The sequence below is a fragment of the Aquarana catesbeiana genome, linkage group LG03, assembly GCF_042186555.1.
Source record: "Aquarana catesbeiana isolate 2022-GZ linkage group LG03, ASM4218655v1, whole genome shotgun sequence".
Lineage (NCBI taxonomy): Eukaryota > Metazoa > Chordata > Amphibia > Anura > Ranidae > Aquarana > Aquarana catesbeiana.
The window spans coordinates 406,604,337-406,826,940 of record NC_133326.1 but is presented as its reverse complement, the minus strand read 5'-3'; the positions used below and the strand labels follow the sequence as shown (position 1 = coordinate 406,826,940).

The following is a 222,604-nucleotide window of genomic DNA, read 5'->3' as shown; positions in this document are numbered from 1 at the left end:
CCAGTTTATAGTTACACAGGAGGTCTGGTGTTAGAATTATTGCTCTCACACTGACATTTGCGGTGATACTTCACATAATGGTGCATTCACCGTTTACATACGCATGTGGGATCGACTTGTGTGTTTGCATTTGCATGTGAGCATTGGGGGGGATGGGCACACTTTAAAAAATGTTTTGTTTTACATTTTGTTTAAAAAAAAATTAACTGTACCTTTTATTTTTTTTGATGAACTTTATTGCTATCACAAGGGATGAAAAACATCCTTTGTGACAGCATGGCCAGTGACAGGTCCTATTATGGAGAGATCTGGGGTCTAATACGCCTTAATACCACCTCAATACAAGGCTTTCTATATATATATATATATATATATATATATATATATATATATATATATATATACACTGTACGTACGGCACTATTGAGGTGGTTAATTTATTACCAGTCTATAGAATACCACCACGAAAGGGACTTTTTCATTTTTTTTGGCAGTTTCCGAAAAAACATAAAAAACAAAGGAGCTTCACATAACTTAACCCCCCCCCAAAAAAAAAAAATCAACAAATAATAGTCAAATCTAACTGACAAAAAAAAAACAAACAAAAGGTCCATATATTTAAAATATGTGTCCCTACACCATAAGAAGTGTTCATAAACTTGAAGCTCTTATGCCCCGTACACACGGTCGGAATTTCCAACGGAAAATGTGTGATAGGACCTTGTTGTCGGAAATTCCGACCGTGTGTGGGCTCCATCACACATTTTCCATCGGATTTTCCGACACACAAAGTTTGAGAGCAGGCTATAAAATTTTCGACAACAAAATCCGTTGTCGGAATTTCCAATCGTGTGTACACAAATCCGACGCACAAAGTGCCACGCATACTCAGAATAAATAAAGAGATGAAAGCTATTGGCTACTGCCCCGTTTAGAGTCCCGACATACGTGTTTTACGTCACCACGTTCAGAATGATCGGATTTTCCGACAACTTTGTGTGACCATGTGTATGCAAGACAAGTTTGAGCCAACATCCGTCTGAAAAAATCCTAGGATTTTGTTGTCGGAATGTCCGACCGTGTGTACGGGGCATTATAGTGTTTTTTCAGTAGGTTTGATTTGACCATTATTTTTTTTTTTTCTGTTAAGTTGCATGAAGCGCCTTACTTTTTTATTTTTTACTGGTCATAAGTGTCTATTAGTGCACCTATACCATATATTTTGTATAAGCACTGTTGTATTGTGTTGAAGTGAATAAAGATAGGCATCTCCTTTTTCCAGAAAAAATATTGCAGATTGAAATGGAAAGGATACACTTTGTAAATTTAAAATACAGAACGGTTTGCACAACCACCTTTTTTTTCAAAATGAGTGTTTTATATGTGTCTGTATTAAGAAAAAAAATAAGAATAAATTGAATTAAAGAATTTTATTTTTCAGTTTTTGGAAAGTAGACATCTGATACAGTTGCATTTATTTAAGAAATATAGCTCAATATATTCTCACATCCTCTGGACTGGTTTAATGCCCAAGATTTCAAACCCTTTGGCCATTACGGCAGCTGTAGCGTCAGACAACAACATCCTGCCCATGTTTATCTTGACAACGTTACCTGAAAAATACAAACCAGGTTACAAAACAGAGCAGAACATTACGGATGTGTACATCGGTGCCATGCATATATTTGACAGTATTTCTTTCAGCAAAGCAGCACCAATTACAAAATTTTAAATAAGTGATAAGCTACAATTATCATAATTTAATGTTTGTTCCTCAGTCTATGTTTGCACTACCTGTATGCATTAAAATACTAAAAACAAAAAATGTAATATATTTTATCTTACCCAGTCCAAAGATGTGGTGGCTTGATTAGTTTTGTTTTTTCCAGGGGTGTCATCACTGGCACATGTGCTCTGAAGGTCCAGCCATACCCTGCCGGAACTTCAGAGCTTCGTGCCGGAACCTAGGGCTCCTGTGCATGTGCGGGAGTGAAGTCATTGCGGCTCCGGCCAATCACATAGCCGGAGCTGGCGAACCCGGAAGAAAGACGGGGAACATGACAGCCCTCTCAGCGGTGACTTTAGAGTGCTGGAGGGCTTTGTTCCAATGCGATGCATACTAGCACAATATGCCATTGCCTTGCCGTTTTTTTGTTTTGTTTTTTTTTTATTAAACATCCGCGTTTTACAACTGCTTTAACATGTTTTTCCTGTACTTGCTAAAAAAGTTTTTTTGTTTTTTCAAGCTAAGGACTGGTCAGACGCAATATATTCATAATTTTTTTATGGGTTTAGATATACTTTAAGGATGAGAGAGAGAACAAAAGACATCACACTGAATATCCTGGTCCAAGTCCATAGTCCTCTCCTGCCAGTTTTGTCTTAGAGGGAAGTGTGAAAACCTGATTACAAAGGCAAATTGGGTCAACTTGGGTAGATACTACACTTAGAGACTTCTCCTACCTATTAATTTTAAGAGCTGAACTTCAGTGCCCATCACCTTCAAAACACTGGCGAAAAAATGTCCTGGATGTTTCTGCCAGTGTCCATTCACCTATAGGTCTATATAGTTACCCAGATAGTCATGATTATAGTCTGCTCTGCATGGTGTATGATAAACAAATAACTTTTTCTGTACTAATGATCTGGACTGGAAGCACTTGACAACTATGCTGATGATGTCAAAGGGATGCCGAGTACAGTTTCTAGAGTTATTACCAGAATTAAAAGGGAAGTTTGAGGTTTAAAAAAAAACAAACAATTATACTCACCTAGGTGGATGCAGCATCGATCCGATGTGGCATCTGTACCCCGCCACCTCTGCAGTGAGAACTGAGCGAACACTGCTGATCGCACGGCCACTGGACTTTGAATTGGCATATATTTCCTATAGGCTACATGGATCTTCTGAAAAATACTGTTTTTTTTTTTTTTTAAATACAAAAGCTTGGATTTCTTTACAGTCATAGGTGCTGTAATTGCCAGTAGTGATCTTGACAGAATTTACTTTAGACTGGATTCACACTGTTGGTGTGAAAAGGGCCGTATAGTTTCCCTTTGGGACTGTATCAATGGGCTTTTGTTCGCTCCAAGCAGGTTTTGCATTCTCATACAAGTCTATGGGATTGCAAAACCTACCTGAAACATATCAAATGCTGGGGAGAAGAAGGTCAACTGAAGGTCAAATGCATCTATCATATTCTGAATGATGTCAAAAGCATCTCAAAAAGGATATCAAACTTATGCTATGGACAAAAGCCAAAAAAAAAACACCAACATAGGCCCTTTCTCTGTCACACATACTGTAGTTCACAGGGATGAATTGTAAGCCTAATAAAACTCAAGGGAGGTTTCATGGGAGACATGCACATTTGATCAAAGCTCAAATCAGAGAGGGACCTTTAAAGCGGGGGTTCACCCACACCGCCAAAAAAAAAAAAATATATTAAAAGCCAGCAGCTACAAATACTGCAGCTGCTGACTTTTAATACATGGCCACTTACCTGTCCCAGGGTCCAGCGATGTCGGCAGGGGACGCCGAGAACCCGCTCGGTTCTCGGCAGCTGCCGCCGCCATCCTAGGTGAGGGAATCAGGAAGTGAAGCATTGCGACTTCACTTCCCGGTTCCCTACTGCGCATGCGCGAGTCCCAAATGGTCCCCGCTCTCTCCTGGGAGCTGTGTGTTCCCAGCAGACAGCGCGGTGGGGACGGGAAGAGGCATAGACTCCCATGGGAGTCTATGCCGGAAGTGGGTGCAAATACCTGTCTTAGACAGGTATCTGCACCCCCCTCCCCCCTGAAAGATGCCAAATGTGACACCGGAGGGGGGGAGGGTTCCGAAAAGCGGAAGTTCCATTTTTGTGTGGAACTTCGCTTTAATCTATTCAAAAAGAGACCCATTGAAAAAGGCACTTAAGGATGGCTAGACTGAAGCCTTTAGTGAAGGAAGCGCAGAACTGTAGCAACATTAGAGGATCCAAGAGAATTGATACACTCAGCTAAAAAAAAAGGTCTTAAAATACCAAAAAAAAATTTAAAAAAAAAATTGTAATTTAATATGTAATTACTCACTATCCGAGGCAATTTTAAAATTTTTTCCTACAAAATTACTTAGAACCTCCATAAACCATATATTTTCTGAAAGCAGAGGCCCTGGAGAAAAAATGGTGGGCAGTTGGAAATTTTTATGTCACGCAATATTTGCACAGCCATTTATAAAATGCAAATTTTCAGAAAGAAAAAAAAAAAATCATTTTTAGGGATGCTCCATTGCAGCTGGGTCCTCCCTAGGACCATCCAACAATCTTTCTATTCTTTTCTTCTAATGTGCCAAACCCAAGTGCTCAGTAAAACAAAATCCTATCGGTCGTCCTAATTATGAAGTCCATTACCAATATCTGTGTATCTTTGCTTGTACCCTGCCCGTCCTTAAAGTGGAGTTCCACCCACTTTTACAACTCTTCAGCATCCCTCACTAAACTGTGCACTGTAAAGGAATTGGATATTTTTAAATTTTTTTTCTCAGCACTTGCTGTATATCTGTTGTATTCATTTTTCACTTCCTCCTCCCTGGCCGCAGCCCATCGCACCATTTCCTGTTTGCAATGCCTTCTGGGAAGGGGCGGCAACTTCCTCTGACACTGCCGTTGCTATGGAAACCTGACCTGAAACCTATTACACTGCTTGTGCTGCACTGAGCATGTGCGAGATCTGCAAGGATGAGATCCAGGAAGAAATACAGTCTGGCTTCAGATGCCCAGACTTAAGATGGCCACGGCCTGCAGTAAGTTTATAAAATAACAAACTACTGCTATAAACGAACAAAACAGACCTTAGTTTACAGACTAACTTTACTAGAATACATTAAGCTTGTGTATTATAGGGGTATTTTTATTTAAAAAGTATAATTTCGGCTGGAACACCACTTTAAGAAGTTGTTTCCCCTGGCAGCTGGGGGGGGGGGGGGAGTGTATATGCAGCTACAGCAATGCCACTGAAGAGTGTATATCCCTGTCATGCAACCTGGCAGATTTATTGAAATGAATCAACTCAGGACTAGCCTCTCTAACACTTTTGTTCTACCCTGTCTTCAAACTGTAACCCATCTACCCACCTCTGGCACCTATACCTCCATATCACCACCCACCTCTATACTGGTTCCAGCCAGTCCCGGATAGGCAAGATCCAAACTCCATTTCCAGGTAGTTGCTGTTACACAACGTTGCCAGCTGATTGTTTACATCCAAAATCTGGGATTCCAAAGAAACAACTTGCTCACATCTTGAACAGCAGTTTTCACCCGTAACAGGTTATTCAAGGTACATATACATAGAGCAGGATGTGCATCGGTTGCATCACCACTTCTGTAGGATGTTACCCACTAACTTAATGGGGATAATCAAATGTTTTTAGTTTAAAATGTTTTATATTATTTTATATGAGCACTGTTGTACCCTATAATCCAGGATTACTTCAGTTAATAATATCATACCTTTGAACCACACACAAAGAAAAGATGGTGCACTCCCATACTACCATATAATCTAGGACATATGGATAAACAAATCTTCCCCTTCAATCTCCGTGCAGACCTTACATTTCATCTATTAAGACATGCGTATATTTTACAACTCTCCCTCTATAGTTGTCTATGCCATTATGCTGCCCTTTACTCAATTAGATACCCTATAGCTGTACTCACTATTACCACACAATATAATTGCTGCATTTTAACTGTAATGCCCATTACTATGTAAAATTTGTAACAGTGGTTTAGTTTTAAAGCAGTAGTTAAAAAAGAATTGGGCCCTTGAAGGATATTGTCATAATGTGCTAGTAGGCATTGCTACTAGCACATTATGGCAGACTTACCTTAAAACAAAGCCCTCCAGCGATGCGCTGTCACCGCTGCCAGCTTCACCTGGTCTTCCACGATTTGTATGGCCAAGTCTTGATGATGTCACTCCTGCACATGAGTACCGGAGTTACGGCCGCGACACAGAGCTCTGAATGGATGGCACCATTCATTTAGAGTGCAGTGCGTATGCGCCGGTAATGTCACAGGCTGCTACTAAAATTAATATCTGCTAAATGATGCTTATTATAGGTTTACCTATAGGTAAAAATTAAAAAATGTCCTTTACGACCCCTTTAATGTACAAGAACTTCTATAGAGAAGTCTCTATTAGGTGGGGCTCACACTATTGCAAATTGAATGTGGGTTTCCCCACAACCAATTCCCATGTCAGGAGATGGTGACCGTCTCTCAATGGTGCCGGTTCACACATCTCCAGAGCGAATTGCACATGAGTCCTGTGCGTCTTCTGGTCCGTTTCAGGTCCGAATTCAGCCAAAAATTCAGACCGAAGTCGGACCTGAAACGGTGAACAGGGACACACCGGACCCCTGCTGTGAGCCGCTCTGTACTGCAGTGTGAACCCAGCCTTTAGGAAAGGAAAAGTGAAAATCACATCAACTAAAAGTCCCTTAAATTGGTTGTAAACCCTCACATATACCCAATGAAGTGAGTGGCCTCACGTAATACACAGAGATGAAACCAATCCTCCTACATAAGTTGTGCATGTTTATCTACAGTCGTTCAAAGGCCAGAATTTATAAAGCTTGTCTGAGCGGTAAAAAAAAAAGGGGGGGTGGAGAGCTGAAGGTACACTATGCAGAGCTCTGAGAGTGGATTGGAAGGAAGGGATACACCCTATTCACACAGCACATAAGAACAGAGACGATGTTATCAATCAGCTGGAGATCCCACCCCGTCACCTTTTTTCCTCATGGTGCTGGAAAATTTGTCAGACGTGACTCATGCTGATAGCAGAGGAATGCGGCAGCAGACAGAAATGACACTTCATACTCTTGAGCCAAATACACACTATAGGAGGATATGCTTTGTCCATGTTTCATGTCTGAGGTTTACAATCACCTTAAGTTTGAGGATTTGTAACGCAGTTTCCAGATACATAAATGCAGTGTTCCTTGACTTAAAAGACTTAATCCTGAGAGGACAAACCAAAAACGATTAGCCCATTATAGAGCTATAAGAATTACCGTACTTTTGCTGCTTTCTAGATCCCAAAAGGCATCATTTAGATTCAATTCTCAATTTTGGTTGGTACCATCTACCCCATCTAAGGTTTCCGTTTAGCCAAACAAGAAGAATTTATGTACTTTCTTGATTTAAGACCTTCGTGTATTGAGCTGTATTTTTGTAATTTACTTCCCGAGTGACAGTTTGTCTCTTTGTTTTTATTAGAACATCTTGTAAGAGATACAATCTGACTTAAAAAAAAAAACTCATTCATTTTTGCGCTCTCCTCATTTAATCACTTCAGTACCGGGCACTTTTACCCCCTTCCTGCCCAGGCAAATTTTCAGCTTTCAGCGCTGTCACACTTTGAATGACAGCTGCGTGGTCATGCAACACTGTACCCAAACAAAAAACAAGTTTTTCTTTGTTTCTGTTGTAAAATTTTGAAAATAAATATCCTTTCTTCATGAATTTAGGGCAAAATGTATTCTGCTACATTTCTTTAGTGAAAATAACCCAAATCAGTGTAAATTATTTAGTCTGTAGGAAAGTTATAGAGTCCACAAACTATGGTATATATCTGAAAGTTAAAAATCCTAATGTACTGACAGCCTATCTTATTTCTTGAGGCCCAAAAATGTCATGGCGGTACAGATATTCCCCAAATTACCTTTTTGGAAAGTATGAACAACAAAGGGGGAGGGAAATTGGGACTTTATATGAAACTGCGCCGGGTAAAGGCCGCAAGTTTCCATCCCTATGACACAATAATTAAAAACTCACAAGCAAAAGCCAGTGGGTGAAGGAAGAGGAGGTGGGACTTTAAATGAAGCCAATGGTTTGCAAGCCGACACATAACGGTGGGTCAATAAAATTCTTTTATTGCATGTTCATACAAACAATGGTATCAGACAATATCAATTTAACACTTGGTAAAATGTTAACAATGATAACCAGGGATCAACATAAGGACCATTAGTATAGTTATCAAAGATAAAAGGGGTAACATGAGTAATAACATGGGTATGAGCAATATTACTGAAGATGGACAAGGGATCACCCACCGTTATGTGTCGGCTTGCAAACCATTGGCTTCATTTAAAGTCCCACCTCCTCTTCCTTCACCCACTGGCTTTTGCTTGTGAGTTTTTAGACTTTTTGGAAAGTAGACAGTCCAAAGTATTTAGAAAGACGCATGGCAAGTTTTTTGAAGTTGTCATTTTTTGTCATAAGTTTTTGGAAAATTAAGAAATTACATTTTTTTTACGATTTTTTTTTAAAACAAACTTTGACCAGAGCAATATAGTAACATTGTACTACTCTAGGGAAGTGATCACTTTTTTTTTTTTTTTTTTTTTACACAATGTGTTTGCATATAGCAGTGCATTACATTGCTATATTGAAGCATTTTACTGAATTAAATTGTTTTAGTTTGTTTTGTTGTGATTAGCTGCAATTGGTCAGAGCTAATCACATGCTGACTGGCCCAGTCTGTACCATGTAATCACACTGACCAATCACAGCTAGCAACATAATTGTATACAATGGATGGCTTGAAAGGAAGCCATTGATTGTTTACAACCTGCTATTATTGATTACAGCTGTCACATGGTAACGGCAGCGGGCCAGTACATCGATCAGTCGTTGGCTGTGTCCGGTGGACGCAACCGGTGACAGATTGCGCCGCTCGGCGGCCCCATGCTGGGAGCGATCCGGGCAGACATCATAAGACGAGATCAACGAGAGGTTCCCACTGGGATTTTAACTTGTAAACAAGTCTAAAAAATAGGCCTGGTGGTTAAAGGTTAAATCAGTAGTCACCAGTCAATGTAAAAGACAGCACCGAGAGACATAAATTAACCAGGCTCTTTGATTGTAAAAGGGTGTGCTGTAGTAGTCTTTTCAAACAGAGCAGCAGTGGTTTTAGCTGCTTATCTCATTCTTCTTAATTGTAATCAGAAAAGAGACTATGTTTTTTTTCCAACTTCTTTCAAATGTCTGTGTGGGGGAATGTGTGCCTCCAGGCATATCTGGAAATTGCGGAGCATCACCAATATTTTGATATTTTTTGGTTTTATTGCGAAACTCCATGTAACAGAATAAATGTCAACGTTTCAGGGTCTTGCTGGGTTCTCTGTTGCGTTAAAAAAGGGATTCTGCTGTGGGGCCCCAGGCAAACAGGCATGTATTGCACAACAGAGTTTTCACAATAAAATGGGGGGAAAAAAAATTACGCTTCGGAATTGCTGGTGACTCTAAATTTACTTGATTTCCTGCAGCACCATCTGTAATTTCATTTTCACTACCCACCATTCAAACTAGAGTCACAGGCTAAGTTCAGGACTATTGTGCCCAGGCAAACATGGACATCTGAGAAAAAAAATGTTTTTTTACATTTCTTATGGGCTGCTGAAAAATAAAAAAGTAATACCTTCCCAACCCCTTTAAACACAACAATATACTAACCAGTCTGTCTGTCTTTCTCCACACAATAGCAGTTATCATAGAACTCTGTGAAGGTGGTGGCCAGCTCATACAGATAATCACATAATGTATGCAAAAGGAGGTCATCCAAGATCTTCTGCAGAATTTCTGGGAATCTCAGGATACATTTGCCCAGTTTCCACTCCTTCTCATGCTGCAAAGTGACTTCGGTCTCCTGAGCTGCTTTGTGCAGAGCCTCCTCACTGATGTTTGCCAACCTTGCTATAGATCTGAAGACATAAAAAGCATATATTATTATATAACTTGATGTATGGCTTATATAATGAATATGAAATAAAATGCATATAAAATAAGAGAGTCTGGAAGACTGGGCGGCATTTAAAGCCTAACTTCAGTCAAAATGTAATGTTTTAGAAAAAAATAGAAAAATTCGGGAAAACAAATATTGGAAATTAAGAATGCTTTCAGAAATAGAAGCATTAGTAGAGATTTCTTGCAAGTTTGGCGCTGCAAATAAAGTTGGAGATTTGGTCAGGATCAATGGTGTCTTCAATGCTAAGAAATACAGGCAGATACTAATCCATCATGCCATACCATCAGGGAGGCGCGTGCGATTGGCCCCAAATTTATTCTGCAGCAGGACAATGACCCCAAACATGTAGCCAAGTCATTTAAAACTATCTTAAGCGTAAAGAACCTAGAGTCCTGGAAGTGATGGTTTGGCCCCAACAGAGCCCTGATCTCAACATCGAGTCTGTTTTGGATTACATGAAGAGAAAGGATTATAAAAGAAAGAAAGAAATTATAAAATGTTATAAAAATACATTTTATTCTTGGATACTGCCATCTTGTGGTCAAAAATCAAATGGTAAGAGAATAATTATAAAAAGAGGAAAAAGGGTTACCAGTTGAGCCATCTAGTGACGTAAAAAGAGAATGGATTCAAATAGAATGGATTCACCTTTTACAATATAACATTCCACAAACACACGTTCCTAGTAATTGGATAAATAACAATTTAAATCTATATCTACATTTATTCCCGCATGAGTGTTTAATTTATAGATCCATTCAGTTTCATTTTTTGATATTTTCTGGATCATATTTCCTCCCCTCCAGTCTGTGTCTATTTTATCAATCCCCAAAAATTTGGCCACTCTAGGGTCCTTATTATGATGTGTCCTTAAGTGGTTAGGAAGGCTGTGTTTTGGGAACCCATTTTTAATATTATTTAGATGTTCATTGATGTAGGTACATAAATTCCTTTTAATACATCCCACGTATTGTAACCCGCATGGGCAAATGATGAGGTAAGTTACATGGGTCGATTTGCATGTGATGAATTTATCGATTTTATATTCACTACCTGTGCTAAATGTAAATTTGATACTTTTCGAGCATTATTCCTCGTCAGTTAACATGCTTTACACCTTCTACAGTAATAAAACCCTGCTTTACACCTTTACCAGGTGTAAAGGTGTAAAGTGGTTAACCACTTAAGAACCGAGCCTCTTGCTGAGATTTGTTTACAAGTTAAAAACAGGTTTTTTTGCTATAAAATTATTTAGAACCCCCAAACATTATACATTTTTTTTCCTAACACCCTAGAGAATAAAATGGCAGTCGTTGCAATACGTTCTGTTGCACTGTATTTGTGCAGCGGTCTTACAAGCGCACTTTTTTTGGAAAAAATACACTTTTTTGAATTAAAAAATAAGACAACAGTAAAGCTAGCCCGATTTTTTTTAAATTGTGAAAGATAATGTTACGCTGAGTAAATTAATACCCAACATGTCACGCTTCAAAATTGCGCCTGCTCATGGAATGGTGACAAACTTTTACCCTTAAAAATCTCCAGGTGATGTTTAAAAATTCTACAGGTTGCATGTTTTAAGTTACAGAGAAGGTCTAGGGCTAGAATTATTGCTCTCGCTCTACCGATCGCGGCGATACCTCACATGTGTGGTTTGAACACCGTTTTCATATGTGGGTGCTAGTCATGTATGCGTTTGCTTCTGCACACGAGCTTGTATTCATTTCATTTTACCTTTTTTTTTTTTTTTTTTTTTACATTTTTACAAAGCTTACAAAAAAAATAAATAAATAAAAAAATTGTGTCACTTTTATTCCTATTACAAGGAATGTAAACATCCCTTGTAATAGAAATCCAGCATGGCAGGACCCCTTAAATATGAGATCTGGAGTCAAAAGGACCTCAGGTCTCATATTTACATTAAAATGCAATAAAAAAAAAATGTGATTTTAAAAAATGAAAAAAAAAAAAATGGAATGGCCCTTTAAGAGCTATGGGCGGAAGTGATGCTTTGACGTCGCTTCCGCCCTGCAGTGAGTGATATGGAGATGGGTGGGGGCCATTTTCCTATCACTCATCTCCATACCCAGCAAGGGGACAGACAAGATCGCCTCCGCCACTGCCAATGGCTCTGGTAAGGGGCGGAGGGCACTGGATCCCGCCAATAAAAGTGATCTTGCGGCGAATCCGCCGCAGAGACTACTTTTATCTTAAACCGGACCGCCTGCTGAAAAGGAGGATACCGGGGTTATGGCAGCTAGATGCTGCCATAACAACGATATCCTCCTTCAAAGTGCCGACGTATAATGACGGTGGGCGCTCCGGAAGTGGTTAAGAAGATATTTCTCACACACAGCATTGGCATACTTAGAATTTCAACCCAAAAGACATTCTGCTTCTCCTTCTGAGTATGGTGATACCATGTGTGAGACTTTTTCAATGAATTGATTATGCACCGAACAATGTATCTTGTCTATCACAAATCAACCAATTGTATCAAAACCCATGTATTGTAATGGTCGCCCCTATACGAGTGGTCAGGGAATATAGCCAAGTCTAGCATCACCTATAGCAGTCCCTGTTCCTATAAGCCAAGCAAGCCTAGCCTACTGATACGTGGCTGCCCCAGGAATGCAATGAACACTGGCCAGGAAGTACAGGAGGCTAAAGAAAGGAAGAACAAAAGAGTTCCTGTGGTTTCAGGAGTGCAGTTATCCACAGGGGATGGCTGGGACTGGTGTCTTGCAGGAACATAGCCAGCGGGATATGCAGATAGGTCAGTTCAGGCACAGAGACATGGTCAGCAAACAGGCAAAGGATTGGTCCAGGCAACAGGCAGAAATGTGGTCAATAAACAAGCCAGGGTTAGTACAGGCAGCAGGCAGAGGCAACACTGCACTGGTGTGAGGATTATAAGGAACACTGTTGCTGGCATACACTGGTCTGGTGACACTGGGACTGGTGCGGTGGTGATCAGGAAAACAGTTGCTTGCGACACTGGTCTTGTGTGATGGCAAACAGGAACACTGATTCTAGCTACACTGGTCTGGCGACACTGGTTGGTGTGGTGGTGATTGCACAATTGTGACTGGCTGCACTAATAGGGCTCATTCACACGTGGGGTTGGGGTAGTAAAACTTTGCAGCTGAACCACCCTCAACTGCTATGCCATCTAGCTGCAGAGGCAGCGCTGCCATAGCTGCAATGCTTTGGTTCTCTATTATGGCAAGAATTATACATCTGTACTCCCACCGATTGTGACCCATTCAAGTGAATGGGGTTGTTTGTGTGAGATCCAAGCAGTTAAAGCAGGTGGTGAGGAGGCAATACAATTCCTCCTCACTGCCTGTCAAATGCTCTCTGAAGAGCGATTCGAATATGGATGGCTCTTCAGAGAGCTTTGCACATGTGAACAATCCTTATAGTGACACTGACTGCTGTACCGGTGATCAGGGACTTTGTACCTGGTGTGTCGGAGATCACGGACACTGTCACTGGTGTGGCAGTGATCAGGGATACTGTGACTGGTGCAGCGGTGATTAGGAACACTAACTGCTGACAGGATGTGAAAAAATAAATGATATATACACACACATGCCACTTTAATAGGCACACCTTGCTAGTACCGGGTATGACCCCCTTTTGCCTTCTGAACTGCCTTAAAATGTTACTAAACCCAGGACCCTGCATTCACTATATCTGGTCTCCCATAGTACACAGAACATGGAAATGCAATTATTTTAGTAAATATAAACTGCTAAATACCTTTTCTCATCAACAGTATATAGTGGTCTTGTGACTTCTATCAGTGTCCAGCCAAGCACTGGTTAAAGCTTGTAGGATGAGTTTTCTGACTGTCCTATGAGACTGCAAGACCCCTGACCCTCTGTCTAAACAGTGCTGATTGGCCCTGTGCTGATCACATGCATCCTCCTATAAAAAAAAAAAAAACACCTCTCTAGCATTTCACACCAAACCGAGCATGTGCAGCCTGACTCCATAGATTGTTATCAGGAAATAATTAGGGGATAGAGGAAGGAGGGGAGGATCAGAGCAGCTAGGATCAAACAAACTTTTTACACAATGCAGAGGATTAACCCCTTATGATCCACACTGAGTATAACAAGCATGCTTTACTGCATATACAGACAGATTTTACTGTTGTGGGTTTAGTAACGCTTTCATTCGTTGTGGCATAAATTCAACAAGGTGTTGGAAACATTCTTCAGAGATTTTGGTCCATGTTGAAATGATAGCATCACGCAGTTGCTACAGATTTGTTGGCTGCACATCCATAATACGAATCTCCCGTTCCACCACATCCCAAGGGGGCTCTATTGGATTGAGATCTGATGACTGTGGAGGCCATTGGAGTACAGTGAACTCATTGTCATGTTCAAGAAACCAGTTTGAGATGATCTGAGCTTTGTCACATGGTGCATTATACTGCTGGAAGTATCCATCAGAAGATGGGTACTCTGTAGCCATAAAGGGCCCATGGTCAGCAACAATACTCAGGTAGGCCGTGGCATTTAAATGATGCTCAATAGGTACTAAGGAGCCCAAAGTGTGCCAAGAAAATATCCCCCACAGCATTACACCACCACCAGCCTGAACCATTGATACAAGGCAGAATGGATCCAGGCTTTCATGTTGTTTACGCCAAATTCTGACCCTACCATCTGAATGTCTCATCTGAAATCCAGACTCATCAGACCAGGAAACCTTTTTCCAATCTTCTATTATCCAATTTTGGTGAGCCCGTGTGAATTGTAGCCTCAGTTTCCTGTTCTTAGCTGACAGGAGTGGCACCCAATGTGGTCTTCTGCTGCTGTAGCCTATCTGCTACAAGGTTCAATGTATTATGCGTTCTGAGATGGTATTCTGCATACCTTGGTTGTAACGAGTGATTATTTGAGTTACTGTTGCCTTTCTACCATCTCAAACCAGTCTGCCCATTCACCCCTGACCTCTCATATCAACAAGGCATTTTCATCCACACAACTTCCACTCACTGGATGTTTTCTTTTTCGGACCATTCTCTGTAAACTCCAGAGATGGTTGTGCATGAAAATCCCATTAGATCAGCAGTTTTTGAAATACTCAGACAAGCCTGTCTGGCACCAACAACCATGCCATGTTCAAAGTCACTTAAATCCCCTTTCTTTTTCATTCTGATGCTCATTTGAACTTGAGTTGCTGCCACGTGATTGGCTATTACCAAGCAATTGAACAGGTCTACCTAATAAAGTGAGGTGTGTGTGTGTATATATATATTTTTATATATATATATATATAGTACAAATTTTATTTTTACATACTGTCACAAGCAAAGGTAATTACAGCTAACCAGAATGGAGTCTGGAAAAACTCTAATGCAAAACTCAGTGACTGACACTTCCAGGCTAGCCCTGCAAAATCCAGTTCTGCAGGGTCAGGGTACTGCACAAAGTTAGGCTGAGGAAAGGCACCTCCAGATAGCTGACATGTAGAGCTCTATAAAATAAACTGATGAATCAAAGAAAAATTACAAAAAGTGATGCATGCTGGGAAGAGGAGGAGCTACCCTAAGTTGGCCTACAGATTTTTTGTTTGCCAATGTCCAATCCTCCTGTAGGTAGCTGTATAACCCAACAGTAAAGGACTTCCTTTGTCCCTTAAAGAAGAAGTACAGCCAAAGCTCGTCTGGCTGTACTACTCCTATGGATCACAGGAGTGTAAGGCTTAAGTCCGCTGTCTGCTGACCTCACAGAGCCGGTCCAGGCTCGGGCAAGCTCGTGACAATGAAGTTGGGATCCGCTTACATGCCTGGACTGGCACCCGGCCCTGAAGAGCCTGAGCCGGCCGCTCCTGCCCCCTCCACAGTTCAGCACTCCAATGAGTGAGGGGGGGCAGAGCAGAGCTGCTGACTGACAGGCACCAGCTCTCTGCTCAGGGAGCTCTGAGAACCGAGTGCTAGATCGTTCGGTTCTCAGGGTTCGAGCTGGTGGGGGACAGATGCAGCATCGGACCGATGCTGCATCCACCTAGGTAAATATGAATGTGAAAAAAAGAAAATCCCATACATCTCTTTTAATAGACAAAAAAACTTATATATATATATATATATATATATCTGTATATGGTACTCTGTGAATGACAATCTTACTTTCATATAAACTTACAGCTCATAAAACCTCTGCAACCCATGGAGTCATGACATCATTATTTGCATCTGGCTACATATACCTTATTCTAGTGTAAGCATAGAGAAGATAAGCTGCTGTATTTCCTCGATCATCCAGCATTTTGTCAAATGAGAAGATGTAGTCATTCATCCTATTGTGGGACAAGTCTGCGTATTTAATGCAACCAAAGGCAACAGATTTTTGAGCAGTTATTAATTCCTCAGGAGTCAGAACCTAGAAAAGACCAAAACAAGAAAATGAAAAGGTTTAATAATACTTTTTGGTCTAACAGCTTTTTTATGACAATACTATGAAGTGTTTGATAAGGCTCAGCTCCGGAGCTAGGGAACACGTCACTGCACATGCATGCTGTCCAGCGGCTATCTTTGAAGTTGGAAAAAATCAAGGTTTTACATTGGAACAGTGCTGTTTGATGCTTTTATTCTCTGTAAGGCCCCTTTCACACTGGGGCAGTTTGCAGGCGTTTTTGCGCTAAAAATACCGCCTGCAAACTGCCCCAAAACAGCCTCCGCTGTTTGTTCAGTGTGAAAGCCTGAGGGCTTTCACACTGAAGCGGTGCGCTGGCAGGAGAAGAAAAAATCTCCTGTCAGCCGCATCTTTGGAGCGGTGAAGGAGCGGTGTATTCACCGCTCCTGCCCATTGAAATCAATGGGACAGCGCGACAGCTACCTTTTTCGGCCGCCAGCGGGGGGTTAAAACCGCACCGCTAGCGGCCGAATACCGCGGTAAAACAGCGCTAAAAATAGCGCTGTTTTACCGCCGACGCCCCCTACCGCCCCAGTGTGAAAGGGGCCTAAGTGTCATTTTTTTCCCCCCTTCTAATATTTTTACTATTAAAGAAAGTCAGAATACAAAACTTATTTTGTACAGGGAGGTCACATAGGCCAGAGCCCTGACCAAAATACAGTGTAAATACAGTGTCAGCCTCATCTTAATTATAATGGAAGTATAACGAACACAGAGGCTCTCGTAAAATAGATAAACATATAAATACTGAAGTATTTCAAGTGACTAAAAGGGCCACTGGAGTCTGTGGACCCAATGCGCCCCCTAAAGCATAAAACGGGGACTAGCCCCAATCCTAAAAGCATACAATCCAAAAATATAGGAGGAAAGAAGTGGAAGGAGAAAGGGGGAGTAGGAGGGGGGCCAGTTTGGAACGCCGAAACCTAGGTCTCAGAAGAGGAACAAAAAACAGATACAGACAGAAGAGGGGGAAACCCAGACGAAGAGCCTTCAGTATAATTTCCTTGTCAAAAGAAGTTTATTGAGTATACAATGTTATAAAGATACACAAAGATACATAAAGTAAGTTTACAAGAATCTATAAAGTAAGCTTATTGTTTTACAGTAGGGTTTATATAGGTAAATATCATGAAATTTCAAATATTAAACATTGGGTTCACGTAAACCTAAATTAAAGATATATATCATTTCCTTAATTACTTTTGTAGGTATTTAAATGATTTATACCTACTATACATATTGTTTACAAGTAGAGTGTATATAGGTCAAATAAATTCTGATAATGAGCTTTAATCGTAAGGTGGAGAAAAGGAAAGAGAAAGAAGAAAAAGGGTTGAAAGGTAGAGGTATGGTCCACAAGGTTGTCCCGCTCGTCAGTTTATTATTCTTTTTAGTTTTCTTTGAAGCCTTAGAATGGGTGTCTCTGTAAGTCATTTAATCTGTTACCATGGCAACAGGACAGAGTCATTGAAATTTGACAGGAACTGTTGTTTTATCCAAGGATGCCAAAGTTTTTCAAATTTTGGAATTTGATCGATGGCTACCATCTTAGCATGGGACATTGTATTATTCATTCTGTGAATTGTTTCTGCTAGTACCAATGTAGGAGATTTCCATGCCTTGGCCACTGTTTGTTTTGCAGCCGTTATTAGTTGGATCATAAGTTTGAATTGAGAGAGTGTTAACCATTCCGGTTTTAGATTAAGTAAAGTTAAATATGGATCTGGTTGTATTATTTTTTTAAATATTTTAGATGCGATCACGAAGACTTCCTTCCAGAAGGTTTGGATTACTGGGCACGTCCACCATATGTGTAAATATGTGCCTATTTCTGGGCATCCTCGAAAACAAAGAGCTGAGGTATTAGGTGAATATTTTGCCACTCTAGCGGGTACAAGGTACCAGCGAGTTAGGACTTTATAATTTGTCTCCAGTGCCAAGATGTTGGGTGAAGATGACTTAGATGTGAGCCATATATTAGACCAGTCCGTGTCTTCTAAAGTTCGTCCCAGGTCCTCCTCCCACCTCTGAACGTAAGAGGGTCTATTAAGATTTGCTACTCCATATAATTGATTATAAAGTGATGAAATTGTACCTTTAGCAAATGGATCTTTTGTACATATTGATTCAAAAATGGATAATTGGGATAATGGTGTATCCCCCTTTAGGAATGGTGTATAGAAATTTTTGATTTGGAGATATCTAAATATCTCAGAGTTTGGTAGATCATATTTTTCTCTAAGCGATGGGAATGAAAGGAATGATTTAGATGCTATGAAGTCATTTAGTGTCTGAATGCCTGATGTTGTCCAAGCTTTAAAAGAATTTGGGTAGATCCATGCCGGATAAAAGGCCGGATTTCTGATAAAAGAAAGGAGAGGATTGTGTGGAGATTGTAACTGATATTTGGTTTTTAGTTTATCCCAGAGAGATAAGAAGTGTTTAGTTATGGGATTATGAATTTTAAAGCGGTCTTTAGGATCAAGCCATAATAAATTTGATATTAATAGAGGGTCATTTTCTGAAGCCTCTATAAATACCCATAATGGGATTTCCTGTTTTGCATGGTATTTGGACAGACTGGCCAAATGTGCTGCTCTGTAGTAGTTAGTAAAATTAGGGTATCCCAGGCCTCCTTTATTTTTGGGAAGATGTAGTGTGTGTATAGGTATACGTGGTTTAGAAGAGCCCCATATAAACGAAGTTGCTCTTTTTTGTACTATTCTCAAAAAATAGGAAGGAATTGGAATAGGGAGGACTCTGAATAGATAAAGCAATTTGGGTAGAATAGTCATTTTGAAATTGTGTTGACAAGGGGTATGGCGCTCCCTATGGGGTAATGTATGGGAGGGGTGGTTTGTTGTGTTCTCAGGTGGTTTCCCCCAATGTAATCCTAATAGAGGTACCTAGTACCCGCAGGGAAACTTAATTACCATAAACATATATATCTGTACCTGCACGCATATATATATATATATATATATATATATATATACGTACACCCATATATACCAGCAGAGATAAACGGTTGTTGTGGACAAGGAACTATCTTCAGTGGTGGTTCACTCAGAACCCTATATTAAGGGGTGTGAGCTAAGACCCCTACAGCTGTGATAGGTCTGCACCATATACCACCACAAAGTGAGATAACTATGCCGTATATGTGTAGGACATATGTATACTCTACTAGTGCAAAATAATCCAAACCATAAATATAAATAAACTCTACTTAAACAGTGCGAAATAAATATATATAAAGGTATGTTGCCAAAACATTACATATTATAATCAAAGTTGGTGCAAAGAAACATATTATAATCAAAATTAGTGCAAAGAAAACCCAGTTAACAATTTTTCGGTGATTATAGTCCTTAAAGTGAAATAACTTGTTCAGACCCAGTGTTCCAAGCAATTTCGTGACTTGAGTGCTCTTGAATAATTCCTGTAACTTTTGTGCTCCCCCTTACGGGTCCCCACTCACCAGATCCAACAGCCCCAGAAGGGGCAACCAGCATAGGATGTCTTAATCACGGTCTCCTCTCCACAACAGTCATGCGGGGCATTCGGGATGGTTTCCGTGCTGTTGGTTTTCCCAATGGGTTCCCGGATCCACCAACCTCAGACGGGACAGATTGCATGGGGTATTGCGGTCACAATTTTCTCTCCCCCACCGTCCTACCGAGCATCCAGGTAGTTTCCTTACTATTGGGTTCAGTGTTCACAATGGCTCCCTCATAGATAGAAAAAATAGGAGGCTCCCATGGTGTAGTAAGTATAAGAACTTTTATTCAAAAAACTCCATCAGCATACAACGGAGTAAAAATAAAAATAAAATTAAAAACAAGGATAGTAGTTAGTAGTTTGCTAACTCAGGGTACAGAGATGTGCCTGAGAACAGGCCCGTATCAATAAGATACGTGCCGCTGATTGGAGCTGTTTGCGCTCCACCTGCGTTTCAGACAGGGTCCGTACCCGGAAGTGACGTAGCGTGCGTGGCGCCGTCGTACGCGTTTCGTCATTAACGTCTTCAGCAACGGACGTTAATGACGAAACGCGTACGACGGCGCCACACACGCTACGTCACTTCCGGGTACGGACCCTGTCTGGAACGCAGGTGGAGCGCAAACAGCTCCAATCAGCGGCACGTATCTTATCGATACGGGCCTGTTCTCAGGCACATCTCTGTACCCTGAGTTAGCAAACTACTAACTTTTATTTATTCAACTTAGCCTATCCTTGTTTTTAATTTTATTTTTATTTTTACTCCGTTGTATGCTGATGGAGTTTTTGAATAAAAGTTATTATACTTACTACACCATGGGAGCCTCCTATTTTTTCTTTCTATGAGGGAGCCATTGTGAACACTGAACCCAATAGTAAGGAAACTACCTGGATGCTCGGTAGGACGGTGGGGGAGAGAAAATTGTGACCGCAATACCCCATGCAATCTGTCCCGTCTGAGGTTGGTGGATCCGGGAACCCATTGGGAAAACCAACAGCACGGAAACCCGCATGACTGTTGTGGAGAGGAGACCGTGATTAAGACATCCTATGCTGGTTGCCCCTTCTGGGGCTGTTGGATCTGGTGAGTGGGGACCCGTAAGGGGGAGCACAAAAGTCACAGGAATTATCCGAGAGCACTCAAGTCACGAAATTGCTTGGAACACTGGGTCTGAACAAGTTATTTCACTTTAAGGACTATAATCACCGAAAAATTGTTAACTGGGTTTTCTTTGCACTAATTTTGATTATAATATGTTTCTTTGCACCAACTTTGATTATAATATGTAATGTTTTGGCAACATACCTTTATATATATTTATTTCGCACTGTTTAAGTAGAGTTTATTTATATTTATGGTTTGGATTATTTTGCACTAGTAGAGTATACATATGTCCTACACATATACGGCATAGTTATCTCACTTTGTGGTGGTATATGGTGCAGACCTATCACAGCTGTAGGGGTCTTAGCTCACACCCCTTAATATAGGGTTCTGAGTGAACCACCACTGAAGATAGTTCCTTGTCCACAACAACCGTTTATCTCTGCTGGTATATATGGGTGTATATGTTTATGGTAATTAAGTTTCCCTGCGGGTACTAGGTACCTCTATTAGGATTACATTGGGGGAAACCACCTGAGAACACAACAAACCACCCCTCCCATACATTACCCCATAGGGAGCGCCATACCCCTTGTCAACACAATTTCAATCAGCAGAGAATCCCTAGGGAAGCTCTTTTAAGGGGGGCAGCATACCTAAATCATTGTTCTAAGTGCAGCTCTTTATATTCAATTCAGAACAGTCATTTTGATTGCATTAATCTTCCCTATCCAGGATAAAGGAAGTTGCGACCATTGTTTTATTAGATTTGTGATCTGTCTTAATACAGGAGGATAATTGGTTGAGAATAAGTCAGAATGAGATGCTGTTAAATTAATTCCAAGATATGGGATTGATTTTTCTGCCCATGTGAATGGGAGTGCAGCCCTAGCCGGGATCAATTCCATGTTTGTGAGTGAAATATTAAGCACTAGGCATTTCTTAGGATTAATCATAAGGCCGGATAGGGCTGCAAATCCATCAAGAGCTGGTATTAAGTTAGGACCAGAGACCTGTGGTGATGATAGAAAAAGTAATATATCGTCTGCAAATATACATAATTTGTGTGTAATACCTCCTACTTCAATGCCAGTTATAGTTTGGTTTGTTCTGATGTATTGGGCCATGGGTTCGAGTATAAGGGCAAATAATAAGGGAGATAATGAGCAACCCTGTCGGGTACCTCTTTCGATATTAAAGGCTTCAGATTTGTATCCAGCATATTTTATATAGGCTTTGGGTTTATTATATAATGTTTTGATCCATGTTAAAAAGTGGGGTCCAAAACCCCATTTTTGTAATGAATATTGCATATATTGCCAGGATACTGTGTCAAATGCCCTCTTAATATCGAGAGATAGAAAACATAAAGGGATTTTCCGTTTTTTAGCAATATGTGTCAATAACACTGCCCTGCGTATATTATCGCCTGCCTGTCTATTTGGCATGAAGCCTACTTGATCTCTATGTATTAATTTTCCTATAATGCTATTGAGGCGTTTTGCTATTATTTTTGCTAATAATTTAATATCGAGGTTTAACAGAGAGATAGGCTGATAATTCACACAGGAAGTATCATCAGAAAGGGGTTTTGGGATCATACAAACAATTGCCATTAGTGTTTCTTGCCGAAAAGAATGTCCATCTAGAAGTTTGTTAAAAGTTTCAGTGAGAATGGGAGAGAGTATTTCTGAGAATGTTTTATAGTATAAAGCCGAGTAGCCGTCTGGGCCTGGTCTTTTGTTAAGTTTTAGGTCTTTTATGGCGTTAGCAACTTCATCTATAGTTATAGGCTCATCCAAACTGCTTTTTTGATTCTGAGAAAACTCAGGTAAGGTTATTTTTGAGAAGAAGGATTCAGCCTCTGTAGGATTAAATTCATTGTTTGTCTTGTATAAAGTTGCGAGATGTGAGTGAAATTTATGGACTATTTTAACTGGATTACAAGTGTAAACATTTTTTGATAATTTCAAACGTATTGGTTTGAAAGATTTGTTAGTTGAATTTAATGCCCGAGCCAAATATGTACCTGGTTTGTTTGTATTCATGTAGAAATTGTGTTTGGAGCGTTTGAGGGATTTATCAACTGACTCAGTGAGAAATAGATCGTATTCCAATCTAGATTTTTCCAGATGAGATTTTGTACTCTGAGATGGATTATCTTGAAATGATATGTAGGCTGCATTAAAATTGAGTTCTAGTTTTTTTGCTAGATTTTTGCGTTCCCGTTTAAATAGTGCCATTTGTCTTTGTATTGTACCACGCAAGACAGGCTTATGAGCTTCCCACAGTGTTATTGGGGAGAAGTCTGTTGTATTATTAATTGATATGTATTCCTTTAAAGCTTGTTCAATGGCCATCTGATGTAGTGGGTGTTTGAGCATTATGTCCGGTAAGTACCACGTTGGGTCATGCGCTTTTGGTATGGCTGAGGCTATAGTAGTGTATACTGCATTATGGTCAGACCACGGAATCGGAATTATATCTGATGCAATAATTTCTGGTATCATTCCTATTGTTAGAAAAATATGATCTATTCTGGTGAAGGTTTGATGAGGGTGCGAGAAATAAGTGAATTTCTTTTTCATTGGGTTACTTTCTCTCCATGAATCTACCAGATTGTATTTGGAAAGAAGTTGAGAAAAAGGTAATCTAGAGGTTATTTTGGATGGTGTAAAAGGTGATTTATCTAGAAATGGGAGGAGGACCTGGTTCGAATCCCCACACATTATCACTGTTCCTATTTTGTGTGTATTAATCACTTGTAATATATGTGAGAGGAATGGTGTAGGTTGTTTGTTAGGAGCGTAGTAGGAAATCACCGTGATTGCTGTATCCATTATATAACCCATGAGTATCAGGTATCTACCTTCTGGGTCTTTAATTTCTGATGATAAGGTGAATGGTGTGGATCGGTGAAATGCAATTAGAGTTCCCCTTTGCTTGGTACAGGCAGAAGCCGTGTAAATTTGTTGATAAAAAGGAGAAATATATTTTGGAGTAGAATCTTTGGTGAAGTGTGTTTCTTGGAGGCATACCATGTGAGCCTTCTTGTTATGGAAAGTACGGAAGGCTTTGGTCCTTTTTTGAGGGACATTTATTCCCTGAACATTCAGGGAAAGTATATTCAGTGGTGCCATGGCAATAGATCAAATAGTTTTGACTTACTTTTTGTTATGCAGAGCTGACTGCGCAGATCAACCTGTGTGGACTGAAGAGATGAATAGATAGAAAAGAAACCAGTGAATTCTGGAGTAAAGAGTAAACAAAAAACATATGAGATTAGATGATACATTGTATAAATTATAATTAATCACAATTTACCCGTGAAAGAGAATAAATATCTCTCTCAGGGGAATAAGTGCCTTCGTCACACTCCCACATAATATGGTTGGGAGAATGAGGAGGGCTAATGGGGGTACACGGATCTTCCGCTTACAGGAGAGAAGTGCTATGTCAAAAGACATCAAAATGATGTTTCATTAATTGGAGTGCAGAATATAGTTTTTGTTGAAATTATTTATTCCAGGCTGGTTGTATATGGTTAGTCTTGCCCTAGGCTAAATATTTCAGTTAGAAAGGTACTGTTAATAACTTTGGTATTGATGAAGATAGTTTGAATTATTTTGGGATTTTAACCCTTTTAGAGTAAACAATTACATATTTTATTCATATGCAACTGTTTAGATATGTTAACTCATAAAACTGAGGTTGTATTGCTTCAGATTAGAATAAACAAAAACATAATTCTAGGAACTAGTTAGGTAATAATATATTTGTTTTAAGAAAAGAAAGAAAAAGCTTCCATTACTTCTGGATTATTGAACATATTTGTCCTAAAAAGTAATAAATCTATTGTTATTACCTGATAATATATAACTGAACAAGAATTTCCTTATTTCACTTATATATTCTAAGGCTATATGAATCAGAAGTAATAAGAAATATAACTGGAATGTAACATGATCCCACACAGTGTGTGACTATCAGAATGCAGTTACATTCAGTTATAAATATAGGTTTTTTTTATAGAGAACCATCTCTTAGTATAATAAATGAAGAGATATCAGGAATTAGGATGTCAGTCCATTGAATCTTCTTGGTCCATGGATGATGTGGCATAACGGCCTCTTTTGTGAGAATGATGATTCCCATTTTGTTCTGAAATTTTCTGGGTGCTGCCTGAAGGTGAAGATGACGCCATTCTTCTGCGTGTGGGAGTGTTGCTGCTTGTGGGTTCTGTCAGATTTAATTTTAAAAGGGTTTGTTGTAGTTCATCTGCTGATCTGCTTCTGTAAATTGTACCTTGGTAGTTAAATCTGACTGAAAAGGGAAAGCCCCATTGATACATAATGTTGTGGCGTTGCAGTTCCATTAGTTGGGGTTTCATGGATCGTCTTTTAGTAATAGTAAGTTGGGATAGGTCAGCAAAAATTTGATAATTGTGTCCTTGAAAATTAAGTTCCTTTTTTTCTCTTGCAGCAATTAGTATTTGTTCTTTCGTTCTGTAATAATGAAATTTTGTGATTATATCACGTGGGGGTCCATCTTTCTTTTTGATTGGTGTGGAAGAAGGGTATGGCGCTGTTCCTTTAACTAAATGATAATCCCTACCTGCGTATTTGAATGTCTCTAGTTCAAAACAAGGCATATAAGTATAAATTCCTAGGTATAAACAAGACGTGCAGGTATCTGATGGTAGTATCTTTAGAAAATATTGCACAATATTACACGAGCTATAAATATATATATAAAAAATTTTTTGATAAGCAAGCTATAAATATATAAAATAATAATGATAGTGTCAAATCCCATGCATGGTGTTGCTAATATATGTTCCAAATTGCATATATTGTGGAAAGGGGGGGGGGGGGGAGTGGGAACGAGGGGGAAAAGGAAGGTGGGGGAGATCAACCACTAGTGAAAAAACTGAAAAATATCCTAAAATCACTCCTAATAAAGTGCAAACGTGCTAGCAAAGTTCAAAGAAAAGTCCTTATTGTGTAATAAACTTGTTGTCAAATTCATTTAAACCCTTATTGGTGTAATCTCTTGATATATATCTTGTGTAGTATCTTGGTGAATGTGATGTTGTGATTATGATCCTTCAATAGTTTTGATATCCTTGCTCTGAAAGTGCAGCCACTCACCGGATCACTACACCCCTGCAGGGGTATCAGGCAGTTACAGTTTTGCGCCACTGTACGGCAATCACTGGCAGACTCCGGGTCGTGATGTATCATATAAAAAGAGAGGAGTGCCCATAGCATAAAATCGTTTTTAAAAAGATTTATTAAACAAGTAGAGAGGTACTCACAATCTCATAGTATGAATCAAGCGAAGTAGTAAAACGTCACGGTTAACCTTCAGCGCTGGTAAGCAAATAGTGTTGGGAAGCACAGATTAGGCCACGCCCTACGCGTTTCGCCGTTAGGACGTCTACGGGAGCGTGTAGACGTCCTAACGATGAAACGCGTAGGGCGTGGCCTAATCTGTGCTTCCCAACACTATTTGCTTACCAGCGCTGAAGGTTAACCGTGACGTTTTACTACTTCGCTTGATTCATACTATGAGATTGTGAGTACCTCTCTACTTGTTTAATAAATCTGTTTAAAAACGATTTTACGCTATGGGCACTCCTTCTCTCTTTTTATATGATACATCACGACCCGGAGTCTGCCAGTGATTGCCGTACAGTGGCGCAAAACTGTAACTGCCTGATACCCCTGCAGGGGTGTAGTGATCCGGTGAGTGGCTGCACTTTCAGAGCAAGGATATTCAAAACTATTGAAGGATCATAATCACAACATCACATTCACCAAGATACTACACAAGATATATATCAAGAGATTACACCAATAAGGGTTTAAATGAATTTGACAACAAGTTTATTACACAATAAGGACTTTTCTTTGAACTTTGCTAGCACGTTTGCACTTTATTAGGAGTGATTTTAGGATATTTTTCAGTTTTTTCACTAGTGGTTGATCTCCCCCACCTTCCTTTTCCCCCTCGTCCCCCCCCCCCCCTTTCCACAATATATGCAATTTGGAACATATATTAGCAACACCATGCATGGGATTTGACACTATCATTATTATTTTATATATTTATAGCTTGCTTATCAAAAAATTTTTTATATATATATTTATAGCTCGTGTAATATTGTGCAATATTTTCTAAGGATACTACCATCAGATACCTGCACGTCTTGTTTATACCTAGGAATTTATACTTATATGCCTTGTTTTGAACTAGAGACATTCAAATACGCAGGTAGGGATTATCATTTAGTTAAAGGAACAGCGCCATACCCTTCTTCCACACCAATCAATTCAGCTGTCCCCATTTATGGTGACTGCATGTTGGGCGGCAGCAGTTCCATAGATTTCATTAACACATTTCCATTTCCACTGCGCGGGTTCACTACTCTTTTTACCATCTTTCTTTTTGGCTGTGAGGGCTCTGTGTACTCTGTCAAGTTCTAAACGTTCAATAGGGATATCTGGCTTTAGTTCTTGTAATAGAGCAGTAATAGTAGATTGCAGGTCTGTCACAGTTTCAGGTATTCCCCTTATGCGCAAGTTTGAACGTCTGGCTCTATTTTCGTAATCTTCGAGCTTAGTTTGAAGTATTAAATTCTCTTTTTTTAATTGTTCCAATTCTGTTATATTTTATTGGGTTGTAATTTCAATTTCATCCATTTTTATTTCTAAGGCTGCCTTATGTCTAAGGCAGCCTATTACATAGGCTGTTTCACATTGCTAGACACAGAACGAGTTCGCTGCTCGTAGGAGAGAGGTTTGCTCTGCATTGTTTTTATGTGAGTACATCTACTTAAAGATTTTTAACAAAGCATTACCTGGTTAAGACATACTTCACTATCAAGTACCTTTGTCCTGCATATTCCTGTACACACATACCTGAGATGTGGAGGCTGAGCTAGGATCCGCGCTGGTCCAGGACCCCTGATAGGACCATAGCCACTTGTAATCAGCTGCCATTAGGATAACCCAACACCGGCAAGCGTGGATATAGGGACGCGATGGAGGCTCAGGACCTGGCGTTTTAGCTACAATTCATGCGGTTGACCTAGCACCGCTAGGTAAGGGGCCACTGCTTACATTAGTGTTTTATGCACGAAGAGGACACTGAGTGAATTGCATCCCAGACACCCCACTGTTGTTTTGTTGATTACACCAGAACTTGCTTTTGCACCTTCAATGACTTTTACACTGGCACTTAAAGTTTGCTGCACTTACTGGCATGTCATTGGTCATTTGTTTCGCAGGCCAGCACAATATATTTTATATCACTATTATTGGGACATTTATTTATATTATTTATTATCCATATTGCGTTGGATTGATGTGTTTTATTTGCGATATCTAGATCACCTTTAAGCACTGGCACTTTGTACGTTTTGCACCATTTATAAGGATATGTTTTTGATGGTTATTTCTGATTTATTCTATGTATTTTTATTTAGAATTATTCACATGAAGTAGTGTTTATGTCCCTTTGTGCACCTACACATGATTATCTAGATTTATATGTTTTTAGTGTCAACACTTATTTATGCGATTTTACATGCAATTTTTTTTTGTCATTTAGTATATACCAACTGAAAAGGATTTTTATGCACTTTTTTTCACATACACATGATGCTGATTATTAAGACTTGAATGTTTTTAGTGTCAACACCTATTTATGCGATTTATTATGCGATTTTATGTCATTTTATTAATTGACCACAGACAGAGATTTACAGCTTTCTTCTGGTTAGCGCAGCACCTCCCCCCTATACCTCAGTTTGATTTTGGGCTTATGTCTGACCCTTGCTTCGGTGCACGCAGCTGTCCAGTCGCATACGTGCGTTTTTACTATTTTTCTGAGTTCTTGTTTTCTTTTCTTTTTCCAATTGGGTAGCGCAGGAATATTCTTATTACATAATTAGCCCATGGCTCCCATACCTTTTTAAACCAGGGCACGGAATCATTAAAGCGTTTGGTAACCCAAAAAAAAAAAATGGATCCTGCTCCTTTAAAGCATTTTATACAGCTGTATAATTTGGACAACACCTAATAAACCTGGCTAAGCCTGCCAGTTTCTCCCCTCCCCTCTGTAAACTGACCATGGTAATCATGGCTGCTGAGCCCTGACAGCGTGGTCAGTTTACGTGCCTCCGTCATCCGCAGCTCTGCTCTTCTGTGTCCGTCTCCTCTCCCCTCTCTGCGTGTCATCTAGTGACATTGCCGCCCCACTCCCCTCCTGCTTCAGGAATAACAAATATTTCTGTATACTATCCATTCTGTATCTTAATGCAGTGCCCTGCTGTCTCTGTGTTTCATTAAAAAATAACTCCTTTACCTTATCTCCTCTCTCCTCCTGCTGACGTCAGTGGGGGAATCTCGACCCCCCCCTCTGTCAGATGGGCAGAGAGGAGACACGGCCGGTGACATGAGCACCAGGAGCCGCCGTGAAATATGGTAAAGGAGGTCTTTTTAATAAAACACAGAGACAGCGGGGCACTGCATTAAGATATAGAATGGATTATGCAATTTTGTGAAAGTGGGTTAACAACCACTTTAAGCTTACTTGCAAGGTGCTCATTGAGCATGATCCAGGAAACCTTACGCATGAACATAGCAATATAAACTGAGGAGCTCTTCCAAGAACGACCTATGGTAAGTTGGAGCGAGAGACTTCAGCAACCTTTTAGTTTAGCACTGGCCAAACCTGTCCCACCTGTTCTCCTGAAACTCTTCTCCTTGTGTATTGTGACTTCAGGCTGATAAGGAAACCGATCTCCTAACTATCCCGGATAAGACCCTGTAGTAAGGAAGCCCCTTGGGCCCAGCGGGTGCCCCCTTCCAGGTAGACGCATTGGAATCGTCCCTTATTGGAACGCTGTACACATCGGCTGATCCGGATGCCACCATCCAGCTGTCCCTGCAGAGGGCTGTATCTGCACGCTTACATGACCTTGCTATCAGGGAGGTCCACCATTCCTGGTAAGGGTCCATCTGTAGTATCCCCCGGAGTCACTGTCTGTTTGGATATCCCTCCACACCATTTTCCTTTTCTTCACTCACATTGGGGGTCTCCAAAGAACTGTGGATATGTGATCTTTCCTCAATGGGATTGATGCACTTTCACTGAACTGTTTATGAATGAACTTTACTTTTCTATTAATTTTTATCACTCAAGATATTTTGACTCTTATATGTTTATACACGTTTTATTATTTATTGTGCACTCAACCTATATTTTACCTAATTTCAAACACCTTTGATTGTGTTACGTAATTTACCAATTATGCACTCATATATTTATGCAAGTAGTATATGAATTTAGTCCTGGGATCATTTGATTGTAAGCGCACTTAATTTATTTACTTTGGTTTAATACACAGATATTGGTGTATTTTTGTTGCAGCTGCAGTTTAGGTTTTTGCTTATCGCTTTTTAGCGCAGGTTCTCCTTTTATATTTTTAAACCTTTTAGTTTAGTAGAGAAATATGGGGTAATAGTGGAACAGGCGTTTTCGTGCCACATTATCACAAAGATTCTGTTTCAAAAGACCCAAATTCTAGAGGATTCCTAAATATGAAGCCTAGTTCCTAAAGATTGGCAGGTGCAATTTTTTTCAAATAAAAAGTTGTTTTTAATCACTTTCACACTATGGGGGTGCCTTTTGTGCTTTTGTACCTTCACACATGACAAGGATTACTGTGCTGAGATAGTGTAGATATCTTTTCCGAGTGGATTCCATCCATCCTGGAAGATTCGAAAAGGGAGGATTGGGCTGATCCCTGTCCCTTGAGCAAGCTGTAATTTTACACAAGCGCTTTTTGACCTATGTAAGATGGTCATAGCTCTCCGGTAAGCCTATTTGCACACAGTTTGTGGATTGGTGCATCATCTTGGTTTGCTGTGGATCACTGTTAATATCTAGGAGGTGCACAGATTTCTGGTGATACTTGTTACCAGTTGTTTTTGTATGGACACTTATGTACACTGTGTCGTGTTTAAAGCAGAACTCCAGCTTTTCCTCCCCAAAAAGAACAGATGCATTGTGCATGTAAATGAATCACAACCCCAGTGTCAGATTGTGTGTAACTTGCCTACTTTAGCTTTATAAAGCAGATTTTTGTGTCACTCCTTTTCCTGGCTGAATTTCAAAGCTCTCTGACTACCAGTTTCCTTTCTTTACCAGTCCTGATACTACATCTCCCATCATCCTTTGAGCTTCTGTAATTTCAGGGCAGGCTATGGGAGTCACTTGTAGCAGTTCTTGGAGTTGATGTGGGTGAGTCCTACTAGGGGTTACTGTGGGTATTTCTGGGCCTTTATGTCGATGGTGAAAGGAGATTATTGGAATTCTGCTCTCACCAATCACACTCCATTACTCTCTGCAGTGAACAGAGTGTTGTACAGCAGGAAGTGTAACCTTACAAACCATCTCTTGGACAAGAAATGGGCTATTCTAGCTATAAAGAGCACACAAATATAAGACTGATCACATGATAGTGTTTTTTTCTGTTCTTATTCTTTTTAACAGTGAAACGGCAAACTGTCTTTGTTGAAGGCATGATTTGTAATGTGTACTGTATATAGTGTTTGCACACACAAAACTATTTAGTCACACACAAATCTCTGTTATTTGTAAAGTGTATTTGTAGTCAACAAACACACTAAAATTATTGTGAGCAGAAATGTGCACTCCTTCTACACAAAGTGTGAATGCAGCCTTAGATTCAAGGAGTTATTACCATAATAGAATCATTGCAGTCTTAGAGCTTGTTTAAATGAATGGTGTAAAAATGCAGCACAACCACAAGGTTTTACCGCCGGCAACTGCTCCCCTTTTAGGAGAAGGGGCAGTGGCTGGGGGTGAACACATGCCACAAATGCAATATTCTGCTTCATGGCTGTGGTGGGAACTATACCTCCTGTTGTGCTTTGTGGGCACTACTGCCTGCCAGACACAACCAATTCTAGTGAATGGAGCCACACTGCAATTGGGCACAATGTGCATGTATGCAGTGCAGTACTGCAGCATTTAGGGGGTTAAAAATCGGTGATGAAGAGGTGATGCAACTCCTTCTCACCGCATGTCAAATGCTCTCTGAAGAGAGATCCGAATGCAGATCACTCTTCAGTCTGCAAAGCAGATGTAAATGCGTCATTTCTGACTTGCAGCATGCCAAAGAATAATTGACTTACTACAAGACTACAGCGGAAGGGCTATGGGAGGATATTGTGAAGGTGTTTCCTTCATATGTAAAAGAATCACTTCACAGAGAGCAGGGCTATGGGAGGGTGGGGTCTGAGGGGTGGGACTCTCCCTGTTCACACTGATCAGCATATTTAACTGGGCAGGACTGAATTCTAATTGTGATCAATTCAATCCCGCCCAGTAGCAGCACAGCTAGCTTTCAGAACAGGCTGTGTATGAAGGGGTTTCCTATGCGATTTTGAATAATACTGGGACCTGTGAGGTGGTACTTGGGAGGCTTGGACACTTCCTGTAGGTGTGACTGGGCAGGACTGAATGCTAATTAGGATGTACAGTGCCTTGAAAAAGTATCCACGCCCCTTGAAATTTTCCATATTTTGTCATGTTACAACAAAAAATATAAATGTATTTTATTGGGATTTTATGTGATAGATCAAAACAAAGTGGCACATAATTGTGAAGTGGAAAGAAAATTATAAATGGTTTTCAAAACTCTTCACAAATAAATATCTGAAAAGTGTGATGTGCATTTGTATTCAGCCCCCTTTACTCTGATACCCCTAACTACAATCTAACGGAACCAATTGCCTTCAGAAGTCACCTAATTAGTAAATAGAGTTGACCTGTGTGTAATTTATCCTCAGTATAAATACAGCTGTTCTGTGAAGCCCTCAGAGCTTTGTTAGAGAACCTTAGTGAACAAACAGCATCATGAAGGCCAAGGAACACACCAGACAGGTCAGGGATAAAGTTGTGGAGAAGTTTAAAAGTGGGGTTAGGCTATAAAAAAACATCCCAAGCTTTCAACATCTCATGGTACACTGTTAAATCCATCATCTGAAAATGGAAAGAGCATGGTACAACTGCAAACCTACCAAGACATGGCCATCCACCTAAACTGACAGACCGGGCAAGGAGAGCATTAATCAGAGAAGCACCCAAGAGGCCCATGATAACTCTGGAGAAGCCGCAGAGATCCATAGCTCAGGTGGGAGAATCTGTCCACAGTACTATTAGTTGTGCACTCCACAAATCTGGCCTTTATGCAAGAGTGGCAAGAAGAAAGCCATTGTTGAAAGAAAGCCATAAGAAGTCCCATTTGCAGATTGCGAGAAGCCATGTGGGGGACACAGAAAACATGTGGAAGAAGGAGCTTTGGTCAGATGAGACCAAAATGGAACTTTTTGGCCTAAAAGCAAAACGCTATGTGTGGCAAAACTAACACTGCACATCACGCTGAACACACCATCCCCACTGTGAAACATTGCGGTGACAGCATAATGCTGTGGGGGTGCTTTTCTTCAGCAGGGGCAGGGAACCTGGTCAGAGTTGATGGGAAGATGGATGGAGCCAAATACAGGGCAATCTTATAAGAAAACCTGTTAGAGTCTGCAAAAAACTTGAGACTGGGGCGGAGGTTCACCTTCCAGCAGGACAACAACACTAAACATACAGCCAGAGCTACAATGGAATGGTTTAAATCAAAGCATATTCATGTGTTAGAAAGACTGAGTCAAAGTCCATACCTAAATTCAATTGAGAATCTGTGGCAAGACTTAAAAATTGCTGTTCACAGACGCTCTCCGTCCAATCTGACAGAGCTTGCAAAGATTTGCAAAGAAGAATGAGCAAAAATTTCACTCTAGATGCGCAAAGCTGGTAGAGACATACCCAGAAAGACTTGCATCTGTAATTGCAGCGAAAGGTGGTTCTACAAAGTATTGACTGAATATATTAAATTGGGCTGAATACAAATGCACGCCACTTTTCAGATATTTGTAAAACATTTTGAAAACCATTTATCATTTTCCTTCCACGTCACAATTATCTGCCACTTTGTGTTGATATTGGTACACCTTGAATATTGGTACACTTTGTGTTGGTCCATCACACAAAATCCCAATAAAATACATTTACATTTTTGGTTGTAACATGACAAAATATGTTAAATTTCAAGGAGTGTGAATACTTTTTCAAGGCACTGTATTCCATCCCACCCACCATCAGAGCTGTGAAGGATGTTATATTATTTGCAGAGTCTGAAAGAGTACAGAGGGGTGTGTTTTAGGCTAGAGATGCAGCAGGAAGTGGCTATGGAAGAGACTCAGTCTACATTAGACTATACAGAATGTTACATGTAGGGCTGCAACTAATGATTATTTTCATATTCGATTAGTTGGCCGATCATTGTTTTGATTAATCGGATAATAACTTTAACAAAAGTGTGGTGTATAATTTAGTTAATATTTAAAGTTTAAAATGAAAGCCAATTTATTCTTAACTACATCTATGAAGTGGTAAATATAAATAACCAACTATATAGTTAGAGAGCAAAATGTCTAATCCACTCTGAGAATAACAGACAGAAGAGAAATACTATTAGAGATTAAATCTAGTAAATATCATCAGACTCAGAGATCACATTTTTTTATTTCAAGAAAAAAAAAATTAAAGACTGTTTTGCAGATTTTCAGACAGAAGCGTAATATATTATGTATGCCAGAATACCTTGTCATAGGCAGGTGGCTTCATAAAAGCCACCTGCGCCTGCTGTCACTTACCGTATATACTCGAGTATAAGTCAAATTTTTCAGCCCCTTTTTTGGGGCTGAAAGTGCCCCCCTCGACTTATACTTGAGTCACTGCTGTCTGCCTACATGATCAGGGTGTCATGCAGGCAGACGGCGGCCAGCGTGTGCTGCATAGCACTCGGCAGCCTCTCACTGTTCAAAAGCCGCGCCTCCTTGTCTGTGATAGGCAGTCAGTGTACAGCCTATCACGGACATTCTCTCATCCTCGTCCGTGGTATGAGGATGAGAACATGTCCGTGATAGGCTGACCGCTGGGAAATGGAGTTTTCTGCCTAAACATGGACGAGGAGGAGGTGCGGCTTTTGAACAGTAAATGGCCGCCGCACACGCTGATAGGTGAAGAGCGGCACACGGAGGATGCACAGGACACAGGTAGGATGCACACAGACACAGGACACAGGTACATATACACAGGTACATGACACATGCACATATACACAGGACACAGGCACATGACACAGGTACATATACACAGGAGACAGGTACATGACACATGCACATATACACAGGACACATGACACATGCACAAGACACATGCACAGGACACATGCACAGGACACATGCACAGGACACATGACACATGCATAGGACACATGACACATGCACAGGACATTGTTGACCCTCTTTTTCCACTTACAGTAGCTGCTGCTTTTCTCACCCTCGTCTTATACTCGGGTCAATACGTTTTTCCCATTTTTTTGTGGTAAATTAGGGCCTCGACTTATACTCAGATCGGCTTATACTCGAGTATATACGGTATGCTGGCCATAAAAAAACCATGACTACCTTCAAAATAAATTTCTCTGAGCACTAAAGAAGAGGGGACACCCCTCGAAATGCATCAGATTTCTTTGGACCCCACATCCCAAAACTGTTACTGGCCAGTGGATCTTGCTGGATGGAACTAATGGTGGATTTATACAATTTGCTTGATAGTATCACTCGTTTGTGAGTATGTTTTTAACTTCTTGAAATATTAAAGTGTAGCAAAGGTAATGCGCTACGCTGGTGTGCCCACTGTTCTTTTAGAGTTTCTTTTTGTGTTTCCCCTGACCTTTGGGGAGTGGCAGCATAGCTGATGTGGTGGCTCGAAGACTCATGATTTTAATCAGCTGCACAGTTATTTCTTAAGCGTGGGACCATTCATTTTCCTTTATAGAGTGCCCCTATAGCAAAGTAAAAAAAAACTTCTGCCTTTAGAACCACTCCGTTCCTGCCCAACACTACATGTCCCATGAGGCATTGTTCCTCACACATTCACAAGTTCTCAGGCACTTACTGACATGTATGGACGGTGTACTGAGCTGTATGTGTGCTGCACTGTATTTCCTGATACGTAAACAAATAATGCATTGTGCATGCAGGCCAAATAACTGGCTGACCAGATTAATCAATCATGACAATAGTTGACATCTATTTTCATAATCGATTAGTTGTTTCGAACCTAGTTACATGATACAAAGCCACAACTAAACCCAGAATATCAGAGGATCTGCAGGCAACAGAGCAACATGGTACACAGGTATGATCTATGCTGGGATTGATCATTCTATTCAGTTCTAGTGAAAAGAAAGCTGAAGTTCAGCTTTAAGTACATCATATATTTGCAATTATTTACAAATATTTGGAACACTTATCACATACGTGTTTTTATCACATGCAATATTGTATTAATTTAGCAGATCACTTATAAATTTATGCTTTAGCTTCATATAACATAGCTTCATAGAAAGTTTTTTTCTTAAGAGTGTATTTCTTTCACTGTCAGCTTTAAGTATGGGTGTATTTCCTTGCCAAGAAGTCACAGGCGCATACAGCCTTTCATGTCTATTGGGCGACTGTATGCAGCACCTGTGGCTCCTGGGCAGGGAATAATGGTCAAAGTGAATAACTGTTGTACTTGGCAAACTATAAGGTTATAAAGACTGTAGGTTTTTTTTTTTCAAAATGCAGCACAGTAGCACCACCTGCTTTAATGATGTACAAAACACATGGTAAAACTGAGGTTTCATGAATTACATCCATTTATCTGAAAGATAGATAAGAGACAAAAAAAAATCACCACAAAACCAGCTATTGGAAATGTCCTACCACTCCAATTCACATTCGGTATTTTACTGCCTCTGACCCATTTTTTCTTGCTTGCTGTAGTCATATAGTCCAACATGGTCCCCTAACCTACAACAAAAGTCATTTAACATCAATGGTGTCTGTTCTGATCAGAATGTTCGGTTTTTTCCCTCTCTCTTGTGATAGAGAAAAAACAGTTTAAAGGACCCATGTTAGGCCCATTGACAGGCAGCAGTAAAGAGATGCGAGTCAGTTTACATTATTTTTACCCTTGATCTGTTAGGTCTGCAAAACTGTAAACAAACGCAAACCTTTTACATTTTCTTTTTTTCCACACATAGATGAACTTGGAGGTAATTGGCCTGTTAACATCCATCTTCCTTCCCATAGACTAACACTGATCTTATGTTCAGATCCACCCATCAGTTTTTTACGATCAGAGCAGCCATGTGAAATGGGCCTAACTTGACCCTGACCTCTTCAAATGTATACTTACCTGTATCTGATGGCTATAGCATGTCGCAATGTTGATAGCACTCAACTAAAATCATTGAGCTGGCTGTATAAGTATTCAATATTCATATACATTTCTATGAGACCATATCCTGCCCCAGGAGATGAACCCAAAGAAGTCTATGGAGTTTGACAGGCTAGATGATTTCCTGTAAGGTCTGAAAAGGAGTGCTATGTGCTCTGCCCACTTCCTGTCCAGGGATGCACTTAGAAAAGTTTCCTCAGTGAAACAGCTAGTGAAGAAAAGGTTCTACTTATGTGAACAAACACCCCCCACGCTCAGAAGACTGCTATAAGATTGAAGTACTATATGGATAGTAAACAACGGGCCCAACAAGATATAAATAAAACTGGAAACCCCAAAACCTCCTAAGAGACACAGCAACCCTCATCTGCCTCCACAAGCAGCCTAATTGCAGATGTGGAAAAGATGCAGCAGTGATTCAACAAGGTATGTGTACCATCCATGGTGTGACACTCAGCTGCCAGATTTCTCACTGGTACAATTGAAAAAAAAAGAGACTTCGGTTATTGTCCAGGGATTTGTGACCCTGTGATATACTCAGCATGCAGAAGTTCCCCAGTGATCTTGGAACAGAGGCTGCAGTGATTCTCCAAGGCATGGTCAGCAATATCTGACTGAGCATGCAAGTGGCTGTGGCACTAAATTCACAAGGTCTGGAGTGAACCTCTGGATATCTCTCAGTGAAAGAGAGAAACAGGGAATTTGATTTTCTTTTGTTCCATTATGTTCTTATAAAGGTAATTTTAAATTTTGTCAGTAAGCGACTAAAATAATGCAAACATAGCAAGAAACTCAGGAAATGTTTTAATTGGAGGGCACTCCGAAATCACAGTCTATACGGGCCTTGCTTGATGCCAATACCTCGAGTAAAAGACAGCCTAGGGAAGTGTAAGGCCTAACACACACTGACGTTTTAACAGCGGCTTTCAACTCACTCTGCGATCGTGTGAGGAGGGACCTCACTGAACAGGAAAAATCAGCCTAATCCGGAGCCCCAGCAACCAAAAGGAATCCACATGTCTACCACCAAAACCTGGCCTTCGTAAGGCAAGCCATGATCAGCAGGACCAGAGAGTAAGTTATTGTGTTTTTTTTTATATAATTAACCCTGTGCATTGCTTTGCAGGCAATATGCATTTTCTTTGTAGAATGTCAACTATTTAATTCTATTCTTTGTAGCACAATATTCAATATTAGCGAGAGAAGAGAGGAGGCAGGGGAAGTTCGGGCAGTGGACAGACCCACCACCAGTGCTACAGACAGCACAGCCCACACTTCTCCCCGTGACAGCAGTGTTGAAAGCCTCGCTGAGGAGACAACACATGAGGTAACTGTCCATCCATTATGTCAGCCTGTCTATGTCTGTCTGTCTATCTACCTACATGCCTGCCAATTTTTATATTTCTTTCTTTTGCAGGAATCCAGCGTCAGCCAACACGGCGAGGTGCATGGTTGTGAAGGTGTCCGTGGCCCTGGGTGTGGGCATAACCAGCGGCAGAGGGTGGGCGAGTTTGTTTCTGAGACTGAGACCAGGGTGCTTGCACTGCTGCAGAGAGGCACAGCTTTGATGCCTTCCTTGACCCAAGCAACAAGCGCGCCTGCTTCTGCCGACACATGTACAACTTAATGGAGGAAATGGGTAGAGACCACCTCCACCTTCTGTTGATCCATACACTGTATCTCAGGATCCCCCAATGGCCCCCGGGACCTCAGTAGTGCAAGCACACCCCTCTCTGTATCAGCCAGCCTCCACCCACCATGCCCCAGACGGCATTGTATGCCCCACCCTCCTACAAAGAATTTATACCGCCATCTTATATGCACAAGCGCCATCCCCATTCCTTCCCCAATCCCCACATTCCCAAGGTGACCAGGCATCCCAGCAAACCTATCACCAGTTGTAATTATTTTCCTGGTCAATAAAACTTTTTTTGCTTGACAAATTCTGTCTTTTTTAATTCATTATAAGATGCACAACAGCAGTCATTTGTACTCTGCTTGAGACAAACGCATGCTGAGCCCTAATAGGCCTAGCATGCGTTTGTCCCAAGCAGATTGAAAAGAGCACATTGCACTCTGCTTGAGACAAAGGCATGCTGAGCCCTAACAGGCCTAGCATGCGTTTATCCCAAGCAGATTGAAAAGAGCACATTGCACTCTGCTTGAGACAAACGCATGCTGAGCCCTAATAGGCCTAGCATGCGTTTACCTTATGCAGAATGTAATGGACTCGAGAAACAAAAGAAGAAACATGGACACAAAGAGCAGTAACATGAATATGACGTGTTTTATTAAAAATAACAAAATTCATGCTGATTTATTCAATGTCAACATTGTTTTTTAAATATGATCATCTTGCCATGACACCTCTCCATCAGGAGATACAAAATATTGGGCAAATTGGTTGCTGATTGCCGTTGACCACAAGTCCATGAATTGAACACAATGTGTTGGGTTGCTGGGCTCCGGGTTCCACATTGCTCCTATCATTGTTCCTCTGAAGATTATGTAGCACGCAGCATGCCAGGACCACCTTGATTGCATTCTCCACATCCAGTTGCATGGAGGACAGCAAAACCCTCCATTTGGCAGTCAAGACACCAAACGCGCACTCAACCACACGACGTGCGCGGCTGAGCCTATGATTGAAAATTCTTTGTTCATGGCTGAGTCCATATCCACTATATGGCCTTATAAGGTTTTCGGACAATCCAAAAGCCTCATCCGCAACCATCACCAACGGCAAACTTGGTTCATCAGTGCAGGGTAGAGGCCTACTGACTGGTATGTTGAGGCGTCCCTCATGCAGACGACATTCGAATGAAGACTCTCTGAATATGCGGGAGTCACCTTGGCTGCCATAAGCTCCGACATCCAGGGCAAGGAATTTTAGATGGGCATCAGTCAATGCCAGGAGTACCACAGAAAAATATTTCTTATAATTAAAATAAGATGATCCGGAGTGGGGAGGCTTTTTCACCCTGATGTGTTTACCATCCAGGGCACTGATGCAATTAGGAAATTGTGTTTTTTCCCAAAATCTATCCACAACAGACTCCCAGATTTCTTCGGTCGGCTCCGGCATGACTGAGTTGTGTAGCTCCTCCCAAATTGCAACACATGTTGACCTTGTTACTGCAGAGACAGTGGCGACACCAAGGAGGAAATAATGGTGAAAGGACACAAAACTTTGTCCAGTGGCAAGGAACCCAACATAAAGATTTTAAAATTAATGAAAACAGCATACAAATAAAAAGTACTACCCCTAACCCCAACCCACTATTCCCCAAACTTCTATTGCCTAAATCCTACCCCTAAACCCAACCCACTATTCCCTAAACCCTACCTCATAACCCATAAACCCTACCACTGTTCCGATTCTCCAAAACCTAACCCCCTAACCCTATCCCATATGAGTACTTATTTCACTTACTTCAGAGTCACTAACAGCCATTCCTCCGGTGACACAGAGCGACGCATGACAGTGTCCATCCTGGTCAATCGTGGCCGGAGTCTCTCCAAGAGCTCATCAAAACTTTTCCGGGTGTATGCACAGTTCTGCATACATCTGGGTGAAGTATCCCACTGACAGCCGCTGGGATATCAGTGGATGGGTCCAGAAGTGATATTGTCTACTGCTTCTATCCTCCTCCAACTGTCTCCTACGAATCCTCAGCAAGATAATAAGCAGGATTGCTTCATCAATCTTTTGCACAAAAGGATCCATAACCAAAAATCAGAGGAAAACGCATGCAAAATTGCAAAAAATCCACAAACACTCTAACAAACTCACACAGACTATCTCCTCTCTCTCCAACCACAATGGCCCCATCAAATGATACGTTGTTTAGTAATTTTCCTTGGCATTGTGGGTAATTTGGGAGTGGAAAATAGCAGAGGGATGTTATTTTGAAAAAAACGCGCCTTATCGTTAACGTTTACAAACAACGTTAAACGCGCATTGACGCCAAATCAAAACACTAATAAAATTGCGTTTTTAACGCTGCTTTTTTCCTGGCATCGTTTACTAGCTTTACAGCCCGTTTTTGAAAATGTCCGTGTGTATGAGGCCTAAGGCTCTACAGCGGAAAAGTGGGTTTCCTAAAATAGATATAGGTGTGAAGTAGCAGGTGATACATTGCACTTGGGGAATACATTGTGGTAAATACTCCAAGCTGGTCCCAAGGTTGGATATATTCTTTTTAAAAATATGTTTTTTCAAAACTCAAAAAGTTACATACAGGAAGGTATAAATGTAAAATTCAGCTCCATGAACAGAGCATACACAGTATGTGAATAGCAGATCTAATTATGCAATAGAGTATCGAATTACGTAAAGAGATATACAATTCTGTACAGACTCCAATCTGTTTGTGTGTTTTAAGGATGTTGACTTAAAGCAGGGGTGTCAAACTCAATTTCATTAAAGGGCCACATAAGCAGTATGATGGCCCTCAAAGGGTCAGTTGTATCAGGAGTGTGCGAAGCGCAGCCTTCGGGAGTGCGCGACGCGCAGCCTTCGGGAGTGCGCGACGCGCAGCCTTCGGAAGTGCGCAACGCGCAGCCTTCGGGAGTGCGCGACGCGCAGCCTCGCAGCCTTCGGGAGTGGGCGACGCGCAGCCTTCGGGAGTGGGCGACGCACAGAGTTCAGGAGTGCGATACGCGCAGACTGGGCTCAGGTAAGTATTAGTGGGACTGCTGCACACAGAAGGATTTTTATCTTAACCACTTCGCGCCCGGCCCATAGCAGATGACGGCCGGGAAGTGGTTCAGTTATCCTGACTGGGCGTCATATGACGTCCAGCAGGATAACATGGGGGCGCGCATCCCGGCGATCGGTGGAACGGTGTGTCAGTCTGACACCTCCAATGTCCAATCACGGCTGATCACGATGTCAATAGGAAGAGCCGTTGATCGACTTTTCCTCACTCGTGTATGACAGACGCGAGTAGAGGATAGCCGATTGGCAGTTCTCCTGACAGGGGGGGGTCTGCGCTGATTGTTTATCAGCGCAGCCTCCCCTCAGATCACCACACTGGACCACCAAGGATCACCACTAGGACCATCAGGGAGAGGGGCAACATGTGGATGGCCAGGTATGTACCCCATGGCCATCCACATGTGCCCAGTCAATGCCCAATCTGTGCCCACAAATGGGCACTGATTGGCACCATTATATAGCACTGATGCCCAGTAATGCCACCCTTAGGGGCATCAGTGCCATCAGTGCCACCTGTCAGTGCCCATCCGTGCCCACCTATCAGTGCCCATCCGTGCCACTTATCAGTGCCACCCATAGGTACCCATCAATGCCACCTACAAATGCCCATCAGTACCGCCTATGAGTGCCCATCGGTGCCGCCTATGAGTGCCCATCGGTGCCGCATACCAGTGCCACCTATCAGTGTTCATCATCAGTGCCGCCGCATCAGTGCCCGTCAGTGCAGCCATATCAGTGCCCGTCAGTGCAGGAATATCAGTGCCCGTCATTGAAGAAGAAAACATACTTATTTCCAAAAAATTTTTAACAGAAACAAAGAAAAACTTGTTTTTTTTCAACATTTTCGGTCTTTTTTTATTTGTTGCGCAAAAAATAAAAAAACGCAGAGGTGATCAAATACCACCAAAAGAAAGCTCTATTTGTGGGAATAAAATGATAAACAAATTGTTTGGGTACAGTGTTGTATGACCGCGCAATTGTCATTCAAATTGCGACAGCGCTGAAAGCTGAAAATTGGCCTGGGCGGGAAGGTGTCTAAGTGCCTGGTATTGAAGTGGTTAAAGCATAGCATGCATTAAGATAAAAAAACCTTCTGCTTTTAGAACCACTTTAAAGAGTATACACATTTGTGGATGGAGTCAAAGAATGGATAAGTTTTAATAATAGCTGACCATGTCTGTTGTCCACAAGAGATGAAACATATAAACCAATAAAGGAGAGCTGTTCCAAAGGATGGTTGGAAGTTGCAACTTCTTCTGATCATCTCTTCCCCTCGTCCCTGGATCACATGACTCATTGGAGTCTGCGGGAGCCCGTCTGTGCACAGTGCTATTGACGTGGCCACTAAGGCGTTCACAGCCTTAGAGATCCGGAAGTTACATAGGTACATAATTAGTCAGGTTGAAAAAAGACACAAGTCCATCCAGTTCAATCTTAAAAACAATAAATAAAATAAAAAATATCGTACAATCCAATATACCCAATTTGATCCAGAGGAAGGCAAAAAACACCAAAAACACCAGCAGAGCATGCTCCAATTTGCTACAGCAGGGGAAAAAAAAATCCTTCCTGATCCCCTGAGAGGCAATCGGATTTTTCTTGGATCGGAAGGCTGGTGTGATGACGTTACCGTCCAAAGGCTCCACCCTGCGCATTTCGTCACGAACGGACGTCTTCTGGGGATTGGCCGAATGAATGTGTCATCACTACGAAGGTATATACATACCTAAGGCGCCATTTTGACTACTGGCGACCGGGACAGTGTCATAAACGAAGAGATAGTAATTCCATCTTAAGTGTTGCCTACTCATAGGAATAGGGAAATAGAGACAATGGATAAGATCGCCATCTAATGGCGAAAAGCAAAATCAAAATAGTGAAGGTGGATAATGAACACAAAGGAAGGGGAAGCGTTGGGATTTAAATAGTGACACCGTCAGCTCAATATAACGAGACTACAATAGTATAACTAAATTAGTATTAGTAATATGCCAAATATTGATAATCGTACATATAAAATGTATATAAAAGTAAGAAATGTAAAAAATGATTTAATTAAAAAACAAAGATAAAAATAGTAAAAATAATTGAGGACAAACTTAGGAATTATTTATAAAACAATGTATATCCCAATTCATGTTGAGGCCAAAAGGTACAAAACTTTTCATATTAAAAATCCATCTGGTCTCAAGTCTTGAGATAGATCTAACCATGTTAGTACCCCTCCAATGTGGACGGATAGTGTCAATGGCCAAAAACAGTGTTCCTTTTAGCTGTCGATCATGGTATTTATCGTAATGCCTGGATAAATTGTGTTTTTTAAAACCTTGCTGAATATTGTCTACATGTTAGCTAAACGTACATGTAACTCTCTTTTAGTACGGCCTATATATTGTTTTGAACATGGGCATTGGATTAAATACACCACAAATTTTGTAGTACAAGTTATAAATGACTCAATATCATAAATTTTGTTTGTTACAGTAGATTGGAAGGACTCACTCCCTCTGAACCCATTAATCTCACAAATACTACATCTCTGGCGTGGAAAAAAACCCTTCATTGACTGAAAAAAGGTTAATGTCTTAGGAGGATCTATGACCTTAGGGGCGATGTTATGTCTCAAAGAAGGGGCACCCCTAAATATTATGACTGGTTGCTCCGGGATAACAGGGCAGAGAACTCTATCGTTTTGTAGCACGTTCCAATATTTCTTAAAAATTTTCTTTATATAAAAATGTTGGTTGGAGTACAGGGTGATCATTGACCATCCACATATATCCGGTGATGTACTATTTTCTCTCTCTCCTTGAGCATCTTCCCCCTGCCTATGGCCGCCACATTGGCGATGGTCTTATCAATGTCTCCTTCCTGATAGCCCTTACTCAGAAACCTCTGTTTTAAAATGGTTGCCTGTTGAAAAAAATCGGAGACTTCAGTACAGTTCCGCCTGATGCGCTGGAACTGTCCTTTAGGGACAGCCGCTAACCATGATTTGCGGTGGCAACTGGTAAGGGGAATAAGAGCATTGCAGTCTGTCTCCTTAAAATAAGTACTGGTAATGAGGCAACCATCTTTGACCATAATGTTTAAGTCTAAAAAATGGATATATGTCTTACTTGCCTCATGTTGCAGAGAAATGCCCCTATCATTCTGATTCAATTTCACAAAAAAAGTTTCAAGGGAAAAGAAGTCCCCTTCCCATTTAATAAACACGTCATCAATGTATCTTTTCCATAGCCTCAACACTCTCAGTGGGTTGTTATCTATACAATCCTGTTCCCAACGGGCCATAAACAAGTTTGCTAAGCTAGGAGCAAACTTAGCCCCCATTGCTACGCCACATGTTTGTAGAAAAAATTCACCACCAAACCAAAAATAGTTATGGCTTATTGCGAACCGCAGGAGCTCCATAACAGATTATTGTTATTTTATATTTTCACTTATTACTGCAAGTATTTTTGTTTGATTATTTCATAATTTTATTTATCTTAATTGATATCTTCATTCACATTTTTTAGCGCTGCACGTATTGTGTTGTTCTTAAAGCAATCTACTGAGCTGGCCAGTCTATTCCACATTTTCACAGCTCTTACTGTGAAGAAACCTTTGCGTATTTGGAGATGAAATCTCTTTTCCTTTAGACATAAAGAGTGCCCGTGTCCTCTGGGTTGACCGTAAACAGAATAATTCAACACCAAGTACACTGTATGGACCCCTTATATATTTGAACATGTTGATCATATCCCCCCTTATTCTCCTCTTCTCAAGAGTGAATAAATTCAGTTTCTCTAATCTTTCTTCATAGCTGAGCTCCTCCATGCCTCTTATCAGTTTGGTTGCCCTTCTCTGCACTTTCTCCAGTTCCCCGATATCCTTTTTGAGAACTGGTGCCCAAAACTGAACTGCATATTCCAGATGAGGTCTTACTAATTATTTGAACAGGGGCAAAATTATATCTCTCTCTGGAGTCCATACCTCTCTTAATACAAGAAAGGACTTAGCTCGCTTTGGAAACTGCAGCTTGCTATTACTGAGCTTATGATCTACCAAAACCCCCAGATCCTTCTCCACCACGGATTCCCCCAGTTGTACTCCCTCTAGCACGTATGATGCATGCATATTCTTAGCCCCCAAGTGCATAACTTTACATTTCTCAACAGTAAACCTCATCTGCCACATAGTCGCCCAAATAGACAGTGCATTGAGGTCGGCTTGTAAATTGGAGACATCCTGTAAGGATGTTATTCCACTGCATAGCTCGGTGTCATCTGCAAAGACAGAAATGTTACTTTCGATCCCAGACCCAATATCATTTATAAAGATATTAAAAGGTAAGGGTTCCAGCACTGAACCTTGGGGTACACCACTGATAACCTTAGACCATTCAGAGTAAGAATCATTAACCACTACTCTCTGATTTCTGTCTTTTAGCCAGTTTTCTATCCATTTACAAACTGATATTTTCAAGCCTGTAGACTTTACCTTACACATGAGCCACGTGTGGGGAACTGTGTCAAACGCTTTTGCAAAATCCAAGTATACCACGTCCACAGCCACCCCTCTGTCCAAGGTTTTACTTACCTCTTCAGAAAAAGAAATCAGGTTTGTCTGACAACTTCTGTCTTTCATGAATCCATGCTGTCTGTTGCATAAAATGTCTATGTGGTCTTTTATTAAACACTCCAGTATCTTCCCGACTATAGAAGTTAAAGTAACATGTCTATAGTTACTTGGTGAAGACTTTGATCCCTTTTTAAATATAGGCACCACGTTTGCCCTGCGCCAAATCCAGTGGTACTATTCCCGTCATTAATGAGTCCCTAAAAATGAGATACAATGGCTTTGAAATTACAGAGCTCAATTCTTTTAGGATCTGTGGGTGGATGCCATCAGGTCCAGGTGCTTTATTCTGCCACCTTTATTCTGTCTAAATATCTCTGGACCATATCACTTTTGAGCCATTGTGGATCATTCGGAGCTGTGTCACTTCCACCCCCATTATGGACATGAGCTCCCCCATACTCTTTTGTATACACAGAGCCGAAGAAAGTATTTAATAAATTTGCCTTCTCTTTATCCCCAGTCACCCACTCTAGATTATTTTGTAAAGGGCCTACATGCTCAGACCTGGCCTTTTTACTATTAATATATTTGAAGAATTTCTTGGGGTTTGTCCTACTACCTTTTACAATCTGTCGTTCGTTTTGAAATTTTGCATCCTTGATTTCATTTTTACATATTCTGTTAAATTCTTTGTAACATTTAAACAACACTAGGGTTCCTTCATTTTTACATTTTTTAAAAGCTCTTTTCTTATTGTTTATAGCTTCTTTAACTTTGGCCGTGAGCTACATAGGTTTTGTTTTTAGCCTTTTAAACTTATTGCCCATGGGAATATACTTTGCAGTGAGGTCCCAAACAGTCTTTTTGAAGAATTCCCATTTCTGTTCTGTGTTTATCGATGCAAATATTGCCTCCCAGTCTAAATCCTGGAGAGCATTCCTCATCCTTGGAAAATTTGCTCTCTTGAAGTTAAGTGTTTTTATCTTTCCCGTATGTATTGCTTGTTTACAGCTAACATCAAATGAAATCATGTTATGATCACTGCTACCCAGGTGTTCCTTTATCTGGACATTAGTAATAAGCTCTGCATGGTTTGAGATTACCAGGTCCATCAGAGCTTCATTCCTAGTTGGGGCCTCAATAAACTGGACCATAAAATTGTCCTGTAATAGGTTTATAAATCTTTGCCCTTTAACTGTCCCAGCAGTGCCATTACTCCAGTCAATTACTGGGTAGTTTAAATCACCCATTATTATCACTTTCCCAGCCCTTGCAGCCCTTTCCATCTGTGCAAGGAGTTGAGTCTCCACCTCCTCGTTAACATTGGGTGGTCAATAACAATCTCCAATGATTAACTTTGAACTACGCCCATCTATATGCAGTTCCACCCATAATGCTTCAGACTCATCACACTCTCCATCAACCAGGTCCTCTTTCACACTTGCTTTGAGATCACTTCTCACATACAGACAGACCCCGCCACCTTTACTTTTTACCCTGTCTCTCCGAAAGAGTGCATAGCCAGGAATATTAATAGCCCAGTCGTGAGGATTGAAGGCAAGTTTCAGCAAGTTGAGCCGTGGAAGGCATCCACCGCTTCCCCTGGTCGTCTCCATCGCTACCAGTGCTGCAGCAGCTCTCTCCCCCCGGATCCCTGGAGAACGCAGCCGGCCCCATCTGTTTTCTCCCTGGGCGTACTGTGAGGTTTTGGGTTGGTGGACAGTCCTTTGCTTCTGGCAATTGGGTCCACTCTTCACGTCCCAGAGCACCTACAGGTATTCCTGATATCTGGAGCACTCATCCTAGCATTGGAGGTATGACAGCCTTCTTTTCCATCTCTCCTGGCTCCTGAGGGTTTTTTGCAGCAACTGTGAGGTTTATTACACAGGGCATACTTCAACATTATTAACTTTACATTTGCTTTGGATATGTATGCATCCCTCGGCAGCTTTATATACTTTTTGTTTATCTGCTAATACATTTTCTATTATCTACATGGATTTTCCTTTATTGACTCTCAACCATCCTTTGGAACAGCTCTCCTTTATTGGTTTATATGTTTCCTCTCTTGTCTTTTGAATTTGGGAGCAGTGACCTCAGGTTGGGATTAAGCTATCATAAAGGTTTCCTTGGTCATCTATGTTTGCGCCTGGCTTCTGTTTTGACCATGTCTGTTGGACCGGTGAGAAAGACTATTCTACAGGTATTAATTATTTAATTTCATTATATCATCTACTACACTAACCATATGGAATACTGATAAATGGAGATATCCAGTAAATCAGGAAGGTGGTAACTAAGGAAGTAACAGCCTATAAAAAAAAGTCAGTTGTCCTTTTCCACCAGGGAATCAGTCATGATCTGCAAGCAGGTAACGTAGTCAATAATGATGACCTGAACATCATCTATCTGTGATCATCATCATGTCTGTGGAAGCTTTGTTATGTTGTGTATCAGGCTGCCTAATTATGCCCTATGCTTAAACTGTCATAAGTATCTTGAAATTTGAAGAAAGATTTAACAAAGAAAAAGAAAAACCCTTGAGCCATGCTTTGTGTGTGTCTGAGACTAGCACAGTGTTCAAGCCATATTTTATGGTTAGAAAAAAAGCATATATATGCAATGAATGCAGTGAATATATAAACTTGGCTCTCTTAACTGGAAATGAGGTCCTTAATAAAGCCGCCTGGGAGGGCAAAACGCGTTGCTGCAATTCCCGGTCTACGAGTCCAAACAGCGTCACTTCCGGTTCCAGTGGAACGCACGCTGGATGCAGCGTTTCCCGATGTTGAACCTTGTAATTTCGATGATCGTTTTAATGCTTTTAGCCTGTAAGTACCTATTCACGTTTGCGCAATAAAGCATAGCCAAACTGTACTTCATTATCAGTCCCTCTTTTCATTTTTCGGTGACCTTTGTCCACATGTGACCATCACGTTTGGGGGAGATCTTCATTTGGATCCTTTTGCCATTCATGGCCAGTGTTACAACCTTAACGACCCCTGGACTGAAAAGCTAGGGGTCCATTCTTTTCGGTGAGTGGGGACACTGGAGGGGTGTGTGGCGCACCGGAAGTTTGGAGCACAACAGCACTTTATGATTGGAGCACTTTTGCACAATGTATATGGATTTTTTTGTTATTAATTTTTTCAAATATCAATTTTGATTGTTTCCATTTTAGGACACTGCTAAAAGATGGACATTCCACCGACTGACCTAGTGGAGTATGCTTTAGGCAAACAGGGGGCTCCCCTAAGGTTTGTAAAGGTTATTGCTTTGCCCTGCAAACTATAACCTTTGTATACCTTAGATTCGTGGACCTTGGAAATGAAATATTTAACTGTCTAATTAAATAGGTATGCACCATCTAAAATCTATAATCAGTACATTTTTTATGAAACACATTAGTAGGATTCAGGCAAATGGGTAAAAATAGTGCAGAAATATATTTAGAACCAAAACACAATCGTAGACAGAAATAAAGGCGGTATTCTATTACATGGCCTACAAGGAATCTCATAAATGAGGCTCTAATGGATGGGGCTTGCAACTCTCACATCCTCTCAGCGAATGTTACAGCTATTAAAAAGTTTTTTTTGTCAAATTTGAATAAAGGCTGTTAAACCAGGTATAAAAACTAACTGAACTACATTTAGTTTGCTAGAGGTGTTTTTTTTTTACCCTTTTTCATCCATCTTTGAAGCTCAATGCTGCCACTCAGGATGGATTTCCTGATGGTGACAACAGTAGACCAGGCCTGAGTGTTGAAAGGACCACTTACAGTCTCCACTGAATGTCCATGTGAAAGGGGGAAAACGCAGGAGTACAAAAGGAAGTGCCCGAACAAGGGCCTTCGTGGTAGGTTTACCAAGTATCCTTTTAAGAAAAGCTGCAGATGATGACACTGTACCTATTCTGGATTCTGCAGCTCAAAAGCCAAAGCATAGGAAATCTGAGGCAAGAGGTTTATGAAAATGGCTATGCTACTACTTGCATATGAACAATATTCTAACAAAGGCATTTGCCTAATTTACCCTATAATAAAAGTATGCATCCATGAGGGTAACCCTGGAGTTCACTCAAGAAAAGTTGAAGCCCTCCACAATGAAGGGAGTACCAACCACATAAGATTTAGAAATATTATAGAATTTGAACTTCTGCGACTCAATGTCTCTATGTCCTGACTTCAACAGGACAGGAAAAATGGGTTGTGCATGAAGCTGTTAATATTCACGGTCTGCTTCCTGTCCCCTCATTGGCAGGAGCAGTCTGTTTATTAGTTGACATAGAGGAGGAGACAAAAATGCTCGTCATGATAATCTTCCACCAAACATAATAAATAAGATGTTTGGTAATGCACACATTAGGTTGTTTACCTTATCCCTCTCTTTCTCCTTTAGCTTGTCCATTGAGCGTTTCAGCCCCTCTTCCAATAAGTCAATTAATCTCACTGTGTCACCTGACCTAGTTTTAAATTTTTTCCTGAAAAATAAACAAATTCAAAGTAAGAGGACTCATCTGGGTAAAATGGAAGAACAGTCAAAATTGCTACAAATTCCAGATTATTTTTTTTCCTTACACGACTGATCATATCAGATATGAAAATAACAAGATAACCTGGAAATGTGCGATTATTAACTACAGTCAACCACAAAGTAGAAAAAATAATCTATTTACAATGGTTATATGCAGGTCTTTCTGGGAGAATGTTCTTTTGCACAGCCTTACTATTTGACCTACTGTATGTATCCACCTTAACCCATTTCTTTATTTTAGCAGAGGCATCAGTGATTAAGGTTTCCCTGCTGTTGTTTTCTACCCCTTCCAAAGGTCATAAAAAAAACCACCCAACATGCAGATCTTATGGTATGTCCAAACAGGATGTTGCTAAGAATACCATACATACAAAGTACATTTTAGGGAGTAAGACACAATTGGCCATAGGAAAAGGATGGACAGAGCAGTTATTTGTCCCTTGATGGTGCTTAATGACAGACTCTGGTCGAAGCTTGCTTGCAGTAAAAGGTCCTAGGATTTGACACACTGGCACCACTGAAAAAATGATTTCCAATCATGCTGATAATTAGGGCAAGATGGGGGCTTGCAAGCTCAATCATAGTGGATATGTCAGCTACAGTCAAGCCCCATTCTTTTAGAACCAGGGCTTCAATAGCTATGCCATTTAAGATAATTGACTGATGAGGATTGATCAGAGAGAGAAAGTCTGGCCAGTGTGGTAAAAACAAGGGGGTATATGCTGGTGGGGATATTTGCTCTGAGTACTGGGACCTTCTTGGACTGTACCAGTTAAAAATCCTTGGAGTTGTGGCTAAACCAAAAAACAAAGCCACAAACTAGAAGTCCCCTGACTGCTAAATGCAGACAGTTGAGCTAAGGTGGGGACATGAAGATGGACATCTTTGCCACCCCCAGAGAAAATTCTACCTTTAATGTAGAAAAATGTAAAAAATAGGATTTTTAAAACAGCTTACCTGTAAAATCCTTTTCTTTGAAGTACATCACGGGACAAAGAGCCATAGTAGTTACTATGTGGGTTATAGGCCACCTTCAGGTGATGGACACTGGCACACCCTAAGACAAGAAGTCCACTCCCTATAAAACCCCCTCCCATACTGGGAGTACCTCAGTTTTGTAGCAAAGCAATACACGTGTATACCAAAAAGAAGAGAGGGACATTTGTGTCCCGTGATGTACTTCAAAGAAAAGGATTTTACAGGTAAGCTGTTTTAAAAATCCTATTTTCTTATTGTAGATCACTGGACACAGAGCCATAGTAGTTACTATGTGGGATATCCCATAGCAATGCCAAATGAAGGGAGGGAGACAACAAAAATAGGGCACTAAGAGACTAGATGACTTATACTGCTGCCTGCAGTACACTGCGCTCAAAGGCGATATCCTCATGACCTTTTACATCTACTTGATAGAATCTGGTAAATGTATGGACTGAAGACCAAGTTGCGGCCTTGCAGATTTGAGCCACGGAAATCTGGTGATGCATTGCCCAAGAAGTACTAACAGCTCTGGTGGAGTGCGCTTTAATATGAAAAGGTGGAATTTTCCTCTATAAACCATAAGCTTGAACAATCACTTGACGAATCAATTTAGAAATAGTAGATTTCGACGCTGCCTGTCCTCTTAGGACCTTCTGGCAACACAAACAAAACATCTGTTTTACGAATCTGAGCAGTCGCCTTTAAGTAGACCTTGACTGCTCTCACCACATCAAGAGAATGTAGTGACCTCTCTTCCGCAGAATGAGGTTCTGGAAAAAATGAAGGCAGAACAATATCCCGGTTTCAATGAAAACCGGACACGACCTTCGGTAGGAAATTAGGATGAGCCAACTTTGATACTCTTCTTGCAGAAGATATGGCAATCAGAAATACTAATTTCCTTGTCAAAAGGACCAAGGGAATATCTCGAATCGGCTCAAAAGGCTGTCTCTGTAACGCCGACAGGACTAAATTCAAGTCCCAAGGGTTCAGGGGTGACCTAACTGGAGGATTAATCCGTGTTACCCCCTGAATAAAGCTATGAACGAACCAGAGAGTGTGAAGCAAGTGGTCGTTAAAAAAAATACAGATAAGGCCGACACCTGGCCTTTGATAGTACTCAAGGCCAGCTTCATTTCTAATTCCATCTGTAGAAATTCAAGGATCCTACCCATGACATATTTCCTGGGGTGCCAATCCCTGTATTCACACCAGGAGTCATATGCCTTCCAGACTCTAGAATGTATGACTCTGAAGGCCGGCTTCCTAGCACTAACCAAAGTAGAAACTACTGAACATGATAGCCCACGGTCTTTCAAAATGTGGGTCTCAATAGCCAAACCATTAAATTTAGCGCTTGTAAGGTAGGATGAAATACCGGACCTTGCGAGAGAAGGTCTGGCCAAGGTAGTAGGTTCCCCTACCGCCATCTTTATGATCTCTGCATACCAAGATCTCCTGGGCCACAAGAATCACCTCCTTCCCTTCCTGCTTGATCCTGCGAAGAAAGCGCAGAAGCAGCAGAACAGGAGGGAACGCACAGATTACTGAAAACTGATCCCACGGAAAAACCAAGGCATCTGTTCCGCATGCCAGCAGATCCTTTGTCCTTGACACAAAGTTGTCGATCTTTTTGTTGAACCTGGAAGCGAACAGGCACGTCAGGAATTCGCCATCTTTGACATAAAGATGTTGGGGTGAAGAAACCATTCTCTCGGGAAGAACTGTTGGCGACTCAAGTAGTCTGCTTGCCAATCTCTATTCCTGGAATGAAGACTGCCGATAGGCAAGGAATGTTGTCTTCTGCCCAAGATAGGATATGATTTACCTCTCTCTGGGCCGCACGACTTCTCGCGCCACCCTTGGTGATTGATATAGGCCACTAGTGTGGCATTGTCGGATTGGATCCGGACAGGACAATTCCGTAATCTGCGCTTCCAGGCTTTCAGGGCCAGATGAGCTGCCCGAATCTCTAGAATATTGATGGACAAGGTAATTTCTGATTTGGACCATCTTCCCTGGACAGACGCTTCTTCTAGGAATGCTCCCCAGCCCAGAAGGCTGGCATCTGTTGTTACCACTTTCCAGATAACTGGTAGAAATTATTTTCCTTTTTGGAGATACTGGCTTATCAACCAACTGAGGCAACTTTTGGGGATAAACGCATTGGGAAGTCTAGAGCTTGGACCTTCTTGTTCCAAGTTGACAGGATACTATTTTGCAGCAGTCTCGAATGAAACTGAGCATAAGGAACGGCCTCGAATGAAGCCACCACCTTTCCCAACAATCTCATGCAAAGTTGAATAGAAGGATTCTTCTTTGCTTTGACCACCTGAATCAGTTCCCTTATGGAACTGATCTTTGCCTGGGGCAAAAACACACTCTTCCGAGTTGTATCTATGATCAGATCCAAGTACTCCAATCTCCTTGATGGTTTTAAGGAGGATTTTTCTAGGTTGAGAATCTAACCTAGGTATTCCAGGTAGCTGCAAAAAGAACAGAACAGAAGAGGCGCCACCAGGTTAGAGCCAGTTGCATTTAATATATTTACAGGTGCATAAATCCACTTACATGAAATAAGAGAGATTTCCAGCACATTGTCCTCTTAGTGTGGTGCCAGTCCAGCGTTTTTTCGCCTGTTTGTAGCAAATTCATGTGTGAGGAGTCCTGTCCAGCAGGATTTCTGGATGATCAATGGGAGCTGGGACCGAGGCTTGGCTCTGGTCAGCGGTGGAACGCAGGTGTCGGGCGCGGTGACGTCACGGGCAGTAGCGATGAGGTTTCGGAGCATGTGCTCCGTATAGAAAAACAGGCGTGCTCCTTCTTCAAGCATAGGGGACATAGGCTGTTACAGCCTTATATGTGCATCGGTTTGCTGCCATCTAGTGGATGCAGTGAAAAACATCCACTAACATACTGTAGAATAGATGCACTGAAGTAATATAACAAATTCGGAGGAAAGATGGGGATACAAGAACTAGGGCAAATGGGCAGGGAGGGGGGTGGGAGCAGAAAAAATAAATACATTATATATATATATATATATATATATATATATATATATATATATATATATATATATATACACACACACACACACATATTGATATATGTACACACACATACATAAATAATATATAGATGATAAATACATATGCATAATTTTTATAAAAAATAAGCAATAATGACATAATAGATAAAATCATATATGGACAATACACTTTAAAATTATATTAATAATAGTTAATTGATTAATTCTGGTGTCACCGTTGCATGGGATAAATGAATACATAATAAAATTTTATATACATCTAATGATAAATTAATTGACCAAGAGACTTCTTAAAATTCAGGTTGAATTGATATAAGGATTAAAATAATGGCGAAAAGGTTGTGAAGTGTAAGCATTTAAAAATAGTCATGTAAGAAATTATTATATACATTTGTATATTTAAAAAACCTCATGCATATGAATATATAAAACATTGTGTTTGGTGAGAATGCCATTAAGAATATTCTAGTTGGGAAATATATAAACTGGGGGGGAACCATTTTTTTTTATACATATATTATTATTTTATGTATGGTGGGTACCAAAAACATGTTTGGGAGGGAAAAAAAATATATAATAATGAATATAATCAAGCCCCGCTTGGGTGTTCAACACCCCAAGACAAGGGCAAAGAAAAAAGGGGAGGGAAGGGGGGAGGGGGATAATGAGGAGGGAGGGAAGGGGGGAGGGGGATAATGAGGAGGGAGGGAAGGGGGGAGGGGGATAATGAGGGGGGGGGGGTTGGCAAGAAAAAGTTAGAGACTAAGTGAAAAGGAAAAAATTGATTAATTGAACATAATAGAATTACGCCTAATTACAGTACAACATATATGGATCTACTTACTAAGGATTGATACGCCCACCACCCCAAGGATTTAATTATTATGATAATCATCAAGACAAGAGTAATACCTAGGATAAAAGAACAAAAAAAAAAAAAAAATCGGAATATTGTTATAGAATCGTGGACATCTCGTTCATACCCCCAGGTGACAAGGCATCAAGGGAGTAGATCCAGAATGTTTTGCGCTCACAAAGCCTGTAAAACCTCTCTGCCTCAGACAGATTTTTTTGGCATTTGTTCCAATACCCATACCTTAAGGCCATCAGTGGAGCCTTTGTAACATTTGCAGAAATGACGAGGAACGCTATGTTTGTCTTTGCCTTTCTCGATCTTTCTGCAGTGCTTGCCAAGTCCCTGTCGAAGTGGACGAATAATGCGGCCTACAAAGAGTAGGTGGCAGGGGCAACAAAGGCAATAAACCACAAAATCAGATGAACAATTGTAAAATTCACTGATATCATAAGTTTTACCTTTGGTAGTGAATTGTTTCTGACCATGTTGTACGTAACTGCATGTTTTGCATAAAGATTTTTTGCTTTGAAACATACCAAACAGTGGGAGTAAGCATATGTGTGGTATAGACTGAGTAGGATGAGGTTTTAGCTTATTGGGGGCAATTTTATTTTTTATATTCGGTGCTCTTCTATATGTAACTTTGGGGATATTGGGCAGTAAGATTTTTAAATGTAAATCTTCTAATAGTATGGGCCAATGTTTCTTTAAGACTGATTCCATTTTTTTGTGGTCATAATGGAATCTGGTAGTAAACTGAACTGATTGATCAAAAACCCCTTTGTCTCTCTGTAATTCTGGATAGCCTTTATCTCTTAAGTTTTTTACTGAGTGCATTACTTTGTTCTGTGAAATCAGTGATATTTGTACAATTACGCCTTAGTCGGCAAAATTGTCCTTTAGGGATATTGTTTTTCCACTTATGATAATGGGAACTCCTGTAGTGTAATAGGGAGTTGCCGGCTGTTGGTTTGGAATAATTCCTAGCGTGGATTACATCCTCAACGTGATACAGCTCTAAGTCAAGAAATGCCAATTTTTCTGCATCTGAAACATGGGTAAAACTCAAGCCATGTGGATTGTCATTACAGTGGTTAACAAAATCTTGGATGTCTTGGGTAGAACCATTCCAGATAATGACAATATTGTCTATATATCTACAGTGGTAAATAAGATGTTTAGAATATGGATTGTTGTGCCATATGTACTTATGCTCCCATAAGCCCATTGACAAATTGGCAAACGAGGGAGCAAAGTTATATTTCCCATGGCAGTGCCTTGGACTTGCAAATAATATTGTTCCTCAAAGACAAAATTGTGCTGAAGATAAAACTCCGTACATTCGAAAATGAATTAGGCTTGTCTGTTGTTCAAGTATTGGTCCTGAAACAGGAAATGATCCAAAGCTGCTAGTCCAAAAGCAAGGGGAACTGATGTATAAATTGAACTTACATCCTGCGACATCCAAATATAGTCACTGTTCCAGGAGTAGGGTTTAAGTAGTTCAAGCAAGTGAGTGCCATGGCCTCCACCACATCTTTTCGCACCACCACCACGAACAATCTTTTGTGTTTTGGTTCCCAATTACCATTAGACATTAGCCTCAGTACTTTGGTCCATGACTCTTTTTTTAGTAATGAATCCCTCTCCAGTAGCTCCGCAAAAAAGAAAATACGACGGAAATGCGGCAGAGGGGGAAGAAAAAAACAGATGCGAGCCACTTCAAGTCTCGCAAACTGTAAAAATCTTCAACCTTCCAGTCATATTCTTTCTCCTGAAGAAACATTGCTAAAATTTTAGAAAAATCTGAGGTTTCCTTTTTGATTAAAGATTTTTATCGTACCCCCTATTTTTACCATATCCCCTAAAGTTCATAAAATTCTCACCAATCCCCGGGTAGACCCATTATAGCTGCTATGGACAGCATTACCTCAGGTCTGTCAAAATATATAGACTATTATCTCCAGCCTTTGGCCCAAGGTTTGCAATCATATATCAGAGATGGCACACACTTGCTTGAACTACTTAAACCCTACTCCTGGAACAGCGACTATATTTGGATGTCACCAAATGTAAGTTCATTATATACATCAATTCCACTTGCTTTTGGACTAGCAGCTTTGGATCATTTCCTGTTTCAGGACCAATACGTGACCAACAGACAAGCCTTATTCATCTTGCAATGTACAGAGTTTTGTCTTCAGCACAATTATTTTGTCTGAGGAACAATATTATGTGCAAGTCCAAGGCACTGCCACGGGAGCTAACTTTGCTCCCTCGTATGCCAATTTGTCAATGGGCTTATGGGAGCATAAGTACATATGGAACAACAATCCATATTCCAAACATCTTATTTACCACGGTAGATATATAGACGATATTGTTATTATCTGGAATGGTTCTACCCAAGACATCCAAGATTTTGTTAACCACTGTAATGACAATCCACATGCTTGAGTTTTACCCATGTTTCAGATGCAGAAAAATTGGCATATTTGACTTAGAGCTGTATCACGTTGAGGATGTAATCCACGCTAGGAATTATTCCAAACCAACAGCCGGGAACTCTCTATTACACTACAGGAGTTCCCATTATCATAAGTGGAAAAACAATATCTCTAGAGGACAATTTTGCCGACTAAGGCGTAATTGAACAAATATCACGGATTTCATAGAACAAAGTAATGTACTCAGTAAAAAACTTAGAGATAAAGGATATTCAGAATCACTGATCCAAGAGGCCTACACATACTACACACAAGACACACAATTACAGAGAGACAAAGGGGTTTTTGATCAGTTTGCTTTACTACCAGATTCCATTATGACCACAAAAAAATGGAATCAATCTTAAAGAAACATTGGTCCATACTAGTAGAAGATTTACATTTAAAGACCTTACTGCCCAACATCCCCAAAGTCACACATAGAAAAGCACCGAATATAAAAAAATACAATTGCCCCCAGTATGCTAAAACCTCGTCCTACTCAGTCTATACCACAGATACGCTTACTCCTATTGTTTGGTATGTTTCAATGCAAAAAATCTTTATGCAAAACATGCAGTTACGTACAACATGGTCAGAAACAATTCACTACCAAAGGTAAAACTTACGATATCAGTGAATTTTACAATTGTTCATCCGATTTTGTGGTTTATTGCCTTTGTTGCCCTGCCACCTACTCTATGTAGGCCGCACTATTCGTTCACTTCGACAGAGATTTGGCAAGCACCGCAGAAAGATCGAGGAAGGCAAAGACAAACATAGCGTTCCTCGTCATTTCTCCAAATGACAAGGGCGGCACAGTGGTGTAGTGGGTAGCACTCTTGCCTAGCAGTAAAAGGGGTCGCTGGTTCGTATCCAAACCACGACACTACCTCCCTGGAGTTTGCATATTCTCCCTGTGCCTGCATGGGTTTCCTCCGGGTACTCCGGTTTCCTCCCACACTCCAAAGACATGCTGGTAGGTTAATTGGCTTCTGTCCAAAATTGGCCCTGGTATATGAATGTGAGTTGGGGACCTTGGATTGTAAGCTCCTTGGGGGTAGGGACTGATGTATGTGTGGAGTGCTGCGTGGATTGACGGCACTATATGGGTACCTTAAATAAATAGGGATAATTCTAGACACGCACCCACACTCAGGTTGAACTGGATGGACTGGTGTCTTTATTCAACCTTACTATGTAAATGTCACAAAGGTTCCACTGATGGCCTTAAGTTATGGATACTGGAACAAATGCCAAGAAATCTGTCTGAGGCAGAGAGGTTTTACAGGCTTTGTGAACGCGAAACATTCTGGATCTACTCCCTTGATGCCTTGTCACCTGGGGGTATGAACGAGGCTTTAGAGATGTCCACGATTCTATAAAAATATTCAGATTTTTTGCTCTTTTTGCTTTTATCCTAGGTATTACTCTTGTCTAGATGATTATCATAATAATTAAATCCTTGAGGTGGTGGGCGTATCCATCCTTAGTAAGTAAATCCATATACAAATGGCAAAAAAGTTGGTTCCGATTAGGAATGAAACACCCAAGTAAATAGGCACCACATCCCTGAGAAGATATAAATAGCAAGCAAGGGGGAGGAAAGGGATTTTGCCGGTGCAAACAGACAAATGTGGAACTTGTCTCATGCAGTGCGAGTGACGGTAACTGGAATATTTTCCTGCATTATCAAAAAATTCTTTTGAAGACCTGTATCCACCATCAGGCTTTGTTTAAATAGTTTAAATTATACCTTCCTGTCCCCTGTGATTGCACCAAAAGTGGCCAAATCAGTTTGTTCGGTGCTAGTGGATGGTTGGCGGCGATTGACCAGGGCTGGGGCTACATAGGGAACTATATGAGTGTTGGATGATATTACCTTCTCTGGCTTGCATATCCCTTGATAAAGCGACAAAGCGAAACATGTCGGGCTAGTATGCTTGCAACTGTATCATCTCCCAAAAATTAAATACACTCAAAATTTTGTTTGACCACTGTAACTGTATCAAAACTGTATTTTATGTGAATCCATGTATTGTCTATATATGTTTTTTAACTTGAAATGTTAAATTAAAATTATCTTTTTTCGAAAATTTCTATTTATCTGTTTGCACCATCAAAATCCCTTTCCTCCCCCTTGCTCGCTATTTAAATCCATATACGTTGCACTGAAATTAGGCCGTAATTCTATTATGTTCAATTAATCAATTTTTTCCTTTTCACTTAGTCTCTAACTTTTTCTTGCCAACCCCCCCACCCCCACTATCCCCCCCCCCCCCCTTCGCTCCCCTTTTTTCTTTGCCCTTGTCTTGGGGTGTTGAACACCCAAGCGGGGCTTGATTATATTCATTATTATATATATATATATTTTTCCTCTCAAACATGGTTTTGGTACCCACCATGCATAAAATAATAATATATATAAAAAAAGACATGGTCCCCCCCCCCCCCCCCCATTCAAGTTTATATATTTCCCAACTAGAATATTCTTTTTTTTTTAATTCTTTATTTTATTTTTGAAAGGTAATCATATGAAAATACAGATACATTCCGGGAGAATAGTCTCTCCAATGGCACTCAAAAGTACAGTCATTTTATACATAGGAATAGCTTACATTATCCATGGGGTACATCAGTTTGCAGAAGGATAGGGAGGTTCTGTATTACACATGACCACTCTTAACGGCAAATACCGTATTTTATATAAAAAGGAAGGTAGCGTGGATCCTTTTGATCCCGAATGAGGAGAAAAGAAAAAAAAAAAAGGGGGGGGGGAAGAACACGCAAGGTCGATATATCGTGGGAGGTTAGATCATAAGCTTACTGTATTCCTCAGAGTATACAAATTCGTGCCACCAAAACCATTTTTTTGAAAATTGCTCACTGAGGCCCTTCTCTATGGCCACCAAGTCTTCCATTGCCCTTATCTCTGACACCTTTCTCAACCACAAGGCCACCGAGGGGGGCTGCGCCCGCTTCCAAAACAGGGGGATGCAACTCTTTGCCGCCGTACTCAGGAGAGAGATAATTGATTTCTTATAAACTTTGGTGGGGATCTCGTGGTGGTGAAGAAGGAAGAATTCAGGGGTCTCTGGTATCTCTCGGTCTGTGAATTTTTGCACTATGCGACGTACTTCCGTCCAGAAAGGACGGAGGGTTCGACAGAACCAGAAGACATGGAGCAGTGAGCCAGTCTCCTCCCCACATCTCCAACAAAGGCTTGTACTCTGGGGGAACATCTGATGTATTCTTTCCGGGGTGTAGTACCACCGGACTAGTAGCTTGTATCCCGCCGTGTCTGGCGCAGCAAGATGTCATATGAGCGAAAAGAAAGAGCCGATCTATTTGTTTCTCTGTAAATTGCACCCCTAGGTCCCGTTCCCACTTGGATATGTAAGGAGATCTGGAGTCTTGGGGTTGAGCAAGTAATAATTGGTAAGTCAGGGAGATAGCATGTCAGCGGAGTGTGTTCCAAGCACATCAGTTCAAAGGGGGTTAATTGCCTCCCAAACAACTCAGATGGGGGTAGGGAGCCAATAAAATGGGTTAACTGAATCTTGCCAAAACGATAAACCCGCCAGGGCTGGATCCTCTGTGATTTGTTGCCTGTTCTTCCACCCGCCATTGGTAAGAAAGTGTCTTGCTTGAGCTCGCTCAACCTCCAGCAGCTTCAAGAATAGGGGGTCTTCGAGACCTGGAGCAAAAGCTGGGTTTCTAACAATTGGAGTGAGTGGGGACGGAAGCGGTGCGACCAAAAAAATTGTGGAAAACTTTGCGGACCGTTTGCCACGTTTCCCCCACCGTCGGGTGGTTAATTATTCGGTCAAGTATGGGCTTATTACACCAAAGCAACGATTCCAGTCTGGTCTCTGCTAAGGCATATTCTATTTGCACCCAATGCTTCAAGGCACTATGCCGACACCAGTCTAATACCCTGGTCAGATGGCATGCCATTAGGTAGAGATTAGCGTCCGGTAAGGCAATACCCCCCTCGTAGCTTGGGTAGACGAAGGAGGGTCTGGGCCAAGCGTGGTGGTTTTTGAGCCCAGACAAACCTGACAAAGGTTTTATTGACCGCTTTAAGGAAGGACGCGGGAATACGTATAGGAAGAGCCTGGAAGTGGTACAGTATCCGAGGCATGATGTTCATTTTTATTATGGCACAACGTCCAAACCAGGAGAACATTCCTTTCTGCCAGGTCTGGATATCTTTTTTCTATAGCTGTTAAGAGGGGAGGGAAGTTGAGAGGGAAGATTTTTTCTATTCTGCTTGGCAGATAAATGCCCAAGTATTTAATGCGGGATGAGGCCCATTTAAAAGGGAAATCTACTCTAATCAACTCAGCTAAGGATGATGGTAAAGCAATCTCTAGTGCCTCGGATTTCTGGTAATTAATGCAGAAAAAAAGACAGTTTTTCATACATCTTCAATTCTGCAAGCAGATTTGGGATGGACGTCAATGGACTGGTCGGGAAAAAAAGCAGATCGTCTGCAAATGCTGCTATTTTTGGGGAAAGGGTGGCATTCAGTCTAAGCCCCGTGATATTCGGGTTGTCTCTGATAAATCTTAGAAAAGGTTCAAGGGTCAGGATAAATATCAGAGGCGACAGGGGACACCCCTGTCTTGTCCCATTTGTTATCAGAAATGGTGAAGAAAGGTGACCGTTCACTTTGACCTGCGCCGAAGGACAAGAATAGATTGTTTGCACCCATTTCATCAAGCGCTCTCTAAGACCTATACTCCAAAGAGAAAAGGCTAACTTACCCTGTCGAACGCTTTCTCAGCGACCGTCGACAGGAGCACCATCGGGGTTTTTAGTTTCCGTGCTCCATATATTAGGTTGATTGCTTTGGTTGTGTTATCACGTGCCTCCCTCGAGGGAACAAAGCCCACTTGGTCAGACTGAATCAATTGAGAGATCAGATCTATCAGCCGGAGAGAATTTTTGTGAACATTTTCAGGTCTATGTTTAGTAATGAGATCGGCCTGTAGCTTTGGCATAGTAGGGGGTCCTTGCCCTCCTTCGGAATCATAGTAATGTGTGCGCGTAGTGTGTCAACTAGAATATTCTTAATGGCATTCTCACCAAACACAATGTTTTATCAATTCATATACATGAGGATTTTTAACCACTTGCTTACTGGGCACTTAAACCCCCCTCCTGCCCAGACCAATTTTCAGCCTTCAGCGCTGTCACACTCTGAATGACAATTGCGTGGTTATACAGCACTGTATCCAAATGAAATTTTTATCATTTTTTTCCCACATATAGAGCTTTCTTTTGGTGGTATTTAATCACACCTGGGATTTTAATTTTTTGCTACACAAACAAAAAATATGGAAAATTTTGAAAAAAAAAAAAAAAAATCATGTTTAATAGTTTGTTATAAAATTTTCCAAACAAGTCATTTTTCTCCTTCATTGATATGCGCTGATGAGGCGGCACTGGTGGACACTGATAGGCGGCACTGATAAAATGGCACTGATGGGCCCGGATGGCTGGCACTGATAGGTACCACTGATAGATGACACTGATGTGCAGCACTGTTGTTCTGGCACTGATTGTGGGCACTGATAGGTGGCACTGTGGGCACTGATGGGTAGCGCTGGTGGGCACTGGTAGGCAGCACTGTTGCTTATTGCTGGGTGGCACTGGCAGGGGGCACAGGTGGGCACTGGTGATCTGGCGGCAGCTCTCCATGATCGGGACTTATGTCCCTCTCACGGCCGCTGGTGATCGCCTTTTTTTTTTCTCCTCACGCTGTCAGCGTGAGCAGAAAAAATAGCCGATTACCGGCTCTGTTGACATCACATGATCAGCTGTCATTGGCTGACAGCTGATCAAGTGGTAAGGGGTCGGGATCGACTGCTTACTCTGATCTGTGATCCAGCGAGTCCCATAGCCTGCAGGGCGCGCACGGCCGCTAGGGCATGGGACGACGTCAATAGAAGTAGTTCCGGCAAAGCAGGCCTGTGCTGTAGCCGTAATTTGGCTATAGCGCGGATCTCAAGTGGTTAAATATACAAATGTATATAATAATTTCATACATGACTATTTTTAAATGTTTACACTTCACAACCTTTTTGCCATTATTTTAATCCTTATATCAATTCAACCTGAATTTTAAGAAGTCTCTTGGTCAATTAGATGTATATAAAATTTTATTAGGTCTTATTCATTTATCCCATGCAACGGTGACACCAGAATTAATCAATTATTAATATAATTTTAATGTGTATTGTCCATATATGATTTTTATCTATTATTTGTTATTATTGTTTATTTTTTCTAAAAATTATGTATTTATCTATTTTTTCTGGTCCCCCCTCCCTTCCCATTTGCCCTAGTTCTTGTATCCCCAGCTTTCCTCCGAATTTGTTATATTACTTCAGTGTTTGCAGCTATTCTACAGTATGTTAGTGGATGTTTTTCACTGCACCCACTAGATGACAGCAAACCGATGCACATATAAGGCTGTACACAGCCTATGTCCCCTAAGCTTGAAGAAGGAGCACGCCTGTTTGTTTATACAGAGCGCATGCTCCGAAACGTTGTCGCTACTGCCCGTGATGTCACCACGCCTGACGCCTGCGTTCCACCGCTGACCAGAGCCAAGCCTCGGTCCCAGCTCCCATTGATCGTCCAATAATCCTGCTGGACAGGACTCCTCACACATGGATTTGCTACAAACAGGCTAAAAAGTGCTGGACGAACACCACACTAAGAGGACAATGTGCTGGAAATCTCTTATTTCATGTAAGTGGATTTATGCACCTGTAAATATATTAACTACAACTGGCTCTAACTTGGAGGCACCTCTTCTGTTCTTTTTGCATGTTCTGGTGTCTGCTCTCAACTTCCCCCTTAAGGCTTGCCCTGGTGCACGGACTTGTTGTAATAATAAACAGGTTAATTTTCCCTTCTCTCCCCCATTTCCCTTTAGGGCTCTTTCACACGGGGGATCCGTATGTCCGTTTTTCATCCTTCCGTTTTCGGATGAAAAACGGACATACATGTATCCCTATGGAGCGTCGGATGTCAGCGGTGACATGTCCGCTGACATCCGACGCCGCTCCGATCCGAAAAGTGTAACGGAGGAAAAACCTACTTTTCCATCCGTTTTCGGATCGGATCGGGTGACGACGGACACTACGGTCCGTCATCATCCGATCCCCCATAGGGGAGAGCGGCGCTCTGACAGGTCCGTAGCTGCACAGCGTGCAGCGATGGACCTGTCATCTTTCTGCTCAGCGGGGATCGGCGGAGCGATCCCCGCTGAGCCAGCGGGTGTTCACGGGGCGGATCATCACTGATCCGCCCCGTGTGAAAGAGCCCTTAGTTTTTACCCTCTTCATTTGCACTGAAATTTTCATGACAAGGACTTGTTTGAAAGGACATTTTTTATCATTTCATACCAAGTGCCAACGTCACTATCCCTTGTGATTTCAGGTAGCTGACTGTGGTGACCAAAGTTTGGTTTAAGCGGGCTACCGACTGATCAAGAGCAGATAGTCTAAGTAAGCTAGAATCGTTATACCCTGAGCCCTTAATCTGGCTAAAGGGGGAGCCAAGACCTTTGTAAACACTCGGGGTGCAGTAGCTAGACCGAAAGGCAGAGCCACAAACTGAAAATGAAGGTTTTCTATCTCGAAGCGTAGATATTTCTGGTTAGCGGGAAAAAAAGGTACATGGAGATAAGCATCCTTGATGTCGATTGACGCTAGCAGTTCTCCACCTAGTAGAATGGAGACCACTGATCGGATTGACTCCATGCGAAAAGAGCGGATATTCAAAAACCGGTTTAGATCTTTGAAATCTAAACTGGGTCTGACATCCCTGTTTGGTTTTGGTACCGTGAAAAGGTTTGAATAAAACCCTAATCCTCGCTCTTCCATGGGGACCACCAATATCACCTTTTGAGACAAGAGATGATCCAAAGCCAGAAAGAGAGACAACTTTTTTTTTTTTTTTTGGATCTCTGGGAACGTTTGATCTAAGAAAATGAGATGTTGAGGAAGCCACCCATTTGTCTCGACGCTGTTCCTGCCAGACCCTTGAGAACTGCAGAAGCCTTCCCCCCACTCAAGCGAGCAGGGTCACCCCTTCATAAGGAGGTTTTAGTATTTTGTTTAGTGGGTTTCCTCCCCCAGGGACTCTTTTGACCCTGGGGTTGACCCTAAGGTTTACCTCTTGAACTTGACGGTGGAGGCCGTCGTGACTGCCTGGAGGCTGATGCTCCTGGCACTGGAGAAGAAGCTTGTTTAAAAGAAAAACGCTTAAACTTTTTCTTAACTGGTAAAAGGGAACTTTTTCCATTAGAAATGCTTTGGATGTATTTATCCAGATTGTCCCCAAAAAACCATTCACCGTGAAATGGAAAATTAGCCAACAGCTTTTTGCATGGCGCTTTAGCTGACCAATTTTTCAACCACAGAATTCTACGCACATGCACCAGGCCGAGCATAAGCCGTGAGGCCTGGAGAATAGAATCTCTCATAGCGTCTATTGTAAAACATAACGCCTCTGATATCCCGGCCAAATCTTGGGCCTGCTGATCAGAAATAATCTTGAGTAGCGGTTTAAACTGGTCTTTTAAGGACTGACACCACTGAACCTGCCAGAGAAATATTGTTTTCAAATAGGAATTCCAACTTCTGATCCTTCAGCATTTGAGCACTGTCTACCGGACAAGTCAAGTTTTTATTCACAGAGGATAAAGCAGCGTCAATTGCTGGAATCCCCCATTTCTTATTAAACTCTTCCTCCATAGGATAAAGTGTTGAAAACTTTTTGAAGGAAAAAACTTTATCTGGGTGCTCCCACTCAGAATACATAAGCTTTTTTAGTAATGAATGGATAGGAAAAGCATGAATAGCTTGGGGAAGCTTTAGCGAACCCAAACAAGAAGTGGGCTCATTGACTGACTCCGCTACTGGCAGCAAAAATGTGGAGCGGACCAATTCAGTGAGAGATTGTACCAATAACCTTTCTTGTGAACCCGATCCTTCCGTATTAGACTCTTCAGAAGTGGAGTCATTAGCCTCTTACTGGTCGCCTGAAAGAAATTTGCCATCTCTCGCCCCCTGTTCCTCAGTTTGAGGGTCCTGGGTAGTGGAAGGAGACCTGTTACGCTTAGTCCCACTCTGGGATGCGATTAAGGCATCAATCTTTTGTTCCAAGCCTAAAATGGTTGAGGAAAAAACATCTTCAGTAATATATACAGGGGCTGCAGTGTTAAGAGCAGCTGCAACACCCGACGTCCCTGATGGCTCACTCTGACCAGCCATATCACTCTCAGGAGAGAATGCCATCTTTTTTTAGATGATACTAGGCTTCCTTGTGGCTGTAGAAGTCTTTCTATAGCCCTTTTTTGAGGTGTTTTTACCCCCCCTTCTGACCATAGCCCGAAGCACAAAGCAGAGGTACTACCAGAAGGAACGCATCTCCACTGCTTGAGCAGTAGTCCAGCCCTGCCACTGCTATTAATGCTCAGCCTGATGCAATAGTAAATGTGTCAAAAGGAATGCCTGTGTCACCAATCCTCTTTCATGCCCCTCTTTGCTCTTGTGTCCCTCTGTCAGCTTGCAGCAGCAATAATGGTGCTTTTAAAAAACACATTCCCGCGCTGGACGTTGGAGGACGCCAATGCTGCGCTAAGCCCCACCCCCTTCGTCGCCTTCGGCCCCCTCCTCTTTTATTTAAAAAAGAGCTTTTCCGCGCAAGCGCGGGCCTCTGATCCCACGGAATCACTCTGAGGGGAAAAAATGGCGAGGAGAGAGCCTGGAAGCCGCCGAGTAGGGCGGCGTGCTGATTGTTTTTTTTTTTTCTCCTGACGCTCTTCCTCGTGAAGAGGGGGAGAGTACAGCACAGGTGGGGGGTGTCTGGTGAAGAGGAAACCCCCCCCAGACTTACAGGAGGTCTGCTACTAGCTGGAGAAAAAAAAAAGGCTGTTCCGGGGACAGCGTGATCTCTTCGAGGAAGCATGAGAAGGTATGTGCTCCAAACAGCCCCCAGTGGAGACATTTCATTAAAAAATTCAAAAATGTCTTAGAAAACTCCACTTACCTTTCCTGCCGCAGGGTTTTCTGTGGTAAAAACCAACAGTCCCAATCTTCACTCTTCACGGTGGGTTCCGTTAACAAACATTTAGGAGCCGGGGACCCTCGGGGAACCCACAATCCTGGACCTGTAATAGCATCCCGCCAGTAAAACTTTATGGCCTTAATACCAAAAGTACTGGATCCTGGGATCCAGCTCTCTAAAAAGAGAAGCGTTTACAGGCAAAACCTCGTTTCTTCGGACACGAGGCCCAGGTAACATTCAAATCGGTCTAAAAGACCCTTTGAATGGATCCGGCGGCATAGCTAGCCCCAGCAAGGATTGCTCCAGTGGAGCTCAGCACAGCACATCTTCACTCGTGACCAACACCTTAGACACTGGCAAAAAAAACTGAGGTACTCCCAGTAGTGGTTATATAGGGAGTGGACTTCTTGTCTTAGGGTTTGCCAGTGTCCATCACCTGAAGGTGGCCTATAACCCACATAGTAACTACTATGGCTCTGTGTCCCGTGATGTACGATAAGAAATAATGCATTTTGGGTGGCAAACTTATGAAGGCAATCTATACACTAGGGGCGGAACCTCTGGGGAAATCTAGTATGGAAAAGAACCTGGGGGTCCTAGTAGATGATAGGCTCAGCAATGGCATGCAATGCCAAGCTGCTGCTAGCAAAGCAAACAGAATATTGGCGTGCATTAAAAAAGGGATTCATTACAGGGATAAAGTGACAATTCTCCCACTCTACAAGAGTCAATCCAGCCGCACCTAGAGTATGCTGTCCAATTCTGGGCACCAGTCCTCAGGAAGGATGTACTGGAAATGGAGCGAGTACAAAGAAGGGCAACAAAGCAAATAAAGGGTCTGGAGGATATTATGAAGAAAGGTTGCGAGCACTGAACTTGTTCTCTCTGGAGAAGAGACCCTTGAGAGGGGATAGGATTTCAATTTACAAATACACTACTGGTGACCCCACAATAGGGATAAAACTTTTTTGCAGAAGGGAATTTAACAGGACACGTGGCCACTCATTAAAATTAGAGGAAAAGAGGTTCAGCTATAAACTACGTAGAGGGTTCTTTACTGTAACAACGGGGAACATCGATAGTTTCAAAAACGTATTAGATAAGCACCTGAACTACCACAACATACAGGGATATACAATGTAATACTGACTTATAATCACACACATAGGTTGGACTCGATGGACTTGTGTCTTTTTTCAGCCTCACCTACCATGTAACTATATGTAACTATGTAACACAGGATATCTAGTCAACTTCATGCAGAATTTCCAGAGGCGAACATAGGCATTGAGCACCTTGAGCTTCAGATTGGAGAGGAACTTGCTGGTTTGCTTCAACTAGCATGCTAGGTCAATTAGTTGTGGAAGAGATTCCCCAGAGCTCCTGATATGCGACTTCTTCCGATTAGGGCAAGTGTGGAAACAGCAGCAGTAAAGTATCCTGGTAGGTGTACTGCGGGTAATTTTGATCAGTTCTATACTAGGTTCTCCAGAAAAAAGTAAGTAGCTTCAAAGCAGCTTGAAACAAAAAAGGCCCGATGATTTGGAAACATCCTAGCGGTTAGCTCACATTTCCTAACACTGGTAATCACAGACATGGTACTCTCCGTTATGACTGACTGCTCAAACTTGATTGTCTCAAGCACTGTTTGAATAAGGCTGTCAATCCTCTCCTTAAGGTTAGAGGCTATGCCCTCAAAAAGCTCACCTTTGCTAAGGGTGACCATGCATGTTACTCAGCATGTAGCAGGTCGCTCCATCATAGTGATGTTGGAACACAAGCTGCATACAGTACAGGACAAAGGCTGTTCAAAATCATTACAAGTGGGATTTCCAAATACAATGTGACTGAAGGCTGGCCAGCATAGCAAACACCAACAGGCCCACTAACAAAAACATGTCAAGAAAGGCTCAACAGATTCAGAGAGCAGCTTGTAGCATCTCATGCCCAAAACTGGCATCTTAGGAGGCCTGAACATCCATCTGATGGAACCTAAAAAACATTTGAATGGAAGCCAAGGTGGCAGTGTTACAATTCTGGGAAACAGAAGCCTGATGCTGTAAAGCAATGGTCCTCAACCTCAGTACTCAAACACCCCCAACAGGCCATGTTTGCAGGTTTCCCTTTATCTTGCACAGGTGCTTTAAATCAGAGTCAATGGCTTGGTATTTTGGACAGCTATTTTATCTAAGAGAAATTCCCAAAACATGGCCTGTTGGGGGTACTTGAGGACTGAGGTTGAGAACCACTGCTGTAAAGCCAATAAAGCACTAAGGCTAAGTTCACACTGGCTTTGAAAGCAGGCTTTGAGGGGAGTTTTTAGCGCTTCTCAAACGCCTATGTAAATGATACTATGGATAGCACACAGTGCTGTTCACATTATCAAAACATGAAGTGGTAGTGGCATGTTGCTTCAAAATTGAAGCCTCGAGTTGAGTCTGGAGGAGTTTGAAGCCTTTCAACGCCTCCCTTTCAAGTCTATGGTAACGTTCCGCAAACGCACTGGCAGGCATTTGTGGTGCAGTTGTGGCGCATTAAAATGAGTTTTAAAAAAAATCATACAGGAGGAATATAATGTCCCCCAATGACCTGTAATGATAGAGAAGAGCATAGAGTGCCCTGCAGTCATTTCCTTCCTGTTTGTGCTGCTTGAAGATGGCTGACATTAACTTCTGAGGGTGGGTGCATAAGTCATGATACAGGGCATGAAAGTCCCCTTTAGAATATCTCTGAGACACAACTGGATGTACTTAATAGTGCCTGGATGTCCTTCTGCTCTTGCTCTGCTCAGCCAATTGCTCATATATCAGAATCAACTGCAGGAGACCAAACATGAGATAAAGCATAGTAAAGGAACCCATGCTGTTGCCTTCCCTGCTAATGGAGTATGCACAGGGAACATTCACCATGACAAGCCACACCTCAAATTATTTCCTGTAATAATGTCACTTCCCATTAAAAAAATTTAAATAAAACATAGGCGTTTGTGGAGCAGTTTTAACACGCCTTAATGTGCACCAAGCACTTTAAAACAGTGCACAGGGCATTTGGGGAGCATTTTTAAAGCATCATTAGCGCTTGTAAAACACCAGTCCAACTCCCATACTAAAGCGCATTAACGCCAGTCTATCGCTTATACTAAAGTGCATTAACGCTATAGGAGTGTTTGTTGGGAGTGAGAAATGTAGTCAAGCGTGAACAAGTCCTAACAAATCTGGCAAAGTGCACCTTAACAGGAAAGGGAGGAACCTTATCCATCAGAAGAGACGCCTTCATGATAACTCGCCTGATCCAACTAGCAATAGTTAAGCGAGAGGCAGAAACTTTAGAAGTGTTAATTGTACAATGATGATAGTGAAAAATGAGCCGAATGTTTTGGCAAAAAAAAAAAAAAAAAGATCATAGAAGCAAAATGTCCATAAATTAGTATAAACTTGTGCAATATGAGCTTCTATGAGCGTTTTTTATGCTGCTTTTTTTGCCAGAGGTTCTGGCTTTTTTTCAGCCGCCTAGTGTGCATGGACCCCGAGTATGTCCGGATACCACATCCTCTGGGCCAAATGAGTGTGATGAGAATCACCACAATGCCCTCCCTTCTAGATCCTGCAGAGTAGGTCAGGGAGAAACTGAAGGAGCGCTAAAACAGACCAGGCTGAACTGATTCCATCTGGGCACCAAGAGGTGCTCATCAGGCATAATCCACACAAAAAGCTTAAAGGCCTTCTGATGGAAAGCCCATTTCCCTGAATCCAGATGCTGGCAAGTGAGAAAGTCCACCAGCCAATTTTTAGTGCCTGGGATGTGTACAGTGGACAGGGCCAGAATGTAAAGTTCTGCCCAAAAAGGATCACGTTTGCTTCCCTCAGAGCAGTATGCCTCCTAGATGAATGATGTAAGCCATGTTATTGTCCAAATGTATTCTTGGCAGGTGTGCTTGAAACACAGGATTCTGGCATTGAAGGGACAAACTGAATTGCCCCAATTTACAGAATACTCATTGCAAGGCGAGACTCCAGTAACAACCAAATCCCCTATACAGAGAAGGAGCTCACGGCTGCTCCCCAACCCAGCAGGCTAGCATCCATGGCGAGTCCACGATTGTCAAGGAAAAGGCTTCTTCAACTCCTGTGCCTGACTGAAAACCACCAGAACAAGGAAGAGTTTGGCCTCCCCCTGATGCGCTGGACACAGAAGTTGTAGGGACCCATACAGCCTTTGTTTTTTAGAGGAGAGGAAGACAGTTCTCTTCCCCCTTTGACTTTCTTGATCTACTTATACAAGGAGGACCCAAACAGATGACTGCCTTCAAAGGGCAACTTCTCAAGGCAGTTTGCTGCAAGGAAGTTCTGCTGACTAGCATTTATACCAGAGAATCCTGTGCATGTGTTCAGACAGAAGTCTCAGCTGGTGTAGGGATTTTTAGTGACTACAAACCTTCCCTGCCTGCAGAGTACAATTTCACAGCAGGAGAGATTTGCCCATATGCTGGCTGGGGAAATCGGTTAATTTTTTTTTTTTTTTTCACCGAACCTGCTGGATGAACGAGAAAAAAAAAAAATATATAATCACATTTGGCCTTTGATTCGGTAGTCAAGGTCCACAAATTTTAGAAGAACAGGTAGTAAAGTACATGAGTCGCATCGTAACATGTCAAGGTAGTAGGACCACAAAGAGAGATAAAAGAAAGGACAAAAACAATATACCATAATGGGTACTCATTAAGCAAGTGAAGGGCGCGACTATAAGACTATAGTGTAACTGAAAGAAAAAGACAGGCCCAGGAGAACCAGAGAAGTTTTCAGTGTTTATAGGCTCCTGAAATGTAAACTCTCTATAACATGTCAAATATGCTAGAGTAGGGACCATTGGACTTAGCGATATATTTTTGCGTGTGCTTATAAAAGTAAACCTATGGGTAATTCAAGCCTATAAATAAGGTTTTCCAGGCACAAACAGTAGATCAAAATGGGAACTAAAGTACCAAAAACATACATACATCTTATGCCATCAGCTGCAGGTCTTGTGGCTTTTGAGTTACCCCATAAACGGGTAGTGTAACTGTAAGGATTGGTTTATACATCTGTACGTTACTGCAACTAATGTTGCATGGGAAGTCTTGTACAATCAAATGCAGTGGTTCAACTTCCAAATTGGGGCCTATTTTTTAAAAAATACCACTTGCTGCAGCATCCAAATAGAACACCTCTCATAGGAATGCTACAGCATTAAAACACACAATACATACATGTTATTGCATGGAGCTATATATAACATTTCCAACTCTATGAAAAGCACATATAAAAATATCTATAAATGCATGCAAAACAAAAAAAATACCATAGTGCCTCCTAATGTAATATTTGAATACTCATTTAAATTGCATACATTTTTAGCATGAGTGTAAACAGGTCTGTGCGGTGTATTTTTCTTACTTACTTGTCTTCCCCTAAAACAACACCGAATCCAGCATGTTCCACTCTTGTTACCTTTGGATCATACCAGCCTATCATTTGTCCAGCTGCATACACATTCTGTAAATGTCCACCCTAGAAAAAAGCAAATACATTTTAAGTGATTCACCCCTAAAGTAGTTCTATTATGCAAAACCTAATCATAAAGATTATACATTCTGGTTAACCAACAAGTATGTAGTGTGAAGCTCTATCTAATTAATCCATTTAATTTATATTTAGGTATGACCTCACACTAGACAGTTGTCAATAAATTTAAAGAGTGTAATATTAGCTGGCCACACGTTATAATCTGCTTGTACAACCATCGTTATATTTACTATATAGTGCAGAAGCCTACCCAATTGAATTGAAATTGTGAACTTAGGTACAGGGGGAACAAAGTGATCAGAGGCTTACAGCTCTGTCATGCTTGTAAGTCCTTGCCTTATCATTTGTAGAATCATAACTGGAGGACTGCCTTTGTAGCTAAAAACGTACAACAATTAATTCTCAAAATTCACAGAAGCAGCACTGAATTCTGCCCTCTCTTTATATTTTGGAAGGCCTAAAGACTGCCAAGACACTGCTTGGAGAAGGAAGCAGAGGTATCTGAGCTGCTAAGAGAAACAAATTGTTGCATCTGCTGTAAACTGAGGATAGATTACTCCACAGTGTCTGCAGATACAGAGATCTGCAATGGCTTGTTGTAAAGCCCAATTACTGCTTGTTAAGAACATGTCAATACTTAAACATCAATAGCCTGGCCACAGCTTTGCTTTAAGATTGCTAGGAAACATTAGGTGCTATGCTGTGCATGTGCCCATCTAAAATATTGTCCATCCGTAAACGTAAAAGAGTCGCCACATACGGAACCTAATTGTTTCTGCAAAGTTACATGTGTATGAGTGTTGGAGCCATGGGGATTCAAAGAACAGTAACATGTTATTCACATAAAGGTCGTGAATGGGTTGTGTCAAATGGTTAGTCTAGATGCAAACAGAACTTTTGTAACAAAGTTCAATGCAGTTTATATTATCCAAACTATGGAGATGGCTTTCCCTTTTTTGTACAGCAATAATGTACCATGTCTCACCTGTCCACTGTCTACCACATAAATAATAATATCTGCTTTTTCTTCAACAAGTCTCTGTTTTAAAGCAGCCAGGTCAGATGTATCGTAGGTAAAACCACCATCAGATTTCACAATTGTTAAAGGCACGGTGCATCCAGGAGGAAAAACAACTTTTCTTCCTTCATCAAGCTCTACGAGACCTATAAGAAAAAAAAATGCTATACACTTAATTGTATAAAAATACAAACGTAAATTTAAATACCAGTTAGACTCAAGAGCAGTGCAGCTATGGGCTTATTTGCTAATAACTTATGATACAGAGGGACATTTTTTGGGAGGACAAACAAGGCTCTTTTGGTCGTATTGTAGAAGAACAAAATAGAAAAAAGAAGAATTTTGACTTACTTGTAAAATTCTATATAGGGCCAACAGGCCCAACTTCATAGTGCTGCTGAAACTTTTCAGCTAAAAGCAGGATCTACAGAGTATAGGACATCCACCTGGTAGAGCTTTGAAAAGGTATGGACCAGGTGGTGGCCTTGCAAGTCTTGGCTACAGATGCCTGGTGCCGGAAAGCCCAGGAAACTCCCACGGATTTAGTAGCGTGAAAGCACAGGAGGATATTTGTCCTAGAGAGTGTAAGTGCTAGCGATCAGATGTCTAATCCATCGAGCATTGGTGGACTTGGAAGAAGGTTGTCCCTTGCGAGGTCCTGAGGACAGCACAAATAAGGAGTCTGTTTTTCTGATCAAAACTGTTGCTTTAAAGATAGACTTATGACTCTGACTACATCTAGGCAATGGAAAACAATTTCCTTTGCAACAGGTCAGTTCAACTGAAGTTGATCGGCAGATCAACGTCTGTTGAACTATAGTGGCAATACACGGATCAAAATTGTGCCAGTCCCTGCTGAAATGGCCGAATTTCCACTTATGCATGACCAGCTTAACACTGCTTCCAAGTCCTCTTAATTCCCTTCTATGTCCACTACTTCTAGGCCAGCCATATCAGGATCCAACTCAGGCAGAGATGGGGGAGCTGAAAAAGGGACTTGATGTTTTGGTGCCCTAGACAGAGATGGCTGTATTAAAGCGGTTATTTGTCTGGGGAATTGTGATATGGATGTTGAAAAATCTGCCTCTCAGGTAAGCCACTTGTTCTCTTCCTGAAATGGAACTAGAGTCAGACTCAGAGACGGGTGTTAAAGTTGGTTCCAGCCCTAGTGTAAGGGAAGGATCATTACTCTGACTGTTGTGAACGCCTTTGGCAGAGCGAATGTTCACCTGAGATTTTGCCATGGCTCTCTTTCGCCTGGTTTCTGCCATATCTACGGGTGAGGGTATTTTCCTATGGGGTACTCGCGGAGTATGATGCAGAATATAGGCTAAGCGTGTCCAGGAGGAGCGTGCAGCAACCCCAGTGTAGACCAACCTGTAGAGAATTCCTCATGGCAAAAAGATGGGAGGAAGCCCCTGAGTACCTTATAATGGCTCTTTGTAGAAGTGGCAGTTAATTGTGCGACCAGTGGTGTGATGTACAGGTGATACTCGAAAAATGAGAATATCGTGCAAAAGTTAATTTATTTCACTAAGCAACTTAAAAGCTGAAACCAATATATTAGATTTAGACTCATTACATGCAAAGCAAGATAGTTTAAGCCGTGATTTGTCATAATTGTGATGATTATGGCTTACAGCTCATGAAAACCCCAAATCCACAATCTCATAAAATTAGAATATTGTGAAAAGGTGCAATATTCTAGGCTCAAAGTGTCCCACTCTAATCAGCTAATTGAGCCATAACACCTGCAAAGGGTTCCTGAGCCTTTAAATGGTCTCTCAGTCTGGTTCAGTAGGAATCACAATCATGGGAGAGACTGCTGACCTGACAGTTGTGCAGAAAACCATCATTGACACCCTCCATAAGGAGGCAAAGCCTCCAAAGGCAATTGCAAAAGAAGTTGGATGTTCCCAAAGTACTGTATCAAAGCACATTAATAGAAAGTTATGTGGAAGGGAAAAGTGTGAAAGAAAAAGGTGCACAAGCAGCAGGGATGACCGCAGCCTGGAGAGGATTGTCAGGAAAAGACCATTCAAAAGTGTTGGGGACTTTCACAAGGAGTGGGCTGAGGCTGGAGTGCATCAAGAGCCACCACACACAAATGGATCCTGGACATGGGCTTCAAATGTCGTATTCCTCTTGTCCAGCCCCTACTGAACAACAAACAACGTCAGAAGTGTCTTACCTGGGCTAAAGAAAAACAGAATTGGTCTGTTGCTCTGTGGTCCAAAGTTCTCTTTTTTGATAAGAGCAAATTTTGCATCTCATTTGGAAACCAAGGACCCAGAGTATGGAGGAAGAATGGAGAGGCACACACTGCAAGATGCTTGAAATCCAGTGTGAAGTTTCCACAGTCTGCGTTGATTTGGGGAGCCATGTCATCTGCTGGTGTTGGTCCACTGTGCTTCATTAAGTCCAATCGATTAATTTCATAATCGATTAGTTGTTGATTAATTGATTAGTTGTTTCAGTCCTACACCTGTACAACAAACACTGTTCCCACTGCACATGTTCTTGGAGTAGGCTAAGAGGTAGGTGGTTTCTGCAGCAACTGCCAGCTAGAAACTGGTAACATTACAAATTAACACACATATTGCCAGTACACCAGGTATTTTCAAGCTAATGTCCAAACATTAATTTAAGGCGATCACATCACAGTGGAAAGCTGCAACATTTCAGGGCCAAGAAGATATCCTTCAGGCACGTGATGTGATATGTGCATACTCTGGAGCAAGAACATTTAACGTGCCATCTACCAATCAAATAAGCAGTGTAGGGAGCCACTCCCTGACCTCTGACATCCATATAATGTCATAAATCCCACCAAAAGCACTGGAGAATAAATTGTAAAAAGTACAGGAGTATTTATTGTTTACTATTTTCCTTCTGGATGCCTGTTCGCAATCACATGCATGTAAACCATTAATACTAGATGCGGGCACTGGGTAGAGATGCCAGATACTGCAGGTGCTTGCAACAATGTCAAAGTCAAATATAATAAAACACATCACCTGACTGGACACATCTGTCAGATGAGCCCAAAAAGATCATGCTGAGCAGTCCATGCATGTGTACAATGGACACCTGTGCCATGGCAATCGAGGATGCTAGACGGCCGGGCTGACGATGCCTTAGAAAAACACGACACCTTGGGGTGCCCAGCCATCACCAGCTGTCATAAGCAAAGAGGGCATGGCGGGGGGGGGGGGGGATTGATTAAAACCCAGAAGTGTGCAAAATGACAGATGACAGGGAGAATAAGAACAAAAAAAAAAGATAAGAATAGAAAAGGACAAAGGAAAATGGGATTAAAAGAATTGGGGAAAAGGAACAGAAAACAAACCACAAAAATAAAAGTGAAACCACAAGGAAAAAAGGGGACAAAGGGACAAAAGGGGCTGGGGAAAATCAAGAGGTGTCAAGAAAGGGGAATAAAGGAAGGGGGAAGGAGGGGTGGAGAATAGTTGATAAGGGGGTAGCTGGAGGATAGAAAGGGAAGAAAAGAGAGAGAGACAGGGATGGAGAAAGAAGGGGGAGGGGTAAAAAAGGAATGGGGAAAACACTAAACACAGTTCTGGTAGTCATGTGATTGAAATATATGGATGAAATTATGTGATACATCTAATGCTCTCGAGATAACTCTTCTTATAAGGCTGGGAAAAATGCAGCCGCAAACAAGGTCAATGAAGCACAGTTCCCAAAGTGTTGGCCTATACCCAGGTGGAAAAGCAACAGAAAAACAAATTATAAAACTAGAAGAACATTGGGGTGAAAAAAAAGAAAACCACAAACACAAATCCACAACAAATATATCAGTTGCCTTTAAGGAAGCATGTGAATGATAAATTAGTATTCAATCCACCCAGTTGTATTGTTACCAGGGAAACCAAAAGTGTAAATCAAGGCCTCACAGCATAAAAAGGAGACTATTGCAGTCGCTGCCTCTCATAGGTCTATTGACATGTTCGATCACCATGCCTGTAACTTCATGGATCCGATTTCTGTGTGCGCCAAAATGCACTGCTAGCAGTTTATTTAAGTCGAACAGTTCATCCTCCATTTTTGCTAGGACCACCGTAATGTCGCTTTTGTGTCACAGAATGCATTTTAAACAGACCAGTCGTTTTATCCAGATATGTCAGTGTGAATGTACATTTTAGGATATGAACAGAGTACCCCATGTTGCAAATCAGGCCTCTACATGCTTTTGTCTGGGATCAGCCTGTACCAAAAAGTCACATAGGGATCTATTGCTCTTGTGTACCAGTAGGGGCAGATTTTTAGATTGGGTGTCAAAGAGCCATCTTTGCTGAGTATAACTAAATTTTAAATAAAAAAATAAATAAATGCAGCGCTGGCAAATATGTGAATAGGTGCAAAAAAACAATAATAAAAAAAATTGTTGCAGCTGCTGAATATAAGTGCTACGACTTAATAGATGTTTAGACAAATGGATACAGCGCTAGCAACTATGCACACTAAAATAAATCTGTGAAAAAGGAATATGCAGATATCACTACAATGACATAGATGTGATCAAAATTATACTAAGTGCTACACTGAAGCAAATGACATATAAAACATATATGTGTCTGTATTAAAGAAAAAAACGCTAACAGCTGAAAGAAATAGCATCAGCATAAACAACATGTGATTAGAATGTTTTATCAAACACACATAAAGTGATATAATCCGGGATGGATGTGCACATTCCCTGAGATAAATCCCACTGTCCAGTGATAGCAGGCTTTCAACTCCAAAACACATCACTTTATGTGTGTTTGATACAACATTCTAATCACTTGTTGTTTATGCTGATGCTATTTCTTTCAACTGTTAGCGTTTTTTTTTTCTTTCATACAGACACATATATGTTTTATGTCATTTGCTTCAGTGTAGCACTTAGTATATTTTTGATCACATCTATGTCATTGTAGTGATATCTGCATAATCCTTTTTCACAGATTTATTTTAGTGTGCATAATTGCTAGCGCTGTATCCATTTGTCTAAACAATATAACTCAATTTTGTACTGCTCCCTGACTGATCAGTTAGATTCATGATTGAATGAGTGCACAAACAATGGTCTGTCAGTTTTCATGGGTGATTAGTACGACCAGCTAAGGATTTGGCCAAAACTTGCTCCCAGCGTGGGTAGGAAACTATTCAGTCTCAGGGAGTGTAAGACGACACGGGGGCCACGGTTTAAACTTAAGTTGTGTAGGGAGTTTTTCACTGCCAGGGCGATTAGGATGTGGAACTCTTCCACAATCCATGGTGACAGCAGGAAGTATGGATAGTTTTAAAAGACTCTTGGACATGCATCTTAGCGAACACAATATACAGGGATATGGGAAATGATTATCGACAAATACACACCCACCAACGCATGCACCCAACCACCCACCCAGGTTGAACTTGATAGACTAGTGTCTTTATTCAACCTTACCAATTATGAAACTATAAAGCACTGTGGCAGGACATCCATGTTCCAAAAATTTGTTACGCATCATCTCTAACTGCTATTGTCAGCCAGCCTCCGATATTCACAATGCATCAGTCCAGCTACTCAGCACAAGATCCAGAAGCGAGTGGAGATCTGGAAGGTATGGTGTGTGTGTGTGGGAGAAATATATACACACACATACATATACACACAAAAGTGATTACACCCCAATATTTTGGTAAATATTTTATTATATCTTTTCGTGTGACAACACTGAAGAAATGACACTTTGCTACAATGTAAAGTAGTGAGTGTACAGTTTGTATAAACAGTGTAAAATTGCAGTTCCCTCAAAATAACCCAACACACAGCAATTAATGACTAAACCGCTGGCAACAAAAGTGAGTACAACCCTAAGTGAAAATGTCCAAATTGGGCCCAAAGTGTCAATATTTTGTGTAGCCACCATTATTTTACAGCTCTGTCTTAACCCTCTTTGGCATGGAGTTCACCAGAGCTTTACATGTTGCCACTGGAGACCTCTTCCACGACGACATCACAGAGCTGGTGGATGTTAGAGACCTGACCCACCACCCCTTCATCCACTGCAGCAATGCTGGCAGCACTCATACGTCTCTTTCCCAAAGACAACCTCTGGATATGACGCTGAGCGCGTGCACTCAACTTCTACGGTCGACCATGGCAAGGCCTGTTCTTAGTGGAACCTGTCCTGTTAAACTGCTGTATGGTCTTGGCCACCGAGCTGCAGCTCAGTTTCAGAGTCTTGGCAATCTTCTTATAGCCTAGGCCATCTTTATGTAGAGCAATTCTTTTTTTTTTAGATCCTCAGAGAGTTCTTTGCCATGAGGTGCCATGTTGAACTTTCAGTGACCAGTATGAGAGAGTGATAACACCAAATTTAACACACCTGCTCCCCATTCACACCTGAAACCTTGTAACACTAACGAGTCACATGACACCAGGGAGGGAAAATGGCTAGTTGGGCTCAATTTGGACATTTTCACTTAGGTGTGTACTCACTTTTGTTGCCAGCGGTTTAGACATTAATGGCTGTGTTCTCGGTTATTTTGAGGGGACAGCAAATTTACACTGTTATACAAGATGTACACTCACCACTTTACATTGTAGCAAAGTGTAATTTCAGTGTTGTCACATGAAAAGATATAATAAAATATTTACAAAAATGTGAGGGGTGTACTCACTTTTGTGAAATACTGCATATACAGTGGGGACGGAAAGTATTTAGACCCCCTTAAGTTTTTCATTCTTTGTTATTTTGCAGCCATTTGCTAAAATCATTTAAAGTTAATTTTTTTTCCTTATTAATGTACACACAGCACCCCATATTGACAGAAAAACACAGAATTGCTGACATTTTTGCAGATTTATTAAAAAGGAAAAAAACTGAAATATCACATGGTCCTAAGTATTCAGACCCTTTGCTGTGACACTCATATATTTAACTCAGGTGCTGTCCATTTCTTCTGATCATCCTTGAGATGGTTCTACACCTTCATTTGAGTCCAGCGGTGTTTGATCATACTGATTGGACTTGATTAGGAAAGCCACACACCAGTCTTTATAAGACCTTACAGCTCACAGTGCATGTCAGAGCAAATGAGAATCATGAGGTCAAAAGGAACTGCCTGAGGAGCTCAGAGACAGAATTGTGGCAAGGCACAGATCTGGCCAAGGTTACAAAAAAATTTCTGCTGCACTTAAGGTTCCTAAGAGCACAGTGGCCTCCATAATCCTTAAATGGAAGACGTTTGGGACGACCAGAACCCTTCCTAGAGCTGGCCGTCCGGCCAAACTGAGCTATCGTGGGAGAAGAGCCTTGGTGAGAGAGGTAAAGAAGAACCCAAAGATCACTGTGGCTGAGCTCCAGAGATGCAGTCAGGAGATGGGAGAAAGTCAACCATCACTGCAGCCCTCCATCAGTCGGGGCTTTATGGCAGAGTGGCTCGACGGAAGCCTTTCCTCAGTGCAAGACACATGAAAGTGGAGTGGAGTTTGCTAAAAAACACCTGAAGGACTCCAAGATGGTGAGAAATAAGATTCTCTGGTCTGATGAGACCAAGATAGAACTTTTTGGCCTTAATTCTAAGCGGTATGTGTGGAGAAAACCAGGCACTGCTCATCACCTGTCCAATACAGTCCCAACAGTGAAGCATGGTGGTGGCAGCGTCATGCTATGGGGGTGTTTTTCAGCTGCAGGGACAGGACGACTGGTTGCAATCGAGGGAAAGATGAATGCGGCCAAGTACAGGGATATCCTGGACGAAATCCTTCTCCATAGTGCTCAGGACCTCAGACTTGGCCGAAGGTTTACCTTCCAACAAGACAATGACCCTATGCACACAGCTAAAATAACGAAGGAGTGGCTTCACAACAACTCCATGACTGTTTTTGAATGGCCCAGCCAGAGCCCTGACTTAAACCCAACTGAGCATCTCTGGAGAGACCTAAAAATGGCTGTCCACCAACGTTTACCATCCAACCTGACAGAACTGGAGAGGATCTGCAAGGAGGAATGGCAGAGGATCCCCAAAATCCAGGTGTGAAAAACTTTTCCAAAAAAACTCATGGCTGTATTAGATCAAAAGGGTGCTTCTACTAAATACTGAGCAAAGGGTCTGAATACTTAGGACCATGTGATATTTCAGTTTTTCTTTTTTAATAAATCTGCAAATATGTCAACAATTCTGTGTTTTTCTGTCAATATGGGGTGCTGTGTGTATGAGGAAAAAAATGAACTTAAATTATTTTAGCAAATGGCTGCAATATAACAAAGAGTGAAAAATTTAAGGGGGTCTGAATACTTTCCATCCCCACTGTGTGTATGTATAAATACACATACATACAGCGGGTAAAATGAGTATTGAACCTGCCACATTTTTTCTAGGTAAATGTACAGGTGCATCTCATAAAATTAGAATATCAAAAAATTTATTCATTTCAGTAATTCAATTCAAAAAGTGAAACTTATATTTTATAAAAGATGCGTTACACACAGAGTAATATATTTCAAGCATTTCTTTCTTTTCATTTTGACGATTATGGCTTACAGCTAGTGAAAACCCAAAATTCAGTATCTCAGAAAATTAGATTACTACATAAAACCAATAAAAAAAAAAAAAAAAGGATTTTTTAAAAGGAAATGTTGGCTTACTGAAAAGTATGTCCATGTACAATATAGTATGCACTCAATACTTGGTTGGGGCTCCTTTTGCATCAATTGCTGCATCAATGTGGCGTGGCATGGAGGCTTTTAGCCTGTAGCACTGCTGAGGTGTTATGGAAGCCCAGGTTGCTTTGATAGCGGGCTTCAGCTCTTCTGCATTGTTGGGCCTGGTATCTCTCATCTTCCTCTTGACAATACCCCACAGATGCTCTATGGGGTTTAGGTCAGGCGACTTTGCTGGTCAATTAAGCACAGTGATACCAGGTATTGGTACTTTTGGCAGTGTGGGCAGGTGCCAAGTCCTGCAGGAAAATAAAATCAGCATCTCCATAAAGCTGGTCAGCAGAGGGAAGCATGAAGTGCTCTAGAATTTCCTGGTAGAGGTCTGCGCTGACTTTGGAATAAAACACAGTGGACCAAACACCAGCAGATGACATGGCTCCCCAAATGATCACGAACTGTAGAACATTTTGCATTTCTAGAGTCTGGAGGAGGAGTGGAGAGGCACAGAATCCAAACTGCATGAGGTCCAATGTGAAGTTTTCACACTCAGTGATGATTTGTGGAGCCATGTCATCTGCTGGTGTTGGTCCACTGTGTTTTATCAAGTCCAAAGTCAGCGCAGCCCTCTAGCAGGAAATTCTAGAGCACTTCAGGCTTCCCTCTGCTGACCAGCTTTATGGAGATGCTGATTTCCCCTCAGCAGTGCCACAGGCTAATCGCCTCCATGCCACGCCACATTAATGCAGTAATTCATGCAAAAGGAGCCACGACTAAGTATTGAGTGCATACTATACTGTACGTAGACATACTTTTCAGTAAGCCAAATTTCTGTGTTAAAAATCTTTTTTTTTAATCTTATGTAATATTTTAATTTTCATGATATACTGAATGTTGGGTTTTCACTAGCTGTAAGCCATAATCATCAAAATTAAAATAAAAAAATGCTTGAAATATATCACCCTGTGATATATGAATTTCACTTTTTGAATTGAATTACTGAAATAAATTAACTTTTTGATGCTATTCTAATTTTATGAGATGCACCTGTATTTCTAAAGGTGCCACTGACATGACATTTTCACCACATGTTGGTAACAACCCATGCAATCCATACATACAAAGAAACCAAAACAAATAATTCAGTAATTAGGTTATGCGTAATAAAATGGCATGATTTTGGGAAAAAGTATTGAACATGCTACTTAAAACGTATTTAATACTTCTTACAAAAGCCTTTGTTGGTAATGACAGCTTCAATATGCCTCTTGTTTGGAGAAACTAGTCGTATGCATTGCTCAGGTGTGATTTTGTCCTATTTTTCCATAGTCTTCTAATCTTGAAGGTTCCTTGGGTCTCTTCTATGAACTGTGATCTTTAGTTCTTTCCCTAGATTTTCTATGCGTTTCAAGTCAGGTGATTGGCTGAGTCATTCTAGCAGCTTTATGTTCTATGAAACCAATTGAGAGTTTCCTTGGCTTTGTGTTTGGGATCATTGTCTTGCTGAAATGTCCACCCTCGTTTCATCCTCATCATCCTGGTAGATTGCAGCAGATTTTTATCAAGAATGTCTTAGTACATTTTTTCATTTATCCTTCCTTCAATAACATTAAGTTTGCCGTTACCTCCAAACTTGGTGCGTATTATGGCATCCAAAGAGTTACATTTTGGTCACATCTCACCATACTATATTCTCCCAGTATTTCACAGGCTTGTTTAAATGTTGTGCAGCAAAATTTAACCACCTGCCTACTGAGCACTTTCACCCCCTTCCTGCTCGATTTTCAGCACTGTCACAGTTTAAATGACAATTGCGCGGCCACGCAACAATGTACCCATATGAAATTGTTATCATTTTTTTCATACAAATTGTTTTTTTATTTTTGCTAAACAAACGAAAAAAGCAAAAATTTTGAAAAAACATTTTTTTTCATAGTTTGTTATAAAATTTTCCAAATGGGTAATTTTTTTCCCTCACTGATGTGCGCTCATGAGGCTTCACTGATGGGCACTTAGAGGCAGCACCGAAAGGCGGCACTGTTTGGCAGCACTGGTGGGCGCCAACTGGCAGCACTGGTGGGCGCCAACTGGCTGCACTGATAATCAGGGCACTGATTATCGATGACCCTTTAACATAAGCCCGTTATCGGCTTTCTTCTCTCCTCACGCTGTCAGTGTGAAGAAAGAAAAGCCGTTAACCGGCTTGTGTTTACATCCTCTGATCAGCTGTGATTGGTTGGCAGAGGATCATGTGGTAAAGAGCCGCTGTGATTGGCCCTTTACCTCGATCTGTGATCAGCTCCAGACAAGCTAAGCCTGCACTGTAGTCGTCTTTCGGCTATAGCATGGGCAGGAAGTAGATAAATGAGCTTCAACATGCTTTTTCTTCAGCAATGGAGTCTTGGGTGGTGAGCGTGCATACAGGCCATGGCGGTTGAGTGCATTACTTATTATTTTTTTATAAACAATTGTACCTGCTAATTTCAGGTCTTTCTAAAGCTCTCCACAAGTGGTCCTTGGCTTTTGGACAACTCTTCTGATAATTCTTTTCAATCCTCTGTCAGAAATCTTGCAAGGAGCACGTGGTCGTGGCCAGTTTATGATGAAATTATGTTCTTTACACTACTGAATTATGGCCCCAACAGTGCTCACTGGAACATTTAAAAGTTTAGAAACCCTTCTGTAACCAATGCCATCAGTATGTTTTGCAACAATAAGGTTGCAAAAGGTCATGAGAGGTTTCTTGTGTGACCCCTTGATAATGACCCATATAACAATCAATTGAGCTGCAAGTTTAAAAATTACTTTCTAAGATATTGCTAGACCTGGAGAGCACACTGTGGCTTTTACCTTTTACTTGTTTTGGAAAAAATACACTTTAATGAATTAAAAGAAAAAAAAAAACAATACACAGTATTTACTCCCATTTTTTTTTGGTATAATGTGAATGATATTACACCAAGTAAATATATAACCAACATGTCACGCTTTAACTACTTAAAGACCGCCCACTGCACATATACTGAGGCAGGGCAGCTCTACTGAGCAAAACGACGTACCTGTACATCGTTTCAGGAACGGGGATTTGCCTATGTAAACAAGGCGGATCCCGGTTCTTATAGGGGACAACATGGAAATCTGCTGTTGCTAGTGATCAAGAATCTCTGTGTTGTCCCCGTGAGCCCAGCCCCCACACATTTAGAACAAACCCAGGGAACACGGTTAACCCCTTGATTGCCCCCTAGTGTTAACCCCTTCCCTGCCAGTGTCATTTATACATTGATCAGTGCATTTTTTTTAGCACTGATCACTGTAATAATATCACTGGTCCCAAAAAACGTCACTTGGGGTCAGATTTGTCTGCCGCAATGTCGCAGTCCCACTAAAAATCACAGATTGCCACCATTACCAGTAAAAATAGAAAAAAAGTCCATAAATCTATCTCCTATTTTGTAGACACCAACTTTTGCGCAAACCAATCGATATACGCTTACTGTGATTTTTTTTACCAAAAATACGTAGTAGAATACATATTGTAAAAAAGCAGGAGTAGTATGGCGCTGCCCTTATGGAGACAACATTTTTTTTTTTTTTTTTCTTTGTAGTGAATGTATTGCCTAGTATCCTTATAGAATTGCTTCTAAAACCTGTATATGTTCAAAAATTGAATAAAACTGACTGGTGGTGAATATTTCTATTCAGAATGAAAATACAACAACTGGTGCTCCAATTGTTCAACAAAGGTGCATTGTGCCCTTTAAGTTAAGTAATAAAGTAGTTGTGGATATAGATGTAATATCATCTAGGTGGAAAGTGTTAAAAAAAAAAAAAAAAAAAGGAAAACAGGAATAGTATGGCGCTGCCCTTATGGAGACAAAAAAAAAAAAAAAAAAAAAACCTCTCTTTAAAATGACTTTATAATTCCAAAAGTGTGTGTGCCAAAAATGAATAAATATGTGACTGGTGCCAAGTCCTTACTGTTAAAGGTACAATTGCAACATAAGGTGCTTCAATTATTCAACAAAAGTGCATAGTGCAGCATCACTAAAGTGACCAGTGTTAAATCATACAAATCCATACAACATTGTGCAAAATATCCATCATAAATAGTGACTCTTGTGCTGTGACCAATATTGGTTGGATAGGAAAAGTTCCGTTTATGAAAAAAAACAAGTTCTTTTTAGCGTATTTTGTAGTGTTCAATCTTTGAGGGTCAAATATCTGTAGGAAAGCTTCTTATCCAGGTGCTGGTTTCTTTAATTAGTGCCTTGTCTGCATGCTCTGACAATGCTTGCACTCACCGGATTCTCCTTTCCCCTGCAGGGGTATGCGCGGTCACAGTGTCTGCCACTGTGCAGCAATCAAGGATATCCCCCAAAAGTTCAAATGAACAAATCAAGCATGCCAAAAGTTAGCGAATTCCCTTTGTTAGAGGTGCTGCAAGACCTTCGTAACCCGCCCTACGCACGTTTCGTCGTCAGACTTCTACTGGGGCGTGGCAGACACTGTGACCATCCATACCCCTGCAGGGGAAAGGAGAATCCGGTGAGTGCAAGCATTGTCAGAGCATGCAGACAAGGCACTAATTAAAGAAACCAGCACCTGGATAAGAAGCTTTCCTACAGATATTTGACCCTCAAAGATCGAACACTACAAAATACTCTAAAAAGAACTTGTTTTTTTCATAAACGGAACTTTTCCTATCCAACCAATACTGGTCACAGCACAAGAGTCACTATTTATGATGGATATTTTGCACAATGTTGTATGGATTTGTATGATTTAACACTGGTCACTTTAGTGATGCTGCACTATGCACTTTTGTTGAATAATTGAAGCACCTTATGTTGCAATTGTACCTTTAACAGTAAGGACTTGGCACCAGTCACATATTTATTCATTTTTGGCACACACACTTTAGGAATTATAGTCATTTTAAAGAGAGGTTTTTTTTTTTTTTTTTTTTTTTGTCTCCATAAGGGCAGCGCCATACTATTCCTGTTTTCCTTTTTTTTTTTTTTTTTTTTTTTTTTTAACACTTTCCACCTAGATGATATTACATCTATATCCACAACTACTTTATTACTTAACTTAAAGGGCACAATGCACCTTTGTTGAACAATTGGAGCACCAGTTGTTGTATTTTCATTTTGAATAGAAATATTCACCACCAGTCAGTTTTATTCAATTTTTGAACATATACAGGTTTTAGAAGCAATTCTATAAGGATACTAGGCAATACATTCACTACAAAGAAAGAAAAATAAAAAAAAATTAAAAAAAAAAAAAAAAATGTTGTCTCCATAAGGGCAGCGCCATACTACTCCTGCTTTTTTACCATTTGTAATACTTTCCACTTAGGTGGTATTGTATATGTAGAGGCAGCAGCCATATCCATAACTAAAACATTCAATTCATTGCGCGGATTTACCCCATACACCTACTAGAATACATATTGCCCTAAACTGATTAAATTTGGGATAAATTTAGGAATAAATTTGTTTTGTTTATATATTTTTTTGGGATATGCATTATAGCAGAAAGCAAAAAATAGGTATTATTTTCAAAATTGTCGGCCTCTTTTTGTTTATAACGAAAAACAAAAAATAAAAACCACAGAGGTGATCAAATACCACCAAAGGAAAGCTATTTGTGGGAAACAATAAGCTATTTGTGGGAAGGACAAAGGACATTTGTGGGAAATACCGTACTGGTGATACCACAATAGGAATAAAACGTTTTCGCGGAAGGGAGTTTAACACACGTGGCCACTCATTAAAATTAGAAGAAAAGAGGTTTAACCTTAAACTATGTAGAGGGTTCTTTACTGTAAGAACGGCAAGGATGTGGAATTCCCTTCCACAGGCGGTGGCCTCAGCAGGGGGCATCGATAGTTTCAAAAAACTATTAGATAAGCACCTGAACGACCGCAACATACAGGGATATACAATGTAATACTGACATATAAATCACATAGGTTGGACTTGATGGACTTGTGTCTTTTTTCAACTTCACCTACTATGTAACATCAATTTTATTTGGGTACCACGTCACACAACCACGCAATTGTCAGTTAAAACAATGCGCAGTGCTATATCGCAAAAAATGGCCTGGTCGTTAAGGGGGTAAATCCTTCCGGGGCTGAAGTGGTTAAAATCTGCCCGTGGAATGGTGGAAAAGTAAAGTTAAAAACTGTTTTTTTTTTTTTTGCTAGAAAATTACTTAGAATCCCTAAACATTATACATTTTAAAAATCTCCATAGGCGACGTTTAAAAAATTCTACAGGTTGCATGTTTTGAGTTACAGAAAAGTCTAGGGCTAGAATTATTGCTCTCGTTCTACCAATCGTGGCGATACCTCACATGTGTGGTTTGAACACCGTTTTCATGTGGGGGTGCTACTCACGTATGCGTTCGCTTCTGTACGTGAGCTCGGCGAGACAGGGCGCGTTTAAAAACATTTTTTTAAAATGTATTTTACCTTTTATTTTTACGCTGTTCTTTAACAAAAAAAAAAAAAAAAAAAAGTGTTACTTTTATTCCTATTATGAGGAATGTAAACATCCCCTTGCAATAGAAAAATAGCATGACAAGACCTCTTAAATATGAGATCTGGGGTCAAAAAGATCTCAGATTTACACTAAAATGCAATAAAAAGAAAAAAAAATTTGTCATTTAAAATTTTTTTAAAAAATTTGTCATTTAAAAAAAAAAAAAAAAAATGGCCCTTTAAGAGCTATGGACAGAAGTGACATTTTGACGTCGCTTCTGCCCTGCAATGGTATGGAGATGAGTGGGGGCCATCTTCCCCTCACTCGTCTCCATGCCACTGACGTGAGAGGATCCGATTGCCTCCGCTGCTGCCGATGGCACCGGAGCGTGGCTGGAGGGGGGGCCCTCTCCCGCTGCCGATAAAAGTGATCTTGCGGCGAATCCGCCGCAGAGACCACTGTTATCGGAAACCAAACCACCAGACGAAAAAGAGGATACCGGGGGTTATGGCAGCTAGCAGCTGCCATAACAACGATATTTCTCTTCAAACTTAGGACGTATATCATCATGCGGCGGTCCGGAAGTGGTTAAAATTCTCCATAGGCATCGCTTTAAACGCCTTTACAGCTTAACAATTTAGAGTTACACAGGATGTCTGGTGCTAGAATGTTTGCTCTTGCTCTGACATTTTCAACAATACCTCACGTGTGCATTTGCGCGTAAGCACGGGGTGGACGGGGGTGCTTTACATTTTTTTGTATTATCATTTATTTTATACAAAACTTTTTTTTTTTACACTTTTTTTTTTGATTAACTTTATTGCTATCACAAGGGATGAAAAACATCCCTTGTGTCAGCATGCGCCGTGACAAATCTCACCTCTATCCTCCAATGCAGCCATTCAGACACAGATCGTGCTGATCAGCTGCTTTCCTGGCCACTAAGGGCCAGGTAAACAAAGAGGTGAAACTGGAAGTGACAACATACTCGTCACTCATGATTTCCGAGGTCACAGAGAGAGAGGAACAACGTCAGTGCAGCCGATGCCGCCGGTCGCATCACTCCATGCTCTATAATGGACGCTAGAGCCCAGAAAAGGCGACGGCAGGATGGGAGTGGCACCCCCATCCGCAGAAGTGATAGAGTGGCAATTTAGCCAATCACTTCTGCTACAAAGGGAATCGCTGGTCTTCTGTCAAAATCTCCAACCCGCCGAGAGCTCCAACCAAGTAATTTCCGGTCGGAGATCCAGACGAGTTATAACTACTGCACGTGCACAAACCGTAAACAGCTACAAAAGCCCGTGTATGAGAGTTGGAATTCTCGGCAGGGCATTTGGCGCTACTGCGCATGCACGATGTTGACAGAAAGCCCGTACATGACACTTGTAATTCTCGACAGAACATTGGTACCTGAGAGATGTAGATTTTGGCAAAGCCAGTGTACAGAGCTTTCCACACACACAGTACCTGTATAATTCTGAACGTCCCTATTGAGCCTCACTATTTGTCTGCCTATTTGCTGCTTCAATTAGCTACAGCACAGTGCCTGACAGTTGGAGTTTTTGGCAAACACCGTACAAAGAGCTATCCAGCACACCTGTATAATTGTGAATGTCCCTATTTGCTGCTTTAATGCACATAGACACAGACAGGAGGTAGCGGAGCTGAGCCTAAAAGAACATGCTGGGATTTATAGTTCCTCTCAAAAAAAATGCCATGTTTGGTAGCAAAGCGGAGACTGAAAGGGCATGCTGGGAATTATAGTTCCTCTCAAAAAAAAAAAAAAAAAAAAAAAAAAAGCTATAGAGTTTACAGGTCTTACTGTACCACGTCACCACCCAGCTACAGTTACAGCTACAGTGCCTTGAAAAAGTATTCATACCCCTTGAAATTTTCCACATTTAGTATGTCCGCTCGTAGTGTGCACATTGTATAGTCTGCCCTTTCCCCTTGCAAAACTCCTTTCTTTATGTTTGAGGTCAATTGTCGCTGCAATTTATTGTTACCTGAGATTTAAAGTTTAAAAGTTCACCTAGAAATCACTTCTGATAAAAGTGGATTATTGGGGATAATGTGACCCCAACACTTCCCCCTCCTTTTTAGGCATCCTAACATAGCCGATTACTGCCGTGTACAGAGCGAGGCAGAATCTGACTGTCAGATTCTGCCTCCACACTTTGCAGATCGTTGAAAAATGCCTCTCGTCGGATAATATATCCGATGTTCTGCACATATGCAGTACGTAACGTCACTGGTCTCCAGATCAGCTGGAGTGATGTCATCACTGCGCGTGTGCTGTTCGTTGGATGTATTATAAGATGACAGCCAACATGCCCTTTCAGGCTTAGCTACTAAATGTGGAATTATTCTTTTGGAGAGGAACTATAAATCCCAGCATTCCCTTTTAGGCTCAGCTACCAAAATGTGTTTTTTTTTGTTTGGAGAGGAACTATAAATCCCAGTATGCCGTTTCAGGCTCAGCTCCACTACCTCCTGTTTGAGTCTATGTGCATTTTTTTTGTTTTGTTTTTTAATACACGGTATTTCATATTATTTAATTTCAGTGCTTTCATAAAATAAATAAACCATGGTGAAGAGAGAGGAACACAGGCATGGGGACAGTATGGTAACAAATCATTCAGCACTGTAGACTTATAAAGCTTTTGATTATATACATAGACATCAACAACAAGCATATACAAAACTGTAGCAAGAAGAAAAAAGCGTGGAAGGGCATTATGGGCATTTAAACAGACTTCTGAAACTGGTCAATGAGGATTTAACCTCCTCTACCTCTGGACAACAGAATATTTAAAAAAAAAATTATCTTGCATCAGACTAAAAAGGCCTACAGTGCAGAATTACAAGTCACAGCATAAACTAGCATTCTAAGATCAGACAACAGAAGGCGTACCAGAGAGCTTTCAAGGTTGCCTCAAACGTCTCAAAACTGGTCGTGGCATACTGTCACTTGTAGTTCCACTACAGCTAGCACATTACAAGTCACCTAAACCTGCTTTAAAGTACTTAAGAACAACTTCAGTACCAACCTATAAATTCAAGTAATACTTCAAAACGTAAAACTTGTGCAAAAAAAAAAAAAATAATACTCTCAAAAATATTATTTAAACTATTTTATGTGCCATGTTTAATTTAAAGCGGAATTCCGGCCACTATAATTTTTTTTTTAAAAGTCAGCAGCTACAAACACTGTAGCTGCTGACTTTAAATAAGTAGACTTACCTGTCCTGGGTGCCCGCGATGTCGGCTGCCTGAGGCCGACCCGTCCCTCGGCTTTTGGGGTCCTGGTACCGCCATCCTAAGTAAGGGAAACAGGCAGTGGAGCCCTGCGGCTTCACTGCCAGTTTCCTGCGGCGCGGCAATCTGTGAATGGCCCCGTGGTTTTCTGGGAACACATACAGTTCCCAGAAGGCAACGGGGCTGCTCAGCTAGGAGCAGAACACGCCGTGGAATAGGAAGAGGCAGATTAGGAAGACTGCCTAGCAACAAGGGTTCAGGTAAGTTTAAAAAAAAAATTTTTCATGCTATTTTCTATTTTAAGGTGGCCCTCCACTTTAAACTGTAACATAAATTCATTATGTTTAGTGAAGTCGTACAGGAAGAGGAACAGAAAAAGTCCAAAGTGCATTCCATCTCAAAATAAAAATAGCTTTTAGTGTTTTCAGGGTTTATTTTTAAAGCTGAAAGCTGTAACAAATGGCCCCTGAATGCAAGCAGGTCAAACAATCCTTCAGATCATGAAAAATAAAAAAAACTTGGTTTTCTTGAATGCAAAGATTTTATTTATTTTTTTTGAAGAAAGCAAAGAAAAATATTTCCTTCAAACAATAAATAACCCACCTCAGAAAAAAAAATCTATAATATAAACTTTCAACATAAGCACACAAGCTTCTCTGAAGTATACTTTTTGCAGAGTACACAGCAACAAATATTAAGATTATTTAAATTTGAACACATCATAAAACCATTAAAAAGGACTGTGTTGATCTTTAAGTGCACCATGATATCGGATATAGACAGCAGTACCTCCAGTAGCGTGGAATATACCTACTTTCTATACCATACGCTTTGAGAGATGACTATATCAGACCAAATATTCCTTGAGGGGAAAAAAAAAAAATCTACCGAACCACTAGATAAAAGAAGGAAAAAAAAAAAAAAACTTTGAAGAAAATGTTGTATTTAGTTCAAATCATGAATGTTCAAGCATAAAATCTGTCAAAGTTATTCATTGTATGTGTTGACAGACAGCTGTGTATAATTTCAACAGGTCAGTCACTCTTATCGATCCAAAATCAGCAGCGAACAGGGCAGCAGATGATACTCTTACTTGCAGACACTTTGATTCTGAGTTCTTGAATTTTCAAACATAGGCTAGCATAATCAGAAAGGCAGCCATGTTGTTGAGCTGTCAGTAGCTATTGAGAACCGTTGCTGTATAAGTGAAATGGAACATACAGTATCTCACAAAAGTGTGTACACCCCCCTCACATTTTTGTAAATACTTTATTATATAGTTTCATGTGACAACACTGAAGAAATTACACTTTGCTACAATGTGAGTGTACAGCTTGTATAATAATAGTGTAAATTTTCTGTCCCCTCAAAATAACTCAACACACAGCCAATAATTTCTAAACCACTGGCAACAAAAGTGAGTACACCCCTAAGAAAATGTCCGGATTGGGCTCAATTAGCCATTTTTCCCCAATGTGACTCATTAATGTTACACTGTCTCAGGTGTGAATGGGGAGCAGGTGTGTTAAATGTGGTGTTATCACTCTCACTCTCTTACACTGGTCACTGGAAGTTCAACATGGCCCCACATGGCAAAGAACTCTCTGAGGATCTGAAAAAAAGAAAATTGTTGCTCTACATAAAGATGGCCTAGACCACTGGTGGCAAACCTTGGCACACCAGATGTTTTGGAACTACATTTCCCATGATGCTAATGCACTCTGCAGTGTAGTTGAGCATCATGGGAAATGTAGTTCCAAAACATCTGGGGTGCCAAGGTTCGCCATCACTGGCCTAGGCTATAAGAAGATTGGCAAGACCCTAAACTGAGCTGCAGCACGGTGGCAAAGACCATACGGCGGTTTAACAGGACAGGTTCCACTCAAAACAGGCCTCGCCATGGTAGACCAAAGAAGTTGAGTGCACGCGCTCAGCGTCATATCCAGAGGTTGTTTTTGGGAAATAGACGTATGACTGCTGCCAGCATTGCTGCAGAGGTTGAAGGGGTGGGGGGTCAGCCTGTCAGTCTTCAGACCATTTGCCGCACACTGCATCACATTGGTCTGCATGGCTGTCGTCCCAGAAGGAAGCCTCTTCCAAAGATGATGCACAAGAGAGTCGGAAACAGTTTCCTGAAGACAAATAGACTAAGGACATGGAATACTGGAACCATGTCCTGTGGTCTGATGAGACCAAGATAAACTTATTTGGGTCAGATGGTGTCAAGCGTGTGTAGTGGCAACCAGGTGAGGAGTATAAAGACAAGTGTGTCGTGCCTACACAGTCAAGCATGGTGATGGGAGTGTCATGATCTGGGGCTGCATGAGTGCTGCCGGCACTGGGGAGCTACAGTTCATTGAGGGAACCATGAATGCCAACATGTACAGAGCATGATCCCCTCCCTTTGGAGACTGGGCCGCAGGACAGTATTCCAACATAACGACCACAAACACCCTTCCAAGATAACAACTGCCTTGCTAAAGAAGCTGATGGCAAAGGTGATGGACTGGCCAAGCATGTCTCCAGACCTAAACCCTATTGAGCATCTATGGGGCATCCTCAAACGGAAGGTGGAGGAGCGCAAGGTCTCTAACATCCATCAGCTCAGTGATGTCATCATGGAGGAGTGGAAGAGGACTCCAGTAGCAACCTGTGAAGATCTGGTGAACTCCATGCGTGTGCTCACTTTTGTTGCCAGCGGTTTAGACATTAATGGCTGTGTGTTGAGTTATTTTGAGGGGACAGCAAATTTACACTGTTATACAAGCTGTACTATCACTATTTTACATTGTAGCAAAGTGTCATTTCTTCAGTGTTGTCACAAGAAAAGATATATATTTACAAAAATGTGAGATACTGTATAAAGCAGGATGCTCAGGGACCTGACACAGTGGAGGTTTCTCTGCCTGGTAATGTGTGTAAAGCTGCAGTGGTGTGTTGTGTCTCAGAACTAGCACCAATTCTGGGGGGTCAGTCGATGACAGCTTCCAGAGCTGTCTGGGAGCCTCAACTGTGGCGGTACAGACCATCCTCACAGATACCCTTTTAAAATGAGGAAAAAAGCACTTATCCAGGATTTGAAATATGCTCCTTTAACCACTTGCCGGCCGCCGATGTACGTCCTAACTTTGCCGGCAGATATCGTTGTTATGGCAGCAGCTAGCTGCCATAACCCCGGTATCCCCGTTTTTGTGCGGCGGTCGGCTACAAGATAAAAGTGGTCTCTGCGGCGGATTCCTGCTTACTGGAGCCGTCGGTAGCAGCGGAGGCGATCGCGTCTGTCCCCTTGCTGTGCCTGGAGATGAGTGAGGGGAAGATGGCGCCCACTCGTCTCCATGACACTGCAGGGCGGAAGCAACGTCAAGACGTCACTTCCGCCCATACGTCTTAAAGGCATATTTTTTTCAATGTAATTTTTTTAATTACTTTTTTTTTTTTTTTTAATTGCATTTTAGTGTAAATATGAGATGTGAGGTCTTTTTGACCCCAGATCTCATATTTAAGAGGACCTGTCATGCTTTTTTCTATTACAAAGGATGTTTACATTCCTTGTAATAGGAATAAAAGTGACAATTTTTTTTAAAACAGTGTAAAAATAAATAAAATCATAAAATAAATAAGAAAAATAATTAAAAAAAAAATTTTTAAACGCCCCGGCCCGACGAGCTTGCACGCAGAAGCGAACGCATACGTTAGTAGCGCCCGCATACGAAAACGGTTGTCAAACCACACATGTGAGGTATCGCTGCGATCAGTAGAGCGAGAGCAATAATTCTAGCCCTAGACCTCCTCTGTAACTCAAAACATGCGACCTGTAGAATTTTTTAAATGTCGCCTATGGAGATTTTTCAGGGTAAAAGTTTGACGTCATTCCACGAGCAGGCGCAATTTTGAAGCGTGACATGTTGGGTATCAATTTACTCTGCGTAACTTTATCTTTCACAATTAGGTTAACTTTACTGTTGTCTTATTTTTTTATTCATAAAAGTTAATTTTTTTTCCAAAAAAAGCGCGCTTGTAAGACCGCTGCGCAAATACGGTGTGAAAAAAAGTATTGCAATGACCGCCATTTTATTCTGTAGGGTGTTAGAAAAAAAACAATATATAATGTTTGGGGGTTCTAAGTAATTTTCTAGCAAAAAAAACTGTTTTAAACATGTAAACACCTAAATTCCAAAACGAGGCTGGTCCTTAAGTGGTTAAATTCCATGAAGAAGAAGAAGAAGAAGAAGAAAAAAAAAACATTACAATATTACAGCAGAACATAACTGGCAAAGGGGTATGAAAAGCGCATCTCTTTTAGGTCAATTTGCTTCAGGGAAGGTGAAATTTGAACCAGGATGTACACAAATGTACAATAGGAATGATACTTGTCTTTTTTTTTTAATGTGTAAAACCTTCATGTTAAAATTCCATTTGGTGGAAGAAAAAAAAAAAAAACAAACATTCAAAGTGCTGCAGAATTTGTATCCGCTGAAGGCATAAACACAGACTCTAAAGCCAAAGTTATCATTTACCTCATCAGCGAAGCTTCACTTGTACAGGGGATTCTTCTTAGGCCCCTTTCACACGAGGCGGGCTCCGTTTCTACGGAGCCCGCCTCGGTCCGCCGGCTCAGCGGGAGATCTGTCCGTTGATCTCCGCTGAGCCGGCGGATGACAGGTCCCTCTCTGCTCACTGAGCGGGGAGGGGCTTGTCAGGTGCCACTGCCGCCTATGGAGGGATCGGACGAAAACTGATAGCGTGTCCGTTTTCGTCAGATCTCCCCCGATCCGATAGCGACGGACCTGGACGTAGGGCCATCCGTCTGCTCTTCAGCGGATCGGACCGGGTCGGATGTCAGCGGACATGTCTCCGCTGACATCCGACGCTCCATAGACTAACATGGAGCGCCCGTTCAGGTCCGCCGTCAAAACTGACAGGCGGACCTGAACGGTCCGATCATGTGAAAGGGGCCTTAGGCAGCGCAGGTTGCTTGGCTTGCCACAAGTGGTTATCGTTTCCTGTCTGAGCTGTACTTGTACAGTTTGTCGATCATTTTATTGCTGATGCTCTTTGGGCCTGTTCCAGTCAGCTTGCAGATTTCCCCGCAGTTGGGATAATAAAAATAAAGTGAATGAAACTGGCATCCAGCATCTCGGAACAAAATGATGAAGTGGTCGGTCATCCAAAGTTTGATTCTTCTGTGCATCATTTACCTTCCCGGCCAGACAGCAGTGAGCTATAGCATTGTGAATTATTGGTTTATTTGACTTGCTGCTCGGCTCATTATAAAGTTTTGGACCTGAATATTCCGCCACTGATGCTATGCTCTGCCATTCTGCTCTGGTGTCTGCTTCTCAATGACAGGACTTCAACCGAATCCACTGTGTGATGGTGTTCCGCCAGAGTGGACACTTTCTGCCTCTGTAGTTGCTCCAGATGCCAATGACAGACTAGATCCGGACTAGGATGAGACTTTTTAGGTTTGGGTTTGGGCCGTCCCAGCCCTTGCTCCTCCATTATTTGTTGTTGCTTCCGTTGTAGATACTCCTGTTTGATGAGTTCCCTTCTGGCCTTCTCCTCATCCTTTCGTATCCGGTCTTCCTCAGCTTTTCGCCGGGCTTCATCTCTCTTTAGTTCGACTTTGGCCTCCAGTTGCTGTTTCCTGAGACAAGCCTCTTCTGCCTTCCTCTGCTTCAACAGAAAGGCAGCTCGCTTCTTGGCCAGCTCATCTTCTGCTTTCTGGTCATCTTTGAAGAAAAATCCAATTCCAGATTTCTGATCTTCGCCAATAGCATCTGTGGACTTCTCTGGATTATCTGTCCCTTCCTCTTCATCAGGCTCTATAAGCTCAAAAAGATTAACCTCTATCAGGCTAGACTTGTTCTTGAGCCACTCATCCACAGGAACGTTCTCTTTGCCAGAACTCTCTGAGGAGCCCACACAAGTCGCTCGCAAACTGTTGACAACATCCTTTGTGCCCTTCGCTTTGTTCTTTACTTTTATCCGATACATCTCCTGTAGGAATGACTGGAGATTTCAGAGCTGGAACTGATTTTAAATGAGGCAACGTCTCAATACTTTGTGTTGGGGTTATAACATGGAAAGAGTTGTGCATTTTTTTCTTTAAAAATTTTATGTTTAGAGGCCCGAGAAGAGTGGGGGGTTCGACCCTGACCAGATTTTTACGAGATCATAATCAGATCCTGGTGGAGACAGAGGCTCTACAAAGTGAGCAGGTGGGTTTCATTTGAGGTTCTGGCTATTAGTCTTGAGGGCTGGGAGCACAGAGGCTGGGGCTTTCATGAGCAATTCTAGCTGTTGAGATATTTTTAGTATTGCCTGTTGTAGGGTGCTTATGGTCTCGTTCAACCTTTCAATGGAGAGGTTACACTCAGTCACATTGACCTCGGAATAAGCATCATCGGGACTGGCATCAGCTACCACATTACACACTTCAACTTCATCCAAATTAAGCTCTTTCGGCTTCTGTTCTAAAACTTCTTGAACCTTTGGCTGCTTAGAAACTTCACTTGGGAGGTCCGCTTTTTCAAGGACTTGTTCAGCTTTAGAGGTGATGGTCACCATAGCTGCCTCAGCTTGCTTGGTGAAGTCCTTCAGTGGATGTTCTAGCCTCAACGGATGAGAGGACCCTTCATACTTGCTCTTTTTCACGACATGAAGGAATGCTGCCTTCCCCAATTTTAACCGCTGACGTGCTGACAAAGACTCCATCTTTTTCTTCTGAGTTTCGATGGCTCTCCTCTTCTCCTCCAGTTGCATGTGAAGTTGTACAAGTTCAGAAGCTAAGACATTAGTTATTTGTTTTGTCCACCAGGACTCTGCTCCCAGCGCTGCTTCCAGGTGGTCAGTGGAGGAAGGCAGCATTCAGAACCATCAGGGGTGGTTTTCTGTGAACTGCTCATACTAGATTTTGTTTCATAGCTATTAAGTCTTTGAAACTTTCTCTCTGCAAAACTAGTCATTCGTACGCTCTCACTAGCCAAGGGGACACTGCTGATCTGGGAAATGGTGCTTAAACAAACAGGGACTTGAGCGCCCATTGGCATCATCTTTGTCATCATTTTCCTTTACTTTCATGTCTTCCTGCAACTTAGCCGACTCTTCTTCACCAATGTATTTGCATACCGGATGAGGAGGAACAAGTTCTTGATCACACTCCTCTTCTAGAGCCAGATTGTCGGAGTCAGAGTCTTGCCTTGATAACGTCCATGTGCTTTCTGGATCTTTGACTTTATCTAGCGAGAGTTGTGTCGGCTTTTCTTCACCACCCATGTCTGACCTAGAATCATGAAGAAAAAATCCACTACTAGGCTCAACCGATGGATCGATGCTACTGATGGCAAGAGGTTGAAAGGAGCCAGTACCACTTTCTATTGATGCCTGTAAAGGTTCAATCCTAGGACTTTCTGTGGCTAGGAATTCTGAACTACAGACAGGGGTATGAGTTCTATTCAAATTATGTGCAGTGTGATTAGTAGTGATTTTCTTTCGGGGGAAAGACTGAGTAGTACCTTCATTTTCACGTATATGAACAAATCCCTTTGGGCTTGCTTTCACCATATTTTTCCCTTTTATGGACAATTTGTTTTTCTTTTGCTTTTTTGAGGACTGAAGAAAAAGCCATATATTTCTTCTTCATCTGGTTGTGGACTCCTTGGAGACCTTGCTGTTGTCTGCTGGCTTGAGGCAGGGGAAGAGATCCTCTGCAATTCAAGGTCTCCATGATTGGATGCGTCACCTGATCTAATATATGCAACAAGTTCTTCCTCCTCATGCTCTATGTCCACATGTCCTAAAAGACTCCTTGAATTGAAAGATGCAGATGAATTAGGCAGCTGGTGTTTAGGAGTGGCATTTATGATGTTTGAAGCCAGGCTGTCCTTGCTGATAGATCGAGCATAGCTAATGCTGTCTCCGGAGATCGCATCAACATCATAAGCACAGTGAAGGGCAAACGGTGGCTGTGAGAGGGGCCTTGGCCATTTCTCTGCCCATGCCACCACTGATGAATGAGGTGGCACTTCATTCTGTGTCAAAGAATTTGCACAATCTCTGAATGCAGTCTTATGCTGCTTCTGTCTTAAGGGCAAAAGCGGGTGGGATGGACTGAATGCCATGCTTCCTTTCCCATTCTCTGAGTCCTCTGGCTGCAGGTAGATACGTGTTTCACCGTGAGAATCTACAGCAGTTGATGGACTTGCCAAAAAGCTCAGCAACAGACACTATAAAATTAGGCTTCAGAAATGGCGGGGAATACAACTTCTTCTAAGGTCAGGTAAAAGTACTTGTTTAGGTATTTGCTGGAGAATTCCTGTAGGAGCTGGATGTTATATAGGTTGTCAGCCATTGATGGCACCTCCTTCAAACAGATGTCATCTAGTTTCATCTGCTTAGGGCAGTAGAAGGGCAGTAGAAGTGTGTGACAGTCAGGAGGGCTGCTCCATCACTAATGTCTTTCAATAAATCTTCAAGTATTAGAAAATATGGAAGATGTCTGTTTGATGGGTGATCACGGCGGTAGCGTACCTTTTGATGACTGGGGCTCACAATTATCTGCTGTTTTAATCTTTGCTCCTTCTACAGAATCTCTCTCATTTTCAGGTTTACCTTATTAATTCAGAAAAATTTCTCTACGTTTAGCGCCTCCTAGAGCTTCCGTATGATTTGGATTTCTTCCCCTTACCCCTCAAGGACATATAAGCGCTCTTTCTCTTTTGTTGTGTGCGAAAAATTTCTGATCTGAAGACTAATGTTACTGTTTGTTTTGACCAACTGTACTTCATGGTAAATAAGGTAAAGGTATAAGTTGGTTGTTTTTATTATATATATATATATATATATATATATGGCGAGTTTAGACTTTGCCGCTTTATGTAGATTTTGGCAGGGTTCGAGTGTAGAATTACTAGTCTTGTATTGTAAACTCAAGAAAAAACAAAAAAACAAAAACAGAGACATGGGGAGTAGTTTCTGTAAAAGAATGTCTTGTGCCTTATGCTGCTGTTGTGTTCCTAATGCTCCATTAGAAGGAGATAAGAAATTTATGCATAGCAAAGAACCAAAGTCTGTTAAGTATTGTGCTAAGTGGGAAAGGAAGTTTGGATTCAATGGTAAACTAACTGTGAAGGGGTGTCAGGAGTTGGTGGATAAGCTTGAGTTGTTAGGACCCAAAAAAAAAAAAAAAGTATGGATTAGAAATGGCGGATTACTGGTTTGACCACGCTAGAATTAGAGTAAAAGGAAGGAGAACAAAAGAAAAATGCCAAGCCCAACTGCCCCTAGTGGAAAAAGAGGATGATCTCATTTGTTACCCCCAGAAACCACCTCCTTATAATGGTCCTCCCCCTCAGGTGCAGGCTACCGCCTTCCCTGTGACATCCACTCCTGTCAGAGGAACCGCCTCTGAACAAAACCCCAACCCTATTTCCCCAATCTCTGCAGATGACAGTCAGCTCCGTGCGATGAGCGGATCTATATTAGAGATGTTGACTGATGCATGGTCCCGGGGATGGGGAGTTCCCAAGGGAACTAAGAGACCCAGAAATACAGTAGATTATGGCGAGGAGGACACAAAGGATGCTGAAGGGTATCCCCCAATAGAAGTTCCAAAGCCTAGAGGTGGACAAAAAGGTCAGCCCCTAACTATGACTGTTTTTAGACCATGGACTAAGAAGTGACATGCAGAAGGCTACTGAGCATATTAAACCTCCTAAGTTTGGGGCCCCAGTATTGATTGAAAATTTGGAAGGTCTCAGGAACAGTTATAGGCTAAACGGGGTCAAAGTGCAAAGGGCCTTAAGGAGGGTTCTAGGATCAGATTGTGCGTCGGTAAAGAGAAATTGGGACCCCTGTGTAGCCCCGGAGCCCCCTCAACAAAGAGGGGAACCACTGGCCCATGGTAGCCAAGATTTGACAGACAGATTGACTGCATTCTATCAGAGATGCAATCTCCGAAGGTTACAGCGAACTGACCGGAAAAAGATTACTATGACTGTACAGGAAGACAAGGAAAGTGTCAGTGATTATCTGAATAAACTATTAGAAGTTTTTAAAGTGTTCTCCGGGCTCCCCGAAGCTGAGAATGTAAAAAGTGCATATCAACAACAGTTAAAAAATAACTTTTGTTAATGGCTTGAAACAAGATCATAAGGACTATATTGTTAAAAATACCATTATATACCACACTGCCATTGTCCTAGACACCCTGCAGTATGCTAAACATTCTGAGAAATATTTGAAAACGATGGCAAAAAAGAATGTGAAAGACCCAAGAGATTGGGCTCCTGTAAGCATACCTGACCTATACAAAAGTAAGTCGACAGGTTATTTCTGTCACAAACCCTTAGGACACGAAACCATTACAACACCCTCGGCACACATGTGGGCTGCAAGAACTGAATGATACTTGACACAAGGGGGTCACCTGTTAGATGGGCTCCCAGGGACACTGTGGACTAAAGGTCCAGCAGATGTAGGACTCATGAAAGGAGTCCAACCAGTAACCATTACTCCAAAATCACACCACAGACCCCACCAAAGAAGGAAACAGAGGAGGGTATAGCCTCTGTATTAGACAAAATTCTACAAACAGGGGTGATTATTCAGTGTCCTGACAGCCCCTGCAATACCCCTCTTTTTCCTTTTAAGATGGCTCCGCCTTCCACAGGCTGGAGAATTGTACAGGATTTACAAGCTGTTAACCAGGCAGTTATACCAAGAGCTCTTGTGATACCAGATCCACCCTACTACCACTTCCTACTGATGGTCATAAACATGACTGTACTGCTGCCATTGATGAAAAGGTACTGTCACAAAGTGATCTGAAAGATGTACCATTATCTAACCCTGACATGACACTTTTTGTTGATCGCTGCAGTAAGAAAAACCCAGATGGCACAAATGCAACTGGATATGCAGTAATGACACAGGATAAAATCTTAGAAGCTAGGCTATTGCCAAAACATTATTCAGCACAAGTAGCAGAACTTGTAGCACTGACAAGAGCATGCATACTATCAAAAGTAAAATCCATAACCATATACACTGACAGTCAATATGCATTTTCAACAGTACATGTTTTTGCACAACAATGGAAAAACAGGGGGATGGTCACCTCCAGTGGTAAGCCAATTTCATACACGGACTTCATTCTAGAACTCCTAAATGCAATACAGTTACCAAAAGAGCTTGCAATCTGCAAATGTCAAGCACGCACAAAACATACAGACCCCATCTCGGAAGGAAATAAATGGCAGAACAAGAAACACATCAAATAATGACAGAACAGGAAATCATATAGTAGATCATACAGTCCTTACTGATATGCAGCAGAATGCATCCCCTGGGAATATTGGAAAACAAAAGGTTGCACAATAATAGATAACATCTACACATCACCTGAAGGAAAGCCGGTATTGCCAAAATCCTTATTTAGGTATGCAGCAGTATTGACACATGGAGTAACTCATGTGTCAAACAGGGGGATGACTGAGATGCTAAATAAGCCTATGACTTCACAAACTACTCAAAAACTTTTTGTTCTCAATGCATTATATGTGCAAGACACAATGCTTAGGGAGGCATAAGACCACGGAAGGGAAGTTCCCCACACCGCAATATCCATTCCAACACATTTACATGGATTTTATTGAATTAGACAAATGTGAAAGGAAGAAATATTGTTTGGTAATCATAGATGCCATGACCAAATGGGTGGAGGTATTCCCGACAGGAAGTGCAGATGCACAGACTGTGGACAAAGCATTACTAAAAGATATAATTCTTAGATTTGAAATTCCTGAAAAGATCTGCAGTGATAATGGTCCCCATTTTGTAAATAAAACTATGCAACATTTGACAGAATCATTGCGCCTACCACCCCGAATCAGCCGGATTGGTGGATTGACACAATGGAATCCTAAAAAAATTAGCCGAAAAAAGTTATGGAAGAAATAGGTAAAAATTGGATAAATTGCTTACCATTGGCTGTGACTAGTATGCATATTACACCCACAAAAGAAGGTTTGAGCCCATTTGAAATGATACATGGAAGGCCATATAGAACACCCTTACTACCAAATGAAACACCAGCTGAAGAATCTGAACGTACTCTAGCAGAATATATGTCTAACCTGTTGAAACAGAAACAAATTAATGAAGTCTGTTCTATTCCAGAAGGTCCAATCCAAGGAGAAGAGAAAATCCATATCGGGGACTGGGTCCTGGTAAAAAGTAATAAAAAGAAAACATTGGCATTCACCGAGGTGGGAGGGGACGGATCAGGTTCTTCTCACCACTTCCTCGGCTATAAGGATTGCAGAGAGGTCTACCTGGATTCACCAGTCCCATTGCAAAAGGTTTTACAGGCAGAGTAGGGCCAGTTGGCTGCAAGAGAACCAGAAAATCCGGTTACAAAGGGAGGTCTCACACAAGGTGGGACTTGTCTCAAACCGGTAAAGTCTCCCTCCCCTTCCAACTGCCCTACCCTATCTGCTGGGGCTATGTAGCTGGTTAGGATGAAAGGGATAGTAATTATCCTTGGGTTACTGGTGACTCTAGGGGAGACGTCCATACAGGGAGGCAGAAACTGGAAAGTGGAGGAACCTCTAAAGTGGGCAAGTACAGGAAAGGCTTTGAACTGAATCGTCATCGAAGGAATAACTAGAATCATTTTAGTTGACTTATGTCAGATTGCAGATTGTGGGGATACAACTGGGGCTAGGGGACTTCTATGGGAAGATAAATACATTTGCTGGCTCTGAAATAGGGCAGGATGTCAAGCATGGGATCAGGCCCTGTGGACCACAGCGCATCTAGATTGGGGGTATAATCTACCAGGGCCTAAACAGAGTGGAATAAAAGAAAGACTCACAATTACAAAAGCGGCCAACTCTCCCCGCACACACAGTGAGAACTGTAACCAATTATTGATAACATTAAAGGAGCTGTGGAAGGAAGAATAGCGGTTGTACTCTATGGGAGTATGGGTATCAGGAACTGACCCCCCAGGCAAATTTTTCCTCAAAGTATTACCATCTAATAAAACTACAACAGGAGAAGGTAGACATGAGGGAAAAAGAGGAGGGCTACATTAAAATAGAAATTCACTAACTTAACTGTAGAGGATGTCATAGCCCTAGAGACAGGATATCAGGAAAAAAATGAGTGTCTAGAATTGTTGAGATATACAGTTAAAACCTTAAAAAGAGAAAATTGTTTAGTTTGTGCCAGAGCCAGACCACATTTAGCAACGGTCCCTTTTCCTCTAGATCACAATGCAGATCCAGAAGGTTTAAAATGTATTTTGTGGTTGTATAATAAGAGCTATAAACCTGAAACAAATACTACCTGTCACACGTTGAGTTTGTTGTTTTCCCCAGTACAGAGACCTCAGATACCTCCAGCGGTTACTGCTTATCTGGGCAACTTTACTTGTTTTGCACTCCCAGGGAACCGTAGCGGGGTGGATCTTGGGTCAGTACCCAATGGCTACTGCAGGGAGAGGATTAACAAGGGCAATGGCTATGCCCCAGAGGATCCTGTCAGAACACCTGTGGACTAAGAGTCACCACCGATATCGAAGGGACACCTCTCCCAAGGGGTCATTTGACTTTCAGATCTACATAGACGAGATTAGGGTTCCGCGTGGAGTGCCAGATGAGTTTAAGGCTAGGAACCAAGTGGCAGCTGGATTTGAGTCTCTGGTGGGTGACTATAAATAAGAATGTTGGTTGGATTAACTATATTTTATAACCAACAGCCCATCAGAGTGCCCCTTAACATAAAATGTGCACATCAGCATGCAAGCTTATTTTATGTTAAGGGTCATGCTGATGGGCATATTTTATGTTATGGTGCACTCTGATGGGTGCAACAAAATATGCCCATCTGCGTGCCCCTCAACATATAATGTGCCCATCAGTGTTGCTCTTAAAATAAAATATGGCCATGAGAGTGCCCCTTAACATAAAATATGCCCATCAACGAGACCCTTAACATAAAATAAGTAGCATGTTGATGGGCACATTTTATGTTAAGATGCACTCTGTTGGCCATATTTTATTTTGTTGTGCCCATTAGAGTGCCCCTTAACAGTAAATGTGCCCATCAGCATGCCCCTTATTTTATGTTAAAGGGCACTCTGATAGGCACATTTTATGTTATGGGGAGATCTGATGGCACATTTTGTTAAGGGGCAAGCTGATGGGAACAATTTATGTTAAGGGGGAAACATATGGAGACATCTGATGTAAGGGGACACTGAGGGGAATGCTTAATGCAAGGTGGCACTATAATAGGGACACCAGATGTAAAGGGGCACTCTGATGGGCACACCTGATGTGGGGATACCTGATGTAAGTAGGCACTCTTATGGTGACAACTATTCTAAAGGGGCACCCTGACGAGGACACCCTATGTAAGGGGGCACTGTGATGGGGGAACCTTATATAATGGGGCACTCTGATGGGGACAAATGGTGATTTGAGATTCGGACCTCAGCCCAAAGAAAAGACCCCTGCATTACGCCATGAAGGACTGAAATCCTGCAGCGCCCCCAAGATCCCCACCCCCGGTCAAGAAAGCAGATGTACAGGCCCGTCTGAAGTTTGCTAATGAACATCTGAATAATTCCGAGGAGAAATGGGTGAATGTGTTGTGGTCAGATGAGACCAAAATCAAGCCCTTTGGCATCAACTCAACTCACCGTGTTTGGAGAAGGAAGAATGCTGCCTATTACCCCAAGAACATGATCCCCACTGTCAAACATGGAGGTGGAAACATTATGCTGTGGGGGTGTTTTTCTGCTAAGGGGACAGGACAACTTCAACGCATTAAAAGGGAGGATGGACGGGGCCATGTACTATTAAATCTTGGATGAGAACCTTCTTCCCTCAGCCAGGGCATTGAAAATGGGTCGTGGATGGGTATTCCAGCATTAAATGACCCAAAACACACGGCCAAGACAACAGAGCAGTGGCTCAAGAAGCACATTAAGGTACTGGAGTGGCCTAGCCAGTCTCCAGACCTTAATCCCATAGAAAATATGTGGAGGGAGCTGAAGGTTCGAGTTACCAAATGTCAGCCTCGAAACCTTAATGACTTGGAGAGGATATGCAAAGAGGACAAAATCCCTCCTGAGATGTGTACAAACCTGGTGGCCAACTAAAAGAAACATCTGACCTTTGTGATTGCCAGCAAGGGTTTTGCCACCAAGTACTAAGTCATGTTTTGCGAAGGGGTCAAATACTTATTTCACTCATTAAAATGTAAATCAATTTAATAACAAAAAAATATAAAATAAACATTTTAAATAAGTTTACAATTTTGTGTTGGGATACATTTATAGCCGTCTTGGGCCTCATGCGGCTTGTGGCAGCAGGTCGGACACCCCTGGTCTAGGCTATTCTGAAGTGCTTTAGTAGAAGATTTTCTTCCCTATTTTTTGCGTTTGAGCAGAATTATTAATGGTAATGTATGCAGTGTTTGTAAAAAAAAAATATACCTTTCTCTTCAAACTCTTTCACGACCTGGATCATTTTATCTTGATAGTACGATTCCCCTCTGTCAATGATGCGAATATCCAGACAGTCATATATTTTCTGGAATTCTAAAAGCCAAAAACGAAAAGTTAAAACTTTGTGCTATAATAACAGAGCTCCCAAAATTTTCAAAAAAACATTCTAGGAATATTATAGAGGAACAAATAATAGGATTTGTATAACAGCTTACCTGTAAAATCCTTTTCTTGGAGTACATCACGGGACATAGAGCACCATAATAATCACTATGTGAGTACATAGGCACCTTCAAGTGATGGACACTGGTATACCAAATACAGGAAGTTCACTCCCTATATAACCCCTCCTCCTACCAGGAGTACCTCAGTTTTTGTAGGAAAGCAATATACTTAAACCCCAGAAAGAGGGGCGGGACCTCTGTGTCCTGTGATGTACTCCAAGAAAAGGATTTTACAGGTAAGCTGTTATAAAAATCCTATTTTCTTTATCGTACATCATGGGACACAGAGCACCATAGTAATCACTATGTGGGACGTCCCATAGCTATGCTATTTGAGAGGAGGGAGACACAACCCGCAGGGCACCCTCAGACTTGAGGTCCTATACTGCTGTCTGCAGCACACTGCGCCCAAAGGCGATATCCTCATGTCTTCTTACAACCGCCTTATAAAACTTGGTGAATGTATGTACAGAAGACCCAGTTATGGCCTTACAGATCTGAGCCATGGAGGAGTGGTGACACACTGCCCAAGAAGGACTAACCGCCCTGGTAGAGTGCGCTTTGACTTGAATAGGTGGAATCTTACCCCTTAAATCAAATTGTAGAAAGGCAAGAATTCTGCCTATGATATACTTCCGAGGGTGCCAACCCTTGGATTCACACAGGGAAACATAAGCCCTCCAGACTCTAGAATATATAGTTCTGGAAGCTGGCTTCCTTGCATTAATCAAGGTAGAGATAACTGACCCAGAAAGCTCACATTTTTTCAGAATGTGGGTTTTAATAGCCAAGCCGTTAAATTTAGCGCTCGTAAGGTAGGATGGAATATCGGCCCCTGTGAGAGTAGGTCTGGCCGGTAGTGGAAGGGACCATGGATCCTCCACCGCCAGCTTAACGATTTCTGCATACCAGGAGCTTCTGGGCCACGCTGGGGCTACCAGAATTACCGGCTTTTTTTCCAGCTTGATCCTGCAAAGAAGTCGTGGCAGCAACTGAATAGGGGGGAATGCATAAATCAGTGAGATCTGATTCCATGGGGTCACCAACGCATCTGTTCCGCATGCGAGTGGATCCCTTGTCCTGGACACAAAGTTGACTACCTTCATGTTGAATCTGGACGCCAGAAGATCTACGTCTGGAGTCCCCCATCTTTGGCAAACAGCCTGAAAAATGTCAGGGTGAAGGGACCATTCCCCCAGGATTAACTGCTGGCGACTCAGGTAGTCCGCCTGTCAATTCTCTACTCCCGGAATGAAGACTGCCGACAGGCACAGAACATTCCTTCCTGCCCAAGATAGAATATGGTTCACCTCTCTCTGCGTTGCGAAACTCTTGGTGCCCCCTTGGTGACAGGATACTGTTTTGCAACAGTCTCGAATGGAACTGGGCATAGGAAACCGCTTCGAATGAAGCCACCATCTTTCCTAACAACCTCATGCAGAGGCGAATGGAGGGATCTCCTTTTGACCTGACCATCCGCACCAGCTCTCTTATGGAGTTGATATTTGCCTGAGGCAAGAACACCTTTTTCTGGGCTGTGTCTATGATCAGACCCAAGTACTCCAGCCTTTTTAGCGGTTTTAAGGAAGACTTCTCTAGGTTGAGAATCCAACCCAGACTTTCCAGGTAACTGGTTGTAATGCGCACGCTTTGTTCCAAACTAGCAACTGACTGGTCTATTAGCAATAGATCGTCTAGGTATGCCAAGACTGTTATGCCCTGTGCCCTTAACCTGGCTAGAGGTGGGGTCAGGACTTTTGTAAACACCCGAGGGGCTGTAGCTAGCCTGAGGGGCAAGGCTACAAACTGGAAATGCTGCTGTTCTACCTCGAACTGCAGAAACCTTTGGTGAGCGGAAAATATAGGAACATGCAGATATGCATCCCTGATGTCAATTGACGCCAGAAGTTCTCCTGTTTGTAGGATAGACACTACTGACCTAATCAACTCTGTCGCCACTGCCTAGAGGCAGGTGCCCCTGGCGCAGGAGAAAGAGTCCGCTTAAATGAAGGGCGTTTATACTTTTTTTGACTGGCAAAAGAGTACTTTTCCCACTAGAAATCATTTGGATGTATTTGTCCAAATCATCCCCAAATAGTCGATCCCCATGAAAAGGAAAACCAGTCAGGAGCCTTTTGCATGGTGCTTCAGCTGACCAATTTTTTAACCACAGAATCCTACGCATGTATACTAGCACAAGCGCAAGGCGGGATGCCTGGTGAATAGAATCTTTCATGGCATCTATGGCAAAACATAATGCTTTTGGTAGCTCGGTCAAATCTCGGGCTTGTTGTGCAGGAACCTCCTTAAGGGCCTGTCTAAACTTGTCCTTTAGGGACTGACAGATGCCTATTGCAGCGACTGCAGGCTGAGTAACAGCACCTGCCAAGGAGAAAGAAGATTTTAACAGGAATTCCAACCTTTTATCTGTTGGATCCTTAAGCATTTGTGCATTGTCTACTGGACAAGTTATACTTTTATTCACACTGGAAATCGCAGCGTCAACTGCTGGTACATTCCATTTTTTGGTGAATTTCTCCTCCATGGGATAGAGTGCTGTGAACCTCTTTGGAGGGAGAAAATGCTTATCTGGGTGAACCCATTCAGCATAACTAAGCTGTTCTAGTAATGCATGGTCAGGAAACGCATGCAAAGGCTGTGAAGGTTTTAAGGAACCTAAAAAAGAAACAGAACTTTCAGCTGACTCTGTTAGGGGTAGCTTGAAAGTGGAACGAACCATCTCTGTAAGAGATTGTACCAGCAATTTCTCAGATTGCGAGGCTGAAAAAGGTTCATCCACCGTTCTCTCCTCCATAGAGGAGTAATCGGTTTGCCTTTCCTCCTGATCGCCTGAGGGTAACACCTCGTCCTCTACACACTGTCCCCTTGGTAAAGGGTCTGAGGTGGGGGAGGGGGATCTAACATGCTTCCTATCCTTTTGGATGGAGGATGTGATTAAAGCCGCTAATCTTCCTTCTAGGTCCTGAAGGTTGGAGGAAATGCATCTTCAGTCACGTATACAGGGGCTGAGATGTGAGAAGCAGCTGCACCACCAATTGGTTCCAATGATTCACCCTGGCTTGCCATATCTGGTATTTCAGGAGAGGATGACAGTGTGGAGACACGACTGGAGTTCCCAGCGCCTGGGGGTGGGATTTTTGGTACCTTCATGGTGTCTTTTTTGGAAGCCATAGTGCTGAGCACAGAAGCAGAGGCACTAAGTAAATGCACAACTCACTGAGCAATAGTCTATAAATAGTCTTCAGCTTTTGGTGCTGAGTATAAATGTTATTACCTGCACTGGAAAAGTTTAACAAAAAAAAAAAAAAAAAAAAACTTATGAGCTTCTGTGGGGTATAATAAACCAACCTAGGAAATCCGCCGCACCCCCCAAGGGTACAAACTACTGTTGTACCTCCCTTCCCCCAGGGGGAGAAAACAAACATGCTGTTGAAAAAAAAAAAAAAAAAAAAAAAAACTTTGTTCTGGATGAGGAATCCCCCCTGGCTTGCTGAGATCCACACACATGCTGTAACATGAAGTAGTAGTAGTAAGTAAGGTATGTGCATTTACTCCCTCTAGTGGAGACTTTAAGGCATGACAACATTTTACTCATGGAAGAAAAAAAACATAGGTGGACTTTTTACAGTTCCTAGGCTTCTTCCCTTACATTTTCCTCACTGCAGGATACTGCTGTAACAGACAGATCCAAACTTCCCCCATCACGGCGGGCTGCGTTAGCAAACCTTTAAGAACCGGGTTCCTTTTTATCAGGGTTCCACTCCCTTGGACCTGTATTAGCACCCCGCCAGGAAAAGCTTTTAGTAATGTAAGCATAACCAAAAAGCCCTGGGTCCCAGGGTCCAGCCCTGCAAAGAGAGGCATTACAGGCAAAACCTAGTGTTTCGTATACGAGGCCTGGATACCATGCACCTTGGCCTCAGTCGCACTTTGAACGGATCCGGTCTATGGAGGCTGTTTAAATCCAGCAAGGATCCCTTCAGTGGAGCTCTTCAGAGCACATCTTCACTCGTGACCAACACCTTAGACACTGGCGAAAAAACTGAGGTACTCCTGGTAGGGGGAGGGGTTATATAGGGAGCGAACTTCTTGTATTGGTTATACCAGTGTCCATCACCTGAAGGTGCCTATATACCCACATAGTGATTACTATGGTACTCTGTGTCCCGTGATGTACGATAAAGAAAGTACTGTGATCTACTGCCAGATAGATTAATCTAAACACGAAGATTTCTACATACAATTCTTGATTATCAATTTGCAATATACAGACTCATGTACATATATGCAAGTCCAGGATTTACTTCTGAGAAAAATAATGGAGGACACTGGCGTTCAATCATCAGCATGTTATACTGTTGCATATAGGATTGGATACTGGAATTGTTTTACTCACCGTAAAAACACATTCTCTTAATATATATCATGTTTGGGGGTTCCAAGTAATTTTCTAGCAAAAAAAAAAAAAGGGATTCTTTTTCTGCTCACCGTAAAATCCCTTTCTATGAGTTCGTTGACAGACACAGCACTTCCATTCTTGACCTTAGGGTTATATCACCAGCTTCGGGAGTAGGACTAGACAGCAAAAAAAAAAAAACAAGCACAGCACCGCCTAGGGGCTATCCTTACTAATAGTAGCCCCCCACTCTGCTACAGGCAGCTGTTTGTTACAAAGCAGTACAAATACAAACAGGAGGGGTGGGTGCTGTGTCCGTCAATGAACTCAGAGAAAGGGATTTTACGGCGAGTAGAAAAAAAAAATCCTGTTTTCTCTTTCGCTCATTGACGGACACAGCACTTCCATTCTTGACCTTAGGGACGTCTCAAAGCCACAATGAGTGGTGGGAACACAGAAAAAAAAAGAAAAACAACCTCCACCCAAACAGAATGCCCCGTAAGGGTAGCCAAAAACCTCAGATGGCCGCCTGCAAAACTTTTTGGCCGAAACATGCATCTGAAGATGCCAAAACATCCACCCTGTAAAACTTGGTGAAAGTGTGCACGGAGGACAAGGTAGCCCCCTTACACACTTGAGAAACAAACGCTTGATGTCGGAAGGCCCAGGAAACAATCGCCCTGGCAGAGTACGCCGGGATGGGAAAGGGGGGCACCCGCCCCCTAATGGCATAAGCCTGCACAACAGTCTGTCTGATCCAACGAGAAACAGTGGTCGAAGCGGCCGCCAGGTCCTTCCTCGGGCCATCCACGATTACAAACAGCGAATCCGACTTCCGAAAGGGAGCTGTAACCGACAGGTACACACGGAGAGCCCGAACCACATCCAAAGAAAGCAAGGCAACCTCCTTGGGGAGAGACGGTTGAGGACACAAGGTAGACAGGACAACGCCCTCATTTAGATGAAAGGCAGATACCACCTTCGGGAGAAACAAGGAATGCGGACGCAGCACCGCCTTATCCTTGTGGAGAACCAGATAGAGAGACTTACACAACCAGGCTGCCAGCTCAGAAACTCGCAGAGCAGACGTAATAGCCACTAGAAAGACAATCTTATGAGAGAGCATAGGGGGATCTCCCTAATGTTCTCGAACGGTGGCTTCTGAAGTACCAAGAGCACCAGGTTTAGATCCCAAGGACACAGTGGCGAGCGTACCGGGGGAGCCACGTGCCAAACCCCTTGAGCAAAGGTACGCACAGAGTGGAGTAGCCAACGGCTGCTCAAAAAAATAGCAAGAGCCGATTTTTGACTCTCGATAGTGCTCAAAGTCAGCTTCTGATCAACCCCACGCTGCAGGAACACAGGGATCTTAGATACCAAATAGGAGCGCAGATGCCATCCCACAGCCTCGCACAAATTGATGAAAGCCTTCTAGGTGCGATGATAAATCCTCCGTGAAGTAGATTTACGCGCCTTCAACATAGTGGGAATCACAGAAACCGGCAACCCCCGGTCTCTCAGTAGCCAGGTTGTCAAAGCCAGAGATGGTAAAGCAAGGTGGAATATCGGTCCCTGAGACAGAAGGTCCTCCCGTACCGACAGTCGCCAGGGGGCGTCCGCCACCATCCATACCACGTCAGCGTACCAGGGACGCTGAGGCGATCTGGAGCGATTAGAATAACTGGTATCCCCTCGGCCTCTACTCTGCGTAGCCGATTAGGGGAGGCATAAATGAACTGATAATGCCCCACGGCGCCACCAGCGTGTTCGACGCATCCGCCAAGGGATCCCTTGTTCTGGCCACGAATCTCTACACCTTCCGATTGAGACGAGAGGCCAGAAGATCCACGTCCGGCGTGCCCCACCGCAGGCAAACGAGACAAAACACCTGTGGATGTAGCGACCACTCCCCCTGATCCAGCAACTGACGGCTGAGGTAGTCCGCTTGCCAGTTTTCTATGCCTGGAATGTAGACGGCGGAGAGAGGCGGCACGTGAAGTTCTGCCTACCGCAGAATGTGAGAGACCTCCAGTGCCACTGCTGAGCTCCTCACCCCCCCCCCCCACCCCCCCCCCCCCGTGGTGGTTGACATAGGCCACCGTTGTGGCATTGTCCGACTGGAGTAAGACCGGACGACCGCGCAGCAGCTGCGTTTAAATGGAGACACATAACCTGATCGTACGCAACTCCAGAACGTCGATCGACAGACGAGACTCTTCTGACGCCTAATGGCCCTAGGCCGACCGAAGGCCCATAACCCCCTCAGCCGGTCAGGATGGCATCCGTCATGATCACCAGCCAATGGAGAGGGAGAAACCACTTTCCTGTCCGTAGGGCCGGACCGGAGACCGTAGCCACTAAAGAAGTGAGGCCTTGTTCAGACGGCCCACGTGGATTTGACAATCCAGAGATGCCAGGGATTTGGATAAGATCTCCCAACCCCAAGTATTCCAGGTGTTGGGTCGGGAGCAATACGGACTTCTGGAGGTTCCACACCCAGCCGAACTCTTGTAAGGCCTGCATGGCGATTGCCTCACAGGAGGAGATCATCCAGGTAGCCATGACCGCGAGATCCCCTGCTGTCTCAGCAACGCCAGAACCAGGGCCAGCACGTTGGTGAAGACACAGGGAGCCGAGGCAAGGCCAAAGGGGAGTGCCACAAACTGATAGTGCGCATCCCGACCCCAAAGCGCAGGAAACGCTGGTGCCTGATACAGATGGAGACATGCAAGTATGCGTCCTTGATGTCCAGGGATGCCAGGAAATCCCCCTGATGAAGCGCGGCCACCACAGAACGAACGGACTCCATCCTGAACCTCCGTACCGTCACAAAACAATTGATGACCTTGAGATCCAGGATCGGACAGACCCCTTCCTTCCTTGGAACTATGAAAAGATTGGAGTGGAAACCCCGAAACCTTTTCGAACTATCACAACCCCCCACGAAGAAGCAGGTCCTGCACTGCCCCAAAGTCTGCCGACGAGACGGGTTAGATGAAGATGGAGGGAAAAAAACCTGTCTGGTGGACAGGAAAGAAACTATTTTGTAGCCTGACAAAATTAGTTTGCGGACCCAATGGTCAGAAAGAAGGGAAGTCCACCGGTCCAAACCAACAAAGGCGACCCACCACCCGGAAGTCGGGGGGTAAACCTTCATGCGGAAGAGGGCTTGTCCGCGGGCTTGCGATGCCAAGGATGCTTTGGTCCACCCGCAGGAGCCTTGGCGGGCTGGGAACCCTTGTCCGCAGAACTGGGCATCTGAAAAAAAAAAAACTTGTGAGCGGAAAAGGAGGGGCCCTGCCTGTGGCGGGGCTTCTTGCCTTTTTTGGACTGCGGGAGAAAAGTACTCTTCCCCCCAGTAATATCCTTTATAATGTCGTCCAGAGTGGCTTCAAATTACCGCTTGCCCTGGAAAGGCAAATCCGCCAGAGCCTTCTTAGACGTGTAGTCTGTCAACCAGCACTTAAGCCATGGCAACCGGTGAAGAACCACGACCGACACAGATTTTAGAAAGTAACGGGGCCGTGTCCAAGGCCGCATCACAAACGTACTTGAGCCCTTGCACTAGTTGGTGCCAGTTCCACACAGACCGGAGAAACTTGCTCATTACCCAACTTGCGGTGTAATAGCTTAGCCCACTCAGTAAACATCTGAGACACCAGAGCAGTGGCCAACACCAGACGAAGGGCCGAACCTGCCATCGTAAACATAGACCGAGTGACCACCTCGGCCTTTCTGTCGGCAGGGCCCTTGAAAGAAGGAGACCCCTCCACCAGAATCATGGTTGCCTTGTTCAACCTAGATACGGGAGGGTCAACAACAGGAGGGGAAGACCATTTCTTCAGCAGACTCTCCTCAAATGGGTAATGCACGAACAGCGTCTTGGGACTGAAAAGATCCGCTGCGGGTGTTCGCAATCCTTGTAGATAAAACCATTGAAATATGACAGGTAAGGAAACACTTTAGCGGTGTAGACCAGCTTATGAGACCCAAAGAGGACTGACACCTTTTCAGAAGCCCCCGCCGGATCCTCAATCTTCAAGGTATCGCACACCACAGTATTGAGTGAGCCCACCAGTGCTTTTTCATGCACAGCGATGGACGCTGAGGATTCCTCCTCACTGTCTGAAGGATCAGAGGCTGCATTATCTGAGCACTCCGGGCGGGGGCCACCCACTACGGCGGTGCCTGACTCCGGATCAGAGTCCTCCCCAGAAGACGGAGGGTGAATATTTTTTACCCGCCTTCCGCCCGCACGCCACTTCAACCCAGGAGATTAAAAATGCCAGGACCGCCGACAAAGCGTTCAGGGGAACAGCAGACCCAGAGGGACCAGCTGCCGTTACGGGGGTCTGGGGGAGGGACACCTGCTTCAGATGCCATGGAAAGTCCAACGCTCGACACCACCAGGAACAGAACGCCCACGAAGGAGAGAGAGAAGGGAAACCCCCCAAGTGCCGCAGACTGGGGGAACCCCAGAAGGACTCGCCACCCAGGACCCAGACCTCAGAAGAGCGGAGCTGTATGCTGTCCGTCCGCCAGCAGATGGGTTAAGCCACGAGGAGATCCGCGCTTGTTCCAGGCTCCAGGGGTAACGTCCCGCGCTAGAGGGCCAGCAGAGGTCTCCCCACGAGGCAACAAGAAAATGGCCGCGGGCCGCACTTCCACAGACAGAGCCCTAAGCCAGGAATGATCTTAGACCAAGGAAAAATGGCTGCCACGGCTACAGGGAGGCCGTGGCACCCGACCTCAAACAAGTGACGGCTGCTACACACGGAGGACGACGCAAACCACACACCTCGCACCTGGAGGACACAGAGACTGTCCGGAGGGGACCACGCAAAAGGTCAGCCAGGAGCCAAACATCTACCTAGTGGCAACAGGCAACCGACTGGGAGATGACTGCAAGGCAGCGCAACCAGGGGGGCAGGGGGGGAGGGAGAGGTGGTGATTCCCTAGCTACCCGACTGCTCCGAACCATGCCCGGAACGAGCAGGGGAGCATGTACTTACCCATCTAGCAAGGATTGCGGGTCACACTCCCAAGACAGATCCACCTTTTGCCTAAACGGAGTGACTGTCGGCCAAGGTGACACTGTGACACAGATGTCAGGTGCCTGGTCATATGTATATCTGTGAGGCGTCTAGCCCGCTGGCAGCCCCGGTCCAGGATGGGGCTTGTCGCGGCCGTCCCAGCCCGGAGCTCAGGTTTGCGTGCGCTCGTTAGCCAGGCTGGGGAGACTACCAGGATCTATAATATCCAGCCTGTCACCCAGCCCAGCAGTTGATTGCAGATGCAAACTAAAAAATATTAAAACCAAATAAAAATCAAAAAATCAAAAGGAACCACAGGTCCCAGTACGGAGCCAGGTCCTTACTCCTAGACTAGGCAGAAAAAAACTGAGCTGCTTGTAGCAGAGTGGGGGTTTACTACTAGTAAGGACCGCCCCTAAGAGGTCCCAGATCGAGAGGAGTGTTGCTTTTTCCAGGGCAACAAATATTGCATTGGAGAGGCCTGGAGTAGAATGGGGCAAAGGGGATTACCTTGAATGGGGCTACCATGAGGCCTAAAACTCTCAGAGAATCTCAGGGATGTTTCTTTGACCTTAAGATTAGGAGATCAGATTGTAGTGATGACCAAGTGCTTTGCACTGACAGATTGCCAAGGACTCCTCTGCAGCCAAACAAGCTGGCAACTGCCATGAGGATATTCCAAAAGACTAAGAAAATACTTCCCTGATTCCAGAACCAGATTCTTGAATCACCAGCGAGGAGACTAATAGCACAGAAATGGCAGGCACACTCCCCCCAACTGTGAAGAACTGGTCCGAGACTATCAATTCAATGGTTTGGAGTGAGAGAGTGGCGTATATTAGACAAAATAATCTCAGGAAATTTGTGAGCTTGCGGAGACCTTGGTTGGAGGAGATGGAATGTCCCATATGAGAGGATACGGGGGAGCTAGGGAGAATAACTCCCCCGCTTTCCACCATATTCCCGTCTTCGTCATTTCTGTATTTCCTGCGATCTCTCTCCTATATTGTTTCTTTGCCCACAGAACTGGTCTCTTCTTTATCTTTATCTGTTATCAAAAATGGGCAATCGAAATGCATAATTAATGATTGGTTGGTGTGTGGTAGTGGGTTGGGAGTAGGTGGGTTGGGAGTAGGTGGGATGGGAGTAGGTGGGATGGGAGTAGGTGGGATGGGAATAGGTGGGATGGGAATAGGTGGGATGGGAATAGGTGGGAGAAGAAATATAAAATAATAATAGTTTTTTTTTTTTTGTATTTTACGTTATTGCATGTTAACTTACGATGTTGTGTATTTTTAAATTTTGCAATATGAAAATCAATAAAAAGGAGATAATTAAAGAAAAGGGAAAAAAAAGATTCTTGAGCCACCAGCCCAGGGACAACTCAATCCCCGATTTCAACCACAATGGCCCACTCACAAAGTTAGTCTTTAGAGACATGGCAAGTGCTCAGGTAATTCCAATGGCACTGGACCTGGAAAGCACACAGTGGAAAGGACTCTAAGGTCACTTCCACATTAAACCAGCCATAGATGGATCAAAATTTGGTCGGTTCAGCAAGAACAAAGGACGAATTTTGATCCACCTATGGGCAGGATGGTTGTACTGAAGTCAATCCATCGATCAACTTCAGTACAATCATCCTGTTAGGGTTTTTTCACCCAATCACTGTCACAGCTATAGCCACCAGCGGTGACCATTTTATATTTTGCCAGTGGGGAAGGCACTCCACGCTCCCCACTGGCATAAAACAATAGCGCTGTGGGAGGGATTCCCCCATCAATACTGTCCGTATTGATAGGGTAACTGAGCAATTTTCTTAACTTCAACCCGTGGTTGAAGGAAAAAAATTGGAAATAATGTATAGCCTGCCTTAGTCCCACAATAAGTCCAGTGAGGTCCAGACATGGCACTCCAAAAGCCAGGCTGCCAGCCACCCAGGATAGCTGTAATTAAAGAGATTGGCTCTAGCAGCAGTGTAGAAAAAAGTCTTATTAAAAGAAAAGAAAAAAAGTGCTAGCAAAAAAAAAAAAAAAAAAAAGGCTATTTTATTTTTTTTTACACAGCAGAGCTGAAGAAAAGATGTCCAACAACCTCCTAGGGCACTAGCAATAAACTGTGGTATGCTGGTAATGGGAAGGGGTTATACTGGGGTTGCCTACAGTGTTTTTTTTTTCTGTTTTTCAATTGTCAATTCTCCTGTATACAGCAGTAAAACTCTAGCGTTAAATGACTTCCTGTGCCCCTTAATAAACAAGAAAAATAGGATTTTTACGTCATACTTACCTGTAAAATCCTTTTGAGTACATCATGGGACACAGAGTCAGGCTAATATTCATTACCTGCTGGGACGTCCCAGAGCAATAGCCTTGAGGGGAGGGAGACACCCTGCCAAACAATAGCCATCAGAACCTATACGGTAGCCCGCAGTACACTGCAGCTGAAAGCCGAATCCTCGGCTGCTCGAACATCTACTTAATAAAATTTTGTGAACGTATGCACTGAAGACCAGGTGGCAGCCTTACAAATCTGAGCCGCAAGATACCTGATGGTCAGAAGCCCAGGAGGTTCCTACACCCCTGGTAGAATGAACTCTCACCCTAAAGGGAGGAGCTTTATGTTTCAGACCGTAGGCCTGAATGACCAATTGACAGACCCGATTGGCAATGGAAGCTTTGGAAGATGCCTGTCCCTTTCTTGGGTCCTTTTGGTAAAACAAACAAACAAACAAACAAAAAAAAAAAAAAAAAAAGAGTCTGATCCTCGGATTTTTCCGCAGATCTAGACAGAAAAACCTCGACTGCCCGGACAGCGTCCAAAGAATGCAGTCGTCTCTCTTCCGCCGAACGAGGCTGAGAGAAAAAAGAAGGCACAATAATATCCTGATTTAAATGAAAGGCCAGCACCACCTTTGGCAAAAAGGATGGAACAGGTCGCAACACGACTCTGAAATGGTGAAGGATCAAGTACGGTTCCCTGTATGAAAGGGCCGCCAACTACGACACAAGTCTAGCTGAGGTGATAGCCATCAGGAAGGTTAGCTTGCGTGACAGCAAGTTTAATGTAATTTCCTTAATAGGTTCAAATGGTTGTTTCTGCAACACAGACAGCACCAAGTTCAAGTCCCAAGGACACATAGGTGAGTTGCCCCTTGCATAAAGGTTCGGATCAGTGAATGGGAGGCTAAAGGCCTTTGGAAGAATACTGATAGGGCCGAAACCTGACCTCCGATTGTACTCAAAGCCAATTTGATTTCCACAGCTGACTGTAGAAAAGAGAGAATTCTCCCAATCACATATTTCCGAGGATGTCATTTTCTGGCTTCACACCAAGCAATATAAGTCTTCCAGACCTTATGATAAATCTTCCCAGTGACAGCTTTTCTACCATTCACTAGAGTAGACACCACTGGTCCTGAGATGCCATGGTCCTTTAACACCCTGGCTTCAATAGCCATGCCATCAAATTTAGAGACTGTAAATTGGGGTGGAATATAGGACCTTTAGACAGTAGATAGGGGCGACGGGAAAGCGTACATGGCCCGTCTATCATCAGTCCCACAATCTCTGGGAACAAGGGCCTTCTGGGCCAGGCTGGTGCCATCAGAGTGACTGGAACCCCCTCTCTCTGAATCCTGCGCAACAAATGTGGAAGGAGAGAAATCGGAGGGAAAGCATAAACCAGCACCTGCTCCAATTGCCAGAGGATCTCTTGTTCGAGACACAAACTGCTGTAACTTGTTGAACCTGGATGCCAGCAGGTTGACCTCTGGCCATCCCCAACGTTAGCAAATTTCCTAGAACACCTTTGGGTGTAGGGACTATTCCCCCGGGCAGATCTGCTGACGGCTGAGATAATCTGCCTTCTAGTTCTCTACTCCCGGGATATGGACTGCCGATATAATTGGCACATGTCCCTCTGCCCAGGCTAGTATGTAGTTCACCTCCTTCAGAGCTGAACGACTCCTGGTACCGCCTTGGTGGTTTATATAGGCCACTGCCGTGGCATTGTCGGACTGAACCCTGATGGGGCAGTCCTGAAACTCCACCGTCCAGGACCGCAGGGCCAGACGTACTGCCCGTAATTCTAGGACGTTGATGGGCAGGGTCTGCTCTGTCCCTGACCATTTCCCCTGAACTGTGAGCCCGTCTAGGGTTGCTCCCCAGCCTGAGAGACTGGCATCTGTAGTCAGTACTCTCCAAGTTACAGGGAGAAAGGATTTTCCCTTTCGCAGGTTCTTATCCCAGGTTCTTATCCTGCAACCACCAGTTTAGGCTTAAGCATGCCTGAGGCGATAAGCACATTGGATAATCCAGGGCTTTTCTTCCACTGTTCCAAGCCGACAAGATGTCTTGTTGTAAAGGCCTGGAATGGAACTGGGCAAAGGGCACTGTCTCGAAGGAGGATACCATCCTCCCTAGAAGACTCATACAGAGCCAAATGGAGGGTTGTCTGGTGCCCCTTATCTGACGCACCTGATCCTTCAGGGCACAGATCCTTACGGGTAGCAAGAATACTCTTGCTTGGACCGTGTTTAGAATCAGACCTAAATATCTTAGACTTTGAGCTGGTCTCAAGGCTGATTTTTCAGTATTTATAATCCAGCCTAAGCTTTTCAAATACCTCACTGTGTATATTATGCTCTGTTCTAGAGCCTGTACTGAGTGATCTCTGAGCAGGAGGTCATCCAGATACCCGAGCACCAGGATCCCGTGGGCCCTTAAAAGACCCAGTACTGGTGCTAGGACCTTTGTGAACACCCGAGAAGCCTGAAGGGTAGAGCCACAAACTGAAAGTGACATTCCTCTACTGCAAAACGTAGGAACCTCTGATGAGGCTGAAAGATAGGTACGTGTAAGTAGGCGTCGATGGAGGCTAAAATGTCTCCCCTCTGGAGTGAGGTTACTACTGAGCGGACAGACTATATCCGAAAGGACTGTATCAATAGATACTTGTTCAGGGACCTTAGGTCCAAAATGGGCCTTGTGCCCCGTTTTGTTTCTGAACCGTAAACAAGTTTGAGTAAAACCCTGTGCCCCTTTCAAATACAGGAACCTCTACAACCACTCCTTGACGCACTAGATGATGTAGTGCCTGAAACAATAAGTTTCTTTTTGGAGGGTCCGAGGGAACACTGGATCTTAGAAACCTCTGAGGGGGAACCCCAAATAATTTTGGCTTGTAAGCGTGAGATATAATTGAGGTAACACACTCATCCTGAATTGTTGTTTTCCAAATGTCTGCAAAGTGCAGCAGCCTTCCCCCCACCCGATGGAGTGGGGGCGTCCCCTCATAAGAAGGGCTTGGTGCTGGGTTTAGCAGAATTTTGGACCCAGGGCCTTTTCTGGCCCTGCGGCTTGCCCCTGGCCCTAGCACCCTGTTGGTGGCGGAATCGCCCTGACGCGGAGACATTTGAGGAAGCAGTCCCTGGGTTTTTAATTGAGGGACATTTGGTGCTTTTCTTCATAGGAAGTAGAGCACTCTTCCCTCCGGAAATCTTTTGGATATATTTGTTCAAGTGATCACCGAATAAATGTTCCCAATGAAAGGGGAAACCAGCCAATAACTTTTTACAAGGAAGCTCGGCTGACCAGTTCTTAAGCCATAAAAGTCTGTATATATATATATATATATATATATATATATATATATATATAGATAGATAGATAGAGAGAGAGAGAGAGAGAGAGAGAGAGAGAAAAACACAGCGCTCGAGGAATATATGTTTTGCTTTCAGGCAGATCATCCTCCTGGTTAGGCCTATCTGGCCATTTGATCTGATCCTTTATGGACTGGCAAATACCAATTGCTGCAACAGCTGGCCGAATAGCTGAACTGGCCAAAGAAAAGGAAGCCTTTAATAATAACTCCAATTTCTTGTCAACAGGGTCTTTTAAGCCCTGTGCGTTATCTCCCAGACAAGTTAAGTTCTTGATTAAGGAAGAGACTGCTGCATCTACGGCTGGCATGCTTAATTTAACAAACTTTTCATCCATGGGTTATAAAAGGGAAAACCTTTTTAGGAGGCAAAAAAGTCCTGTCAGGATGTTCAGCATGTTCACCCGCCTGTTCCAACAGGGGGTGTAGCGGGAAAGTCTAAAAGGTCTCAGAAATCCAAAAGAGGACCAGGGGGGCTCAGTCACCTCTGCAAGAGGCAACTTAAAGGCAGAACAAACCATTTTGGTCAGAGTCAGGATAAAAAGCCTCTGCGACTGAGAGGCAAACATCGACTGGATATCTTCTTGTCCAGATTGCTCGGAAGCAGACTCATCTGCCGGGCACTCCACCCAATCCCGAGCTTTCAGCTCTTCCCCATCCTCAACCCATTCCTGCTCCAGACTAGGAGACTCTGGGGAAGAGGAACTGTCAGGCTTCCTGCCACTCTGCGGGATGGAGGCAATTATGCCGGCAATCCTGTGCTCTAACCCGGCTAGGGCTGAGGACAGTTCATCCTTAGTGATAAAGGGTGAAGCAGCAGTGTTGACTGTAGGCACAATACCAGATAGGCACAGCGGCTCAGATTACCAGGGAGCCTTTGGTCTTTCAGAGGATACAACACTAGGGATACGACTCTCTGACCCGGTTGTTTATACCACAGACCGGAAGTATCGTACTTGGTGACGGCGGTGTTCCGCCGCCTTATACTGTGTCACTGTATACACTGAAATGTACAGTGCTTTTTATTTCAATAAACACCTATTTTTATACTACACTATTGGAGGCCCCCCTATGTTCCCTTCTCTCTCTTTGGCATGATTCCTGGGACCTTGAGGCAAGCCTGATGTGGATCCACTACGGACATCCATCCACCTGATGTCACCTACTACCATTCAGCAGCATCCATTACAGCCATTCCCACTGCTATCCAGCATTTTCTACAACTAAGGCTTTTATCAAAGTCCTTTAAGGTAAGGGCACTGAAAGCACATTTGCACAAAGATTACCCACGTTTACCTTTCTCACTGCAATCATGGAAGAATATCTATGAACACCAACACGTTTTCCTGTCTCACTGCAATCATAGAAGAATATCTATGAACACTAACACTATTGATGTGTACCCACTGATGATTTATCTCCGTCAACGAACTTTTGTTGTTTTTTTACCATCCGCACATTAATTTTTATTGTATTTTAGTTTGCACATGTTAATATTTTATCATCTCACCATTGGGGATTTCCTTCCCTTTATACACCATCACCCGGATGGGATTATTTGATGATTATTTCACACGGTGACTTAGTGCACTATTTGGCATATGTTATCTATGTGAAAAAAATAATTATTTTCATTGTTGTGTTCTGCGCGAATTTATTCATTTATTTATTCTGTGGTGGTTATATGTACACTATAGATTTTGCAGCATTAAACTTTGGACTATTTATACTGCATTTTTTGTGTCACTTTATAGTAGCGCAGAGGTTCCCTCACGGTTGTTTATTAGCTTCATCAGGAACTACTGAGGACATAGGTGTACCCTTCCCTATGGTGTTAGTCCCACTCCTCTTTTTGGAAGACCTTCAATGCCGCAAACAAAGAGTACTTGGGTGTAGTTAAAACACCTCAGAAGGGGGACCCTTTAATAGGGCTCACCAAGCCCCTATGCAACAATCCTGCTAAGCACCTTTAGCCTGCCACGCAATACTTGGGGATTCACGTGACCCGGGTAAGGAAAAATGAACCACTGCAAGTGTCTATTCAGAGCCTGCTCTGTATCCCACAGCTGCCTTCTGGAAGCACCACATGCATGGCCTGCGCGGCTTAAATAAGCTGGGTGTGCGCCGGAACGTTCTATGCGTGTGTGCACACGCATGTGCGTGGTACCGTTGAATGGGCGTGACTGTATTCACGTACAACTTGAATCTTCGTGTGCCCAGATAAAGGCTACGGTGCATGTGCGGCGAAGCCGCGTGCGCCATGGCCGCCAAACATACAAACTGCTGAGCCCAGCGGCGCTCTTGTGAATGCACATGCGCCATGACGAACCAAGGCGAACTGGTGCACCATCATGCGCCATCATATCATGCAGGTAAAAAACAGCCAGACACAAGCAGAAAAGGTGCACTTTGCAAACACCCACAGCTAGCCCGAACTCAACCGTATGGTCACCGCACACAGGTGTCCAGCCTTTATCTAGCTTGACTGATTGTTACAAATCACTGGGACACCACACAATAATAAAATAAAGGGTTTTCACTTACCCGTCCAGGCGCAGGGCCACTTAGAAGCTAAGGGCCCAATCTTCACCCTTAACTTGGACCTTCAAGGACTGGGTACCCTTTCATGTTTAGGGTCCACTCCCTTGGACCTGTACAGCAACCTGCAGGAAATGCATTTGCGCTGTAGTGTCCAGGATTTCCACTCCGCAGGGTCCAGTGCCCAGAGGCCAAACTACAGGCAAAATCTCGCAGGATCTTAAGTCTTCTTTGCGAGGCTCGGGTACCATTTATCTTAGCATAAAAGCCTGTGTCAAATGGATCCGATCGACCAATCCCTTGATTAATTTTTGGAACCATTTGTGGAACTAGAGACCTGGAGCTCAGAGAGCTCAAACAAACCATGCCATCCACCTTGCAGACAGTGGTAAAAAGCTAAAGTACTTCCTGTATGGGAGGGGTTATATAGGAGATCACTTCCTGTTTGAAGACCTTTGGTCTAACAGTGTCCATTCACCTAATGATGGAGTAGAACCCAGGAGGTAATGAATATTAGCCTGACTCTGTGTCCCATGATGTATGAAAAAGAAAAGTGTTGTTGCACGCTTTCCCTAGTACAGCCTTATTCAACCTTGGTGCCTTGAGGTTTCTTCAGGGATGCCTTGGCAAAATGCCTAAAAATTGTCCAAAATGTATACAAGCCAGCAGGTGGATCAAGACTGCCTTTTAGTTACACAAAGTCACGGGTTTTTATTGTGCTCCATTTCAACCTTCCAGCCACTGGCACCACATTAGCTGAGTGATGGAGAGAAACTGAGGGAGAGGAGAAGCACTGGAATACTAGTCAAGACTAGTGTGCAAAAGTGTTTTTGCTTTGTAAGAATAAATCACCTCTAATGTGTCGATGCTGCGGAATTATGTAAAACTATTATATCAAATCTTTTTTTTTTTTTTTTTTTTTTTATAATGCATGTTCAATACGGATGAAAAAAAAAATGGTAGTTTTTAAACAAAATAAACAACTTATAAAAAATTATCATCAATTCATTTCATAATACATATTCACAAAAAGAGGCATAGACAAATACAAAGTAACATCAAAAACTCATATAGAACTAACTACACATACCAACACTAAACATACACCTCACTTTGATTTCCGATTGGTTTTACTTTATTCAGCTCTCATCATCTTAATATATTATAGATCGATCTCCTCGTCCCCATTCTCCTCTTCCCCCTCCTCCCCCTCACCACTCCCTCCACATGAACCATCATACAGTGGAATACCCGAATCAATCCAGTAATGCCAGATTTTACTAAATTTCTGGGGGACTCCTCTATGTTTATATGTTAATCTTTCTCTTTTTAATATATAATTTATTTTATTACTCCACTGTTTATGGGTTGGTGGAACCTTATCTGTCCATTTTTGTAGGATAAGTTTACGGGCTAGACAGAGAGATCTAGTCCACATTATATGCATATCTACAGGTAAGATTCCATCTGGAATTATTCCCAGTAGTGCTAATTTAGAAGTATTAATTATTTCTGTACGCGAAATTGTATTTAGGGTCATAAAAACTTTTTCCCAATATCTACGGAGTTTGGGACATCGCCAAAGCATATGGACAAGGGAGCCATTCAAAAATAAATATCGCGGACATAAAGGCATTGCATTTTTTTGCCACGCAAATAATTTTTGTGGGGCATAGTGGGTTCTGTGTAGAATAAAAAGCTGAGTCAATTGCTGAGATGGTGAAATAGATACCTCAGGAAGGATCTCCATAGCACAAGTCCATTCATCTTCATCAAGATCTATCAAATCTTTTTGCCAACGAATAAGACTCTTAGCCTGTCCATCTGCCTTCACTGTATTTAAGATGTGATAAAGGTCCCCTATTAGGCCTCTTTTGGTAAGCCTAACTGAAGTTGCTTTCAGTAGGATTTCTGATGGATTATATTGAAGTTGAAATGTTAAAGCCTGACTTTGTAAAGCGTGGCGAATCTGAAGAAATTAGAAATTAACCTTTGAAAGCTGGAAGCGATCTTTCAATATACTAAAAGGCAGTAAAGTATCCCCTTCAAATATCTGATAAAGAAAATTTATCCCAGCCCTTTTCCATTTTAGAAATTCTGGTATTTTATTCAACTCAGGTAAACAAAAATTCTCCCATATTGGCATATGTCTTGTAAATCCCTTATGCTGCGTGATAATGCGTATTGTCTCCCACAGTTTATGGATTAGATAGAAAGTTGAAAGTTTTCTTTTCTCATAGAATCTGTGGGAGACTATTCGCTGAACTAATGGTAAAGGTTTAAACTGAGTCATTATTATATTCTGTATAGGATCATGGTCATCTATCTCCCCCCAACCACACCAATGTTGAAGTTGTGCTGCAAAGAAGTATGGTCTAGAGTTAGGAACCGCTATTCCACCTTTGTCTTGTGCCTGTTGGAGGGTTTCAAGTTTAATTTTTGGTTTACCATGTTTCCAAATAAGATCTCTAAATGTAGTGTCTAGTGTCCTAAATAGTTTTAATGTCAACTGGAGAATTATGTAGTAGGAATAGCAATTGGGGTAGCCACGCCATCTTCACCAGATTTACTCTCCCTATCATAGTTAGTGGGAATTTACGCCAGGTTTCACTTTGTTGCCTAAATTTACCTAAAAGAGGTAGTACATTTTTATCTATATAATCCTTAAAATTTGGAGTAATTATCACACCCAAGTACTTAAATGACGTAACACACTTCATCTGATGATTCTGGTGTGGAGGCCCCAATTGCTTCGGGTCTACTGGGTCAATCAATCGGCATTATTACTGATTTATCCCAGTTAATATTGAATCCTGAGAAAGTACCAAAATGGTCAATAAGTGAGATAACTTTTGACAAAGTTATCTCACTTATTGACCATTAGGCATTAAATGCCTTGGAAGTATCCCCTAAAAAAACTAGAGCATTGTCAGCGAAGAGTGCTATTTTTTCTTCGCCCGCACTTCTCTGGAATCCCACAATGTCTGGATTTTCCCGAATAGCCTCCGCCAGGGGTTCCACGGCCAGTGCAAAAAGGAGGGGAGACAGAGGACAACCCAGTCTTGTTCCTCTCTTTAGAAAAAAAGGTAGCGAGATTGATCCATTAATCTGTACTCTTGCACTCGGGGAATTATATAGCAGTTGTATCCACTTAGTGAATTTTGGTCCTATTCCAAAATATTTCAGGGAAGCCCACAGAAAATTCCACTCGATACTATTAAATGCCTTGGAAGCATCCAAAGACATGATAGCTCTATTTCCAGCATTATCTATGGGTACCTGTAAGTTTAGGAATAAACGTCTGATATTATTAGCTACTGATCTGTTTGGGATAAAACCTGATTGGTCACGGTGTATTAATTTATCGATATACTTTGAGAGTCTAGTTGCCATGATCTTTACTAAAAGTTTAACATCCGATGTCAACAGGGAGATAGGGCGGTATGCATCAGACTTAGTTTGATCTTTACCTGGTTTCAGAATAGAGATAATCATTGCCTCTTTCATCGAGGGGGGCATAGACCCCACCTCGTAAAGCATGATTAAGAACCATTAGGAGATCAGGTAATAATACATCTCCATATATTTTATATATTTCTCCTGCTAGACCATCTGACCCAGGAGATTTATTATTAGCTAAATTGGTCGCTGCATCCCTCAATTCATCTAGTGTTAATGGTTCCTCTAGTATCTCCCTATCATCATCTGGTAACTTTGGCAATTTAATGGTCTCAAAGAACTTTTTCATGTCCTCCTCATGATCTCTTGTCCTACTTTTGTACAGCTTCTGATAAAAAGCCCGAAACACTTCTAGAATCTCTGGAAGGTAGCTGTGCCTTTACTACAGAGGCCAATATACGTCCTGTTCCTCCTCCCTCCTCAAAATAAGGTTGCTGCAGAAAGAAATTTTTATTCTCTGCTTTCTTTACGGCTACTTGTGCATATTTTTCTTGACTATTTATCCATTGTGTGTAGGTGATTTTGCTAGGATTAGTTATATATAGTGCTTCAGCTTGCAGCACACTGTCAGCAAGAGTTTTTTCCCAAGCTCTAAATTGTTTCTTTTTTTTTTTAATTTGTGAGATAAGAAGGTCTCTAAGGTAAGCTTTCTGTGCGTCCCAGTATATTAAGGGCGATACAGTAGATTTATTCATCTGCTGGAATGTAGTATGTTCTAATCTAATTTCATCTGGAGAGATGAGTGAGATCCAATAAAGATTCACCTTCCACAATCTATCCCCCACATTAGTTCTAAATAAGAAGGATAAAATCAAAGGCGAATGGTCGGATATACCTCATATTTAATTTCATTAAGATATGGCAAGATATTAAGATATGGCAATAGGGAGTAAGACCCCAGTGCCAAATCTATTCTAGATAAGGTATTATATGTACTTGAATAACATGAAAATTGTCTACTAGTTGGATTTCGCAATCTCCACAAGTCAAGTAATCCCATTTCCACTATGTATTTGGCAAAGGCCGTGGTCCCCTGTGAGTATCGCTTATCCATTAAGGAAAGTGTATCCATTGATGGATCCATATAGTTATGAAAAATCACCAGTTAAGATGCATAGACTATCTGGTTTATCAGATACAAACATGATAAATTCCCTCAGGACTTCAGGAGAATATGGTGGTGGAATATACGGTAGTCCATAAAAGTATATCAGCCCCTACCATCCTTCCTGACCAGTCTACATTGAAAATCAATTGTGTTGGCTAGAAGGATGGATACTCCTCTAGAGTATGATGTATATGTTGAATGAAATTGGGTTTTAAACTGTTTTTTCTTTAAGTAAAGTAAAGTATGAGGAAGTAAGTGGGTTTCTTGAAGGCAAATTATAGAAGGTGAAACTATTAGAATGTTTTTTTTACATTTTAGAATGGGGTGCCCTGAGACTGCCCATAATTTTAAAGGGTGTCTTGACTGAAAAAAGGTTGAGAAACACTGCGCTAGTATTACAATCTTGAAACAATTATTTCAAAATAGGTTTGTAACAATCAGAAAGTAATTTTAACCAATTCGACAATGAACATTTTAAGTTGTTTACAGTGAGTATACAAACACAAGTCATCAGAGGCAGCCTGTAATCTTTTCTGTTGAACTAAAGTATTCAAGGTTTAACAGAATGGCAAGCTTTAAATATGATTCTATAGTAGCTAATTGATGCTGCTTTTATTATTTCCCTGCAGGCAGTAACATCTTCTTCCAGCCTCACCCTAAATCCACTAAAATAGAACATTAGCAATAATGCTAGCATGCCAGTCTAGGGTCTGAAAAGTGTGGAGACTCTGACAGTGTAAAAACAGGCTAAACATACATCACTGCACATATTGGTGACACAAAGCATTATCTTGATTTTTTTTTTCTTCATACGTTGCATGTGCAGGCCCTGTATTTATGGCATAGTACTGACTGGGTAGGACTGTTTCCTGTAGTGATGTAGGGATTGACAGGAGGAACCACAGAATACAGTTGGGGACACTTGAAAATGGTACTTTCTGCAAAGACTTCAGCCGACATTTTTTCTAGATGGAAGCAGTGTTCAACGGTACAAAAAGCAAGAGAAATGTTTATATTAAGTATATAAAATATAATATATATATATATATATTTGCTCAGGGTTTTAGTTTAAAAGTAAATAACATATAGAAATATGTTTACTTTTAAACATAGAACCCTAAACAAATAAATGGGATGATCTCCAGATCAGGCTGTACTGTGTAACTGTAATGTTTATTACAAGACTAGCCAGTATAAATTACAATTACAATTAGTAATTAAATTAGTATAATTACAGCTTCATAAGGGCAAATAAAGGCTAAGCTCCCTTATATGTTAAATCCACATTTAGGGTATAACATCTAACATGCTCAAGCATCTCCCCGTGCAATCAAAAGTCACACCAAACTGATAGCGGGCAGGGATTACTGTCCCACGCACCTGTTATCACATTCAAAATCAGTACGGCTGTGCAGGGTAATCTGTGAATGAAGTAACTACAAGTTCCGTCTTCCACTACGACTAATGAGCTCCCTTGTAGTCCATCAAACACTTCCTTTAGTTTTCAAACAGAAAGCCTGTACAGAGGCATGAGCAGAAAGCTGGAGGACATGTCTGCAGGAGCCCGACATTGCACTCATGATCCACTGGTCACGGGTGCAATGCTTTTCATGCTCCTGGGGGAAAAAATAATAAATGCACTTTTTCTCTGAAAAAGCATATGTATTTATTATTTTTTACCTAAAGGTGAAATTATACTTTAACATATTTAAATGTTTAATTCTAGGAAAGGAATAGGACAGAAGGTCACCTTTGCGGGAGACGTCACATATCAAGTTCCATGCCCTCATGATATCAGGTTGCTTGCTCTGCAGCTGTACCACACAGAAATATGCCCGCTTTTTAAATTCCTCATCCTCATCAAACCGCTTTTTGGATTCCTGCATTCGAAACATAAAAACAAATACTGGATGCGCAAAATTATACAATAGCATACATGCTAGTTGTTTTTACTGCAGGAAATGTTTCTTTAAAACAACTAAACAAACATAACAATTACTACAAAATCCCTACTTTGGATGACTCTCCATTAAGGCATGGCCTGTATTATTTTTGCTTTAATGGATTTTTTATTTTTTATAAATTAATAATATAGTACATTTAATAATGCATTATTGTACTATATACCATATTATTACTACAACCGCAACTCCAAAAAAAGTTGGGACGCTGTGTAAAATCTACATAAAAACAGAATGCAATGTTTTGCAAATTTCATAAACCCATATTTTATTCACAATAGAAAATAGAAACATATCACATGTTTAAACTCAGACATGTATAATTTTAAGAAATAAATAAGGTCATTTTGAAACTGATAGGAGCAACACATCTCAAAAAACTTATTACCTGTTAACTTGATTTCCAGGAATCTTCCAGGATGTCTTAGGTGTCCGTTTATGAAGCAGTGAAAAAATTTCCTGCTCCATTCTCCGAGGAGATCGTTCTCCTCTATGTGCAAGTTTATTAAGCGGTGTAGATCCTTCTCCTTTAGAGGAGTGAAGCGATCTACAAATGCTTCAAACAGTGGAGAACGGCCCCCCGCTACTGAAATCTCCTGAGACTTTATGAGATTACAGTACCAGAAATTCACTGAAACACAGATGTCCGTTAATTAGGCAGTGATGAATTATCACTGCTCAGTACACAGACGGCGTGGTTAATGCTAATAAAATAAAGAGTCCCCTACATATTGTGGTGGCGTGGTACCCCACCAGTGTTTAGACGCAGGATTCTCAACCAGGCAGGTTGAGGGGCTCCAGTTTATTTTTTTATTTGGGAGGAAACTGGCTTTTCAGTTTCCTCATTGTTTACTAAAATCCGTTTTGGGATCTGGAGGCCGGGGATTTCGTAGCGATCCGGGTGGGATGAAATCCCCAGTCCTGGGTCCAGGTTTTGAGATCCACCAGCATACTGACTGGCCAGGCGTGTGTTGGGCTATTTGTAGTAAACAGAGAAAAAAAAAAACTGAAAAAAAAAGTGTCAGCACTGTTATCTGTCCTGCCATCTGCCCCTGCCATCTGCCCCTGCTGTCATGTCCCTGCCATCTGTCCCCAGTGCCACTTATAAGTGCCATCTGTCATCAATGCCACATAGTGCCATCTGTCATCAGTGTCACGTGTCATCAGTGTCATGTATCAGTGCCATCTGTCATCAGTGCCACGTATTAGTGCCATCTGTCATCAGTGCCACGTATTAGTGCCATCTGTCATCAGTGCCACGTATTAGTGCCATCTTTCATCAGTGCCACATATTAGTGCCATCTGTCATCAGTGCCATTTGTCATCAGCACCACGTATCATCAGTGCCACATATTAGTGCCATCTGTCATCAGTGTCACGTGTCATCAGTGCCACGTATTAGTGCCATCTGTCAGTGCCATGTATTAGTGCCATCTGTCATCAGTGCCACATATTAGTGCCATCTGTCATCAGTGCCATGTATTAGTGCCATCTGTCATCAGTGCGACATTAGTGTCAGTGCCACGTATCAGTGCCATCTGTCATCAGTGCCACATCAGTGCCACGTATCAGTGCCATTTGTCATCAGTGTCATTGTCCTGGTTCTCCAGGGCCTTCAAAAGTGTAATAGGTAGTCAACAAATTAGATGTGTAATTTATGCTCCTAGAACACGTTATGGTGCTCCCTGCATGTTGGGACTCTGTATGTGGCCAGGCTGTGAAAAAGTCCCACACATGTGGTATCGTAATACTCAGGAGGAGTAGCAGAATGTATTTTGGGGTGTCATTTGTGGTATACACATGCCATGTGAGAGAAATAACCTATTACAATGACAATTTTGTGGGGGGGGGGGTGGGGCGGGGGGGAATCTTCATTTTGCAAAGAATTGTGGGAAAAAATGACAACATCAAAAACCTCACCATGCATCTTACTAAATACCTTGGAATGTCTACTTTCAAAAAAGGGGTCATTTGGGGGGTATTTGTACTGTCCTGACATGTTAGGGTCGCAAGAAATGAGATAGGCCACCAGTACGTCAGGTGTGATCAATTTTTTATGATTTGCACCACAGCTTTTAGACTTAGACAACTTTCACAAAGACCAAATAATATCCACTAATTTGGGTTATTTTTACCAAAGATATGTAGCAGTATAAATTGTGGCCAAAATTTATGAAGAAAAATTACTAATTTGCAAAATTTTATCACAGAAACAAAGAAAAATGCGTTTTTTTTTCTAAATTTTCGGTCTTTTTTCATTTATAGCGCAAAAAATAAAAAACCCAGAGGTGATCAAATACCACCAAAATAAAGCTCTATTTGTATGAAAAAAAAAGGACAAAAAATTCATTTGGGTACAGTATTGTATGACTGAGTAATTGTCATTCAAAGCGTGAGAGCGCTGAAAGCTGAAAATTGGTCTGGTCACGAGGGGGGTTTAAGTGCCCAGTTGTCAAGTGGTTAAGCTAAAACAACCCCCGATGTTACAATATATAAATGTGTATATATATATATATATATATACACACAAATAAATATGACAGGGGGCATGGTTACTGTCTTTGGGAGTCTGATCGAGGTAGAAGTTAATAATCTTCTTTCTTCCCCCTCCGTTTCCCCCAGATTGTCCCTTCACGCCCCGATTCTCCACCTCTGAGCTGGTGAATTGGGGAGTGTGAATTCTGACCCAGATCGCAGCTTCATAAACTTGTCGTTTCTGTGTCAGTCAATGAGGATTCTCAGTGTGCGGAGATCATCGGCGGGAGAACAGGTTCAAACATTTTCTCCCCCGATTATCTCCGTTTCATAAACAGTTTTTGGACTGTTAAAGATAATGATAACTTCAAGCGCATATACAGTATACAATATTCAGTATTAATCGGATTGGCCAGGCATATAGTCCATGGCTAAAGAGTTAGCAGCCCAGGGGTTAATGAGGGTCTGGCAGTTAGAAGCATATGGATATGGGATTACATGATTAAAAAGGGTTTGGCAGTCCAAGGGTTAAAAAGGTGTAGCAGTTCACAATGTGTGAAGTAGGTTGATGAAGCAATGGATCTAGAAGGCGGCTGCTATCCCCAGAGATGCTGGCTCTGTGATATGTAAGAGAGGGTAAAGAAGGGAAGCGCCACCTGAGTGCAGTATTAGTGAATACTTTTAATGACACAAAGTTTAAAAACACTTACAAAAGACATAATTAAAAAGGGCTCATCTGTAGATGGATGATCCTGGTGGGTTCCTGGTCCTGGTTTTTGGACTGTGATCAGTAGCGATCCTCGGGATCACCACTGTTCAGTTTCATAAACAGACACCTTAATGAGAGATATGCTCCTCCACCTAACACAGGAAACACAATCCACATTAGTTTAAATACAGGTGTGAGACAGAGTCCTTCAGTAATAACAAATAACCTAAGGCTAAGCTAAACTAATTTTCCCACCAATACTACACATACACATAATAGGGCGGGAAGCAGGGCCATCCTGGAAGATTCCTGGAAATCAAGTTAACAGGAAATAACTTTGTTTTTCCCCAGTCATTTTCCCAGGACGGCTTAATGAGAGTCACATTATAGAAACAGTACCTGCAAGGGAGGGACTACAGCCTAAAGGACTTTTCTCCCGAAGGCTTGGTCGTTAGAGGATAAGAGATTTAGACGGCAATGCTTGACAAATGTCTGGAAGCTCAACCAGTTGGCTGCTTTGCAGATTGGATCGGGTTAGCTCTTGCCCTTTCAGCTCAGGACGTAGCCAGAGCCCTGGTGTAATGGGCTCTAAGATTTTGGGGAGCCTGCAGCCCGGTTGTTGCGAAGGCCTCTACAATTGCAGCTTTCATCCATCTAGCAATGGTAGTTTTTTTAAGCAGTTGATCCTTTTCTGGGTCCCAAATATAGTAGGAATAAATTAGGGACTTTCCACCATGCTTTAGTACATTCAATGTAACATAGTAAACACCGTCTTACATCAATCTTATGGAAATCTTCCTCCCTGGGGTCCCTAGCTTGCCCACATAACGAAGGGATAATAATTTCCTGCGACCGATGGAAGTCTGTTGAAATTTTGGGAAGGAAGCCTGGGTCCAGAGAGAGAATTATCCTGTCGGAAAGAATAGAGCAGTATGGCTCTGCTATGGACATACAGTGAGGGGAAAAAATGTTTGATCCCCTGCTTATTTTGTACGTTTGCTCACTGACAAAGAAATGCTCAGTCTATAATTTTAATGGTAGGTTTAATAGTGAGAGACAGAACAACAAAAATATCCAGGAAAATCAATCAGCAAGATTTCTGGCTCCCAGGTGTATTCTATACAGGTAACAAGCTTAGTTTAAGAGCACTCTCTCTAAGGGAGTGCTCCTAAGCTCAGCTTGTTACCTGTATAAAGGACAGCTATCCACAGAAGCAATCAGATTCCAATCCCATGGCCAAGACAAAAGAGCTCTCCAAGGATGTCAGGAATAAGATTTTAGACGTACACAAGACTGGAATGGGCTACAAGACCATCGCCAAGCAGTTTGGTGAGATGGTGACAACAGTTGGTAACAGTTGGTATTCGCAAATGGAAGAAACACAAAATAACTGTCAATCTCCCTCGGTCTGGGGTTCCATCATGCAAGATCTCACCTAGTGGAATATCAATGATCATGAGAATGGTATGGAATCAGCCCAGAACTACATGGTAGAATCTTGTCAATGATCTCAAGGCAGCTGGGACCATAGTCACCAAGAAAACAATTGGTAACACACTACGCCGTTAATGACTGAAATCCTGCAGCCACACAAGGTCCCCCTGCTCAAGAAACCACATGTACAGGCCTATCTAGAGTTTGAGAAAGTCGGTTCACCTGCGGGTAGCAAAAGACCCCCTGGACTAGCAGATCGTTCGTCTCTGGAAACTTCCAAGGTGTTGCTATAGACAGTTTCTGTAGAACGGCAAACCATGATAGCTCAGGCCAAGCTGGAGCTATTAGAATTATCTTCATATTTGATTTCATTTTTTGGATGAGCCTGAATGGAGGGAAGGCCTAAAGGAGATGCTCCGACCATGGGAAGGCAAATGCATCCAGTCCTAGACTTCAAGGATCCCTGTGAATCAAAAAAAGTTTTTTCACTTTCACATTTTTGGAAGAGGCAAAAAGATCCATCAGTGGGTGGCCCCACATTTCCTTGATCGCAGTAAACATTTTCTGATTCAAGCTCCATTTCATGTGACAAATTTTCTCCCTGCACAAGAAATCCGTCAGCGAATTCAGCTCTCCTTTGATGTGAATGGCTGACAGAGAGGATGCCGCTACACTGTCCAATAGTACCAACACGTTTTCCTTTTATGTTGGGGCCAAAGGAGAGAAGAGCTTTCCACACTGCTTTTAGCTCTCTTGCATTGGAAGAGCAGCAGGCTTGAGACCAGGTTATTGCTGGGATTCCTGCCATCATGAGACCTAAAAGCCTCATCATCTCCCTAATGGAGACTGTCCGTCTCAGTAGGAGATTGGAAGTTTCTATCATTAACGGATTTTTTTTTTTGGGAAAGAACATTTTTCGCTTCCAAAGCATCAACTATGTAGCCCAGGAAAATAACTTTCTGAGATGGCAGAATATTTGACTTTTCTGTGTTCACTATTCAACCTAGGGACTGAAGACAATTGATAGTAAAGTTCAGATTCTTGTGTTACTCTGCTGGGGACCCCCGTGAATAAGAGTAGATCATCCAGATAGGGTATTATCTGGATGCCTGTGGTCCTTAGCACTTGTAAGGCTTCTGCCAGGACTTTCGTAAAGATTCTGGGCGCTGACGCCAGCCCGAACAGAAGGGCATTGAATTGAAATTAGACAGGCTGGCCTGGTCCTTTCACTGCAAACCTGAGGAAAGACTTTGAACAGTCTCTTATGGGAATATTGATATACGCATCTTTCAGGTCTATTGTCGCTATGAAAGCCCCCTTTGATTAACAGCTCTCTGGTCGTGAATATTGTGTCCATTTTAATTTTTTGGTAAATTACAGTATTGTTGACTTTAAATTGAGGATCAACCGATATTTTCCCGAAGGTTTTCTTCTTATGAACACATGAGAATAGAACCCCCCAAACCCTTGCACTCGAGGAATGGAGAAAATGACTCCCTGATCCAGAAATTCTTGGGGTAGATTTGTCAGAATGCTGCCATGTTCGTGTCCTTTGTTAGTGGAGTCACCAAAAAGTGACTTGGGGGGGATAAAGCCATTGTTTGTAACCCTTTGCCAAGGAGGGTAGGAAGGCCCCAGCCTCCCTCCTACCCGGCAAGGGGAGTCATTGATTTTTGATCTTTTGCTTGGGAGGGATTAAACAGAAATCCGTCTCTGCCTTTACACTTCCTTTGTTGCCAGGGTCTATTCTGATCCTTTTTTCCCCGCTTTGTTCTCTCCCGTTTTCCTGAACAGGTGAAAAGGCTTTTTGAAATGTTTCTCCTGTACTGGAAAGCCTTTTTTATCTGCAGATCTTTCCAACTCCAAGTCTAGATCTTCACCAAATACCAAATTACCCTTGAATGGCAAAGAGCACAATTAAGATTTGGAAGCAGCATCCCCTGCCCAGGCTTTGAGCCAGAGTGCCCGTCTGGCCTCATTTATGAGGGCTGTACATCTGGACGAAAACCTGATCATCTCTATGGAAGCATCTGCAGTATAAGCAACGACTTCATTGAAAATGGGGAGCGAATCTAAAATGTCCTCTTTAGGGGTATCCTGTTCTAGGAGTACTTTAAACTACCTCAACCAACTAACCTGAGGGAGGAGGGGGAGACAGATCTCCTATCACAAGTTGGATTAGCAGCAAGGATAGGAAGTGTCATCATAATGGGGGATTTTATTTATCCAGACAGACTGAGCGGAGGGAACCGCGCATTTGTCTAAGGCTCACCAATTCCTAAATGTCTGCAAGGACAATTTCATGGTTCAGATGCTAGACGCACCAACTAGAAATAAAGCGTTACTGGATCTACTGATTACCAACAATACAGACCTGATCACAGATGTGGAAATACGTGGGCAATTTAGGAAACAGCGAATACAGGTCAAATGGCTTCAGTTTGAATCACACAAATAGGAAACATAAGGGGAATACAAAGACACTGAATTTCAAAAGAGCCAACTTCCCTAAACTATGAACCTTGTTAGAAGGCATGAATTGGGATAAAATCTTAAGAACAAAGAACACGGAGGAGAGATGGGTTTGCTTTAAGTGCATATTAAATAAGGGCATTAGCCAAAGCATCCCATTGGGTAATAAATTTAAAAGAGCAAACAAAAGTCCTGGATGGGTTAACTCCAATGTAAAAATGCATATAAAAGCAAAGGAGGTGGTCTTCAAAAAATACAAGGTTGAGGGATCATCATCAGACTTTATAAAGAATGCAACAAGAAATGTAAGGGTGCAATTAAAGCCGCTAAAGATAAAACACGAAAGACACATAGCGGAGGAGAGCAAAAAAAATCCCAAGAAATTCTTTAAGTAGGTAAACAGAAAAAAGGGAGGACCAACCACATTGGCCCCATAAAGAATGAGGAAGGACATCTGGTTACAAAGGATGAGGAGATGGCAAAGGTATTGAATTTATTCTTCTCCTCTTCTTCAAGGGAATCGGGGGGCTTCAGTAACCAAAACTGCAGTGTTTATCTTTATGACACATCACAGGAAGCACCTCCATGGTTAACAGAGGACAGAATTAAAATTACACTTGGGAATAGGGATAAGCCCGATGTTCGAGTCGAACGTAAGTTCGACTCGAACACCGAGTGTTCGCCGAGTAGCGAACAATTTGGGGTGTTCGCGGCAAATTCGAAAGCCGCAGAACACCCTTTAAGAGTCTATGGGAGAAATCAAAAGTGCTGATTTTAAAGGCTTATATGCATGGTATTGTCATAAAAAGTGTTTGGGGACCTGGGTCCTGCCCCAAGGGACATATATCAATGCAAAAAAAAGTTTTAAAAATGTCCGTTTTTTCGGGAGCAGTGATTTTAATAATTCTTAAAGTGAAACAATAAAAGTGTAATATTCCGTTTAAATTTCATACCTGGGGGTGTCTATAGTATGCCTGTAAAGTAGTGCATGTTTCCCGTGTTTAGAACAGTCCGAGAGCAAAATGACATTTCTAAAAGGAAAAAAAGTCCTTTAAAAGTACTCACAGCTATAATGAATTGTCGGTCCCAGCAATACACATAAAAGTTCATTGATAAAAACGACATGGGATTCCCCCATAGAGGAACCCCGAAGCAAAATTAAAAAAAAAAAAAAAAAATGGCGTGGGGGTCCCCCTCAAAATCCATACCAGACCCTTCAGGTCTGGTATGGATTTTAAGGGGAACCCTGCAGCAAAATTAAAGAAAAAAATGGCGTGGCGCTTGTGTTTTTTTTTACTATTTTCACACAATTTTTGTGAAATGGTAGGGGTACATATGTACCCCATTACCAATTTACACGGAGGGGGGGGGTGGGATCTGGGGGTCCCCTTGTTAACCCCCCAGACCCCCACAACCACAGGGCAGGGGTTGTGGGGATGAGACCCTTCTCCCCATCAACATGGGGACAAGGTGCTTTGGAGGGCTACCCCAAAGCATCCTCCCCATGTTGAGGGCATGTGGCCTGGTATGGTTCAGGAGGGAAGGGCGCTCTCTCGTCCCCCCTCTTTTCCTGCGGCCTGCCAGGTTGCGTGCTTGGATAAGGGTCTGGTATGGATTTTTGGGGGGACCTCACGCCTTTTTTTTTTTCTTTTTAATTTTGGCGCGGGGTTCCCCTTAAAATCCATACCAGACCTGAAGGGCCTGGTATGGAATTTGGGGGGACCCCCATGCAAAAAATTTTAATTTTGGTTTGGGGTTCGCCTGTGGAGGAATCCAATGCCATTTTTATCAATGAACTTTTATGTGTATTGCCGGGACCGACAATTCATTATAGCCGCGAGTTCTTTTAAATGACTTTTTTTCCTTTAGAAATGTCATTTTGCGCTCGAACTGTTCTAAACACGGGAAACATGCGCCACTTTACAGGCATACTATAGACACCACCCAGGTATGAAATTTAAAGGAATATTTCACTGTTATTGTTTCACTTTAAGGATTATTAAAATTACTGCTCCCGAAAAAACGGCAGTTTTTAAAACTTTTTTTTTTGCATTGATACATGTCCTCTGGGGCAGGACCCAGGTCCCCAAACACTTTTTAAGACAATAACTTGCATATAAGCCTTTAAAATGAGCACTTTTGGTTTTTCATGTTCGTGTCCCATAGACTTTAACGGTGTTCGAACAAATTTTTTGTCTGTTTGCGTGTTCTGCTGCAAACCGGGGGGTGTTCGGCTCATCCCTACAAGTTGGGAAACTTAACATTAATAAATCCTCGGGACCAGATGGCTTGCATTTGAGGGTACTTGGGGAACTCAGTCAAGTAATTGCCAGACCATTCATCCTAATTTTTACTGACAGTCTACGGACTGGAATGGTACCGGGTGATTAAAGAAAAGCCAATGTAGCACCAATATTTAAAAAGGGCCCAAAATACATCCCTGGGAATTACAGACCAGTTAGCCCAACATCAATAGTATGCAAGCTCTTGGAGAGGATGATAAGGGACTATATACAAGATTTTAGTAACAAGAACAGTATCATTAGCAGTAATCAGCATGGAGTCATGAAGAATTGTTCTTGCCAAACCAATCTATTAACCTTCTATGTGAGGAGGTGAGTTGCCATCTAGCTAAAGGAAGGCCTGTAGACGTGGTGTATCTGGATTTTGCAAAAGCATTTGACACAGTTCCCCATAAACGTTTACTGTACACATAGAATAGAAACAAAACAAAAAAAAGGAAACACATACTTCTCTTTTAATGATTTAGAGGTTGGAATTAAGTACTAATTTCAGCATTTACTGATACCAAATTATGCACAGAAATAACTTTGGCATGGGATAAAACATCAATACAAAAGGACCTTGACAAAAATGGGAGTTGGGTATCTACATGTCATATGAGGTTCATTATTGAGAAATGTAATGTGCACTTAATTACACATGCTAACTACACATTAGGAGGAGCTTCCCTGGGGGAGGCAGTGATGAAAAGGGATCTGGGGTGCTTGTAGATTACAGACTTAGCAATAGTATGCATAGTCAAGCGAGAGCTAACAAACCACTGTCATGCATTCAAGGGATAAATCAAAAATTCTACTCCTTTACGATACACTGGTTTGGCCTCATCTTGAACATGCAGGTCATTTTTGGTCACCAATCCTCAAAGATGTTAGAGTTCAGAGAAGGGCAACAAATCTGATAAAGAGGATGGAGGACTTCAGCTATGAAGATCAATTACAGAGATTATATCCTGGAGAAGAGGTGATTAACCACTTGCCGCCTGCTCACCGTCAAATGACATCATCCCAGAACGGCTGCTCTGGTGCCCAGCGTGGCGAAGGCATTGTGTCCTAGCAACACCGTGACTGGCCGCGGCTCTTTAACCATGTGATCGGCTGTGTCCAAACACAGTCGGTCACATGTAAACGGGGAGATGCCGGTAACCGGCGCTCCTCGCCTCACACTGACAGAGTTTGTGGCGAGGAGAGCCAATCAGCGGCATCTCCTCTCAGAGGAACATCTACACATGCAATCAGGGCACTGATCATGAGTGCCCTGATTACAATATAGTGCCAGAAGTGCCAGCAATCAGTACCCACCAGTGCCAGCAATCAGTGGCCATTAGTGATGCCAGTCAGTGCTGGCTATCACCGCTGGCTACCAGTGCTGCCCATCAATGCTGCCTATCCGTGCCACCTATCAGCGCCCCATATTAGTGCCTCCTCATCAGCGCACATAAGTGAAGGAGAAAAGTGACTTATTTACAAAATTTACTGACAGAAACCAAGAAAAAACTTTTATTTCTCAAAATCTTCGGTCTTTTTAAAAAATTTTTAGTAAAAAATGAAAAACCCAGCAGTGGTTAAATACCACCAAAAGAAAGCTCTATTTGTTTGAAGAAAATGATACAAAATTTAACATAGTTACAGTGTAGCATGATTGCGTAATTGTCATTCAAAGTGTGACAGCGCAAGAAGCTGACACATGGCCTGGGCAGGAAGGGGGTGTAAGTGCCCTGTAAAACTACAAAGTACAAATATATTAAAGGTGAGTTCGGTAACTGTAAAACAGCTTACTCGAAAGTTCTTGAAGAGGACACACAGCCATGAATTGAAGTTAGAAGAAAGGAGGTTTACCAATATGTTGCAGAAAGGGTTCTTTACTGTTAGAGCAGTAATAATATAGAACTCTCTCCCCCAGGAAGTGGTAATAGCTGAGAGTGAACTTTTAGATATTTTCCTCAGGAAGCAGAATACACTGGACTGGTTAGAAAACAAAAATCACACACTCATAGGTTGCACTGAATGGGCCTGTGTCTTTTTTAAACTTATAACTATGTAACTTTCAGGACTGCTCCAGAGTCTCTCCAATCCTCTGGAATTCCCTGCCCCGGTATATCCGATAAGCCCCTAACCTGTCCACCTTTAGGAGATCCCTGAAAACTCACTTATTCAGGGAAGCCTATCCCACACCCACCTAACAACCCCATCAAATCATTCCCCGCATCTATTACCTTTTGTACCACCACTCCCTCCCTTTAGAATGTAAGCTCTACAAGCAGGGCCCTCCTGTCCCTTCTGTATTGTACTGTAATTGTGCTGTACCCCCTCTACATTGTAAAGCGCTGCTTAAACTGTTGGCGCTATATAAATCGTGAATAATAATAACAATAATGTAACAAAATACATGTAAATACGCTACTCTGCCCATATAAAACATTTGCCAAGAAGGATAATGGTATTTATGTGTGACAAAAAGCAGAGGGCAGGACTGTGTGATACAAGCTGACAATAAGGGATATAGACAAGGATTCAGAAACCACTGGGTGAAAGAGGGAAGGATTAAACAAATTTGAGCTACACCCAAAAATACATCAATTTTATGTTACCTTATAAAAAGACTGGAGGTCTCCAATAGGTGGTGAGACAGACAGATAATTGGGGAATTTATCCTGAAGATGAGCTATGAGCATGCCAAACTGAGTACCCCAATCACCTAAATGATTTATCCTAAAGAGAGAGGGAGAAAAAGAGTTAAAGAGACAACTGAAAATAATCATCCAAGAGTTATGCAGCACAAATTTTCAGCAATTTGCAGCACAAATGTAAAACCCATTCATAATAGCTATATTAACAGGAAAATAGGGACCATATGGAAAATACTGCCAACACATGGACTTTCTCACTGATGAATGCATGACAGTGAACGAAAATAAGTTTAATCATTTATTTATTGTGAATCTAAGCATAAAGGAATTCTCATAGAAGATATAACATTGTTTTTTTTAAGGTGTTTTGGTTTCAGTTTTAAAGAGGAGCTCCACCTTAAAAAAAATTATTAAAAGCCAGCAGCTACAAATACTGCAGCTGCTGACTTTTAATAAATGGACACTTACTTGTCCCAGGGTCCAGCGATGTCGGCAGCCGAAGCTGATCAATCGCTCGGCTGCCCCCACCGCCATCCTCGGTCAGGGAATCGGGAAGTGAAGCGCTGCGGCTTCACTGCCCGGTTCCCTACTGCACATGCGCGAGTCGCGCTGCGCCTCTGCACTGGTCCCCATTGTGTTCTGGGAACTGTGTGTTTCCCAGAACACAACGGGGGGGGGGGGGGGGGGGGGGGGTGTACAGGCATTTGCTGATATTCTGCGGCTGTCTGAGCCCGGAAGTGGTTGCAGATACCCCCCTCCCCCCTGAAAGGTGCCAACTGTGGCACCGGAGGGGGGAAGGAATCCGATGAGCGGAAGTTCCACTTTAGGGTGGAACTCCGCTTTAAACAATAAAAGAACAATGCAGATCTGCAATGTATACAAGGATTGAGTCAGAAAATAATGAGTTAGACTGCAAGACTATATACATTCCAAGAAAAAGATTCTCAACATACATTCATAAATGATTAACCATTAAATGATTAGCTGGTGGATCCTATGAGAAATAGTTGACCTGGATGCCGCCAGCCTTTTTAGAGCTCTGACCAGTGCCAACAATTCAAATAAATCCTAACCACCCAAACTATATCCAGAGTATGCAGTAATATTTTCCCTGCCAATTGTGGACTAGGAAAAAGAAAGGCAAGCCACTGTCCTAATTCCAATGAAATGAAATGAAAACTAGAAAACCACTCTAGGCAAGATGGATGAGGACGCAGCATCTTAACATGATGCAAGACCAAGAATGGCTACTTACAAGAAAAGAGCCACCAGCTCAGACATTCTTCCTGCCGAAGCGATAGTAACAAAAAAAGCCACCCTCCAAGTCAAAGGACTAATGGAGTTTCTCAAACCAAATTGCAAAACCAGGGTGGCCCCACAGGCAGGACTGTCCGCTTTACACCCTGCATGACGCTTAAATCAAGGGGTGCAAAACGTCTCTGGGAAAAAAATGGTGGGGATGAAATCTGACCCTTAATGGTACTTAAAGTGGATGTAAACCCAATGTCCTCCTTTCTAAACTACTGCCATATGGGTTATCTATAAGGATATTAAGGCTGAAACAACTAATCGATTAATCGGCAACAAATCGATTATGAAAATAATCGATTACTATTTTCATAATCGATTAATCGGCCAGTAACATAATGGGGTTAAAAAAAACTAAAATGAGCCCTTTATAGTACAAAAAGAGCAAATAATCGCTACTGTAAATATTACTTTCACAGTTCTACAGTAAAAAAATGAACCCTACAGTAGTGATTATCTGCTCTTTTTGTACTATAAAGGGCTAATTTTATTTTTTTTAACCCCATTATTTTACTAAACGTCTTAGACCGGGTTCACATCTATGTGTTTTTTGGTGCTTTTTGCAGAAACGCACTACAGTTCCATTTACATGGTTTCCTATGGGACACGTTCACATCTATGCTTTTTTCAGCCACTGCGTGTTTGGAAAGGGTCAGTGAATTTTTTTTAACGCAAAACTGTGTTTTTGTGGTTCAATATACTTCAATAGAGAAGCTACAGAAAAGCATGTAATGCGTTTTTGCAGCAATTTGTGTTTTTTAATCTGCCCAACAACAAATTGGCCAACAAAATGCAAAAACGGAAATTGCAGCAAAATCACGTGTGCAAAAATCAAAAAGCACAGCAGAAACAGATCACAAGCAAACTGCATAGGTGTGTACCGAGCCTTATGCTGGCCACACAGATCAATTTTCAGACGAGAATATTCATACAAAAAATCTTTATACATTTGCTGAATGAAAGAATGTTTGAAATTTTCACATGCTTTTAACATTCCTGTTTAAAATGAATGTAATTTCTGAAGGAAAACCACATACACTGTCTGAAAATTCCTTTGACCAAGAAGTTTTCTATTATTTCCAAATTTTCCCGTCACTGTGGTTGAAAATGAACGTCAATTTGACCTCACTAACAATTAGAAAATCGAAAACGAAGTTCTTAAAGTTACATTTTTTTTTTGAAGGAAGACATTGTTTTTTTTAATACAAAAATTTGATCTCTGAGTCTGATATTTACCAGATTTACTCTTTAATAGTATATACAGTAGATCTCTTCTGTCTGTTATTCTCAGAGTGGATTAGAGATTTTGCTCCCTAACCATATAGTTGGTTATTTATATTTACCACTGCATAGAGATATTTAAGAATAAATTGCCTTTTTAAAAAAAAAAACTTTACATATTAACTAAATTATACACCACACTTTTCTTTGATGTTATTAACCGATTAATCGATTAATCGAAACAATAATCGGCCAACTAATCGATTATGAAAATAATCGTTAGTTGCAGCCCTAAAGGATATACATGCCTCCTGCATGTATCTTTACCTGTCAAATGTCTCCCCTCTGTCTGTTATTAGACCCGAAAAACTGCAGATTCTGTGGGTGGGTCTGTTGTCTGGAGCTCGGTGGGTGGAATCGTGATGTCAGTAGACTCCCCGCCCACCTCTACACTCCCCTTGTCAACATGCATGTTCTCCTGTGTATTTCTAACACTGAACTTCTGCTATGATCTCTAATATCCAGTGAAAAGACAGGAAAGTAACCACATAACTTCAGCATGCCAAATCATGCTGAGGTGTGGAACAGCCAATCCTTGCAGAGCTGCTGAAGAAAGGAGTGGGAGGGAATTAAAAAATAATGCCTGTATCTTAGGCTAGTGCACAAGATATGTAAATCACCTGTCACTCACAGCAAGGGGGAGGATTTGACAAAGTTTTTCTCAGTTTGTCAAGATTTTTCTCACTGAACAATAAAAGAGGATTGTTTAGAAATGGATTAACTCTGTGTGGCAAGACTGGGCTCAAATGATAGGAAATCTTATACTCTACAGTACGATATAAAAAAAAAAAAAAAAAAAATTTCGGGTTTACATCCACTTTAACCACTTAAGGACCAGGCCTATTTTTTTCAAACTTATTGTTTACAAGTTAATATCAGGTTTTTTTGCTAGAAGTTACTTAGAACCCCCAAACATCATATATATATTTTTTCAGACACCCTAGGGAATAAAATGGCGGTTGTTGCAATACTTTATGTCACACCATATTTGCGCAGCAGTCTTACAAATGCAATTTTTTGGGAAAAAATACACTTTTTTAAACTAAAAAATAAGAAATCAGTAAAGTTAGCCCAATTTTTTAATATTGTGAAAGATGTTACGCAGAGTAAATTGATACCCAACATGTCATGCTTCAAAATTGCACCCATTCGTGGAATGGCGACAAGCTCTGACCCTTAAAAAATCTCCATAGGCGAAGTTTAAAAATTTATACAGGTTACCAGCTTTGAGTTAGTTACAGAGGAGGTCTTTTGCTAAAATTAATGCTCTCGTTCTAACGATCTTGACGATACCAGTGTTAATTTTGGCAGCAAATTTCTATTTAGTTTTAGTCATAGGACTAAAATGGCATTTTAGTTTTAGTCCCATTTTAGTATTCTGCAATTGTTTTAGTTTTAGTCGTATTTAGTCGACTAAATCTCCAGTACATTTTAGTCGACTAAAATGTCCTGCGTTTTAGTCGATTAAAATCTCCAGCACATTTTAGTCGACTAAAATTAAATTTTAATCATCTAAAACCTAATTGGTGTAATTAAATTGTAATGCATTAGTTAACATTTCTCTACAATTTCCAAACTCATTATATACTGCTGGAGTGAAAAATCTAATATGTTATTTATTATGGTATTGAGGTATGAACGTGCACTACAGACAAATGAAGTCAAATTTCAATTTAGTTTTAGTCTTAGTCTTTTGACTAAAATGCCATTTAAGTTTTAGTCCCATTTTAGTCTTTTGACTAAAATGCTATTTAAGTTTTAGTCCCATTTTAGTCTTTTGACTAAAATGCTATTTTAGTTTTAGTCGTATTTTAATCATCTCAGTTGTTTTAGTCGTATTTTAGGCGACTAAAATAATATTCATTTAGTCGACGAAATTAACACTGGATGATACTTCACATGTGTGGTTTGAACACTGTTTACATATGTACGTTTATGACTGACGTATGCATTCCCTTCTTTTTTTCTTCTTAATTATTTAAATTTTTATTTTTACAAAGTTCCTTTTAAAACATTTTTTTGGATCACTTTTATTCCTATTACAAGGAATGTAAACATCCCTTGTATTAGAAAAAAAGCATGACAGGACCTCTTTAATGTAAGATTTTGGGTCAAAAAGACTTAAGAGCTCACATTTACACTTAAATGCAATAAATAAAATTAAAAAGTCCCTTTAAGGCCGTTGTGAGGGAAGGGACGTTTGACGTTGCTTCCGTCACCCAACGCCATTGAGTTGAGTGAGGGCCATCATTCCCTCACTCGACACAGTGCCTCAGAGGGGAAAGGACTGGATCGTCTCTGCCGCTACTGAAGGCTCCGTTAAGTGGCGGAGATGACCAGAACGCGGCAGAAGGGGGGTGGGCATGTCTCCCGCCGGCCATAAAAGTAGGATTTTTTAAAACAGCTTACCTGTAAAATCCTTTTCTTTCTATGGAAATCACGGGACACAGAGCCTCAGTAATTACTGATGGGTTATATAGGTATCACTAGGTGATTGGACACTGGCACACCCTAACCATGAAGTTCAACCCCCTATATAATCCCTCCCCTTGCAGGTATACCTTAGTTTTGTAGCCAAGCAATATAGTGTATTAGAAGAGGGGCGGGACCTCTGTGTCCCGTGATGTCCATCGAAAGAAAAGGATTTTACATGTAAGCTGTTTTAAAAAATCCTACTTTCTTTCTCGAACATCACGGGACACAGAGCCTCAGTAATTACTGAGGGGATGTCCCAGAGCAATGCTATCTGAGGGGGGGGAAACCACAACCAAGTAGGGTGCAATCAGACCTGAGGACCCTGTACCGCTGCCTGCAAAACACTATGCCCAAAGGCGATGTCTTCATGCCTTCTCACATCCACCTGATAGAATCTGGTGAATGTATGGACTGAAGACCAGGTTGCGGCCTTGCAGATTTGAGCCATAGAGGCCCGGTGATGCACTGCCCAAGAAGCACCAATAGCCCTTGTGGAATGTGCCCTGATCTGAAACGGAGGAATCTTCTGTTGTCAAATCCATTTAGAGATGGTAGCTTTTGACGCTGCCTGTCCTCTACTGGGACCCTCTGGCAGCACAAACGAAACAGCCGTTTTGCGAATCTGAGCAGTTGCTTCCAGATAGGCCTTGACTGCTCTTACTACATCCAAAGAATATAGCGATCTTTCTTCCGGAGAACAGGGATCTGGAAAAAAGGAAGGTAGAACAACGTCTTGGTTTAGATGAAAATCTGAAACCACCTTTGGTAAAAAAAACTAGGATGAGGGCGCAGTACTACTCTATCCTTGTGTACAATCAAATAAGGCTCTTTACAGGAAAGAGCTAATTCTGATACTCTTCTAGCAGAAGAAATGGCTACCAGAAAAATTAACTTCCTTGTCAAGAAGACCAAAGGAATCTCATGTATTGGTTCAAAAGGCTGTTTCTGTAACACAGACAGAACCAAGTTCAAGTCCCAGGGTTTTAGGGGTGCCTTAACCGGAGGATTAAGACGCATCACCCCCTGCATAAAGTTTCGGACCAAAGAATGCGAAGCAAGTGGCCGTTGAAATAATACTGATAAGGCTGAGACCTGGCCCCTGATGGTACTCAAGGCCAGCTTCATCTCTAATCCCAATTGTAGAAAATCAAGAATTCTACTTATCACATATTTTCTGGGATGCCAACCCCTGGATTCACACCAGGATACATAAGCTTTCCAGAGTCTATGATAAATCATTCTGGAAGCTGGCTTCCTTGCATTGATCAAGGTAGATATCACAGGACCTGAATGCCCATGACTCTTCAGAACGTGGGTCTCAATAGCCAAACCGTCAAATTTAGTGTTTATAAGGCAGGATGGAACACTGCACCCTGAGATAACAGGTCTGGGCGTACCGGTAGTGTCCACAGGGAACCCACCGTCATCCTTACTATTTCCGCATACCACGTCCTTCTGGGCCAAGCGGGGGCCACCAGAAGTACTGACTTCCTTTCCTGCCTGATCCTGCGAAGGAGTCGTGGCAGTAGCAGAATAGGCGGGAATGCATAGATCAGTGAGAACCGATGCCACGGAATCACCAACGCATCCGTCCCGCATGCAAGAGGATCTTTTGTCCTTGCCACAAATCTGTCTATCTTTTTGTTGAATCGGGATGCAAAGAGATCTACATCTGGAACCCCCCATCTTTGGCATATGGCCCAAAAGATGTCGGGATGCAGAGACCATTCCCCTGGAAGTAACTGCTGGCGACTTAAATAGTCCGCCTGCCAGTTCTCTATCCCTGGAATGAAAATTGACGATATGCATGGCACATGCTTCTCTGCCCAGACTAAGATCTGGTTCACCTCTTTTTGAGCAGCTCGGCTCCTGGTGCCTCCCTGATGATTGACATAAGCCACTGCTGTGGCATTGTCGGACTGGATCCTGACCGGGCAACCCTGTAGCCTGATAGTCCAGGCCTTTAGGGCTAGATATACCGCACGGATCTCCAGAATGTTGATGGGTAAGGTCCTCTCGGTTTTGGACCGCAGACTGTTCCAGAACTGCTCCCCAACCCGACAGACTGGCATCTGTTGTTACCACCGTCCAGGTAACCGGTAGAAAGGATTTCCCCTTCTGCAGGTTTCCGGGTATTAGCCACCAATTGAGGCTCTGACGCACCGCATGAGACAGGTGCATCGGAAAATCTAATGCCTGAACCTTCTTGTTCCAGGCCGACTGTCAGGAAATGTTCCATCCGCTGGTAATACCTGTTATTTGGCATGCAGTACTGAGGTCCACCAGCAGGTGTCTCCTGGCAGTTTGGAAATGTCAGGAGAGCTTTTCCCTGTTAATAGTATATCATCTTTGGGCCGCAGTACTGGCGTCCACCAGCGGATGGATCCTGGCAGTGTGGAGCAGACAGTACCTCCTACAATCAGGTGTCACTTGAGACCAATCACAGGCCTATAAATACCCGGCAAACATTCACATGTTTGCCTTGATTTCTTCATTGCCTCCTGACCTGCTAGCGATCTGACCCTGTGCCCTGAACCTGAACCTGATCCTGTCTCCCTGTCTCGGACCCTATCCTGTCCCACCTGTTACCTTGCATCCCTGCCTGCAGTCTGACCCATCCATCCTCTCCCTGTCCTGTGTTCCATACCCCATCTGCTGACCTCCCTGTGTATGACCTTGGCCTGGCTTACGTTTATGTCTCTGGAACATCCCCTGTCCATCTGCTGATCTGCTGTGTATGACCCTGGCCTGGCTATTGTTTATGATCCTGGTATTTCCCATTTATTGCACTTATCTGTCTGTTGTTATTTGTGGGTCTCTGTCTGTGGTTGGTTATTGCACTGTGTCATATTGGAGTTGGTTGTATTATATTACTCACTTTCTTTAATAAATTATTATATTTTCACGTATACACGTTTGGGTGTCCTCTGTCGCAGATCACACGGTTCTGGTCACACCGGTTCATGACACAGACAGAATACTGTGTTGCAGCAGTCTTGAATGAAACTGAGCATAGGGAACAGCTTCAAATGAAGACACCATCTTCCCTAGCAGCCTCATACAAAGGCGGACAGAAGGACCCTTCCTGGTCCTGACTGCCAGAATCAGCTCCCTTAAAGCAGTGATCTTTGCCTGAGGTAGAAATATTTTCTCCTGGCTTGTATCTATGATCAGACCCAAATACTCCAGTCTTCTTACTGGTTTTAGGGAAGATTTTTCTAGGTTGAGGATCCAACTTAGGTGTTCCAGATACTTGACTGTGGTCAAGGAGGCTACCGACCGGTCTATCAAGAGCAGGTTGTCTAGGTATGCTATGACAGCTATACCCTGAGCCCTTAATCTGGCCAGAGGAGGAGCCAAGACCTTTGTGAACACTCGAGGTGCAGTGGTTATCCCAAAAGGCAGAGCCACAAACTGGAAATGGCGCCCTCCTACCTCGAAGCACAGAAACTTCTGATGAGCAGGAAAAATGGGCACATGCAGATATGCATCTCTGATGTCTGTTGATGCCAAAAATTCTCCTCCCTGCAGGGTGGAGACTACTGTCTGAATTGATTCCATGCGAAAGGACTGAATCCTTAGGAATAGGTTCAGATCCCTTAAATCCAGAATGGGTCTGACATCCCCATTTGGTTTTTGGACCGTAAAAAGGTTGGAATAGAAGGCCAATCCCTGATCCTTCGCGGGAACCACCATAATGATCTCCTGCGACAAAAGTCGCTCTAACGATAGAAGGAGCGACTGCTTTTTCTCTGGATCTCTGGGGACACTTGATCTGAGGAAACGAGGAAAGGGAAATTCTTGAAACTCCAGCTTGTACACTAAGGTTACCGTGGAGATTACCCAACTGTCCTGTAAGTCCTCCTGCCAGAGCCTTGAGAACTGTCGCAGTCTTCCCCCCACTCAAGCGAGCGGGGGTGCCCCTTCATAAAGAGGTCTTAGTGTTTTGCCTAGTAGGCTTCTTCCCCCAGGACTTTTGTCCCTGGGGTTGACTCTTGTTTCTTGACCCAGACGGAGGAGGTCGTCGAGACTGCCTGGAGGCTGAAGCGCCTGGCTCTGGGGAAAGAGTCCATTTGAAAGAGGGACGCTTACGCTTCTTCTTAACAGGTAAGAGAGTGCTTTTCCCACAAGAGATTCTCTTGATATAGTTAGCCAAGTCTTCTCCAAACAACCTTGCACCACGAAATGGAAACCCAGCCAGCAGTTTCTTACATGGTGCTTCAGCTGACCAATTTTTCAACCATAGGATTCTACGTATATGCACCAACCCCAGTGAAAGACGAGAGGTTTGCATGATAGAATCTATGATGGCGTCAACAACATAACATAAGGCCGCTGGTAGGTTAGCCAACCCCTGGGCCTGCTGTTCAGGTAAAACTCTGATGACCTGCTTAACATGGTCTCTTAAGTATTGACAGACTCCAATCGCTGCTACTGCAGGTTGAGCCACTGAACCTGCCAAGGAGAAAAACATCCTTCAATAGGGATTCCATCTTTTTATCCACCGGATCCCTGAGCATCTGAGCATTGTCTACAGGACAAGTCAGATTATTATTTACGGAGGAAATGGCGGCACCAATGGCCGGTATTCCCCACATTTTAATAAACTTTTCTTCCATCGGATAAAGTGTTGAAAACTTTTTCGGCGGAAAAAAACGTTTATCTGGGTGATCCCACTCAGAATAAAGGAGCTTTTCAAGTAAATTATGAACAGGAAAAGCACGTGCTGTTTGAGGAGGTTTCAGTGACCCTAATGAAGAAGAGGGTTCTTTAACTGATTCAGATATGGGCAACTTAAATGTGGAGCGGACCAATCCAGTAAGCATCTGCACTAAGACCTTCTCATCCTGAGAAGCCGAAGAGGGCCCCTCTCCACCCGATTCCTCCGAAGAGGAATCATCCGTCCCATCCCGATCCTCTGAAAGGGATTCCTCTCCTTTATCCCAGAGCTCCTCCGCCTGAGGGTCTTGGGGAACAGAGGAAGGCCTAGTGCGTTTTCTTCCACTGAGTGAATATGCAATCACGGCCATTAATCTTTCCTCTAAACCATTAATGGTTGAGGAAAAAACCTCCTGTGTAATGTATACAGGGGCTGAAGTGCCAAAAGCAGGTGTAGCCCCTGACCCCAACGGTTCTCCCTGGCTAGCCGTCCCTGGCCCTTTAGGGGGCGGAGGATGCTGCAGAAAGGGGGTCCTCAGAACCTGAACGAGATCCCCTAGAGTCTCTGGTTCTTGGGGTATTTGAACCTCTTCTACCCATAGTGCAAAGCAACAAGGTGGAGGTATCACAAAATGAACACTGACTGCTGAGCGATGTAGTCTGGCAAAAAGCCTTGCTACCAAATGCCCAGTCTGGTGTTACCTTAGTAAATGCTGCCTAGGAGAATGCCTGTGTCCCACCTTACATGCGACCGTCAGCTCTGTGTCCCTCCAAAAGGCTTAGTGCACCAGTAATGTGTGCCTTTAATAGCCTGCAGCCGGCACCTGTGGGCGTTTGAGCACGCTGGACGCTGTGCTGACACCCCGCCCCCCCCTCTACCGCCCCCTTCATTTTTCAAAAAACGCGTGCTTCCAGCGCAAGCCGACCCTCCAGGATCAGCATGGAGGAAGGCTGGGGGAGGGGGAGGAAGGAGAGAGGCCGGTAGTTATGGGGCCTGCATGTGGCAAATGGTGGCGGCGAAAGTGCGGTGTCTAACCGCCTCACAGACCACCTGCGGCCTTCCCCCTAGTCTGGGGGGAGATATCCCTCAGGAGAGCTCCCCATCCCATCCTACCTGAGCCGGCCGGAGGAGCTTGTGCAGCGTGGAAACACTGAGACAGACGTCAGCATGAGAAGGTATATGCTCTTGGCAGCCCCCGGTGGCGACAATAGGCATAGCATGCATTTACCTTAAAGGAGAAAACCTACTAGAATTAGAAAATTCTGTGGAATCTCCCTCAGCTTATCCAGCCGCAGGGTTCTGTTATACAGACCCAATCTACGCCTCTCACGGTGGGCTCCGTTTGAAAAAACCTTCAGAGACTTGGGCCCCCTACGAATAGGGGGATCCACAGTTCTGGGCCTGTAAAGCACCCGGCCAGAAATAAGTATAGAAAACTATTTTCTGATAAGCGGGGTCCAGCTCTCTAAAAAGAGGAAGTGTTACAGGTAAAACCTCGTTTCTTCGGACACGAAGCCCGGGTACCATCCAATTCGGCCTAGAAAAGACACTTTGAAATGGATCTGGTTCGCCTGGCTTGCCCCAGTATAGGATATAGGATAATCCCTTTGGAGCTCAGCACAGGACATCTTTACACGTCCAACACCTAAGACACTGGTGTAAAAACTGAGGTATCCCTGCAATGGGAGGGATTATATAGGGGGTTGAACTTCCTGGTTAGGGTGTGCCAGTGTCCAATCACCTAGTGATACCTATATAACCCATCAGTAATTACTGAGGCTCTGTGTCCCGTGATGTTCGAGAAAGAAAGTGATCTTGCAGTGAATATGCCGCAGAGACAACTTTTAAGTGAAAGCAGACCGCCCGCTTAATATACCGGGGTTATGGCAGCAGATAGCTGCCATAACAATGGTATTCAACGTCAAAGTACCAACGTATAATGACGGCGGGTGGTCCGGAAGTGGTTAAAGGCCAATCTCATTTCTCCTATTGATTGGAGAAAGGAAAAACTCTCCCACTCATATTTTCGAGAGTGCAATTTCCTGGCTACACCCCGGGATAAAAGATTTCAAACTCCTGTAATGGAAACTTCCGGAAGCCAGCTTCCTGGTGCTCAACAATGCTGAGATAACAGAGCCCAAGATCATTAGGTCTGGCTGAGCCAGAAGTGACCAAGGAGTGTCCTCCGCAAGATTCACTATGTCAGTGTATGAAGCCCTCCGAGGCTAATTCAGCTAACACTATTATCTGTGTTACCACCTCCCGGATTCTTCGCAAAAGATGCGACAGTCATTGAAACAGAGGGAAGGCATCAATTAGGCAGAACTGGTCCCTAAGATGTTACCAGTGTATCTACCCCAATTGTCAGTGGGACTCTCGTCCCAGACAAAACCTGTCCAACTTGTAGAACTTGAAATTCAGTAGATCCACCTGCAGAGTTCCCCCAACGTTAGCAGATTGCCAACAAAAAGTCTCAGGATGCAGGGACCACTTGGTCCAGGTATTAGTCGCTGATGACTGGAAACCCCTCCCCCCGCCATTTTTCTATACCTGGAATGTGTGCTGGCGACAGACGGCACCTGTCCTTTTGCCCCAGACAGAATGTGGTTCACTTTCCTGAGCTGCACGACTCCTGGTGCTGCCCTGGTGGTTGATATATGCCACTGTAGAGGCACTGTCGGATTGAACCTACAACCGGTTCGTCCAATAATCCAGAGCAAGGTGTATTGGCCAAAAGCTTTAAGATATTGATGGGCAGTGGAGACCAAGTCCACTGCCCTGTAGTCACCTTCAAACCAACTGAAGGGACTGGCATCAGTGGTTAATATCTTCCAAACCATCAACCACCAATTTTAGCTCTGCAATACCCCGGGAACAGATCCCTCCGGCAATCCAATGCCTGGATCTCACGTTCCAGACAGAGAAAAGGATTCTCTACGAAAGACATGGAGTAGGACTGTACGTAGGGATCGTGCTTCGATCCAGATACAAACTTCCTCCTGCAGAAATGTATCAAAGGAAAATCTGGACCCGACTGCTTCCTGAGCAAAGATTATTGAGGTACACGGAGATTGACACCCCCTGTGTCTTGAGCAAGTCCAGCACTGGGGCAAGGAGCTTTGTGAACCCTCGAGAGCTGTGGCCAGCCCGAAGGACAGTCACAAAATGAAAAAAAGACAATCTTCTACTGCAAATTGCAGAAACCTTTGGTGAGCCTGGAAAAAAGGCGGCACATGAAGATATGCATCATTGAGGAATATGGACCTCGAAATCCACCTCTTGCAGAGAGGTCATCACTGAATGGACAGAGCCTGAAACAGAAGGATGTCCAGCGGCGGCTTGAGATCTTAAGATAGACCTCATGCCCCCATTTGGTTTTGTAATCACTACCGGTTGAGTATTTACAATAACAAGCCCATAACTTCTGCTCCAAGAGCCAATTCCTGGCCTAAGACTGACGACTCTGTGGCAGTGCCAGAAGGTCCCAAGAGACGTACTTAACCTACCGGGCTTCTGCTGGTTAAAGATGGAACAAACCACCTCAGAGACCGCCCTAAAATCCTCTGGCCTAAGATACTCTCAAAACACACCAGCCTTAGATGCCTCCCTCAATTAGGAGAGGAAAAATTTACAGCACCTGGTATTCCCGGGCAGTCTCTCATCCAAATACTAACCAGGCTTGATCCTGCTTAGGCTCTGATTAACAGCGATCAGGCATGTTCAGGGTGATGTGGCCACAGTCCATTGCAGCTCCGCTAAACTCTCCTAATGACATTTGAATGCGTCCAGAATCACTATAATGCAAAACACCACAGTGGCTCAGATACACCTGATGCAACTGGTCCATGAGGAGATGCGAACACTGCCAGATCACTGGACATGAGGACGGAGTACATGCTTCACCTGACCACCTCTCTTTTCTGGAGCCATTTAACTCATAACACAGGTAAATAAAGTAGCAACTAGATTTGCCAAAACCTTATACGGATTCCACCAAGAATGCAAGCCCAAAACCATGTTGGTCTACCACTATGCAACCACCTACGTTGGCAAACACGCATGCAAATATGTACAACTTATGGAGACACACATGTAAATATGCAGCTCTATGCAGACACGCCTGTAAATATGCAGTTCTATGTAGGAACACCTGTAAATATGCAGTTCTATGCAGACAAGCCTGTAAATATGCAAGTCTATGCAGACACGCATTAGAGCTGCACAATTAATCGTTAAAAAAATCATGATCTCGATTCAACCCCTCTGACGATCTCTGTTGCAGAGTTTGCCGATTCTTTCATATAACAAGTGGAGAGACTTATCTGCTCTCTCTGCTGTCAAAAGAAAACATTCGGGCAGTCTGCCAAGTTTTTCAAATGAAACTTAACTCTCTTCCTTCTTAGATCAAAGGGAAACTTCTCTGTGTAAAGAAAAAAATTCAGGCAGTCTGCCAAGTTTTTAGACAATGTGTAAATGCAGGAAGTTTAACGACTTAAAGTCTAAATCTTTTTCTGACACTTGTTTCTTAAGTTAAAATCAATATTTTTTGCTAGAAAATTACTTGGAACCCCAAACATTATATATATATTAGCAGAAACCCCAGGGAATAAAATGCCAATTGCTGGAATATTCTATATCACACTGTATTTGCCCAGAGGTCTTTCAAACGCAATTTTATGGGAAAAAATACACTTCAATGAATAAAAAAAAAAAAGAAACAGTAAAGTTAGCCCAATTTTTTTGTTTTAATGTGAAAGATGATGTTATGCCGCAAGAATCGTGATCTAAGCAAAAAAATTGTGATTCTCATTTTAGCCAGAATCGTGCAGCTCTAACACGCATGTAAATATGCAAGTCTATGCAGACACGCATGTAAATATGCAAGTCTATGCAGACACGCATTTAAATATGCAGATCTATGCAGACACACATTTAAATATGCAGATCTATGCAATCATGTAAACATGCAGTCTTATGCAAACACGCATGTAACTATGCAGTTCCTATGCAAACGGCATGTAATATGCAGTTCTTACGCCAACCCGCATGTAAATATGCAGTCTTTATGCAAACACGCATGTAAATATGCAGTGTTCATGCCAACACGCATGTAAATATGCAGTTGATATGCAAACACACAACAAAAATGTAGTTCTTATGCGAACACGCATGCAAATATGCAGCTCTTGTGCAAACATGCATGCAAATATGCCATTCTTATGCAAACACACATGCAAATATGCAGTTCTTATGCAACCACACATGCAAATATGCAGTTCTTATGCAACCATGCATGCAAATATGCAGTTCTTATGCCAACATGCATGTAAATATGCAGTTCCATGCCAACAGGCATGCAAATACACATGCAGTTCACATGTACTTATACAGGTATGCATGCAAAAAATGTCATATGCTGCTCTTATGTCAACACGCATGTAAATATGCAGTTCTATGACAAAACGCATGTAAATATGCAGTTGTTCTGCAAACACGCATGTAAATATACAGTTGATATGCAAACATACAAGCAAAAATGTAGTTCTTATGCAAACACGCATGCAAATATGCAGTTCTTATGCAAACATGCATGCAAATATGCTGTTCTTATGCAAACACGCATGCAAATATGCCGCTCTTATGTAAACATGCAGTTCTTATGTAATCATGCATGCAAATATGCAGTTCTTATGCCAACATGCATGTAAATATGCATTTCCATGCCAACAGGCATGTAAATATGCAAATACACATGCAGTTCATATGTACTTATACAGGTATGCATGCAAAAAATGTCATATGCTGCACCTGCCCAACTGTATTTGGTCCAATAATAGTTTTTGCAGGACTAATCAAACACATCCAATGCATCCTGAATGCAGGTTCTATGCCGCTTCAGTGCAACCTAAATGTAAGTCCGTACATATAAAATGCACACTACTCTGGAAACACAACTCCTTTAGGTGTATTGATATCTGTGCAGGGGTGTATAGAAAAACAGTTGTATAAGCACCCAGGATTAAGCAGTAAGTATATAAGTATACCTTTTTGTAGTATATAATGATGGTTTGTCTGGTCACGCAGCTCTCCCATAGAAAGTACTCACACTTCATTAGTATCCATGAGCTAAAGAGGCCTTGCCCACATGGTATCTCAAAAAATGACTGCCGTTTTACTTCCTGCTTATAAAGGAATAGGTCATACTGAGCGAAACTGTGCTCTCTAGTGGCTGGAGGAGAAACTGCAGCCTAACATTTCCTGAGAAGTAAATGACCAAACAGCACACTGCCCCTAGTGGCCACTGAGAGAAAGACCAGACAGTCAGATCGCTCTCTTTAGTTAGAGAACATAACCGGCTCTGTGATGTACGATGAAGAAATACGTGGTTTCTGGCCTCTTAATATTTCAACTTTATGGTAAAGCCCTTGTATTAAGACTGGGAATACCTTGTCCCAAGTTCACGCCTACCTGGCAACCCGTGATCCAATGCCAAGGTTGAAACAAGAAGGGGGATTATGTGACAGTAGGCCAATAAAAACTTCTGGTTGACTTCAGGAGAGGAAATGCTGTATACAGTTAGGTCCATATATATTTGGACACAGGCACAATTTTAGATTTTTTCAGGCATTTACGAAAACATATTCAAGCTATAGTTATATAATGGATATGGGCTAAAAGCGTACACTCACAGGTTTAACAGGCAACAGCCAACCTGCACATGCTCAGTTGAGTCTTTTATGCTGGAGAGAACAGTTACTTGTTCTCAGAGATAGCCAGGTCACATGATATTGACATCACACATGTGGATGTGTATACAGGCTGCAATGGAAATCTCCACCCACCTTAACTCTCAGCACTGGAGAAACTCTGCAGTTTATCATGTAATCGTGGTATACAGATCAGCAAAAAAGGTATATAGTGGCAGTATTTTAATGTAAAAAGATTTATAAGCTGTGGACACTGTGGAGGGGGGGGGGGGGGGGGTAGATGAACCATTTTCATATTACTGTGTTTAGTAACACTTTAAAGAATAACTAAAGGTAAACATGTTTAGTTTTGGGTAGAGTGGAGGGATTAGTACACCAGTCAGGTTTCTTTTTACAACTGTGTCCCTGTTTCTGAGGTTCGCATGTTTTATCCTGTTTACCATATTACCGAGAGTGAAAGTGAAAGAAATGCCCAAATTTTGGGTTGTCACCAGAACAGGAATATAGGGGAAATCTTTCAATCAATGTAGAACCTGATGACAACCAGGGATTCCCTCACTCCTCCTGTTTTGGCTATGACAAACAGATTATTATTATTATTCTACCCAAACAAAAAAAGTTTTGGGGAATCAGCAACCAGTATGAACGTCATCTTGCTAAGGTAGTAAAGCAGCGAGTCAATCGCTAGTGACAACAACCACTTTTTTCCAGAAGCGTTGAAGTGACCTAGGACAAAAAAAGGGCCTTGTAAGGGTGTTTCCTTTCCTTAGTCAGACTGTGTTCAAACACCTGATGATTTGGACTCATCTTGGGCTTTCAAAAAACTGATGTTAGTAGACATGCTACTGTAAACAGTGGCCGACTTCCAAACAAAGTGCCTCAAGCACATTCTGCTTAAATTAAGCTGTCAAAGATCATTATCAGAATTTTAACTCACCCCCTTTTTTTAATCACAGCCCAAACAGCTAAAAAAAGCACACGCTACAGTGCCTTGAAAAAGTATTCATACCCCTTGAAATTTTCTACATTTTGTCATGTTACAACCAAAAACTTGAATGTATTTTATGTAATAGACCAACACAAAGTGGCACATAATTGTGAAGTGGAAGAAAAATGATAAATGGTTTCAAATTTTTTTACAAATAAATGTGAAAAGTGTGGCGTGCATTTGTATTCAGCCCCCTGAGTCAATACTTTGTAGAACCACTTTTTGCTGCAATTACAGCTGCAAGTCTTTTTGGGGATGTCTCTACCAGCTTTGCACATCTAGAGAGAGTGACATTTTTGTCCATTCTTCTTTGCAAAATAGCTCAAGCTCTGTCAGATTGGATGGAGAGCGTCTGTGAACAGTAATTTTCAAGTCTTGCCACAGATTCTCAATTGGATTTAGTTCTGGACTTTGACTGGGCCATTCTAACACATGAATATGCTTTGATCTAAACCATTCCATTGTAGCTCTGGCTGTATGTTTAGGGTCGTTGTTCTGCTGGAAGGTGAACCTCCGCCCCAGTCTCAAGTTCTTTGCAAACTCTAACAGGTTTTCTTCTAAGATTGCCTTGTATTTGCCTCCATCCACTTCCCCATCAACTCTGACCAGCTTCCCTGATGAAGAAAAGCACGCCCACAACATGATGCTGCCACCACGTTTCATGGTGGGGATGGTGTGTTCTGGGTGATGCACAGTGTTCGTTTTCCAGCGCACATAGCATTTTGCTTTTAGACCAAAAAGTAAAATTTTGGTCTCATCTGACCAGAGCACCTTCTTCCACATGTTTGCAGTGTCCCCCACACATGCTTCTCGCAAATGGGACTTTTTATGGCTTTCTTTCAACAATGGCTTTCTTCTTTCCACTCCTTCATAAAGGCCAGATTTGTGGAGTGCACGGCTGATAGTTGTCCTGTGGATAGATTCTCCAACCTGAGCTGTGGATCTCTGCAGCTCCTCAGTTACCATGGGCCTCTTGGCTGTTTCTCTGATTAATACTCTCCTTGTCTGGCCTGTCAGTTTAGGTGGACGGACATGTTTTGGTAGATTTACAGTTGCACCATACTCTTTCCATTTTTGGATGATGGACTGAACAGTGCTCCGTGAGATGAAAACCATTTATCATTTTCCTTACACTACACAATTATGTGCCACTTTTTGTTAGTCTATCACATAAAATCCCAATAAAATTAATTTAGGTTTTTGGTTGTGACATGACCAAAATGTGGAAAATTTCAAGGGATAGGAATAGTTTTTCAAGGCACTGTACCTGCAAGGTTACACCTCCCCTATCTCGTGTCTTTTTGAACATATGTACAGCTTCCAAAAACAGAATTTCAATGTTATAATTTTAGTAAACAAATGCCATAAAGTGACAAATTGCAAATGCAAAACATACAGAAAAAATGTAGGAAACATTTTAGAGGAACTCATAGGTTTATGCAGCTCAGCAGATGTTCACAATTCTTAGGTATTTCAAAAAGATATCCCAAGTATCACAGTCATCAGATAAATATAAATATGTCCTACCTGAGAACCTCGTGTCCGACAAACTCAAATAACCGGCATATACTGTCACCAATTATGGTAGAGCGTAGGTGGCCCACATGCATTTCTTTGGCAATGTTTGGAGAAGAAAAATCAACAACAACCTGGAACAAAAAGAAATTATATTAGTGCTTGTTCACACTCAACAGCATGCCATCACGGTTGCGGCTCATTACCATAGACTTGAATGGAAGAAGTTGAAGTGCTTCAACACCTCTCAAACTCAACATGAGCCCTCAATTTTGAAGCGAAGCAACGCTACCACTTCATGTTTTGATAATGTGAACAGCACTGTGTGCGGTCCATAGTATCATTTGTATAGGCGTTTGCAAGACGTTAAAAATGCAGCTCAAACACCTGCTTTCAATGCCAGTGTGAACTTAGTTTGTTGGGAAAATTTCAACGAAAAAATCCAAGCATCAAAATTTTTCATAATTACTGTAAAAATCTTTCTTAAAGCATATCATCACCCCTAAAAACAAATTATTTGCATCTGGCCCTAGTCCCCTCTTTCTCCCACACTAGGATGACTATTTATTTCAGGGTTTTCAAACTTTTTTCGTGCTGTAGGGCAGCACTTCCTTGTTTCAGGTCTTGGCGAGAATGACATGTGCTCGACCCCACATGTGGGCAGATGGGCTGAAGGCCTTTGGCTGGCCTTCAGTTTTAGATCCACCAAGAAAATCAAATTCGGATCTCAAAGAGTTGCAGAGAAGTGAACAGGGGGGCCAGATGCCCCCTGCCCCTCCTGGGCTCTTTTTGCAGCACAACCATGATTCCTGACTTGTGATGACAACTCAAGTAGACCCTGAGCATCTGAACTACCTCTAGAGAAGGTAGCGATCTTTCTCCTGCCGACTGTGGATTAGGAGAAAAATAAAAAAGCAAGACACTGTCCTGATTTAAGTGAAAAACTAGAAACCACTTTAAGCAACAACAAAAAAAAATGGATGAGGATGCAACATCACCTTGTGATGCAAGACCAAGAATGTCTCTGTGCATGAAAGAGCCGTCAATACTGACACTCCGCTTTGTGAAGTGATAGAAACCAAAGAAAACACATTCTGAGATAAAAGGACCAACAGAATCCCCTGATTGGTTCAAAAAGTGGTCTCTGCAAGGACAGTCAAGACCAATTCAAGTCCCAAGGACACAAGAATGTCTTGACAGGTGGGACTGTCCAAGTTACATACTGTATGAGGTATGACAAAAAAGAAGTGAGAAACAAGGACCCCTGGAAAAAAAAGGATAGGGACGAAGCCTGACCCTTAACGGTACTTAAGGCAAAACTCCTTCCCTCTACTGATTGGAGAAAGAAAGAGAAACCCCCCACCCACATATTTCTGTGGGTACCACTTCCTGGCTTCACGCCAGTCAAAAAAAAAAAATTTCAAGTCCTGTAATCAAAGTTCCCGAAGCTGGCTTCCAGGAGCTCAACAGTGCTGAGATACAGGACTCAAGGCCATCAGGTCCCACTGGACTGGGAGTGTCCAAAGGAGTAACCCACGCAAGACCTGCTATGTCTATACCAAGCCCCCCTGGGCTAATTCGGACAACACTAATATCAGTGTTACAACCTTATGGATTCTTCGCAACAGATGTAGCAGAATCCTAAACAGGGAAAAAAGCGTCAAATAAGGGAGAACCAGACCTTAAGGTATTACCATTGCATGTACCACCATTGATCTCGTGGAGTGTGCCCTGATACCCTCTGGGATCTGCATGCCTCCTAACTTATAAGCCTGTTCAATGGCTTCTCTTAGCCATCTCGCTATGGTGCGTTTTGAGGCCTTGTGCCCTTCCTTAGCTCCAGAAAATAAAATAAATAAGGTATCCATCTTCCTAGGTGTTTTTGTTACCTCTATATAATGTAAGACGCATCTCCTGACATCTAAATTATGGAACTTTATTTCTTGTTCCTTAGAAGGGTTTGGACAAAATGATGGAAACGCAATTTCTTGGCCTCTGTGAAAATTTGAGGCCACTTTAGGCAGAAATCCCGGATCCATTTTAAAGATTATGCGGTCTGGGAAAATCTGACAAAAGGGGGGGTCTGATTGATAAGCCTCTATCTCACAGACCCTTTTGGCTGCAGTAATTGCTACCAAAAAGACTGCTTTAAGTGTCAGTATCTTCAGGCTGCAATTTCCTAGTGGTTCAAAGGGGTCTGCTGTCATAGTTTACAGCACTAATGACAGGTCCCACTTTGGAAAGACTGTACTTTGTATCAGTCTCTGTCTGCTCAAGGATTTAAAGAGTCTGATTATCCATGGATTGGATGCTAATCTTCTTTCCTGGTAAACCGAAAGTGCTGACACTTGACTCTTTAATGTACTAAGGCTAAGTCCTTTATCTACACCACTCTGTAGAAACTCTAGGACTGCCACTGAGCTTTGTGCTTTGAAGGTGTTCTCTGTGCACCATCTGTTAAAACACTTCCATACTCTCTGGTAGATGTTACGTGTCTCAACTTTCCTGCTTTTCAGCAGTGTATCTATTAAACGGCTTGAGGACCCTTTTGCTTTCAGTGGCTGCTCCTCAGATACCAGACAGCCAAGTTCCACTTTTTCACTTGGGGACAGTACACTGGGTCCTGGGAGAGTAGATCTTCCTGGATTGGTAGTAACCAGGGGGGCTCTACAGCGAGTTCTTTGAACATAGAGAACCATGGTCTCCTGGGCCAGTGAGGTGCTATGAGAATCAGTGCTGTGTTCTCTGTATGGAATTTTCTTATCACTGCTGGTAGTAGTACTGGTGGGGGAAAGGCATAACATTTGTTGAATGTCCACCTCTGTGCTAATGCATCTATCCTGAGCGCTCCATACTCTCTTTTCAGAGAGAAGAACGCTCAAACTTTTCTGCTTTCTTTCGAGGCAAATAAGTCTACCTGAGGTGTTCCCCATTTTTGAGTAATGTGTTCGAATACTTCCTGTTTTAGTACCCAATCGCCTTCTCTCGCTTTCTTCCTGCTGAGGAAATCTGCCACTTTGTTTAAATCCCCTTTTAAGTGGACTGCTGACAAAGAGTATGTTTTTCTCTCCCCAGTTCAAGATTTCCTCTGCTAAAGTCCACAGGGCTCTGCTTCTTGTTCTCCCGTTTGTTTATGTAGCCGATTACCGATGAATTGTCAGACCTGATCTGCAAATGATGGCCTCTCAACTCTCCCTGGAAGGATTGAAGTGCAAACCATGCTGCCTACAATTCCTTCCAAATGGATGATCTCATCCTCTCTTCCTTCTCCCAAGTCCCTTGTGTTATCTGGGAGCCTAAATGTGCTCCACACCCTACACCGCTTGCGTCTGTGGTTAGAATTCGGGAAATGGGTAGGATCCACAGCCATCCTTTGTTCACATTTTCTGCTCTCCTCCACCATCATAGGGTTCTTTTTACCCTGGCTGGTATTAGAACCCGTGTGTCCAAAGACTCCTGCTGATCCCATATTTTTAATAGGAACATCTGCAGTGGCCAAAAATGTAGGCCTGCCCATTGTACCGCTGGGATTGCAGAAGTTAGTAACCCCAGCATTGACATTATCTTTCTTATAGCACATGGTAGATTGGCCTGCATTGCTCTTACTTCCTTTTGAATTTTTTCTATCTTCTCCTTGGGTAGGAACACTCGTTTTTGAGCTGAGTCTATTATATATCTCAAGTACGTTATCTGATTTTTCTATATTTATCAACCAACCTAAATCTTCTAAGAATGTCTGTGTGTATTTGAGATTTTCTAGTAATCTCCCAGGAGATTCTGCAAAAAGGAGAAGGTCATCTAAATAGGCAATGATGGATATGCCTTTGACTTGCAATGGTGCCAGAGCTTCCGCCAAAATTTTTGTCAAAAAAAGGCCGAAGTGTAGAGCTCGAAAATGAAGGTGCATGGTTTCCTTTTTTGCTTCTATTGCTAACCTTAGAAATTTCTGACAACTGTGATGTATCAGGATGTGTAGGTATGCGTCTTTTAAGACTAGGGAAACCATATAACAGTTTGGAGGTAATACAGCCTTCACTGAGTATATGGAATCCATTCTGAATCTGTTGTAAGTTATGAATAAATGTAAGGGTTTGAGGTTGATTTGTTTGACCTTCCCCAAGGGTTTTTGTACTCTGAATATGTGGGAGTAGAAGCCCTGCCCTCTTTCATCCTTTGGTACCTTGGTGATTACTTCTTGTTTTCTGAGATCCTTTATGGCTCTCATTAACCCTCTGGCCTTTTCTTTGTTTTTTTGGAAGCTTGGTGGTGTAAAACTTGCTTGGGGGTGATCTTGAGAACTCTATATCAGTGTTTCTCAACTCCAGTCCTCAAGGCGCCCCAACAGGTCATGTTTTCAGGCTTCCCATTATTTTGCACAGGTAATTTGATCAGTTTCACTGCCTTAGTAATTACCCCAGCTGTTTCATCTGAGGGAAATCCTGAAAACGTGACCTGTTGAGGCGCCTTGAGGACTGGAGTTGAGAAACACTGCTCTATATGATACCCATCTCTTATTGTTCTCAAAATAAACCAATTGGAGGATATCTTTCCCCATTGTGGAAGGAAGGCCCCAGTCTTCCTTCCACTGTGACTAATTTGTCATTTTTTATTGCGGGTTTGCTCAGGAGGATGAAAAATCGCCCCTCCCTTGTCTTTCCCTCTCTGAACCCAAGGTCTTTTCTGGTTATCCGCCTTGGGTGCTGTAAAATGGGATCTTGTGTCCCCTCTTTGCCTCCTTTTATACTGCTGTGGCTGACTCCAGGTTACTTTGCGTTTCAGCGGAAACGCCTTCTTTTTATCCGCTGTACGGTCCAGCAAATTCTCCAACCCTGGCCCGAACAGCAAGTCCCCTGTAAATGGGATCCCAGAAAGTTTGGCTTTAGACATGCAGTCCCCCTGCCACATTTTTAGCCACAGGGCCCTTCTTGTAGAGTTGGCTAGTGCGGAGGATCTGGCTGCCATCCGTATCAGCTCTGCTATATACGCGATGCCTCACAGAAGTGTGGGAAAGGAAGATAGAATCTGCTCTTTTGCAGGTCCTTCCTCAATGTGTGCCTGAATTTGGGTCAACCAACTCTACATTTCTGGCCACCATAGCTGGCTTTAAGCTTCCCACTGTGGAGTCCCATTACTTTTTTAATAGAAAGTCCATCCTTTTATCCATTGCCTCAGATAAGACCCCCATATCCTCAAATGCCAAATTCGTGTGCCTCGAAATTTATGAGAAGGCTGCATCTAACTTTGGGGTTTTGTTCCATACTGATGATGGGTCATCTGTGAATGGAAACAGTCTCTTTAAGGCTTTAGAAAAAAATTGTTGTTTTTTCTGGTTCCTGCCATTTTTTAACTGCCTCTATTAAAACCTCATGAACAAGAAAATTCTTATTTTCATGTTCTCGTAAGCCCTCATACATCTGATCATGTAGGGATAGAGGTTTCTTTTCTGTTTGTATATCTAGCGTGGTATAAATGGCCCCCAAGAGATGGTTGACCTCTTCCAATGAGAGCTTGTATCGGGATGGCTTTCTGGAATCCCCTTCCAGAGCTTCACCCTCTGATTCTTGGGAGCCGGATGCTGCGCTGTCAGGCTCCTCTTCTGCCTCCCCTCTAGGGGCTACTGAAGGGCCTGCACTAGTGGAGGGTATTGCTTGTGTCTTTTGTAACGCTGCCTGTACTGGGGGAGGAGCAGTCTGAAGCTGCGGGATCTGAAACCCTTCAAAGAAGGTTTTAAAGGATTCAAAAGTACTGGTTAGCTCTTTAACAGATGCCGCTAGCTCACTCTGCTCCGTGGAATGTTCTTGTACTAATTTGCTAATACATTCTTTACACAATGCTTTCCCCCCCCCCAGGAGTCTCTAAGTATAGTTTTACAAGAAGGACACCTCTTTGAGCCGTGAGCTGGCCTGGTTTTGTCTGTTTTCTGAAAAGACACTAAAAAGAAACCCCACAGTATTAATACTTCAGTAACCCTCCCCTGCAAAACTGCAGGTGCGCAGCGTCTTCATGTGGGCTTGCCTCATCAGGGGCCCCATGAACCACACTCTGACACCAGAGGGACCTTTACCTACCCCCCTTTTCCATGTACTCCCTAAGGGGGGGGTGGGTTTAGGCCAGGGGAGTTCCACACTAGGTTCCCCTTACCTTTACATGGCTGGAGCTGGTCTCTGCTGGAGCAGTCTGGTCCCTTCCTCCTGCGTCCAACATAATGGTGTCACTGCTGTCTCTACAGCATGTGCGGCATCTCTCCAGCCCATGCCTGGCTCCTTTTCATAATTTGCGGCCAAAACCAGAAGCCGTGAACCCGAAAGTGCACGCCCCTTCCGCCAGACGTGACGTCAACGGCTCAGTGCAGTCCCAATACCCGGCGTGGGTTGCACTGCCAGTGCTACCACATGCTGCTGAGGATATGGGACTGCTGCCTGAGCCTCCCTGGCTCTCCTGGCTTGGTTCCAATGGTATCTCCCCTCTGGAGGAAACACAAATAACTGAGCAGCCAGCAGGGGAGGAGGAAATTTATAGAAGGCTGGTGCGGTGTTTCCTACAGAGAGGAGGAGCCAAGATCTCTCAGTTGCTGTCCTGAAAGACGATTAGGGGAAAACCATCAGTTTTTAAAACTTTTTTTGCACTGATACATGTCCCCTGGGGCAGGACCCGGGTCCCCAAACACTTTTTATGACAATAACTTGCATATAAGCCTTTAAAATGAGCACTTTTGATTATTCATGTTCGTGTCCCATAGACTTTAACTGATTTTTTTGCCTGTTCGCATGTTCTGGTGCGGACCAAACGGGGGGGGGATGGGGGGCAGGGGTTGTTCGGCTCATCCCTACTTGCCAGATATTCCTGCAGCTCCTTTAAAGTTGCTGTGGGCCTCTTGGCAGCCTCCCTGACCAGCTTTCTTCTAGTCTTTTCATCAATTTTGGAGGGACGTCCGGTTCTTGGAAACGTCACTGTTGTGCCACATTTTCTCCAGTTGATGACTGATTTCACTGTGTTCCATGGTATATCGAATGCGTTGGAAACTCTCTTGTACCCTTCTCCTGACCGATACCTTTTAACAATGAGATCGTTCTGATGCTTTGGAAGCTCTCTGCGGACCATGGCTTTTGCTGAAGGATGCGACTAACAAAATGTCAGGAATGACCTACTAGAACAGCTGAACTTCATTTGGGGTTAATCAAGAGGCACTTTAAATGATGGCAGGTGTGTACTGACTCCTATTTAACATGAGATTGAATGCAATTGCTTAGTTCTGAACACAGCTACATCCCCAGTTATAAGGTGTGCACACTTTTGCAACCACATTATTTCAGTTTTTTATTTTTACTTCACCCCCCCTAAAATATTTGTTTTTCAACAGAGTTGTACAGTTTATAAGTCACATTAAAGGTGGAAAAAGTTCTGAAATTTTTTATCTTTGTCTCATTTTTTTTTACATCACAGAAACCTGAGATTTTAACAGGGGTGTGTAGACTTTTCATATCCACTGTATGTAAGGGTCTCCTCTGACCCTTGAAGAAATAGAAATTGCTGTCTCCCAAACATAAAACAAAGCTCCGGGCACAGACGGACTTCTGATCGAAGTATATAAACACAACGGTCAGGTCCTTTTGCCAGAGCTCTTAAAAGTATTTGAAGAAGCTTTTCAAAGGCTTTTCAAAAAGTGTTAAATCTCCCAGACTCTATGAAAAAGGCTATGAAAATTTCACTCTCTAGATGTGCAAAGCTGGTAGAGACATACCCAAAAAGACTTGCAGCTGTAATTGCAGCAAAAAGTGGTTCTACAAAGTATCGACTGAGAGGGGCTGAATACAAATGCACGCCTCACTTTTCACATACAGGTATTTATTTGTAAAACATTTTGAAAACCATTTATCATTTTCCTTCCACTTCAAAATTATGTGCCACTTTGTGTTGGTCTACCACATAAAATCCCAATAAAATACATTTACATGTTTAGTTGTAACATGACAAAATGTTGAAAATTTCAAGGGGTATGAATACTTTTTCAAGGCACTGTACCATTACTGGGATAAGGCTTAAATGTGGCCTCTTTACTGTTGGTGAGTAGCTTGTACTATACTATATTTCAGCAGACGCTGAATAAGGTAGTCTTTTAGTCCATTCATTACAAGGTTGTTACTTCTCATTTTTCTAATATGAAATGCAATAATGGTTAATTATAAATAGTAATATACAGTGAGTCTCCACCTGGTTGGAATGTACGTTTTAAATGCTATTAGCCAAGTAACTTTGTGTGTATAGGAGTCTATTTTCAAAAAATATTTTTTTATGTTATCACATAAGCCAGTGCCTTCTTGTTTTATACTTGTGGGTAACAACAAAAGCCTATGTGGGGTACCCATATTCCTTCCAACAAATTGCTACCTCCATGACTTACAGTAAGTGCAGAGGGCTCCTTTACCTTCTCAATTGGACAAAGGGCACACACTTATATGGGAGAAAAATGAAAAAAAGGCAATAGGCACTACGCAGACTGCACAGAAAATATTTTGTTTAAGTGACGATACAGGCTTGTATACGCACTAAAAAATTCTCGTAGTAAGGCGGCCACCAAGGGTAAGTAAAGGTGTAGTTGACACATCCCCTTTACAGCTATCTGACACACTGTTTACTTTTATAACATTTTATTTCTATACACATTTCCCAAACAAAGTGTTCAGGAACAAATGTCAGGCATCAGGAATTTGTACCAACGTCTCCCTTGTGACATCTGTGTTTAGTATTCCTACATTAAACAAATCTATCACTGTTTAAAAAATTTGAGATATGCTGTACTGGTTTAAAGTGGAGCTCCGCTTGTCTGCCTCTTTCCACTGCCACATTTGGCACCTTTCAAAGGGAAGGGGGAGCGAGTACCTGGTTTTGACAGGTACCCACTTCCGGGTGAGTTTGCCGCCGCAAACTCAGACAAAAGTTTGGTCCCGCTCTTCCTTCCCCTGCCGCCGGGCTATTCACAAAGTGCAGAGCACTTCGTGCATGCGCAGTAGGGAACCAGCTGTGAAACCGCAAGGCTTTACTGCTGGATTTCCTTAGCCGAGATGGTGGCGGCGACAGCACCAAAGAGCCGATTGAAGAAACCAGCACGGGTGAGGACACCGCTGGATTCGTGGACAGGTAAGTGTCCTGATATTAAAAGTCAGGAGCTGCAGTAGTTATAGCTGCTGACTTTTAATTTTTTCTGAAGGAGCCTGTAGCTCCACTTTAATTTTACCTTTTTCTTTTCTTCAACTGAAGGCGGTTGAACCCCATTTACCAGCAATTTGGAAAGTTGCTTGGATACAAAATCTTTTCGTAAATGAATATTTATGAATCCTGTTAAAAATAAAAAAGAATCATGTCAACAAAGAATAAAAATTAAAAATTAAACCCTAAGGCTAGGTTCGCATACGTGAGGGTGTGGGAGTGCGTGTAAATCACACACGTTCCTGCGCCTGCATGCAGCCAAACGAAAAAATGCGCTGCTTTAAGAAAACGCACAAGGGTGCCATTAACTCTTAATGGCACCCCCACATACTGAAAAATGCAGTGTGGTTTCCCACATGTGAAAACACATAGTGCTTTTGCTCCCATGTGTCCGCGCCCATTCAAGGACCTTTTTCTTGTAGGAAACGTAGGTACAGCAGCCTATTCGAATAAATGAGTTACTGTCCCACACAAACGCAGCATGCAGAACCACTTGAATGTGAACCTAGCTTTAATGGATTAAATCCAAATAAAGTAGCTCAAATACACGCTGGAAAGTTTATGTACAGAATATACCTCCCTCTCCCCAACTCTAGGACTAATGACCCTAGTGAAGATAAAACATTTCTACTGGGTCAACCAAACAACTACCCGAGACAGTAGTCCCCCTTCCTTCAGGCCCTCAGTCTATACTTTTGTTAAAAGGAGAAGTAGGGCCAAAGCTCTGTTGGCCCTACTTCTCCTGTGGGTCACAGGAGTGCAGTAAGTTATGCACCCATTTGACCCATATTCAGTCGGCAGCAGGCTAAAATCTGCTGTTGGCTGACGTCACTCAGCCGATCCAGGCTCTGGAGGTATCGCAACTTTAATGTCGGGATCCACCCAGATGCCTGGCCGACTGTTTGCTCAGCCTCTCAGCGTGCTGCTGAGAGCCTGAGCCAGCCTCCCCCCCCCCCCCCCCCCTGCACAGCCCTGTTCTCCACTGAGCACTGGAGAGGAAGAGCAGAAAGCAGGTGATCGACAGTCACCAGCTCTCTGAAGACCAAGAACTGAGCAAGTGTTGATTGCTCAGTTCTCGGTCTTAGAGGTGGTAGGAGACAGTTGCAGCATCCCATCTAGGTGAGTATAAAGTAATAAAAGTCAGTGCTAGGGATCTCAATAACTAGGCAACTAACATCAACAATTGAAATAAAAAACCCAAAAGAATGTTCAACGTGAAAATGTAGCACCAAATAATCAATATTTATACAAATGGTGTGCACAAAGTCACTTTCAAATTCAGCTTCAGTGTATTTCCTTCTTCACCATAACATGCATCAAATGAACATCCATAAAACTTCAAACACCTATCAAAGTGAAAACTCACCAAAATCAGGGGTCCCTGAGGACGTGCACTTGCATGAAACGCATTGGTTGGAGCTTTAATGGGTGATTGAATTTTTATGGATCGTCATTTGATACACACGTTATGGTGAAGAAGCAAATGCATTTGAAAGAGACTTTTTGTATAATATTTGTATAAATATTTATTTTTTTTTGGCACTACATTTCCACCTTGAAACTAGGCGAGTATGTACGTTTATTACTATGAATTTCCATACTTCTCTTTTAAATGTGTATATTTGGAGTTCAAGGCCTTAAGCTGGGTAACACACGTACCAAAGGTTGGCCAGTTCAGAAGGAACTAACAACCATCTTCTGTAGAATGGTCAAGCAGGAAAACCAGGATTCGATCAGCGCTTGCAGCCAATTTGACCTCCCTCCAAGTTGCTTGACCACTTCTCACCTGTAGGACATCCTATATTGAGTTAAAGCTGCAGGCATCATCCTAGTATCAACATTTTTTTAGGAGGAGATTCTCTTTAATGTAGAAGTGATTCAAGTGGCCATACAGCCTTTTCGAGGCTCTCTTGGCCAATCAGGGAACCCGGTAACGATGCTTCCGCTTCAGTTGAAATTTAGCTAGCAAATCCTTTGCTGGGGTATATGTAAATTCTGAAGAAAAGGTTGACATTTATGTCCAGTTTTCAGTATGCCAGTTTGTGCATTTAGATTTTTGTAGGGGTTCATTGTTTATATTTTTCATGGTGTTTAATTATAATTTACCTGGACCAAATTTGGCTATATTGGCTCCCTATATCTTTGTTTATGTGTGCAATTCCTCCATCTCTGTTAAACTACTGATATGTGTCGGGTGCACCCGTATGACTTTTGGGCATGTCAGATGCTTGGTCCTGCGCTGCACTCTTCCATCCACTGGCCCCATATATTATTACCGTGTCCTGTGGTGTACGAGCCAGCAGGCGGAACCACAGTGTGAAGCATCGGACCAAACATCTGACACAATCCCTTCGGAAGGATCACATTTTGAGTCACAATATGTATGCACAATAAATGAAAGCAATCCAGAGAAAAATTAGGAATGAGTTTGTCCTCACTAATGGGCTTACCAGAAATATATTAATCATGGTTACTTTCGATTTGCCTACCTGGACCAGCTATATCAGTCTTCTCAATCAAGTCATTGGCAGAAAGGTTGTTAACAATTTTTTCTGCTGTTTCACGAGGGTTCACTTTTTGATTTCTTGCTTTCAAAATCTAAAACAAAATGTATAAAAGGATACAGAAGTAAAGATTACTGTATGTATGAGAGAAAGAGAGAGAGAGAGAGAATGAGAATACACACACACACACAGTGAGGGAAAAACGATTTGATCCCCTGCTGATTTTGTACATTTGCCCAATGATCAGTCTATTACTTGTATTTTTATGGTAGGTTTATTTTAACAGTGAGAGACATAATAACAAATAATCCAGCAGAAAAACGCATTTCAAAAAAGTTATAAATTGATTTGCATTTTAATGAGTGAAATAAGTATTTGATCCCCTATCAAATCAGCAAGATTTCTGGCTCCCAGTTGTCTCCTATACAGGTAACAAGCTGAGATTAGGAGCACTCCCTTTAACCTCTGTGCATACACTCCAACTCTAGAAGAATGAATATCAGGCATATTCAAGGACACAGGCCCACCTAGTGGCTATACATCTGCAAAATATTGAAAAAGTTCAGGAGAGGCAACAAACAAATGTCAGTAAGAAGACAGAGTATCCAGAGAGGGAGCAGACAGCCGCATCCTTGTAACACCACTGGTGGCCAAAGGTGCCACAGAAAAGTTGTTGTGATGTGAGATATGAAACAAACTCCCTGTCCATCGATACCATACCATGTGGTCTTAACAGTTTTAGCTTCTCCAGAGGCAGAAAGTATTTTACCACCTTGGTGTTTATGATTAGGCCCAAACACTCTAGATATTGTGTCAGAGCTAGGAAGGATTTTGGGGTAATTTAATGGCTACCCAATGATCTGTAGCGAATGCAGTTCAATTTGTGTTGCAGGTCCCGGGCCAATAGGGCTTTAACAATCAGATTGTTGAAGTAGGCAGCACCTCTAGGACATGGAATAAAACGTTGGTGAAAAACCTTGGGGATGTCAACCCAATAGAAAGGTAAAGCCACAAACTGGCTGCTCCTTCAGTGTGAAAAATAGATAATACTGATGCAGAGGGACCATGGGATAGGGACATGGAAATATGTCCACCGAGACCACAACTTCTGCTTGTGCCAGACAGGCCAATATCTATTGGGCAGAATCCACCTGAAATTTTTGGATACAGATGAAGGCATCGAGGGCTTTGGGATCCATAATGGAGTAAACTGACGTCTTCATTCATACTGTGAACAGGTTTAAAACATGGAAATTCAAGTGGTCCACCATGCTAGCTCAGCATCGACACCACCAATGAAAATGGGATAACGGGTTACATCCTGTGTCTGTGCAAACGCATCTGCTTGGCTGCTCTGTCAGGTATTGGGTTTCTCAAGTTTGAGAGTTAGGTTGTAATTCCTCTAAACTAAGAGGGGGAAGGTGCAGTAAAACCATGTGCAGCAGCTGAATCTCACAGGGATGCAAGTAAGACCAAATCTTCTAAAAAGGAAAATTCAGAAGGGTAGGATCACTTCTGGAACCCTTATGACTAGGAAGGCCATCCAAAGTCTGGTATAACAGAGGCAAGGAGACCAGAAAAAGGTTCTATAGGCATATCATAGTGAGTCAGGCAGATTGTGAATTCACTTTCTGCTATCAGACATGTCAGAATTAAGGAACAGTCCAGAGAAGATCACATGTGCTATACATTTTTACTTATCCATCATGCCATACCATCAGGGAGGTGTGTGATTGGCCCCAAATGTATTCTGCAGCAGGACAATGACCCCAAGCACACAGCCAATGTCATTAAGAACGAATTCAGCGTAAAGAACAAGGAGTCCTGGAAGTGATGGTTTGGGTCCAACAGAGCCCTGATCTCAACATCAAGTCTGCCTGAGATTACATGAACAGATAGAAGGAATTGAGGCAGCATACATCCACAGAAGATCTGTGGTTAGTTCGCCAGGATGTTTGGAACAACCTACCTGCTGAGTTCCTTTGTGCAAGTGTACCTAGAAGGATTGATGGTGCTTTGAGGGCAAAAGGGTGGTCAATACCAAATATTGATTCAATTTTCTCTTCTGTTCATTTACTTTCCATTTTGTTAATTGATAAAAAAAAAAAAAAAAAAAAAAACTATTCACATTTCAATTTCTGAAAATATACTTAATTTACAGCATTTTTCACACTTGCCTAAAACTTTTGCTCAGTACTGTATGTCCCATATGATCACTAGCTGGGCACACAGCAGAAAATAAACCGTGAGGTGTACTTTTGGTATTTTGAAGTGCCATTTTCAACATTTAAATATACAGTTTCACAGTTGTTTGAAACAGAACCTGAGGTGGATGAACATCAAAAACAACCTACATAGGTCACCAATTCCAGATCTTGAGCTATACAGACAGACATCCAAAATGTGTATAATTATATATAATCATGTTAATAATTGTACTTGGATACTTCCACCTTCCAAGCTACACTTGGTTGTCTGGTCTTTTGCTGCATACCTCTGTTCTGACTGTCCTGACCTGATCAGCTGGTACTAGCCACACTGCTGACCATTAAGAATGAGCTTAGGCGTGTTCGCAAACAGCACGTGCAGAGCCCGCCAGGAAGTCGGCACTGCTAAGCACTAATCACAAGCAGTGAGACATTGTCTTGATGCGCGGCTAGAGGAAATGTCTCACAGCTTGTGATTAGCGCTTCCCATTACCGACTTCCTGGCGGGCTCTGCATGTGCTGTTTGCAAACACGCCTAAGCTCATCCTTACTGACCATTGTTATCCCTTCTACACAGTGTTGATGGTTCCTCATTCTCAGGTTCGATGTCACTGCTGACATAAGGTACTGCACTCATTTGTTCTGTCTGGCTGCCAGGCTAAGCTTTTCAAACTGAGAGCCCCTTATCCCCAGAATCACTATCACACTTGATAGCAGGTATGGTGCCAAATGACTGTCTGCTTGTTGTCCCTTGCCCTCTGAACTGTCTGTTCTTCATCATCTAACAGAGCTGGAGAACCTCTGGGTTAGTGTTGTTGATCGTCCCCTAGGCAGCCATTCATCTCCAGATTCCTCCCCACCAAAATGGTGTACGCTTGCTCTTCCATGTACAGCTGCTTTGTCCTAATGAAACGGCAAGAAGGAGTTAATTAAATGGATAAGTTAAAAAGCCACTTTTTTTTTTTTTTTTTTTTTTAGGAAAGGGTAAATAATTAACAAGCTGTTAATAAGAAAAACCCCAAGCAAACGGAGATGAACAATGTAAATAGGGCTTATACAGTGTCAACTACTGAACTGAATATGCTAAACAATGTAAAAAATGCTAAATGGGGAATAAAAGTGGTTAAAGCGGAGGTCCGTCCACCACTGCAAAAATTAAAAGCCAGCAGCTACACATATTGCAGCTGCTGGCTTTTAATAATAGGACACTTACTTACATGTCGGCACCACAGCTGATGTTTCCATCAGCTGTCGGGTGCTGCCGCCGTCACTGCGGGTAAGGGAGCCTGGCAGTGTACCCTTACGGCTTCAAGCCGGGAACCCTACTGCACATGTGTGAGGCTCCACTCCTCTCTCCTACTGGCCCGGCAGCAGGGGAAGGAAGAGGGAGCCCCAGCGATGACGTCAAAGGCCACGGCCCGGACTCGGTATCAGAATACCTGTGAAAGACAGGTATACCCCCCCCCCCCCCCCCCCAAAAAAAGGTGCCAAATGTGGCAGGGAGGGGGGGGAGCAGGCAAATGAGCGGAAGTTCCACTTTTGGGTGGAACTCCGCTTTAATTAGTGGTTGAGGAGCATAAAGTAAGGTTTTGTGCACTGACTTCTATACATCTACAGCTCTCTCGCATACAGATCACTGTCTGTGGGGGAGCTGAGGTGAACAGAACAAAGGGTACATAGAATGATCCCTGTGATTGGTTTTCACCGTGATCATTCAGTGAAGATGCATTTTGATTGGTTCCCGATAGCAGGATCAGGAGCTTCTCTTTCACATGGAGGTGCGCACAGGATCATACAGGAGAGGCGAGAACGTACAGGCAGTCTCCTGGACGGAGAGATGCCTTGTGTACTATGAAGGAATGTTTTTGGGTCTAACACACACAAAGTAGGGAACTAATTAAAGTGGTTGCAAATCTCTGACATAAAATATGAACAAAGCATATCCCACTATGGTATGTGCTTGTCTCTATCCAGAGCACTTTCATTTCTGTCAACTGCCTGCTTCCTCTGCTATCAGCATGAGTCACTTGTGACAAGTTTTCCTGACATCTAGGGAGGTAAAAAGGTGACAGGGGAGGAAGCTCTATAAAACACAGCCTGTGATTGGCAGCCTCGGCTTTGTTCCTAAGTAAAGGGAACGTGTCCCTCCCTTGCAACCAGTCCTCACTGAGCTATAAAGAGTGTAAATTCAGCTCCCTGCCCCCTCCTTTCTGAAAGCACATAAAAGGTATATAAATACTTTGAATGGTTATAGAGAAGAGAAGTCTGCAGATAAGCAGATACAATTTATGTAGGAGGATTTGTTTCTTCTCTGTGTATCACCTGAGGCCAGTCACTTCACTGGGTATATGTAAGGGTTTGAACCCACTTTAAATAGTTCAGGGTTTTATCTAGTTTAGGGAGTGTCAGTTGGTGGCAGTGTACATGACAGTTGGTAGCAGTATTATGGCCCGTACGTACACACGATCCGAAAATCGGACGACAGATCGTCCAACTTCTTTCACTTAATAGTCGCAAGTAGAAATTGAATAGGTTACTAAAGTCACGAAAATTCTCGCACGTCAGACAAAAAAAAAAAAAAATACGGAAGTGATGTCATGTGTTGTAATGTATTTGTATTGCATTTTCGGACGACAACTGTACTGACTAAACGAAAATCATAAGATCTGGTATCGTACAAGGAAAATTTTCGTGCTTGTCCGATCAAATAGCAGATGAATTGCCGTGATCAGCTCTCGAAAGCTATGTACTAACGATCTGATTATCGTACGATCGAGTAGAAAAGTGGTATTTTTCATCCGATCCTGTGTATGGACCATTAGTGTCAGGGTGTTTTAGGTAAGACACAAAAAAGGTTTTACAGCCCTGGCCAAAAGTTTGGAGAATGACACAAATATTCATTTTCACAAAGTCTGCTGTATCAGTTTTTATGATGGCAATTTGCATATACTCCAGAATTTTATGAAGAGTGGTCATATGAATTGCAATTGATTGCAAAGTTCCTCTTCGCCATGAAAATGAACTTAATCTAAAAAGAAAAACATTGTCACTGCATTTCAGCCCTGCCACAAAAGGACCAGCTGAAACGTCAGTGATCCTCTCCTTAATACAGGTGTCAGTGTTGATGAGAACAAGGCTTGAAATCACTCTGTAATGATGATTGAGTTACAACAACAAACTTGAAGCTTTAAAAGTTGGGTGGTGCTTGAAATCGTTGTTCTATCTCTATTACCATGGTTACCTTCAAGGAAAAAGGTGCAGTCATCATTGCTTTGCACAAAAAAGGGATTCACTGGCAAGGATATTGCTGCTACTAAAATTGCACCTAAATCAACCATTTATTGGATCAAGAACTTCAAGGAGAGAGGTTCAATTGTTGTGAAGAAGGCTTCAGGGCACCCAAGAAAGTCCAGCAAGTGCCAGGACCATCTCCTACAGTTTATTCAGCTGTGAGATTGGGGCACCACCAGTGCAACGCTTGCTCAGGAATGGCAGCAGGCAAGTGTGAGTGCATCTGCATGCACAGTGAGGCAAAGACTTTTGGAGCATGGCCTGGCGTCAAGAAGGGCAGAAAGAAGCCACTTATCTTCAGGTAAAACATCAAGGACAGATGGATATTCTACAAAAGGTTGGACTGCTAAGGACTGGCGTAAAGCCATTTTCTCTGAATACCCTTCCCAATTGTTTAGGGGATCCGGAAAAAACCTTGTCCAGAGCAGGAAAAAGGTGAGCGCTACCATCAGTCTTGTGTCATGCCAACAGTAAAGCATCCTGAGACCATTTATGTGTGGGGTTGTTTCTTAGCCAAAGGAGTGGGCTCACTCACAAATCTGCCTAACCCTATGTTCACACCTACGCTCTTTTTGGTGTGTTTTGCAGAAACGCACTACAGTCCATTTAATATGGCTTCCTATGGATGTAGTTCACATCTGTGTGCTTTGCGGTGCTGCGTTTTTTTTAAAAGGGTCCGGGACTTTTTTCCTGCAGCAGATTGTGTTATGCGTGTAATAGGCTTCAATGGAGTCGCACCAAGAATGCAAGTGTTGCATTTTTGATGCATTTTTTACCTTTAAAAACACTGTATATAGCTGCTTGCTAAGGAGTGGGCCGCCTCGTCCTTAACAACCAATGCTCATCAGCTGTCAGCGGGGTTCCTCGCTGACAGCTAAATGTTACAAAAAAAAAAAAAAAGTGTTAAAAAAAACGGTGTGGGGGTTTCACTCGCTCGTCCCCTCTCTTTCCTGACCTGCCAGGCTGCTATGATAGGGGGGCTAGGTATGGATTTGGGGAGGGGGACCCCACGCCACGCCATTTTTTTTCACTAATATTTGTGTCAGCAATTCTTTTGCTGACAGCTGATGACTCATCAGTTGTTAAAAGGACAAGGCAGCCGGATTCCAGGCCCACTCCTTAGCAACCAGCTGTGTTTAAAAAGAGGGGGAAAAAAAAAAATAGGTAAAAACACAAAATGCATGAAAACTGCATGTAAAAACAGATCAACTGCATAGATGTGAACCTAGACTAAGAACACAGCCAGCCATGAATAAAGAATAGTACAAAAACATCCTACGAGAGCAATTTCTCCCAACCATCCAAGAACAGTTTGGTGACGAACAATGCCTTTTCCAGCATGATGGAGCACCTTGCCATAAGGAAAAAGTGATAACTAAGTGGCTTGGGGAACAAAGCATCGAAATTTTGGGTCCATGGCCAGGAAACTCCCCAGACCTGAATCCCATTGTGAACTTGTGGTCAATCCTCAAGATGCGGGTAAAATATAAAAAAACCCCACAAATTCTGACAAACTCCAAGCATTGATTATGCAAGAATGGGCTGCAATCAAATAGGATGTTGCTCAGAAGTTGATTAACAGCATGCCAGGGCGAACTGCGGAGGTCTTGAAAAAGAAGGGTCAGCACTGCAAATATTGACTCTTTGCATAAACTTAATGTAATTGTCAATAAAAGCCCTTGACACTTACAAAATGCTTGTATTTATACTTCAGTATACCATAGTAACAAAGTAAAAAACACTTGGTGAAAAGTAATATTTGTGTCATTTTCAAAACTTTTGGCCAGGGCTGTATATTTAGTGTCACTGTGATAAGGTAAGAAAAACATGGTGGGTTATGGTAGAGGCATAAAAACATAAAGCTAAAGTTTGAACAATGTTTTTTTTTTACTATTTTGTGCCAGTTTTCTTTTCGTAATAAAACAAAATCAGGAAATATCAATTACCTTTTACCACCAAATGAAAGCCCAATCTAGCCTGAAAAATAGTATAACCCAACTGGACACACCAAGTAGTTGCGATGATATGTACAGTTTTACTAACACAGGTCAAAGTTGCAAAATTGGGTTTGGGTTAAAGAATGGCACGTCGGTGCCGTTGCTTCAGTTGTACTGTGCCGTTACCAGCGGCTCCCACGCGCATGTGCGGGAGTGACGTCATCACGGCTCCGGCTAATCACAGCGCCGGAGCCGCGATACCCAGAAGTAAGCCCCCTGGGGAGAGGTCGGCCTCTGTTATGCATACTAGCTATACTAGGTTTTTTTTTTGGATTTTTTAAAACGGGTTTACAACCACTTTAAGGTTTGTTTCGATCCTGGTCATGAAGGGATTAATGTTGGTGTGAAGAGCAAAGCTCAGTGTGTATCAGGTAGGATTCTGTGGTTAACATTTACATTTTTTACATTTAGTTAATATAGATGTTCCTTGTAATTATGTTGAGAGCTCAGCCAGATCTCTTTCCCAATTAAGCTGTGCTGTTTAAATCCAAGTTTTTGCCCTCCTGTTGTGAGATCGGTGTACTGTCTTCATGATCACTCCGCAATTCCCCCTTGCTGCCGTTTGTTTATACAGTGCTTGTGCATTAGGCAACAGCCTTCCCTATGCTGCATGTGTGGAGAACTTGCAGTATCCGCATCCAAAGCAACCTTCCTGTTTTTTCACTGTGGCTGGCCAAATGCAAAAGCCCAGGAGCCCACCGCCGCTCTTTATAATTGGATTCCAAACAATAAGCAGCACACCAATGATGTCACAAAAATGTAACAAGCTTAATGGAGAGCACATGCTACATCCTTCCACCTTAGGTCCGCTCCCCTAATGCATTAAATCCAATCAGGGCTTAATTGTAGAGATTGCTACACTTAAGCACTGGTTGGTGAAACGAATTACAGGGGCAGACCCAAGGTGTAAGAATATACCCCCTTTCCGCATGGGATGTGAGGCAACGGTAATTGTCTTAAATATATCCCAATAGTTTTGAAAATGGGATAAATTCATAGACTAGCATGAGTTATCCAATAAAATTATATAATTTTTAAATTTAATATGGGATAGGTCAGTTAAAAATCTATTAACCCACCAATGAATGCATGTATACTGCAAAATACCCCTATAAATAGGGGCTACTGGTTATGGACTGTTGACAGAAGAAAGTGAAGAGGACAGCTCTCCTGCCATTTCCATTGCTTCTGACTGCTCATTTGGCTCTGATGTTACAACATCTTGAAAAGGCAGGTACCGAAGATGTGGATTGGTTAAAGAATTGCCTTTCTTTACCTTCTACTATGATGGCGCAGGAAGTTTTCGGCTCCCTGGCTGGCGTCTTTTCTATTCCGGGTCCTGTGCAGTGTCATCCTGTCAGTGAACAAGGACCGGAGACAGCTGAAAACATCATACCAAAAAACAAAAGGAGAGGAGCGCCGCTAAGTAGGTTGATTTATTAACAATTGACAAATAAAAGTATCCACTTACATGTAAATACGGTATGTGCAGCAAGAGGGTACATTCCAAAGAGGGAAGGTAAGAGGACAATCATCGATTCCCAGGGACGCCCCAAGCCTATGCCGCAATCTGACGGGAAGCCAGGACAGAACACAGTCTGTCTGCGCAGAGGAGCGGAGCAGCAACCCAGGAAGCGGCTGGTGATGTATAGAGGTGGGGAAGAACACAACACGTTTCCGAGCTTGCGCAAGGTCCGTACGGCACATGCGCGCTCCTTTTTCAAGGGTAAGGTAGGGGGAGAAGCAAGGAGCTATTTATAGCAGGCATCTGCTGACTGAGACACACTCACAGCTGATGGATTAACCAGCGGTGGGTGTAACTTAGACCATAATGTGTAATCAGGATCAATACAGAAAGATGGAACATATACTCCATAAACATTGGAACATTTTAAAGCAAGACCCCCATTTGAATACTACCTTGCGCCAAAGACCTAAGGTTACCTACAGAAGGGCCCCTACATTGAAAAACAAAATAGCACCCAGCAAGCTAAAACGCATAACTAAAGATAATCCTCTCTGCCTTATTCCTCTACTAGGAATGTACAGGTGCAATAAACCACTGTGCCTGACTTGTGGTTTTGTCAATCATGGACAAAAGAGTTTTACCCATAAAGGTAGACTCTTCTCCTTTGACAAATTCCACAATTGTTCTAGCGATTATGTGGTGTACTGCCTCATATGCCCCTGCAAGCTCTTATATGTAGGCCGGACCATCTGCCCATTAAGACAGCGTTTTGGCAAGCATCGCCGTTTGGTGGAACTAGGTTGGGATAAACATAGTGTGCCACGCCATTTTTTAAAGTATCATGCTCGCTCCACAATAGGCCTTCGAGTCTGGGTCATTGAATCCATACCTAAGGGTCTATCTGAAGCTGAGCGATTTTCGCGATTATGCGAACGCGAAACATTCTGGATCTATACCCTTGACACGCTTGCCCCTAATGGACTCAAGGAGGAACTTGAAATTAATACCATCCTCTAAATGCTCTGAATGATTTTTCCAGTGTTTATTCTTTCTATGTTGCCTGTTAAAATTGGTGAAGTAGTAATGTTTATCAATATCCCTATTTACGCACCTTCGTGATACTACTTGTGTGCATGCGATTATGGTTGCATGCATACGTCGCATTTTCTGCAGAATCAGTACATATCATATACGTCCCGTACTAACTACCAGCGATACCATTTATGTGCATGATATCTAGTATATTGTGCACATTATGTATAGCGTTTTTGACCTTTATTTAATTACGTGCATATGCGTTTTGTTTTTTTTTCTTATTTTGTCATTCTATCTCATTATTATCCTTATATTCTGCTATGTTGGTCATTTACCGTCCTTTTTCTATAATATACTATCATAATAGTGTATTTATGGTAACAATTATGTTTTTAGTCACTAATTTTAAATAATTTTAATTTTTGTTTTTGGTAGCCTCTTTAGGGTTTCCTTCATAGAATTATCTGAATTTTTAGTATAACATGTATTTTTAGAGAACATATATACACATACATATAGTTTTTAATACAATTTTTGTATGTCACATACATATTTCTTTTATATACTTAGAGTTTCCTGATTACACATTATGGTCTAGGTTACACCCACCGCTGGTTAATCCATCAGCTGTGAGTGTGTCTCAGTCAGCAGATGCCGGCTATAAAATAGCTCCTTGCTTCTCCCCTACCTTACACTTGAAAAAGGAGCGCGCATGTGCCATACGGACCTTGCGCAAGCTCGGAAACGCGTTGTGTTCTTCCCCACCACTATACATCACCAGCCGCTTCCTGGGTTGCTGCTCCGCTCCTCTGCGCAGACAGACTGTGTTCCGTCCTGGCTTCCCGTCAGATTGCGGCATAGGCTTGGGGCGTCCCTGGGAATCGATGATTGTCCTCTTACCTTCCCACTTTGGAATGTACCCTCTTGCTGCACATACCGTATTTACATGTAAGTGGATACTTTTATTTGTCAATTGTTAATAAATCAACCTACTTAGCGGCAGCTCCTCTCCTTTTGTTTTTTGTCTTTGATGGATCTGAACTGACTTCACTCCAGAGAAGAGCTGCCCTTCGTGAACTTTGGATACAGTGTCCCACAAGATAAATTTCATATCCGGTGTCTTCCACATACTGTTTATTCCTTATGGTTTTTTTCCCTGAACTATGGACTGCTTCCCAGCACCTGTCAATGTCGATTAACACCTCTCATGCTACACCGGTATTGTTTCAGCACATGACTTTTTTATGACTTTTTAATTATATTTTTTTATTTTAATTGCTTCACTGCCTCTGAGCGCCAGTTTATTTTGTTTTTTTGAAAACATCATACCAGCTGACCCTGTATTTGTGAATGAAGAGCCGTCAGTCTCTAAAGGCGGGACTAACAGTGGAAGTCTCCGTAAGAGGAGGTGCCTTCAGAGACGGAGCTACAGTCTGTCCCCTAGAACTACATCACACCGATCAGCTGGGCTGGCCTCCTCCAAAGATAAACGAGTGCCTGTCAGCTCAGCTGTGGTGAGGAAGACATCGTCGGTGCGGAATCAACTGACACTCTGTGCCTCTTCTAGGCTAGCTAGGAAGGATGTTGACTGCGGATCTTCACATACAGCTTCAGCCAGCAGTGTTCCTGAAGGCTCTGTTCTATCAAATGCAGCACCTGGATCGTCTTTTCAGAGTATTCCTGTTCTATTAACACAACATCAGTTTACTCCGGCTGAGACTTCTCTATCTCCTATGCAAGGTGGGTCTCATACTTTGCATTTATTGAATGATTTGTCTTCTTCTTTAACTAATATTATTGCTAGCATTACTGTGCCCACCAATTCAACTGCTTCTCATAGTAATGATATTTCTGATCCTGCAGCGTCTGTATGGTCTGCTATTGATAATCCTCAACAATCTTTGCATTGAATCAATGCTGCTAATGTGGTTGTTAAGGGTATGGATCACAGTTTACTTAACTGTTCTAATTCTACTGTTTCATTTACAAATGCTTCTTCAAACAGGTCTGAATTATATGGTAAAGAAGTAATGCCTTGTATACTTTCACCGTTGGGTTTTCATTTGCCCAAGGGTGTCAAAGAAAAGATTTGGAGTGGTGAATACATTGAGTTGTTAACTTTATTACCGTCTTCAAAAGACTACCTGCCCAAACTGGATAAGAAGGACGATAGGCTTGAGGATGATCGTAAAAAGCCTATTGCCAAGTGAATTTTTAATTGGCTTCAGGCTTTTTCAATTTTTTCTAGCGTTATTTGCGAGAAGTTTCCGAATAAGAGTCCAGGACTTTTCCAACATATGGACATTGTTCTGGAAGCTTATAGTAACTTTGGTGGATATTCCTAGTTTACGTATAATTAAGCATTCAGACATAAATTGAGTATTCATCCTGTTTTACAATGTAAAGGATGTGGGACTTTGGATGAATTTATTCCTCCCTCCTCGACCTGTTGTTCCGCCTTGTCCAACCAATGTCTTATAAAAAGGGGATTTGTTTCGCGTATAATGATAATGGAAAATTACAAGCACGCCACCAATGAATATATCTCGTGATACAATGTATACAACAGCTTTATCCGCGTGATTTACCACTATTTTTGTGAAAAAATAAATAAAAAATTGTGATACATTGTTGTACCTAGTGTTTATATATCACAAATAAAGAGCAACTAAGTTACTCTATATACTAGTAACCTAATACCAACATATTTAAATGAAATCCTTTTCAGAATTGTGAAATAATTATGTGCCTTTTAGAAATAGTGTTATTGTGAAAAAAGAAATTATGTTGATCTATGTACTCAGCAATCTAAATGCTCCCACTTCACACACCAATTAAATTAATAATTGTTCCTCTGCAAAAAATGTTTTTCTTATAAATATACACCCTTGTGATATATCATAAACAATAAAGTCCATGTGAGGATATCTTGTATTGTGGATCAACCATGAATCTTCCGCTTTGACACACACAGATGATCTTCCCACTTTAGGTAAAGTAAAAATGCTCGCTTACCGAATCTGTTGGATCTCAGATTATAGAGATCTAAAAGGCTTGTTGCATTTGCCTGCCGGCTTCTGTGATCTCCACCTGGGTAACACTCCAGAAAGCTGTCCTCTCTTCCTTCAGTGGAACAGCAAACAAACACTTGTTTAAGGTTCAGGTGTTGATTTCCACAAATGCGGGAGGAGAGATCAATTATCTTCCCTGGATCCTCCACATATCCAGACCCCTCAATGAAGACAAAACGGGGGAGACTCCATAGTGTAGATGTATAAAATTTATTATAAAAAGTCACTTATCACTCCACAGCAATTGCACACAGCATTAAAAACACAGCATTCCAAGAACTGCAAGCCAAAAAGTCAAATCAAATTGCACAGCAAAATACACCACAAATTGTGCACAGCAAAAGGAACCGGATAAAAAATAGCAATAGCTTACAGGCAGCAGAGGGTTGAGCCTTCTTACTGCATGGGGAAAAAAAATGAACAAAACATAATGGCATTACAGCCACTTGCTCCATCCGACGCACGTTTCCCCTCAACAGGCTTCTACTGGGAACGGAGACATGTCATTTTTTCCCCATGCAGTAAGAAGGCTCAACCCTCTGCTGTCTGTAAGCTATTGCTATTTTTTATCCGGTTCCCTTTGCTGTGCACAATTTGTGGTGTATTTTGCTGTGCAATTTGATTTGACTTTTTGGCTTGCAGTTCTTGGAATGCTGTGTTTTTAATGCTGTGCGCAATTGCTGTGGAGTGATAAGTGGCTTTTTATAATAAATTTTATACGTCTACACTATGGAGTCTCCCCCGTTTTATCTTCATTGAGGGGTCTGGATATGTGGAGGATCCAGGGAAGGTAATTGATCTCTCCTCCCGCAGTTGTGGAAATCAACACCTGAACCTTAAACAAGTGTTTGTTTGCTGTTCCACTGAAGGAAGAGAAGACAGCTTTCTGGAGTGTTACCCAGGTGGAGATCACAGAAGCCGGCAGGCAAATGCAACAAGCCTTTTAGATCTCTATAATCTGAGATCCAACAGATTCGGTAAGCAAGCATTTTTACTTTACCTAAAGTGGGAAGATCATCTGTGTGTGTCAAAGCGGAAGATTCATGGTTGATCCACAATACAAGATATCCTCACATGGACTTTATTGTTTATGATATATCACAAGGGTGTATATTTATAAGAAAAACATTTTTTGCAGAGGAACAATTATTAATTTAATTGGTGTGCGAAGTGGGAGCAATTAGATTGCTGAGCACATAGATCAACATAATCTCTTTTTTCACAATAACACTAGTTCTAAAAGGCACATAATTATTTCACAATTCTGAAAAGGATTTCATTTAAATATGTTGGTATTAGGTTACTAGTATATAGAGTAACTTAATTGCTCTTTATTTGTGATATATAAACACTAGGTACAACAATGTATCACAATTTTTTATTTTTTCACAAAAATAGTGGTAAATCACATGGATAAAGCTGTTGTATACATTGTATCACGATATATATTCATTGGTGGCGCGCTTTTAATTTTCCATTATTCTTTTGTTTTTTTTTTTTGTATTTTTGACTTACACGAGCAGCTGCACCTGTTTGGATCTTTATATGGTTAGCACAAAATATATTCTTTTGAAACAGTGTATAATGATAGCCAGTGTAAATGGCTTCATTCCTGTAGGTACAAGCACGAATGTGCATTTTGCTCTGGTGCTCACCCTGTAGCAAAATGTTTTCATAAATTGTCACATTCTCAACAACAACCTAGAGACTTTATGGGTAAAAGCCAGATCATCAGTGAACATGGAAAACATGTTGCCTTGGCTACTAATTTACCCTGATCGGCAGCAAGCATTGCTATTAATTGATGGTTTTTCGCACGGTTTTCAGCTTCCTAAATTTAATGGAGTTGATTGTAATTTACCTTCTGTTGCCGCATTAGCTTCTATTGTTAGGGATAAATTGTTAAAAGAAGTTAATAAGGGGAGAATGGCGGGCCTTTTTTGCAGCCTCTTTTTGCTAATTTGAGAATTTCTCCTTTGGGGATTATCCCTAAAAAAGAACCCCATTCATTTCATCTAATCCATCATTTGTCATATCCTTATGGTGATTCCTTAAATGATCAAATTGATCCGTCTTTGTCTTCAGTTACTTATGTATCTTTTGAATCTGCAATTTCACATCTTCGTTCGTTAGGTGAGGGTACTTTATTGGCTAAAGCAGATGTTAAATCTGCTTTTAGACTTCTTCTGATACACCCTGATTCCTTTTTCTCATTGGGTATTTATTTTCAAGGGGTATATTATGTTGATAAATGCCTAACCATGGGGTGCTCTTTGGCTTGTTATTATTTTGAGGCATTTTCGATCTTTTTTGGAATGGGTAGTTAAAACTGTAAGTGGTTCGGATTTAATAATACATTATTTGGATAATTTTTTGTTTTTGGGTAAACACGATTCGGAAGAATGCAATTATTTATTGAATTCCTTTTTTAGTATTTGTAGGTATTTTAATATTCCTTTAGCTGAAGAAAATACTGTTGGCCCTGTTGCTTGTTTAGAATTTTTGGGTGTGACTATTGATTCTTTAAATGTGGAATTCAGAATTCCTTTAGATAACTTAGATAAAATTTCTGTTATTGATTACATTTATTAGACGTAAAAAAATAACTTTAGAAGAAATGCAGTCTCTGCTTGGGATGTTATAATTTTTTCTAGACGTCTTTATTCTGTTATTTCAGGGTTAAAAAATCCCATCTCATCCCATCTCCTCAATCCCAATCTCATGTGCGCTTGTCTGGAGAAATTAAAGCTGATATGTTGATCTGGTTGCAATTTTTACAACATTTTAATGGTAAAGCCATTTGTCAATTTGACTTTATTTCCAGTGAGGCTTTTTCTCTTTTCACTGATGCAGCCGGATCTGTCGGTTTTTACACTATTTGGATGACGCACTGGTGTGCTTCCTGTTGGCCTTCAAAATGGACTGTGCAAGGTTTTTGCAAGAACGTAGTGTTGCTAGAATTATTCCCAATCATTGTGGCGATAGAATTATGGGGACACTCTTTTCAGAACAGGAGATTACTTGTCAGTACTGACAATAAAGGGGTGGTTTATGCTATTAATTGACTATCATCCAAATCACCACAGGTTAATAAATTAAGGTATTTGGTTTTTAAATGTCTGTTATTAAATGTTTGGATTAAAGCTAAATGGATTCCTGGTAGAGAAAACAGTTTGGCAGACTTGCTTTCTCGAATCCAGATGGATCGTTTTTATCATCTGATGACGGAAGCGGATCTTCAAGGTGTTCCATGCCCCTGTCATTTATGGGATCTAATATAATTTTCGACCATATTCAACACTCGTTGGCTATATCTACTTGGTTGAGTTATATTTCCTCTTGGAAGTTATGGATGTCCTTTTTACAAACTAATAATTTTGTTCAATTTTCTTTTGAAGAAGTTATACTGTTATTTCTTAGTTCTTTAATGGATAAACAATATTTGTGGTCTCATCTGAACAAAACGTTAGCTGGCATTTCATTTTTTCTAAAACTAAATTCATTGCCACATTGTTTGAGTTTTTTTTCTGTCAAGCAATCAAAAAGGGTTTAAGAAATCTACGCTTCGCTCTCCTATTGATATTGATCGGTTTGTGTTCTGTTACTGTGAAGGTTTGTTTTTCTGTTTATGAAGATCTTTTTTTTAAATCCTTTTTTTCTTTCCTTTTCTTTGGAGCTTTTCGCATATCGGAGGTTGTCTCTGCTGCAAAAAGTAAGCCCTCTCCGATGAAAATTGAGAATGTAATTATTGAGGATAACTAAATAAGGATTTTTCTTCCTTACAGTAAGACTGATAGGTATGGCAAGGGACATTGGATTTATTTAAATCGGTGTCCTTTCTGTGACATTTGTCCTATGTGGCTTTTAGGACAATATTTGCTAGTAAGACCTGATTTTAATGATAATTTGTTCATGTTGATGGTTCTCCATTAACTAGATACCAGTTTAACCGTGTTTTTCACAGCTGTTTGGATTATCTACATTTGAATCATATTCGCTTAACTTCTCATTCTTTTAGAATAGGTGCAGCCACTGAAGCTGCCAAACTTGGTTTTCATGCAAATTTTTTTAAGAAATTGGGTAGATGTAGATCTGATTCTTACAAGTTTTATATCCGTCCTAACTCTTTGGTTTAGTTTTCTAACAGGTCACTTGAATGTTGTTTGTATTCTCGGCCACTCCTTTGTGTATTGGGCTCAGAACAGAGCGTCAGTAAGATCCTTTTCTTCTAACTTGAGTCTTGATTCTTCTTTTAAAGTATACTGGAGTGGCTGGAGAGGTATGCGATGGAATGACTTACAGTCTGTATTTTATAGATTGTTTGACTGTTGGCCACAGCCTGGAATTCTACTTATTCATATAGGGGGTAATGACAGGTCAGATGAAGACTTTAGATTTAGTTTTTGAAATTCAACAAACAATTAATCTCATTAGCTTGGCTTTTCCTCATTTAAGAATTGTATTTTCTGAAATTATTCCTCGACTTCGAAGAATTGATTCTTTCTACTTGCGTCCTTTCGAAAAAAATTTGAAAGCGGGTAAATAGATCTATCAATACGTTTTTAAAGCATCCTTTTGGGTTTAGTTTTCGGCACTTAGAATTGGAGGGTGGTCATTGTGTTTTATACTGTGGGGGACGATATTAATTTATCAGATATTGGGCTTGATATTTTAAACAATGATTTCCAGACCTGCATAGAAAAAGCCGCGGGCTGGGGTTAGGTGACAGGCAATATGCTTATCATACTTTCTGTCGGTTGGGGTAAGTTTGTTTGTTTTTTTTTTTTAATATCTTTTTTATTGAATAGAATAAGTATAGATACAGCAGTAGGTACAAAAACATAAGAAGTCATTGTTCCAACTAGGGTTGTCCCGATACTAGTATCGGTACCGATATCAAGCATTTGCCCGAGTACTTGTACTCAGGCAAATGCTCCCGATACTTCACCTGATACCTGTACAGTCAGCGGTGATCGGTGAGTGGGGGAGTTACAAGCTTCTCCCCCCCTTTCAGCTTGTAACTCCCCCCACACATGATCACCGCTGACTGTCACTGCATCCTCCTCCAGTCCCCCTCCATGCCCCCTACGTTCTGCTGTCCCCCTCCTTTCTTCCTGCATGTCCCTCGCCGTTCTGCTGTCCCCCTCCTTTTTTCCTCCGTGTCCCCCGCCGTTCTGCTGTCCCCCTCCTTTCTTCCTCCATGTCCCCCGCCGTTTTGCTGCTGTCCCTCTCCGTTCTGCTGTCCCTCGCCATGTCATCCTCCTTCCTTTGATGTATGAACAGAGTCAGTGGTCACGGACTCTGTCCATTCACATAACTGAAACATTGTAATCTCCTGTGATTACGATGTCTCAGTTTATGAATGGAGAGGAGCCGCTGTCTTCTCTCTATTAATTTTCAGTGCAGCTGAGGCTGCCGAGAAAGGAACTGGGGAATCTCTATCCTCGGTCTCTTTCTCTGTCTCAAGGGGGAGATTTCAGGGGTCTATTAAGACCCCTGATATCTCACAAAGCACCCCAACAAGGCTGATTAAAAAAAAAGTATTACAATAAATAATAAAAAAAAAATTATTGGAAAAAATAATAAAAATTAAAATAAAAAACACAGACACCACCCCCCCCCTCCCTAAAAAAAAAAAAGAAAAAAAAGAAAGCATTGTAAAAAAAAAAAAAAAAAAAAAAAATTGTAAACAAATCCCCAAAAAAACACTGTCACATGACATTAAAAAAAAGTATCGGTAATCGGTATCAGTGAGTACTTGAAAAAAAGTATCAGTACTTGTACTCGGTCTTAAAAAAGTGATATCGGGACAACCCTAGTACCAACGATAACAACAAATGGATAATATGGCTCTCAGGTGCCCATAAGGTAAGCAAATGAATGTGTGTAAGCTAGGCCAACAGTGGAATGAAGTCTTAGGATGACTGGGTTGACAAAATGTGGCCCGTAGGTCGGTGTGGGGGTAGGTGGGTCCATAAGACTGCATATATCCAAAGGGTAGATATCCTGGAAGCACTCACAAAGAGAGAAAAGTCGAAATATTGATAGAACAAAGGAGAAAAGTAAAAGAAGAAAGAGTAAAGAAATAAAGGGGGAGAAGGAGAAAAAGAATGGGGGAAGGGAAGGGGAGGGAGGGATGGAGGGGCTGGCAAATATGTTAGCATATACATAATTCAATCATCTCAGAGACCAGTACCATGAAAGAAATGAGAATTCAAGGAGTTGAACCATTGATTGGACAGGCCCAAGTAGACTGATTAGGAACTCTGGGGTGTCGAGGAGATGTCTTTGTAACAAGAGGAGGTGAGGAAAGAAGACCATGGTGCCCAGGTTAGGGTATGACGTTCGGTGGTTCCCCTTGCTATATGGGTAAGTTCTTCCATGAGGTTTACTTCAGATACCTTTTGTAACCAGGTTTTCATGGAAGGTATTATAGGTTGACTCCAAAGGGTGGGGATGAGTGCTTTAGCCGTATTGAGCAAGTGGGGGATAAGCGAGCATTTATATCTTCCAATGGGTTTTGATGTGGCATGGAAGAGTATGATCCAAGGGTCTAATGGGAGGAGAACATCAGTAATCTGGTGGATCAAAGCCACTACTCCGGACCAAAATGGGCGTATGATGGGACAAGACCACCAAATGTGTGTGTGGGTGGCAATTTCTCCACAGTTTCTCCAACATAATGGAGAGTTAGCTGGGAACATTCGGTGAAGTTTGGCTGCCGTGTGGTGCCATCTGGTGAGAAACTTATAATTGGACTCCACCATACCCGAGGCAATTGAAGAGATGTGTGTAAGTTGGAGGATTGTATCCTTTTTCTTGTCAGAAAGCGTAGATCCGAGGTCACCTTCCCACTTGGTCAAGTAGGTAGGGTATTGTGGATTTTGGAGAGCTATAAGAGCACTATAGAACTGTGAAATACAGTGTGTCAGAGGGTCCTAATGGGCGAAAATGGATTCAATTCCATCAAGGGCCTGGTTGCTTCGAAGGGGCTGAGGGAGGGAAAGGAGGAAACGATGCAATTGATTATATCTCCACTTGTCCATGAACGTAGCTGGTTTGGATTTCAATATTTCAAGTAGTGGTTTAATGGTATTTGAACGAAGAACATGGTGCAACAGTAGGGGAGCCTTTGGTGACCAAGATTTAAAGCCTGGGTCCAAGAGGCCGGGCATAAAGTGTTTATGTTGAAGGAGAGGCATCAGGGGGAATTGTAAGCCCAATTGTTGTTCTTATGCAGACCATCCCACACGTCCAGGGATGATACAGTGAGAGGTGAGGAGTTGTGGGAGAGGTTTCTAGAACAGTGAGGGATCCAGGGGGCTGTAGATAGGTCAACACCTCTTAAGGGGTATTCCAACTGTACCCAAAGTTTTGATTTAATGACATATTTCCAGTCTGCTATACGTGATAATACAATAGCATGATAATAAGCTTTAAAATTAGCCAGCCCTCCCGAGAGTTTGGAGCGAAAAAGAACTATCCTAGAAACTCTAGGGTGGCTGTCTCTCCATATAAAGCGGGCGATCATGGTCTGAAGTAAGGTAAAGAAGCCTATGGGGTTTTTCAAGGGGATCATTTGTAAAATGAAAAGAATACGGGGAAGGATATTCATTTTGATCAACTTTGCCTAACCAGGAGTGGGAAAGGGAGGACCATTTTCTGAGGTCCGTTCTAATGTTATTTAGGAGTGGGATGTAATTACCTAAATATTTCATGTGCTTGGTTTGAAACGAAAAGGGGAAGAGGGGTTTCAGTTGGTCAGCCGTTGACTTGGGAACAGTTATGTTTAATATCTCAGATTTTGATAAATTGATTTTGAAGTTAGATATGGCTTGGTAGTCTGAGAAAGCGGACATTAGATTTGGCAGTGAAATGCGAGGCTGTTGAATGAAAAATAAAATATCGTCAGCATAGGCTGCATATTTATGTGAAACATTTCCTACTTGAATGCCGTGAATGTTCTTATTATGTCTAACTGTGGCCAGAAAGGGTTCAAGGGAAATGGCAAAAAGAAGGGGGGGCGGTGGGCATCCCTGTCTGGTACCATTATGTAATGTGAAAGGATCACTTGAGCCGCCATTTATGCGTATCTGAGCGGAGGGTTTAGAGTAAAGAGAGGCGATGCGGTGAAACATCTTGGGACCAAGACCAAAATAACGAAGAGTTGTTCTAAGGTATTCCCAGTCCACCCTATCAAACGCTTTTTCATATTGTATCAGGGATATGGATCTTAAGGAATTGTCTCTGGCTTCCCTGTTGGGTATGAACCCCGTTTGATCGGCTGTTATCCAACGGGGGAGTAGGGGGAGCAGCCTGTTTGCCATAACTTTTGCATATAATTTAATATCAATATTTAATAGGGATATGGACCTATAGCTACCACACAGGGTGGGGTCCTTATCGGGCTTAGGGATGACGATGATATGGGCAGGAAGCAATTCTGTGCGGAGATCGGAGGTTTGTGAAATGGAGTTGGCTTTACCTGAAGGGGGGGATTTTAATGCATTTTGGAACTCTTCAACGGAAAACCTTATGCCTTAAAAAGGAACAGAAGCTTTTCTTTTTTCCTTTTGGGGTTACAGCCGCTTTAAGGGATGCCTGCACTGCTACCCAACTAGACTACCCAATATCTACAGGTTGCACAATGTGTGTTTATACAACACAAAAAAAAAAAACAGGCTGTATTCTGAAATTCTAAAATCACTTTAACCACAAAGTAAATGTACAAATGAATTGAATTCAAGAATGAAAAACTCAAAAGACCAGTGACCAGTTGATTGTTTTACCTGTGTAAGTGACATTGCGCTATTACACTGATAGTCACCAAATTTTGGCTGCTGGTTTGGAGTGACTGCCAAGGGGGCATTTTCCAATTCAGGAAATGCAGCATTGATCGCTCTTCCAAATATGTCTTGGAGTTGGGCATTGATGTTGATCATACTTTTCCCTGACTTGTTTTTTTCTTCTTCAAGACTCTGTAAAAATTTAGAAAACATTAAGAAGGAAGTTGTCCCTTATCTTAAAAAATACAACAGATGAGAACATTTCCCCAGTGAAAATACAACAGATGCACATTTAGAAAGGTTTAGTAATGGCAATCTACAAATTTATAGCTTTTTATTTTTTGCATACCATGATTTTCTTTTCCTCCCCGTTTTTCACTGTGGCAATTTTCACTAAGGGCAGATTAATCAGTCTAGTCTTTCATCCTGGAACTCTAGATCTGCCTCCTGGGATGCGATAGTACACATCATCTGAGGGGGAGGGCACTGGTGATGTAGCCTTCCCAGGATGCATCTGTGAGGCCCTGGCTACAGTGCCTTGAAAAAGTATATAGAGAAAAATGGTTTTCAAATTGTTTTACAAATACATATCTGAAAAGTGTGGCGTGCATTTGTATTCAACCCCCTTTACTCTGATATCCCTGAGACCCCATTCACACAGGGACGACTTGTCAGGCGACCTAGTCGCCTGACAAGTCGCCTCCCGTTCTGTACTATGGAGCCGTTCTAAGGGGAGCGACGCAAGTCGCTCCGACTTAGAAAAAGGTTCCTGTACGACTTCGGGGGCGACTTGGGGCGACTTGCATAGACTTCTATGCAGAAGTCGTTTTGCAAGTCGCCCGGCCATTCGTTTGCAGGTCGCCTCGCTGAGGCGACCTGCAAGTCGTGTTGCCCGTGTGTGAATGGGGTCTAACTAAAATCTAGTGGAACCAATTCCCTTCAGAAGTCACCTAATTAGTAAATAGAGTCCACCCGTGTGTAGTTTAATCTCAGTATAACTACAGCTGTTCTGTGAAGCCCTCCAAGGTTTGTTAGAGAACCTTAGTTAACAAACAGCATCATGAAGGCCAAGGAACACACCAGACAGGCCAGGGATAAAGTTCAGGAGAATTTTAAAGCAAAGTTAGGTTATAAAAAAAATATCCCAAGCTTTGAACATCTCACAGAGCACTGTTCAATCCATCATCCAAAAATGGAAAGAGTCTGGCACAACTGCAAACCTACTAAGACATGGCCGTCCACCTAAACTGACAGGCCAGGCAAGGAGAGCATTTATCAGAGAAGCAGCCAAGAGGCCCATGGTAACTCTGAAGGAGCTGCAGAGATCCACAGCTCAGGTGGAAGAATCTTTCCACAGGACAACTATTAGTTGTGCACTCCACAAATCTGGCCTTTATAGAAGAGTGGCAAGAAGAAAGCCATTGTTAAAAGAAAGCCAATACGAAGTCCCATTTGCAGTTTGGAAAAGCCATGTGGGGGACACAGCAAACATGTGGAAGAAGGTGCTCTGGTCAGATGAGATCAAAATTGAACTTTTTGGCCTAAAAACAAAACGCTATGTGTGGCGGAAAACTAACACCCTGAACACACCAGGGCCGGACTGGGAATAAAAACCAGCCTTGAAAATAATTTCATACCAGCCCCATAGCATTATTATACCAGCCCAACTGCATAACTTCATTATTTTCTTGTTCACAAAAGGGAAAACCATGCATTTTAAAGCACATTTGAAGAGTGTATTATATTATAGATAAGAGAGATATGAAATTTACAAACACGCAATTTTTTACTGGCAAAAATCATGACATTTACTGATAGCCACATCTTTTTTACTGGCACTGCAACAAAATTGTGGCTAAAATCAGTGGTATATTTAGGTTTTGTGCTGCCCTAGGCCTGACTAAACTCGTGCACCCCCTAATTTAATTATAAACCACCCCTTCATGTCAAAGCCACACCCTTTCCTTTTTAAGACCCGCCCTGTCATCTTCGCGGGAAGAGGACAGAGGGACGCCGCGGGAAGAGGACAGAGGGACGCCGCGGGAAGAGGACAGAGGGAGGCCGCGGGAAGAGGACAGAGGGAGGCCGCGGGAAGAGGACAGAGGGAGGCCGCGGGAAGAGGACAGAAGGAGGCCGCGGGAAGAGGACAGAGGGACGCCGCGGGAAGAGGACAGAGGGACGCCGCGGGAAGAGGACAGAGGGACGCCGCGGGAAGAGGACAGAGAGACGCCGCGGGAAGAGGACAGAGGGACGCCGCGGGAAGAGGACAGAGGGACGCCGCGGGAAGAGGACAGAGGGACGCCGCGGGCCTACAGAAGAGAGGGGCGAGATACACAGACAGTCCGCAGTTCGCCTCTCCCTGTCACAGCACCGCCACGAGTTCTCTGACAAATGGAGCAGAAGCACTGTCACCGCTTTACCAAGGGAAGGGAGGGGAGGCCCGATGGCACCCAGTAAAACTGCCTCCTGGTGTCACCCCCACCCCGCACCACTGACGCCACTGCTCTCTTCAGCTGTACTCCCCTGATGGTGGCCCTGCGTGTGGGAGGAGGTGCTTTTTTGCATGCAGGGTGGGGGGGGGGGGCAAGTGCCGCCCTAGGCCTGGGCCTTTTCAGCCTAGGCTAAAACACAGCACCTGCTAAAATGACTGTTTTCAGTGCAAATATCAATATTTAAGCTATAAACATGTAGCTAAAGCTATTAGCAATGTGTTTAAGTTAAAGCGGAGTTCCCCCCAAAAGTGGAACTTCTGCTTTAAGTACTCCTCGCCCCCTTACATGCCACATTTGGCATGTCATTTTTTTTTGGGGGGGGGGAGTGGGTACTTAGTTTAGAGTGGGACTTCCTGTCCTACTTCCTCCTTCCTGCTCTTGGCCGCCTAGGCGACTCCTCCTCTTCCCTAGGCAGCCCCTCCCTCTCTGCAATCTTCTGGGACACGCAACAGGTCCCAGAAGATTGCCTGGCCACTAGCAGAGCGCATGCGCAGTGCGCGCCCGGCTGTGAAGCCGAAAGCTGTCACAGCCGGGTGCCCACAGTGGCTATGACGGAGGAGGGGGAGAGGAGTGAGGCTCCGGGCGGCCGCATTGCTGGACCGTAGGACAGGTGAGTGTCTGTTTATAAAAAGTCAGCAGCTACAATTTTTGTAGCTGCTGACTTTTAATAAACTAAAAAATGTGTGGAATTCCGCTTTAAACAAAAGTCAAAAACCATATTTCTCCATTTACATGAAGGTCAGATTCATATAGCCCAGCCAGCACAGAGATCCCCCATATATCAGAGTATGCAGGATTCCCCCTTACAGTGCCCGAGAATTCTGAAATAAAGGGGAATGTTGCAGATCATTATCTAAGGGGGAACTTATATCACCACTTCATTCCCTTTTACATCAGAGTTCCCACTTACATCAGGGTCTGCAGCATTGCCCTTTACATCAGAGTTCCCCCTAGCACTGTAAGGTGGAATCCTGCAGACTCTTATGTAAAGCGGAACTCTGGGAATGTGGGGAGGACTCTGGTGACCAGAGGAGACCACCTTCCGCAGAAAGAAAATAATAAGGTAAGGGGGGTTACTGATATAAGGGGAAACCTTTATATCAGTGCCCCCTTACATTATTGTATTCACTCCCCCCTCACCTCATTGACTCCCCCTCAGACTGGTCTGGCAACACTGTCACTGACTTCCTCTCAGGTGCACCGTGCAGGGCTCAGTCGGCTCCAGCTTGGTGGCTTTGGTTTCATCCTATGGTCTCCTCTACACAGTCCACACATGTCTGACTCCTCTCATGACCCCATCCCAGTGACACTCCCACTCGTGACTCCTCTCCAGACTGCAGACATGATACAGTTGTGCTCATAAGTTTACATAACCTGGCAGAGTGTATGATTTCTTGGCAATTTTTCGGAAAATATAAATGATAACACAAAAAATAGGATTTTTATAAATGCTTACTTGTAAAATCCTTTTCTTGGAGTACATCACGGGACACAGAGCCATAGTAGTTACTATGTGGGTTATAGGCCACCTTCAGGTGATGGACACTGGCACACCCTCAGACAAGAAGTTCACTCCCTATATAACCCCTCCCACTACTGGAAGTAGTTTTTGTAGCAAAGCAATATACGTGTATTAGAAGAGGGGAGGGACCTCTGTGTCCCGTGATGTACTCCAAGAAAAGGATTTTACAGGTAAGCTGTTATAAAAAATCCTATTTTCTTTATCGTACATCACGGGACAAAGAGCCATAGTAGTTACTATGTGGGATGTCCCAGAGCTATGCCAACTGAAGGGAGGGAGACACAACAAAAGTAGGGCACCATGAGACTAGAGGACTTATACTGCTGCCTGCAGTACACTACGCCCAAAGGCAATATCCTCATGCCTTTTTACATCCACCTGATAGAATCTAGTAAATGTACAGACTGAAGACCAAGTTGCTGCCTTACAGATTTGAACCATGGAGGCTTGGTGATGCACTGCTCATGAAGCACTAACAGCGCTTTGATTTGAGCGGGTGGAATCTTCCTTTTCAAACCATAAGCTTGAACAATTACTTGCCAAAGCCATTTAGAAATAGTAGATTTCGATGCTGCCTGTCCTTTTTTAGGACCTTCAGGCAACACAAACAAAACATCTGTTTTTCGAATCTGAGCAGTCGCCTTCAAGTAAGACTTTGACTGCTCTCACCACATCCAGAGAATGTAGTGATTTCTCTTACGTAGAACAGGGTTCTGGAGAGAATGAAGGCAGAATAATATCCTGGTTTAAATGAAAACCTGACACTACCTTCGGTACAAAATTAGGATGATGAGGACGCAATACTACCTTATCCTTGTGAATAATTAAATATGGCTCTTTACAAAAAAGAGCAGCCAACTCTGATACCCTTCTTGCAGACGATATGGCTACCAGAAAAATTAGTTTCCTTGAAAGAACAAATGAAATATGCCATATCGGCTCAAAAGGCTGTTTCTGCAATGCCAACAGGAGTAAATTCAAGTCCCAAGGGTTCAGGGGTGACCTAACCGGAGGATTAAGCCGTGTTACCCACTGAATAAAACCACGAACCAAAGAATGCGAAGCAAGTGGTCGTTGAAACAATACCGATAAGGCCGAGACCTGGCCTTTGGTAGTACTCAAGGCCAGCTTCATCTCAAACCCCATCTGGAGAAAGTCAAGGATTCTGTCAATGACATACTTCCTGGGGTGTCAACCCCTGGATTCACACCAGGAGACATATGCCTTCCAGACTCTATAATATATGACTCTGGAGGCCGGTTTCCTTGCATTAATCAAGGAAGATACCACAGAACCTGATAGCCCACGCTTCTTCAAAATGTGGGTCTCAATAGCCAAACCGTTAAATTTAGCGTTTTTAAGGTAGGATGGAATGCCGGACCTTACGAGAGAAGGTCTGGACATGGTGGTAGGGTCCATGGTTCCTCTACCGCCTTTCTTATGATCTCTGCATACCAGGATCTTCCGGGCCACAAGAATCACCAGCTTCCTTTCCTGCTTGACCCTGCCAAGAAAATACGGAAGCAGCAGAATAGGAGGAAATGCATAAATTAGTAAGAACTGATTCCACAGTAACACCAAGCCATTTGTTCCGCATGCTAGTGGATCCCTTGTTCTTGATACAAAGTTGTCGATCTTTTTGTTGAACCTGGACGCAAACAGATCTACGTCCAGGATCCCGCATCTCCGGCAGATCGCCAGGAATACATCGGGGTGAAGGGCCTACTCTCTGCAGTATGTTATCAAAAAATACTGGAGGAACATTTGCATTAAACAGCCAGGAAGCTGCGCATAGGACGTACTTGGACATTCCAACATGACAATGTTCAAAAACACAAGGCTAAGTCGACCTGTCATTGGCTACAGCAGAATAAAGTGAAGGTTCTGGAGTGGCCATCTCAGTCTCCTGACCTCAATATCATTGAGCCACTCTGGGGAGATCTCAAATGTGCAATTCATGTAAGACAGCCCAAAAATTTACAGGAACTGGAGGCTTTTTGCCAAAAGGAATGGGCAGCTTTACCATCTGAGAAGATAAAGAGCCTCATCCACAAATACCACGCAAGTCTTCAAGCTGTCATTGATGTTAAAGGGGGCAATACACAGGTCAGAGGCTGCGGGTGGTACAGGAGAGGTCAGAGGCTGCGGATGGATATAGGAGAGGTCAGAGGCTGCGGATGGATATAGGAGAGGTCAGAGGCTGCGGATGGATATAGGAGAGGTCAGAGGCTGCGGATGGATATAGGAGAGGTCAGAGGCTGCGGATGGATATAGGAGAGGTCAGAGGCTGCGGATGGGTACAGGAGAGGTCAGAGGCTGCGGATGGTACAGGAGAGGTCAGAGGCTGCGGATGGTACAGGAGAGGTCAGAGGCTGCGGATGGTACAGGAGAGGTCAGAGGCTGCGGATGGTACAGGAGAGGTCAGAGGCTGCGGATGGTACAGGAGAGGTCAGAGGCTGCGGATGGTACAGGAGAGGTCAGAGGCTGCGGATGGTACAGGAGAGGTCAGAGGCTGCGGATGGTACAGGAGAGGTCAGAGGCTGCGGATGGTACAGGAGAGGTCAGAGGAGAAACTGCCTTTATTCCAGGCAGGCACTGCTCCGAGAAGGAGGTTTGAACTGAGTGAGGGTGGAGTGAAGGGGGTGACAACTCACCCCTAGACTCACCCTCTCCTCCTGAAAATGTTCCAAGAGCCCTTGGCCTCCCCTTCTCTAATCACAGCCCCCCAGATTCCTTTCTATAGACCCCTCAGAGCCCACTCCTCTGGCATCCCACTGGATAGACCCCAAAGCAGTCCTTCTAAAACGGACACCACCAGTGCAAGGGCATTAGGTCATTGATGCAGACGATTTTTTCCTTTACAATGACGCTACTGATTTAGGAGCATTTTTTCCTTCCAGTGACCTCACAGACACAAGGTCATTATTTCCTTCCAATGATGTCGGCGACACAGGGGCAACTCTCCCTTCCAGTGACACTACCTGGCCAGGGACATTTTTTCCCTTCTAGTGATACCACCTGGGCAGGAGCATTTTTTCCTTCCACTACCACCACCAATGCAGGAACATTTTTTCTTTGCCACTATTAGCCCTATATTTGTGCTTCAATTTTATATTCTTCGATTTGCTGAATAACAACCACTGGTATTATTTTTAGCGTACACCACAAACATATACATTGTAGTACAGTAAATTGCAAGCATGCCTCTATTAGCCCCACTACCTCCCCTCCTGTTTGCCACCTTTGCACTGGATGACCTTGTCTCGGCATTGCCCAGGATTGCAGTGATCTAAGCAGTTAGGCTTGGTTCACACTGGAACCGGCTGCAGATCGCACAGGAACGCTGTGCATCTCTGTTCTCTGGTTGAGGAATGAATCTGGGCCGAATCTCTGCCTAAATGGAAACGGAGCCAAAGACGCACAGCGTTTCTGTGCAGTGCGCTCCGCAGCTGCCCCGGTGATATGTGAACCGGCTCTGTAGAGTATCAGTCACATTCTCCTGCTATGGGAATTGGATGCAGGGAAATCCACATCCAATTCGCATAGGTGTGAACCCAGCCTAAGGCAGAATGATCTCCTGTCCGACAGTCACAACATCAGCAAAGACAGACCAACAGAGCGGGAATGGGTGAATAAGCAAGTAACCACTGAACACCAATACTTATTCTTCCTTGGACACCAACAATTTGAGATATATTGAGCTTACACGGACAACAACAAAAATGTGGGCATATTTTTTCCCACTGACAGCACCAAAGGAATTATTTTACCCGCACTCATAGCAACAATGGATTTTTTTTTTCTCAATGACACCAAGGATGGTGGCTTATTTTCCTTCCACAGACACTAAAGATAGAACTTATTGTATTCCCACTGACACCAGCAATTGAGCTTATTAAAAACAAAATCCTTAGGAGTAATTTATTTTTAGGTGTATATTTTCTTCCTTGTGGGTACAGGTGGTGGTGCCATGTCAGTGTTTGCCTCAGACAGTAAAAGAGGTAGGTTTACTCCTGTTAGGAAGATTAGAATTCGTGAATATTTTACTGCTGTCTATGCCTATTTATGCTGGTGACAAACCACCCCCCTCCCTTTTTTTTTTTTTTTTTTTTTTTTTTAATATGGGCATCATTAGTACGAGCAATTAGAGAAATACATCCCAAAGGGGACCCAGAGAAATAGTTTAGACTTAATAAATTGGCTATAAATAATAAAGTTAGACTTTAATTTACCTTTGAACTTTCTCTCATAAAAAGCTTTTTGTCATGAGAAACGCCAAAAGGTAACAGCAGACTACCTCCCACAACCAACCATTTTCAAACAATAAAGAAAATACGGGTAGGGGTAAGTGGCGCTACCTATGCCGGGGTACCTGTTTATAAATATTAAACCGTGCTTCTGTGTTCAGAGTGATGAAGACCACTCGTAAATACCATAAAAGTGTAAAAGAATTCCCCCACCCGTTGCGTGGGGAGGGATCTTACCATTAGAAGCCCCCCTCCCAGCAAGTGGTATAGGGATAGTGTGGTATACACCCTACAAATACCAAAATAAAAAATAAAAAATACTAAACAGTGTCCAGCAAGTGAATATTATATAATCAAATAGATCTAAAGTCCATGATAAACCGCAGTCCCATCCAATATGCAAAGTGAAAAATTAAAAATCTAAATCTTAAAAATGAATTGACATGTGGTGCAGAAACAATAATAGTGGAATGTGAAAATGAAGTTCCAGCATAAAACAAAGTTCTTATACATGGTGACTCTCGTGAGGAAAATTGCTGATATCCAGTGACTTTACGGTGCTCCCCCTCAAGGATCCCCACTCACCAGCTCCTTAAATCCCTGCAGGGGTAATAGGCATGTCGTACCAGGCAGTGGAATGGCGTCTTGAGATCAGTCTAGCCTTCCCCAGGTGCCTCCGCTCCAGATATCATGTAGTCCGTCAGTGTCTTATACCCATCCTCATAGGAAAAAACAGGGCTCCCACAGTGTGATAAGTTTTTAAAACAAGTGTTTATTAAAAACAGCCGATATACAGCTAGTAAAAACAATCTGAACGTCAAAGACGAAACGCGTAAGCCGGAGCTAAGCACTTACGTCACACCCTGGACTCGGAGCGAGCGTGGAACGCAGCTGAGGCGCACGCCGCTCAGCTGATGGTCTCTATCCACAGCTCCCTCTGTGTATTATCTCCTGTATCGAGTGTGAGTTTCTGGCCCCTCCTTTACAGGGAGTTCAGATTGTTTTTACTAGCTGTATATCAGCTGTTTTTTAATAAACACTTGTTTTAAAAACTTATCACACTATGGGAGCCCTGTTTTTTCCTATGAGGATGGGTATAAGAAACTGACGGACTACAATGATATCTGGAGCGGAGGCACCTGGGGACGGCTAGACTGATCTCAAGACGCCATTCCACCGCCTGGTACTACATTGCCTATTACCCCTGCAGGGGTTTAAGGAGCTGGTGAGTGGGGATCCTTGAGGGGGAGCACCGTAAAGTCACTGGATATCAGCAATTTTCCTAACGAGAGTCACCACTTATAAGAACTTTGTTTTATGCTGGAACTTCATTTTCACATTCCACTATTATTGTTTCTGCACCACGTCAATTCGTTTTTAAGATTTATATTTTTAATTTTTCACTTTGCATATTGGATGGGACTGTGGTTTATCATGGACTTTAGATCTATTTGATTATATACTATTCACTTGCTGGACACTGTTTAGGATTTTTTATTTTGGTATTTGTAGGGTGTATACCACACTATCCCTATACCACTTGCTGGAGGTGCTTCTAATGGTAAGACCCCTCCCCACGCAACGGGTGGGGGAATTCTTTTACACTTTTATGGTATTTATGAGTGGTCTTCATCACTCTGAACACAGAAGCACGGTTCAATATTTATAAACAGGTACCCCGGCATAAGTAGCGCCACTTACCCCTACCCGTATTTTCTTTATCACTATCTCTCACCCCTTTGGGGGGGTGCGATTCAGGGGAGGATGCAGACCGGTTAGTCCGTGAGCGCGGGAATTTTTTGCATTTTCAAACAATGTTACTTATATGAAAAATAAAATAGCAAATATATATGCACATACATACACACACACACACTCTGCTGTACATCAGGTGTAACAGTTCCAAAAAACTCTCCCTAGAAAAAAAATGGAATAAATATCAACATACCTTGCGCAGAATGTTCAAACGGTACTTCAGCTTAGCGTTTTCTTCCCTTAAGGCCTCTAAGTTAGGAGAGTTTCCCACAAATGCAAAGTTTCTGAGCAGCTCTATCTCAGCAGTCAGAGACTTGATCTCTGTTTCCTAGTAAATTAGGACACAAAATGAAAGTAGTCAAGAGCTAAAATGTAATGCACCACATCAAAATGAACACAATAGGCAAAGAAAAATAAATGACATGTTCACTGCTTCAGCACCTTTATAAATGTTGTAACAGAGCAAAACTGGAATCCTATTCTCAATTCTGAAAGTGAAAGTGGTAAAGGATCATATTGGTGTTGAAAAAACACGTCTGCAAAAGTCTTTATTTAACCACATTGGAGGAAAATCAACAATGACTGGGGCATGTGGAAAAGTGCTTGTTTCTAAAATGAATACATTCCTACACAAAGGGCACTAAATGAATAAACCTAAATGCAAGTAGAATGGTAATTTGGTTCATAAAATAAATATAAATGCAGAATAGAGATTTAGTGAAAGAAATGTGGCTTTAAAAATGTTTTGGGGAGGAAAGCAATAACTATCTTGCACTCAAAGTTTTTGTGAGAAAAAAAGATTTCATAGAAAAAGCATTTTCTCGAGAAAATTACAATCTATGTGTTATTTGTGGACAAAAATATAGATGTTTTGCATGGATTTGTCATTTGTGTTGTAAGTTTACAATATTAATCACATAAACATTAGAGATATAAATACACCCAAAAAATAAACGTATTTGCGAGAGAGGATAGCAGGTGTGGGGGAAAACATGGTTACCACACAACACAAATCGTGAGCTATCTAACCAAAATGTAAAGTGCTAAAACCCTAAAGCAAACATTATATTGCACCTTACCAATTCTTAGATGTGATGGATGCATTTGTTTACTTTTTAGGCTTCCTTTTTTCTATTTTCATCTGGTGATCCAGCCACTAAGTCTGCTGTTTTTCAAAAGGAACAAGCTCTCTTGCAAATGTATCAGTTACAGAGATGAGACAAACCATTTACCACTAGCAGGGGTGCTTACAATGATCAACTTTTATGTATATAAAACCTTTATCCCAAAAGGAAAAGAACTGCCGATAAAGTGTTAGCTAGAGTCTGGCTTGAATTTGCTAGTGCATCTAACACCCCCCCCCCCAGAATAACTATGCTGCTGTCCAAAGGTGCCCCCTGTGCTCATTCATCTTTAGTGTAGGACACTCTAATACAGGAGATGTTACTGCCAAAGAGCCTAAAAAAAATAAATAAATTGCAAACTGTTGCATAGTTTAAAATAAATTTTAAAAATGGCATGATCCATATGTTCTCTATAATAAACATGCTTGCATCTTTTGCACAACCATCGCCTTAGCTGGATTTACTCCGCCATTGCATATAATGTATATGCATCACCCTTGACAGAGGTAAGCATTGCTAAAAGGTATATTGCTGTATAGTGTCCAGTGGTTATAAATTGGAAATGTATCATCACATTGGCTGTGTTGTTGTAATTAGCTGTGCCAGTATAAAGGAATGTGACTGATTGGATTTGTAAGTCAAGCAGATGCAAGGTTGATGCTTGAATGTACTATATTTGCTTCAATGAGATGCATAGGTCATACTGCAGTAATAACAGTCTGTATGTATACCATCTATAATCATAAAAGGGATAGACACCTGCCAGAGAAAATCTTTATCACATAAGTCACAGGAGTGTGAACCCTGGGCTTAGAAAACCAAGCATTCCACTGCAGGATCCTCAGGTAACTCTTGCAACAGTTGGTGTCAAAGTTCAAACCAAGATATAATTTCAGAAGAAACTGATACCAACTGTTAAGCATATAGTTGGTAAGGTTGAATAAAGACATAAGTCCATGCAATTCAATGTGTGTGTGTTTATGTCACTACCATTTTTCATATCCCCATACATTGCATTCTAAATGTTTTTGTATCTACACTACCTTGCTGACACCACCATCTATGAAAGGGAGATCAACATCCTTACTGCTCCAGCAGTAAAGAATGCCTTTGGCAGTTTAAGATTCAAACTCTTCTCGTCCAACTTCATTGGTTGGCTGCGTGTCTTCTTTAGAGACCTTAAGTTAAAATCGTTTTCTTCCAATTCTAGAGTTACCATTCAAAAATATGGTTATTGTGATCATTTGACCTCTTAAGGCTTAATGTACACGGGACGTTTCTACAACCTCTCCTGAACGATTCAACTTGACAGATAGTAACCCATGTTTAAAATGCCCATTTTGCCGCGTTTACGTTTAGAAGCATTTAAAAAAAAAAAATGTATGTATATATATATATATATATATTTTTTTTTTTTTTTTTTTTTTCAAAATAGCCAAAAATGAAAAACGCCTGTAAACGAAACGTGCTAAACGCGAGTTACCGCGTTTGTCATCAGAAAATGTGGCGTCTGAACTCATTTTTTTGCCTTCAAAGAAAAGCCTGTAAATGCAACTGCCTGAAAACGACATTAAACAAACCTGTGTACATGTACACATAAGATAACATTGGATGAGTTCAGGGGCAGTTGAAAAAAGCATCCAACTGCCTCTGAACGTCCGTTTACCAGCAGCAGTGTACATGAGGCCTTAGAGCCTTTTCTCCAGGAAGAATAAGTGTTAAGTAGTTGTTCCTCATAAATTAGGTCCTCCAGCCCCTTATATTAGCTTTGTTACCCTTCTCAGACTCTCTGCAGATGTGGCCGAACAAGAGTTTTGTAAATTGGTAGAATTATAGTTTTACCTCTTAAAGTGGATGTAAACCCGAAATTTTTTTATTTTATTTTTTATCATACAGTAGAGTATAAGATTTCCTATCATTTGAGCCCAGTCTTGCCACACAGAGTTAATCCAGCTCTGAGCAATCCTCTTTTATTGTTCAGTGAGATAAATCTTGACAGAGGAAAACAAATCCTCCCCCCTTGCTGTGAGTGACAGGTGATTTACATATCTTGTACACTAGCCTAAAGCTGGCCATACACCATACAATTTTCCTGTTCAATTTTCTTTAGATTTACCTTCAACTATGTAGTACAAGGGCCTGCCTGATTGCATCCAAATTGAAAGTGTTTAGGTTTGACCTCCTATTATATGGTTTTGGTAAATCTAAAGGAAAGTTGAACAGGAAAATTGAATAGTGTATGGCCAGCCTAAGACACATGCATTATTTTTTAATTCCCTCCCACTCCTTTCTTCAGCAGCTCTGCAAGGATTGGCTGTTCCACACCTCTGCATTATTTGGCAGGCTGAAGTCATGTGGTTACTTTCCCGTCTTTTCACTGGATGTTAGAGATCATAGCAGAAGTTCAGTGTAAGAAATATACAGGAGAAAATGCATAATGACAAGGGGAGTGTAGAGGTGGGCGGGGAGTCTACTGACATCACGACTCCACCCACCGAGCTCCAGACAACAGACCCACCCACAGCATATGCAGTTTTTCGGTTCTAATAACAGACAGAGGGGAGACATTTGACAGGTAAAGATACATGCAGGAGGCATGTATATCCTTATAGATAACCCCTATGGCAGTGGTTTAGAAAGGATGACATTGGGTTTACATCCACTTTAAGTAAATACCCTTTTGAATGCATGTTAATATTCAGATTGGTTTGATCTGATGCTTTTGAGGGCAGGGGAGAGATCTGGGATCTAATAAACCTCAAATCTCTCAGTAAAAAAGATCTGCCCATGGTATCACAAAGGATGTTGTTAAGCCCCTATGACATCAATATAAAAAAAAAAAAAAAAAAAAGGGGATAGCATAAAAAATAATAAATTTAAATAAAATAAAAACATTTTACAGCACCCTGTCAACTCATGTTCATGCAAATATGCACATAGGTCCTGTACACATGTAAATGGTGATCGAACCACAAGTGTGCGCTATATCTAAACTGATAATCTGTTAAGGCTTTTAAAGCGCCACCTATGGATAATTTACTGTACTGTAGTTTGTCACTGGCGTACGCTATTTTAAAGAGTGACATGTTGGGTACTGTTTTACTCGGTGTAAAATCTTTTATATTTTACCCAAAAATTTGGTATATTAACCACTTGCCGACCAGCCACCATCATTATACTGTGGCAGGTTGGCTGTGTGTTGCGCAAATCGCCGTAGCTGTACGTTGGTTTGTGCAATAGATGCAGTGGGTAAGCGCGCCTGCACGGCGCCAGAGCCGATGCACGTGATTGGTGGCCGCGATGTCTGCCAGCCACCTACGATCACTCCACAGAGAGCCAGAACAGGGATCTGTCAATGTAAACAAACAGATCCCCTGTTCTGACAGGGGAGTAGAGAGAGATCGTCTGTTCCTAGTGATCAGGAACAGCGCTCTCTCCCGCTCTCCTCCTCCAGTCAGTACACTCCCCCCCCCACCCCAGTTAGAAACACCTCTCAGGGAACACATTTAACCCCTTGATGACCACTAGTGTTAACCCCTTCCCTGCCAGTGTCATTTATATAGTAATCAGTGAATTTCTATAGAACTGGCCGCTGTATAAATGTCACTGGTCCCAAAAAGAGTGTCCAGTCTGCTGCAATGTCGCAGTCCCAACGCCATTACTAGTAAAAAAAAAAAAAAAAGAATAATAATAAAAATATTAAAAATTCCATAAATCTTTCCCCTATTTTTTTTACCAAAAATATGTAGAATACACATTGGCCTAAACTGCGGAAGAAATTTGTTTATTTTTTTATATTTTTTGGGGATATTTATTATAGCAAAAAGTAAAAAAAACAACTTTTTTTTCAAAATTGTCGCTCTTTTTTTGTTTAAAGCGCAAAAAATAAAAACCCGCAGAGGTGATCAAATACCCCCAACTGAAAGCTCTATTTGGGGGGGACATCAATTTTGTTTGGGTGCAACGTCGCACGACCGCGCAATTGTCAGTTAATCACTTGCTGACCGCCGATATACGTCGGCACAATGGCAGCGGTGGGCAAACGGTGTACAGGTATGTCCCCTTTAATTTGCAGGCTAGTGGGCGCACACCTGCTGTGTACTGCGTGACCATGTCCGCGGGTCCCGCAATCGTGTCAAGGAGCGGCAGAACGGGAAGATGCCTATGTAAACAAGGCATTTCTCTGTTCTGCCTAGCAACATGACAGATCTACTCCTCCCTGTCATCGGGAGCAGTGATCTCTGTCATGTTGTAGTGAGCCCATCCCCCCCACAGTTAGAATCACTCCCTATGACACACTTAAACCCTTGATCGCCCCCTAATGTTTAACCCCTTCCCTGCCAGTGTCATTTACACAGTAATCAGTGCATTTTTATAGCACTGATCGCTGTATAAATGACAATGGTCCCAAAATAGTTTCAAAAGTGTCCGATGTGTCCGCCGCAATGTCGCAGGCATGATATAAAATGCAGATCACCGCCATTACTAATAAAAAAAAAAAAAAAATAGTAAAAATGCCATAAATCTACCCCTTATTTTGTAGACACTATAACTTTTGCGCAAACCAATCACAATACGCTTATTGTGATTTTTTTTTTTTTTTTTTGTTACCAAAAATATGTAGAATACAAATTGGCCTAAACCAAGGAAAAAAATTGTTATTTTATATTTTTTTGGGATATTATAGCAAAAAGTAAAAAATATAGTTTTTTTCCCAAAACTGTCTCTTTTTTTTTTTGTTTATAGCGCAAAAAATAAAAACCACAGGAGGTGATCAAATACCAACAAAAGACAGCTCTATTTGTGGGAAAAAAAGGACGTCAATTTTGTTTTGGTGTAACATCGCATGACCGCGCAATTGTCAGTTAAAGTGACGAAGTGCCGAATTGCAAAAAGTGCTCTGGTAAGAAAGGGGGTAAATCCTTCCGGGGGGCTGAACTGGTTAAAGGGACGCAGTGCTGTATCGCAAAAAATGGCCTGGTCATTAAGAGGGTAAATCCTTCCAATGGTTAAAATGTGGTTGTGTTTTTTTTTTGTGACATACATAACTGCAATTATGGGCTGACCTATATAAAGCCCGGGGGGAGGGGGGGGGTATATTTGAAACTGGCAGACCATGTAAGGAAACCCACAAACATCTTGAAACGTAAGGAATTATGCATACAAAAGTGGTAGCACATTTTACAGAGTCAGTGTTGTGAAAGGTTGTTCAATATGCCAATCAATTAATTTCTGCTAAAGAGGGTAATACCAGTTTCTGAAGCCAAGGGTAGAAATGTAAGTAAACGGTACACCATTACATCTATGGATATTTTTGTTGAATAAATGACTAAAGGTATAGTGGCCCTTTGTGCTTTTGATTAACCACTTCAGCTTTGGAAGATTTGCCTGTTTAATGACCAGGCCATTTTTTGTGATACAGCTAGGGTTGAAACTAACAATTATTTTCATAATCGATTCATTGGCCAATTATTGTTTCGATTAATCGAATAACCACCTAAAAAGTATGGTGTATAATTTAATACGCAAAGTTTAAAAAAAAGGAAATTTATTCTTAAATATCTCTATGCAGTGGTAAATATAAATAACCAACTATATGGTTAGGGAGCAAAATATCTAATCCACTCTGAGAATAACAGACAGAAGAGATATACTGTATATACTATTGGAGGTTGAATCTGGTAAATATCAGACTCAGAGATCACATTTTTTATTTAGACCCCTTTCACACTGGGGCGCATGTAATGTGCCCTGCTCCTATGTAACGTGGCTTGCCTCACCATGTAAAAGTTTACTTTAAATGTAATTGTTTGTTCTTTCTATTACCTCAAGTCTATCAGCCTCCACCTTCTCTGGGTTCAAATGCTGATCTTCCCTGCACAGTCTTTAAAGTATTTTTTTTTAAAAAACAACAAACATGTTATACTTGCCTGCTCTGTGTAATGGTTTTGCACAGAGCAACTCTGATTTTTCTCTTCTGCAGTCCCCTACCGATGCTTCTGGCTCCTCCTGCCTTCAGAGTGCCCCAATAGCAAGCTGCAAATTATAGTATAGAGTGCCCCTATAGCAGTGATGGCGAACCTTGGCACCCCAGATGTTTTGGAACTACATTTCCCAAGATGCTGATGCACTCTGCAGTGTAGTTGAGCATCATGGGAAATGTAGTTCCAAAACATCTGGGGTGCCGAGGTTCGCCATCACTGCCCTATAGCAAGGTAAAAAAACTTCTGCCTGTAGAACCACTCACTTCCTGCCCAGGACTACATGTTCCATGAGGCCTGTTCTCAGACACATACTGATATGTATGGGTGGTGTACTGAGCTGTATGTGTGCTGCATTGCACTTCATATGTAAACAAATAATGTATTCTGTATGTAGGACAACTAATTGGCTCGCCGATTATTCAATTATGAAAATAGTTGACAACCATTTTCATAATCGGTTAGTTGATGCGTTAACTGACAATTGCGCGGTTGTGCGATGCTGTACCTAAACAAAATTGATGTTCTTTTTTTCCCCACAAATAGAGCTTTCTTTTGGTGGCATTTGATAACCTCTGCGGGTTTTAATTTTTTTCGCTTTAAACAAAAAAGAGCGACAATTTTGAAAAAAAAAAAAAAACCACAATATTTTGAACTTTTAGCTATAATAAATATCCCCAATTTTTTTTTTTTTTTTTTTTTTTAAGAAGCTATTTTTTTCCTCAGTTTAGGCCGATATGTATTAATATACCAGTATTGACTGGTTTGTGCAAAAGTATTCTTTCCCACTCCTCTCGCTATTGATATAAACATGCACACAATTCATGGAAAGTTCTTAAAGTGGGGTTCCAGGCTTTTTTTTGTTTATTAAAAGCCAACAGCTACAAAAAGTGTAGCCGCTGACAGCTTGCGGCTTCACAGCCGGGTGCGCACTGCGCTCTCCAAGTGGACAGGCAATCTTCTAGGACCTAGGACATATTCCAGAAGATTACCGAGAGGGAGGGGCCACATAGGGGGATAGGAGGAGTGGCCTAGGCAGTCAGCAGTGGGACAGAAAGTCCCACTCCCCCCCAAAAAAAATGATATGCCAAATGTGGCATGTAAGGGGGCGAGGCATGCTTAAAGTAGAAGTTCCATTTTTGGGTGGAACTCTGCTTTAAACTAAAGGCAAAACATTTTTTTTTAGTTTTGGATAGAGTGGAGAGGGATTACAACCACTGTAAGGTTTTTATTGCTGTCTGTTCTCCCATTATGGGCATTCACTCTGTCATAATTACCATTTTATTTTATTGCGACACAAAATCAAGTTAGGTTAAATGACTCCATCTAAAAGTAGGACCACAATACTAGTTAAAGGGATTGTAAAGTCAGAAGTTTTTTTATCTTTATGCATTAAAGTGGTTGTAAGCCTCCATTTTCAATTTGTGCCTATAATAAGGCTTACCTATAGCTACAGTAAATAGCTCCTAAACGTGTGCCGTTTACCTCCATGCCGTTTCTTCACTAGCGAGTGCCATGACTGGCGGAATCACAGAACCGGAGTCTGCGGCCTCCAGTGGGGACTTTGTTTGCAGGTGCCACATAATGGGCTAGTATGCAATGCATACTAGCTCATCATGCTTTTACTTTGCAGGGATCAAAAGAGGAAGTAAACCCATCAGGGTTTACTTCCTCTTTAAGATAAAAAGCCTTCTGTGTGCAGCAACCCAACAATTACCTAAGGTGCCTTCTGATCGGCTAAGACACAGCAGTGGCACCACTGCTGTCAAAGTCAGCTAGCAAATCAGGAGAGAGAGGGAGCCAGGTCGGACTCCATGTCTGAATGGACACCGGGAGCTCTGACTCAGCTCAGGTGCCCCCATAGCAAGCTGCTTGCTGTGGGGGCACTGAACAGGAGGGAGGGGCCAGGATCACAGAAGAGGGACCTGAGAAGGAGGATCCGGGCTGCTCTGTGCAAATCCACTGCAACAGAGGAGGCAACTTTTATTTTTCCTATAAAAATAACAAACAAGACTTTATAATCACTTTAACTCCAACCACTATATTCATTTTGTTATAGGACTGAAGGGTAAAAATTGAGACACTGTAGAAAGTGCAGAATTTATAAATTTCCTTTACAAAATTCCAGATAATGAATTTTCACAGATTTTAATTCATTTATTATCATAAATATAGTAAGGACTGATAAAAATATAGATGTTTGAGCAATGCAGAATCTATGGATTTACAGTACAAAGTATCAAATAATCAATGCAGTAATGAACCCAAACATTATATTGTAGCTTACACATTTTCCAGCTTCAGTTCTGCTTTAACACCCCCCCATTGCCATTCTGTCCTAGACATGAATGATGTGTACCTGGTCCTGCAGCCTCCTGGGAAACTTACATCACATCTCCCTGGAGGTTGCAGGACCAGGTACATAGAGTGGCTGTCCAAAAGTGTCATCAGAGCTAGATGCCTACACCTGGAAGAGGCAGCCAGCTGAAAACGACTAAGATGACGGCACAGGACCTGCTCTGTTGCTCCCAAACAGCAGATTGCTGTGGAACAATGCTGGATTTGCTGTGCGGGCAAGTATGTGCTTTAAAGAGCACTACAGGTAAGTGGAGGAAAAATGAGAACTGGTAGCCCAATTAAAAGAAGTATCGATTTTTTTATTTTTTAGAAATCATACTTACCTAGGTGAATGCAGCATCGGTTCGATGCTGTAGCTGTCCCCCGTCAGCTCTAAGACTGAGAGCTGAGCAATCAAAGACCGCTGATTGCTCAGGTTCAGTGAGCTGGTGACTGTCAGTCACTGCTGTCTGCTAAACGGCGCACACATTCAGCAGATCATTACAGTCCCTACAGGTAAGCCTTAGGATAGGCAAACAAAAGGCCTTTACCACTACTTTAACCAATATGTGATTCATATTTGTGCACCTCTTTGCAGTGTAATTATTGAATATGACCGGACAGATATTGTTTTTCCATGATAAAGCAATACGAGGCATATGGAATAGTGTGCCATCACATCTCACACTGATGTGTCCCATGTGAATGGGGCCCAATGTGTACAAGGGGCCCCTGGGTGCTTATATGCAGACAGCCCATTCACGTCTATAGAGACACTACTGCATACCTCCCAACTTTTTGAGATGGTAATGAGGGACACCTATTAGCAAAAGTACGTAGGCATAGGACACACCCCCTTAAAGGAGAATTATACAAAAAAAAAAAAAAAAATTAAACCCAGAAGTGCTTTTTTTTTCATAACTATTCCTTTATATTGTGTTTTGACATTTACGAATGTAGGAATTGAGAAATTAGTGGAAAGGTTTAGCACTATAAAACACTTATTGATAAACAGTGCATTTTATATACAACTATATAGATCAGACCAAAAGGAGGGACAAATGAGGAGGAATGAGGGACTTTGTTCCAAATCAGGGACAGTCCCTCGAAATCAGGAACAGTTGTGAGCTATGCACTACTGTGACAAGCATGCAAGTGCGCGGTCCCAAACACACAATGAGAGCAGGCACCTATAGGCTGAAACACACTGCCCATTCACAGTATACAGACCTCAGAGCCCATGTGGATGAGGCCTAGGTCACAATGAAAAGGCACTGAATGAAGGAAGCACAGGTTTGTATAGAATGAGGAAGTATGGCTCCTTATTGTATAAACACTTCAGCTGTACAGAATGGCTTTCATGTGATAGTGAATAAAGTTGTTGTTGCTGAGAGGACAGAACATACAAGCTGTGGTTGGGCTCAGCCATATACTAACATTGTGTCCACCTATCCGCACATCTCCACCCGGCATCCAATCACACACACGTGTCTGTCTCCAGACCCCGCACACCCTCCATTCCATCACACAGGACACACACACTTCTCACGTATGGCTGCCTCTGACCTGCTCGCCCAGCTTTCTCTCATAGTAATACACCGGCCCCTCCATCCTCCAGTCACGTTGTCACAGTCAGACCCAGGAAGCAGCGTCACCTACACCAGACACAGAAGGGAACTACGGCGTATCACATGGGAGAAGGTGGGGGAGCTGACATCACTGGCCTGCGTGCCCGTTCCCGTGCGCGACGCCTTTATACACAGCTCACGTTGGCTGAGCTTTCGCGCGTTCTCGATCCCCTTTTCTAAATGAGTCCACGTGACCTATCTTTGTCGGCTACATTTACTACTTCATGCACAGTCACCGGGCTTTTCTGAACACTTTACTCCTGATAAGAGAAAACCCCGCATTAAATCAGAAGTATAGGCACAACTTATTTATTCATTTTAGATATAGTAAGGGAGGCCTATAACCTCTATCAGCTTTTTTTTTTATCACCATCTGTGGCTATTGCAGAGATTTCCCTTTACACCCTGTCCTGTAGCCAAACAGAAAGTGAGAGGAAATTAAGGGAATTCCTTGGGGACCCCCAGGTCAACACAGGGGCAGATCCAGAGTCTAGTCTCAGTAGGGGCACTGCCAGAAAATACGTTTTTTTTTTGCGGGCAATTTATCAGGGAAATGGCTGGTGTTGGCGCTTCAGTCATCCTGGCACCATGGTTGTTATGGTGTCAGGATGATTGAAGCGCCTTATTTATATTATTGCATTGTAATATAAAATGTAATGGTTCAACTCACCATAATGCAGAATCAGTGGAAGCCCCAAGTGTGTCACTTGCCACATCTCCTGCCACCAAATGTGGATTGTCACTTGCCACACATTGCGGATTGTCAGTTGCCTGCCACCAGATGCAGATTGTCCACTTGCCACGTCACCTGCCACGTCACCTGCCACATGTTGTGGATTGTCACTTGCCACATCACCTGCCACAAGTTGCGTATTGTCACTTGCCACGTCACCTGCCACACCTTGCGGATTGTCACTTACCTGCTAAGGTGGTGTTTTGCTTGTCTCTTGCTTTGTCCCACCCAGAGTCAGGCAGCAGATAGATGATGTAATCTCTTTGCTGCCCGAACTGCCTGCACAGTGAGGGCGCAAGTTATTGCAGGGATGCACGGCGGGCGCGGGTCGTTGAGAGATGATGTCACCTCTCTGCTCCCCCGCCCACCGGCTCGCTGATTGGCCAGCCGCCTGCTCGCGGAGCCCCCTGCTCTCTCAACCACCCAGCCGCCCGCCTGCAACTAATTTCTTGGGGGGGGGCAATTGCCCCTTTCCCCCCCCCCATGGATCCACCCCTGGGTCAACAGAACTAGTGTCCCCATTGGAAGATTTCCCTTCTATTATTTTTTTAGGGACAACCCAAAATTTGGGATTTTCTTTTACTTTTACTATCAATTAGAACTGTAAACAGGCCAAATGGAATGGGATGAATCTCCTTAACCACTTCAACACCTGGCACATTTAACCTCTTCCTGCCCAGGCAAATTTTCAGCTTTCAGCACAGTCACACCTTTAAAGGACAATTGCACGGTCATGCAAAACTGTACCCAAATGAAATTGTTAGCATTTTTTTAAGACAGATAAAGCTTTCTTTTGGTGGTATTTAACCACTTCAGCCCGGAAGGATTCACCCGCTTAATGACCAGGCCATTTTTTGCAATGTCCTTTTTTTCCCATGAATAGAGCTTTCTTCTGGTGGTATTTGATCATCTTAGCGGTTTTTATTTTTTACGCTATAAACAAAAAAAGAGCGACAATTTTGGAAAAAAACGACATTTTTTACTTTTCTGCTACAAAACATTTCCAAAAAAAATTCATCAGTTTAGGCCAATTTGTATTCTGCTACATATTTTTGATAAAATAAATATCCAAATAAGCATATATTGATTGGTTTGCACAAAAATTAACACCTCTACAAAATAGGGAATAGACTTATGGCATTTTTATTATTTATTTCTTTTTTACTAGTAATGGCGGTGATCAGTGATTTTTAGCGGGACTGTGACATTGCAGCGGACAGATCAGACACCTAACGGACATTTTTGACACTTTTTTGGGAACCAGTGACATTATTACAGTAATCAGTGCTAAAAATATGCACTGTTATTGTACTAATGACACTGGCAGGAAAGGAGTTAACTGTGTTCCCTCAGTGTGTGTTCTAACTGTATGGGGGAAGGGCTCACTGGGACAACACACAGATTTGTCTTCCTGCATATCAGAAAGACAGGATCTGTGTGATCTCCCCTGTCAGAACGGAGATTTGCCTTGTTTACACAGGCAGATCCTCGTTCTGTCACTGCGAGGAAAGATCGTGGGTGGCCAGCGGACATCGAGTCCGACAGACACGCTGACTGTCTCCCCCGCTGGCCAACGGAAGCGAGCGCGCATACAGTTCGCTGTGTACAAGCCCGACGTACACCTACGGAGATTTGCGCAGCCAAGCCAACCTGCCGCATTATAACTGCGGCGGTTGGTTGGCAAGTGTTTAATCACCACTAGGTTTTTTATTTTTATTTTTGATAAACATACGTAAAAAGACCATAAATTAAAACAAAAATGTTTTTCTTAGTTTCTGTTATAAAATTTTGCAAATATGTAATGTTTCTTCATAAATTTAGACCAAACTGTATTCTGCTACATTTCTTTAGTGAAAACCCAAATAAGTGTTTATTATTTAGTCTGTAGGAAAGTTATGAAGCCACAAACTATGGTATATACAGTGGGGACGGAAAGTATTCAGACCCCCTTAAATTTTTCACTCTTTATTATATTGCAGCCATTTGCTAAAATCATTTAAGTTCATTTTTTTCCTCATTAATGTACACACAGCACCCCATATTGACAGAAAAACACAGAATTGTTGACATTTTTGCAGATTTATTAAAAAAGAAAAACTGAAATATCACATGGTCCTAAGTATTCAGACCCTTTGCTGTGACACTCATATATTTAACTCGGGTGCTGTCCATTTCTTCTGATCATCCTTGAGATGGTTCTACACCTTCATTTGAATCCAGCTGTGTTTGATTATACTGATTGGACTTGATTAGGAAAGCCACACACCAGTCTATATAAGACCTTACAGCTCACAGTACATGTCAGAGCAAATGAGAATCATGAGGTCAAAGGAACTGCCCGAAGAGCTCAGAGACAGAATTGTGGCAAGGCACAGATCTGGCCAAGGTTACAAAAAAATTTCTGCTGCACTTAAGGTTCCTAAGAGCACAGTGGCCTCCGTAATCCTTAAATGGAAGACGTCCCCACTGTACATGTGGCGGTCGACAAGTGGTTAAACACCTTTAAATTTGAAGGAACCATAAATTATGACCTAGAATTATTGCTCTTACTCTGATATTCACAGCGATACCTCACCTGTGATATAGCTGTTGTTTACATTGCTTAAAAAAAAAATGTAAATTATAGTTTAATTACAACACTTGCGGCAAAAGCACCTTCTTAAGCCGGCCATAGTTCATCAGGGACTAGCTGAGATTTGAACTATGAATAGGTAGGCTGATTGTACACAAGTTAAAAGAAAAGGGGGGAAGGACACCTTAAAGTCGTCCAATAGTAGGTTCTGGGGTGACAAAC

General features: G+C 42.2%; 1 protein-coding gene and 1 pseudogene across 1 annotated transcript; both read right to left on the bottom strand.

Moving 5' to 3' along the window:
- Positions 1–1,415: 1,415 nt before the first annotated feature.
- Positions 1,416–219,171, bottom strand: RARS1 (arginyl-tRNA synthetase 1). The gene is made up of 15 exons (XM_073620712.1): positions 219,016–219,171; positions 208,201–208,335; positions 197,995–198,183; positions 176,122–176,230; positions 173,661–173,761; positions 164,438–164,559; positions 145,453–145,573; positions 133,261–133,390; positions 109,062–109,166; positions 75,112–75,290; positions 74,002–74,111; positions 50,943–51,048; positions 16,029–16,201; positions 9,509–9,756; positions 1,416–1,613 (listed from the first exon to the last, which is right to left on the bottom strand). The coding sequence occupies exons 1-15, from the start codon at positions 219,058–219,060 to the stop codon at positions 1,504–1,506; spliced, it is 1,983 nt and encodes a 660-aa protein (XP_073476813.1). The 5' UTR covers positions 219,061–219,171; the 3' UTR covers positions 1,416–1,503.
- On the bottom strand, positions 98,507–102,172 carry LOC141131150 (calmodulin-regulated spectrin-associated protein 1-like; annotated as a pseudogene).
- Positions 219,172–222,604: the final 3,433 nt, after the last annotated feature.

Bases quoted from the DNA above. Each gene is read 5' to 3' on its own strand.
- RARS1 (XM_073620712.1), bottom strand. From the start codon at position 219,060: ATGGAGGGGCCGGTGTATTACTATGAGAGAAAGCTGGGCGAGCAG. The intron at 51,049-74,001 runs GTAAGTAAGAAA...TTTATTTTTCAG, and splicing joins GTTGTTTTAGGGGAAGACAA to GAAAAAATTTAAAACTAGGT. The intron at 16,202-50,942 runs GTAAACAACCTA...GGTCTTTTCTAG, and splicing joins AGGAGAAAGAGAGGGATAAG to GTTCTGACTCCTGAGGAATT.